General features: G+C 45.9%; 10 protein-coding genes across 17 annotated transcripts; 4 read left to right on the top strand and 6 right to left on the bottom strand.

Moving 5' to 3' along the window:
* The first annotated feature begins 28,707 nt into the window (after positions 1-28,707).
* LOC119406914 (potassium voltage-gated channel protein Shab) lies at positions 28,708-63,253 on the top strand. 3 transcript variants are annotated; one of them, XM_037673698.2, is made up of 7 exons: positions 28,710-29,164; positions 51,315-51,911; positions 52,176-53,039; positions 53,528-53,746; positions 54,133-54,484; positions 55,493-55,777; positions 59,491-63,253. In XM_037673698.2, the coding sequence occupies exons 2-6, from the start codon at positions 51,363-51,365 to the stop codon at positions 55,771-55,773; spliced, it is 2,265 nt and encodes a 754-aa protein (XP_037529626.1). In that variant the 5' UTR covers positions 28,710-29,164; positions 51,315-51,362; the 3' UTR covers positions 55,774-55,777; positions 59,491-63,253. The 3 variants fall into 3 exon arrangements, with proteins under 3 accessions (XP_037529624.1, XP_037529627.1, XP_037529626.1); XM_037673696.2 differs by having other exon boundaries at positions 28,708-29,164; positions 51,315-53,039; XM_037673699.2 differs by lacking the exons at positions 55,493-55,777; positions 59,491-63,253 and having other exon boundaries at positions 28,708-29,164; positions 51,315-53,039; positions 53,528-53,864; positions 54,133-54,257.
* A 6,986-nt stretch (positions 63,254-70,239) lies between these two features.
* LOC119406913 (caseinolytic peptidase B protein homolog) lies at positions 70,240-83,402 on the bottom strand. 2 transcript variants are annotated; one of them, XM_037673695.2, is made up of 7 exons: positions 83,353-83,402; positions 82,766-82,920; positions 80,672-80,941; positions 79,106-79,472; positions 77,320-77,619; positions 76,470-76,820; positions 70,240-71,143 (listed from the first exon to the last, which is right to left on the bottom strand). In XM_037673695.2, exons 3-7 carry the CDS (start codon positions 80,767-80,769, stop codon positions 70,439-70,441), a joined length of 1,821 nt encoding a protein of 606 aa, XP_037529623.1. In that variant the 5' UTR covers positions 80,770-80,941; positions 82,766-82,920; positions 83,353-83,402; the 3' UTR covers positions 70,240-70,438. The 2 variants fall into 2 exon arrangements, with proteins under 2 accessions (XP_037529623.1, XP_037529622.1); XM_037673694.2 differs by lacking the exon at positions 83,353-83,402 and adding an exon at positions 83,021-83,326.
* On the bottom strand, positions 80,776-84,879 carry LOC119372312 (thioredoxin-like protein 4B). Its single transcript, XM_037642785.1, has 3 exons — positions 84,787-84,879; positions 82,766-82,920; positions 80,776-80,941 (listed from the first exon to the last, which is right to left on the bottom strand). The coding sequence occupies exons 1-3, from the start codon at positions 84,877-84,879 to the stop codon at positions 80,776-80,778; spliced, it is 414 nt and encodes a 137-aa protein (XP_037498713.1).
* Positions 84,880-85,304: 425 nt separating this feature from the next.
* Positions 85,305-150,471, top strand: LOC119406910 (nuclear pore complex protein Nup153). 3 transcript variants are annotated; one of them, XM_049419586.1, is made up of 17 exons: positions 85,305-85,535; positions 88,129-88,237; positions 91,319-91,749; positions 92,153-92,266; positions 95,047-95,154; positions 96,280-96,369; positions 97,161-97,468; positions 105,184-105,259; positions 125,670-125,980; positions 126,011-126,281; positions 129,188-129,263; positions 130,040-130,177; positions 133,519-133,980; positions 142,723-144,297; positions 145,597-145,769; positions 149,078-149,208; positions 150,184-150,471. In XM_049419586.1, exons 1-17 carry the CDS (start codon positions 85,467-85,469, stop codon positions 150,284-150,286), a joined length of 4,545 nt encoding a protein of 1,514 aa, XP_049275543.1. In that variant the 5' UTR covers positions 85,305-85,466; the 3' UTR covers positions 150,287-150,471. The 3 variants fall into 3 exon arrangements, with proteins under 3 accessions (XP_049275543.1, XP_049275544.1, XP_037529618.1); XM_049419587.1 differs by lacking the exon at positions 126,011-126,281 and having other exon boundaries at positions 125,670-125,855; XM_037673690.2 differs by having other exon boundaries at positions 125,670-126,281.
* Positions 149,472-157,909, bottom strand: LOC119406912 (transmembrane protein 68). The gene is made up of 7 exons (XM_037673692.2): positions 157,389-157,909; positions 156,925-157,096; positions 156,045-156,212; positions 153,409-153,666; positions 151,154-151,229; positions 151,022-151,085; positions 149,472-150,426 (listed from the first exon to the last, which is right to left on the bottom strand). The coding sequence occupies exons 1-7, from the start codon at positions 157,467-157,469 to the stop codon at positions 150,334-150,336; spliced, it is 912 nt and encodes a 303-aa protein (XP_037529620.1). The 5' UTR covers positions 157,470-157,909; the 3' UTR covers positions 149,472-150,333.
* A 1,639-nt stretch (positions 157,910-159,548) lies between these two features.
* LOC119406909 (ethanolaminephosphotransferase 1-like) lies at positions 159,549-171,536 on the top strand. Its single transcript, XM_037673686.2, is given in 10 exon segments — positions 159,549-159,776; positions 160,045-160,113; positions 160,185-160,377; positions 161,814-162,076; positions 164,015-164,120; positions 164,929-164,977; positions 165,504-165,684; positions 168,679-168,726; positions 168,728-168,857; positions 170,410-171,536. Coding segments are annotated over 10 exon segments (1,398 nt in total). The 5' UTR covers positions 159,549-159,728; the 3' UTR covers positions 170,721-171,536.
* Positions 170,496-223,722, bottom strand: LOC119406908 (lethal(3)malignant brain tumor-like protein 4). 3 transcript variants are annotated; one of them, XM_049419689.1, is made up of 17 exons: positions 223,636-223,722; positions 220,574-220,799; positions 214,312-214,418; positions 212,908-213,933; positions 210,570-210,720; positions 208,696-208,897; positions 205,597-205,678; positions 204,931-205,044; positions 203,500-203,740; positions 201,773-202,096; positions 200,927-201,338; positions 194,412-194,507; positions 193,394-193,567; positions 190,817-190,866; positions 182,473-182,669; positions 179,061-179,144; positions 170,496-170,697 (listed from the first exon to the last, which is right to left on the bottom strand). In XM_049419689.1, the coding sequence occupies exons 2-17, from the start codon at positions 220,767-220,769 to the stop codon at positions 170,650-170,652; spliced, it is 3,504 nt and encodes a 1,167-aa protein (XP_049275646.1). In that variant the 5' UTR covers positions 220,770-220,799; positions 223,636-223,722; the 3' UTR covers positions 170,496-170,649. The 3 variants fall into 3 exon arrangements, with proteins under 3 accessions (XP_049275646.1, XP_037529612.1, XP_037529613.1); XM_037673684.2 differs by lacking the exon at positions 170,496-170,697 and having other exon boundaries at positions 178,714-179,144; XM_037673685.2 differs by lacking the exon at positions 170,496-170,697 and having other exon boundaries at positions 178,714-179,144; positions 220,604-220,799.
* A 1,403-nt stretch (positions 223,723-225,125) lies between these two features.
* On the top strand, positions 225,126-237,007 carry LOC119406907 (kinesin-associated protein 3). Its single transcript, XM_037673683.2, has 6 exons — positions 225,126-225,830; positions 226,626-226,952; positions 228,273-228,587; positions 231,718-232,524; positions 233,449-233,673; positions 233,904-237,007. The coding sequence occupies exons 1-6, from the start codon at positions 225,516-225,518 to the stop codon at positions 234,018-234,020; spliced, it is 2,106 nt and encodes a 701-aa protein (XP_037529611.1). The 5' UTR covers positions 225,126-225,515; the 3' UTR covers positions 234,021-237,007.
* An 8,057-nt stretch (positions 237,008-245,064) lies between these two features.
* Positions 245,065-249,330, bottom strand: LOC119406906 (uncharacterized). Its single transcript, XM_037673682.2, has 2 exons — positions 248,530-249,330; positions 245,065-246,835 (listed from the first exon to the last, which is right to left on the bottom strand). The coding sequence occupies exons 1-2, from the start codon at positions 249,166-249,168 to the stop codon at positions 246,545-246,547; spliced, it is 930 nt and encodes a 309-aa protein (XP_037529610.1). The 5' UTR covers positions 249,169-249,330; the 3' UTR covers positions 245,065-246,544.
* Positions 249,331-252,379: 3,049 nt separating this feature from the next.
* LOC119406904 (splicing factor 45) lies at positions 252,380-271,921 on the bottom strand. The gene is made up of 10 exons (XM_049420003.1): positions 271,595-271,921; positions 270,456-270,533; positions 268,535-268,644; positions 263,537-263,679; positions 262,053-262,147; positions 258,872-258,965; positions 255,706-255,860; positions 254,845-254,981; positions 253,082-253,253; positions 252,380-252,500 (listed from the first exon to the last, which is right to left on the bottom strand). The coding sequence occupies exons 1-10, from the start codon at positions 271,662-271,664 to the stop codon at positions 252,403-252,405; spliced, it is 1,152 nt and encodes a 383-aa protein (XP_049275960.1). The 5' UTR covers positions 271,665-271,921; the 3' UTR covers positions 252,380-252,402.
* Positions 271,922-279,746: the final 7,825 nt, after the last annotated feature.

Raw genomic sequence — 279,746 nt, 5'->3', positions numbered from 1 at the left:
CAGAGAGGAGTGGTCTCACAACAATACATCAATAACTGCTATTTCGAAGGCGGCGGATTCTTCGATTGCAGCAATGGAGGCAGGAAGGTGGCTCCAGTCACTGCTCGTTTGCGGCAAAAAAGAAGCATGACAAATGTTAGTGCGGCATATGGGAATTTTAACTTGAAGATGATGGTCGAACCGTAGTCGTCTATTCTCTATCATCTATCTCAGTATGGTTGCAGACAGGCTCGGTACCTTCAAAACTGAGCCGTGGTAATCTATTGCGCACACATTCCCCAGGACGACATAGTCGTGATGACGTCATGTCATCATGATGACAAAGGCTCGAAGACTGCATACTATAAGGCGCCGCCGTCCGCCTAGCTACACTCATGAACTACGTGACAGAAATTCTGCAAGCTATGAACTATGATACCCTACGGGAAATCCAGCAGACCATGCATTTCTATATCACATTGCTAAATCACTAACCATGTCTTGGAGAGATGAGAATCCGTGAACACCGGGTGCCGCTGGATCCGACGTTTCGACAAGCGGACTTGTCTTCTTTAAGGCTGCAACAGTTGCAGCCTAGAAGTCCGCTTGTCGAAACGTCGGATCCAGCGGCACCCGGTGTTCACGAATTCTCATCTTTTGAAGATTCTATCTTCCCCTGAACTTCCATCCATTTCAAAGTGCGGTTACAGCGCAGGGGAAGACACGAGACAGGGACCGACGAAGACGAGCGCTGACTTCCAACTAAAATTTTATTGTGAAGAACAAGCTTGCCTGTTCTTCACAATGCTTGTTCTTCACAATAAAATTTTAGTTCGAAGTCAGCGCTCGTCTTCGTCGGTCCCTGTCTCGTGTCTTCCCCTGCGCTGTAACCGCAATTTGAAATGGAATACCAACTAGCCCGTACTCACACCTTGCTTGCATCCATGTCTTGGGTTATATGGTCTCTAGTGCGTTTGCAGATGTTTCGCAATATCAAATATTACGTTTAAAAATTACCAGATAAGTGCAAGCATGTGCTTCGTAGTCAGCTAACTCAGGAGCATGGTCAACTCATACGGCGCCCAAAAAGATTCGAAACTCGACGTTTTGCTTTGACGAGCTCTAGTCAGGTCCGAAGAAATTTACTCAAAATCCGTTAAGTAATATTCATAGGCTTTACGTCTGCGCCCTTCAGTCTTCGAAGACTCATTGCAAGTTTGGTATAATTGATCAGCTGCCCACTAAGTAATTTTACCAAGAACTATTCCGTGGATACGTTGCACGGAAGATATACTCAGATTCTGCTATCTCACTCCATTTTCTTTACCACCTGTAGCGATCGTTTGAAGCTTAGACGCACGTCAAGACTCCCACGGAAATTATGTGGATCCAAGGACACGCGGATCTACAGATCTGTCCAATCACCGTGCTCTAGGATGGACAGTCCACTTACTGGACTCTTGCATATTACCACCGCAGCTCGTGGTAGTATGCCAGTCGAAGCCGGCTCGGAGGACCGGCTTCCACTGGCGAGGGCGCTCTGTATAGCGAAGTACGTCCTGTGGCGCATTCTGCAGGAGAATAAATATGGCGAATCAGTTCTGCGGAATCCCACAAGGTGGAGGAATGGTTGTGAAAGGGAAAATTGTCATCCACCCATTTGTAGCACAAAGCTACGTGGAAATCCATACAGATTCCTCGGAAAGAACAGCTTCCCAGTTGACGAAAAATTCTACCTGGTCCGGCGATCGAACCCGAGACTCTCTGGTGTGGTCGCTCTGCCGATTCAGCTAACCAGGAGGCCAGAATTTGGCAGCACGGGGGCGAATTGATATACAACTCGAAGCACATGGACACTGAATACTGCAACTCAATTCAGTTCAGTTTATTTTTTTTTCAAGAGTTCGTTAAGTTCACTTTCCATTTCCGCGCGCTATGATTACACAGAGCAAGGCGTTGTTTCGGGCTAGAGGAAAAAAAAACTGTAATGACGCAAAGAAGACGGGGAAGAAGCGAAGACACGAACAGACATACACGGGCTAGTTGGTAATCCATAGTTACAGGCTTTATAGCGCGGACTTCTTACACAAGGAAACACGACAGGCAAAGCGCTCGTTCCTGTCGTGTTTCCCTGTCCTTTGTGTAAGAAGCCCGCGCTATAAAGCTTGTAACTATGGATTAGACAGAGTTCGAGATCCGGTGGCCGGGTGCCAATCGTGGCCGCCCACCATACAGCCCGATTCAATCGGCATACACTGGAATAGACATGGTAAGGTTATTTGCGCAACACTTAAAGAACGAGCACAAGGAATGAACAGACACAAGCGCAGACACCGCGCATGTGTCCGTTTCTCGTGTCCTCGTTCTTTAATTGTTGTGCAAATACCATGAGTTGTTACCGACCTGCCCAAACAAGTACCCTTCTATGAAACAGACAGCCCACCTAGTCGACCCTCATATAATAGCCCCTCTGAACTGAGGACGCCGCCCACCCGGGGCGAGCATCTTCGTCTGCTCGTGAAATAAAGTTTGTTCCTACACATCATCTACCTGTTCTTATTGTGCCTGGCTCTCTTCCTTTTCTACACGCAGTAACAAAAAAAAAATTACGTCAGCTTCGCACTAGTGGTGCCAAGCCTGAAGGAAGTGCGGAGATGGGTGGCCTTCTTTGTTTCTCTTTATTTCTTCATCTCTTTCTTTCCTTTTCTCTCTATTTTTTCTATGTCTTTTTTGTCTCTGTTTACTTTCTATTTCTTTCGTTCTCTTTCTGTCCATATCTTTCTCTCTCTGTCTGTCTTTCTTTCTGTTTCTGTTTTTCCCTTTCTCTCTATTTCTCTTTTCTATTTCTTTCTATGCCATGCTTTACTTTCTCCCCGCCACCTTCCCCTCACCCTCACATCTCTCCTCCTTACCCTCCCTTTCCCGCCCCCTTGCTGCACTACAAGGCTATGTTATTTTCGCTCTGCTGGCGTGCCTGGATAGCCGAGTGGTTAACTCGCCTTCGGATCGGGGGTACGCGCGTTTGAATCCCGCCTCGTCAAGATCTTTTGTCACCAAGAATTTTTTTTTCTCTCTCTCTCTCTCTCTGTACTCTTTCTCTCGCCCATCCGAGTTATTGCATCCCACGCCGAACAAACAGGCGCAGCGGGAGAGCGCGCCGGGCTCACATGTTCGGGGAGCGAAGCAGAAGATGAAGAGGACGAAGAGAGCGAGTTATTACGTTGCACGCGTTGTAAAATCCCCCGTTGTGGGTGTGAGCCAAATGTAAGGAGCAAGCAAGCAAGCGTTGCACGCGTTAGAAAGGTAGATACCATTCATGATTATGAGAGTTTCTGCGAACGCGTAATGGCATAAAGAAAAGCATAACAGCACCGCTGTAATACAAAAAAAAAATAAATATGTCGCTGCTGTTCTCTTTACCAGCAAGAAATAATGTACGGTCGTGGACTAATCAAACGAGAACAAGGAATAGCAGTGTAGAATAAGTATCGCCAGTGATAACTCGGGAGCACCATCTTGGAGCGCTACTTATGCGTTTTCCAAAGATGGTGTAGGCATCAAAATAAGCTTGCAAGCCGAAGCCATGCTCACACTACGCTTACTGGCCGTGACAAGAACGATATAGCGTGTTATATCAAATCTAACTCTCTTTTTCTTTTTCCTTTTTCATTTTGTCCTTGGCTGTACGAATAGAAACTGCTGTGGAGAACTTCTGAAACGGCCTTGGATTGGATGAGTAGGAGCTCGATTGACACAATCCTCTGTACACGCTTAGAGCAATCCTGTGGAAACAATGCACTACTTCGCTGACCGGAATGTCACGGGTGCGTGCGCGTGTCAATAGATTAAGATGAATTGGTCGCAGGTCATGCGTGACGTACCCATTTCCGTCTCGCCGAACAGCAATTAAGGTGATTGGACACGGCTCCGGAGGAAACGCTATCAACACGTACGTTTGCAAGCCAATGAAATGAAGCGTATCACGCCCCCCCCCCCCTCCCCCGTTTCCCGTCATTTGCTTTTCTTGTTCATGCGTGATAATACAAGCTTGGCCTTGGCTTATGCCTCACATTTTTGTAGACACGGACTGTAGAACATCTTCAAACACAGCTAAAAAAAAAATAAACGACACGGACACGAGAAGAAAATACGACACATCGCAACGCTGACTCGCAACAGCATTTTATTCAAACCTACATGCACACTGAATACTGACAACCTATCGCCCATCTGGCCACTCTTCAGAAGAGACGTCACAAAGCATCCACCTTGATTCTGAAAAAAAAAAGAAATACAAACAAGTCCCTCGTGTACAGCCGAAAAAAATAATTGTTAAGGTATCTAGCGTTCTTAAAATAAGAAGTTGCTATCATGTAAAAGAAAGAAGGGTGCGCTCATACACCGTTCGCCCCTCTTTCTAATGTTATAAGCCTAATGACTTGTCTAGTGAGCTGATCTCGGTGAACTGGCAGAACAGGTGTTTGCAGAATTATTCGGAACGCCGGACAGGCAGCCGCTCGCCTGCGGATCATGCCAGTGGCACATACAGCCGAGGTGTGCGCGTGCGCAGTCTCCTCCTAGTAAGCATGTTTCGCTCCTTAGTGCATCTGGAATGGTGCTGCCTTGCGCCAAAATGCTTGCGTTAGGCGCGTCTTCGCGTTTTGACAGAAGGGTAGGTCAAATGGTATCTGGTGACATTCTGAGTGTGCGCGCGCGTTCGAGTGCTTGGGCGCCTTCTATGTTTTGTTCCGCTTGGCGCCATTCATCTTTCCGATTCCACTATCATGCATGAGAAGTATACTTATGGTGCGCGACTGCGACTAGCGCTGGCAAAGCCTGGCGTTTTGCTCAGCACTAGGAAGCCCCTAACGCTAGCCTTTTGGCGCCAGGCAACGCCAGCGAGGCTTGATCGCTAAGGATGCCGCGCACGCGCAGACATTGGCACTATTTTTAACAGCGAAGCTGTTTAAGCTATCGGTAACTTGTGCTCCGTCGTACAAAAATTCGCAGGTGGGTATGCGCCACAAGAATTGGGCAACCGAGTACAGCAACTGCGAGCGTTAAAGCGAAAACTCTGCTCGGTGAAGTGGAGCACGAGAAACACGTGAAAGAGAGAGAGAAAATAGAGATAAATAAAAGGAATAAAGAAATAAAAAGATAGAAAGACAGAAAAAGAGGGAAAGAGATAGAAAGAAAACAGACAGAGGGCAAGACAGAAAGAGAGAGAAACAAAGAAAGGGGAGAAATATAAATAAAGAAAGATAGAAAGAAAGGAAGAAATAGAAAGAAACAGATACAAAAAGAGATACAAGGAACAGAGATAAAGAGAAAGAAAGAGAATAAAGAAAGAAGAATAAATAAAGAGAAACATGGAAGGTCGTCCAGCTCCGCGCTCTTCATTCAGGCTTGGCAGCACTATACGAAGTTGCTATAATTTTTTTTCTTTTTTCTTTTACATCGGCGCGCTCCGCCGGTGATCGGCCGCTTGTGCAGCGTTCCGAATAATTATGTGAGCACCTGTGCCTGTATGTCGCGCACTTGTGCGACATACAGGCGCGCGAACGCACTTCCATCAATGTTGAGCCGCATGCGAGTAAGTGTTCCCCTGTAGGTGTGCCCTACTTATCGTGCCCGGGTCGGTTTTCGCTCTTTGATTCAAGATGTTCAAGAACCACTGACTAGCCAAGTTGTCGTGTGGCTCACAGTAATAGTAATGTCGGCGACGTTGACCGAGATATGTAGGTCTCACTACTTGGCGTCCTGATGGGGACGAGTCGAAGTGGCATGGAGAGAAAGCGTCATCGACGGATGACAGCGTGACTGTATGGTGGTCGTCTACACGGCCAAGTTTCAATTGCCGAGACGCGGCGCAATGCCACATCGGTGCGGGATTGCGCGACAGAGATTGCCGAGGAAAAGAACGACGAAGTAGTTATGGCTTCCTCTTCCTCGTCTTCAACGCTCGCATGTATCGATTACGTGGACACAAGGACCACTCAACTTAATGGCACTTCAAATATTTTCGGAGTCAGTGGACCGACGCTCGCGAAGGGTGCTTCCCGCGCGTCCAACCAAGGCGCCAGCCGTCCCCTCCCAGTCGGCTTGATCATGCTGATCCCCGGATCATGCTGTTCTAAAAGCACGTGTGTGCGGCCGCCGTGGTAAGCGCCACCTACTCTCGGCAAGCATCATCTAAGCTTCAAGTCCCATGGAAGACCGGCCAAGCACGACGGGGCTCGATGCTTCGGCCAAGAAGTCCCTGACCATTGTCCGAGACTGTCCAACGAGACGACGCTAGGAAGATTAGTGTGTGACACGCCAAAGTGGCAACGCTCGCCACCTGTTCTCGGGCTGTGCATGTGTGTAGTTCTTGTGTGTGTGCGGTGAGACGTGTAGGAAGTCGTCTGTGTGGTGTTCTAGCTCGCCGCGTCCAGACACTGTAAACTATGGCCCCATCGATTGGCCGAGTGCGCTAAGCATGGGACCAGTTCGAGCATGGTACGCCGACCAAGTCACCTAAGGTGAGTGCCTATATGCCGGCCTTGTTAAACAAAAATGAGCTACTGGTGATAACATTAACGCCAACGCAGCACTCCGCGCGATATTTAACTATTTTTCAACGACACTGTTACGACTAAGGAACCGTAAACGTTCATCCGTATTGGGCATGTGAGCACAGCAAATGTACTATAATATCTAAAATGCAAGGGGTTAAGCTATCACTCATTTTGTTCATAGAAGGTGTGGTGTTCTCAGTAAGTCGTGGGCGCGATGCCTTCACGTTACTCGTATCCAACGACGTTAGCTTCGAAGCCAGGTATTTCGGAGCTAGAAAAGCAAATGGCCATGTTCTAGGTCAATTTTGTGTCACGTTCCCAGTTCACTGTTTCTCCTAGCCTTCGTGTTTTTGTTGCAAACTTTTCATGCAGCTATCGAGACACTTGCCGAGTTCAAGTCGATTTCAAGCTATGATGTAGCCAGTGCTGGGCAGTATCGAAGATACATGTATTTTAGATACTATCTTAGATACTCTATGGGTATCTTGTATCTGTATCGCGATACGTCTCGAAAAACGAGTATCTGTATCTGTATTTCCGATACATTCGATAATGTATCGTGTATCTTAAGATACAAGATACTTTTATCGCAACACAACCGTGCGAAACAATAATCGCTGGCAACATAATCGTGCGAAACAATAAAGCTGGTACTGGTGCCACTAAGCCATCTGAATAAGTCTAAGGGCAGTGACGTTATTTTATTTTTACGCCAGAGTCATCCACTGAGGGCAGAATATGAGGAAGACAAGCGCGCGGACGTGTACGCCGAGCCCACGTACCTTTTCTTTTCTCGATTTTTTTTCTTTTTGTTGTGCCGATGCCGCGACACTTGCTCTTGTCACTGTCCTGCGCCGCGTACTCCACAGCGTGCGGCGTCTATTGCGCAAATTCTGATGTTGCTACAGTGTCGTTATTGAAGATTCCCTTGCGTCTTTATTCGTAACGAAATGTGATGCGTGTGAGAATGGGGTTGCTTTGCGTTTCGTGGATTTTACACCTCAGCGATTTGAATAATCTCGTGGAGGGCGGAGCCACCAACTTGATCTGGGGGCCTTCGGCTCCCCAGATTCGAGTTCCTCAGGACTCCAATAAGGTTCTTGTCATGTCATGTCATGTAAGTTTGACTGCATGCAATGAAGTAACTTATATGCAAATAAGATTCTAACTTTAGCACCACTGGTACTGATGCTAGATCTAATAGAGCAAGCGTTTGCCTAACAGAAAATATATTGGCGTACCGTATTTTCAATTCCTGTTACATTTATTCAAAGAATTTATGAAATCATAATTTGATTATTAGCACACGTGCTTTCTTAGCTGTCATTTTGCATCCCATGCATTACCTAGGTCTCTGTACTGTTTTTCGGTCTGATCACTTAAGTATGCCTTTTGTAACGCGCTACCAAAATAAGAACTCTGCTTTATTCTTCTAACTGTCTGCTTTATTTGTACTACTGCTTACACTTTTGCACGTTGCCAAGACGATCTTGAAAACAAATATATAGTTATGTGTGCGTGCCTTGAGTATACAGTACAAAACATTCTGCTTACCGCTTAGGAAAATAGCGAAATTAAGTTTGCATTACAACAGTGGAAAGTATTAGCAGCCATCTTAAAAATGTTAGGAAGGGTATTCACGAAACGTTGTTTTACTGAATGCCCCGTTTTACTCGTGAGCGTCCCAACGAGTCGTTTCAGGCAATTTGCCATCGGCACTGAATTTTTTATTGTCTCAACAGGTAAGTTGACGATACTTCATGCTCATAGCCATTTAGGGCGCCGTCTGTATTGTGTTTCTGCACTCATTTAATGTGAATGTTTGATACAGAACCACCTCTCTATTTTACTTATATTTGTTTTCCTGTTTTAGGCCTTCCTAAATATTTTTTGTATTACTAATCGCCACGTAATGGGAGCTATAAGCGGCAATAGCGCGAATAGCGGCGGTGTCCTACGACGCTTTGTGCGACTATACAAAGACTTCTGAGACGTTTCTGTGTTGCACATGTTCTCTCGTTGAAGAAAAATTGCTAAAAAATTGCGCGTTAGTGAGTATATCAACAAAGAATCCTTTACGCCCGCGGTGATAAGTAGAATATGAACATTCATTGCAGTTTTACGTCATCTACATATACACCAGGGGATCTCAAACTCAGCTTATAGCCAGCGGGCCGCAGTCGCGAAATTTAGTTCCAAGGGCCGGGACAGTGAAGATGGTGGGATCGGGGGTCGGGGAGAGCTTGAACAAAATGACGTCGCCATTTGAAAGGAAGTCTTTCTCATATCTCATATATAGGTCATTTCTGAAGGGCATTCGGAGCCAACATTCGAGAAACATCGACACCGATGTACACAAGTGAAATCTGGACGTGGATTCTGAAATATCGAGTTTTTCTTGCACGGTTATGTTTCAGCACATGGTGACCACCGTTCCTCACGAAAGGAATGCTTGAGACCAGTCATGTCTGTGTAGCTTAAGAACATAATTATTAAGAAAATAAAAACAAATGGGACGAAGACGGTCATGTGTGCGGGCCGGGCCGCTAGCGAAAGGTCTCAAACCCCTAAAATACACCATGCTTCTCCCCCCCTCAAAAAAAAAAAAAAGTTGCTACCAGCGTTGTTGCTTATGTACACCTGTCCGAATATACGGCATTGCGCGAACTGTCTTTTACGGACAAGGTAAAAGTCCACACCGGTATTTGCGCCGTCGTGCGAAGGCTTGTTATTGAATTTATTGTGATTATATGGCAACCCGCTAGTTGATCGGCAAGCTGAGCAGCGACTCCCACCAATTGCAAAAATGACAAGCAAGAACCACTGTCAGCGAAGTGTATAAATAGTTGTCCTGTGAAGAAGCTAAAACCAACCGCAATAAGTTGTTTTGGAGAAGGAAACTAATGTACTTTGAGCAAGAAGGGCAGAACTTTTGAGATACTAACAGACATTTCCTTCAAATGAAACAAAATATGTCAGTTACGAAATTTTCAAGCAGACATTTTCGTGCATAGGCGTTTGCTGCTACATTATATGGATCTATAATAACAAATTTGAGAATGTATCGAAGTATCTTAAGATACAATTCCCGAGTATCGTATCGGATACAATTATTGCGCCAGTATCTTGTATCTGTATCTCCAATACTTCTTGCCTGGGTATCTTGTATCGTATCGCGATACAATTTTAAAGTATCTTTGCCCAGCCCTGGATGTAGCTAAGTAACAAGGGGTGCCTGCCGCTCTTAGTAGTCGTACAAGTCAATTTTCTCCATTTCTCTTTGACACCTTAGTTGTGTAAACGCAGTTGAGGTCCGGACATTTCATTGTCAGCTTTTTTCTTTCCTTTTTTTTTCTTCATGTCGTTGGCCGTCCGATATACGTGTAGGTATACCTACGCGTATATGTCTGTCAGAGCTGTCAAATATCTGAACTGAAGTACTCAAACAATTAAGGTCTACTCTTCCAAAGCTGCTCAGAATGCTATGACGGATGATATTTGCAATAGAGTGAACTTGGGCGTGTTGGTTAAGCATGATGAACCACACAGCGCGAGTAAACAACGGGGACACAGGAAGGGTACACACACAGCGCTGACTTACAACAAAATTTATTGGAGCAACATTTCACATATATACAGGGGAACAGCCAACCACTGCGCATGTCATAGCAGATAACTTTCTAATCAACTTGGAAAAGCCGACCGGAGAAATTGCAATTCTTTATCTGATAAAAATATCGACGGCGAACTAACACATTTGTCACCCAACCTTTGAATCATCTCTACTTCAATTATTTCACGGACATATTTATTTCTATGTTTACAAACCACGTCAGCTTCCTGAAAGACTGGTTTGCACGTGCAGTCATTACAGTGGAGAGCGAGAAGGCCTCCCTGTCCTTTCGTGACATTGCTGGCATGCTTGCTGGCCGTTGTATCAATGAAAGGTTCCGTGAGCATGCCAGCAATGTCACGAAAGGACAGGGAGGCCTTCTCGCTCTCCACTGTAATGACTGCACGTGCAAACCAGTCTTTCAGGAAGCTGACGTGGTTTGTAAACATAGAAATAAATATGTCCGTGAAATAATTGAAGCAGAGATGATTCAAAGGTGGGTGACAAATGTGTTAGTTCGCCATCGATATTTTTATCAGATAAAGAATTGCAATTTCTCCGGTCGGCTTTTCCAAGTTGATTAGAAAGTTATCTGCTATGACATGCGCAGTGGTTGGCTGTTCCCCTGTATATATGTGAAATGTTGCTCCAATAAATTTTGTTGTAAGTCAGCGCTGTGTGTGTACCCTTCCTGTGTCCCCGTTGTTTACTCGCGCTGTGTGGTTCATCACGGATGATATGCTGCGCGGCTACATGAGCTGGGACCGACTGATGCCCTGCTCCATCTTGTCCGCGTGGGAATACGAGTGCTGCAGCGGGAAATCGAACCCGCGTCCTCGTACTCGTGAGCAAAACAACGTTGCCACATCTGTAGGGGTGAAATCCCAGAGTTGCACCATCTATCACGTGGGTTCACGGAAGAAAACTTTTGCCTCGCGACCTTTCTGACTTAGAACACGCGTGTTGACTTCTGTATAGTGATGACGAAAAACAGCGCGGCCTTGGACTGCAGTGACGGTGAGAATATGTAGAACATACTACAATAATTTCGAACTTTTCGTCCATCCGATAACTTGGGATTCCGTCTTGTCCGGTAGCGAACCTATTACCTTGTGCTCAGCAGAACAGTTTAGCCACTAAGCCTCCCCGGCAAACCCTATTCCAATGAGTCCAAGGGCCTCGCGTGTCGTATGTTCTAAGTGCGAGTGAAAGCTTGCGTGGGCAGCCAACGATCGCGGCTCGAGCGTCCCAGAGGGGAATTCGTGGCTTCTGCAGGATCGGCGTACTTTGATTGGCCGGGAGCGGTCGCACGCGCCCTATCTTGACAGGGATTAGTAGACGGCTCATAACTTTGTAACGTGCCGTGTTCTCACTGCTCAGCTTGCGTTGAAGCGATAGACAACACGAAGGTCGCATCGCTCGCTGTAGCGGCCGCGTTTCCTTACGCCAGCGTTTTGTTGCTATATCTTCACCGCCACGCAAAAGCGCCAAAAAGCAAAAAGAACATTCACAACATTGTATAGGAAACCGAAGCTCAAGTTTGGGCGCGACGCTCGCGCGGCCGAGCTATGCGTTACTGGGGATAGACGCGGCCGGCGAAGGCGGTTTGTCGCTGGATTTGGCAGTGGCGGTGGCGAGGACACGTGCGCGCATGAGCTCCTCATTTGGCCCTGAGCACTGTTAGTCAGCAATAGTTACAATGTGACGCGCCACAGATGCAGTCCGAGAGCTCTGCGGTTCCGCGGAAGCGGGGGCGGCAGTGTTGTGGCGAGAGGATACGCGCCGTGAATATTTCCAGTTACGATAAGAGCAGTGGCGCCGCTCGACGGCCGCTACTCGCGCGAATTTTGATGGATACACGACTGCATTCGTTTATCGCCGTAGATAGGCTTCGCGTCCTAACTGGTGTTGAGTTAAGCGTCGGCATCTGCATGACGCAACAAGGTTGTCTCATGCGCCACTCAGTATAGCTTTAACATTCGGCAGGCTCCTATATATAAAACAAGCGGAGTGCGCGAATTGATCATCATAAGTGCGCCGTAACGGTTTCTCCGCTCATAAATCGTAAGCTCCCTCCTTTTCCCCCCCTCCCTCCCCCTGCCTCGCTTATCAATGCGTCAGTCTTCGTGCCGCGACCATTAACGAGCATGAAGCCCGGTGCGATGCGGCGATGAAAGAATGCAGCCGTGTGTCTATTAAAGTTCGCTTAGAATCGCTTGAGTAGCGGCGCGAAAGAACGGATCTATTTACATTTCGCGCATTTCGAGGGCTTTGGTTGCTGTTTTTTCTCGGGAAAGAACTACCACGCAAATTTCAGCACGAAATACCTGCTTGATTCCGAGGTTATTTGAGGCGGCCTGCAACCTTATGATTAAAGCAGTAAACAAAAAACTTGATTCACATAAGAATAATTATTGCTTATTGACGAAAAAGCACTGTTTGTAAGTACACTCCGCTGCCGCTTATATAGAGTTGGTGTGAATTCTCTCTTGCTTTTCGCTAAAATTCGTCTTGGTGCAAGTTAGCTACCCTGTATGTGCAAGCATCTCTTGTCATTTCGCACGTGACAGTAGCGGTATTAGCGTATTATCTAAATAAGACATATCTAGCTAGTTGGTTGTCCATCATCACAAAGCAAATACAGCGCACACTTCACGAAGTTTCAGCGCCTGTGCCTCGTGTTCCTTGTGCGTGAAGTGTGCGTTGTATTCGCCTTATGATGCGTATTATTTACATTTTATTTTATTGCGGGAGAGAAACACGAATGAATTCATACCTATACAGCATCGCATTGATTCCTTTCATGCATGGAACCACGCACATAGTGCCAAGACATGCGATATTTTATTTATGTGATATGTGCGTCAAGGTACTGTATAGGGAAGCCAATTTCGGGTGCCTAAGTTTACTTTGATATGATAATACCAGCACGTAACATCCATGAAAGCACAATGTAGCGACGCGGAGTGTTCTCACCACTTACTGAATGCATGCATTCAGCCGTCTCTCCCGTCTATTGCTCTGTAATAGCTTCGAGAGAAAAGCGGCAATAAAAAGGAACTTAAAGCATTCACGCGAGACGTGGAATGAGGAAATGTTCGGTCGTATAACGGTTGAGAGGGCATCGTGCAATCAAATGTACACTCCAATATTTAGAAAGGAGGAAGAGCTTCTTCCATCACTCTATCGATCATCACATATCAAGCTGTACACCTATATATTAGCTGTCGTGAGATTGAAGCGGATCGGTCTGTTGCTTCATCATCATCATTTGTTTTTCTTTTAAAGGCTCCAGTCGGGGTATTACTTAAGGGGGGGGGTGTTACAAAGGAAGTAAAACAGGTCGGGTCACAAGATCGAAGCCCATGTCTTAGAGAAACGGAATGCTAGACAAAAAGAACGATTCTTCGGTGTGAACATTATTGTTGTCATCACGTGGACATTATGCATGACGTGTGAACATTCCTATTAAAAGGACATTGCCGTGAGTGAGTCTACTTTTATTTATAAGTCCGTGACGATAATTAATAAGTAAGGGAAGAGGAGTGGCCGGAGCCATGTATAGGCACCAACCTCTCCTTAAACACATTTAATAAAAAAAGTCACAATTTGAACGAAAAAAAGAACAGTGTAAGGTGGTTAGGAACATTACAGCGTGAGGTGATCAGTAAGCAACTGTTTGAACATAATGGGGTTGCGCTCGGTGAAAACTTTGTCTGGCAAGATGTTCCACTCCGCGATGGCGATGGGCAAAAATGATTGATTGAAGGAAGACGTTGAACCGTGCAACCGCTGGATGCTACAAGAGTTAAAAAGGCGACGAAATGTATACGGGTTGGGGGGTTAAGAAGTTTACCATGCAGTTGCGGGAAGTTATAGTATAGCCGATAGAAAAGGCACAGCCTTGCAATTTTCCGACGGAACACCAACTATTCGAGCCCTAGGGATGACTTCGTGGCGCTAACGCTTTCATCACGACCGCACCTGGCAGAGATGAATCTGGCCGCACGGTTCTGTATACATTCTTAAGTGGTAATAAATGGGGACTCCGAAAACCTGAGGCACATTCAAACTTACTCCGAATAAAAGTTTCATAAGCCAGTTTTCGCGTGGATGAGGGGCACAAGGAAAGGGAACAGCTGACGTAACCAAGTGATTTAGTAATTTCGGTAGCTAATTTTGTGATGTTACCAGACCACGTCACCTTGCTGTTAATCGTAATACAGAGATAACGATACGATTTGACGGAGGATAAAGCTACCGAGTTTAGGGAGTACGTGTAATTATTGTTTGAGCGCTTACGAGATGTCTGCATCACTTTGCACTTGGTGCGCTTCGTTGACTCTCTGGTTTGTGGTCGTTTACGTTGGCCTTAGCGCATGTGCCTTGAATGGGAAAGTTGCACTGATCCTCAACAGTTCGAGGTCATGTGACCTGAGCAGAAACGTCGCGTGTGACGCCATGCCAGCGCCGTACGATTTGTATGAAATGCAAGGTTCTATACCTGGCGTTGCATATAAGTATCGCTATTTTGCCAGTGTCCCCGGCTGAATTGTGTCTCCGCGGATAAAAAATGAGGGGGGGGGGTGCAATAACACGTACGCCGTGCCGCTTCTCTACCAATGACGTCCTTCGTGACGTTTCTGTTCAGCCCACGTGACCTCGAGCTGTTCAGGTGCGAATGTTGAGGTGCCACTGCAGAATAACAGATAGGTGGGCAAGTTGGTTTGTGTTCATAATGATTGAAAAGCAGCGCTAGAACGAATGCAAAAGGAACGAGAAGAATACGGGACATGTGCTGTATTCACAACTGAAGTTTTTATTGAAAACAAAACAAACAAAAAAACGCCCGTTATATGCAGCTGGCATCGTCACACAAAAATATTTATCACAGAAGTGGAGTGAATTACATCAAGATGATATCAACAGGAGGGACGTAACCTAGGGGATACAGACATAGCAAAACACCACATTATCAGTTGGTGCACTATGCTGCACACGTGTTGATGAGATATTCAAATTATTTGGTGCGATGGTTACAGGTGCCTCGCTTACGCATTTGTCTCTTAATCTGGCGATGTGAAAGGCTTCAATTAATCAAGGACAACAGCGCATGTCCTGTCTTCTTTTCGTTCCTTTAGTATTCGTTCTGGCGCCGCCTTTCCATCATAATGAAGGGTCTACCAAGTTGCATAGACAGCACTTGTGCCACATAAAAAAAAAGAGGGGGGGGGGGAGATGTCGATATGACACGCGTGCTTGTTTATATTTTTCCGATGACGATATTTCACTGTCTGAAAACTGCTATAGTATATATGCTATGTTATCACTCGGTGCAAGACGGGTATTCATGTTTAGGAGCCTTCGCTGATGTCATCGCCGACTTTATAGCGAAGGTATCTCGTCTGTAAACAGATTAAACGTATGTGATGCGAATAGTGGTGTACAATCTGAAATGCATGCCAGTGCCAACGCACGATGAATCGTGTTTAAATCACCGACGCCTTTGACCGGTAGATCCGATTTTTACAACCTTTGCGCGATTATAGTATAGTTGTAGTATTAGTAGTGTTTTAATGTTTTGTTGAACGAAGACATTCAGATTTCATGGGACGTTAAAACGAAGCCTTCGACCCGCCAATGTGGTCTAGTGGTTACGGTGCTCGATCGCTGATCCGAAGGTCGCGGGATCGAATCCCGGCTGCGGAGGCCGCATTTCGATGGAGGCGAAATGCCCGAGGCCCATGTACTAAGATTTAGGAGCGCGTTAAAAAATACCAAATGGCCAAAGCTTCCGGAGCCCAACACTACGGTGTGCCTCATGATCATATCGTCTTTTTGGGACGAAACATTCCAACAATTATTAAAACGTAGTCCGCGTTGACCAAATTAACGTAAAGCCACATCCTTTCTTCTTTTGGTTGTAGCTTCTGGGCTTTAAAACAATCGCAACCGAGGCCTGTTCAGAGACGCCTTCGATTAGAGAGGCGTGGTGCGTATAATGTTTCACCGAATGCACGAAAAAAGAAAAAGAAAGCGATTGGTCGTGGCTCGACATGGCTGTACCTTTGGCAGGGCGCGGTGTGACCTTGAGATTCAAAACAATGGGATTGCATCGCACATCGCGGACCGCCCTGTTCCCCGTCCGTGATATGCTATTTCTGATTTGTTTTCGCTCGACTACCCTCGCTGTAGTCGCAGCCGGACGGTTCACCGCGAGGCGGCCTCGCTGCGTTCGCTGTCGCCACGGCGGCACGCGATCGGCGCATGCGAGCTGAATCGATACGATACCGCACGGGACGAGTAGCGCTGTGCTGGCGCCGCCAGCTGAATGAGCCGGAAAAAAAAAAAAAAACGCAGGAGGCACACGACGGCACACTCTATACAGTGTAGTTGGCGGAGCGGCCGACTGCACTGAGGCCGGTGTTTAAGCGCACGGTATGCACCGCTCTGACTGTTAAGCAGTTATGGACGAAAGGAAGGGGAAACAAATACAGCTTAAATTGACTGGCGTCGATAATCCTCGTGATTCGAGTAGCTTAGCGGCAACTACATGACAACACTCGGTTAGCGTTGCGAAAATGCGTCAGGCGTCTGGGTGCGCTTGCTTGCACGTGGACAATTAATTATTGAGACGTCCTACTCCGTCTGAAGAAGTATGCACCAGGGGCCTAGCCAGAATTTTTCTTCCTTCTTTCTTTCCTCTTCTTTTTTTTTTTTTGGGGGGGGGGGGGGTGGAGGTGAGTATTAGGCCTACCTAAATTCCCCAACCCGATTTTGTATCTTTTTAGATAAACCATAAACGTCGAACATGACACACTTTTATTTACCGTAACTTCGGCTACTAAGTCTAGCTAGTCGATACCACAGACTGCGTTCTCAGTCTGCATTCTTTTCTGTTAGCTTTGTTAATGCTATTTAATGTTTGTTGGTTATTTGTTATTCTTCTGTTTACTACATCTATACGTCAATACTGCATACTTCGCAGTACAACCTGCGCTCCTTTAAGAAAAGCGGACGCGGCGGAGAAATTCCGCTCTGAGTACTTTTGCTTGCTTTGCTCATGAATATAGGTTGATGGATAACTTTGGTTAACATTACCCAAAACAATATTGTCGATCCTTTTTTGAATAAGTACGGTCTACATCGCTCGTAGCAATTAATGCTTGCGGCTGCTATGAACACGTTTAAAAAAATCCTAATTTGTCACTTGGAGTTTAGAGCCGACGATCATTATCTCGTGATATGTTAAAAGCCAAAAGTTGATGCAACTTCTAATTACTTGCAGTACTGGCCGATAGTATGGTGCAACACGAACTTACTTTGTTTTTTTACCTGGATTCAGAGAGGGCAAGAGCTGGATATGATATCGCAGTTACCTCCGTCGAACTTTGCACTCGAACTATCGATTGAAGACACTGGTCAAAAAAAAAAAAAGATGAAGAGCACTCTCGGGAGATGGATGACCATCGAAGCTGCTTGGCACCTGACACTGAGGTGACACAGAATTTCGAACCTCAGACAATCGCACACCCTGCAACTTAATCCGCAATATCTGTCCAGGAAGTACCTACTGAATTTAGCGTGTGCTCCTTTAAGGTTTTCCATTTGTGCTGCCTGCATCTTTTTGCCGCGACATGCGTCGTTTTGTTTGGCTTGCCGCTGCGCTTGGCGTTTCGTGTACGATCTTTATTGGTGTTTACCGCCCGTGTGTTCCCTTCTTCATTTTTAGTGGACCAGTGGTGAGTGGTGGGCTCTGCCATACCAGAGCTATAGGGCCTTTTACACACGCACAGACACAGCCTAACCATATACCTCTTCGCTTTAAAAACAAGTGGCTTGACGGCGTATTCATAGACTTGCTATAGAAGATTTCTCGAATACAAGTTTTTTGGGCGACTTCACATTGGTTGGCGTACGTGGAATCTGGGTGTTTTTTTATCTTCTTTTGTCAAAAAAATGGCCCTTTAGTGTTTACGGAGCGTCGTAGCGAGTTGTTGAAAGTCGCCGCAATGTAGTTCTCAATGAGACGCGAGAATCAGTCGCATATTCGGTAACATTTGACAACCAAACGAAAAAGGTATGCAAAAGTAATGTGAAATTATGCAGCATACATATATCATGCACAGTGACCTCGTTTTCTCGCGTGAACTCTCGTTTACGCGCCTTTTTAGGTACACATGTCTATGCACACTATGTACACAGGTAGTATGCTGACGGCAATACGTGAAACGTTGACGGTAATATTACGGCGAAAGCCTTGTGTGCCTCGTCAAATGGTAAATGTGACTGCCGGCGCCGACAACACGAGTGAAGCCTAAAATCTGTTGATGTTTTACGAGACACAGAACGTCCGTTAAAACATGGCAAATTAATCATTGCTGTGAAGTGAAAGTGACTGAACGTAATTGACGGTAATCAAAAGTAATAGTGGGTGAATTGAAAGTAATGAATGTAATTGAGAGTAATTAGGGGTGACTTGAACGTAACAAAGTAATTATTAAAATGCAGAAGTTTAATGACTAAACAAAAACAAAACAAAATGTGTAGCTAGGAAAGTGTGCGGGAAAATAGCCACACCGGATGGCTCTCGCCTTCGAATCGTCTTAGGCGAATGCATAAAAGACTCTGCGAATTCTTCGTAACTGTCACCGGTACGTGAGGAGCGATAAGGTAGTACGTGCTGTTGTTATAGCAGGACGTACAGAAATGTTTACCTGAAGTTTAGACGTGCGGCAGAAGCAGAAAGAAAGGGCAGGAACACAGAAAACAGTTCCCTTTCTTTCTACTTCCGCAGCACGTCTAAAGTTCAGCTACGAACCAACTAGTCTGCAAGGAAGTTTAGCCATGCTTGACTGCACCCTAAAGCGCGCTGGAAAACTTTTCGCGATTACAACGGAAAGCAGCCGTCGTTTCACAACGGCCTACAGGAAGGCGAAAATGCTCGTCGGCTTCTGTAGTTGCTGCGAGGCGAAACCGAAACCGGGCCGCGGCTGACGCACCGCGCTGCGATCGTGCGCGGGAACCGCCGCCCTGTTCTTTGCACGCATGCGGGCCAAGGACGAGGGAAGGGCGAGCGGCCGCTGATGAGGGGAGACGCGTGCGTGCACGCGCAGTGCGTGCTTCGCCGTCTCACCTAGGGGTCGTGCGGGAAAGCGCACCGAAAGGCGGTGGTGATTCTCGCGTTGGGCCTTGACACTTGGTGCACGTCTGATTGCCTCGCTCGCCGTACAACGGCACGCTTACGTGACGGGCCGCTGTAAAGATTCACTTGGCTGATGTCGCTGCTGTTTTCGTATGTGGACTAGTGTATTTGCCCGCGTGTACGGTGAAAGGAAAGTCGGGTTCGTGGAGAGCGCTGTGTGGCGGAGAATTAAGGAAATTGGGGCGCGCGGTGAAGGAAGGAGAGAAGATAACGGGTCGTTGTTCAAGCGAGTGAGCACTAAGCGCGGGAGCGGAGACGTGATTTAATACCATTGTAAGCCAAATTGGAAAGAAAGGAGTGTCCTTAGCCAATCAGAACTTCGATTTGGGTAAGTCGGTTCATGGGTAGCTAGGGTGAACGAAGATAAGTAGGTCAGCGACAAGGAAGAGAAATCTTCTTTGTCCGTGTCGTTTTGCGCTGCGTTCTTCCCATTCTTTAGACTATATTGTGATGCGAATACCAGGTGCACCGTGCAGGGGCGTAGCCAGAAATTTTTTTCGGGGGGGGGGGGGGTTCAACCATACTTTATGCATGTTCGTGCGTGCGTTTGTATGTGTGCGTGTATATACACGCAAGCAAAACTGAAAAATTTCGGGGGGGGTTTCAACCCCCCAACCCCCCCCCCCCCCTTGGCTACGCCCCTGGCACCGTGGTATACCGATGCAAAAAACGCCAGGCCTGCGCTGAAACCGCAGCACAGTCACAGCGAAAGCTGGAAGAGCGGCGTTTCTAGAGCCCGTTAAGCTCTCCTGGGGCTACAATACAAGTACATTAGAAAAGTACCCACTACGCGATTAATCACAATTTTTGTGAAGTTGGGAAGCACCTACTAAGCCATTATTCGCCATTCTGCGGAAAAGCGAGGCACCAGCTACACGTCTCTAAGGCATTATGTGCACACGCGACGACTGATGACGATGAAGAATTATGGCTCAGCCCTTTGTAATGGGTTGGAATCTTTAAACGGCCCACCAGTTATGTAATTTTCATTGGGTGACGCCCGGTCGCTATTTCCCTCTCCCGCCATGCTGTATAACATACGTTGACGTGGGAGAGAGACGGGGGTTGGGTGGCGAAGAACTTTACTGAGACCCCGAGGAAATGGATCATGCGCTTATGGGCTTCCTTGGCAACCAATACAAGTGCACTTGCGAGGAACCCACTACGCTATAAACTACGCTACGCTATCTCCTATCTATCACGCTATCATTGTAATTTTTGAGAAGTAGGGCAGCAGGCACTGTGCCATTTTTCGTCATTCTACGGAGAGCGTTGGTACCTGCTAAACGCATGTAAGGCATTATGCGCACTTTGTTGATGCTGTGCCTGATGACGATGAAGAATTATGGCAGAGCCCTTTGTAATGGGTTGGAAGCATTCAACAACGTACTCGTTGCGCAATTCGCATTGTGTGACGCCTGGTTACAGAATTCGCGTTGTGCAACGCTTGGTGCTTATTTTACTCTTCTACCACGCTATATTGCATATGCTAATGTGGTTCCTTCCCGACATGAAGCCTGTATAGGACCTTTTTGCAAAGCAGTTTCAAGCACCGGCATGGCTCAGAGGTTGAATACTGGGCTACCACGCAGAGTGCCCAGGTTCGAACCTCGTTCCATCCTGGAATTTTTTTCTTATTCGTTTTTTTTCTTATTTCGAGCGATACTGGTTACGGACACCGGCGGCGGCGGCGGCGGACAACTACGGCGCCAAAAACGGCCGGTGAAACGATCTCATAACAGCTTTCGCTGTAAAAACTATAACCGGTCAGAGAGACGCATGCGCAGAATCTACAGCGCATCTGGTGACCTAGTCGAATGAGGATGTTCTGTGGCGAAGCGGGATAAGGCAGTACGTGTGTGATTGGAGAGTAGAGAAACGTGACTGCCCTGCAGCTGGTTGAAGCGGGCTTGCTGTGGGGGAACGCGATCCGCTATCGGCGAAGCCAAGGAAAGCGTGTGTAGGCGTATACTACAGTAGGTGGATACCAGCCGTCGGCTGAGCTTAGCACGCGAGGTGTCGCTTAGCTCGAGGGCGCGGTTTCGACTCCCGGCCGCGGCGGCTGCATTTCGTTGGGCGCCAAATGCAAAGAACGCCCGAGTGCTTAGATTTAGGCGCAGCCCCAGGTGGTCGAAATTCAACTCCGTAGCCCCCCACCACGACGTGCCTCACAATAATATCGGGGTTTTGGCACGTAAAACCCCAGCAATCATTAAGGTGTATACTGCAGTAGGTGAATACCCGCCGCCGTAGCTTTGCACGGTTGGCGTCCGTCGGCGTCCCTCGGCGTCAGCACGAGAGCTACAAAAAATCATCATTGCATGATGACGTCATATAACATGTCGTCATGGCATGACAACGTCGCTTGGTCAGAGATGGGCCGATCACGGAGTCGGTGCAAAACCAGGTGAGGTTCAGAAAGCTTGCAACGCTTGCGATCCTGAAGGCAGTTGAAAACCACGTTAGTTGCAGAAAGCTTTGGGAGGGGGGGGGGGGAGCCTCACTACATCGAATGAGAAGAAAAAGATGGCTTTCGCCTTCGACTCGTCTTAGGCGATCGCATAAGGAACCTTTGTAAATTTTTATTATTGCAATAGGTGGCCAAGAAAATGCGAAGTTTCTGTCGTCTCGCCTAGCGACGTGAAGTGTTCTTTAATAAGGGGAAAGCCTTACATGGCTCATGAGCAGAAACATGCGGCGTGGACGCGAATGGCCCGAAAATGTGAGCCGATCCCGGAGGAGGTGCAGAAACCTTCAGGAGAGAGGGGAAAATAATGCAATCGACTGAGAACGCCGAGGTAATTTGGCGCGTGTCTCTCACTAGAGGCGTAACCGGAAATAATTTTTTCTGGGGGAAGGGGGGGGGGGTTCAACCAACGTTCATGTAGGAGTGTGCGTGTGTTTGTATGTGTGCGTGCATTTATACAGAATGGGAAAATTCCGAGCGGGGGTTAACACCACCCCCCCCCCCCCCGGCTACGCCGATGTCTCTCAAACTGCGACTCCTCATGTCTTGCAAGAAGTCTGGTGCCCGATTGTATAACTTATTGCATTACCAAGTGTGCGGCGCAGGCTTTGGCCTTCAAGTGTTGCAGATAGGGTAACACGCTGCCGAATTTCTTTTCATAGGTCGCCCTCCTATTTCAGTCGGAAATACCAGCCTCCATAGCACGTTCGAGCGTCCTATCGCGGCTTTCTCTCCAAACCGGAACAAAACGCCCGTATATTTCGAGCCGATGACGAACAAGCGGCGGCGAAGGTTTATTTTGAGACGTTCCGTCGTCTTGAGTCTGTGTTGTAACAGCAAACACGGTGTAAAAAGCGCCTTCACCTCGAATGCTGCGCGGCAAAATAAACCGAACAACGGGAGCATGCGAAGCAGGCAACCTGCTGTAAAGCGAGCCGCGCCGTTCATGCTGCCAAGCGCGAGCGGCCACTCTGTGATCGGAGCGGAAAGCTATTAACCGCGGACGAATCTGGTTTACCGTTTTAAAGCAGAATGGCAGTTATGAGAGAGGACGTGGCTCAGGTCTGAGAATTACAGTTTGTGCCAACAAATAGACTTCAGAACTTAAAAAAAAAGAAAAATTTAAAGCCAGCGACACGCCGCCGTGAAAACCGTCGAACAGCGAAGCTGTAAGCGCGCGAGCGTATGTGATTGGCTAGCGAGATCACGTGCATCATCAGCATCATCATCATTGGCATCAATAGTTCTTTTTATTTATTTATTTATTTATTTGTCTGTTTGTTTGTTTATTCATTCGCTAGCTCCCCCCTCTGGTCACGTGACCTGCGTGACGCTACCTGCGTGACCTGCGTGACGCTACCTACTACTACTACTACTACTACTACTACTACTACTACTACTACTACTACTACTACTACTACTACTACTACTACTACTACTACGACAACGACGGCACAGGGTAGAATAAGACAGTTTTGCTGTGAAAATGAAAAAGAAAGAAAAACAAAATGCGAAAATGTGTCATATGACTAACTAAACAATAACAATAGCGTAATTGTTTTGCCATAACGAGAAGAAAATAAATAGAACGAAATGGTGCCGATGCAGAAAAGAAGAATACACAGAAAAACTGAAAAAAGAAATACAGCTTGTCAAGTCGAAGTGAAGCATTGTCCAAACCCTAACAGTGCGCCATTTTCCCGATAGGGGAATAGCTCCTGAATTTTTTAATTTGTATTTTGTTTTTATAAGACGCTGGGGGTAATTGGTTGAAGTCGGAACGTGATGGGCGCGTGTTCTAGTTCCAAACGTTGTTGAACAACGTGGCCTTCAGAAAAGGTATTTGGGCCTTAAGCAACGGAAAGAGACGTACAGGCTGATTATGTATTTTATTTATTTTAACACATACCACGGACACGAAGTCTATGCAGAACGGATAAAGCACTAGCCAACGATATCCAGGGCTAATAATGTCAGGTTATATGCGAGTAAATATGGTACTCAAGGACACCCGTTCACCGCTCTGCATTGTCGGCCCGCTTATTGTAACACGTTACATTAAAGACTGACGGAAGTATCAAAGACTGACTAAAGCAGCCGAAGAACGCTTGCAACTAAAGTTCATAGGTAAAACAACACAAACGTAACAGGACACAAATAAGACTCGGGACAGAGTGCTGACTTCAGCTAACGGTGTATTCTTGGGTCAGCTTGCATATTTATGGAAAACCATCAATATCAAACAAGATATTTCCCAAATAGAGGGAACCAGAAAACATCGAAGCCCTTTCCACAAACACGCGTGCCACTGCATCGTCCTCTCCAGAACGTAACATTCATCCCTAACGTATAGGTCGGCAAAAATGTGGAGCTCACTCAGACTCACTCAAATAATGTATTTTCCGCTTAGGCCTCACTCGGACTCAGACTCAACGAAATATTACTCGGCCGGACTCACTCAGACTCAGACTCACGGCTCGATCTGAGTCTGAGTGAGTCGACTCATGAGTCCGTTATCGTAAAATTAGCTTTTCCGATCATGGTGTCAACGCGTTTTAACACCAATTTCTCACATAATCGGTGCTCTACGGTATGCTTTTTAATCTTGCACCTTCAAATACGAGTTATCAGTGGTTTCAATCCAATAGGACATTTTTGTGAAATACGCGACTCACACGAGATATTTTATCAAGAACTTCCCAAAGAGTTTGCGGCGGGAGGTGATGACACCTCCCCCCTTCTACCTTAACTCAGGCCTCCGATCAATAAATATTGAGGTGGCGCATGAACACTAGTGCGTTGAGATATGTGTTAATAGACTTGAGTATAAACGTAAGCCGATATAAGGCTGATAGTAATGCTGAAGATGAGTAGATAAGACGATGTGTCGGCAATAAAAGATGGAGCTCACTCAGACTCACTCAACAAATATATTTTGCGCTTAGGACTCACTCGGACTCAGACTCACTAGAGTTTTCCTCAACCGGACTGAGATTCACGGCTCGATCTGAGTCTGAGTGAGTCTGAGTGAGCCTGAGTGAATCGACTCATGAGTGAGTTTGCCGAACTATGCCTAACGTAATGACAAAAATTCTTGTTCTTTTTTTGTGTGGTTGCTAGTAAGGTCGAAGGAGCGCTTGGAACCAGCCTTATCAATTCCGCGAGCTTCAATTATTTCACGCGCCGTCTTATCCCGACATCTGCGCACCACTGAAGTCCGCTCAAAGATAGGATTACAACCGGAATGCCGGCAGTGTATTGCCAAGTGCGCATTTTTTTATTTTTTTGCGATATCTTGTCTGATATTGGTGGTTTTCCATAAATATGCATGCTGACCCAAAAATTAACCGTTAGTTCAAGTCGGTATTCTGCCTTGTGTCTTCTGTGTGTCTTGTTACGCTTGTGCCGTTTTATCCATGAACTGTGCATCTCCAACTAGCCTGACAGCGAATTGTACTGAAGTGCAATTAAAGGTGTTGGGCGTTTGCTCGGGGCTTCAAAGGACGCTCGGCTGACATGCCCGTTCTGCTGAGCGCGACGCGACGAAGCGGTCAGCGCACTCCTCCGCTATCGCGTTCGTCGCAGCCTCTCTGTCGACGCGCAAACCGTGCATTATTTATGGCAGCGCTGTCATAAAATGTATTGGGAAACTGTCTCGTGTAGAACGAACGAGCAAAGGGTTCCGACGTGGCTTTTATATTTTCGTGTTTCTGCGGAATTCGCTAAGCTAATGATGTAAGCACACAGTTCGCTCGGTTTCCCATGCGACAAACGATATTAATGCAACGAGGTACACACGAATGCCTGCGCGTATTACTTTTTATTTGACAATGCTGTCCGCCACGGTGGATCAGTGGTTACGGTGCTCGGCTGCTGACCCGAAGGTCGCGGGTTCGATCCCGGTCGCGGAGGTCGCATTTTGGTGGAGACGAAATGGTAGAGGCCCGTGTACTGTGCGATGTCCGTGCACGTTAAAAAACACCAGATAATGGAAATTTCCGGGGCCCTCCACTATGGCATCCCTCATAATCACATTGTGGTTTTGGGACGTAAAACCCCAGATATTATATTTTATTTGGCAATCCTGCCGTGGTGGGACGCTGCAAACAAAGGTGACTGTATAAACTCTGGCCAAAAAGCGCGTAGGCATTACCGATTTAGTCCAAGTAGGCAAAACGACTTTTCTTAAAATTGGCCAAAACAAGTAGGACGTTGCACAAAGAAAAGCTCTTTGAAAATCCGCTTTTTTTAAGATTTTTAATTTTTTTTAATTGTTGGGGTTTAACGTCCCAAAACCACGGTATGATTATGAGAGACGTCGTAGTGGAGGACTCCGGAAATTCGACCACCTGGGGTTCTTTAACGTGCACCTAAATCTAAGTGCACGGGCCTCTAGAATTTTCGCCTCCATCGAAAATGCGGCTGGCGTGGGCTTCTTTGAGATTAAATTTAGAGCACACTTTGATACTTCCGTGCTAACAAATATTTCGGGAGGTCGCAAAACTTCTGAAAATGTTGAGAAATGTTGTCTAGAGCCCGTTGTCATTACTGGTAACGGCGACCACATTCTGAGCAATTATGGTGATAACCTCCGCATTGATTTTTTTGTTAATGAACATAGGTTTGCTTCGGCCGAACCGCTTCAGAACAAGTCTCTCTCGGATTTCGTATTAAAAATATAAGTACCACTACTTTCGTTTTTAACGTCATAGATGACGGACTTGTGTGAATTCCTCTTACTGTTTAATTAATAATGCCAGCTGAAAGTGTACATGTAAAGGCGCGCGCAGATATTCAAATGAAATTCTTAGCTGTTAGAAGAGTCTTCGTAGAAGTAACTGTTGCATTACTGATCACAAATATCGTTATATACATTGAAAGGGCTCTGCAGCTGGATACCATGGCGTACGCCTGTTCGGCCCAGGCTGATCACAAATTTCGTAACTACTAGCTTTTGAGTGTTGAACGTGGCAACAATTTGGACAGGGCAAAACATGCGAGAAGATAATTCTGCTGGAGGCGCTTTCAACAGCTGTCACTGTATTATGTTGAAGAGGTTGATGATTGACCAATTGGAGCAGCCATATGAAAGTGTTTGAAACCAACAATGCCAGAGCAGCAAATTCCTCTTTGCCTGTAGCAGCAGAAGACTGCTTTGGAATGGAGACGAGCTCGCGATGATTGCAGCAAGGTGGAAAGCTGGGCTAGTTGGTACACGATTGAGAGTGAATAACCATCTAGAACACAACGTTCACAACTTCGTCTCGACGTCTTCTATTTATGAGTGCGTCGTGCTTTAGCTGGTTATTCTCCTTCAATCGTAATGCTTGTCTAACTTGCTTCAGTACGATTTTCCTCGCCAACTTCGGTCGTGAACGGCTTTAGCTTCGATGACACTGCCGTAAGGTAAATCGGCGACAGCTCAACACCGCACGTTACTTCGTTGGGTAGAGTACGCTATATTGTCGACCCGTTAACTGATAGTACGCGGTGTTTACCGCGCGCTGTACCGGCGTCGTTCGAAGAGCACGTGTCTTCTGTAGTGCAAGCGCGCGCTGTAAACAACCGGATGATGTAGTGCTCCGGAAACCGCCTTTGTTTATCGCTTGCTTCGTGATGCTGAACGCGTTCACTCAACCCCCAAACAAGCGTTGACGTTGTAGGATACGCAGTCACGAGGCATGGAAAGGGCCTGTGGGTGAATGTTTGTGTATGTGGTGCACGGTACAGGCGTTAGTGCATGCCTGTATGGTGCGAAGTACTTGATGTGCCCGGATGACGCACTAACTTGCGTCAAAGCGTGCGTTAACGGCTTTGTCCTGTTAGCGTCGCGCGCTATTTTGACGCACTTTGTGACCATAACAGCGGCAAGCAGAAAGGCACCGGGGCGCCACAGTAGCACGCCTGCGTGCTCACCGCTTCATATTTTCCATTTTCATTTTTTCTTTGCAATTGGCTTCTCCGTTGGCTTCGGTGCGCTGCAGGCAAAGCACGCTTTACAGGGGGAGAAGGTAAAAGGAAAGGATCGGTCATGGGGCGAGCGAGCGGATTGATCGGCCGTGCTGCGGGCCCGACGGCGGGCCGGTGTGTGTGGCCGGCAGTAGTCATGGAAACCTGTTGTGTCGCCGGCGCCGACACCGGTGTGGTCGTTCGCTGCCGCGAGCCCGACCCCGAGCGCTGGCGTCGGCGCACCCTTGCCTCCGAGGCTATTTTTACGGCGTCCTCTGGCGTCGTCGTCGTCGTCAACGGCGGCGGCGGCGGCATGGCGGCGCGCCCATCGATCCCCTGGGCGAGCACCGGGCCGCCCTCAGGTGAGCGGCGAGAACGTTACGGAGAAGTGGGGGAAATGTGGTGGGTTCACCTTCTCCATCACGCGAGCAATCGTTGCCGGCGACATTTTTGGCCGCTTCCACCGCCAAGACGAATGCTTTTCTCGTCCGTATAACACGGTCCAGTGACCGCGGACACAAACAGATGATCGGAAGAGTTGGACGCCGTAGCGGCGCGCGGCGGCGTCTCGGCGCCGGCGCTCGCTGGGAAAGGATGAATTGAAGGAGAGGGGGTTGCGACCGCCGGTAGTTCCGGGGGCGGTGGCGCTGTGTGGCCCCGTGGTTCTTCTAACGGTCACCACGTGACCAGCGCTTTCTCGCGCGACCCTCCTCTTTGCCGCCGATCTCCTCGCTTTCCCTTTCTCCGAGTCCACGGCGGGGCCGCCCGTACGAGAGCGCCCTAGCAAGTCGACGCGCCCGTTCGGCCGCCCCGTAGCATGGACCGAGGGCCCTACGGCCGGCCGTCCGCTGCACCGTCGTCACCCGTGGTCCGCGTCTCTCTCGGCGGTCGCCGCCGCCGCACGGGGTCCGTGTGGCACTAGGGGAGATAGAGAGAAGGCCCTCGAGAAGACTTCGCGTGGTTCTCTTCGCGTCCATGAACCCGCGGTGGCGCCCGCACCGGCGGCGCCCCATCGTACATGGAGGGGTCCTGCTTCTGCGGAGAGCGGCGGACCGATAGGCGACGTAAGCCTTCTGTGACGGGAAGACCCGTGCGCCGTGCCGGACTGAACTGGCGGGTGAATCCCCGTAGTAGCGCGTCCGTTTGTGGCGTCGCGTGTGGCTGGCTCGACCTTGCCCCCGGTGTCGTCGTAGGGCGGCCAGGACGCGCCCAAGGCCGGAGGGCCGCCATGCGGGGCCCTTGCGCCACCGGCTGCGAGTCGGCCCTAGACCGAGCGGTGGCCCTGGTGGCACGACGTTGCTGCGGGCCGCCCGTCAACGCAGTCGTCGTCGTTCGGCACCGACGCGAGCTGTGAGGAGGGGAGCCGCGCGCGCCACCGCTCCACTCTTTCCTGGGTGAGTAAGCGCCGCCGGCCTACTGCGCTCGTGTCCCTGGCCGTCGCGCGACGAGGACACGGCCTCTCGCGTCGTCCGTTCCGGTTAGCGAGCTCTTTGTTGCCTCGTGATCAAACTGGCGCGTCCTACGATGATGTGAGGTCGAGAGCGCGTGGGAGGCCCATGCTCGAGCGAAGGCTCGGCCAAGGTTCATACGCAGGAATCGACGTTGCGGAGCCGAGCCACGGGACTCCAGATTTTCTGGCCTCTCTTACGGCTTGCCTGTTCGACGCTTACGCTCGTTCGCCTTCCTCTCCCTATCCACACGATGTCTGTATTTGCACTACGGCGAGTAGCAGGTCCGCACATCCAACTTCAGTTGCACCTTTTCGTGTGTCTAGTGCTTTCCTTACTTACTCAAATATTGGCGTGTCGCGGTGTCATCAGCTGTCTTCTAGTCTCGATGGCTAGGTATCGTTGTGGTACCTGCCCGGCTCGCTGATTTGCAGGCGCCTTGAATTTAGTCTCGGCATTACATATTGTTCGCAGTAACGCTATTCACTGTGCCGCTGGGCAACGCAGCGGTGACAGATAACGTCTTGTACGTCCCCGACCAATTTTTTCATGCGGTTCATATCTCGATTTCGCCTTCAAATTGTTCTTTGCTTGTCGCTGACCACACAGGCTGCGAGCCGAGTCAAAGATATCCTTATGCGCACCACTGCAATGTCCTGTTATTGTTTATGCATTAGTAATGGGCGTGCGATCACGACTGCTACTTTGCACGGTGCAAGCCTATATTATGCATACGAATGAGCAAGGCGTCAAAACAAGTCGACAAAGTTCCTCGCCGGTTGCCAAAACATCTCAATTGTAACAAGGTCCCATGACAACAAGTGCGAATGATACAGAGGCAAGAAGCTAGACTCCGAAGAAACAAAACAAACCTTTGTGTAAGCCAAAGTTTTCAGAAAAAAAGAAGGCGCCTACTTCTCTAGAATGTCTTTTTATTTTGTTGGTTCCTATACATGTTTGTTATTTTCATTTTTCTCTTGTGCATATGAACGTGACAATGCACGATGATAGTGCATATGAATAGGACAATATACGTTGTGTATATATACTTGAATAAGTGTGCGTTGAAACTATCGAGGCTTTGTTCCTGCCATTTTGTGGCTCTTTTATTAGTTTACGCGCCGGTGGGATATTGGGGATCAGGGAATATTTCATGGGGAATTACGTACTGAAGCTGAACGTTAGTCTGTGAAGGACAAGACGGCTGAGAACTCAGGATTAACGTCTACGCTTGGCGTTCGTTAGTACCCCGCTTTCCACTTGAGTTCGGTCACTGAGATCGGGCATCGAACCCGCTACCTCGCGCTCAGAACGTGGCACACAATCTCTTGTTACGTGTATTTATCTCTACACGTTTAACCTTGCCTTTTGCTCTCAAATCTTTCAGAAAGTGCATTCCTTGCGCACGGAAGACGTATCGCTCTGAACAAACGTTCAAAAGCCGTGCATGCCGCGAATTGTCATATGTTCTCACCACGCTTATCGTTCCTCGCTCTGGATCCAAAAGTGAATTCTTCTGTGAAACCGGGTCTCTTCTTCACTAGTTGACGGGTCACACTCACGTTATTCTTGTCGGCATTTTGAACAAAACACGCACACAAAAGAAATACAGCAGGCACTTGTCTTTTTTGTTTTACCTCGCGTTTTATTCGTATAGTCGGCGTCGCGTAAATGTTACCGCAGCCGTCGATGAATAGTTCTGGTTCTAGCCGGCCTTATTTGATTCGCACGTGCCTTACTCGAAGCTTTCCTCTGGGCTGAACCGATTGCGCAGTTGCCGGGCCGCTGCTCTTGGCAGGGCAGACCAGCCGCTAGCAATGCGTTGTTTCCGCCTAGCATCAGAAATACTTTGGCATTGCCTCAAGGAAGACGGCGTCGAGGAGTTTCGCCAGCTGCTCCCTTCGTGTCCATCTGGAAGTTCATTCTGAATAGTGTCGCGCCTAGGAACGGCCTAAAGGGTGCTCGCCCGCTCGCTAGACATGTAAGTGCTTTATTTCATTGATGAAGAAAGAAGGAGAGAGAAGGACAGAATATTGGAAAACACCGAGCTTGAAGGATGCGTGAAATGTGCTCAGATCTGACGTCTATCGTCATAGGAGTATTAAGCAAACTACCCAACAGCGTCTTGCAAGTTGTGTCGGTTTTCTCTGACTTCCGCGCGGTGCATTGATGTTCCTTTGCGCAGCGAGGTATTGAAAGTCACTGTACTTGCTCAAGGAATCTCGAAAGTTCTTCTTTTTTTACGATTTTTATTGGATAAAGAAATTTAGCAGCAGCGAGCCTATTTGTCGGGCGATGCTCATCAAATTTGCACCTGCAGCCTCCTTATGATATCGATGTCAACCCCGCATGTGGCACAGCTGGACCCCGTGGCGGTCAGTCTTGCTTACTGCATAGGATGTGACTAGCATGCATCAGCGTAGAAGTAAGGAAAAACAAGCGTGCTCTCTTTCCGCCGAAATCGGAATGTGTGTGCACGAAAGGCCTAGCGATATCTAGCAAAGACTTCGGAGAATGAATGATTGAGAGAAAGGTTTATTTCCGAACAGTGTTCTCAGCGTGCAAGCTCCGGGTCCCTCTAGGTGGGAGGGTACCTTATTCTGGCCACAATCGCATCCCGGGCTTTAGTGACGAGCTGTCGTTGGTCTTCCAGGTCCGGTTTGGAGAAACTTCACTAAATAGATGTGACTCCCTGTGTACTTGTTATTTCTTGTGGTTGTTAGAAGCGGGACAGCCTATTTGCACAACTACTCGAGGCCACGTGCCCTGAGTGGAAACGTCACGAATGACGTCATTTTACCGCCGTACAATTTGAATGAAAGGCAAAGTTCTGCCTGGCGTTGCATAAGTATCGTTATTTTGCCAGCGTCAGTGGTTGGCCCGTGTCGTATACGCCGCGCCGCTTCTTGGCTCTCACTATTTCGCCGTCGTATCGCTACTGCCAGAGCCAGGGTAGACGGCTACGGGCTACTCTATTTAAAGGCGAAAGCCTTAGATGCCTCATCAGACACGAAAATTGACCCTCGGGGGCGTCCCGCGTCGGCGGCGTCAACACGAGTGATGCAAAAAAAAAATCATGTGATGACGTCACCTTATGATGTCATCATAACGTCACACATCTCCATAATTTTTACTTCATAATGATGTCACATAACGTGACGTTAATGATGTCGTCATGGGTTCGATTCTCACTCGAACCGACGATTTTTTATTTTCTTTATTTGTATCTCGAATTTTTGCTCACGGACAACGCTGATTTTTCGTTCACAACCAACGACGCCGACGCCGACACCGGAATTTCTGCGGAACGAGCTCTTTAGTGCTATCGCGTTAAAATACAGAAATAAAGAAATGGAAATAATATAGAAACGGAAGGCCAGCAGGAAAGAGACTTCAGTGCCTTGACGCCTGGTTGGCAGGCTTTATTGAAACAGTAACCAGATTCATTGAGTTAATACCCGTATCCCTCGCCTGAAAAAAAAAAGCATATATATATATATATATATATATATATATATATATATATATATATATATATATATATATATATATATATATATATATATATGATATTAAAGTGGACGTTTGAACTTGCTGACGCCTCAGCATTTTATAAGCAAAAGTGAAAAACGACTGTAGTTGAGCTTCAGAGGAACGACCGCGAAAACGGCAGCCCGCTACTCCCAACATTTTTTCCCTTTTCTCTCTGAATAGAAGGCGCCCTATGTAAATGGAAAAAAAAACACGTCAGGTGGTTTTTCATTATTTTCATTATTTCGCTCGCTATTTACGCTCCCATATCGATTACTAAATCTTCGGCGCAAGTGCTAGGGTGTGCTTCCTTGGTACTCGAGTGCAGTTTGCATATTTTGAATTTCAGTTCCAGCTCTGCTTTCGATTAAAAAACAGAACAAAAAAAAAAGACTGGCATTGCATCTTAGTATTTCATTTCTTGCACTTCTGCTTCACAGGAAAAAAAAAAAGTCGACGCGCTTCTTACTATAGCCGCGGCGTGGGTGAAATACGTTGTAGCTTCAAGACGAAATTCTCTTTTCGAGAAAGTTCTTAGAATAGGAGCGGGCAGTCGCTCGCATGCCGTCGTCAGGGGCTCGGTGAGTCACTCCGGCGGCGTCACATAACAAATACAACGGCAGAGGCCGTTTTAGCGCCAGTGGCTTGGCGCGTTTTTATCTTTTGTTTTTTGAGCGCTCACCCGTAGCGCAGGGAAACTGTTGAGCATGCAATGACCGCGCGAATTCACTTCTTCCGCTAAGCGTTAACGTCCGTGGCTGCGTTGGCAGTGGGCCGGGCGGAACTTGCCATTAGCGAGACGCGGGGAAATTTGACTTTTCTCTCGTTCTTTCCGGGGTTTCGCCGAGTTATACAGTTTTAACGGTTGCACCAAAGTGCGCCTTTCGCTTGAAAGGCGCGCATCGAGTAACCGGCTAATGCATGCCACTAGCGACCCCATAGTACGTGGATAAATAGGATCGCGTTGTTTACCGTTATATATATATATATATATATATATATATATATATATATATATATATATATATATATATATATATATATATATATATATATATATATATATATATATATCACGCGAATGACAAGAAAACAATTCGTTTACTTGCGTTGCGGCCCGAGTACTGGTCTTCGTATCGTTAGCAGATGACGTGTTGTGTTTTTTAATCGTGTGTATGTTTGTTTTCAAATATATTGTCTTGCGAGTGCGCCAAGTGACAGTATGACAAAAAAATTTATACTGTATTTCGCCCATCAGGGGCCGGCCTTCATCCAGAATGAAGTTACAAGCCCAGCAGACAGAGTTTGATTTATGGCCTCCGATAGCTTATTCATCACCGGTGGCTTTCTTTCTTTCTTTCTTTCTTTCTTTCTTTCTTTCTTTCTTTCTTTCTTTCTTTCTTTCTTTCTTTCTTTCTTTCTTTCTTTCTTTCTTTCTTTCTTTCTTTCTTTCTTTCTTTCTTTCTTTCTTTCTTTCTTTCTTTCTTTCTTTCTTTCTTTCCATTGCTAACTTTAAAACAATGGCGAAGTCTAAGATAAAAGCTGCAATGAGGCATAGTGAGGCGTCGTTAGCTCCCGTGTTACATGGTGGGAGTGAGTCGCGAGGTCATCACATTACGAAAACGTGATGGCATTAAAAAGTTACAGTAAATTAAGTATACAATGAAGGAGCGTTCACAGTGGTGCAAGAAGTAAATAGGCGATCATTCTGCCAGATTCTCGAAGAGGCCCATACAGCAAGGACGCTGCAAGAGGCGTTGGGCGTCGTCGCATTGGGTGTTCTCAACTACCTCTTTCCGCTGTAGCATTCGTGTCTATTCAAAGCGTCGCACTGAAACAATAATCACCACGTAGGCGTGTGCAAACCACGTTTGAATATAGTTTTTACATTAAATTAGAGGCTCAATTTACTCCACTTTCAGTGGCAGTTGATCGACTTTAGTATACAGTGACACCTGAAGGACACATGGGCGTAGCCAGAAATGATTTTCGACGGTGGGAAGGGGCGAGTGGTTCAACCACCTTTTATATATGTTCGTGCGGTCGTTTGTATATTGACTGGCATATATACACATGCAAAACTGAAAATTTTGCCACACCTCCGGCTACGCCAGTGGATTGAGACATGCAAGGACATGAAAATTCGAGGGTCTCGATTTAACGTACTTTTCCTCAAAGTAAGCTTCGTTATTCTGTTTATTGCCATCATCACCGTCATCAATTTTATTTGGCCATCACATATGCGCATAATGGCCGAGGAGCTGCCGGTAAACCCGCAGAGCCAACAAGCTCGCACAGGCACCATTTGCAGGAATAGGCCTTCCCTCGACAGCGTCAAAAGATCGTGGACCCCCGCAATATGGCGGCATTGCATCCACGTGGGTCTGGCAACACATAAATAAAAGCAAAATAAGACTTGACGTTCGTACAGAGCTTAACAGTGGTGATGATAAAAAGGTTCATCGCGGCACAAGCAAAGTACATTAGTCGGGAAAAGACGAGTTCACGTCTGTGAGGCTGCCTGCCTGACGTTGATAGCCGATCGTGGTGCCAACCATCCATCAAGTGCCCTCCTTCGTATAGACGGTTTCCATGGAGGAACAGAATCTCGGTCGATTCGTCCTCGGCTTTTGCTTTATCGAGGAGCTGACTTCGCACACGCGCCGCACTGACGCCCCGCAGCGCATCATTGTCGGAGCTTCCGGTGGTCCGTCCGCAGCGTAATGAGAGATGGGCGTGGTGTCCACGTCGCACGTCGTCGTCACGCTTGGTATTCCGGCCGCGACAGAATGCGCGTGTCCCATGCCCATGAACGGGCTTCGAAGCACCCTGTTTTCATTTTATATCCCGGCGTTAACCTCCACACCCCTCGAAATTTGTAAACCGTGAACGTTTAGCGGTGTTGTTATGTCCTGTCGTGTTTTGCTCTCATACTGCGCTGGTCAGAACCGGTTAATCTTGTTTAGTGTTCGCTAACTGGTCACTAATGTCGGCTATAATGTTGTAAATCGTTGGTTAGTGTGTAGTGTTTCCTATCGGCTGTTAAAGTGGTAACATTGTTCTTATTCAATATCGGTTCAATAATCGAGAAGTTGCTCTGACATGTACGTCGACAGAAAATTAGATGTAGAAGCGTGAACAGTTGGGCTAGTTTGTGTGACATTCCCATAGGATGAAGATCGGAGAATTTCCCGATGAAGAAGCGCACCCACGAAAGGAGCACAGGTACGGGTAGGAAAGCAGTTGAATTTTATTAAGCCACCAACAATGATAATAATATCTGGGGTTTTTGCGTGGCAAACCCACGATATGATTATGTGACACGCCGTAGTGGAAGACTCCGGAAATTTCGACCGTCCCGTGTTCTTTAAGGTGCACTGACATCGCACAGTACACGGGCCCAGGCACGTAGCCAGGATTTTTTATCGGGGGGCGGGGGGGGGGGGGTCAGGGGGGGAAGGCCTAATGGTTTGAAAAAAGTGTTTCCATGGCAAAAAGAAAAAAGAAGTTGCGCGGCAATATAGAAGGCTGGAAGAACTTCGGGGGGGGGGGGGGGGGACCCTTGTCTACGTGCCTGCACAGGCCTCTAGCATTTCGCCTCCAACGAAATTACGCTGTCGTGGACGGGATCGAACCCACGGGTCAGCAGCCGAGCACCGTAACAACTGTACCACCGAGGCGGACGAATTTTATTAAGACACGAAGAATCTTTTTGACGTCTACAGCGCATGCGCATGAAAACGTGCTAGACGGAAAGGCAAGAACACACACATAAGAAATCGGTTGATCATGAGATGGTATTATGTCGAGAATTTGACAAAACAAAATGTAATCTAGACACCTGCAGATGCTTTGGTTTGACAATGACGTCAAACCTAGTTTAAAGGAGGCATATGGTGTGAACAGTGACGCGATAAAACAGGATACACGAGGCGGGGATGGCATGGTAAGTTAAACTCCTAAAACCATCAACTCGTCAAGTAGGGCGACCGATTTCTTTATTTTGTGTTCTATGCCTTCTTGTTTTGCTCGTTTTATCAGAGGTGTACTAGTTCTTGCGCATACGCTATAGGCGTCGAAGGGCCTATTCCTGCCTTAATAAAATTCGCTTGCAAGTTGAGCGTCTTTCCTGTCAGTACCTGTGTTCCTTCCGTCGGAGTACTTGTTCAGCGGCACTTTCGCGCTCTTCATCATAGGAAAAAACATTAGATGTTTTTGGCTCGTTATTATTATTTTTTGTCGCAGTCCGCTCTAAAGCGACTTGGGAGGTTCTGACCTTACAAAAGAGCGCGATCATGCGTTAGTTTACAAGGTGGAAGTTCTCGCAGTTGCAAGGAAACAGTTAAAAAAAAAAGCATACTCCGAAAGGTTGCACTTCCTGATTGAAGTTAGTGTGATCGCGTCGAGTAAAACGTGCACGAGATCATTTTCTTTCTCCTTGTTTCACAACACGAAAAGCTCAGCTGTTCCTATGTGCGAGCTTCCAAGTGATGTGCATAATGTATCAAGGCTAGGCTTGGTTAGGTCAGGTCAGGCTACGTATGCAAATGGCGAATAAGAACGTTGAGCCCAGCGAGCGGCAGTCGCCCTGCGCGTTACCTCGCCTGTGTATTTCATGTGACTTCATTTAACAGCGAAAAAGGGGGGATTGGGGGCTCGTTTCCTTTTAAGACACAAACTAATGAAACCGACAGACAGTGGAGCCAAGGAAGGTATACGGCACATGCGTGTTTTTTAACTGTAGTATAGTAATCATTACATAAATGGAAAGGAATTAAAGTGGATGACAAATCAACTTGCCGCTGGCAGGGACCGAACCTACAACCTTCGGATAACGCGTCCGATGTCCTACCAGTTGAGCTACTGCGGGGGTCGCTTTCCCATCCACTTTATTGGGAATTGACGTTTATGTAATCCTGGGAGTGTTAGCCAGCGCCGCTCGCAGCCACGACGGCGAGTGTGGGACACTCTTTCTGCCAGCTGGAGTCACGTAGCACGTGATCTTATTACGAGCTGCAAGCTGAACAAAAAATTATGGAAGCTTCGCACTAGTGGTGCCAGGCCTGAAGGAAGAGCTGAGCTGGGCGGCCTTCCTTGCTCTTCTCTCTATTTTTTAGGGGCGAAGCTCCTTAAGGCGGCACCCGTTCGTCCCTCGTAGTCGTAGTCGTAGTGCGTAACCAGTCTTACGCTTTGACCTCCAAGGTGGTGCCGGTGGGAGATTTTTCCTGTGCGTTGTTGAACAATAAAAAATTCGCAGCGGTAGCTAAAAGCCGACTTCTTCTGTCTCTCATTCCCATTAGCAGCCATTGTTTACCTCCAAGGTAGTGCCTGGTGAGATTTCTCCTGTGCGTGATTAAACAATAAAAATTTTGTTCAAAACGCCGTTGATTGATGAAATAAACCAACGAAAGACGCCAGATGTTTTGTAAAAGCAAAACGGAAGAACGCCAGATGTTTCTAAAGCAAAACGAAAAGACGCCAGCTGCTTAACGAAAGACGCCAGATGTTTTCTAAAGCAATGGTTTTCTAAACAATGAAAATTCACAGCGTACATGTAAAATTAAAGTGAGCTGCAAGTCGTCATAACTCATCGAACCTTTATTATAAACGCGCCCGATCTCACGTCGGTGATGATGTACTGGGCAGAATTCACGGAAGATTCACGGTTTACCGATGAACCTCCGCAGCTTCGCCCACTCATCATCATTCACTCCGTGGATATGCTGTGATTTTTTCTTTCTTTCTTCTTCTCTTTCTTCCTCCTTTTCTCTATTTCTTGTATCTCTTTTTTTCTGTTTCTTGTATCTGTTTCTATTTCTTTCTTTCTCACTCTACCTATTCCTTTCTCTTTCTCGCTCTTTCTCTATTTCTTTCCCTTTGTTTCTCTATCTCTATCTCTGTTTATCGCTTCCTCTTTCTTTCTATCTCTTTCTCTCTCTATGTTTTTTTCTGTTTTTACTAGTGGTGCCAAGCCTGAAGGAAGAGCTGAGCTGGGCGGCCTTCCTTGCTTCTCTCTATTTTTTCTTTCTCTCTATCTCTCTATCTATGGTTTTCTCCTTCTTTCTAACTCTGTCTTTCTCTTTCTTTGTTTCTCTCTATTTCTATCTCTGTTTATGTTTTTGTGTCTTTTTATCTTTTTATGTCTTTATTTCCTTTATTTCTCTCTATTTTCCCTTCCTCTTTCTTTCTATCTCTTTCTTTCTGTCTCTTTTTTTTTCACGTGTTCGTTTTCGCTTGACACTCGCACCTGCTGTACACGGTAGTGGGGCTTGCCCAATTCCTGTGGCGCACACCCACCTGAGGAGTTTTGCACGACGGAGCACAAGTTACCGATAGCTGAAACAGCTTCAGAGAATCAAGAGAGCGTATACGTGTGCCGGTTCTTGACGATACTTTCTTTTTTTTTTTTTTTGCGACGGAGCACAAGTTACCGGCAGCTTATCGAAAACCCATGCGTATCACCTAAGGCATCAAGTCTGCTGGAACGAGGCCCTCGCTATGAATGAACGAAAGAGGGAGGATTGATCGAGGGCTCGTTTCTTTGTTAGACGTTATGCCTAACGATACCAACAGACAATGAAGCTAAGGAAGGATGATTTCATTGTGTGTTGGTTTCATTGGGTTTCGTTAGGTTAATTTTACAGCGTGATTCTGTGTTCTTTGTTGTTTGTCATACGTATACCCTTGTCATTTTTTAATGATATCGCGCAAGCGTTGACCCCGGGACATGATAGATCCTGATAACGGCGAGAAGTGAGATCTAGTGTACGATGCGCAGGCGCAAAAAGCAAGCTCTGTGCGAGCGACGCCTGCTACTCTTGCTTAAATATGCATACACTCGGTCAGCGTTCTCTGCGCAGCCATGTGTTCAGAAAACCGGTGTGAAGATGTCCGTCTTATCGTTGATCTTATTGCTGCTCATCACTTCCATTTTCAACAACACCCAGTGTTCGTTCGTAATCTGTGTTATATGCATGGGTTAATCCTTGTGCGTTTGCAACCAAGCTGGCGAAATTTTACCGTATTTGGTCCGGCAATTAATTTATATTGAATGTCTTTATAAACACGCGAGCGGCCTGAGCGTCGGGCAACAATGGCGCACTCGCGAGCCGTGACGTAACCAGCTGCTTGCTGTGCGAGCGTCTGCATTCCAGCGGATGATCTTGTTCCGTGCTAAGATGCGCGTGGAATAGAGCTATTTAAGCTTTCTTCGGCTTGGCATCGAAATTGAACGCTTTGCAGCGGCTGAAAACTTTTGCAGAAGACGACGACTCCGCTCCATGCAGCACATGACGTCACACACGCCATGGCAAAATGGCGGTCGCCGGCGGTGGTCGAGGTTTACAGCCGGTGACTTCTAAACCTTATTTTGCATTGAAATATTATTTTACAGTCCGATTTTCATATAAGCATAGGCGTAATAGACCCTCTACTTCTATTTTTCGCTGAAAACCGCTAAATAATGGGTGACCGTGTCATGGCCCCTTTGAAGAATTGCAAGGGTGACACGATCTCTCCAATGCTATTCACCGCGTGTTTACAGGAGGTTTTCAGGGCCCTAGATTGGGAAGAATTAGGGAAAAGAGTTAAGGGAGAGTATTTCAGTAACCTGCGATTCGCTGATGACATTGCATTGATGAGTACCGCGGGAGAAGAATTACAGCTCATGATTACTGAACTGGATACGGAAAGTAGAAGAGTAGGTCTGAAAATTAGTATGCATAAAACTAAGGTAATGTGGAACAATCTTGGCAGAGAACAGCGCTTTGCGATAGGTGGCGAGACACTGGAAGTTGTAAAGGAGTACGTCTACTTAGTACAGGCAGTAACCGCGGAGCCGAACCATGAGAGTGAAATAACTAGAAGAATAAGGATGGGATGGGGCTCATTCGGCAAGCATTATCAAATCATGAATGGTAGTCTACCACTATCCCCCAAGAGGAAGGTATATAACAGCTGCATCTTACCGGTACTTACCTACGGAGCAGAAACCTGGAGACTTACAAAGAGGGTTCAACTTAAATTGAGGACGACGCAGCGAGCGATGGAAAGGAAAATGATAGGTGAGACCTTAGGAGACAGGAAGAGAGCAGAGTGGGTCGGGAACAAACGGGGGTTAAGGATATCATAGTTGAAATCAAGAAGAAGAAATGGATATGGGTCGGGCACGTAGCACGTCGGCAGGATAACCGGTGGTCATTAAGGGTAACTGACTGGATTCCAAGAGATGGCAAACGCGTGAGGGGGAGACAGAAAATTAGATGGGTAGATGAGATCAAGAAGTTTGTAGGTATAACGTGGCAGCAGTCATGGGCACGTTACCAGTGAAAAGTAACAGTGTTACAGTTACAGTTACCTAAGCCAAAAAAGTAACTCTGTTACAGTTACAGTTACAGAGTTTCCAAAAGTAACCTGTTACAGTTACAGTTACTCTGAAAAAGTAACGTCGTTACTTTTCCGTTACTGTATAGAATATGTAATAGATCACAAACCAAATGATAGGATTTATTTAATGAAAAAATACGGCGGCATGCGCGGGTAGTCAAAATTGCGCGTTGTAAAACCATAGACGAAGGAAACCAAAAAGATGGCCCAACACCAGCCTTCTTTGTGTAAGCCTCATTTTGTTGCATCTATTTATTCGTTCATGCACCGCTGGTGAAAATGGACTTTATTTGCAAATAATAAACGTCCTTGGACACTAGAAGTGGAAAGCATAGTTGATGCACTGGAACGACAGCATTATCCTAGGACGTTTATAGTGATACCCAAAAGCGCATGCGAAAAAGAGCGGGGAGTGCGTCACGAGTAAAGACAACGCCCATTGTGTCTATTGCCTACGTTCAAGGTGTATCAGACCCTGGTCGGGGGGCTCTGCGTCCGCTGAGCGCAAGCTCTCCTTATAACAAGTGTTCGTGAAAATTACAAGCGCGATGCGGGGATTGCGACGCGACTTAACATCGGCGAAATGGGCAGGAAAGAATCGACAAACGGAATATTGCTAAAGCAACTGATGCAACGCGTTCTAAAACGGGGCTTGTTGGACACTGCTGGACAAGTGGACATAGCTTTGACCTAAACAGTGCGATGACGCTGGCTCGCGAACGAAGTTGAGTGGCGAGAAAAAACTCCAAAGGTGTTTTAAAAATGATTCGCTAGTTCACGGTATTTCTGACTCTCAACCCTTTTACGCTCTGCTGCTGTCTAGCCGCCTATCAAACACGATTAGCTCGGAGCTTCGGACCAAGGAGACTAAACTTGGCGTCCTAATGATTCACCGGTACACCAAGAGCAGAGCTAGCAGCTGAAGTGACCAAAAGGATATATATGTCGAAAAAAAAAAACGGACCTGAACTTAGCGACCTCCCCTCCCAAACCTCGAGGGGAGCGGTGCTGTGGAAAGGTGAAAGGTGGAGAGGATATGGGAAAGTAACTGTAACGCTATTTCCCGTTACAGTTACTACGTAAAAAAGTAACAGTGTTACAGTTACAAGTTCCTCTAACTTAAAAGTAACTAGTTACAGTTACAAGTTACTGAAAAAAGTAACTAGTTACCGGTAACTCGTTACTAGTAACTCGTTACTGCCCAAGACTGCGTGGCAGCAGAAAGCACAGGACCGGGTTGATTGGCGGAACATGGGAGAGGTCTTTGCCCTGCAGTGGGCGTAGACAGGCTGATGATGATGATGATGATGACAATCTAAAAAATGTTTACACCCTTAAGGGTGTTTCTTTTCTGATGTGTAATACTCATACCCTTCCGTCAACAAATATTTCTATCGTTGACTTTCTCTAAAGCCGCCTGTTCCTTGCAGCTAACAGCGCAAAACACGTAGACGAGGAAGCAAGAAGTGGACACCTGTTCCGTTTGTTTGACCGCTTTGTACTAGAAGTGAGGACAGATATATGAGATGTGCTAGTCGGTGTCCATTCATCTTGAGATGTGCGTTTAGTAAACACAGACACAGCGCAGAACGAATCTTTTAATACGGGAAATGTACGTGGCTTCCAACTGGCAAGATAAAACCAGAAAGAATTCAGTCTAGAATGTACTAGAAGCGCTCTAGTCTAGTTCCAACGTTCTAGTTCATTCGTCTTCAAAGGTGAGCTTTGTAAGCACAGACACAGCACAGAACGAATGAAATACAGGACACACGGCGTCCAGTTCTGTGAATTGTGTCTGTGTTTACTAAACGCACCTTTGAAGATGAATGAACAAGACTAAATTCGCTCTGGTTGAGAACCACGTATACATTTCCCGTATTCAAAGTCTCCTGCTCCTTCGGAATGAATGACCCTTAATTTAAAGTCACCTTCAGGAACGACATATGAGACGAACACAGCTGTGACCTTGCGAACGCATCGATCTCCCCGAATCGTCGCGTGCTCCCTGTCTAACGATCGACTACGATGCAGTGCTGCGCGTGCACGCACCGGCGTCGCTTGCGCGGTTGAATACCGTGTCTCTCGGACCGCGATAACATCGATCGCTTAACTCTGCACCGGACAGGAGTCAACGGTTGCGGTGCTGATCCTATGCCAGCGGACATGTTCATCCCGCTAGGACCAGTGTAGCGTCCCGCAAACGCTGTCTTCTTTCTTTCTTTCTTTCTTTCTTTCTTTCTTTCTTTCTTTCTTTCTTTCTTTCTTTCTTTCTTTCTTTCTTTCTTTCTTTCTTTCTTTCTTTCTTTCTTTCTTTCTTTCTTTAAACATATTCGCGAGTGAGCCCGTATATTCCCGGCAAGGCGGAAAGTCTCAATTTTGGTAACGCACATTGCAAGTATGGCCGATCGTCCAAGCACACTATTTGCGTCACACGCTTCTGGTATGGACGTAGCTACATTACATACCTTCCTTGAGAAGGCACTGGCTTCCTGTCGTTCCTCCAACCGCATTTTGGGACTGGCTTCCGGCGACGAGATCAGCTTTCTTACAAAAAGGCATGGTCCGAAAGTCCATATTCTTTTCTGAAGGTTTATATCTTTATTTTTTTTGGAGGGTTCGAACCCACCCCGTTGGGCAGATTGAAAACTCTGCTCCTACGTGCACGATACTGTACATCACAATATATTTTTCGCCTCGAATTCAATTTAAACACTCAGTCATTCACATAAAAACGGTCCACGTCCAATGTGTCAGCGTGGGTGTGAGGCTTGTACGGAGGAGAGTCCGGCAGACACGGCTGGGTGCATATTCGCGAGGATTGTCAATTTACCGTGCGCCTTCGTGGCTCGTTATGCCTCGCCTCCGGTCTGTTCCTCTTGACGAAAGCTTTCTGGCCAGTCGAGGCGACGTGCTGCTGTCACTTCATTTCATCGAACCGTGCACGAGTCAGCCAAGTTGTGGCCGGGACGAGTGCTAGGCAAACGCGCGTCCAACCCTTCGGACACGCGTCTCTGTTTGCTCCTTGACGGCGAAGCGCGTTTGCCATGCTTCTTCACGAGAAGTTCATCGGGCGTACGAGGACTGCGAATCGTGCATACCGACTTCGCTCGACTGTTAGCCCAGCCGTATTGCCTGAGGATACACTTCAAGGCTCCAGGGCAGAGCTATGGGCAACCTATTCTATCTATCTATCTATCTATCTATCTATCTATCTATCTATCTATCTATCTATCTATCTATCTATCTATCTATCTATCTATCTATCTATCTATCTATCTATCTATCTGTCTGTCTGTCTGTCTGTCTGTCTGTCTGTCTGTCTGTCTGTCTGTCTGTCTGTCTATCTATCTATCTATCTATCTATCTATCTATCTATCTATCTATCTATCTATCTATCTATCTATCTATCTATCTATCTATCTGTCTGTCTGTCTGTCTGTCTGTCTATCTATCTATCTATCTATCTATCTATCTATCTATCTATCTATCTATCTATCTATCTATCTATCTATCTATCTATCTATCTATCTATCTATCTATCTATCTATCTATCTATCTATCTATCTATCTATCTATCTGTCTGTCTGTCTGTCTGTCTGTCTGTCTGTCTGTCTGTCTGTCTATCTATCTATCTATCTATCTATCTATCTATCTATCTATCTATCTATCTATCTATCTATCTATCTATCTATCTATCTATCTATCTATCTATCTATCTAATCTCCACAGCACAGTTGACCCGCCAGGCCTACCACGCCACATGGACATGCCACTTAACAAAATGAATACCACGAATGCTACACCCGAACAAACAGTGGAAAGCTTTATCTGTCCAGCTTGATCTTCGGCTTCAGGCAGCTGAGGCTCGTGGAGCGCTGGACCGATGGCTCCACCCACGACCGCGGAGTGCAGCAGTGAAGTACCTCTTCGAACAAAAAAACTGCGATGTCATTCTCTGCATTCGATTCAGAGAGCTCAGACCCATAGCTTTCGATGCTAAGCGGGTGTCAGCAAAAAGAAAAGAAAAAAAAGGAAAACAAGACGAATGAGGATTCTACTCTCTTCTCAACAACTGTGGGCCCCCCATTTGTGCAGCAACAATGCTTGCGCAAGTTTTCTTGTCATATATGTTGCAAAATTTCCCTTTGAACTGCGGTCAGCTACTGCGCCGTAAATTTCATTAACGGCGTAATGCATGTATTCGTTGCCCCTTAGACTGTGGGGCACTTGTCATTTTGGCGCCGACCAGTGGCACGGACATTTCTCAGCCTGTGCTTTACGCAAACTTCTGGGCTTGAAACGGATATTACCGGTCATATGCATGCACGCTTTCCAAAAATCTCCTCAAGAACAACTTGTCATGTTTAAGCAATTCGCAGTTGCTTGTAATCGTGTAAGCACGTTCGCGTTTTGCGAGGAAGTCGTCAGTATCCGTGTCTAATTCAATAACCTATGGGACCACGTAAATTAGCGGGCTCCTCAGCGACATTTGAAAAAACATCGGTTGTCCTGTGCGTTTAAGCACGAAAGCGGTTTTAACCATAAAAGCAAGGCACGTGTACAAGAGAAACTAAAATCATTCGGAGTAGCATGCCATGGTATTTTTATGAGAACTTACACGTCAATGGGTTGGGCTGGAAATATTGCGCAACTTTTTAAATGGATAAATTGGCAGAGAAAATACATACACATGAGCTCTGATGCGTCTGCAATCTTTCTTTGACCATGTCGAAAACTGTGCTGCTTTGTTCTCTAAGAAGCATACCTGCTCGGCGACAGCAATTCTGTCTTTGGCTTCTCCGAGGGTCATATAATGCCGACAGCGACGTTGTCCCTCCCTCGAGTAATTTTTAAAGGACACTCTGTCGTGAAACTTGGCTGTGTGTCATCATCAAGTATGTCAACTGCACGGCGAAGGCTTCCAATTTGCCGTGTCCTGCGCTAGCTCGTTACATGTTATGCATGTCAACTACTCACCCCCAGCTAACTGCCTTCAGCCCTTGGCTTCGTTTCCCATACATTCCGCGGCTATCACTGACCATCGGCTATCTGTCCTTAACTCCTAATATGTGACCCGTCCCGGCCCACTTTTTTTTTCGTTTAATGGCAACAAGCATATCGGATACCCCTGTCTGTTCTCTCGAGGAAGAAGCATTGATCTGTAGGGGTCGTCAAGAACCAACTGATACATTGTAGACTTGAACAGTTCATTTCCGTCTTTGAGTGTGATGCTAAATATGCCTCAAAGTGAATTGTTACACTACGTAATATTGCTGGCATTAATGATTTTAAAACACTTTTCTACGTAGGGCATTTTCTTGTTCCGGTTGGCTGTTCCATGGTTTCACGTGTTTGTGCGTCTTCTCTACTTCTGTTTGAAGACTCGGTCACATCGTAACGTCGCAAAAGCTGCAGCAAGCATGTACGTTACCAACGGCTCGAAAAGTCCAGCTTTTCTGCTACAGTTGGGCTATTTCGTGCACTGTACGTGTCACAGATGAGTGTCCAGTTGCTGTCCCTATTCCGGGTGTGTCGCACGGGTACAGTAAGCTCGTTAATAATGCCAACGAGTCACTGCTTGGCAACTGAAAATGCGTCTGAAACGACGAATCGCATAAACAGCCGCCACTCATGTCTGAGGTTTTTGCCGTCAGCGCCATCTCAAATAACAGGGGCATCGCGGATGCCTTCGTGGAGTGCGTTTCCTACGTGGACACCGCAGACATAACTTTGTTTTATTGAACGAACGCGGAATGGCGGCCCCGTGCGTCTGCCGTCCTTGATGCGTCGGCCGCGCCCCTTCTACCGTTCGCAGTTGTGAAGTCTACCGCTATGTGGCTTTCGGTGGCGCCTCTAACAACGGAGCACACTGCTCATAGGGAGGGGCGTCGTGCGGATTTCCATACTGGAGAAAACAAAGAAAGAGCACTACCAGTATAGTGGATGCTTGTGCAGTTTGATAAATGCATTTTGCTTTTAGATTAGAAGTCAATATATATTTTATTGACCCGCACTAAATATTTAGGATTTGCTCGATCAACAACATTGCACACCAATGCATCATGCTTTAACCAATACAAAACACCATTGAAGTCTTGAACATGTGATTTTCAGCCTTCCTGCTTTTTCCGATGCGCTTCAGTGATGCAAAGTTACGCGGATAATATGGCGGGGTCAGGAAGGTATTGTCAGCTGAGACGGCCTGCGTAATCTGTTTGTTAGACGTTTTTTAGCGAATATTTTTCTCACTGCATAACCGTCCTATCTTTCGGATATTGACTCGGTGTCGCATTAGTATAGCTCACCAATACATCCTGCGCGTTCAATTTCCGCTGATTCTCTGTCGTACCATTTGTCGCTGTGTAATCTCATTATTACATCTCCCCTGACGTGGCCTTAACGTGACAAGTGTCCGTGACCCCTGCCGTCCCGTGAATATATTGTCTTGTAACATTCTTCATTGATTGAAAGATTCTGGAACACGGGGTTTCGCTGGAGCCAACGTTTCGACAAGCGTCTTCTTCAAGGCTGCAACTCTTTACTTTTCTCTTACGGCCTAGTCGTTCACGCTAAACAGAACTTTCGAAAGCTTGACTAAGGCGCCTTTGCGCCTTCGCCTTTGCATCCCGACTGCCCATTTTGACCGCTGTCCAATATACTTCGCCGCTACCGCGGGCCGCCTCACACGTCAGATTGTACCTTCACAATCAATCAATCAATAAATCAATCAATCAATCAATCAATCAATCAATCAATCAATCAATCAATCAATCAATCAATCAATCAATCAATCAATCAATCAATCAATGTCTTTGTCGCCTTGTCAAGAAGCAGGCGAGGACTAAAGGCGTATGTGCGTGAAAAAGGTCCCCGTCCCCACATACATTTCATATCATGGTGAACATCCTTTTTTGGAGCTACTCTATATTCGTTTTCCCTCAGTCGTTCGTTGTGGTCTCTTGTAGGCCTCTTAGCGAGATTAGAGGGTTTACGGTCGTCTTTGTGCACGCGAATTCCTGTCGGTAAAGAATGTAGGACGCACACACGGTACGAGCTACGAGCGGGTCATTAAACATAACCCTTCGTCTCGGCCGGGCCGTACATCTACCGTAGCAGCGCCGTTTTCCGGTTCGTGTAAGGACATAAGTGATATTGATTGTCGCTCCGTAACACCGCTGTGCTAGCGCGCAGTGGCGTCTAGCGCCAGACGCCCGCGACACTCGACCCTTCCTTGCCTTCCGGGGCAGCCTGCACAAGCGGGCAGGTGGAGCCACCTATGTGGAGAAAAGAAGGGTTCGTTCGGTCGCGTTGCGTTTCGATCCAGCATATCCTTCGCCCATAACCAAGGCCGTCACCACGAAGCGCTGGAACTCGGCGAGAGAGTGTCGTGTCTGGAGCACATTAGTGGAGCGACTTCCATCGCATTAGGGCCTCAAGGTGAACTCCCGTCGGAAGTTATTTGAGACAGAAGGCTGTTGGCCGGCTAGCGCTTTCCTTGTCGGGAACCATGAAACGAACATTCCGTGGGCCAATAATGTGAGAAAGTTTTTACTCTGATAAAGCAGTACAAACGAGTTATGTTTTAACCAATTTGTTCATATGGGTGCGTTGGATTCTCCATTTAGGGGGGGGGGTGCAAGCGTGTCTCAAAACAACTCCCCCCCCCCCCCCCCGCTATAGCAAGAAATTTGCATGGCCATAACTCTGCACTTTAAACAATGACGGGACAGCTCGGACTGAGTAGTGGTATGGGGAAGAGTTTACGCCCCCCTTAGATGATTAGGGCGGGCGGCCTCTTCGCCTTGCCACCCCCCTCCCCGTGCGCACGCGTAAGAGTATGTCCGAATACTTTGTTGTGCGAACAGTTTTAGACTTAACGCGACTTTTCTTTTTTTATCGCTGCCGGAGAAACTGAAAATATCATGAGATGTTCGAACCATGCAATAAGGAGACTGCCACTTCCCCCACCAGAACGCCCCGGTGGCTCATTGGTTACGGTGCTCGGCTGCTGACCCGAAAGACGCGGGTTCGATCCCTCGGCCGCTGTGGCCGCATTGCGATGGAGGCGAAATGCTAGAGAGGGTGTTCAAACACTCTGTCTGTCCTTAAAAAATGCTAGAGGGTGTTCAAAATCTGCCCTGTCCTTAAAGCGAAAAGTATACAATCACTGCATACTGCCAGTTCTAACATATGGGGCTGAAACATGGAGGATAACAAAGCAACTAGAGAAAAAAAAACGTCACAGTTTCGCTGCAAGGGCGAAGTAATGAATGCGACAGCAACAAATTGGAGTGTCACACGAAGACCGGCAAGCAGCTTGAAACTTGCTGCACGCTGCTCAAGCACAAAGGACGCATGGATAGAATACACACTAAACGAGCGCGAACTAACAGCTGTCACTGCTCGACACTTCCAGCGCGCTGCTCAAACACGATGAAAGACGCACGAAGAGAACGCACAAGTATACACAGGACGAGCGCGAACTGACAACTGCCCCAATTGTTACTTTGTGTTTGAGCAGCGAGCTATAAGTGTCGACTATGCACAACCAACTAGCCCCTACTTTGGCTCTTCTATAGCTAGCAGCTCACTCTTTTCTCAAACGCGGCCGCTGCAGCGAGCGAAGTTGACCAGCGCTGTGTAACTTCAATGCAAACTTTGCGGTGAAAGCACAAGATGTATGTACAAACCGCCCCCATCACGAGATAAGCGCGCGCACGGGCGAATACGCCCTGTATAGGCAAAGTATAAGTAGTACAGGTAGGAGGCGCGCGCACATCGCAACTCCGGCGAAGAACGAGCTGGGCGACGGGCTGACGACCTTTAACCCTTCGCGCCATCTCGCTGGTGATCAAGAGAACACGCTGAAGCGCCTCCGAGCTCTGCGTGCGGTAAATGGCGTATATAAATAGCTCGCCGTTAGAAAGCTGAAGGATGTATGCTCCGTGGCCGAGTCGTTCAGCGCGGCGCGCTGCGGAGCGAGAGGTCGTAGGTTCGATTCCCTGGTCGCGCGCTTCGTAAAATATTTCTTCTGCATTATTTTTCTTTGTGGATATATATATATATATATATATATATATATATATATATATATATATATATATATGTATATATGGGACACGACGGCGACGCCTACGGCAAAAAACGCCGATAGTGTCCACATAATTGCCATGGCAATAAAAGTTGAGGGCCACCACACAACGTGCATTGGAACGCGAAATGATAGGAGTAACATTAAGACATCGGAGGATGGCAGAATGGGTCAGGGAACAAGCAGGGGTCGCACATATTCAAGTTGACATCAAGCGAAGGAAACGGACTTGGGCTGGCCACGTGATGCGTAGGACTGACAACCTGTGGACAGTAAGAGCAACAGAACGGTTACCAAGGGATGGGACACGCACTCGGGGAAGGCAGAGGGTTCAATGGAGCGATGAAATTAAGTCGTTCGCGGATATAAAATCGAATCAGCTCGCTCAGGATAGGGAGAACTCAAGATCATTTGCCGAGGCCTTCGTCCTGCAGTGGACTAAGACAGGCCAACGATGATGATGAGCATAGGCGTGCGCAGGGTTCCCCATTAGGGGGGGGAGGGCAAAGGTTCATCGCAGCGCCCCCCCCACCCTACTAAGTCAATGTATGGGGAAGATTTTTGAGCCCCCTCCCCTCTTAGGTGACTAGAAAGGTCAATGTACGGGTCGGATTTTGCGCCTCCCCCCTCTCAGATGGCGGCCGCCCCCTCTTCCCCCCTTGTGCGCACGCCTATGATGATGAGAAATTTGATCAGCAACTTGATGCTGTTGCTTTAAGGTTTGTTTGTAATGTGCGCCGTTATTTAGGTGGTACCCGTAAACTGCGCAATTTGTGCACTGCGCTTGCATTACATATGTCGAATGCACTGTGCATTTTCCTTTTTGTATTTTGAAACTTGCTGATTCTTTATGTCTTATAATCTAACGTCAGATATCACTAGCTTTGTACTTACACACATTTTGCTGTAATCGACGTTGTTCTTCATGTTATCCTACATTGTTCATACTTTTGTATCTAATTCCCCCCCCCCCCCCTTGCACAATGCTTCAGTAAGGCCTGTAAGGTGTTTGTAAATAAATGAATAATAAATGACGATGATGGTGGCGTGTCCGCAGTATATGTTAACCTGGACGCCTCTCTCGCTCAGGCGGATGATCGGCCGGGCGTGCGGCGGCGGCGCCTGCTGAGCCGCGCGATGCAGCGTGCCCGGTCGTTGTCGTCGCTGCCGCCGGAGCCGTTCATGATCATGCGCAGCAAGGCCCTCAACCGGCGCGTGGTCATCAACGTGGGAGGCGTGCGCCACGAGGTGCTGTGGCGTACCCTTGAGCGGCTGCCGCACACGCGCCTCGGCCGTCTTCGCGAGTGCAACACGCACGAGGCGCTGGCCGAGCTCTGCGACGACTACTCGCTCGCCGACAATGAGTACTTCTTCGACCGGCACCCGCGCTCTTTTGGCGCCGTGCTCAACTTTTTCCGCACCGGGAAGCTGCACTTGGTGGAGGAGATGTGCGTGATGGCGTTTAGTGACGACCTCGAGTACTGGGGCATCGACGAGCTCTACCTGGAGTCCTGCTGCCAGCACCGTTACCACCAGCGCAAGGAGCACGTCCACGAGGAGATGCGCAAGGAAGCCGAGTCTCTGAGGCAACGGGACGAAGAGTACTTCGGCGAAGGACGGCGAGCCCAGCTGCAGAAGTTCCTGTGGGACCTGCTCGAAAAGCCCACCTCGTCTCTGGCTGCCCGGGTGAGAGTGCGCAAGTGTGTGTTTATGTGTTGTCGCTTTGTTTGCTGTTCCGCTATCTTTGTTTGCTTTTTTTCCTCTCTTTTCTTTCGGTCCGCGCGCAGCAGGTGCTCTCTCTGTCTGTCTGTCTCGCTCTCTTTATGCTCTGGGGATGGGCAGCGCGAGAGGCCGCGCGTCGCCGATGCAGCAGGCGCCACTGGCGCTGCTGTGGCCAGGGCGGGGGCAGAGAAACCAAGAGGCGGCGAAAACGCGAGTGTGTTCCCCCAGGTGGTGGCAGTGCTGTCGATCCTCTTCATCATCCTGTCGACGATCGCGCTGACGCTCAACACGCTGCCCGAGCTGCAAGAGCGTGACCTCAAGGGCGAGGTGGTGGACAACCCAAAGCTGGCGCTGGTCGAGGCCGTCTGCATCACCTGGTTCACGCTCGAGTACCTGCTGCGGTTCCTGTCGTCGCCTAACAAGTGGAAGTTCTTCAAGGGTGTGCTCAACGTCATCGACCTGCTGGCCATCCTGCCATACTTCATCTCGCTCTTCCTCACCGAGACGAGCAGCAAGAAGCAGGACCAGTTCCAGGATGTGCGTCGTGTGGTGCAAATCTTTCGCATCATGCGCATCCTGCGAATCCTCAAGTTGGCCCGCCACTCGACCGGGTTGCAGAGCCTGGGCTTCACGCTACGCAACAGCTACAAGGAGCTCGGGTTGCTCATGCTGTTCCTGGCTATCGGCATCATGATCTTCTCCAGTCTAGCCTACTTCGCTGAAAAGGAGGTGGCCGACACCAAGTTCACCAGCATCCCGGAGACTTTCTGGTGGGCAAGTATCACCATGACTACTGTCGGCTACGGAGATATCTGTCCGACCACGCCTCTGGGCAAGATTGTCGGTAGCGTCTGCTGTATCTGCGGCGTGCTCGTCATTGCGCTGCCCATCCCCATCATCGTGAACAACTTCGCCGAGTTCTACAAGAACCAGATGCGTCGGGAGAAAGCTCTCAAGCGCAAGGAGGCGCTGGAGCGTGCCAGGCGCGAAGGCAGCATCGTCTCCTTCCACCACGTCAACCTGCGCGACGCCTTCGCCAAGAGCATGGACTTGGTCGACGTCCTTGTGGACACGGCCCACGGCGCTTCCCAGGTACGCCCGTCGTGGCCTTTTCTTTTTTTTTGGCTGTGGAATTTCGTATGTGTGGTGACGACTATTCAGGGGCGCGTTTTAACTTACTCAGCATTGCGTAGAAAAGTAACCGAGAGGCTGCCGTATTGACCAGCACTGTCCAAAAGCTTACAAAATTGCATCGAGTTATACTACTGCATTGCGTTCGTGCATGAAACAGTGGCCGCGCAATAACTCGTATTATGTATTTATTATGCCGATTCGCGTCGCGTGTCCTTCCATACTTATCACTAAAGAACACAAGAACGAATGTTGAAGGGCGTTGTTAGAAACCGCGCAGGCATGCTCGCAAATCGACAAACGCCTTGGACAGTGCTCTGAAAAGATTCTCTCCAAGTATGAGCAGCGTCCAGCCACGCGGTCAGCCTCCATGACACCGACAACGGAACGGCGTCGACGAGGCGAATGAATCGGGCGCGCTTCTCCGCACTCGTCGAACCCCCGCGCAGGGTGACGCCATCAGCCTCGGCGAAGAGTCCGCAGCCCGCCTGAACGCCGGCTGCTTCCGCAACTACGAGCACACGCTGGCGGCCAGCGGCGGCTGCTCGGGTCCACCTGGAGGAGGAGGAGCCCGGGGCGCCGCCGACCCCTTGCTGCTGCCGGAGCCGCTCAACTCTCTCAGCGGCAGCCGCCAGCAGGCGGCGGGCCAGACGCTGGCGGCCTCGCCCGTGAGTCTCGGCTCGGGGGCGTCGGGGACGAGCGCCGGGGGCTGCGGGCTTGCCTTGCAGGTGGCTCGAGCGCGTAGTGCCCCGCGCTAGGATCTCTACCGCTTGGAGACCGGGCCAGGTAGCGTACAAAACGCACACGCAAAAAAAGCACGCACCACTCAAACCACTTGGCCAGCCGCACTAACTCTGCCCGCCGCTCTGCTTGTCTGTCTGTCGCCGAACCGCCGCCAGCAGCCTCCGGCGCTCGTCCCTCGCTGCTGGCCGGTTCGGCCTCCTCGTCCCCTCGGCCCTCTTTTTCTATCCGCTGTGCTTCTCTCTCCTCCGGCCGGCTTCGTGCCGCTACGGCCTGAGGGCGCCGGCGAGAGCGTGACTTTGATGACTCGCAGGAGCTCAAGGAGTTCCTCGAAGGCGACTTCCGGGCCAACATAGAGCTCAAGACTATCAACCGCTGGGACGTCGGCAGCGTGGAGAGCTCGGACACGTACCTGTCCTGCGCCACGCAGCCGTTCGCCTCGCAGGCGGACCTGAGCCAAGAACCGATGGCCGGCCAACAGCAGCCGCAGTCGCAGCCAGTGCAGCTGGTCCGACCACGGTTCCTGCAAGGCGTGCGCACCAAGGCCCGCTTTGACCCCGTGGACGCCACTCGGGCGCTTCGACCTGACACCATCGAGCTGCCGCGGCCCGAGCCGCACGTTTTCGCGCCCTCGGCCACGCACAAGGCGTCGCCTTTCTCCAAAGGTATTCTATTCCAAATTCTATGCGTGTACGCTCTAAACGTTCGTCGTCACCAGAGCACTTTGATGCACCGCAGTATGTGCGCGCGAAAAGCCGGACACACACGTGCCTCCACCGGTCATCGCGTCATGCATCATTTCTCCTTCGAGCGAAGTAATATAGGTTGAGAAGACCGCGACGCGAGGTCGTCACGTTGTATGTGTAAAGCTTTAGGGGCTAAACGACGTCGTTGTTTAACTATTAATTTCTTTCGTCGATATATACCACGTTCAGCGCTTTAAACACCAACAGACGCACTTATGTGTAACCCTATAATCTGCTGCCGGTTGGAAGTACCACGCATAAACGAACGCATGTCTCCAGACTCATTACTATTCACTAGTGCATCATTTCAGTAGAGGGTGAATGAAGGACTGACGTCACTCCGTAGTGTGCGCTGCGCCTCCCTCTCGCCCAGTAGCGCTCACGTCGCGCGCGCCCGGTGCTCTCGCTTTGTTGCGCCGGCTCTGTGGTCACGTCTATAGTGTACTAGAATTATTCTAGTACACTATAGTCACGTCCAACGTTACTAGAACAAAGTTTGTTCTAGTAACGTTGGTCACGTCAGCACCAGGTGGCGTGTAACGTGCGCCTCGCGCGGCGCTCGCTTGGTGGCGGGCCGTTCTCCGCGTTTCGGCGCTCGCTCCGCGCACCCTGTGCCGGTGTTGACAAAGCTTAAAGTTAATAGGAAATATGATTATCGCAAAATCAAATTAGGGTAGCACTGATTAATTAGTGAAAGTTGCATTAGTGACAGCTAATTTGTGACGGTTAATTAGAGAACGTTGGACATCAATGTAAAGTGCGCCGTAAGATAGCTACGCCGGATGGCTTTCGCCTTTGAATCGTCTTAGAAGAATGCGTACGTTTTTTTTGTTTTTTTTGCTAAATAGGTGTCCTCCTTGTGCGTACCGGTGTTGTTTCCATTAAAAGGCCGGGCAGCAAGCCAGCTCCTGTAATTTTCGTGCGCAGTGCTGACGCTGTTCGGCGGCCAGTCGGGCAGGTACGGCGGCGCTGGAGATCCCGGCATGCGGCCAGAGCAGACCGTAACGGCGAGCCGCGGAGCAGCCAAGTCCATCCTGAAGAAGCCCGAGGAGCGGGCCACGGCGTCGACGGGCACCGCGACCACGCCCAGCCTGGGCGCACTGTGCGTGCATACAGTGGACGTGATGTGTTCGCCCGTGCGTGCTGAGAGGACGCCCCTGCTCACCGCGCAAGAGGACGGCAGCCCCGCAAGGGAGCCGCCCTCGTAGCCAGGTGGGGCTACAGGCCAACACTGCATCGGCTCGCAGACAACACACGAGGTTTTTCGGTGTCACGGACAAAGGTCTTGGCAAGGGTTTCCGCAGCTTAACTCTCGGTTTTTTTTTTTTTTTTCAATTTTGCTTTGCGTCAGCCCACGTTTTTGTACGGTGAAGCTTACACATTGTGTTGTGGTGAAACATATTAAGATAGGAAATGGGACACGGTAACAGGGGCCTTGTATGCGTTGCTTTATTTTACACGTGAGCACGCACCGTCTCCAGTCGTGGTACGAATACCGAGACGTCCATTGAGTGTGCTGGGAGACCTTCAGATATGTTTCCGACCCCGATGTGGCGACTTATGCCTTAGTTGCGGTTTTGCTGGTATTAAAAAGGCATCGGTCGGCCGTCGTGCGAATTTCGAGAAAGGATATCCTGTAGATCACCTACTGCACGGCCAAAATCATCCATGGTAATAAGCGTGCGCAGCGTCTTTCAATAGGACGGGGGGGGGGGGGGGGGTGCAAGCTTCATCGCAGCCCCCCCCCCCCCCTCCCGGTTGGTTGAGTCCAAAAGCAAACAAACTTCGCAATGGATAGAAAACTTAAAATGAAGCGATGTCGTGCTTTTCACAATTGTCCGACATTGGTCCGCAGCTTTAGGGGGTAAAGGTGGGAAGAAAACCGATCTTTTAATGCGACATCAGAGGTCTTTGGTCGTCATTATCGTAAAAAAACATGCGTAACCCCGCACGTTAAAAAATGACTTGGCACCCCCCCCCCTTGTTCTTTAGGGGGTGATGAGCTCCTGGCACTGTCCTCGATAGGTGTGATTGATTTCATTGTGCAGGTCGGCAAGTGCCTCACGCGTTAAAATGGGAAGACTATAACCGAGGAGACAGCGTGCTCACAACCATCTTATAAATGGCTCTGAGGGCCTGCCAGTTCACGCACTAGGTGTCTCAATGTTCGTATTGTCGCTGGAGAGAGTGTTTCAAAGCATGTATAATTTAGGAACATATATTTGCCCTGTTACTGTGCCCCCTTGACGCTCCTAATATGCTTCACCGCAACACGCTTTGTAAGCTTCGCCGCACATCAGTACTGTATGCGGCGAAGCTAACTTTAGAGAAATGGCAGTTGAGCTACGCATAAGACCCTTGCCTGTAATACAAGTGCGTTTGCATTCCGCCCCCTTGAGAGTTCAGCCACCAAGAATAGTAATCGATTCCGCGACATCAGCAGCAAAAAGCCCCAGGCAATGTACAGTACGGTCCACTGTTAAAGGGAACACTCCAATGAGCACCTTTCATTTTGCTAGCCCTATAACAGCAAGTGGACAGGGAAACATTGTTCATGCACTGACACTGCACTAGTCTGTCAAGAAGAGGCAAAACTGTCAACCACCAGTAGTCTTATGCAAATCTAAGCCACTATGTTTTTGCAAGAGAGCGAAATCCAAACGTGCCCTGCACGCAAGTGTTCCCTTTAACAGTGGACCCGCCTGTACAACTGTGTTTTGTTTATCAGGGGACCATGGCCCGCACATAGCTTTCTTCTTTTTTTACATTATGCAACATTTTGCAGTGTGTGGCATAACGCTCATCGATTCCCGTGGCGTCGGGAGGTTTCTCTACTGCCTACATTTCGTCTGCAAGTATTCTGACAAGTATCTCGCAGGCCAAGCATACGTCTCTTCGCCTTTCCCAGTGCCAAGCGCTTGAGCACCGCCCTTGGCTCACTTGCTTGTTTACATGGGCATTTCTCGGTGTGTGTGTGTGTGTGTGTGTGTGTGTGTGTGTGTGTGTGTGTGTGTGTGTGTGTGTGTGTGTGTGTGTGTGTGTGTGTGTGTGTGTGTGTGCGTGTGCGTGTGCGCGCGCGTGTGTGTGTGTGTGGTGTGTGTGCGCGCGCGCGCGCGCGCGCGTGTGTGTGTGTGTGCGTGCGTGCGTGCGTGCGTGTGTGTGTGTGTGTGTGCGTGCGTGTGTGTGTGTGTGTGTGTGTGTGTGTGTGTGTGTGTGTGTGTGTGTGTGTGTGTGTGTGTGTGTGTGTGAGAGAGAGAGAGAGAGAGAGAGAGCGCGCTCTCGCACACACCAAAGTTTATTCCACACGTGGTATGCCCGCCTGTTGTGTCGAATCAGAGCCTATTTGCAACTTAACAGTTCGGTGTCACGTGACCTGACCAGAAGCTTCACGAATGACGTCGTCATACCGCCGCCGTACAGCTTGAATAGTTCTGGCAGGCGTTGCATAAGTATCGCTATTTTGTCAGTGGTTTGTCACTGGGGGACCAGTAATCTGCGCCGTGCCGCTTCGCGGTCCTCACTATTTTGCCAGCATCACTGCTGCCAGAACCAGAGTCTACAGCGACGAGCCGCTCTACCACAGACGTCATGCGTGTCGTTTCTGCCCAGCCCACGTGACCACGAGCTGTTGGGGAATGTGTTGAGGTGCAAATAGAGACTCTCGCTGTCGTATTGTCGCATTGCGCTGCTCACAATCTTTTCCGCTTAGACATTCCACAATTTTATCACTTGTACTCTTAACCTTATATTAGATTTATTCCATATGAGCTTCGTGGCATCTGCGGTGTAGGAAGCATTCACGTTACGTCAAAGGACGCCATCTTGTTGTAAGATTCGATGCTTCCGGAGATAAGCAAGCCTAGCTAAAGCGCAGCTTTTCGCCGAGCTGGCTGCACAATAAAATGGTGATCTCGTCGAAGCCAGTATATTCCCGCTCTTGGTTTATGTCAGCTATCGGCCAATAGCAGCAATCTGCTCTATGACGACATATAGCAGGCGCCGGCAGCCTCGAAGATGGTGTGAGGACGGGCCTGTGCATGTCAAAAGTGCGCTTGAACAAAATGGCAACTTCGTACTTCGCTTGTACACTCTACGTGCCGCGCAAGACAACATAAATTTGGTCGAGCTGTTCAGAGCAGTGTTTGTTGTTCGTAGAATGTGACTTTCCATAAAGCCCGAGGGGTGGTTCAGGACAACACCCAGGTGGTGTTGTTCAGGACCCCTTTAAAGGGCCCCTGCAACACTTTTCCAAATTATCATCGAATGAGTTTATTAAAGAAGTTGTCTCACTAATCAACTGCCGCAAAAATTTTAGAATCCGTCAAGTACGAGTGGAGTTACAATGATTTGTCGCACGATTTAAGCGCTTTCTTTCTCCATTCGTACTTGCGAGCGCGCTGAAAGCTACGCAAGGAGGGACGACAAGGGGGCAGGAAACTACGTCCGTTTGTCAGCGAGCGTCATGACCTTGGCCACTTTGTTTTATTTTCTTTCTTTGAACGCGCGGTTTATTCTATACTGTGCGTAATTCAATCACTACAGTGTGCAGCGCTGGAACGTCGCGGCGTCCCGTGGCGGCCGCGGTAACCATGAAGCTCACGAAGCTCAAATCAGCCAATGGCCGCGGACTTTGGGTTTATGGCGCGTTCATTCGGGTTTATGGCATCATTTGTCGAGAGAAGAGCGAGCGATTTCTAGCTGACTTTGAGAAATAATTGTAAATTTCAGGCTATAATGTTTGGCTCACATGTTCTCGTGAGCCTCAACTACCGATCGGCAGCGTTTTCTGACCATGCTCAAAAAATGTTGCAGGACCCCTTTAGCCAAACACGAGGCTTCCGTAGCGGTTGTCCAGCACGTGATCACCCGCTAGAGCACCAGCAGAGACTTTCCACCGTTCTTATTCCTTGTTTTGTGCCTTGCAGGGTGGCCCAGTGCGTGGAAGGTTCCGTAAAGGGGACAGCAGCATCTCACGGCGCTTCCCGGGCGCCGTCGCGGGCGCCCTGACATTTGGGGCCTCGGTGGGGAGTGCCTGTCTCCTCTCTCCTCCGGGTCTCCCCACCGAGGCCCCAGGTGGCGCCGCGCGAGCGCCCGGGATGCCCGGAGGAGACCCCCATCGTCATCGACACCCGCCGCCGCAGCGGCAGCAGCCACCGACGATATGTGTGTGACTTCATCTCTCGCTCATGTACATACCTCATCGGACAGAAGCCATTTCCTCGTCGCCATTGTTTTCTTTTTATATCTAGACTGCTCTCGCATTCTTGGTGCGAATAACGACGCTGCTCACTCACGCCTTCGTGTCACTCAGCGCGCTGCAACCATTTCTCTGTGTGTGCCACGAAGAACGCTCGGAGAGGGACGGACACGACTTGTTTCGCATTAGCGGCCGCCAGTGAAGCGCGTCAAATATTGCTGCTGGCAGCAATGACGTGTTGTGCTTTTTTTCTTGTTTTGTTTTTTCTATTTGACGTAGCTCAATTGCACCGTTAGCGATACCACAAATGGCAATCTTAATTAAGCCTAATATGCCACGTGCCAGTGCTGCCCGAGTTGTTTTGCGTGTCTCAGACCGTGTCTTGGTCGCTGCCTAGCCACGGACACGGTACAAGCGGACCGAAGATGCCCATCTTGCTATACGATCACGTTTGCGAATACAGTTGCACATAGTGTGCGCTTCCGTTAATCATTTTTCGGTGCAATGCCGTAGTAAACTCTGCAGCCCTATGGACTGTCCGATCGGGCGACTATGGATATTGTTAAAGGTTTCGTTACGCTGGGTTACTGTCTGCTGCAGCTGTTTTTTATTCGTCGGTACAGTTTTGGTGGCGCTAGCGAATTTGAGGGCTGCGCCTTTCATATGGTTACAGTCTAGTTACCGCGTGTTTGTCACAAGCCCGTTTTCCAGTGCGATGCAACTTTCTGAGTATGTGTTCGCGAGTGTTGTATGCAAGCGTAGAAAAAAACAGCTACCGGTTGTGAGCTACCCGCAACGTCTATGCATTGAAAATCCGTTGATCGTTGTGACAGCGATGGCAGCTACGCCGACACGAAATCGCGCCGCGCCCGAGACGAGGACCGGAGAGAAACGCTGTGAAACGCATGCAGGCCGAACTCACGTGTAATGATCGAGGCCGTTGATTCTCCACTCGTAGCTTTGCAAGTTAAAAAAAAAAGAGTAATTGGTGCATGAAGAGCGTACTCGCGAAGTCACGTGACCTACCTCCGTGTACTTTCGACTCTGTTGCGGTGCGCGATTGACTATCCTCAGCATACCTATTACGGCGCATTCTATCCGTCGGGGTCCTGCTGTGGAAGGTGCTATAAAATTCAATTTCTAGGGACGGCGCAATTTAGGGAATGAATGCTAGACTGACGGGAACAAGATTTGCGCACAGGGTCAACAATTATTCTCAGACTAAGCGTACGCCGGCATCTGGCTGGCTTCGACGTAGGAAACACTCCTTGCTTTTGTAAGCGCGGCTTTGAGAATGTTAACACAAGCAGTGTGCGGATGCTTTACCGCCGCCTGCTTATTATCTGGTGTCGAGGTCGAAAGCTTACGGCACGCGAGTCGTGCTCTTTTTTGTGTACAACACAGCCACTTTGTCTACGCAGCATTTTCCGCCGCTATGTTTCCTGCCACGTGACACTCGAAGAGCAAAGTTCCTTCCGTCCTTCTGCACAGCTTCAGTGGCGGGCTGTTAACTATGTGTGTCCCGGTTAATTTTGCGTTGCAGCCGCGGCATCTTGAATTTTGTCGATGTGACGTACAGTACTCGCAGACTAAGGGAGTCTTGCATGGGCGTTGCATCAATTTCATTCCATTAATGAGGAGCGCGTGTCTTCGGCCGGGTTGACGATGCTTTGAAATAAGCATATAAAATAAAATGCCGTTAGTAAAACATTAAATTCGTCCCTCAAGAAGATTAGTGGATCCCGCGACGTTAACCAATTTTTGCGTTGCCCTTAGCGTAACCCGTAATTCAATGGTGTTCCCTGGCAGGTGATCAAGAATGTGACACCTTGTCCGGTGCCGCTTAGGACGTATATTACGTTTTGGCGTAAATGTGTGCACTTTATTTTATAGTTGCACTCTTATTTTTGTTGCCATTGCGACAGCCTTCAGGGAGGCGCGGGATCATACCGTTCTCGATCACGCTTGTTATTGTGGCCGCTTTGTAAGTGACTATGTGCCTGAAAAAGCTATAGTGCTGTCAACATTTGCGTGAAGTTGAACTCGGTCGCTTAGGTAGCCAGGCGTACGAAGCTCCACGTCTGCATTAGGAGAAACCGCGTTTGGAACCATCAATCACGGGATCCGATAGCAGTTACGTAGCGCGCGCAGGCGCAGTAGAAACAGGTCATACAGCTTCGCATTCCAAATGTACGCAAATTATCTGCAATTAGTATAATGCACAAGGCTATCGCAGCTGGAAAGGTTCTTGCACCCAGCGACTAGACGATTGCGCTTATTGAACGGTCGTCACGTTCTACTCCAACGGTGATCTCTGGTGTTAAGGCACCGTACAAATCCTGACGTCACGCGGAGGAATACACGAGAGCATAGAGTAATATCCAAGAAACTCTGTGGTTGTAAATCATTCCTTTCAGGAAGTGTGAGACAGCGTTAGCTAGGCAGCCGCCAAGAGGGCGTTACCGCTAGCTTCGCATCTTTAATCAAAGAAAAATGTTTCGTTTTTTGTGTGCCAAATGAGGCATATGTACTACGAGCATCTTCGCCGTGATCAGATTGATCTACACGAACTGCGTGAAACCTGGGCTCTCCCAACTGTGCCGACGCACCATATACGTAGAAACACGTTATTTTTTCGCTCGCCAGTGGCTCGCGATTAAACAGGAAAAAAAAAAAGTATCGTGTAGTAGAAATGCCTGTTGCACACGCGTCTTCAATATGTGTAGCGTACACCGCATGCCCGCGCTTCGACTGCACGATGTCCACAGATCTCCGCGTGCAAACGCGTCTTTCTCAGCTCAAGGCATCTCTCTATCTCTCCTAGCCTTTATTCCCGCGCTGTAACAATAATATCGCCACCACCAACTGCGCCGCCTTCGGCAGCGAGCAGCAGACGCGTGTGTCAGTCACCAATATCCTCACAGCGCCATTGTAAACTCATTTTCACCGTTCCTTTCTTGACGGGGGATGGATGGATGGATGGCGGTGTGCTGGAAGCGTTTCTTGGCGAGCGTATATGACCGGCCCCCATTTGTTTATCCGGTCGAGAAGGTTCTTTCGTCAGGCGCTCGGTGCCCTGCCCTAGCTGGGCTTTTTTTTTTCCCAGCGTTTTTGAGAGTGGCGCCATGCAACGGACAGCTCGGCCGGCAGCGGCGGCAGACTTGACTTGGCTGCGTGCCAACTGGCGCGCCCGCTCGTCTGAATCCATACAACAAAACGTGCCGCTGCTGGGAAAAGGGGACGCCTGCTGCTTGCGTCGTACTCATCCACACGGCCAGCATTTATTTCGCGATCGTTACTATGAGGACACTGCGTGGAGCCGGCTGAGGAGACCCACTTCGGAGACCCTCTCATTTCTATTGTTACTTTTTCTCTCGGGAAGCAACAGCACAGTTGGCTCCGAAGAAGATTCCTTTTTCGAGACGATCCCATCGCAATACATTGACTCCCATTCCAAGAAACTGAAGAATAAAAGTGATTCTATTCTTTTATGTTTGTGCTTACGTGATTGTGTGCATCGACAAAAAGGAACGACGGTTCCAACAGCACCCGCTTCGATTGTGCCCTGTCGCCTTTCGTCGCGGCGTTTTATTGATTGCGCGAATAAGGTCGCTACTTCTGTGTGCGCCCGTACATACAATGTTGGCCGGTTAAACACATTACTCATAATAATTGTTCGTGTTTTACGTGCCTAAACCACGATGTGATTATGAGGCACGCCTTAGTGGGATCTTAGATTAATTTTCACCACCCAGGGCTCTTTAAAGGGACACGAAAGTGAAACAGTGAATCATATTGGATTGATAAATTGTAGTCTGAAAACTCTAATGACGTTAATTTCACAATCACAAGCTTAGTAATAGAGGAGAAAATTAAGGTCAAACTTTAATTTTTAAATTTCGCGCTGAAATCCTCGCACGTGACGTCACGAATTTCAAAGTGCATTTTTCGTATTTTATCGGCATTGGCTCAACGAAATTTTCTAAAACTTGGTGGGTTAAGCCTCTGGCCCCTTCAAAGGACGCTGTACTTCATATTTACCAATTAAAAAATAAGTAGGCCCTAGTAAACGCCGTCAAAATCCATGACGTCACTGTCTGATTGGTACGTGCGGGAATTTCAGGATGGCATCGCCACGCGCATTTTCTTTTTGCGCGTTTTCTCGTTTACCAAGCGTCTTTCCCTCAAGGGGGGTATTACATAAGGGTAGCGACAAGAGTAGCGAAAGTAATTTACTAATACGAGAAAAATCGTTTTTCTCTTCAGTGTCCCTTTAAATCTACGTACAGAGGCATTTTATTGTTTCGCCCCCATTGAAATGCGGCCACCATGGCCACGAATCGAACCCGTGCCCTTGAGCTTTGCTGATTAAACACAGGGAGGGGAATACGGTCTCGCATGAGCCAAGAGGCTGGTCACATACTAACCTTCACAGATATTTGTTCTTGCAACGCTTCTTTGGAACGCTTGCCTGCAGGACGTACGCGACCGACCACCGACATCACGATGTCTTCACAGCTTCGGAGGATGTGTATTTCAGTGGTTTCAACACGTGATACAGCCGGCTTTCGTTTGTTCGACCTTGATGAAACCGATAGAAGTGGCGAATTAGCCAACGGGTCGAATTAAAAAGGGAAGTCATTCAAACGTACCACTACGTTCTGTGACAGTGTCGGTCTAATGTGTCCTTTCGTTGTGCAGTTTCCACTGGGTTCAAAACGCAAAACAAAATGCAACCAAGTCTAACGGGCATGACTAACAAGAAGAAAAAAGTAGCGTGAATCTGAATGTGTCATTCAGAAAAGGATAATCCGACAGAGTAAGTTATGGTAATTTTGTTTGCGCGTAAAGCCCATAATCGTGTACTCTATTCTACGCTGCGCAACATAGTAACGCTCTTTGCACATGACGTCAGACAGTCGCAGCGTCCGTAATGGTACTTTATAATGGTGGCTATAGGATGATGTCAGTGTATCATATTCAATGCCACGGAACGCTGCTGGCTTGTGTGCGAGAACTTACAGCAGAACCGCACCTTGCCACAACAAATGCAACTTTCCGACATAACTGGTCTTCCAACATGGCGGCTAAGATGACGTCAGTACCAGCTAACATAGGCGTTCGCACGAGGGAGACAGGTGTGTGTGTGTGTGTGGAGGGGTGTGGGGGGGGGGCAATTCTGCCCCATACCTTTACTCAGTCGGACCTTTCACGCCATTTTTTTAATGCGCAGGGTTATGCTATACGCATGATTTTTCACAATAACGGCGACAGAGCACTCTTGGCGGTCAATTCAAAGCATTCCTATATCTTTACCCCCGGAAAGGTGGGGCTTGTGGCAGGCCGTTGACGCCATCACTTCATATTTACATTTCCATCCATGGTGGCGCTTATTTTATTTTTTTCGGACTCAACAAACGGGGAGGGGGGACCAGTGAGACTTGGCCCTCCCTGATGGAGAACCCTGCGAACGCTTACGCCGGCTAACCGCTGTGTGGGCGACCTGTCGTCATTGGTACGTGGTATGCGGTCCAATAGCTGCCTGCATCCGACAACTCCAAAGCTATCGCGAATGTATAATCCTACACTTTGTCGGTTATATCACCTGATGCGCAAAACTCCGTCAAATTCCGATAACGCGCAACGCAGCCCAGTTAACGCTTCGATTGGCACGTGAAAAAAAAAAGTGTCGCCTAACTCTCATTACTTCACTGGATGCGAAAGCACGGCGTGTCAGGGTGTGACGACTATTTCGACATCCATATTACGAGACATTATGACAAGACGTCATTACGGCGTGCCCACTTGGTCAGGTGAGCTTATATTGTATATATACAGAATTCTGCTGCTTCGATACGATTTGACTCAAACTTCATCACTTCCTCGTCGTCATGGGAAGTTCCGGTCTGACGTAAGAGAGCGGCCGCGTTTCCTGCGCGCCCGGCTGCGATACATGGCTTCGATATCTACGCTGCGCGAGGGCTTACGGACCACGTAGCATCAGGGCAGCCAGGCATGTAGGTTACGTACTGCAAGTCCATCCCCTCTCATACAACGATGCGGCTGAAAGGCTATAGGCCTTTCGGTCCCGATGTGGGAGCAGCCCGCTTCGGGCTAGGAAACTATCTCGACGTGAAGGACCTGGATAAAGTTTTTATACCATACCATCGCCATTAAAGGGCCCCTAAACCACCTCCGATATTTATTTTTTATATTATTTTTTTACATTTCAAGTAAACGCGCGCGTCGAGCTCAGAATGCCGTCACGATCAACAATGCCAAATGCAGCAGCGCTACGAGCCGCGGGCGCTCCACAAATTCCAAGAAACAATCCCTGATCCTCTCTGGACTTTTCGGTAATCCGCAGCGTTGGCCGTGACGTCAACATTCGCGTCTGGTCACGTCATCCACAAAAAGAACCTGTTTGTTCGCAGGTACACGAGCTCGCCGCTGTTCCTCCTCGTACGGTGAGGAGGAACACTCGGTTACGGAGACGAGCATAGCGAAAGAGCGAAACGAGCGAGGGACTCTTTTGAATCATCAAACGCGTGTAACTCCGCTATTACGGCACCATTTCGAAAAATTCTCGGGGCTGCGTGTTCGTTGAAGATTCGTGCACAACTGCAACACCACAACTAAATTTCGACTTCTGGGGTAGTTTAGGGGCCCTTTAAAAATCGATGATATCTCAAATCACGTGCAATTTCTTCTGTTAAAAAAATGGGCATACACAAAATGTGACGATCTATAACTTTCCCAAATAAAAAAAAAACTGCCGGCAAGACAATAATTTAAAACTTAATTGCCGAGTTTTTGCTGACTGGGTTATCTTATAGTGTAGAATTAAACGAAAAAATTTACATGCCGCATCCGTTCCTTGGTAGTCCAATGGGAACGTCTGCCCCTGTACCGCCCCTTGCCAATTGATGACGATACGTTGATACCCTCGGAAGCTTGAGCGGCGTTTCATAACGGACACACGAGTGCGGTGTCGCGCTGTTAGTGGAGACAGAAAGGTTTGGTCATAGGCGTGCGCAGGTTTCCCCATCAGGGGCAGCAAAGGCTCATCACAGCACCTCCCCCCCCCCCCACCCTACTAAGTCAATGTATGGGGCAGATTTGCCCCCCCCCTTTTTTTAGGTGACTAGAAGGGTCAATGTACGGGGCAGATTTTGCGCCCCCCCTCTTAGGTGATCAGGGGGGCGGCCGCCCCTCCTGCCCGCCCTGTGCGTACGCCTATGGGTTTGGTAATTAAAACACGCGGCGAGAGCTTCGATGCGCGTGAGCGGCACCGCTTCGTGCCGGCCACGGGATACAAGGGCATTTACTCTCAGCGTTATGACCGGCATTCCGTAGCGCAGTTAATATGCAATATATTTACACCGGAGCTGTCTTGGGCTAGGCTGTGCCATGGTAGTAGTACCAGTAGTAGTACTAGACGGCGTCCGCAGAAAACGTGCCATTAGCTGAGCCTGCAGGTCATGTGGTCTCGCTTTGATCAATCAGCTGTAAGCGCGCATTTCAAATATCTCGGCGGATTCACATCACGTGATCTCACTCGCAAAGCGGAGCCCAAGCGGCAGTGGAGAGCCGACTACTCTGAACTGAAAGTTCGCGAAGCTGAGGCTCCGAAATGTGAACTTGCGAAGCCGAGGCAAAACTGCAGCGAAGGGTTGCCGCCACTAATGAGGGCAGCAGGGACCACCGCAAGGGGGATCATCGCGCATAGACAGCGTCGCCGGACGACCATCTGCACGGAATGGATAGGCTGTAGATTTTAGGAGCGGAGCTCCTTATAGCATCACCTGGTCGGTCGTCGCTCCATGCGGCGACCGACCGTCATTCAATAGATGGCGCTGTCCCATAGAGATGCATGCAAACTGCAGTTGGGTGACGATATACTAGATGGCGCTAAAAGAATTAAAAATAAAAAGAATTAAAAAAATAAAATGTATAAAAAAGAAGAAAAAAATGAAAAAGGAAAAATAATCAACGCGGCGTATCGCTTTGATTACTGCTGGGCGAAACCGCTGAACATTTCACGGTGTAATCATGATTGCTTCAGGACCTTCGCCCAAGCTCTTCATCGTTCATTCCTGGATATGCTGTAATTTTTTTTTTTTGCTCTCTTATTTCTTTTCGCGAAAAAAAAAAAATAAAATGTCAGACGTCTGCACGTCCGACATTTCTTGCGCGTGAAGACACAGTTTACAGCGCGCGTGCTGTGGCCCGGCGCGAGTGGCTCGAAAACAAAATATTACTCGTTTGTGCATGTTTTATCGCGAGTTCCTATTCGAGAACAACTGAGGCTAAATACAAGACACCGAACCGCCAGATACCACACGTCGATGCGGCGGTGCTTTATGGTTAGGTCGATCTGTGGAAAGAGGAAGACGTTCGGCAGGGCAGAGGTTGCAACAAGACATGGAAAAGCTGCCGTCGGATTCGTCACCGGTCGAAGAAGACTCTGACCAGGAACACTCCATTCAAGTAGGTGAAAATTGTGCACTTCGCCGCAAATTGTGCTTGGATGGGCGCAGACAAGTAGAATTGTAGCAAAGCAGTGCAAATGGCACAGTAGGACCACCGTTGATTTTTGCGTAGAACATGATGAATGCTTGTAGATGCTCCTGTTTCACAGCCACGGGCTTGTTAGATAAATTTAGTACGTTTGCCTCACCTGGCATGGTTTCAGGTCTGAGGCATGCTGCTCACCGGCGTGCGCACAGGAGTGAGGGGGGGGGGGGACGCTTCCCCTAGTCATAAGGGACTTTTTGAGCATGGTCAGAAAACGCGGCGGATCGGTAGCCTAGGCTCCCGAGAGTATGCGAGCCAAACGTTATAGCGCGGCACGCGGCCTCGAATTTACAATTAATTCTCAAAGTCAGCTAAAAATCGCTCGCTCATCTCTCTACAAATGATGCCATATAACCCAAAATGACCGCGCCATAAATCAAAAGTGCACGGCCGTTGGCTGACTTGAACATCGTGAGTTGCATAGTTACGGCGGCCGCCGCGGGATGGCGCGACATGCCCGCGCGCTCGCCCGCGATCCCACTGAAAGTAAGCCGCGTGCTCGTAGAAAAAAAAAAGTGCTCAAGGTCATGACGCGCGCGCGACTAACTTCTTTCCCCCGCGCCACCCTCCCTGCTTGGCTTCCAGCGCGCTCGTCAGGACGAGAGGAGAGAGAAGCGCTTACAGCTTGCTACAAATTCCTGTAACTCCGCTCGTTTTTGACGGATTCCAAAAATTTTTGCGGCAGTCGATTCGTGAGGCAACAAACTCCTTTAATGCAGCCGTTCGAAGATTACTTGAAAAAGTGTTGCACGGCTCCTTTAATGTGCCGCGTAAGTTTTTATTGCGACAGCAATTATATGGACAGTCTCGGCTGGAAAATGTCCGTCCCCGTCATTCACCGTATATGTATAAGTATGTATATATATAGAAAGGCCACAAAGAAAAATAATTAAGAAATTCTTTCCTACGCGCGGAATCGAACGGGCGACCTCTCGCTTTGCAGCCCGCCGCGTTAGACGTTAGGCCACGACAGCATCGTCTCTCAGCCTGCTAACGGCGAGCTATTTATATACACCATGTAATTCAGCATGCTTTCTTAGTGGCGACATAGATGGCGCGACGTGCGCGCGTGTTGCGCGCTTTAAAGATCGTCGCCCCGCCCCTGCGAACGCCGTTGCTGTTCGTTCTACAGGGCGTCGTCGCTTTCGTGCGCTTATCTCAAGGAGAGAAGGGACGGCCGGTGGGGTGCTTCGCTTCGCTCGCTGCAGCGGCCGCGTTTGCGAAAGGAGCGCGCTGTTCAAACAGAAATAAGTAACAACTAGCAATTAGTTCGCGCTCGTCTTGTGTGTACCTGTTCGTTTGTTTCGTGCGTCCTGCTTTATGTTTGAGCAGTGCGCTTCAAGTGTCAAGCTGTGACGCATTAGTTCGCGCTCGTCCTGTGTGCGTTCTTTTCGTGCGTCCTTTAGGCTCGAGCGATGCGCTGGCAATTTCGAGCTGCTTTCCGTTCTTCGCGTTACATTACAATTTATTGCTATCGCAATCATTGCTTCGCCGTTGCGGCGAAACTTTAATTTTTTTTTACATAAAGGGCTGCCGAGGAACCCCGATGTTGCATCGCAAGAGCTGTTTAATTCCCATCTTCATCCTCGAAAAGCCAGGGACCATTGGCAGGCGGTTGTGAAAAGCACGTCATCGCTTCATTTCATTGTTGCACCCATTGCGGAGCTTGTTTCCTTTCAGACTCGACCAATGGAGGTGGGGGGGGGGGGGGGGGGCGTTGAGGTGACGTTTGCCCCCCCCCCCCCCCCCCCGATAGAGAACCCTGCGCACGCCTATGCTGCTCACTTATCCCTGCCATGTCCGTATGTAGGTCAGCTGATCAATAGCTGCTGACACCAATTTTATGGTTTAGCTGCCCAAATTGGCAATTATACTTCTTTAATCTAAAGGAATTTGATGAAAGAAAAACAGAGGTAATGTCCATTCTTTATCTATTTACTAGAAACAAGGGAGGTCGGCACACAATATTTAATTTTTGGTGAATAGCCACTGCGCAGCCTATGCAAGCTGCCACAGGTATTTTCGTTCCTTAATCAAGATTATATCTGACTACGACCGCAATCTCTCCCGTTTGTGCACACTGTCATAACAATCGGAGTTCAGCTGCCACCAAGCGGTGCAGTGTTGCTCAGAGGAAGGTCTAGATCCATGTTTCGGTGCGACTTCGGTCGCACCAGCAGGGCAATCCTGGCCGGACCTCCGTCGTCGCTGTCCTCAACCACAAGGTGAACGGCACAGCCAGAGTCAAGCAACTGTTTCTCGTGCGCCTCCGCGAGCCTATTCACAACCTGCCTCTCCACCTCGTGTTTGACCGACCGCGCGCCGTAGTGAACGTTGTATCCGTCTGCCAGAAGCTCGACGACACGCCGCTCCCAGGTCAGTTCGATGCCATGCTTATCCTTCGCCCGCCGGGTCCAGCCCTCGAGTTCCCGCGTCACTAGCACTGTCAGCTCCTTCCGCGAGAAGGGCAGGAAGTAGACGATCTCGTTGATCCGGCCGAGGAACTCGTCACGGCGGAAGTGGCGCTTCAGGATGGGCCGCACCACCCGTTCCTTGAAGTCGCTGCGGATGCTGACTTCCTCTGCGACGCTGCTCGGCTGCAGACTCTGGCGCTGCAGGGCAAGCAGTTCGGCATCTCTGCGAAGGTCGGTGGCATGCTGAGCTATCTCTTCACTGGCCAGGTTGGACGTCATAACAAAGATGGCATCCTTGCAGACGACGGTCTTGCCCTTGCCATCTGTGAGTCGGCCTTCATCAAACAGCTGCAGTAACACAGTCAGCACGTCAGGGTGTGCCTTGTCCACCTGAGGAGGAAGAGTTGATTCCAAGTTCAGGGGTGAGACGGCTGAAACTGAATTGGGAGCAGTTTCTAGAGCAGCAAAATTTCGATTTTGGAGCAGAAGAGCCTTAATTTGGAGCAGTTAGCGGCATTTAATGTCATCCTTGCCTAGGAGCTTGAAAAAACAAATTTGCAGCAACTTGAGGGGACTACATATTTTAATTGGTTTAGAATACACATAACACTGAAACAGCCTTTGGAGAAAGTTTTTTTAACAGATTATCGCCAGGTATGAACTACACTGCCTTTTTAAATACCACGCGGCCTATCTAGCCCGTGTAACAAAACATATGAAATGTTTGAAAAAAAAAAAAGGTTCTGAAAATTAGATTCACCTCAAACATTTGAGGAAAAAGAAAACGAAAAAGCATCACACTTATCAAAAAATTTTAAAAATGGGATTGCACAAGAATTGCAGTTACAAAGCAGCAAGCCTTTGCTCAAGATAATGATATGATACAGCAGATTTCTGCTCTGGCTTTTTGTACGTCTGCTTAATTATTTCGCTTTTCAAGCGTTCCAAGAGCTTCCTGTAGGTCAGTGTTACTCTTTGTCAGTAGAACATCACAATCTGCTCGGCCGCGCTGTTGGCATAGCGTCAAGTGTACTGCACGCTTTTAACAGACGACAACAAAAGCACGCTGCACCGCCGTTCGCTGTCACCTCGTGCGGGACCACCTTCAAGAGTGCAGCGCGGATGTCAAAAAACCTCTCTGCACTGACTATCTCGTCAAACGCTGCAAGAGTAGCGATGTTGTAAGCGTACTGTACGCTTTTATTGGGAGACGACACAAACTCGCTTTGCATCAGTCTGCTGCCGCCTTCTCGTGCAAAACCGCTAGAGCAGGGATTCTCAATCTTTCTACTTTTTCTTGGGCATGAAGAAAGTCGAAAACGGGGAAGTGATGACGCCTCTCGACGCGCGCAACCACAGCCTCTTCTCTTTACTACCGGAGACCATAGCCGTTGATGTAGAACTTCGTATAATACATTGACTTGCGATCACCCCCCCCCTCCCCTCCCCCCACCGCGTCGCTCCGCGAGTCGAGTAAGGGCTCGTTCACACAGCCATATCAAACGCCCCGTCCCGTCACCGTCACGGCACCGATTTCCGTCAGGGGAGATTTCCGAGACGTTTTCTCCGGAAAAAACGGTTGACGGCGACGTAGGGCAGTGCTCTACGTTTCCGTCGCCGGCACGGGAACGAAGCCCCGCCCCCTAGAAAACGGACCAATCAGAAATCAGTTTACGTTTGGAGTTCCGAGTTCTGAGAAGAGCACGGTGACGCGACGGGTGGTTCGACGGCTGTGTGAACGAGCACTAAAGCGCCCGCCGTCCATACACTAAGGCAGGGGCGTAGCCAGGGGGGGGGGGGGGTTCGAACCCCCCCGAAATTTTCCAATTTTGCTTGCGTATATACACACGCACACATATAAACGCACGCACGCGCATACATAAAGTATAATTGACCCCCCCCCCCCCCCCCCCCCCCCGGAAAAATGTTTGGCTACGCCCCTGCACTGAGGCAATGTGTTCATGCAAGCGAAGCGCCGGACGCACAGAGACCTGTTTTATGCTTCGCAAAACAAAAAAGGAGGCATGCCAGTCTCACAGCGAAACGGCCGTCGACCGATACACCGGCAGTAAAGCTAAGCCTAAATGCTCGTGTATTCCACAGCCGGCACGAAGCGACGCCTCTTACGCGTATCAAAGCGCTCGTTGTACGTTTTGATTACAAAAACCGACATAAACCTTTACGGAACGTAAATTACTCGCCGGATAGGCTTTACGTTTACGGCCCTATCTCGCAAATCCACCTTCGTTCGTGGCTACTCGCAATATCCGCTTCGCGGAGACTCCAGCCGCCGAGTCAAAATAAGCCGACGTGCGAGCGCCACTTACGATCAACTTATTTCAGCCGGACTGCCGAGGCTAGAGCGACCCATTCGCCGCGAGATCGGGCTACAGGTGGCAGCACTGTCACCGCTTTTGTGTGGATAGGCAGTTGGCGGCGCCTATCCACACAAATGTACGCAGCGGCGCTCGTAGGCAAACGCGCGTAGGTAACCACACGCAGCAGCGTCGACACGAAAACCGCAGCAACTGGAGCAACACGCTACACACAACAAAGAACTGAGGGTCAACCCGCTACGCATGCCGCTCGGCAGTTTTCGCTAATAAATGTACACAGCGGCGCTTCGCCGTAGGCGGTTTGAGTCGATTGTCGGCGAATAAAGCGCGTTGACTGCAGCCTAATGGTGATGTATACGCCCTCCATTGCCACATTAATGCACGAAACCGGCCTGACGTTCCTATTATGTGTGAGAGAAGCGCAATCTGCCAATCAATGGGGCACTGGACCTCGGTCACATTCGTGTTTTGCACTGTGCTCGATGTTTTTTTTTTCTTGCTTTATTTGCACATGCTTAAATTGTGTTTTGCCTATACCACAATATAGTGTTGCGCGACTGAGCCAATTCAGTGTTTACTTCTTGCTCTAGCGGCTACAAAAAAAAGACAGCCTGTATTTGTGCGTAATTATATGAAGTAGAACTTTGTGCACTGTGCTTTTCTGTTTGCATGAATACGTGTACTGCTATAGAAACGCGTGGCTTCAGGTCTTTTTTACCGCCAACCAGCCTCTGCGGATGCTAGTTCATGGTTTTAGGTATCACAAGGATTTCCAAATTGCCAACACTTCACGAGATGGTGCTGCTAAAATTCTACATTCACACCTCGACATTTAGTACCTTTTTTTTTCCGTTTAGGATGACGCCAAATGTAGTATGTGATGTGCTTGAATGACAATGTGGCACCCACATTGAAATGATTTTGGCGAATGGATGGTACGATGGCTAGACCTACCGCCATACCAACACGTGCATGCACTCGCTTATTAGAGTTCATAGAAGTCTCGTAAGGCGAAATGGTTATGTGTAGGCATACGTACAAGCATTTGATACTGTTCAGCACAACGGAATAAGCTGTGGTCTGAGGACGTGCATGATGTACGCACACATGCGAACATGGTGTGGCTAGCAGACGACGCAAGGAGCCATCCACACCGCGGGGTTTCGTCCGCTCGCCGCTAGGTGCCGACTCCGCTTGATCTCGCGGCCAATAGATAGAATACCGAATCCGTAAACGTGAGAGGCCTAAAGCCCCTGACAGGCTGGATAGGTGGCGCCATCTAGTGAGGCCAAGGTGAACCAGGCAAGCACAATTGCTGAAACATCGGGCATTCTACTTCCAATGTAAATGCCTTGCAGCAGCATAATTATGAATGAGTTGCCTTTTTAGTAATTTTTCCCTCAAAAACACTAAACGAAAACAAACGTGTCCATGACTGTGGTTGCACGAAGCGTCACAAGATGTCGACACCATAGTCCGGTAACCCGATATTGCTACACCCTTTGCTTATACCGGGACACGCTAAAAACCTCTTATGATTTTGCCGCAGCGGTAATTCAATATTATCTAAATTAAATGTAGTTTAAATGCCGTTATCATCACCATCTAGTGGTTTGCGCAAACGTAAAGGTATACGTTTATTATGTATGTACATAAACATTTACATATGGCGAGCTAAAACTTTTCTAAAACATGCATTCTGGTAGCACTATAAACGCAATCCGGTATTCTGGTAACACGGTAACGTTAAAAAGTATACGTACAAGCTAGATGTCCCTAATTACGTTTGAACTGCTTTGAGCACTCACGGGCATGAATTACCAGCGCTACGCGCATTCTGTCACCACGGGTCCGCAAATTGTGCAAAATTCATGGCGGATATGGCGGGTGATGGCTTCGTTAAATGCAAAATGCAATGCGAATTAGCTTGTCTAAATAAACAAATTAGTCGCGAATGGGAGTAAAACGGGAGCGGGTTGAATTCGTTGTGGCCTCTCATGGAACCCTAAGATGTACATCGCGGAACCTAGATTGTGAATCCATGCACTAGAGCATCGCGGAGACCTGTAGTATGCAGGAATCTAGTTGACGCTGCATGGTGCTCGCTGATGGCAAACACGCGTAGGTAACCACACGCAGCAGCGTCGACACGAAAACCACAGCAACTGGAGCAACACGCTACACACAACAAAGAACTGAGAGTCAACCCGCTACGCATGCCGCTCGGCAGTTTTCGCTAAGTTCCAGTAGCGCCAGAACACACAGCCTAGCGAGTAGAAGCAGCACGCTTGGGGCACGGTACCACATTTTTGCGGGGTCACGCAAATGTACAGCAGTCCAGAGGAGATTATGGCAGCACCATGGGGCCTTCATTAGAAAGGTGCATAAAAGAAACACGCTTGGATGCGTGTGTCTTCTGCGAATGCATTTTCTTGGTATTCCTGGCACTGCTTGGAAAATCATGTTTCAATGCAGCCTTCTTTCCCCACTGAAGCTGACATGGGCATCAAAATTCTTGCTTTTGAAGCTGCTTTGAAGCAGTCCGGCACAATTTTTTCTATTTTTATGCTTTTGGAGCAGCTTGGCGCAGGAAAACGGAATCTTGTCAAAAATGCGCAATATGCGCAGCTGTCTCACCCCTGCAAGTTAAGCGCCTGTACCACAGTACTAATGTGGGCAATGAGACACTTAAATGGGCAAATTAAAGAATCAAATTGGTTCCAGTGTATTATCTGTCAAATGTAGAGTCCGAAATTCTACATACCATGGCAACGCGTGCCAAACTGCATCACTGCACCTCCTGTCGATTTCACGCCTAACTTTGAGAGTGCATACTGTGCATGCGTGTTTTTTTCTACTTTCCTCTCTGCTTGTTCACTTGCTTCCAAAAAGTGAACAACGCAATGTGGGAACAAGTGCAAGGTGTCACTTCTGCACTTGCCGTAGAAACACCCGAGCGACAATGTCAGGACGAAAATACCGCGTTTGTCCAAGCGAAGTCTTTATCGTCACAATACCACCACTTGGCACTTATATGTCGACTGCATGAATTGGCACCCTGCACTCTCTCCCACGTTTCGATACGAGCGTGGTTGAAGCGAATAAAGGAGCAGGCTCAAAGGTAGAAAAGGATGCACGTGCTCAGTACACACTTTCAAAGTTAGCCGTCAAACCGTCAGAACGTGCAGTGATGCAGTTCAGCATGCGCTTCCATGATCTCCGGAGTTTTACACGTGACTGTACATAGTACCAACATTCTGCATTTGCTTTGGAAATACTTTGCAATCATTTAAAACAAGTTCACATTATCCAGCCTGAAGTTACGTTCTACTAGAAGGCTATGCGGAAGCCAATACACACTACACAGCAACGGACCGCACCTCATCAAGCAGCACCACAGCGTTGGGGCATTCACGCAGCCGCTGCGTCAGCTGGCCCCCGTCGTCGTGGCCAACATAGCCTGGCGGTGAGCCGATGAGCTTGGCCACTTCGTGCTTCTCTTGGTACTCGGACATGTCCAACCGGATAAAGCCCTTTCCTCCAGACGACGAGCGGCCCGTGCTTCCCCCATGCAAGTACTCCGCCATCTGCTTAGCCAGCTCTGTTTTACCAATGCCCGACGACCCAAGAAAGAGAAAGACGAGTGGGTGCTCATCATCAAACCAGCCCAGCTCCTTACGACGGATGGTGGCTGCGACCAGAGCAATGGCACCTTCTTGGCCCACGATTACCTGTGTGCAAGCAAAAGTGCAAATGATGTGACTTTACTTGATTTCTACACACAAATTCGCATCGGTAGCCCAAATGTTCTGCCGCAGTCACACGGAGCATGGAGCGCGTTTGGCCGCGTTCGTTTTTTGCACCATCGTCGCGGACTCCTTGCGTAAGATCGCAGAAACTGATGCAACAAGAAAGAAAAAAAATGAAAAAAAGAAAGAAAGAAATTGCACGTCCGCTCACGGGAAGGCCGCTCCTGTCTGCTCACTAGCGCTGCCAAAATCACGCGCGGACGTGTTCGCCTACAGCCGGCTTGTGCAACTGGTTATGTTTTTTTTTTCGGGTTTTTCTTTTTTCTGCGCTGTGGTTGCGGCTCCATGCCGCAAGGCGCCACTAATTGAAATGCCTTCATCGGTGCATGTTATCTATGTTAGTTCTGTGATGTTATCTGGATGCCCGTTCTAACGGGAGTTTCACCTCCTAAATATTTCTTGCCCCATGGCAGGACCTTACCTGCTTGACTCGCTGCTCAAGGGGAAAGCGCCGTCGCTCCTCAGCCTCCCTTTGCTTGCGCTTTTTCACGTGCTCGTCCGTGTACTCTTTGAGCAACTTGCGCATGACCGGGTTACGGCTGTAGTCGACCGGCAAGTGGTTCTGGTCATTGGCCAGCGTCGGGTCGGCACCTTTCTCCAGCAGAGTCTTCACCAGCTGCGTGTCGTCGGTTAAAACTGCATAGTGCAGCGCTGTGCATCCACGGAATGAAGCCCGGTTGCTCAGCCGGTTGCTAAACTCGTCTTCACGAACCACCAACACCTGCCAGAGGAAGCGAGTCCACACATGTGAATGGACACACTATGCTGCGCATTGGTTATATGCAATTAGTGTGCTTTAGATACTTCACACACCTTCCAGAATACTGCTTTCCCAATACTCTTGCTCACTGTGTAGTCCATGTTTACAGGACGAATAGTTCGTTGCCAGCCATGCTTCCAACCCACCCCCCACCACGGTGGTCTAGTGGTTATGGCGCTCAACTGGTGACCCAAAGGTCGTGGAATCGAATCCCGGCGGCGGTGGCCGCATTTCGATGGAGTGAAAATGCTAGAGGCCCATGTAATTAGATTTAGGTGCATGTTAAATAACCCCAGGTGGTCCGGAGCCCCCCCCCCCCCCCTTTCGACGTCCCTCATAATCATATCATGGTTTTGTGACATTAAACCCCAACAATTATTATTATTAATGCTTCCAACCCACACATATCCCTCATACTGTCATTTCTGAAAAGCAAAGTACTATATTCCTGCATCTGGGATTGCCCACACAAATGGCTAACCTCTGTTCCTTAACTAACACCTGCCTCCTGGTAGACGGTGCTGATCAGTGCAGAGCTGCAGAAGTAGTGACTGCTGATCTAGCAGGCACACTGAGTGGCATGAGCCAATGGTGTCCTGAACCAAGAGCTCCATTCTATGGTGCTCTCATCCTATTATACAAATAAATGTTAGCATCTCCATTGTTTGATTGGCAGAGCACTGGGCTGATGTGCTAAGGCAACTGTGCTAGAAACCAACCCTTGTACCCAGTTGGATCACTGAGTGTGCAATACCAGTGTCATATGGGCACTTGCGATTGTGATAGACAATGGTCGCAATAGACAACTGCGGGACCACTTGTTTCATGCAACATGTTCTGCCATTGCAGAGCTGCAATGTATTAACATAAATGACACAAAGTAAAACAATAATTGTCAAGACTTCTCACATTAGTGTCTATAGCATTCTTCAAGCTGGTAATTGGAATTCTATAGCCATTAGAATGAAAGGAAACCACATGTATTCTGAAAGGACTGACTTCAAAAGCTCACACTGCCTCTATATTATCAAAGTACTGCTAAATTTGCAGACAAGGCTAAATAGTTTACTATCTAAAAGGATCATGAAAAGTCATGCATTGCTCTTTGAAGTCATTCTTTAGGTAAACACAATGTCAGAAAAGGAATTTTGTTATTGGAGAGAATGAAATTGAGACGGAAAGTGCATTATATTTTGGCTCCAAGAAATCACTGATGTTAGCGATAGCTGTAGAGTTCTGGCAGCAGAATGTCCTTTAAAAACATTTTTATTAAATTTCACAAATGTGGCCACTAACCATTTTGCGATGTGTTCATGACCTGGTTTATTTGTTTAATTAAGAGCATCTGTTTTACTAATAAAACAGTGGTACTTTCATTCGACTCCATTCCACTAATTCCTGCAGTTCCAAACCACAGCCCATAGTTTATAAACAGAACTTTGCTTACCTCTAGGGAATGAAGCTGCTTTTCACGAGCCATCTGGTAAACATTACTGAACTCATCGCCAGCGTCAATGTCAGCACCGGCTTCAAGAAGGGCCAGCACACAGTCACAATGCCCACTGATGGCGGCAACGTGCAGCGGCGTCCAGCCCAATGCGTGGCGGCAGTTTGGGTCCACATTTTTGTCCGCCAAGAGTCGCCGAAGTTCGTCCGCATTGCCAAGCTTGGCAGCACGAAACAGCTTTTCTTCTTGAGCATTGCCGCTGGTTTTATTGGCCATCAGGTAGCCACCGATGCCTACAGGCACGGCGGCAAATCCCAGTCCCCTGCGCTGCCATGACACGGGAAGACGCTGCTGCAAGCCGGCACCCCTGAGAAAGCAAAAAGATGATATCAGCTGAACCTCAGCATAACTAATGCAGATGTAGCAAAGTAAATACAGTACAGACCACCCATAGCGTAACCACTTATAGTGCAGGACCAACTACAACACGTTTTTTTTCTGCATCCCGTTTACCCTCCCATAGAACTCCATGTTGTGGGGGTGCTATCACCCCCTGTAAAGTCATTTGCACCTAATGGCACATGCGTGTCTTGCGGATTAGCCGCAGTTAGGCTTAACAGCTGCCAAATGAGAGGTAGCGCTGTGATCGCACAGTGTAAGGTGGCACGGTGGCGCCACCCTGTTGGAGAGGTCAGGCCGGCGCAGAGAAAACAGCAGCGAGGCTTTTCAGGGTTTGGTGGCGGGGTCCATGCATATGATTTCGCGAGTTGGGCACACAGGCCCTCATGGTGAGCCGGACGTAGGCAACGACACATGCACGCATTGTATCTGTTATGTTTTCTGTATATTGTATTGGCATTGTATAAGGTTACTTAGCGTGTTACTAGTTATGTATTAGATTCAGCTGGCGAGCTCGTCGTTTGTAAAAGCAGGTTAATAAGTGTACACGTGTTCGTTTGCCCGACTGTCTCCATTTGTCCCAAGAGTGCAGTTCATATTCAGACCCCATAATGTATATGCATACCACTTATTGTGCGCCCCGTCCCCTCCAGATGAAAGACCGGTTATAAAGCAGCTGCTGGGGAAATCCCGCCGCAAGCAACGTAGTGAGCACCACTTCATAACAAAGGCACGACAGCTGGACAGAGTGCTAAGAGGATGAACCAAGGGAGGAGGATATGCGGAGCGAATGAACGAGGAGCAGAGGGATAAAAAATAAGAAATCCATGGTAGCAGAGCGTCACGTGCGCACGGAGTGAGGAAAGGTTGTGGTTGCCAAGGCGACGAACAAGCCTTTGCACCGGCTTTGCCACTCAGCCAACAGTTGACATTGGCTTGGCCCACTTGGGCCACTCGATGCGGACACGGGCGTGCGTTCTGTGCGGAGCACACACAGCTGACAAGCGGTCGGAGCCGTGATGATGATGGTGATGATTTGTTGCTGTGCCCTTTAGACCGGCTAGGACGCAGTCATGTGTCCACCCAATGCAGTGCTGCCTTCACTATCATTGCAGCAGTGCTACATTCCAACAATGATAGTGCCCCATGTCATACTGACGTACTCACCTGAGCAGTAGAGTTCCTGCACTAGACCTGAGCCCGTGCAGCCTAGCAGCTGCTCGCAGCTCACGGCTCACTGCTCGCAGCACAGGTGTGGACCACATGGCTGTTCAGATATCCTTGTAGAGCAGGTCGTACTGAGGCGTGTGGGAAGTCTCGATTGGGGATGTCACAATCAGCTTGCCTCGCATGGCACCCCGGTAGACCACTTCCACCAGGTCAATCACATCCTGTTTGGTCTTGAAGGAGCCCACAAACTTGGTGTGGTCGGCACTTCTGAAAGTGACAACTCAAAATTGCACAGCTCCATCTTGCAGCTACTGTGCTAAATCAGCATACTGAAGAATCACGAAACTGCACACCAGCCAATAGTAATAATTTCTGGGGTTTTTACCTCCCAAAACCATGATACAATCATGAGGCATGCCGTAGTGAGGGACATCGGATTCTTTTCGATTACCTTGGGTTCTTTAACGTGCACTTAGATATAGGCACATGGGTGTTCTTTGCATTTTGCCCCATCAAAATGCGATTGCCATGGCCGGGAATCAAACCCGCGCCCTCGAGCTTAGCAGCTCGCACACTACTCACTAAGCTACCATGGCAGGTACACACCGACCGAAAGGTTAAGTGAAAACTTAATGACGTTTTGGCTCCCATACCTTGTTCACAATAAAAACCCATGAAACATGCACAGCGTATTTAAGTATGCATCAGTACGTGATGCAAGCTCCTTTTCCTTGGCTAAAACACGTGCACTTGCCCAGTCTATATTGTGGCCTGTGAAAACTTAATGACGTTTTGGCTCCCATACCTTGTTCACAATAAAAACCCATGAAACATGCACAGCGTATTTAAGTATGCATCAGTACGTGATGCAAGCTCCTTTTCCTTGGCTAAAACACGTGCACTTGCCCAGTCTATATTGTGGCCTGTAGATTCTACATGTTCAGCAAAGTCATTCGAGGCCACATGCTGTTTTCAGATATCATACTCATGCCGTTTCAAGTGTTTCTTGAACTCATTGGTCTCACCGATATACTTGTAATCACAGTCACCAAAAGTTACTTATTTTTTTACAGTCAATTTTACTACAGCAAATGTTTACTATAAGGCAAAAACAGCGCACACTTTACAAAGATGGACAGAAAGAACATGAGGCACAGCTGCTGTTCTTTTTGTCCATCTTCGTAAAGTGTGCATTGTTTTTGCCTTATTATGATAAACCAGCTAGCTCGAGATGTGTTATCCCAGTTCAAATTTTTACTTCAAGATTTCAAGAGAGCTTCAGAAAGAGTTGGCTCGAAGTAAGATCAATTATGCGATATGGGAATTAACCCTTTAAACCTAAAGAGAGAGCTGTACTTGTCATTACAGGTCGTATCAATATCGCCAATGATAACTCACACTTGTTTAGGCCAATGAGCTCTTCTCTCAACACTAAAGACAAGCGAAGGTCAGCAATTAGCTTCAATTTTCAGCTCCAAAAGGTGGCAGAAGGTTTTGTACCTTTGCCTATCGTTCAGTATGCCAACAGTGATTAAAAAAGTGGTGGCACGCACGAGGAATGCTAAATCTCTCAAACAGATAGGGTTGTTTCTTGGAGTAGTTGTAACAGCAGCTGAAGACTGAATTTGAATCATTCCTAAAGACCCCTTATTTGTCCCAAAGAACGAGCTCTTACTTAACGAGAGTAATAGTTACGTGCTGGGTAGAGTTTGTGCCAGTACGAAGCAAAGTCTATGTGCTTCAGTTTCTCATAGCACACCAGTACATTGTATCTCATTACTCATTAATATGACATATACTGGGGCAAAGGTATTCCTACGAGCAGCTTTATATTAATTTTTGTTAATTATGACAAGTAACCAATCAAGACAAATATTTTGAGAACAGGAACGAGACAGAAAAGAATACTACAGAAAGAATGAGGAACTTTCGCGAATTTCATTAAATTGCTCGGGTGCTAAATGGTTAACAACTTCCTTTCGCCTTGGTGGATATTCGTTTGAGCACAGTTCTGTTAGGTGTGCGTAAAAATTCACGTTGAGCAACTTTTATCTGTAAGCACTCCAAATACCGGCCATATCGTTAGCTTACCTGTTGCTTTCTATTTTGATGTGTTGACCATTGAAGAAAAATACCGTGGCTGGCGTAATGGTGACGTCGAAGTACCTTGTGTAAACTGGCACGGAGTGGGGCTCTACGGCGTACACCTCTGCCATACGAGACAGCAGAGGCGCCGCCTTGTTCAGCTGCACAAATAAGCGCGCGACAACGACGCATCAAACGGCAATTCACATATACTACTTTCAATGAACGCGTACCGTGAAACCACTCGTTAGTGTAACTTACAATGTCATCTATCTGCAGACAGTCAGCTTCTTCCCCAAATCTCAACACAAGTACCTTGTCTACTGTTCCTTTGATAGCTCGATCGACCTCCTTCTTTGTAATTAATTTTCGGAGACCGATACTCATTAATGACGGGGCACGGTGAACGGGGCTTGCATCTCACAACTTCGGAACACTATCCAAGCTCTCCAACGATTTCTTTTTTTTTTTTCACTACGTCGCCGATGCGTGTCTGTTTTCTTCACAGCTACAACTTTTGAGAGTTATACACGCGAAAGTAGTCGCAAATTTTGCGCATGATGCAACGCTCACATAGGAAAGTTACTACGTACGAGAGCCGGCGCACACGGCGGCAGGTGCGGCTTGGAATGGCTATTGGCGTCAGCCAAGGCAACTAGCCAAATCTAGCCAAATTAGATAGTCATGGTGATGATGATGCCACACTCAGCTCATCATAGCTCATCGTCATTCGGCAAACCACGTAGCATAGAGTTTCTTACACCACGTAGGCCAGAAAAATACAAATAGAATAAAGCAAATAAATAGAAGGGATAGTGCATAAGCTTCCCAAGCCTCCTCAAGAGTATGAGGGCGATCAGGGATTTTGCGTAGGTGTTCTGTGGGGTAGCTTCATGGGCGTCGGCAGGGGGATGCAAAAGGGGCACTCCTTACAGGACGCAAGCGGTACACTACAGACAATTACAAACAGATTCGTACAGGAACCCCAGACTCATGCACGCCATGTATCCAGATATTTACACTACAAACAGATGCAGCTCGTGTGGCGAGGTTGCCACGCTTAGCCACATGACAGCACTGCTCAGCTCGAACCTGACAGCACAACTCTGGGCCGTCCAGCGTGCCGAGGAAGCCGCTTCGAGACAAGGTCTCGGAACCGCGTCCGCGGTGGGTGCCCAGGCCCACTAAAAAGACGCCGGACTCAAGTCTCATTGATTTGACAATAAAGTTTCCGTTCTTCCTCTTCCTCCGCCGCCGTGCAACACGAATTTGCACGTCCCACACAAAATCCTGCCGACGCCCGTGGCAGTAGCGTAGCCAGAAATGTTTTGTCGGGGAGGTTCAACCATCTTTATGCGTGTTCGTGCGTGCGTTTGTAGCTTGAAAAAATTCGGGAGTGTTTGAACCCCACCAACCCTTCCACCTGGCAAAACTTGTTGCTGGGCTAGTTGGTATACATGCTTACTGAAATACAAAAAAGACGCGTACCATGAAGGAAGGATTCAAGACAGAACAGAAAAGGGCGTCACAGCATTGGCTCCGTATTAGAAAGAGGGAAACAGCTGTTCCCCTCTTTGTGGGACCTGCTAAGTTACATTTCTTTTGTAGTGGGCCCTGCCCTCTGTTCCCCTCTGTCTAATACGGAGCCGTTGCTGTGACGCCCTTTTCTCCATGTTCTGCTGTCTTGGACTCCTTCATGGTTCTTTTTTATATTTCAGTAAGTAGCTCAGTCGCTCTCGCAGCAGTCTCTGTCCTCTCAGTGCAATGGGCCGAGAGCAGCTTCTTGCAATTATTCTAGGGAACTCAACGCATTTTAGAGATTTCACACGTACGCCTACGCCCTTGATGTGGAAGTGTGTGCGTCGTTATCTGATTGAAGTACTTTCAGGCGTAGGTGGGGCGGAGGCACCGCCGTGAGTACGCGCGAATGGCCTGAATGATGTCACCCGATGTTACTTCGATTCCATCCGTGGAGGAACTTTGTTTTATTTTTGCCATTGAAAAGCAGCACATACACAGCCACTTACTGGCATGGAATCGCCAATATTCGTACCAGCTTGGTAGTGGCCCATGCCCGTATGGCACAGCTGTCCCGATGCTCTTTGACACTTTTTGCCCATATTTGACCAGATTAAAGAAGCGGATAGAGATACAAACAGGCATGTGTGAAGTTGCTAAATAATGCTGACTGCATTAAATAATTTGAATTGACCACGCTAGGGCCCTAGCCACGCATATCCAATGTCCTCTGGAGATAATTGCAAAAAAGCATGGTGCAATGTGAATGAAAAAAACAGACGTCATATCAAAAACTGGCGTGAAGGGCATAAATAATGCTATTCGCAATGCTGATCACATCATTGGTTGTGACGTAGGTGTACAGCTAGGTTAAATTACGCAGCACTTCTCGAGTTTTAAAACGCATAACTTTTGAAGTTATGTCAATAATGTCGTAAACGCTCCTTATTTAACAAGAAAAGGTTATGTAGCGGTCAGAGACACGCAGCATCAAGTGCCTACTAGAATAGCTCTATTGGTCGTAGTTACCACATTTGCCTCATTCGTCTAAACAACAGTTCGCGCGTGTGGTCCGTGTTTCACGAAGCGGTTCGCGGGACCATCAAAACCGCTTCTCGTGATTCATGCAAGTTGGGTAGTGTGACAGTTTGTGTAAATTCGCCTCTCCGCACTAGGAGGGCCCTTTGCCATGGCAGGAAGACCCAACCGCCTTAACGATGACAGGGAACGTAGGCTGAAACCTTACGAAAGACCCAGGGTGAGTTAAGCCTAAAGACGCAGTAGCCCGGCATGTTTCGTTGGTGAACTTTCACCGCGCCAAGCGGAACCATGAAATCTGGGCTACAGCGTCGTGAAACTGTCTGTGTTTTGCTTGCCCGTCGAAACCAACCGTAATGAATGATGGTAAACAGGTGAGTGCTAGTGAGCGTTACTGGAGGTCTCGTCTTAACAAGAAAAAGAAAAATCGTTGCGCGAGCTTGCAGTCACCGTATTTCAAAGTACCGGCAAGATGAAGACAAACTTCAAAGCACGTTTACGTCAGGATGCTTGTGTGCTGCGCATGACATTAGGGGAAGACTCCAAGTGTTGTCGCCAAAGCGAAACCAATGCCGAAGTGTTAACAGCGGTAGCGTCTAGTGTCCACAACTACAGACTCCCGGTAAAATCTATTTTCCTGAGCTACCGCACAGCTTCAGCTGGTTAGCAATACAGCGGTTATCTGGAAGAGACACATAAACCGGTGCGCTGCTTGGACATCACCGCAGCGCACAACATTACGTAAGAAGGAACGGAACTCGTCAAGTGAGCACAACAAAAATGACGTATGAACCCCCGCGAAGTTTTCCGGCGGTCTAAATTTGCCCGCGGTGCTCTCTTTCTCAGGCGAGTTCGAAACGTCCGGAATGGTACGCTACGTCTGACTTTATTGAGCATTTGGGAATAAACTTTGAACTCTAGACCAAATATTTGCTATCCTATATCTAAAACCCTTGCATAAAAGCTGTGCTCTAGTAGTAGTGTGCAGTTTTTGTAGCCTGATGTTCTTTTTATAATGGTTGTACGTTGCATCCTATGTATCAGCATCAAAATAGTAGTGAAAAATTCTGTTGTATTCTTGTAAATGTGCCACTCTAGGGGAGATAGTACATGGACAAACACTTCCACCATGGGGAGAAAACACTCCTTTTGACTTGCATGTTTAGTGCCAAGTGCACAATACCTCCAGTGAAAGAATACCGCGCGTGAAAGAATTATTGCAATGGGATACACTAGATTGTCGAAGACGCAGACTTCGCTTGATGCTTCTTCACATCGTCTTTCATTCAAAAGTTGGCATTGATAGGCATCTTTAGATAAAGGCACCTAACTACTGTTCCCATAGGGTTGACCACGAGAATGAGGTTTTGGAATTTTCCTGCGAAACACATTCCTTTAGCAGGTCTTTTTTTCCTAGAACAAGACGGGACTGTAATCAATTAGACAAGTCTGTCGCAACCATATCATCCAATGACATATTTTTTGCACTGCTAAAATAATTCTTCTTGTGCTAGAGTAACTGTTCACTCATGTTACTGCTAGTGATGGCTGCTATATGCTTGTACTTGTCATTTCCTCTATTGTTCATTACTGTTCATATAATTACGTTTTTATCACCATAATACACTTCAGTGTTACATTAATTATATGTATGCTTGTGTACTTGTAATCTTGTTTCTTTATTTTTTGTTTGCACAATGATTCACTATGGTGCACTTTAGTGTACACTGTATTTATTTATATATGTATTTATTTATGTTCCCTTGATGCTGCTAGAGATTGCTACCAACTGTATGCTTTGAATTTTTCTTTGCTTTTTCTCCCCACTGTAATGCCATGTGGTGCTGTGGGTATGGCATAAATAAATAAAATAAATAAATAAGTGCTTCCGAGCATGGCCCAAGCAAGTTCACAAGAAGCCAGAGGGCAGCACCTTCCAGGGAGCTGTGATAAAAAGGGTCACTGGCACAGTTATTTAAAAGCGATTATTCTACAACTGTAGTAAGGCATTTGCACCATAATTTAACTGAACCATCATCATGACAGTTTCAGGGTCCCGCTCATGCACAATCTAATTGAGCTCGATTTGGATCAAAACAGTTATGACCCATGCATCGTGGTCAAGCTTCTTCATCGCACTCTGGCTGACATCTACACCCTCTAGCTCAATCGATCTGCTAGAAAGAGATTAAAAAATGCTAAAAACACAAGAATGTTTTTTCTGTGAGTGTATGATCTAAAATTGAGATATTAACATTTATTCATATTCACAATAATCCATTTGTGACCACGGCACCATGCCATTTTTAAATTAGCTGTATAGTGCTGCCCGAGACATAAGACAAGAAAGGCATCAAAACCAACGTCTTGTCTCTAGCACCGGTTCAGTCATGTGATGCCAACTAGCCCAGAAATATGTATTAACCAGCTTTGAAAGTTGCAGGTGATAACGGTTAGCTCGTTAAGAGCCACAGCTATAAATGAAGTATTTTCCAGGGGAAAAAAAATGAGAGGGATTTATAATGGACACTTCACATTATATCAGACAATTTTGATATGTATAGGGACCCACTTATGACACCTTATGCACTTTAGCCTCAGTCAAGCTTGATGCAGATTGCTATACCATCGAGCAGTGATCACAGTTGATTGTGATTGAAAAGTTCAACGCAGATCAGACCCAATCGCACTCGGAAGTGACCGACTTTATGACACTTGTATAAAAGGTCTATATTATGTGGTAGACAAAGCCTACCATTGTAAGAAGTGTTCCACGCTTTGTGGCATCAAGCACATTGTTCTTCTTATTGTAGTCTATGCTGCAAACTGTGACATCGGTTGTGCGGCACCTGCTGACACCGTCCTGGCTGAGTGAACCCCCATCTGAGCCTTTCAACGATCAAAGACCAGAGCTGATAAATGGTGAGGTGATAACACATGTCTGGTGTGGGCAGGATCTATACAGTTTGGTTTACTGTTATAGAGAACACATAAGTGTAGAGCATGTGCAAATTTTTCTCTATGGCAAGTGCACAATAGCCCAGCTTTGCGACAGGGGACACATGATTGACATATAGCATTTTTAGCTAGTGCACTAAGTGAGAGCTGCATGTTGGAATGTTTCCCTGAATGGTGAACTGCACTCCACATGCAGTATTGGTTCATTGTTGTAGAGTGTATCAAGCGTACATGTTGCTTGGAGATGTCAGGTTCTACATTGCGTAGTGGATGCCTTATGTCACTTCGCTTGACTCTTATTGTTAATGCAGAATGCATCCCCCAATTTCATGGCTAGTTTCAAATTTCTGCGCACCGTTCTAAAAAAGCACCCCCTCACCGCTTCGCGCACTGATCACACACGGTCTCCAATTAACACTGGCTCAATTGAATCCAATCCCCTTAGCAGCAAAAGCGTTGCCTTTGGGATCAGTATTTATAATTTGAAGATGGTACCTATGATGCGCTTAGTTAGCAAAAGTAAGAAGGCCTTCGTGATTTGTGTCCGTTGCCCAGAGCTGTTGTGTTTGCATGGGCTCATCTTCGAAGGTGCTTCCATGCAATGCTTCCTGCAGTCTGATAGCATTGCCTTTGGGTTTCTTGTGTTTGTGAATTCTCATTGTTGCACCTTGCCAAGAAAAACAGCCAGAAGACTTTTGAGGAAGTCCATGCGCACTCTCTCTCTCTCTTTTTTTTCTGGCGGGAAGCTTTGCCACCACCATCTTATATTTTGGTCCCATTCCAGGAAAATGCCCCCCCCCCCCCTTCCACTTTGCCAGTAATGTTGAGTTGATGACATGGGGATTGCTCAGAATTTTACTCTGCAGTAAAACCTATGTTAAAAGCATCCACACATTTGTAATGCTGGAGTTCAAACACGAACTGTCTTGCAACTTAACTACAGTCCTATTATTGTCAACTACAGTCAACGAATATGAAAAGGGGTCTGGAGCTCTGCGTTGTGTGTTCCATTCATCATGATTATAGTCCCTGTTATTGCTCTGTTTGCATTTGCAGTGATGTGAATGTTGTGCCAATCGTGCCAAACTCTGCGAAGAGGTGAAGCCTGCTATATACTGCTGCATTTTGGCAAAAGTTGCATAATTTGCACTGATTATGCAGCAACATAATTTTGGAGTCTTTCAGTGAAAGAAAAAAAAAACGAACAAAGTAAACCCAGTTCTGCGCAGTGAAAGCTGTTGAAACAGCGAAGCACTCTCGTGCCAACTCCTGCTACCACTTGCAATGAGCGGCTTTTTCCTCGGGCGTACAAGAAGTGTTACCCATCTTCGGAAAGGGTGCGGCACACACAGACGCCCGCTCTTATACCCATAGCCGATTGCCTCGTTTCCACCGTGCCTCTCCTCCTCACACGTAGTGCGGCCTCTCATTAGTAACCTCCTCTCCCCGCTTCCTCCACATCGGCACGTTCGCTGAGCTGCATTGCGACAACGGTGAAGGGTAGACTAAGAACAGCTTTGCTGTTAAAAAAAGGCGGAAGGTGCCCGACATCGGTATTTAATTTACCTCTGCAACTTTTAGTGTTTTTTAGTGGTCACGGAAGTAGACGAGATAGCTACGCTGCTGAAAAAATCTCTACCAATGGCGAGTAGCTATGTACTCAGCAGAGAATTTTATTAGATTAGTCTAATGGTTGTTGGTAAGTAAATTGCAGTTGTTGCCTCTTAAAGGAGTGTAGACACCAAAATCAGATGGTGAACTGACTGCAGCACGAGCATAGCGTGCTTGCAAGAAATGCTGTGACGAAGTTTGACTAAGAACAGATGGCTTAAAGGTAATATATCTGAATTTTGAAGTCTAGAAACAAAGTGTGCCTTCTTTTCTATCAAAAACAAAAATAATTTTCCACCTCTACTTGCGCGCGTCCAGGTGGACACTCGTGTTCGCAGTCACCCAACAACGATAGTGACGACGACGGCTATGTCTCGTTGCTGGGAGACGCAGCTTCGCCTTTCAGAGGTACTAGTACCGCAAAGCGTAGGCGCGCGTGTGAAATGTGGCATACAACACATCGGTTTGATGATGTCACTGCTTTGGTGCGCCACGTCATGTTGCCATCACGTGATGCTTGTTTCGCCACTTGGAATCGTAAAATACGCCGTGTAAATTGTGTAATCTTAACTTACAGAGGACACTATCGTGGACTTGCCAGTTGTTGTCAGGGTCTCCACTAAACTACTTTCCACATAAAATAGCAAAATTTTTACCACACTCCCTTGTTGGATTCAGCTTACCATAAAGTGCATGCCAAAGTGAGGTTCTAGCTGCTCCAAAAGCTGCTCTGAAGTGCTTTCGGTCAATTTCATCACTGCATTAGTGAGGTATGGAGAGCCTCCTACACCTAATCTCATTGAAGTTGCAGGAGGTATTTTCACCTAAAGTATTTTCAGCTAGGTATTTTTCAGCTAAGGTATTTTCAGCTTTTCTCAATAGCTAATGTTCATGTTGGCTCAAAAGCAAATTACGTGCCTGAATGTTTGGGCTGTTCATCAACAGTATTCTGTGGTGTCAGGGACATTGAAAAGCCACACAGAATCCCCCTCTGCTGAGTGCCTCATAATCATAATGTGATTATGGGGCGTATAACCTGTAAATTTCTTGCAAATCTAGGACAGAACACAGCATGTGCAACAGTTGCAGCTCATGCTGGTTCCTTCCTCCATGTTCCTGTGTTGTTCACACATGTTTATTTGCACCAGTTGGAACATATTAATACTGTCCTGCTCATTTGTTGTACTTTTAGCCTGATATTTTATTTGTGTTAACTATTAGCTCTCTCATGGGAGAAATTATGTGTGTGCTCTTCCACCCAGTTATTTATTACGTTTTGATCACTTGAATTTGCTTGAGCACTAGTCCTTCCAAATTTGGCCTGTGCTTCTTAAGTCTTCGTCCTGGTCCCGTGTGCACTGCATCAGCCCAAGAGAACACACACCAACTAGCTCCATTCTCATTAAATTTATGCCATTGCTGTATCTTATGCAGGTGAAAAAGAGTCATCTGTTTGTACATCCCTGGGGTCCTCGCCACGGTCAACACGAGACTGTGCTGTGGGACCAGACGGTGATCTTAACGAGGTGCCCAGCCCCCCCATGCCTGCGACATCACGGCCAGAGACGCCATTGCAACGACCCCTGGAACGGCCTCAAGAGCGGCTGCAGGAGCAGCCATTGGAAAGAACGTTAGGAAGACTATTTGAACAGCCGTCGGAACGATATGACCGACCACCGGAACGGTTATCGGAACGGCCACCGGAAAGGCCACTGGGACAGACGTTCAAGCGTGCTTTGGAACGGTCTCCAGAGCAGCCCACTGAGTGGCCATTGCAGCCGTCGCAGCTGCGGCCAGGGGCTTCATCCAGTCCCAGCAGCAGAACAAGTCTCGTTGGAACACCTAGCTCCGTCAAGAGACAAAAAGTAGGTCACAGAATTTCGTCATCATTAGTGTTGTTATTGCTGCTGCATGGTTTAATAGATTAGACATCATTACACAGAAAAATTAAAAATTGTTCACCTAAATTTCTGGCCATGGAGAGCAAATGTTAGTCGAGTAAAATAACATTTCTGTAGCAATGCACTAGAAATTCGCTTGTTGAACAACAGTCCTACCCACTGATAACAATGCCTGTTTTAACAATATATCTCTTGTAACAATGAGCAGCTGCTGCACTGCAGGAACCCGAAACAGTTGAATGTTTCAATGTATCGAGGCTTTCAGTCTGCTCAAGTTTGTTATAGTTAGGTGTGACTGTTGTAATACAATCCTTTCCCAAACAAGGGGTATGTGTTGTAGGTGAACATTTGTTTTTACTTCCTACAGCTCTGGTATGAAGATAGCCCCATGAAATCGCCTTTCTACTCTGGTCAGACAACGTATGGCGGAGCTGCGGCCCAAAACAGGCTACGAATGTTGGCAACGTCACAGACACCTACGGTATGTTATACTGTTTGGATTTTATCAGCAACACTAGGTGTGCGTGGTGCCTAGCGAGGTCCCAGCCTGTGCGTTTAGCAGTTGCAGACTTGTGCACATGCTCACAAATTGCTCAGAAATCAGGCGGGACGGTACTTGCGGAGCTAATTTTCACTTCACCTCTACCACTGCTTTTACCATTACTCTTCCCTGCTTTCTACTTTACACTGATGCACCACGGTGCAGAAACCTCGTCACAAAGACTGTGCTTCAACATCAAGAAGCAAGCCATGCCTCCATAATCAAGATGCCTTAATATCTCTGTTGTAGAAATAACTTGAAGCCTGATTTCAATAACGTATGTGCATGTCCTGTCCGTTTAGTTACAGTCAAATCTCGCTTTAACGATATTGGTGGGACAAGTGAAAAAATAAGGGCAGCCTCGCATTGGTGGTGGCTAGTCTGAACGAAGAGTGCAGCTGGGTGGCCTTTGTTGTTTATCTTTATTTTTTCTTTCTTTCTCTTTCTGTTTCTTGTATCTCTTTTCTGTATGTTTCTTTCTCTTTCTATTCTTTCTCTTTCTCGTCCTTTCTATTTTTATTTCTCTTTCTTCCCTTTCTCTCTGCCCTTTTCTCTATTTCTTTGTTTGTTTCTCTCCTTCCGTCTTGTTCTGTTTTTTTTTTTTCTCTTTTTTTGGTGTCTGTTTCTTTCTCTGTCTTTCTACCTCTTTATCTCTGCTTCTTTCTGTGTTTTTCTCTATATTTTTGTATTTTTATTCCCTTTATTTCTCTCTATTTTTCTCGTCCTTTCTATTTCTGTCTCTTTCTGTTTTTTCTTTTTGTTCTTTTTGTGTTTTTATTTCGTTATTTTTACTCTATTTTTGCCTTACTCTTTCTTTCTATTGCTTTTTTTTCTCTCTCTCTTTCTATTTTCTATCTCTTTCTTTCTCCTTTTCACGTTTTCGTTTTCGTTTGACACTTGCATCTGCTGTACGTAATAGTGGGGCTTGCCCAATTCCTGTGGCACATTACCACTTGAGGAGTTTTCTGGCGACACCGCACAAACTACGGCAAGCTACAACAGCTTTGCTGTTAAAAATTGTTGCATACCTTATTTACTCGCATAATGATCGCACCTGTAAATTTTGTCATCGAAAAATTAGATTTTTTTTCTTTCCCGCATAATGATCACACCCCGAACAACATCCATGACGTTTTTCAGATCCCCGCAAGCCAAAGCATGGCCTCCAGGATTGGTATTTGCAATTCGAAGATTGTACCTATGAAGTATCATAGAAATTGATTTTGGCGCATGCAGTTCGAAAAAGTAATACCTTTGAGATCCGTGTCTGTTGCCTAGGGCTTTCGCGTTGCATAAGTTCGTCATTATGGGAGGCCCTCCCATGGTCTTGTGGTGCTACCTTTGTGATTGTGCACGTCTTGTCTCCCCTCTAGCCCATCCGTGCTTGTGAGTTGTGGTGCAAATGTGCTGCGTATGTTTAGTTGTTTAATGTCTCACTGTTGTTTTCAGTGGAATCACATTCAGGGATTAGTTTTGTTGATAGAGGCGTTATTAATTTGCAAGATTTTGGCTGAGTGCCAATGTGTGCAGCTACAGTGGCTACATAGAGGGGTGGCTAGCATAGAGGGGTGGCTAGCATAGAGGGGCTAGAATGCAGTGATGAAGTTTAAGAGGAGGTGAAGCAAGGGCCGCGTTTTCAGACGATCACTTTTGGAACTACTTTTGTGGGGCATTCGGCTGTCTACTGGGGATGGCAGTCTTGCACTCCCCTGATTGTGCCAATTCAGTGGGCCGGGAACGTTATCGCTTGGAGACGCTGATGTATCTGATGGTAATCTCATGAAAATATCACTGATAGTGATTGCTTGCCAGGTGTGGGAGTCAACGTCCTCATTTGTTGTAGCGGCACTAGATTGAGAAGTTATGGAACCATAGGTGCTCAAAAAATGCTTCATGCTGATTGGGCAAGACCAAACTGCACTCAGCAACGCTGCATAGTTTTTTTCAAGTGTAAGAATTGACTTTCTGTGGGACTGCGATGATGCCCCCAGCGATGGCACTGCCCTCCCAGGACCACAAATCTTGTGACAGTGAGAGACAGAGGCACACAAGAGTAACAATGATTGTTTGCGGGCCAGTTGGTACATCTTGAACATGAAACAGCGCGCTTAGACAGGACAGAAAGTTACAAGAAGCACACAGACACAGCGTGTCTGTGTGCTTCTTGTAACTTTCTGTCCTGTCTAAGCGTGCTGTTTCATGCACACAAGAGCCTTTAAGAGGATCTTGTGTGCAATTTGAAAACATAGATATCATCTTAGAAACTTCAAGCGCGAACTGCAACAGGGACAAGAGAGGGAGGAGGCAAGAATGAATATATATACGTACCCAACCAGAACACGTCACCCGCTTTACATGCACACATGCACCCAAAAAGCTTTCAGTTGATAGTAAGCGCTGGTGTCGTTCCCTCTCTCTCTTGCCCCTGTTGCAGTTCGTGCTTGAAGTTTCTAAGACGTATATGTACCAAGTAGCTCGCATTTTGGTCTTACTTCAGTTCATGGGTACCAAACACACTGCTCCAGACAGAGCCTTAAGCCGCCCTCGGAGCAGTATCATGCAACCCACTTTGGTTCTGTTTAGTAGTTGGTCTAGACAAACAGTGTCAGGGATAGATAGTATCACAATGTTGGCACATCTGTTATATTCTTAATCTGGCTTGGATGTTTGTAGGCCGATTGAAGCCACCACTAACAGTGAGCTGTTGCTTCTGTCCGCAGGTCCCAGTCATGGCCCGAGGTGTGAAGCCAGGAGGAGCAACAGTTGGGCTCAGTAACACTACTCGCCAAATCCTGGCTACCCTGGAGAAGATGGCAACTCCTGTTACGGTGTGATGCTTACTTGTGATGTTTATGATGCTTACGTGATAAGGTAGGCAGTTGCTGCCTTGACGAAGACAAGATCAGTTGTTGAAACATTGTCTCGACTCTCCAGTGACAGCCCGTGTGCAAGGATTTTTTATTACTCGTTAAAAAAAGACAGTTTTTACACCACAAGAGATTCAAGTATTGAGAATCACATTTTTTGAAGGGGTACTGGTCAACACTGGCAATTCAGGTAGAGCTGCAGAAACTACTTGGCGCCGTCAGCCTACGTTTGTTTCTAACTCATTCCTGTCCTGTAAGTGCACCGATTGCTTTGGTGGCTGCATGCTGTAGTGGCCATCTGGTTGATCACATATCCGAACACCGCTTCTAAGGCCCTCAGTCCAATCTGTGTGTGCGATCTCTTGCCCCGATCGCCGATCAGCCATTTGTGCAAGCATAGTGGCAAATTTAGCATTTTGCCATCTCATCAGCCACTGGAAAACATTTGTCGTGGTGACACTACTTTGACTGTTGCGGCCTAAACTAAGATGCTTCACCAGTTGGCAGTCAGAATTGCAATTTGTTGTTGACGCATATATGTTCAGGATAGTTTCCTATGGCGTTTTAAGGGGTTTAGTGCCCCCTTTGCACCCCCCTGCCAATGCTCCTGCCAGATAGCACAATATTCAACTAGCTTTCCTTAGCTTCCGTTTTGCATGTAGGGTGCTGGCAGCCAGGCATATTGCCTGATGGCACAGTCAGTACAGGTAGGAATAAGTGAGAGGGTTCACTGAATAGTAGGCAACAGTTCGAGGAAAGTTCATTGGGTCAGGTAACATGATGATGATGATGTGGTCACTGACCAAGTTCCTCGTGTGACGAACCGGAACGTTTGACATTCAGAAGGCACATCCCTCTTAAGAGTAATTGCTATCTTTGACTTTGCACTGACAAAGTTATACTGGGCTTTCAGTGCCGAGTTCATGAAAAAAAGTTTTATTTTGCTTATAATGGTGTATCTCTTTTCACTGAATGAATGGAAGTAGTCATGAAAAAAAATGATTTACCAGTCTACACTGATTTAGTGTTTCTGTTTTGTGTGTGTAACTTTTCTGTGAGCTGCACTCATTGGCCACCTTTGCACAGGAGGCCAAGCGTGTACCGCTGAGGAGCAGGATAGCAGATGGCCGGAGTTGGACTCTCCCACACCGCAGAGATCCCCCTGCACCAACACAGGTTTGTCCGATTGCTGTAGGATGTCCCATTACAGCAGGCTTTTCTTTATATGTCCCCTCACCAGGCCCCATTGCAAATTTCAGTTGGAACACTGGATGTTGTGGAGCACTATCTAAAGAGCGCTTTATCGAAAGAGTTTTCAAATTGATTCAATAATAAGTAACAGGTGATGATTTCAGAGGTTCTTCTACTCCTTTCATCATCATATGTAGCCCTTAGTTTATCACTTTTATTAGTTTGAATTTTTGCTTTTAAGGGGAGACACTGGTCCTTAGGGAGACATGGCTCTTGGGAGCTGTGTCTCCTCTTCAGTCAAACTCTGTAGGCATCCCTGCGAAATTGAAATTAACAAGCTTTTACTGTATTATGTTTATGTAAGTGAGAGGGCTCACTGCGTAGTAAGGAACAGTTCGACGAAACTTTGAGTCAGGTAACATGATGATGAAGTTGTGGTCACTGACCAAGTTCATGTGACGAACTGAAGCTTTGCACATTCGGAAGGCACATCCCCGTAAGTGTAATTGCTATTCATGACTTTACACTGACAAAGTAATACCGGGCTTTCAGTGCAGAGCTAATGAAAAAACTTGGATTTTGCTTATAATGGTGTGCTGTCAGTTGAAATTGTATCCTTGCAGGGCACTTATACAGTAATGGTGTGGGAGGAGGAAAGGGCAATGTAAAGTTTATGTGCTGGTGTCCTGAAGGCTGCATTTAAAGCATGCACAGTTGCCTCGTTTGCATGCCCGCTTGACTGCAATCTCTTTAAGGACCGCTGTTTGCATTTGCAGGGTGGGCCTCCAGTCAGAAGTGCAGCTAGGCCATCTATTCGAACGGTAGTGCCACCTCGGACAGAGATGTCTCGATTGGAGGTCTCTCGGAAGGAAAGCACTGCAGCTGAATCCTCGTGGGCCGATTCCCTCAAGGCAAAGGTGTCTCGGCCGGAAACTGGCAAACCTGAAGTGCCTTCGGTTGAAGCTGCCAAGCAATACCCTCTGAGAAAAACAGAGGAACCCAGTGTTGAAACAAGTAGTGTGACGGTGGCTCCTGTGGCCAAACCGAACTCGGTGACTTCTGCTTGGGAACCTCCGTCTAATAGGTATGTACTCTTTGCTGCTCAGATCAGATCAAATAACTTTATTGGGTGCCCTGCGAATTGGTGGGATGGGCTTGGATCCTGCCTAGGCTTCGGCCAAGGGTTGCTGGCCCTTGGCAGCTTCCTTGGCTCGCTGGACTGCTGCTTCTGTTTTTTTTTTTTTTTATATAAGCTATGGCAAAAGCCTTATATGTCTCATATGAAGGTGGCCTTGAAGAATGTCACAGCGTGACCATGAAATGCTAAAAAAAGGTATCTCATGAGCGTGGCTTGAGGCACGCAAGCTGCACGTTCACTTCATCGTTGCAGCGTTCGTGTCACTAAAAAAATTTCTTTAGTGACGTTTGTGTGACTCTGCCTTCTGATACAGCTATGGAGTAATATGGAATGGGCGTGCAATGGAAGACGCTGGACCAAGGCCTAGTGGATTGTGGGTCAGGCTCGAAATGCACAATGCCAGAAGTGGCTTAACAAGCATAAAATGAGCACGTGACGAGCCACGTGGCTCGTCGGATTCTGACCTGGCGTTTCAGTCTTAAAACTTTCAGCATTCAAAATTTGTGAGTTCAGGTCCCACCGATGGCAAGGTGTTTTTTCTAGGGGTGTGCGAATATTCGAAATTTCGAATATTTTTCTAATAGTGTTTGCTATTTGATTCGATTCGCACTGAAATTTTACTATTCGAACTTCCCAAAGACAAATGCAGTCAACGTCCGGTTGAAAGTGACCCCTTCAGGTTTTTAATATGCTTCACCTCATTACAATCTGGTATTGCGGCAAAGCTGCCTTTCAAGCTCCGTTACGGTCGAACTTAGCCAAGAGACGAAGTCCGGTTAAAAGTGGTCCCTAGATTTTCAATATGCTTCACCTCATCACACCCCCGTATTGCGGCAAAGCTGCCTTTCAAGCTCCGTTACGGTCGAACTGAGGCAAGACACAGTCAACGTCTGATTGGAAGTGGTCCCTAGATTTTCAATATGCTTCACCTCCTCACACCCCCGTATTGCGGCAAAGCTGCCTTTCAAGGTCCGTTATGGTTGAACTTAGCCAAGAGACAGTCAACGTCCGTTTGGAAGTGGTCCCTAGATTTTCAATATGCTTCACCTCATCACACCCCCGTATTGCGGCAAAGCTGCCTTTCAAGCTACGCTACGGTCGCAAATGTATTAACTCAAGAAAACGCTGGTTCCAATATGGAGATGAAAGACGTGGCAGAGTTGGGGGCTCAATTAATGCTGTTTTGGACCTGAAATTTGGGCAGGAAGTCCGAAAAATTGGACGCTGAAGCTTTTTAGCATCCAAAATTTCAGATGTTCTTATATATCGACGTCTACGAGGCAGATTTGGAACTCCGGACTTGAAGGGAGCCCGCCCTTGTCCGCCACATCAGTTAGGCTTCCACAGAAGTTGAGAGAGAAGGAGAGGCTGAGGAAATGGCATCTTTGCCTATCACGTGTAAAGTGTTGTCGGCAACACTTTGGTTGCGCCAAATCATGCACATAAATACAATTCGGCCTCTACATTGCCTCACTCTTGATAAGAAAGACAACTATGAAATATGACCCCACCAGCGCTTCATCAACCTAGCGAAAAGAAACACTTTCATGTTGCTATCTCACAAGAACATACTTAGGGATTCTCTGCAACTTTTTCTGTAATTTCACTTCGAATTATTCGAAAAATGTTTGAGAAATATTGGAAAATTATTCGAAATTATTCGATTCGATTCGCACTCAATCTTTATTATTCGAATTCGCTTCGCACCCAAAATTTTGCTATTCGCACAGCTCTAGTTTTTTCGTCATTTTAACTCGTTTCCATTGATGTCATAATTACTACACCACAGTTAAAAACTACAAATAATGTCTCCTATTCTTTTCTTGGCTTCAGTAGGTTGTGTGTAAGAAAAACAAACGAGCCCCTTGATTGATTCCCCTTCAGTTATTGAAGGCCACTGTAGTTTCAATGAACATTCATTGGAAAATCTGTGCGTCCGGTGTCACGCATGAAGTGTGCTTGAGTTAAGGGGGGACGTGGCTTTCGGTACCAACTTTCTTATTTCTTCATGGATTTTGATGAAAATTGGCACACTTATTTGAAATGTTTTTTTAATGCTACTGTAGAAACTTCATGAATATATCTTTACAACTTTTTGATGTACAATATATTTCACCTTCTGCTCTTGTTCCGAGTCTGACTCGCTTAAAAAATGCGATAGGAAACTCGTTCAAAGTGCTATGCATTCTAAGATGTCTGATTAAGGGCATGACATTCTTAGATTTTTTTATTTGCAACAAAACTTTTTTTAGTTTTCATTTTTCATGAGGTGACTGTGCAACAGGCATCGAGGCTTTGTGCAACTCGTCAAATAGCTAATTATCAAAAGGCCATACTGAAAAAGCAAGAATGTCACGCCCTGAACTGTGCTTCAAGGAATATAGAACAAAAAACAGAACTGAAATAGACCCAGCGGTCAGTGAGAAATCAGCGGAACAAGCGAAGCAGAAAGCAAGAAAAGTCGTTTTGAGAAAACGGCTTTTAAAGTTGTACCAACGATATTACTTCATCAAAAGGCACTGGGGTCGTAATCTTTTGAGTCCTTCGTAATGTGCAGTTTCTTGAGTGCCCTGTCTTTAGTTTGAGGTGCCTTGCTTCTTTAAAACACAAGAAGATTGTAATCTTTAATGTGTTTTATAAGGTTGGACCTCCTGCACATGGTGCCTTTCATCTGTTGTGCCTTTGTTTTCTTTCTTTTTTTCTTAAAATCCTTTTCTGATATGCAAAGAACATGTAGCATGACTTTTAAACGAAGTTATGAAGTGGTGTAATAGACATGACAAAAAACAAGATATTGTAATGCAAGTAGGTCATGTACTATGATGATTTGCCAGCTTGCTTGTATTCATGCTCTCATTAACATACTTAACAGTCTTGATTGCAATTGATCATTGAATCATTTTTATAGGATACTAAGAGCGGCTCTCATCATGACAACCTATCCCTTCCTCCTAAATAACAGGCAGTTATGGCCAAGACATTGGTGGAATAGGAATTCCTTAGCAGTTTATTCAAGACGCGAACTGGGCAGATATGAATTCATCTCCCTGTTTCACTCGTCAAGCTAATTTGTAAACCTCGCCTGCGATGCGCTTCATCATTCACCCGGTCGCGGACACTGTTTTCTGCGAGGCTTTTATTTTTTCAGATGATTCATGAGCGCTTACGGCGATACCAAGCACGGCCCCAAGCGCGCCTAAATTGCATCACCAGTGCTTTATTTCACCTCTAAGTGCTCGGCCGCATAGTCCGGGAAGTCGGCACGCGATGTGCTGGGTGGCGGCATTCGGTGATGATGCGCAATATTCCTAGGTGCGGCGACAAAAAATATGCGCGCAACGTGTTTGGCCTCGCATTTCAGGACGCCGACGCGCGCCCGCTGCGCGACGAGCTTGGCCGTGGGGTCCGCTGCCGATGCGTAAAATGACCATCCGCTGTACCGAGGAGCCGGCGGGGGAAGCGCTTCGTTCCTTGCGAAGAAGCACACTGCCGCGAGTCCGCTAACGCGTTGTTCTTGCCCGCAATGTTCGAGGTTCGTCTCGCGTGCCGACGCCGTGAGCGGAGTTAGGCCTAGTGTCGACTCCGAGCAGTAGACGCGCCGGCCGCGGTGCCCGATGTTTCAAAGTACGTAATGCGTGGTCGCGAGTACAAAGAGTCGTCCTGCGATCATCTTCGTCACGACGTCCGAAGTGCGCATAAGCAGAACCTCCAACCACGGATCCGACGAGTCAACGCTAGAGAGTCGGTCCGAGACGCGCGTTTGCGATGTTCACTACGAGTGCGGCACGCCATCGTAATACCACCGAGCTTCCGCTAGTAGCTCCAAACTAAAACGTAGTTCTTGTTCAAAGTTATCGTCGAGCCGTGAACACAGAGCGATTGCGAATACGCCACGAAGTAGCGCGACTTTCGACAGCCGTGAGCTCGAGACGCACGAGCTGCAGACGACGATCTCCCGGAGCGAGAATCGGACCAATGGCGAGGCGCGCTGGGGCAACATGGCGGACGCGGCCAATCGGAGGGCTCGAAACGACCTTCGAACATTTGCTTTTTGTGCGCTTGTTTTCGAAGGGAGGAGCCAGCTGCGGCGGGGAATTTGAAGACGGAGAAATGCGCTTTCCGATGAGCCCAAGATATCGGCGCCCGGTGGCGCGTTGCGGAGCTATGATTTTTTGAAAATCAGTGTTTTTTTTTGCAATTTCCCCAATAATTTTCGCCAACTCGGCAGGCGCAACAATTTTTTTATAGCACTTCTACGCGGTTTTCGGTGAAGATATTTTGGAATCTGATATAAAAAGGGCTACAGAAACTGAAAATGTGATTTTCAAAAAATCGATTTTTTTGCCATTTTTCGCGATACGAAAGCCGCGTCCCCCCTTAAACGAGCTAATACAATGCGCAGTCAGAAGGAGGGGAGGTGTATTGGCTGCATTGCCACAATAGCTCTACACCCCTCCCCCTCCATCTTTCTCCCCTTGCGACCCTGTTAATAAGAATGGAATCCTCATGGCACTTGAATATTGCTGTAAGTGTTATAGCTGGCAAAGAAGGAGTGTTCCACACTTGCCGTCATGGCTGCCAGCGGCGCTGACTAACACTCCTTGGGTTCGACCCCACAAAGTGGACGAGGGGAAACTGCTGCTGTAGCTCATCCGGTAAGAGCATCGGCTGCCTAATCAGAAGGTTGCAGGTTCATCCGCTGCCAGCGGCAAGTTGTCTTTTCATCCCCTTTACTTTCTTCACATCTGTATCGCAGTTACTACGATGCACTTAAAAACCACAATTAACGCCCCCTATACAGTCGACGTCCGATTTCCCGGACCCTCAAGGAACCGCGAAAACGTCCGGAAAATCGGGCAGTCCGGAAAAACGAATGCACATGAAAACGCACCTTTTTGGTAGGTATTTTTTGCTGACGGAGAGGGTCACGGCCGGAGTACAAGATTCCCATTGCAATTCAGCCAATGCATCGTTTAGGTGGCTCTGAAAAGAGCCATTTATATATAAAAAAAAAAGATACGACGTGGCCGGCACTATCTCATAGGTCAGCACTTGGTCGCAAAGAAGTTGCTTATTTTCTTTTGCACGGTCCGCTTGCCCGCGATCATGTCTGCCTCAATTTCAGTCAACGTCATGTTGTCGCTGTACACTGATGACAGTGTCATCAGTGCTCGCATCAACTCCGAGCTCGTTGGCTGTGTAGGAGCTGGCTCTTCGTTCTCGGTGTCGGAGTCATCGAAATCTTCCGTAACTTGATGAATGATTTCGTCATCGGTCAACTCCGCACATAGCTCGAGGTCTTTGTCAGCGTCGGCGAAGCCCTCAAAGGTTATCCCGGCTGGAATCGACACGCCGGCAGTGCGCAGATCGTCAAAGGCAACGTCCGCGGATGGCAGTTCGTCACACACGCTGTCCACTTGGGGCAAGACGGCCGTCTCGGCGTCGAGTGTGAAGCCCGCGTGGCGAAAACAGTTCCGCAGAGTCTCTTGCGTAACCGCCTTCCACGATTCCGCTAGCATGCCGACGGCAGACCTGAGGTCAACAGCGTAGCTTTTCCCGCTGTTGGAGCAGAGCACCATGCGGCTGAGCATGCGTGATTTGTAATGATGCTTCAAGTTACGAATCACGCCTTGGTCCATCGGCTGCAGGATTGCTGTGGTGTTCGGCGGCAGAAATTCATTCTGTACAGCCTTTAGGTCCTTGATGTGGCCATGCGCAGCGCAGTTATCCACAAACAGCAGAACTCTTCGATTTTGCTGCTCGAACCTTCTGTCCAGCTTGTGCACGTACGCTTCGAATAGCTGCTGCGTTACCCACGCCTTCTTGTTAGCTTCATGGAGAACAGGCAGAGTTACTGCCCCCCTTGAAACATCTTGGATGCTTCGACTTGCCTATTACTAGTAACGGAAGCTTCTCGCTGCCTGACATGTTGCTGCCAACGAGGACAGTGAGCCGCTCCTTGCTGTGCTTGCCGCTGTGGCAGGGGTCATCAGCATATGCAAGCGTTTTCTCTGGCAGCAGCTTGTAAAACAGTCCAGTTTCGTCGCAGTTGAAAATATCATTAGGTGGAAACTGCTGAAGCAAGTACTGCAGCTTTCCATCCCGATATTCGGCGACAACAGAATCGTCAACGGCGCCGCTTTCTCCGCACATCTTCTTGAACTTCAAGTCATTGCGGCTCTTGAAATTGCAAAGCCATCCATCGCTGAACTTGAAGTCCTTCACGTTCATCTGAAGCGCGAAAACCTCCGCCTTCTGCTTCAGGATGTCGCCTAACACCGAGATTTTCTTAGCGATCATGGCACTGAGCCACACGAGGAGCGCTTCCTCGAGCTGCGGGTAAACACCCTGACTCGCATTCTTCTTTCCAGCCCCGGTTGATTTGGCAGCCACTTCCAAGATCTTCGCCTTGTTTTTGATGAAGTCCCAAACAGTTTGCTTCGAAATTCCGAACTCCCTCCCCACCTCTCTCTGCGACCGACCGCTTTGTACTTGTTCAATGATGGCGGCTTTCTTCTCCATCGTGAGCCTACGAGGGGGCTTTGTGCGCTTCGAAGGCGCGGACGAAGACGAAGGAGCAGTCGGTGCCATCGCTGTAAACGGTGAATCTGCTCGACGAAAAGCGCAGCACGAACTCGGTAGATGCTGAAGGTCGCGAAACGTGATCACTGCAGGTAGCGCGCAGCAGCAAACGATCAACCGCAGACACGACCGCAGAGCTGGCAGAGCTGACAAAACAACACGTGAACGAACACAGTGAGGTCTGGCTTCGCTAAGCTACGGCTGGCAACAGATTGACACTTGCGGTTTCGAGGTTACGGCAGCCGCGGCGCGGTGCGGCGGTGCTGCTGGCCACACCTGCGATGCGAGTATGGTGGGTTCGAGGATATGAAAACAACCAAAATGGCAGCGTCGGTGGTGACTTTGGGTCGGCGGTTAACACTAAAAAGTCCGGGAAATCGGATGGCGAAGCCTATAAGCGTCCGGAATTTCGTACTTTTTAATACATTGACTTTATGGGGAACTTGACGGTGCCACAAATGAGTCCGGGAAATCAGGCATGTCCGGAATTTCGGGCGTCCGGGAAATCGGACGTCGACTGTACCTTCCTTGGCTTCATTATCTGCTGGTTTTTATTAACTTTGTGTCAAACAAAGAAACGAGCCCTAAAAAATTCTCTGCCTTCAAGTTCTGACAAACCAGACAGACAGTGACACTGAAGCTGTAATTTACGTGTGGGAATTTCTTCACTTGTGCTAAAAGCAGAAATAGATAGCCACACGAAGAGTATCTTTGGTAACTCCACATCCTTTGCTTCTTACTGTTTTTGTGTATATTAATTGACTGAGCTATCTAAGTGGGCTGGATTAGTCGCAGTCGAGTTTTGAATTTTGGTCAGAATTGCGCACTTCCAAGACCGCCCTTTAGAAACGAAATGGAGCATCATAGGCAGTTGTGCATGGGAAAGGGGAACATAACACTCGTAACACCTCCGCTGATACTATAGCCTTGTCGATGAGTTCTTTGAGTGATATGCTTTTGGGAAGCACTTGCTCGATTCACTCTGTTCCGGACACTTCGACAAAGAGTGGTTCAGGGCTCCTTTTAGATGCTTTGTGCTTTTGACAGCTACTCGAGGTTCTTGTCAATGTCATTTGCAGATCGGCCCCTGATCGTGCTCCAGGAGGAGGCAAGATGGTTCGTGTTATCCACACAGCCCACCCGGCACCACTGAAGGTAATCTTTGGCTAATGCTGACCCTAATTCATGACTCCCTACAGTGACGTTTCACTATGGCAGCAGAACACTGAAGAGGAATTAAATCAGTTTAGGCAATGAAGCACTCGTTAAAGACTACTTTTTCTTTAAAGTCACATTAATGTAGCACAGCAAACTGGAAACCTCTCAGTTTAGTAGGGATGGGCGAATAGTGAATTTGAGGTTCAAAGCGAATCCGAAGCGAATAGTGATTTGGTCGAATAATTTAGAATTGAATAGTTCGAATAGTATTTACCACATATTATTAAGAAAAATGAGCATCTTTGTCATGACCCTTGCACAATATTTTTAAGGATTGGAACTAGGTACGAGTGAATGTCACTTTTTTGGCTTGAAATGAAGTGGAAGCAGTAGGGTGCAAGTTATAAGTCGTGCAATACGTTACAATTTAAAAATTACTAAACTTGGCTCATATAAGCCCATATGACACGCTTTTAAACTTAAAAAAATATGTACATTTGACCTTGAAGTGTGGCTTCGCGGCAGTGCAGATTTGCCCTGGATGGGTTGTTTCATGGCACAGCAACCAGACGCTGCAGTGAAACAACCTTTACAGGGGGTTATGTGCAGTCAGATGTATACATATATTCGTTCATTTCGAATAATGTAAATTCGTATCGAAGTGAATTCGAATACTGAAATATTCATTCGTATATTTGAAACGCTTAAATATTCGCCCATCCCTACAGTTTAGTCATTGGTATTTTTTAAGTATACAGTCAACCCCGCTACAACGAAATGGACGGTGCGGAGAAAAAATTTCATTGAAGTGAACGTTTCGTCCTAGTGAAATCGAAAAGATGCAGTTGACCTGAGCTACACCTGAAACTCAAATAACGAAGTTGCAATTGACACGAAAATAACTTCGCTATATCCGAAAATTCATTATAAGCGTATGTCCGAGTCACTGTATCTATTACCAAGGCTATTCTTCGTTTACTTTGTTATAACCGATAATTCGTTATGTCCGTGTTCGTTATATCAAGGTTTGAGTGTAGTAGAACAGGGAAATTTCCAGAATTCAGTGTCAGCTGCTTCCTTTTTTTTCCCAGCAGCGTGATGACGCGATTGCTATATATGCATGGCGACGCCATGTTGAAAAGCAAGCTAAAACAACGGCTTCCGCGAACGAACCAAACAGAGGCACGGGCGTGCAACACGAACTGCACAGTTGCACAAATACACTACAGTCAAACCCCGCTACAACGAAATTGACGGTGCTCGGAAAAATGTTCGTTGAAGCGAACATTTCATTGTAGTGAAATCGAAAAAAATATGGCTGACCTGAGCTAGTAGAACAGTGAAACTTTTATTTCCAATATTCAAAAAGTGTCTGCTGCTTCCTTTGCGTCCCCAGCAGCGTTGCGACGCGATTCTCATATATGCATAGCGACGCCACGTTGAAAAGCACGCAGAAACAACGGCTTCCGCGAACGAATCAAACAAGCACGGGCGCGCAACACGAACTGCACAGTTGCACCAACACGCTAACACTGGCTATTCGCCGACAACGGCGTCATGGAGGCGTGCTATCGCGGAGCGATGACTTACGCCTTATTCTATGCTATTCTTATCCACCACTCGCGGCTGGCTGATCCCGTTGATAACGCGGACGAATTGTTGTTCCGACCACCGGCCGCACTGGCCAAGCGCGAAAAGCACGAAAAGCATTGGCATTGGAAAAGGCACCATACCACGACTGCACCCCACGGCTGCTCGCGTCGATAACGCGATTGTGGCGGATGTACCGTCGCTCTGACCACTAACGAAGCGCGAAAAGCACGAAAAGTATTGGAAAGGCATCGGAAAAGCTATCGTTTCGCGATTGCACCCCAGTGTCGACAACTGAGCTTTGGCTTCGGATTGTCTGCGACTCAGAAGCAACTCAAGCCAGTTGCGAAAGCAGGGCAGTCTGATCGCCGTCGCTATCAAGCAATGGTGGCCCCCATGCTCGGTCAACAGCGGCGGTTTCTGGTGGTTCCAACACACGATTCAGACTTTGAATTCTCACTTTTATGTTCTAAAATGCATCAAAATGTCCGAGATTGTGTTTATTGCACGGTAAATTAAATTTTTGAGCCCGAATGGCATCGTCAAATTTCGTTGAAGCGGAACGGCAGCAGAAAAAGTGTTCGTTGTGGCGAGCATATTTATGCATTGACTCCTATGGACTGTTGATGGGGAACCGAGAATTTTTCGTTGTACCGGAAATTTCGTTTAAGCGGAGTTCGTTGTAGCGGAGTTCGACTGTAACGCTAGCTATTCGCCGATAACAAGGTATGCGACAATGCCGAAATGCAGGCGTGCTATCACGGAGCAATGACTTATGCCTTATTCTATGGTATTCTTATCCACCTCTTGCGGCTGGCTGATCCCATCAATAACGCGGACAAATCGTTGCTCTGACCACTGGCCAAGCACAGAAAGCATTGGCATTGAAAAGGCATCGTCAAGCGTCGTTCCGCGATTGCACCCCAGGCTGCAACGTGGACAACTGAGCTTGAGCTTCGGATCGTCTGCGACTAAGAGCGCAGCTCAAGCCAGTTGCAAAAGCAGGACAGTCTCATCGCCGTCGCTATCAAGCAGTGGCGGCCCCCATGCTCAGTCAACAGCGGCGGTTTCTGGTGGTGCCAACACGTGATTTAGACTTCGTAGACGTATTTTTATGTTCTGAAATGCACCAAAATATTAGATTGTGTTTATTGCATGGCAGATTAAATTTTTGAACCCGGAATTGCATTGTCCAATTTCGTTGAAGCAGAACGTCAGAAGAAAAAGTGTTCATTGTGGCAAGCATATTTATGCATTGACTCCTATGGACTGCTGACAGGGAACAGAGAATTTTTCGTTGTGCCAGAAATTTCGTTGTAGCGGGGTTCGACTGTGCAACGTATGAGGGGTTCAAATGAAAAGGTGCGAAACGACACTAAGGGTATAAATGAAGAAGTTATTCAAAGTATAGTGCAGACCACTTATAACGTAACCGCATATAGTGCAGGACCGGTTATAATGCGGTCTTTTTCAACTCCCGTTTACCCTCCCATAGAACCGCATGTATACGCATACCGCTTATTGTGCAGTCCCCCAAGATGAAATACCGTTTATAATGCGGTTGCGGGAAAATATTTCTGACAAACGGGGTAGCGAGTGCGGTTCTCAAAGGAGGTACGGCGCTGGGGAGGGAGCGACGAGGTCGTTACGAAGGGCGAGGGCACGCACAGTGAACGAACGAGGGGCGGAGGGAGGAAAAAGACCGCGGCAGCGCTGTGCGGGCTCGCCGAGTGGGGAAGAATGGTGGTTGCCTAGGCGACGGAGTAGCCTTTGCACCGGCGGTGGCGAGGCGGCAAGGCTCCGCGGCCGCTTGCCGACAGCGCGTTACGCGTGGAACATACGATCGCGTCCTCATCAAGTGCGCTTTAAAGTAAGTGTCCTGTCGGTAAAAGCGTCGTCGTTATCACACTTGCTACAGATATCGCGTTTGCTACCTCGTCCGCAAATTGAAAAGTTTTGCGGCTTCATGACGCGAGCTTTCGCCTTTTCTGCCAGTGCGCGGACTTAAACGAGCTTGGCGGGCTTTTGTCGCCGTTGATCTCCCGGCCGCGAACACAAACTTCGTATCACGCGCGCGCTGTTCTTGGGTGCTTGAGTGCGATCTTTTCGACGTCCGATCTTCATGTTGTCTTGGACAAACTTCCCACGACAACATGCTGAACCGCACGCTAGGCCTAATCAGCGTTGGTTGCTTTTCGGTAGCGGTCGCGGGCGATAAAAGTTGCGGTTTGGTGCGGAATCAACGAAACTTTTTGCGATGGCTGCACTTGAAGGGAAGAGAATCATATCGTTAATGAAAACGAGGGCATGGTTGGCACATGCAACTCTCGAATGGTGGTTCCGGATTCGATTGCATTGTCGGACATCGCGTGCGCGCCCGTGAAATCGAACGATCGGTACCGCCATAGTCCTTCAATACTTTTTCTGGTCACGAAACTTCGCCGTCACGCTATGGGGGAGCTTGATATGACGCGACAAGCTGCCGCGCCGCGGCGCCACCGTCGCTTAGAGGCCACCCTTCTCCAGGTGGATTCCGCAGACGCCGCAAATGCAGACGGCGTGAGCTGAAAGTTTGCACGTGTACTCTCTGTCTGTGACTGCGTTTTGGATAAGGGCCAAGTTCAGGTATCGTACAGTTGAATCGGCACGCTCTCGTGACGATGCCTTTTAGGCGCTGCGTACCGAGGTGCCGTTTCGGCTACAAGGGCAGCGACTGAAAATGTATCGATGTTTTGCGTGCCAAGCGTTCATGGGTAGTTCAAGACTGGAAGTGAGCCATAACGCAGCAACAAACGGACAACTTCAGCATCGATTCGAAGCATGTGCATATGTGTGCGAGGCACTTTGATTCATCGGACACCGTATATGTGTACAATTTCACGATAAACGGTGACGCCGTATCGTTGTCGACAGACAAGCCGCGCCTCAGGCCTAACGTCATTTCTCGTGTGTTCCACGGCCACGGCCAACTTTACGAATGGAAAGTCTCGACCACGGACAGTTTAACGTCACTGAAACGACCTCGAAAGCCGTCGTGTGCAAAGGGAATTTTCAGCCGTGGCAAACGGGCCATTAGCTACTTAATGTAACAAAAAAAAAACAATATGCAAGATTTCTGTGTCAGTACACCTTTAGAATGTCTTTTGAGCTCTACTCTACCCCAATACTGAGTGAAGGCGAACGTTATCCATTTCTCATAAGCATTTGCACGGATTCATTTCCTTCAAAGAAAGATCGCGATTACAATCCTAATAAGCGTCCTGGTTCGCCAAGAAATTACGGCACTGAATGCAAATGGGCGTCAATCCTCGTCACCCTGCTCGTGAGAGATAGAGATTAAGAAACACAATGCGTAGTCAAGGGCATATATTAATCTGTGAGGTTTCCATCGCCGATATTGTCAACATAAATCGCGTTGGAAAACTGTGTCGAAAACTGGGCCCGAATTCACAAAGCTTTCTCTTGCCTACGCAATTTCTTAGCCAAGAATTCTCGTATCTCGAGGGATTACGATAGCAATGGTAGGAATCTAACTTACCAGCCACTTTTGAGGGCAAGGAGGCAACGCGAAAGCCGATCAAACGACAAGGAAAGAAAGAAGTGCGCGCAGGTGATAGCAAGGCTGCACGCGAAGCGTCTAGCATCGAGGGTATACGATGATACCCAATGTATTTTCGCTGCATCTCAGCTTCCAGTTCCGGGCATCTGCTACAGCTCTTACGTGTTGCCGCCAGGGTGTCGGAACGAAATGTTTTTCGTTTCGGTTTTAGTTTCGTTCCACCGCAAAAAGTTCCGTTCCGTTTCTGTTCCGGAACGAAAAAATAATGTTCCGTAACGGTTCGTAACGCTTTTTTTATGGAAAAATTTGAAGCTAAAGTAATCATAAAAAAAAAACATTTGATTTGTGATGTAGTTACTTGCCTTCCTCCTAAGAAAGCGGGACAAGGGTAAAACACGTTCTTCAGAGGAGCGGAAGTAACTGTACATATGAATTTCTACCAACTAGCACAAACCAGTATACCCTTCAAAGTCATAGTATTTATTTTTTCCAAATTCAATCACAATCTTAGTGGGCTCAGTGCTTTGTGTCAAGGGAGTGAGCACGATCTCAGAAGCAGCACGTCACTGAGTGCACTCTGTGATGTGCGAGACCGCTGTTTTGATAAAAAGATTGCCAGGCCTGCGCGGAGTGTGCAGCACAGTCACAGCGAAAGTTGGAAGAGCGGACTTTGTAGAGCCCGTTGTAGAGTCTCTTGGGGCAGCTGATACAAGTACACATGCAGGGTACCCACTACGCCATAAATCATCGTAATTTTTCTGAAGTACCGAAGTTCCCACTATGTCATTTTTCGTGATTCTCCGGAGAATCGTGGTAGCCGCTACACATTATGTGCGCTTTGCGCTGTGGCTGATGACGATGAACTATGGCTGAGCACTTTGCAGTGGGTGGGAAGCATTAAACCACGCACTCTTTGCGGAATTAGCATTGTGTGATGGCTGGTTGTCGTTTTACTCTTCTGCCACGCTGTATGACCTATGTTAACACGATTCCTTGCCCGACATGGCGCCTGTATAGAGTATTTTTGCGAAGGAGTTATAAGCACCAGCGTGGCACTGTGGCGGAAGACTCGAATGCCACGCAGGGGACGCGGGTTAAAATCCCATCCGATCCTAGAAATTTGTTTCTCATTTTATTTTTTCTTACTTCACGCGATAGTGGTCACGGACACGGGCGGCGGCGGGCAACTATGGTGCCAAAATCAGCTGTTCTGATCTCATAAGAGCCTTCGCTGTAACAAACTTCAGCACCGACAATGCCCTCTCCACTTTGGTCTGCGTGACAGACCCGCAAAAGTCCACTTGCGCTAATATCAATATCTCTGGTTGCCACTGTTTTTCGTTTTTCGCACAATTTCAACATATCTTTGCTTTGGAATTGCTGCCTGAGGTACGCGTTAATACTGTACCCTGAGATATGCTCACATTGCATGAGCTCAGTTGTTCCGGACTGCGAAGTGTTCTCGTGAACCGAAAAACGATTGAAAAAATTTCGGTTTCACTCCGGAACGAAATAATAGATAAAGTTTCGGTTACGTTTTCGTTCCGGTCAAAAATATCGTTTTTTTTTTTCGTTTTTCGTTTTCGGTATTTGTTGCCGCAGACGTCCTGGGGTCTTGCGCGAAGCCCAGTGCTCGTGTTTCATCGATGACCATAGCTAACAAAAATCTAGTTGCTCGATGGCGTTAATAATCCGTGCGCTATCCCGTCAAGTGCAGGCGAACAACGCTCCAGACGCACTGCATATTTAAACCGCGAGTAAATTGAAACATTGAAGGTTTGAAGATGTGACCGAAACGACTCCCCCTGTTTACCACAACCAGTTTAGTTACATTTTCATGAAGCTGCGCTGCCACTAAACTAACTAGGCATGTTCGAGGACGGTATGGTGGTTGCCATTAGGGCGTTTTGTAGCTAGACGTAAAATTCTGCATTTCTTACGAAGATCTCAGTACAAGACATAGGAGCGGCTTTTGAGCCTACGGAGAACTGTACAGAAATACAAAGCAGCAGTAAGAAAGGTATCATAGCGTAATGCCGCAGGTCCGATTCACCGCAGCATTTTGACAGGGCTGGAATGAGAGAGCAATCGTATACGCTTAGATATGTGCACGCGTAAAACAAGGAAGATTCGTCGGGAGGTTTCTACGTGCTAATGCTTTTCAGAAAACACGGCGCAGTCACTTCGTCCTTGCCGAGTTTGCGTGAGCAAACATAAAAGAAGCGGTGTTGTATCGGCCTGAGGTGACATGACTACACATGCGCCTGGATTCACAGGGCGCGCGTGCTGCGTCTTCGCACGATTAATAATATTAAGAAAAAAAAGAAGAGACGGCGTTCGCGATACTTACTAACGTCTATGGGAGCGAAAGCCATACAAAAGCGAGCGAACGTGTGATTGTGCTTATATATGAGTATCGAAGCAAATTAAGTGAGCAGCGATTTGTTTAGTGAAAGTTTATTTAAACGACAATAATCGAAACACATTGAATATTCAATTAGTGAAAGTGACATTAGTGACAGTCAATTAGCGATAGTTGATCAGTGATGTCGCACTCGATACAAAGTGCACGGTAATATAGCCCCATTTGATGGCTTTAACCTTCGAGTCACCTTAGGCGAATGCATTAGGATTCCGAGTTTTTTCTCCTTTTTTTGATCGACTTTCACCGGACGTCTTGAATTACGTGTCTTTCGAGGGAAAGATAATATATATACAATGAAGTAAGTGTTACAGTGGCCAGCTCTCTTCTGAAACACTGCAGCGGTGGTCGAGTCGTTACAGCGTCAGACTACAATGCGGGAGGTACTGGGTTCGATTCGCAGTGTCGCCAAGCACGCACGTTTTTTTTTTTTTTAATGGAAAAATGGATAGCACGGCCTGAGGTTATGTGTTGCGAGCACTCTTTCCTTGACAAGGTGGCCTTTCCGCTCTCTTCATTCACGCCCCTTTATACCCAAATGCGCTTCGCCGTGCTCCCTCACGGATCATAGAAATAAGAGTATCTTTTTTTTTTTGCTCTAACCACTACTATCGCAAGGGTGCCCAGTCCCGAAACCCAATTATCATACCTGGGCATTACTTTTCACGACTCTGGCTATTCGACTGCCGTTCAGATATCGCGGTGTTTTCAATAACATCAGGAGACACGCGGCGGCCAAAATGCTTGCGGCCAAGATGAGTGCCATTGTCGGGACACGTTTGCGTGCTAGTTGGGTGGGATTCATTACAAGCAGCTGCGCAAAACGACAGGGACAGAGAGAAAACACACAAACACAGTGATGTGTTTGTGTCTTCTCTCTCGGTCTCTGTCGTGTTGCGCAGCTCCGTGTAATGCCTCTGTCAATGGCTATAAAGGACTCCAGCAGGCTATCGAGTTCTGAGGAGAGGGCAAAACAGTAGGCCTGGGAAAAGATTACCGCAAATTCATTTGCGTCATAAAGGGCTACTCTTCCCTTGGTAAGTACATGAAAATTTTAAACGCGAGTTTATTCTTTATCAACAGCAGTTACAGTATAGATGACAGGTGAACAGACAAAAATCCGCATATTCAGCTTGCCTAGTTTTGTGCCCTTAATAGTAATTGGCAACACGTATGACAATACGTAGAGATACCACGCACATATGTAAAAATATGTACAGCCACGGGCGAAAGCTTGGTTCTCCTGGTTGAAGTCGCCTAGTCTGTTGTACATATTAGACAAACGCAATGTGTAGAAGCAATGTTACACAGAGGAGCTGTCCTATAAACTTATTTTTGCTGGTTGGTTGCATAGTTCCCAACTTCTTGCTGAGAACTGTACGTTGTGAAGTGAAACATCTTGTTTGAATGCACATATTTTTTGTAAGGTTACATTATTTTTGCGCAGTAGAAAACATATTTGAGAAATGAAAATGAGATAGAAAAAGAACTAGAAATCAAATAGCAAAATTTTTATGAAAGTTACACTAAAGAAAAAAAAACGTAAGTTTTTGTTTAAAAGATACATACATACATACATACATTACATACATACATACATACATACATTGAGTAGTAGTTAATAGGATCAACTGCTATAAAACAACAATGCTGATACACGCAGTCTTGAGCACATGAGGTTTCAAGGCAGTAACTTACGAGAGAAATCTCTCACCACTCTTATGTGCCAACTCGGCATTTCTCGAACCCTCTTGGAACAATTTCATGTATAGTTTCTGCTTCTGCCCACTCACAAGCACTTTTTATACATTTTCGTGGGCGGCAGCCTACGACGATATATAAGAAAAGAGCCCCCGACAATGTGATGTCAAGGGAAAACGCAATGCATCACATTCTGGTACATGTCTGCAAGATGACACATAGTTTATTTACATAGTCCGGCATATTGACAACACTATAACAAGCCATGTCAGGTGACGTGGGCTGGAAGATTGGCACAGCTCGGACAAATTCTCGACAATACATACCGTGTTTACTCGCATAATTTGCGCACTTTTTTTCGCGAATTTGGAGCTCCGAAAAGGGGGTGCGCAAATTACGCGGAGATTTCGCGAGCGCATCTGAAATAACGCACAATATATAGTCCTAACACGCGCGATATAATACATTAAAGAAGAAAATAAATTATAGCGCAAACGAAGGGTTTTTAACAGAATTAGCACGTACTTTAACCAGCCAGATTCGGTCATGCGCGGTCTAGTCAGAATCACTGGTTGAGAAGTCCGACTGAGAATCATCGCCGCGGCCGCTGTCACCGCTTTCCCAAAGCGCGTCGTCCTTGGTTCCGTCGAGTGCGTTGAGGCGTCTTCTTGAAGCTCTTCGCGACAATGCGGGGAGTAACGAGGTGCCACGGCACGGCGATACCGGTGGGCCTAAGCTCTCGCACATATTTGAAAAGGTATTCTTCAACGGCAGGAAACTTTCCATGCTTCGGTCCTCGGAACGGTCTCCTTCCCGGTCTTGTATTAAAAAGCGAACTCTTCTGCGGCACGATTCCCGTTTCCTTAGGCAAATTCTATAACAGTGAGCTTCAATTTTGCCGAATAGTTATTGTAGCTCAGCGCAAGAGAACAGTGAAAACGCAACTGGCTGATCGCGAAACCTAAACTTCCGAAATCAACGAAGGCTGCGTCGCAGCGCGGACGCAGAGGAAGAGGGTCAGCGCGGGAAAATGTTGGCGCGACTGGCCCTCGCACGCCTCCGATGCAGAAAGTAGTCCGTGCCGTGTCGTGTGCATGCATTCTCACGGCGGGAGAACGCTCGAACAGTTCCGACAACCGGTGAACAGATTAACGGTTGGTACGGTCTCGGCGGTTTCCAGAGAATAGAACGAAGTAATCGGAAGAAGGGACTTCGCACTCGCAGCCTGTCTTGTGTATGACTGCGCTCGCCTGCTCGGTGAGGGCCGCGGGGCGCGGCGGCGCGGCCGTCCAAAGTCCAAAGTTCGCCCCGTGCGCGCGCGCCGGCGAGCTGGCTCGAGCGGGCCGGGGAGCGCAAAATGTGCGAGTAAATATTTTTTTTAGCAAAGCTGGCTAAATATTAGGGGTGCGCAAATTATGCGAGGGCGCAAATTATGCGGGTAAATACGGTAAATAAAACAATTCGCTGTTACTAAGCTCCTCGGTACAAATAATGCTGTTGTTAACATGTAAATACCCTATTGCTTCTTCTGAAAACACTCCTCAAAAAGGTTTCAAAGTGTGCACATGTGCCGACTTCCTTCAAATGAGAGACTGCTGTATATCAGTCTCTCATTTCGCTTGAAAAAAATTTCAGTGCACTGCTGGGCAAGGAATGTGATGCAAAGATTCAGTACTTTGCATGTATATCTTGCTGCTGGCCTCAGCTGCAATGTTGATCAGCACAAATGGGCAGAATAACATTTTATAATGTGCCATGACAAAGTAATTATGTTTCAGGTGCATGAAACATGGACAACAATAAAGGAATTTAAGAACATTTACCTGGCACAGTTTACAGAACCTTAAATATATTTTCATGGAGCTATCACAGCTTGTCTGAATATAGTAGTAATGGTTATCAGCCTTCAAATTTGTTCGAAGTCGCCAGTTTCAAGTTTAGAGCACACCAGCAGCCCTCTTCAGGCTAAACCACTGCACAGGCGCATCAAAAGGCATAAGTAAATGCATGCATAGTCACCATACAAAAAGCAATAAATACTTTCAGCAGTAATATGAGCAAAGCTGCATAGATGATAAACTATTTGCAGAGTATACAAGTACATTATAGAGAAACCTATGGCAGCAAACACTATATGAAAAAAAAATAAAACTTACACAGTACATGCAGAAAGGTTGACCGTTGAAGAGGACAAGCATGCGACATGATAACATTACACAGGTGCTAAAGCCTGTTGGACATACTAGGAATAGTGACGCTCCTTTTGCATCTAAATATTCCGCGGAAAATGACTTTCCAGAGCTTATATATACATAAAATCATTTGTGCTATAATAATTCATGTATCCTGAACGCCTATATAGACCAAAAGCAAAACTACGCGCTTCAATGCTTTCATTCGTGCACTACCAAACATGAAAACACGGTTTTGGTTGCCGACCATGGCTGCTGTTTCTAATGGCAGTGAAATGCAGAGACACACATGCACTTTGAGTTACGTGCATGTTAAAAATTCAAGGTAGCCGAAGTTAACTTGCACATTACCACTACAGTGTGATTTACATCAACGTCAAGGTTTGGTATATTAAATGCAGAATTTAATTAATTATGAATCCTCAGGTGCAAGGAATTGCTGAATGATGCACTGCTCAACGATTAAACTGCAGCTGTGCAGATTCTCACCATACAATTCAAGCTGTTCCAACTATCACAATGCATTCTTTCTGTTGACGTGCACTTTGAACAGGACACAGTCACTGGTAGTCGCTCTCTACTTGGTGGCCTTGTGTGTTTTGTCCGAGATACACTGCAAAATTACATGACAGTGGGGCACCTGATCCCATGGCACTGCTGGAACATAGAAAAGTACAGGTGATTGTTACAACCATGCTATGTGTAAAAATCGACAGCTGATATGTGCGAAAAAGTCTAGCTGTCGTATTTTCAGAATCCAATGACAAGTATGAAATATAATAAAAAAACAAGGAAAAAAGGTCTGAACATAGAGCCACCAACAATGAAGACCTTGAAAAAGTATTTTATGATATAAATGTATACCTACGATGTTCATTTTGAAGGCAACAAACTTCTGCCTAATAGTGAGACATCAGCCAATAAAGTATCTTCTATTTCGACTTTGCACTAGGTGCAAGAAGCCGACCAAAAATGAGTTTACTATGCTACACTCTAAGAAAAAATCAAGTATTTGTGGAGTATTGCTACCCCACAACTATAACGTCATCCACCTCACGTACTTTCCACGCGTTATCACCACAGTCCCGGGACTTCCGGGTCACGAATAACGCGCGTGTTATCAAAGTGACATAGCATTCTTGACAGAAAAGTGCCAAGAGCGAAGTTTTGATAAAAGGAAATGCGAGCAAGCAAGATTTTGATTATTGCTGTGTAGCAGAAATACTCCCAAATAGACGATTTGTTCCTAGAGTGTACTCATGTATTTCTATGTTACAAGACAACAGTTATTGTTCATCACTTTAAAGTTATCTAACATAGCCACCTCATCATACAGTGTGAAGGAGCAATTTTGAAGACTTGAAAACACAAAGCATTATTGGATTATGTGTGTTTTTGTTGCTCGAAACGGTTTTTCCTAACAAAATTACACTTTGCAAAAAAATGCACTTGATTAGGAGAAATGATTCCGAGCAACAAACACACTCATAATCCATAAATGCATGTTAATGGGCTCTTATGGCTTCCACAAACACTCACCATCATTATTATTGATGTCACTGCCATGCCGGACGGATACGCTGTGTCCTGCTCAGAACACCAAAGGTGCACTGTATGACCTGTCTTGCATGGGTAGGGGCTGCACTGCACTGCTGCTCAGCTGGGCCAGCCACGGACAGGAGGGTGAGCACCCATGGCTCTCAGGCATAGTGAGAGTGACCTTCAGAGATCAACAAGCGTATACTCAGGACACATACGATTTGTAGAAATAACCGTGCCACTATGCAATTGTGCTGAGAACATGTACGGCGGAAATACAACGTGCCACAACATTGAAAAAAGATAAGCTACGGCAGGTAAAATGCGCATTTACTGCTCCTGTGTGGCCTGAGGCTTGAACTAGATTTCTTTCTCCCTGCATGTTGCGAACAGCCAGGCCATTTTCTCCCGCTTGCTATTTCCATGCAGAGCACTTGATACACTGTGTGAGTGACAGGCACAAGAGCTCAATAAGCAATAAAAGTACTTGTGCTATTTCAAAAGCACAACTTTCCAGTCTCACATCTATGGAGTAAAATTCATAAGCTGTAGACTTTATACTTTCGACATTGTCAATTCTATTATAATTTGCTTCTCTTTACGCGTCCAATTAGCATCGCTGTGTGAAAATAATACAAGCATCCACTGTTAGTAACAATGTTTTGGTTGTGAAGGTGTGTACATTAACCGGTGTTTACTGTGGTTAAACACCTAAAACACCTAAAAAAACTAACCTAGCAACCAGCCATTATGCAGTTTTCTACCCTTGAAGCTCCCAGGCAGAGCACAGTCCATCCAGATGAGGCTGTCATGCGTGCTTCCAGGCCCCTTTGAGGTCGGCTGGATGATGACACCCCCACCGTTGCAAAAGACTTGTAGATTTAGGGAGCACAAGTCCTTCCTATTTCTGTACAGGTGCTCCAATCATAAGGTGGCTTGATTTGCCAGTGCTTGCAATCGATGTATCCCACGACCTTACGAAAATCTGCAATCTGTGAAGAGGCCAAGAAGGATATATTAAAAAACCATCATTGAAAGCGCTCTTAATACATATTTGGCAGAAACACAAAAATTATCGCTTAGTCATAGCTATCAAATATGCTTTATTCAATTTGAAACAAACTGAAGCCCCATGTGAGCTTTACATACTGTAATGTATATGTCCTGGTAAAGTATAGTGCTGCCACAGTGGTAATCTTCTATACAAGTAATTTTGCAATATAAAGGGAATTCCTGAAAAAGTGCTAAATGGCTCCTGGAAGATAAATTCGCATCAAATATTTTTCTCTCAACTGTCAAGCGTGGTAAACAGACAGGCTCCTCTTAATAATCAGATAAAAGCCTGCTTAAGCAAAATCATAAAAACTGCTGGCGTACTTGCTCATATTGCAATACATGTATATAGGCCATATATACGTATATACCAAGCGGTAGTAGTACATTTTTCGTACTTGAACTTAACAAGGGGTGGTATTACATCTGCTGGGATGAAAAACTTACAAACGTACGTTATAGCACTACACGAATAGCAACGAAATTAGTTGCGCAAGTTCAACTCACCGATGGCACAACGATATTAGCAGCCGTCAGCGTCATCGGGAATGGAATGTGCTCTGCAGCCACAGGCAAAAGACGTCCGCGGACTGGAAGCTGCCGTTGACGTAGAAATGCAACGCTAGCAAGACGTGTACGTCCACTGGTGAAGCGTGAGAAATCGCCGTGGGTCGCTGTAGTCAAGGCTCCAGTGCCGTGCAAAACGACACGACAGATGGGCTCGAAAACCTGTAGTTAGCAGGTGCTGGTCTACGACTTCATCCAAGGCAAAGCACCAGTGAGAATTGTGTTCTGTCCGGAGCGAAGCGTGACGTTCCACGTGCTTTCGCTGCCAGGTACAAGTCCAAGTTTTCACCGGAGAACAGTCAAGGCATACTGCCAAAGCAGCCACATTTACAGCACAATGTCTCGGCGAGCGACTTCGGTTCGACACGTTATGACGTTCGAATTACGGTTATCACAAAAAGGAGAAGCAACGAGTTAAAAAAGAAAGCGCCAAGCCCAGCGACAGATTTCCTTAAAGCCCTCAAAAAGCACCATCGCAACTTCGTAGGACGAAACACGGTTATCAACGCTTTAATCTTCTGTCACACGGGCACAGCCTCTTCACAAGTCTTGGAAATGTCAACACAGCACCACTGTTCACAACGCACATCGTTTCACTCCCGAACACTGCATTTGCCTGGACTGCTCACAAGAAAATAGAAGCGCACGGGCTAACCACTGGCGAAGCAAGAACCAAATACAGAGCGTAGTTCATGCGTTACCGTATGGAATCACGGAAGCACGGAATCACTCAAGTAACGTGCCAAAATGCTGTCAATTCGAAATGCCGCACTGCACCTTAGTGAGACACAGGAACGCGAAGCAAACGAACTGTTACCGACACTCAAACACACATTGCAGGCTCCTCCAGTGCCAGTTACCGTCGGTACACAGGCGCCGATCCCCGCTTCATAAACACTCCGTGGCACAGGCTTCGCTACGCTTCACGGCACACCAAGAGACACTGCCGTCGGTCTTCACACTGCTTGCGCGCACCGGAAAAGCAGCGGTATTCACAGCACATCCAGTCGAACGCTGAAGGAACTCATGCGTTTGCGAAAATCGGCGCCGACACCTACAGTTTACGGCGCCATGTTGTTCTTACAAACTGCGCAGCAGGGGGTAGGCGCTAAGACAACTTAGAAAAAGCTCTTTCGCGTTGATCGCGAGAAGATAAAAAGTTCTCTTATGTGCGAGGGGGAAGATATGACGAACACGACAGGAGCGCGCGATGAAAGAAGTGTTTTGTCAACGTCATAAGATGGGCTGTTGTAGAGAGTACTGCTTCCCAACCAATCACGAGTTGCACCTCTCGCCCAAGCCGTCGTCTGCTATCGTTTGTCGTCTGCTACGATAGTAGCCTCCTGCGGGGGTTTCGCCTTATCTACGCGATGATTTCTAGGTCAAGCTGACGCTTATGAGCACAAAATACATTTATGAGTGGGTGAAGCCACCTTCAATTGATATTCTCACGCCATGTTAAATGGCAGTTAGTAATCAAAGGGACGTGAATCCGGCAAAGGCTTGTTTATACTCGAGAATCGTGAGCATTCGCACATATTTTTGATGTCGTTTCAAATTACTGGATCCATTTACTTCTGACTGCTCGCCGTATAAACGCGTTCCGTTTCGGTTTCCGAACAGTGAAGATCGAAAAGCTTGATTTGTTTGAGATTTCATGCATAATCTCGCACATCTATAATATGCTGCGATTTGCAATGTACGAGCCTGCTCTGGATTGACCCAAAGCGCTTAGTGACAGCTGCGTTTCAGCGATCGTGCCTATTGGGCAGTTAAAGCCAATCCAACTAGACATGTTGTGGAATCATATAATAGGCTTTAATAACGGCTAACTGAAATGCTCCGTTCAATTTTATTTCCAATAGCGTGCAGCTGATGTGCTCCTCTGAACCTCTTTGGTGGTGGTTTAGACCAATGGTGCGTACATCATGATAAGTTGGACGTCTCATTGGAGGAAGTTGGACGCAACACAACAACATAACAAAAAAATGTTGACCAAATACCGCGCCGCTTTGGACTTCATCGACCATTCATGTAGACCTTTGGTTTTAATCCAACCACAAGTCTTTGCATGCATAATGTTTCGCCACTGACACCCAATAGGCTTCTTTAATTACTGCGACTCCCAGTTTATTGGACGACTACGAGTGCCAATACAGTCCATAGCGTACAAGCGAAACAACACACGAAACTCAAAGCGCCGAAATAAATAAAACGTACCAGCAATCATCAAGAAGCCTTAAATGGCCGTGAATTAGCTCAAAATTAGCCACGGCACCCAGATACCCGCCGCAGTTGCATGTTCTAAACAGCCATATTGTTCGTAAGAGTGGTCTGGACCACTCTTGGGATTTTCTCGTAGCCACGCTGTTTCCGCGCAATTTTTTTGCTTCGTGAATCCACTTACGAGCCTTTTTCAGTGACGTCACCAAATATAGCAACTGCATCACCATCGCTGACATGTTCCTGGACAGTCACAGCGCGCTTTACCGCAGCGGCCGATGTGATAACGATGGCCTCTTACGACAATTTTTTCGCTTCGTGAATCGACTTACGCGACAAAATTTCTCTTACGCGACAATTTGCTCGTAAGTGAGTTTTGTGAATTCGGCCCCTGATACGCACGAAAACTAGCAAAGCTTTCGAGGCCTGGGGGGGGGGGGGGGGGGGGGGGGGATCGGAGATCTCTGTTTGTTCCGCGTTCGTTCTGGCGGTGTTACGTCACAAAAGTGGGCAGTCCGCAGCTCTCTTCCGCCGAGAGGAAGCGGACAGCCAATCGTCAGCGGTGAGCGGCGAGCTTTCCGGAAGTAGACGCGCATCGTTTGTCCTCGGCAAGGGGACCGTATATTTCAAAACGAAGGGTTTCTCGCCTTCTAATAAATACAGTTGTTATACGAAAAGATATTGTTTTTCTTTTCAATCTCAAACAGTTTCTGAAACAGCAATAGGTTTGAGCGCTGATATTTATTGGTGTTAGTTTTTCTAACGCGCTCGCTATGTGAAGTCGCGCACGCGAAAAAAAAAAAAAGAGAAAAGTGGCGGTTGGAGCAGTTTTTCAAGATGTCGTCCCACCCCACCGCAATGTCTGGCTTGGCTCCCGGGTTTTTATAAAAGAGCACCCAGAGATACCTACGCCGTCGTGCCCACTGGGGCCGTCGTTCACGAGTGAGGACCGGGACGGCACGTGGAAGTATCTGGTTTTTTGAACTAAGAAGTCCCTGCGCGTAAGACCACAGCCCAGTGGCAGGCCCGTTCATTTTGTTCGCACTGTTCGTTTCGAGAACAGAAAGCGACGCCGCACTCGCTCATGTCTTCAAACGCATCTCGCACCTCCAACCGCAAGAGAAGCACAGGTCGCAAGCGCCATTTTCTCAAAATCAGCTGTTGCGGCAGCCGCAACCGCCGCATCATGCCGTGCGAAGCCGTTTGTTCGCTCGAGAGAACGCGTGCGAGCGGTCTCGCGCTCCGTTCGTTTGTAGCAGACGACATGCTCGTTATGACGCGGTATGACGTCACCAAAAAATAAAAGATCAAGCAAAAAGAAAAATGGCTACGGCCCTCAGAGATGTGTTTTTTTCCGGCTTCGACCAATCGCGTATGCCGCCAGAATGGGTACAGAACGAACGGCGCAGAACAGAGATCTCCGATCACCCTACTCGTTATGCCGCGATATGACGTCACCAAAAAAGAAAAGATCAAGCAAAAAAAAAAAAGAAATGGCGACAGCCCCCGGCCTTGAGTGGCATCTCCCGCTTCAGCCAATCAGCGCGCTTGTTCTTCCCCAGGAGAAGGAACAAGCGGAACGAACAGATCTCCGATCGCCCCCCTGAAGACGACAACACTTCCCATCAAGCAAGCGTTTCTTGACGGTACGATCTGCCTATGTATCTGTTCCGAACAGACTACCGGCAAATGCAAGCTCACGTCCTAGAACATTTTATGTTACGTAAAATTAGTCCGCAACCACTGCTGGAACGACACGTGTGCAATCAGAAGTTCGGGGAATAACAGTGAGCTCAGGTTGTCAGGCATTTAATGGTAACGCCGCTGATGTCTCATTCTATGTACAGCGCATCACAGTAACGTCAAAGTTTCTTTTTTTTTTTTTTTTGAGGCCTGTTGGGACAGCTAAGGACAAATTTCGCAGTAGCAAAAGGTCTATGCGCGTCGTTTGCTGACACATTGAGCCGCCAGCTGAACTTGAGATTGTTTACTTTTTGTATGCGCCTTGTCTTCGGTAAGAAAACATTCTCAGTAGTTCCAGGTTTAGTTCGCATAGTTGTTACAACAAAATAGAATGTAAATATTGTCTTAAAAGAGTGGGGCTTTCGGCCGCGACGTACGGGAGAATAAAAAATACAGGCGTCGCCTACGGCGGCCGCTCCGCTGGGTGGCCTTTCTTAGGGTGCCTTGATGCCCGCGCGCTGGCGCGCGCATCGAGGCACTCTAGCCTTTCTTTTACTGTGGCGCCCCTAGCGGCCGCCGCTAGCTCTATATTAAACTGAGGCGGCAGTTTCGTGACCAGAAAAGCTATTGAGGGACTATGGTACCGCTCAGCACGTGAAATTTCGGTCGCGATTCGACATGGTTTCTGTGTAATGCGCATACCTCGAGATGGCCTGAAAGGTAGTCGGCGAATTTCCGCGATGGCACTTTGTTTTGTTTGCTTTTTTCCCCCGTGTTCATTTCGTTGGCAATGCGGGTCTTTGGCGGTTAATTTTTGAACATTCGGAGATTTAAGTGGTTGTAAGCGCCCCAAATCGCATATGTCGATTATCGGACACGCGAGGCTGCATGCTCAACACGTTTTGCGCAAGTGCAGCCTTTGAAGAAGGTTGGTTTGGTTATAGTGCGGTACCGCTTATAGTGCGGATATTCGCGACTCCGGCGACTTACGTTATAAGCGGTCTATACTGTATACACCACAGGCCTGAGCGCAACGATCCCATTGATGAACGAGCTGAAGGATTCCTTGTTCCTACCCAGAATTCATGTGGCCGTGATGAGACCCAGTCCTTCACGGCATCCTTGAGTTCGACGTTTGAGTTGAAGCGCTTCTCTTTCAGATTTTTCTTGAGGGGACCAAACACATGGAAATCGCAGGACGGCATGTCCGGGCTGTGGGGCGGATGGTCAAGCTGCTCCTCTTGAATTTGGCCACTTCCGCATGTGTGACCCTGGAGACGTGAGGATGCACCTGGTCTCGGGTCATCAACCGAACTCTCACGGCATGCACGAAAACGAGCACTTCGATTTCTCATGGACTCGTCGGACAGACAGTCTTCCCCGTATACGGTCGCCATCCAGCGATGAATGGTGGCCGGTTTAACTCCTTCCGCTGTCAGAAATCGGATAATGTCTCAATGCTCCTCAGTCGTCGAATTTTGCAATGTGAACATCATCCTGTCCTCACACGCACTGCAGCGTCAATTGGATGGCGCTCTTTATAGGAGCCTCTGCTCTCTCCTGCGCATGTGGCCGCCCCCGCATGCTCCGATCCACGGCGGAGACTCCAATTGCATCCCTAGATGTCACACTACGTTCTCCCGTAGCGGCATAGGCATTGATGTTAACGGATATGTTGTTACGACGTTTCGTACCTTTTCATTTGAACACCCCTTGTAGTCTATTGTACTGATATTGTTCTTACTGATGTTACTGATATAAATGTTTTACTAGCACAATGCAGTCACCATAAAAGTAGTGCTGCCAATTGTGTTTTGCAGACTTGTGATTCTACCTCTTGGCTTATCCAGAAGTATCTTTCAAACGCCTGCATTTCAGATGAGTGGCTCACCGTCGGAACCAGAGGAAGAACTCCCACCTGCAGTACCTCTTCCGCCCATCCAGAGGCTTCCTACGTTCTCCTTCAACCTCAAACCACCACAATCACTGCCAGCAACACCATCGACCACCCTCGCAAGCAACAGCAATGGGAAGACAAGCGGTGGAAGTATCAGTTCTGGCCTTGTAAGCTCTAGCCCCGTCACCTCTAGTTCTGTCAGCTCTAGCGCCCTGAACTCTAACGCCTTCAGCTCTATCCCCGTCAGCTCTAGCGTCGTGAACTCTAGCGCCTTCAGCCCTAGCACCATCAAGTCTAGCACTGTCAAGTCTAGTGCCATCAGCTCTGGCCTTGTAGGCACGGGCCCCATAGGTACCAACATTGTAAGCTCTGGCCCTGTCAGCTCCAACCCTGTCAGCTCCAGCACTGTCAGTTCCAGCCTTGTGACCTCCAGCCTTGTCAGATCTGGCCCCATCAGCAGCATCCCCACCAGTAGTATCCCCACCAGCACCAACCCTGTTGGTGCGCTCTCTGTCACAGAGTTCACATTCAGCAAGCCAAAGCCATTGGCCAGCTCTAGTGCTGCATTGGTGGCACAACCCCAGAGAGACCAGGTGAGCTTTGTGAGACATTGTCTTGTTTTGTAATCCATTCTGTCTTCTTGCATAATGGTACTTCAAGTGTTGTTTATAAGGGATCATAGCAACACATGAAAGGTTGCATGATCTTGGGTTCTTTTCTCCTCGTCTTCATTGGTTAAGCTGCTTTTTCGGGCACAATGCATTGTCACCTAATCGTTTGCATACAGTGTAGACACGTAAAAGGTGGCGTACATAAAGACAGATAAATATACAGTAGAACCTTGATGATAAGAATCTTGCAGGGTCACAAAATATATTCGTATCGGCTGAAATTCGTACCACTGAAAAACATGGAAAACTAGTATGCCAAGACAGTTTGCTACCAGTGTGCCGAGAATGGGAAAAAATAAAACTGGCGTATGTTTTTATTTATTGCTTCTCAGGGCCACAGCAGCATCATAGCTCTGTATGATTGCCAGTAGTTTTATAGACTTCAGTGATCATACTGGTACTCATAATTATGTGGCATGTACAGACGTGCAAATAAGGGACAAAATGTCCTGTGTTCCACGACAGGTAGTAGCCCCTTCCCAACCTTGGTACGCTTATCCACATGACACCAGTGTACTGCGGCGAAAGTGACAAGCATTTCACGAGCAATAGATAGGGTCTGAAAATTTTAGAACCACTTTGTTTTGTTGTTATTACTGTCTTTTTGCTGTGTGATTGGGGTTTTTTTGAGAGATTTCACGGGGCTGCCTGTAAAATCACAAGGGATTGCTCAAAATTCAGGAGTACCTCGGGCAAATTAGGTGAGTTTACAGTTACGCGTTCCCCAACAATCGCTCACGTTGACGTTGCAAGGCTTAGCTCTTTCACCAAGTCCGTCCGCTTTCTCTTTGGGTCCAAGTCCACCTTTTGTAGGATGTTCAATAGCGAGACATGGCTTGCTTCTGTGAGGTAAGCAGGCATAAATGCCACCTCGAGTGTAACAGCGCATGTCAGCACCTCGAGTAAAAAAGAAGAAAGGCGTGAAGCCAACACCATTTCTAATTTAAAACCGAGGGGACATGAAGGTGCACTTGGGCCTCCAAGATTAGCGCGCACCATCTTGGAGGTGATGACATGCAGTTGATGGCCTATGCTGACAACCTGCCAAACCCGCAGTCTGACGCACATACCCGTGCTTAAGTTCCTTGCACCTGGGTGTGATTGCAGACTTTCGTGACTGCGTGGGCAGAATCTGTTCGCATCTTTGGGGCAGCGTACGTTTGTATCGAACATTACGGGGTGAAAATCGTTTCACAGCAACCATACTAGAAGAGAACCAAGCTGGACAAGTTGGTTGACGTTCATTTTGTAATGGTTTTAACTGCGCTATAACAAGGAAAACAGAAAAAGAGAAGATAGCACATGTGCAGGCAGCTGTGCATGTGCTGTCTTAGCTTCTGTTGTTATAGCGCAGTTAAAACCATTACAAAATGAACTGTACTCTGGCACATTGCAGGCTAATGGGCCTTGGCCGGGACCACAAAAAAGTTCGTATTGCCCCAAACTCTGTATGAGCCGTGATCGTATCACCAAGATTCTACTGTACAGGTGCCGAAAAAGGGTGGTTTCCTCTTTCTTGCAATCCTCCACATATGTGTTGTGCTTTCCATAGAGCAATTCATGCAAAGCGAAGTGATTCTGTGCCTTTCATACAAAGGTAGGCCTCCTTCAACCTGATTCATTGGTTATGGTCATGGTAGCCGTGTTAAAAATTCCGACCTGCTACTCTATTCCTTTCCTGAAAATTCTACATCCAGTATTTTTTTAAAAGGTGCGACCATTACGCATGTAAGTATAGTATACACTCTTGCATCTTCCTCTGCACTCGGTCACTGACGAGTGGCTCATGCTTAAATGTCATTTGCATTGACTTATTGTAATTGCGTTGACAATGTGCCACATTCCGGAATCCATGCCAAAGTTATATTTTTTGTTTATGCTTGCATTGGATATTACTGCTAAGAAATTACCCATGTGTTTTGAGCTTAATATTTGATTATTTTTATACAAAAATAGAGCATTATTGTCTTCAAAATAAATAGACCTTTACTTATACTCTAAGATTAATTACTGAAAATGCACAATTCAACATGCCGTTCTTGCTATAGAATATAGAGTGCCCTGGAATAAAGTTGTGTACATTTTACTTGCGTGTCGCTGGAAGACAAAGCAAAAGGGGCAGATAGTTTTGCACTTTATTCTATGTTTATGCCGATACAAAGTGATATTTGTGGTTAGAAATCTATTCATAATATCACTGCTGTTCTGTTTGACTAGAAATTTAGAACTTGTAATAATTTGTTTACATTTAGCTTGAAGATCAAGCATGAGGGAAAAGCTTTCGCTGTTTTCTGTGTTTTGCCTGATTTAAAGTGACAATATTTAGTGTCCAATATTCTGAAACCTGCTCATAAAGTGGCTACTGTTGTATTTGGCTACAAAATTGGAGCCAAGATTAAATGACATGGTTACTTTTGGCTACTTTTAGCTTGAATTCTGGCTCCTTTTAAAATCGGCCCAATGGCAACTCTGAGCCAACACATCTATCACGTGGGTGGTATGCCACTGTTGTGCACAGCATGTGTATGTATTTTATTGTTATTCATGTGCCACGTATCAGTGTGGTTTTCTGTTGGCGCCCTAAAAATCTCCGAAGAAGCTTTGCTGGTTTGTTGCATTATGTTTGAATTATTTCAGGTCTTATCACAATTTTTTCTGTATATTTTGCTGTGTTTGCTTCTAATTGTTAAATATGCAAAAATACTTTTACATTGGTTGCGACTTCACTGTAGTGAGGATTCACTGTATAAAACTACTCTCTCTTGCTATTTTTCTGTAGGTGTTACTAAAGTGTGGTACGGTGCTGCTGCTTGTTTTCTGCACTCTAGTTATACGAGTTCTCTGAGCCTTGGGGACCACATGGCGATGAGGAACAGCAGGAAGAAAAGCTGCCTGATGAAGCAGGTGAACTTGGGCACAGTTTCTTTGAAATTATCTTATGCTGTGGTTGATGTATCTTTGTGCTATCGCACACATTTTCAGAACTAATTCAGTCTTGGGAGCTCTGGCTAAGCTTTCTAGGGGCACTGACACAATTTTTCGAAGGCGAGTTTACTCTGCGATACAAATCTCCTGTATGCAGAGACTCCTCTGAGCAAGTGTGAAGCTCAGTAAATGCTCATAAGGTATTTTATTTTGATATTAAAGTCAATTTTGCCGTGGCGCACCTACCGACATCGACACTAGCTTGACGTCAAGCTACAGTACTAATTCTGGTGACTTCACGCAGCAGTCTGGCTAGTTGTGACAACGTCGGGTGCCAAAACTTCCAAAATGGCCGCTTGTGCGTCGCCAATGGAGCCACAGTGCGGAGCGGCCGTGGAAATGTCACGATATCTTGCGCGAACACGTGACGAGAAGCTCTTGTTGTGACGTCAGGGTGCAGTAGGAACCGAAACTAGCTTTTAGAAACATACTGTAATTGCTTTTTCAGGGTACACTCGCACTTAGCAGTACATTTTCTAGGCTCTTGAGGGCTTGGCCTTTCATTTGATGCAAACAAACGACAACTTAAAATTTTCGTGTCAGTAGCCCTTTCAACACTGTGTGACTGCAATGGACTCTCTGAGTTGTTTGCTGCAGATAGTTGTAGATGGAGCAATGTTTCGAATATGAGGTTTCTTACTTGTGAAACTGCCTTTTGTGTGCTGGCAGATGCATAATTGCACTGTTTAATTCAGGTCATGGACTGAAGAAGCCAAGAGAAGCCATGCAGGTGGATCCTCCAAACAAGTCTGTGCCGGAGGTTGACGCAGAGACCAAAGAGCCAGAGAATGCCACGGCCAAAAATGACAAGGACAGCAAGAATTCCGTAAAAGGTGCTTGCAAGTGTTCTCTCTTCTCTCTCTGCAGTTTCGTGCCAGGCATGTAAGTTATGGTGGGCTTGACAAGCTTTTGAAGTCTGCGCAAAGCAGGGATGTAAGGGTTGAAGCTTAGGCGATTTGGTAGTGATCCATTTTAGAGGTGCTTACTGCGCATTCAAGATTTGGAAAAGGGGACAGCACAAGGAGAGGCAAGGAATGCGAAGTTCCTTCCACAAGAACACATCTTCGGAGGAATTTCCGAAATAACAAAGAAGTGTCTTATGCACCTGAAGCTCCCACAGTGTAGCCTTAGTGCTTCTTCAGAAGCATCTTTCAGTGTGATTACCAAGCTTAACAGCCTCTGCCTGCACCTTGCATCTTGGGGCAATAATAGCAGCGGTAAATCGTGAAATAACAGCAGCACAACAGGTTAGACACAAAGAGAAATGACACAAGCTTGTTAGATAAACAATGCAATTACAGTGGAACTTCAATTATACGTCCCCGGTCATGCGACAACCCGCATTTTATGACTAATTGGCTTGGTCACGGCAAAACCCCCATAGAAATAATGTATTAAAAACCTCGATTGTACCACTCAATTTTATGCTGGCCCCACCTCGTACGACGCCTCCCTGGGACCGTCCGAGAAAAAAAAAGAGCCCTAAGGCAACACAGGCTGGCACGCGAGCACACTGCGGCCGGATGAAAAAAGTCTGGAAACCGAGGAACCGAGTTCCTCTGCGCTGCCACCACAGGGCCTCTTCAATTTCCTACTCGCGGGCTGCCATAGCTAGCCAGAGCCAGCGGGAGCGCATTAGTTTTTGGCGCATTGCACTGCTCACCGTGCTGCGCATTTCCGGTGCGGTCTTGGTCCCCCTCCCCCCCTTGCTGGGTGGTTCTGGAGAACATGGCGGATAATTTCGAGCTCGCTTTCTAGTAGGCGATAACTTTCACTAGATTTCGCGTCATTGCTCCGGACGTGTTGAACGGCGATTGCTAAGCCTGTCCACGTTAACAGTGTGACAGCCGCGGGAACTGGAACTACACTCAAACCTCATTATAATAAAGTTGCATCTGCCACGAAAATAACTTCGTTATATACGAAAATTCGTTGTAAACGTTTATTTGTAACACTAGCTATGACAAGACTATTTTTCACTTACTTCGTTATAACCGATAATTCGTTATATCCATGTTCGTTATAATGAGGTTTGAGTGTAGCTGCTGTCTCTCTTCCAGAGGGCTGGGGCGCTGTTGTAAGCGGTTTTTTCTGCACGTGATTGGTTGAAGCTTGCGCAGATATACATGCTTGCAAAAATCGAAGAGACCCACTGCCATTCCTTCGCCTCTGTCTCTCGCTACAAACGGTTGTGCACCGCAGCTGCTGTTTCCATGTGCAAAATGACCATCACTGCCTATATTCTTAGTTTTAGGGGCGAAGCTCCTTAGGGTTGGGTCGTTCCCTCCTCTGTAGTAGTAGTAGTAGTATGTAGCCACCTCGCCCGATCGGCAACGGGCGAGCGCCAATCGGTAAAGTCCCCCCCTCTCTCGCCTCGCGAGGCTGACGCAGGCAGCGTCTGCTAGCGAGTTTCTTGATTGAAAAAAACCGACTGATCGTGCTGCACAACCGTTCGCTGACCACCCCGTATATATAGGCACTGGATTTTGACCTCCAAGGTAGTGCCTGTGTGAGATTTCTCCTGTGCGTGATTAAACAATAAAAATTCACAGCGTACATGTAAAATTAAAGTGAGCTGCAAGTCGCCATGGCTTTCATCGACCCTTTAGTATAAACGCGCCCGACCTCACGATGATGTACTGGGCAGAATTCACGGAAGATTCACATATGGCGCGTGTAATTGGCGGAAGGTAATCGTTCGATTTAGTGCGGCGACGTACGCTAGGGGGACCATTGTAATAAAATCCACTCGCTGTTGGCGCGCTTTCACTTTCGCTCGGAGTATTCACGGTTTACCAATGATTCCCTCCGGAGCTTCGCGCCACTCATCATCATTCACCCCGTGGATATGCTGTGGATTTTTTCGATTATACGACGCCTGGATTACATGACAATTTTGCATGGTCCCCTGAAAGTTGTATGATCGGGGTTCCACTGTATTTGGATGCAAAGACCTGATTATGCTGTCTCATGTGTCATGTTTGTCATGCATGTGCAAAGGCGTATTATTCTTCCATTTCGTGTGTACACATTGTTCCTTTCTTCTTAAAAGAGGTGAAAAATTCCTGAACACAAGGTGTCGCTGGAGCCGACGTTTCGACAAGCGGACAAGTTGCAGCCTTGAAGACAAGTCCACCTGTTGAAACATTGGCGCCAGCGACACTCCGTGTTCACAAATTTTTCAATTCTTCAAGCTTCCATCTTTCCCGGAACTTTTGCCTCTTTTGGATTTCTTCTTAAAGGGGTACTGACACAAAATTTCGCGGCCGAGATAGCCTGCTGGATCGATTCCCGTGTACGTGCGTGTACCATCTGCAAAATATCGGCAGCGAATAAAACTTGGAAGGTATTTTATATGAATTTTGAAGTTCGCGAGCACGATCCAGCATTATAGGCCGCACCTAGTGCATTGACACCCTCGGAGGTGACCCGAGGTGACCCCCCTACTTCCCCTACGTAACCGTTGCAGCCGGTACAAGTTACGATGACGTCGTAGCCGCCATTTCTGTTTTGACGCGCTTCCCGACGAATCGCTCCTCGCCAGCGGGTCAAACATGAAGTGATTCGCCACGTCGAAAATTCCTTCGATCCCCGCCGCAAGAAAATCGTCGCCGTCGGACGACGGTGAGCCCGACGACGACAGACCGCGCGGAAATGCGTCACTGTTCTGTGTGCTCACGTGACCGAGCGTTTCACTCGCTAGGTGGTGATAGTTGCACCCGGCGGCTTGCCGTTTTTGGAGCTCTGTCAAACCGAAACTGAGGCTGTGTCGGTAATGAGGAGCTTGTAATTAATTATCTGTCGCGCACTGCAGCAAACGATGTGCCGTGTTATGACTAACAGGCCCCCAGCAACACATTGCAGCAAAAAAACGCGGGGCGAAAATTTTTGTGTCAGGACTCCTTTAAAAGAAATATTTATTTATTTATTTACAGATACTGCAGGCCCTGTTCGGGCCCAAGCAGGAGTTGCAAATATAGTTGCAAGTCAGCACTTGTGTTGTTTTTCTTCTGTGTGTCTAACGTGTTGCACTGTTTTTATTTCATGATGAGCATCAACCAACTTGCTCAACTCGCCACTCTGCTTTAGCAGAAGTAAAGTGGCGTTGGGATGCTAAAATAGCTTAAAAGCGCCCGACGCTCATTTCCTGTATCCACTTCTTTGTTGTGGCCAGATGGTGGGGACCTGTGGGAACGTTTCAAGCCAGCTGCCGGGAGCTGGTCGTGTTCGGTGTGCATGATCACCAATGCAGCCTCGGCAAACTGCTGCCAAGCCTGCGAGACGCCGCGTCCTGGTGCTGCTCCCAAAGCAGCAGCAGCTCCCACAAGTGTCCCTTCTTCAGCGCCCGCCCCCGTGGCCCCGCTGCCTATCAGTGTTGCCACCGCAGCCTCACGCTGGGAGTGCAGCACATGCCTGGTGAGAAATGAGACCAGTGCCACTCGTTGCTGTGCCTGCGAGACTCTTCGGCCGTCGGCCGGCAGTGCTACAGCTGGTGCTACACCTTCCGTGGTGGCCAGTGGATCCCTTTGGGAGTGTGACACGTGCCTGGTCAGAAACCAACCTACTGCAGTGCGTTGTTGTGCCTGCGAGAATCCTCGGCCGTCGGCCAGCACTGCCACTCTTTCCTCGGCGCAGGGTGAGCTTCTCCCTTCTCCATAAAAACAGTATTTAAAGGAACAGTGAAAAGAAGAACCGGAGCTCTATCAGTGAACGGCCCTTCTGAATTGAAATAAGTGCCCTCCTACGAGTGCTTAAACTAAAACAGTATTTAAAGGAACAGTAAATAGAAAAACTGGAGCTCTGTAGTAAACTAGCCTTCTGCAATGAAACTACTGCCCTTCTAAGAGTGCTGAAACTAAAACAGTATCTAAAGGGGTATTCAGACGGGGGAGAAATGCTCGGGGGAGGCGGGGGGGTTGCGGATCACGTGACCGCGACGTCACGGATTAGCGAGTGGGCGTGACCCCCCCCGCGCCTCCTCGGAGGAGACGGGGACGTTTTCCCCGAAAGGACAAACAATCCCCCGGCGGTGGGGGATATGGCGGAATTTCGGGCTCTTGTTTGGCCACATTGTTGCACTTGCTCCTGCAGAGAGCGGCAGTGGGTATCCAGTCTGCAGCTGGATGGTCGTCTGCAGCTCGTCGTCAGCAGCTCGTCAAACGGGTGGTGCAAGCCACCAGAGTAGTCTAGTAACACTGGTCTCCCCCTCCGTTCGCCTATGTCATGAGTAAGGAGAGGACGTATGGACGACGAAGACGACGAAGTAGGAGGAGAAGCACGCGGAACAGGCACGAGCGCGTGCAGGGTAGCACACGGCGCGATGCGCGTGACACGAGCCGTAAACGAAGGCAGCAGTTCGATGAGCTGGCATTGTTTGCGTGGCTACTGAAGAAGAAGGTCGCATTGGCAGCTACGTTCTGTCAACGGGAAGGCAGCGGACGTTCGATTCCGGAGGCCGTGACGCTGGCACTCCGTGGCGTGGCCGTTGACCTCGACGACGCTCGGGCGAGGCTCCTCGGAGGTGCTGCAGCACCTTGCGGCAATTCAGGACGCACCAGCAGCAGTCCCCCTTCAAGCTTCAGCCAGCAACAATCCCCGGGACGCCAAGTCATCATGTACAGCAGGGGCCGAGCTCGTACTTAGGCCTAAGCGGCAGCGACGCCTGGCCACGTCAGCGTCCGGGAAGAGGCTTACGGCAGCGTGGCTAACCGACACGTATCGGAGCGACGATTGAAGAGGATCGTCGGAAACATCGACTGCGGATCCAACCCCACGGAGGCGGGACTCATGGAGTTTGACGGAACCAAGTAAGCGTGTTCCATCCAGACTACGACTCGACGGCGAGGCCTACGTGGCCAGACACTCCAGTAGCGACGCTAGTCGTAGGTCTCAAAGTACTGAGAAGTGTGTTTGTTAACTTTCGCATAGTTCTGTTGTGGTTATAAGATTTTCTCTGTTAGTTATTTTGAGTGTTTTCTTATAGTTTTTCTTGTGTGTAATTAAATTATGTTTGCTGTGCCTACCTGCGCCTTCTCAATCTGTCTCCAGCGCACACGCCTCCGAGATCGGTGACAAAACAATTGGCGAGCCTGCCAGGATTCAATCCGGCCCAGTCACCGATTCTCAGGGGGAATAAGTTGGTGCGGAGATGGATTGGGAGCGCTTGACGGCGATAGCTAAAGATCTAGGAATGACTAAAGAGGAGACCTTGAAGTTTTTTGATAATGCCCAAGTAGAACATGAGCGCAAATTTGAACGCGAAAAAGAGCTTCTCGAATTGAAGTTGAGACTAGCGCAACTTAATGGTGTTCCGCAAGACGACCAGAGCGTCACATCAGCATCCTCTGGCTCGCAGTCACCCAAAACTACCCGCATATGTCCGAGAAAGTTAATGGCTCCGTTCGATGAAAGACGTGATGACTTGGATGCCTATTTACACAGATTTGAACGGATTGCCAGGGGTCAAGGTTGGGACAGAAGGGAGTGGGCAACAGCACTCAGCCTTTGTCTGGTAGGAGAAGCCTTAAGTGTTTTTGGCCGAATGCCCGCCGATGACTCTATGGATTATGATAAAGTCAAGAAAACACTGTTGCAAAGATTTAGGTTGACGGCGGAAGGCTTCCGGGAGCGGTTTCGTGGGTGCAAGCCAGAGAATGCAGAGACAGCGAAGCAGTTTGTGTGCCGCTTGTCAAATTATTTTGAAAGATGGATGGAGATGGCGAATGTAGAAAAAACATATGAAGGTGTACGTGATTGCATGGTCGTGGAGCAATTCTTGAATTGTTGCAGTAACAAGTTAAGTGTTTTCCTGAAAGAACGAAAGGTAGCCTCACTTGATGATGTAGCAGAGCATGCCGATCAGTATTTGGAGGCCCAGGGATTTAGAAACCTAGGGAAGGCAAATGAAGGCTGTGACAAAGCAAGAACAGATGAGTCAGAGGGTAGACCTCAGGGAGTAGCGAACACGTCACAGCGACCACTCAGGTGTTTCCTGTGTAACCGCATTGGGCACCAAGCTATGAATTGTCGAACTGGAGATGGTCGTTCACAAGTAGTGGTGTGTCAGTTGTGCAACAGAAGGGGACACCGAGCGAACGAGTGTAGGCCAGGGACCACAGACAAAGTAGCCTGTATAGTGGACTCTCAGGATGGTAGCACAAGAGAAGTTGGGACTAAAGACACAGTAGCTTGTATAGTGGACTCACAGAGGGATAGCGTGGAAGAAGGGCAACAGGCACAGAAAGAAGAGTCGGGTAAGAACGAAAGTAGGAGACGGGTTACCGGTCGTAGACGGAGAGGTGCATGGACAAAGGGTGAAAGTTTTGAGAGATACAGGCACAAATATTGTTTTGGTGAAAAGGAGCTTAGTAGACGAGTCGAATCTAACAGGGGAGTACGCAACAGTCATTTTGGTGGATAGTTCGGTGAGAAGGCTTCCAGAAGCTCGGATAAAAGTTGCAAGTCCATATTACACAGGTTGGGTGACAGCAAAGTGCTTAGAGAAGCCTATGTACGACCTGATTTTGGGTAATGTGCCGGGAGTCAGGAAAGTAGATGAGCCGGATACGAACTGGGAAAACAACAGGGACATGGTAGATGAACAGAATACAACCAGTGGTAGAGTAGCGGAACCAAAGGAGAGTGGTAAGAAGGAATCATGCCACGACAGAGTAAGAGAAGTGCAGACGCCAATAGCAGAAGTGGCCTTGGCAGCAATTACGAGAGCGGCGGCAAAGAGAGAAGCAGAGGCCACAAGATTGAAGGTGGCGACCATGCAGAATATAGATGTAACCCCTACGGAGTTCAGAGAAGAGCAGAAAAAGGATGAATCGTTGAAGGGTTGTTTTCATAAGGTAGGGGAACCATTCAAGAAACAGCGAAGCAGGAATGTATTTGAGTTCCAAATACACGATGGACTATTGTATAGGAGATGCCAGTTTAGTTCAGGAAGGGAAGTACAACAGCTGATGGTACCCAAAGCTTACAGGAAAGCGATACTTACCTTGGGACATGACAGTGCCATAGCAGGGCATCAGGGAGTTAAGAACACGCTGACTAGAATTACAGAAGAATTCTTTTGGTCTGGGATTCAGTCAGAAGTTAAAAGATATGTGAAGTCCTGTGATGTGTGTCAGCGCACAGTAGTAAAAGGGAGAGTAGGCAGTAAGAAATTATTCGACCGTGGGAAAGGAGGGCTTGGAGTTAGTATGGGATATTAAAAGGTTTCACAGCGATTTTTTCGGAAAGAAATTCAAAGTGCAGACGGATCATCAACCGGTAGAGTTCATAAACAAGGCGAAGTTGACAAATGAAAGAGTAATGAGAGGGAGTCTTGCACTGCAAGAATACTCATTTAGTGTAGAATATATTAAAGGGAGAGAAAATGTGGGGGCCGATTTTTTGAGTAGAAGTTGTTGAGCGGCCAAAAAATAGGTGTAGAGGGTAAAACAGGGAAAAGCAAAGCTTGATAGCACTAAGAGGATGAAATTGTGCAACATACATGGTGATGTATTGATGTGTGTGGTGTATATACAGTGCGATAGGGACGATTGACTTATATAGCAGTGTTGTGAAGTGACCAGCGAAGTGGGTGTGCGTGACAAGTATGTGGTGAAGTGTCAAGTGGAAAGGCCTGTGAGTTGACAAGAAGACGGGCATTACAACAAAAGAAAGAAGAGTAGAGTTTTTTTTAGAAAAAAAAACTTTCAAAAAAGGGGGCCTATGTCATGAGTAAGGAGAGGACGTATGGACGACGAAGTAGGAGGAGAAGCACGCGGAACAGGCACGAGCGCGTGCAGGGTAGCACACGGCGCGATGCACATTACACGAGCCGTAAACGAAGGCAGCAGTTCGATGAGCTGGCATTGTTTGCATGGCTACTGGAGAAGAAGGTCGCATTGGCAGCTACGTTCTGTCAACGGGAAGGCAGCGGACGTTCGATTCCGGAGGCCGTGACGCTGGCACTCCGTGGCGTGGCCGTTGACCTCGACGACGCTCGGGCGAAACTCCTCGGAGGTGCTGCAGCACCTTGCGGCAATTCAGGACGCACCAGCAGCAGTCCCCCTTCAAGCTTCAGCCAGCAACAATCCCCGGGACGCCAAGTCATCATGTACAGCAGGGGCCGAGCTCGTACTTAGGCCTAAGCGGCAGCGACGCCTGGCCACGTCGGCGTCCGGGAAGAGGCTTACGGCAGCGTGGCTAACCGACACGTATCAGAGCGACGATTGAAGAGGATCGTCGGAAACATCGACTGCGGATCCAACCCCACGGAGGCGGGACTCATGGAGTTTGACGGAACCAAGTAAGCGTGTTCCATCCAGACTACGACTCGACGGCGAGGCCTACGTGGCCAGACACTCCAGTAGCGACGCTAGTCGTAGGTCTCAAAGTACTGAGAAGTGTGTTTGTTAACTTTCGCATATTTTTGTTGTGGTTATAAGATTTTCTCTGTTAGTTATTTTGAGTGTTTTCTTATAGTTTTTCTTGTGTGTAATTAAATTATGTTTGCTGTGCCTACCTGCGCCTTCTCAATCTATCTCCAGCGCACACGCCTCCGAGATCGGTGACAGCCCCGTCCGTGTGAGTGGGGGGCATTTGTGGAGACTTCTCCTCGCGAGTTGACGTCACTAGGCTCCGCCTTTACCCCCCGAGCATTTCTCCCCTGTCTGAATACCCCTTAAAAGGAACAGTGAATAAAGAAGAAAAAAACTGAGCTCTATTACACTAAAAAAAAAGTTGTCATGCATTACTGCAAAATATTCTGGTAATTTGTGACCACACACTTCTCCGTAATATATGAAAGGTTCTGGTGACGGGTTATGTAAAATAAAAAAAAAACACAAATGACTATCTTTACATGTAGAATTTTCGCTGTAAAATGTTTTTGTACTTTCACAAGCAATACGTTTGTGATAACAAGGACAACTGGTCCGTTTCAAAAAATATGGCAAAGCACTTTGTAAACTCAATGATTAATGCGTTTGTTTGAAGTTTTATGGCTGTTCTTTATGTAATAATAGAGTTTGACACATACATGTTACACTTGCAATATACAAAGGCACTAGTATTTTGCTTTCTGGTTTCTACTTTATGAGCTAACCATCAGCAAATACACCATATTTCACTATATTTGTTGAAACGTACCACCTGTACTTCGTATCACACACATGCTGTCAAAGTACAAAAACATTTTACAGTGCATATATTTCACGCAAATGTACGGAGTTGCTCGTATTTTGTTCCTTTGTTCCTATTTTGTGAGCTACCTGTCAACGGCAAGACCGTTTGTAAAGTACAGCGACATGTGACCACAAGTAACCAGAATATTTTGACGTAAAGCATGACAATATTTTTTACAGTGTGGCAAGTGCTGAAATTTCGTGTGCAAATAGCAGCTACACAAACTAGTCAGTGCAGGAACAGTATCCAGTAACATGTACTCCATTTTCAAATTGGCAATGGGATAGCTCATCATAGACGTGTGCCTATTTTCTTGTCTGACTAGGCGCCGGCATTCTGCAATGTAGGAATGCATGCACTCTTTCCTAGACCATGGTCATAGCTTTGCTGGACACATTGGTTTAAGCAGTGGTAAAAGCAGCCATCTCTTAGTATCGTTGAGCCCGCTTAAAATGAACCTGGTGATCTCACGGTGTTCGTTCATTACATCCTTATGTTTTATTGCTGTAGTGAAATGCATTAATATTTATTTTTTCTATATACAAGAACTGCAGCTTTAGTTTAGGGCTATAAAATTAGTGGTAGCATTGTGTAATGCTTGTAGGTAGGACAACGAACAAAAATGCAGGAAAATAATACTAGTGGTAAAAAAATACACACAAAAGGAACAATGATTAAAAATGAAGTGATTTACGTGGGAGTAATATGCTAACCAATGGCAAACAGAAATCTTTTAGTGGTAAGGAGCGAGTGTTACTGGGGAGAGAATTCTAAAGCTTTATTGTGCATGGCAGGAAACTGTATTTAAATGTGTTAAAACGAGCAATAACAAAGTAATTGATGTAACGAAGTAAATGAAATTTTCCTTAACAACCGCCTAGTGATACATGCATTTGAAACCTTGTTTTAACAAATTAAGATAGTCTCGAAAGGAAAGAAATCCCCACATGTTAGTGCTGACTTTCTGCTTTCTGTGGTGTTCGGTAGCCGATCAGCATGGCGGTTCAATACCTCCATATCACAGCTGTCATAAGGGCTGTTGTGCCAGGTACACAATCGAAGAATGGCAACACGTAAACCATTTTTTTTCTGCATTAATAAAGTTTCATTGCATACATAGCTCACTAGAGTAATCACAGGCCACAGTGCCGCCTTCTTTGCACTCTTATTCGCTGATGCAGAAACTTGATCTAAAGAACCCTGATTTTACTAATATCCCGATCTAACGAAGAAATTTCCATTCCCCAGCAGGTACACATTGGGTTAAATGTTATCAACATGAATTAATGAAACTATCATAGTACTAAACATGATTATTGAAGTTTTTCTGGAAATAAATGAGTAAAGAATGAAGTGATTTCTTTCCACTTTTGACACAGACATTCTTTTGTTTTCTTTTTGGGTGCGCGCTGTACCGCTGTAACCTAAAAACATCTCACCACCCAGTCACGACCCCAGTATCATTTTGACGAGGGCGCATGTTGCGCCCTCGCACAGAACAGACTTCGCAGTTGGTGATGCTATGATGCAACCATATGGCGCTCGAGGCGGCGGTGGTTTGTTGTCCCTGTAAATGCTCCCACAGGAGCACAGTGGTTGCTTTCGTTATTTAATGGCTTATGCGAAAGATGACACTAATCATCTTGCAGCTTTCTTGCTCTGCCTCTTCACACAATCACCGCACTTGTTCTCCCCATCTTTGCATATTGGCAGCTTCTCATAGCCCGCTAACTTTTCACACGAAATAAAATGCCACAGCATCTTTCAAGCATCACCACGTTACAATTTCAGAATTTGAAGGGCCAAAAATTCCTTTCTCGATTTTACAAACTTCCCGATTTAACGAAATAATTTGAGCATCGTCATCGCTTCGGTAAATGAAGTTTCAACTGTATTGCAATTACAGGCAATGCATAATAGACATAAGGAAGTAACTTCGGCTCTCTTTCCAACTTTGTTATAGTGAGGTTGGGTGTAGTAAATGGGGCATCAGCAGAAAAGAAAAAGTTCGTCAGAATGCAAAATTTATTTTCTGTTAAATAATTCTGTCTGTTTTTCATTGTACGTTTCATGAAATGGTAGACCTAATTTTCACTCATGAGCTTCCTACTGACGATCCTTTGCACTTTTTCAATATCAACCTGGCTCTGCAGAATGATGATGTTTGTTGCATGTAAACAGATAATGTAAACAAGATAATGTAAACAAGTGTAGATGCATCACTGTTATTTAATTACCTGCTTATTTTTGTTTTTGTGAGGTAATGAGTCTAAACATAACAAATGTACAGGGGAAAAAAATGTTTCTAATTTATTTCGCTTTATTTCTGTCAATGTGCACTGGATAAGTGTGTGCCACCCACGACAATTATTTTGTCCTCAGGGAGTAGGTGCTCACAATTAAAAAAAACTGCATGAGAAGCAGCAATGTGAAGTACACACTGGAGAAAAATTCTGTCCAGAATTGTAGCATGTGAAACAGCCATAAGAATAATAATAATTGCTGGGGTTTAACGTCCCACGATATGATTATGAGAGACGCAAATTTCGACCACCTAGGGTTCTTTAACGTGCACCTAAATCTAAGTACGCGGGCCTCAAGCATTTTTGCCTCCATCGAAAATGCAGCTGCTGCGGCCGGGATTCGATCCCGCGACCTGCGGGTCAGTCGTCGAGCACCTTAACCACTAAACCACGGTGGCGGGTAAACAGCCATAAGAGGTTTTATATACTATTAGCAATGTTTTCAATGGGTTGCTGTCACACAAGGCTCTGCCTATGATATTGCCTGAAATGCAGGTGTTTTATCAGATATGGTTTCCTGCATTGCTAGCCTTTTAACATTTTTAAATATTTCATTTTCTAGTTTTTCTTTCTAATCCTGTTAACATTACTGTTTTAGCAGAGTGTGACGTTGGGCGAGTTGGTGCATAGCCTAATAAAATAATTGTGGCTCTCCTGTCTTCTCTTTTTTTCCTTGGTTGTCTCAGTTGTGCCACAATTATTTTATTAACGTTACTGTGCTCACGACACAGCTGTAGCTACATTGTATCGGAGCAACAGTGCCTGGCTGGTACAAAAACGGAAGAGAAAAGTGTAAAACACTTCCAGCTGCCTCTGTTCCCACATTCTTTATGTCTTAGCTTTAGTTCATTTTCTTTTGTGACACCTATCACTTTTTTTTTTCCTGCTTTGAACAGCGGCTGCAGCGACCTTCAATTTCAAGCTGCCTTCCTCTGAGCCCAGTGGTTTCGGAGGAGCGCCCTTTGCTGCGGCGCCCATGCAATTCAAGTTTGGCATACCTTCGTCGGGCTCTGCAAAGCCATCCGAAGGTGCTCCTTCCTCGGAGAGTGCGGCGAAACCGCTCAAATTTGGCATTCCTAGCACTACCACTGTTACAAGTGCCGCTACCAAGCCAACGACTTCTACTACAGCTGCGGCACCCTTAAAGGACTTCAAGTTTGGTTCTTCCTCGGAGGAACCATCAAAGGCCATCAGTTTCGGTTCATCAGCCAGTGAAGCATCAAAGGCATTCAAGTTTGGCACCAGCTCTGAGGAGTCTGCAACGTCTTTCAAGTTTGGCACCACTACTAACGAGCCCACAACAAAGCCACTTAATTTTGGCGCAACGGCATCTGAACAACACACAAAGTCATTTACGTTTGGTGCTAGTTCAGAGGAGCCAACAAAAAGAGCCAAGCCAAGCACAACTACAGAAGAGGCTGCAAAGCTGTTCAACTTCGGTTCGTCCTCGGATCAACCCTCAAAGCCTCTCAAGTTTGGCTGCACCGCACCTGAGCCAGCCAAGGATCCTCAGACTGGAAGTGGCACAGAAGTTTCTACAAAGGCTTTCAAGTTTGGTGCCACCACGGATGAGCCTACAAAATCGTCCCCAATAGCCAGCTCTGCGGAGGGTGCATCGGGCGGCTTCAAACTTGGCCACATGGCAGAGCCAAGCAAAGGATTTCCTTTTGCGTCTACTACTGTCAAGGAACCAGTAAAGCCCTTCAAGTTTGGCACCACCCCTTCAACAGAGACAGCCACTGGAGGCTTCAAGTTTGGCTCTACTGCAGAGGAGCCCGCAAAGAGTGTCAAGCCTGGCTCCTCCGAAGAACAGCAACCGGCTGCAAAAACTTTCAAATTCCTTGCCCCGTCGGGTCCCGCCGAACCACCCAAGCTGTTTCAATTTGGCATGACTGCGGAGCAAACACCGAAATTGGGCGCACCTGTCGACACTCCCGCTAAGCCTTTCAGTTTCGGGACGCCCGCAACTACAGCAGGAGCAGCAGAGGCGGCACCAAAGCAATTTTCGTTCGGCTTGGCAGCAAAGCCCAGCGAAATGTCAGCCCCCACAGTTACAGCACAGCAGCCATCTATTGTGCCTCAGGGAGGCAGTCAGACCACCACTTCTGGACAGCTGCCTGGCTTCCTAGCACCGGCCACTACTGCACCTGCGGCAGCAACGCCGACCATTGAACCTGCAAAGCCGGCTTTCCCAACTTCGCAGTTTGTCTTTGGCCAGAAAACTGACGCCAGCGCTGCCACCTTTTCGTTTGGCTCCCAGCCTACACCGGCTTTTCCCCAACCGGCCAGTGGTGCATCTGCTCCTTTGCCATCTTTTGGCACCCTGACAGGCAAGCCCCCAGAGCCACATGTGGCAGCACAGCAGCCGACGTTTGGCATTGGGGCAACACCCACTCCTGCTTTTGGTGCCCTGAACCCTCTCAAGCCTGCTGCCACCCCTGCAGTAGCACCTACGGCCACCAGCATGCCAAGTGAGTTGACTTGCCTTGAATATGTTTGGCTTTTATGATGGCAGTTGTTGTAGTCTGAATTTTGCTTATGAGGTACTGACACGAAAATTTTCAGTAATTTTTTTTGTGCGTGTCAAATGAAAGGCCAAGCACTGAAGAGTCTAGAAAATGTACTGGTAAGCATGAGTGCAACCTGAAAAAGTAATTACAGTATGTTTTTAAGAGCTAATTTCGGTCCCTACTGTACCCCGACATCGCAGCACGGTATGAGCTTCTCGTCATGTGCTTCTGCAAGATATCGTGACATTTCCACGGCCGCTCCGCTCTGTGGCTGCATTGGTGATGCACAAGTGGCCATCTTGAATGTCTTTAGTGACTCAAAAGTGGCCATAGTGAATGTTTTGGTACCTGACATCATCGCAACTAACCATACTGGAGTGGGGAGTCACCAGAATTGACACTGTAGCCTGACGTCACAATGGTGTTGATGTCAGCAGGTGCACCATCCAAAAATCAACTTAAATATCAAAATAAAATATCTTATCAGCATTTACCGAGCTTCACATTTGCTCCGAGCAGTCTCTGTGTAGACTATTTTACGGACGGATTTTGGTGCCGCCATATTGAGCTGTAACAAACCTTGCTGTTTTGTATCTTTAACAACTAAACCAACAGGGCTACGGTGAACACACATGAAGACAGTTGGGTTGGTGCATGCGACGTTTCCCGACTTTATCAATTCACGTCATGGTGCAAAATATTTTAAAACATTGGGCTGTTAGCCCAAGCTGGCGCCGCGCCCATATGTCTGGCGTAAAATCATCTATACGGGAGATTTGTATGGCAGAGTAAACCCACCTTCGAAAATCGGTGTCAGTACCCCTTTGACAAGAATGCATATTCTCATTTATTGGGTGCATAGATAGTGGGCAACAGCCGCATGGCATTCAAGGAGTGCTACTGTGACACATTAGAGTATCTAGGTTCCTCACTGGCTGTATTTGGCCTCTTGTGATTTTATGGCATGCGTGACATTGCCCCAGCCCAGAGGGAATAGTACAGTTGCTTGCTTGTAGAACAGATGGCACTACCACCAAAGAGAGGCAGTTACAGAAACTACCGTTTTCTTGTTGTGTGTGGTCCTTTTTCTTCTTTGTATTTTTTTTTTTCATTATTAGGCTTGAAGGTTGTAATGTGATGTTTTTAGCTTTTTTTCTTCCTCCATGCATTTATGCCTCAGTAACCTGGTAATCTGCAAGCACCTGGAAGTTTGTAGACAAACTATAACTCTCTATTGTTGGTTTTTGTTGCTTTTGCCAGGTGGCTTTGGTTGCCAACAGCCGACACCCAGTACTGGATTTGGGCTGCCTGCAGCGACTGTCCCTACCCAACCGTCGTTCATTTTTCGGCCACCAACAGCTGCACCGCCAGTGACCTTCCAGTTTGGCAGCACTGGCCCAACCTCGGGTGGCGTCTTCCGCTTTGGAGCTCAGGTGACTGTGTCCTTGTTAGGCATGCCTGATAGACAGTTTATACATTATTGGGCTGTAGCAGGTGCAAGCTATCAGATGCAGAGGAGATCTTAAAGTAAAACATTAAAAAAAACTAGGCATAATAAGGAACGGTACTCCAAGGCTGTAAAGAAGTTTGCTGGATCATGGAGGCTTCATCACCACCCTCAGCCTGTTTTAGTCCACAGCAGGGTGAAGGCCTTTCCCCTGATTTTATCCCTGCGAACTTCTTAATTTTACCGCTCTATCTGTCTCTCTGCGTTTTCCATCCCTTGGTAACCATTCTTTTGCTCTTACTGTCCGCCGGTTGTCTGTCTTGCACATTACGTGGCCAGCCCAGGTCCATTTCTTTCGCTTGATGTCAGCTAGCATATCTGCTACCCGTTTGTCCCCTGACCAGTTCTGCTCTTTAATGTTACTGCTATCTTTTTTTTTTTTTGTTCCATTGCACATGGCATGGTCGTTAACTTTTTCTCTAGTCGCTTTGTTATCCTCTATGTTTCAGCACCATATATTAGAACTGGCAGTATGCAGTGATTGTATACTTTCTCATTCATCAAAATGAATGAGGAATGTTGCTCTAGCTAGCATTTTGGCAAGGGTACTTCGTCAAGCTAGCTATCCTGGCTAAAACAACACTCCTTGTTCATCCACTGCTACTGAAGACAAGCAGAATCCTGAGTTGCAATATCATGGTCCAACCACTGAAGTTCAAGTGTTGCTGGCAGTGCTTAAAGTCACCTCTGCCGGGGGGTCTCGGACACCCTCCCCCCTCCCCTGCCTCGTATTGACAAGATATACGAGACCCCTTTCTCCTGAATGTAGGAAGCGCATGAATCCAAGGCAATCAGCCATCTCTCTGTTCTCCTTGTCAGTGGTGGTCAAAACATTTTTTTCTGTATGATTTTGAAAATTCCATTATTTTTAGCAAGAATCATTGCCGTGTTTTATAAAATCCGAGACAGAGTGAAATAATGAGTAGGTAGCACTACAAAAAGGTTCGAAGGAAAAGGGAAGCCAGTGCCTTCTTCCGCAACTCTGTCCAACACTGACCACTTAGCTCCAAGTCTACTCATTAACAGTGCAAAGTCTCTACTCTACTCGCCAACCTTGAGTAAAGAAAGCTTCCAGCCTCCGCAAAAGCAAGATGGCTAAGCCATTTAGAATTTATATATACAGTAAAAGCTCATTAATTCGGATTTCTAGGGACCGGAAAAAATGTCCGAATTAACCGAATTATCGAATGGTCGAAATAAACACAATAAATGCAAGAGTTTTTTCAACATACCTTTACTTAACAAAGTAACCACGGATGCGTGTGTGTTTTCGAGCAGAAATTCATGCGGACACAATTTTTCTGAGCCGTTCAAGGTGCTCAGCAGCTCGCATGCTGTCTGCAGTGCCAAAACAAAATTCTTCAAGGACGACTAGGGCTTCTGTGGCTTCCTTCACAGTACGAGGGGGCTTGTGTGGCTCATGGTGTGGCTGCTCCTCTTCAGGCTCTTTGTTCTCAGATTCGTCGCCATGCATCACTTCCTTGACGATTTGCTCATCAGTCAGAGAGCCGGCAGTGGCAACGCCATCATCAATGCTGATATAATCGTCGAGTGTCACTGCATCAGGCATAACACTTCCGAAATCCTGCCCGTCATCGGCACCGTCGTCCGGCGACACTTCGGCCACTGCGGCATCGCTGCAGTCTGGTACAACAAAGCCACTGTGCCTGAAACAGTTGGCAATGGCGTGCGCAAGCGTGTTCTGCCACACGTACGCAAGAATGCTAACTGCTCGGGAGACTCACGTCTTATTGTTTGCCGACGTCATGGCACAGGAACAACTTGTCGGGAGAGCCCATTTTTCAGGGCACGCAAAACTTGTATTTTGGTGGTGAAGTCCTTGGGCTCGTACTTGGGCCGCTTCGCCGGCGTTGCTATCGGCGGAGAGTGCGTTCACACGAGAAGTCAGCACAAAAGCACCAGCAACGATCAAGCTAATGGAGCCGTACTGAATCGTTCCTCGATAAAAACGGCGTTCAACGATGCAGCACACCAATGGGAACAAAGCAACAAAACGGCACTGCCAAACCCACACGCAATGAAAAGGCGTTCAATCAGTCTCAAGTCAAGCCAAGTCGATAATTGATGTCCATGGCGATGCTGCGTTTCAGCTTCACTTTTGTTCTGAATTGTTCTTTTTTCGTTTTCGAGCCTCGCCAGATGACGTGTCCGAATTAAACGATTTTCCGAATTAACGAGAGTCAAATTAACAAGCTTTTACTGTATATATATATATATATATATATATATATATATATATATATATATATATATATATATATATATATATATATATATATTGTTCTAACATGCTGACCATGCAAATACTATAGGTAGTGGGAAAACTGCCCTTATGGGAATTAGTAGGGTGGTTGTACTGCTCGAGATATGTCACCAGGCTAGTATCCCTCGACCTAGGTAACGTGTTTTGCATACTTTTGCAGTTCTTAATGCATCTGATGACATCGGCTTTATGGGGCGTTCACTCTTAACTTGATAAAACTATCAAGATGCCTTTGCTACGTTGAGGAATTACAGGAATGGAATTGAACTGCCCGGCCATTCCATGAGCTAAGTTTTTCATTCCGAGGAATTGAAAGGAATGGAACTGCGGCAAGTTCTAATTCCCCAGAATGGAATTGGAATGGAGGCGCTCTCCACAACACTGCTTTGTTGGTGTGTTTATGGATGTTGAGCAGACTGGTAGTGTGTGGGAGCATTTGTTTGAGGCCTGCTTCATAAATTGAGCAAAACAGAAGCACACCTTTAGTAATTATCGAACTTGTTTGGGGCAGCGCTAAGGAACAGACGGACAAAGACACATAGTAGACGCCACGGGCGGTGTGTGTCTTTGTCCATGTGTTCCTTAGCGCTGCCCCAAACAAGTTCGACGATGAACCAGCTTGCCCAAACCAAAGTTTTGCTTTAGTAATTATTTTGCCTGTTAGTACAAAACTGTGTAAAACAAACTCACAAATGTCAGCCTATAGTGTGCAAGCTCATATTCATCTGCATTTGAACAAGAAATTCTGCTGCCTTCTAAAGTTGTACCCAACGATAGAAATCCATTAAAGCAATGCTTGCAGCCTATTACAATACAATTGCACAGAATTTTGTCACTGTATGTGCTTAGGGGAAGTCACATTTCATGACGAGAGTTATGCATCGAGAGGACACAAAAGAGTTGCGAATCCTCACAGCTTTCACTCATGCATTTTCGCTTCAATGGTGCAGCCCAGCCAACCAGCCACGCCTCTGCAGCAGCAGCCACAGCAGCAGCAGCCAGCCCTTGAACCTTTCGGGGCCCCGTTTGGCCAGACTCCCCCCATGCAGTTTGGAATGTCACCCTCGCCACTTTTCCCCGGGTAAGCTTCATTTTTTTAGTAAGCACCCTTCACTAACAAATCTAGGAGTGGTCGTGCTCATCATTTCGGGCTCTTTCCTGTATCCACAATGCACGTGGTACATTGTGTGGGTTTGGTTCTAAGCTACGGGGGTGGGCTGCATTTTGTTTGGAGGCAGTATGCAGATATGTTTGTGTACTTCGAAGTTCGAGTGAAAGAATCCCAGGTGGTGTGTTCTGCTACGATGTTTCTCATAACCTACATAGAATTTTCGCAACATCATGCTCCACAAACTGTGTGAACCTTTATTTTCATTACATGAGCTATCACAGGTTTATACGTGGGAACAAGTATGGCAGGAGGTTCCGTGACTACCTAGACACTGAAAAATTTTTGAACACTAGGTGTTGCTGGAGCCAACATTTCAGCAGGTGGTCTTGTCTTCTTCAAGGCTGCCTGTTGAAAAGACCACTTGTCGAAATGTTGGCTCCAGCGACACCCCGTGTTCAAGAATTTTTCATCTCTTCAAGCTTTCATCTTCTCCTGAACTTCTGCCTTACTTGGATGCCCTGGACACTGTGGCATTGTACAGTGCTACCCTTACCACACGTCAGACTCACTCGGCACACTAAGTTACGTAGCAGACAGTGTAGCAGACAGAAAATCACTGAATGCGAGCTGGATGTTTTATTGAATGCTCCACATTCATGAGTGGACTGTGCTCGCTGGCTATCAGAACTGCTTTTCTCAGAGTGTACAATACATTGCCTAGGAAAACTTAAGAAGATAGTGCTTTCGATGTACCTCTTTAGAGCTTTCCGCATTGTTCGTAGGGCTTGCACTCATTGCCCGAGCTTGGCATGCAGACTAGGGAGAGCAGCAGGCCCGACCCACTTGCCGCATCTTCCTATCAGGCAGCATTAGCGCTGCCTCCCTAAAACTGGAGTGTATCTTCGTTGACGATGTTGTGTGTTGGTTGGTCCCTGGCCCATGCAGGCCGGATTCCGAGAACCCGTTCAACGCCACCAGTGGCAGCAGCGGCACTACGCAGCAGCGTCGCATTCGCAAGGCCATTCGACGAAAGCCCACGCCGCGGTAGCTCTGGACTGTCTCTGGCTGCTGCCGCCACATGCATTATGTGTGCCCTCAGGTCCTGTTGAAGCGCTGTGCCAGGGCCCGCACTATGCTGCCTGGTATCTCCTGGTGCTGCTGTATGAGGGCCTCCACGGCACTGGCTGCCTGCAAGATTTGGCATGTGGGGGATGACAGTGTAAAAAAGTGGAAACGGCTTTGCACTGTGCCAGTACGAAACCTTAAGGTACTAAAAATTGCCACACAATTGGCCAGGTAAAAAAAAAAAGGTGTATTGGCATATTACTTGTCCACAAGCTAAGCCGGTTTAACTTATATCCCTGTTTACACAGTGTGGTGCTCATCTACCACCTCCACTTGTTTGCGTAGCTGTGGGATTTGATGCATTTTATGTTACTGCGACAACTTCCAACATGACGGGAAATTCTAGTACTGTTGTTAAGTTAACAAGTTGTGAAAATTTGGGGGCGAAAGAATGCGAGAGCAGTGCTTGGAGATGAATGCATTGAATACTCTGCTATCTCTGTACAGTCTAGTGTAGATAATTTTTATTTGAAGTTTGCACCAGAATTTCCCAGAACTGTTGGAGTAGCTTAAGTTGTTTTATTTGAATGTTAGGAACCCTCAACGCGGAAGTGTGCATGCAATTGCAGGTTGAGCATGCACACTGTGAAAGATGCAGTGAACTGTAGTCCCAGTTTGCTCACCACTCTCTGTCTAGCCAACGCATTGGGCCACTCACCTTGTGGGCGAGCTCCTGGGGAGACACGTTCGGGTCAAATGGAATGGGAGGCCCAATGATGGTCCTGCAGCGTGGGTGTGACAGTTAGAGAAGGGTCACCAATTCAGCTGAAGTATTCCGCTAGGCATTTACCTCAATTTGACGGGGAACCCTCCGTATATTGGTACAATGGGAAGCCTTGTCTTGTCATACAGCCTCTTGAACAGACCTGTGCCAGCGGGAGAACACACCCCCTTTAATTTGGAGGCCGTCCCGCAGCACAATGTTGATGCTCTTGCAATTCAAGATGTGCAAATAAAATTGTTCAACATGCAGACATTCTGGACCCTGTCTGAATGCAAGTCTCCACTGAATAAGATGCCATGCATAACCAGAACATTGTAAACACTTCCTCACTCAGTGACTGCTAGCAGTACGAAACAAACATTGACTTCCTCAAACTTTCATTCCAATCTGAAACAACCCAGTAGCCTGCCTTGCAGCATGATAAATGTGTATTTCTCATGAAAAGCTTAGTAGAATGTTGATAGACTGAAAAGTATTTTACAGCAGTGAAGTTTCCGTCAGTAAAACCTCATAAGGACCTGCCAGGAATGAGACATAGTAACTACTGAATGAGACAGCACTAAATGGCAGCATGCAGTGACCGGCAAGTACAAATGTGCATCTACCAATGTGCCGCTACAAATGAAGAGACAAATGTGCAGAACATGGTCTTGGTCTTTTTTTTTTTACCAGAGTGCAGAAAAAAAAATTTTTCAGCTCGCACAATGGTTTGATGTGCACAGTAGCGACACCAAGGAGCATTTTAATATTGTGACAGGGAACACAGCAGCTGACATGGCTGAAGAGTGGATTGACAGCTCATCCGGCTTTCCCATACACGTGTGCACGTCTGTTCAGTGATCTGCTACCGAGCGAAAACTGGCACTTTTTCAATCAAACATTATACATACTGCCAGGTAGAGCGAATTGTCCCTAGCTATTGGTGCACAGCACCTGCAAAGCTCACACCATCAGTGCCGTGGCACTTGTACCATGAAAGCATGTTTGCTGCAAGTGTTCTTACACGCTCTACTCCTGACTGCGCGCAGGTGTGGTAAGAATCCTATTGGGTAAACGCATCGACTGTTTCGTTTCTGCAAGTCACGCAAACTGCATGCATCTGAGGCGCACAAGGACGTAGCACTGCGACGAGTTTGACAGCAGTGCGACATGTTCTGCTGAGCAGATGGCTGAACACTCTTTATCGTGATGGGATTGTCTGTGATAAGTCGTACTGGTATGTTTGTCCGTGGTCACAACCAGGCCTCCATACTTTTCCAATACTTATCCGTAAGGTTACATCTGCATAATGTATAACAGCATAAGACCTTTTGGGGCATATGGTGGCATCTGCCACGCCAAGAGTCGAGGGGAGCACTTAACCTATACGTGACAAAACATGATTGTGGTTTGCACTAACCACTGAACACAGGATACCACTATGGCTTGAGTGATCAGCAAATACATTCTTTGGAGACTGTTGAGGATTCAGAGCAGCTACTTTTCAACAGTTTGTGTGCTTAAAACTGGTATGCATTAACGAGGTTTTATTGCAGACACAATTCTCGTTATGGTTGCCCAGCCACACTTGGTGGTGTGATATACGGTTTCATACATAACAAGCAACACTGCAGAGGTCAGAGCCACATTTTGTAGTGCCTGCTTTTGCCAGAATTATTGCAAGCCACACGACTTCATTTGCAATGGCCGCCAGAATATGTGAACTGGCATGAGAGAGACAGCCAATGAACTTATTAGCCACAGAAGACTGGGCAGAGTGCCACGTTTGTTCTACTTCCAGCACACCACCTGCATCCACAAGTAACACATACTAGTTATACGACACACTGTAAGCTCAAATGATGAGCAGTGGTCGGACAAGGAACGTTGCTGGAGCGGCATTGTTCAGCCACTACTTGTCACTTGAAGCCTCCAGCTTTGTGATCTTATGTTGATTGACATGAAAGCTCAAAGAACATAAATGTACAGTTGTGAGCAAAGCGAGAGGGAACACTGAAATTAGATTTTAAAGGTCATAGCAGCTAAACGTTGCCAGCAAGTGCAGAAGTGTTCATAACACTAAAGGCTGAAGCGGAAAAGTATCTCTAGCAATCAAATATGTCGTATTCATATCGGTGCATTACCATCGTTGATTAAACATGAATTTGGTGTACCCTCTCGTATTGCTCACGACTGTACATTAAATCCGTACTTCATAGTCCTTATATGTAAAAGGAACACAGCTAGCACAATAAAATGGTGACAAAATATTCCTCTACAATTAGGGTGCAAAAGCGTGCCCTCCAATTCCCTTTTTAATACACTGCGTGCACAAGCAGTACCGCGGCCAAAGGCAACTGTCCGGAAAGCTTCACGGATGTTCTCTGTGAAGACGGGCACGATGGGCACTTGAGCCTCAATGGCCGCCTTGGCGAATCCCAGCCGTTTCTTCCAGAGCAGGCGGTACCGCTCGTCTCCAAACTGTGCCTCGAGCACACCACCGGGGGCAATGGCAAGCAGGTTGCCATCTCGCATAACCTGGGCACAACTCTGCACGGTGCCTGGGCTCACTTTGAACACCTCGGTCAAGATCTTGAACCCTGCGTCAAGCAGTTGCATTGTGAGCCGTGAACAGTTGTGGAACTCAGGTGTGTTCGCCTGAAGAGGATGAAAGAAGGGAATTTAAAGGGCTTGTTTCTTTGTTCGATGCAGCCTTAGTGAAAACCAACAGACAATGAAGCCAAGAAAGATATAAGGGACATTATTTGTGCTCTAACAGTATTGTAGTAATGGTGACATAAATGTGAAGAAAGTGAAGTGGCAAAAAGACAACTAGCCGGTGGCAGAGACCTAACCTGCAGCCTTCAGATAATGCACGTGAAGAGGAAATAGCTCGCAGTTGCTAAGCTTCTCTTCCTTTAAGAATTGAGGCTCATTCACACCTTCCACTAGCACCAACCAGTTTTTGCAAGAGGCAAACTAGAAGTGACTCAAGGCAACATATTGTCACACTCACAATTGCGACCTGTACCAGTTGCCACACTGAATTCACATCTGCTTGCACTGCCATTGCCTCGCAAAATAAGCAGACGTCTTATTCCTGCTAACTTGATCGGTTCAGAGGTTCAAAACTGCAGTCGCGTGACCAAAAATTAAAGCTGTGAGTGACCGAGCCAAAGCAGTCGCTTGTAGATCAAAGTGGTTATTTGCGACTAACTTGGTCATGCAACCGGTGCTAGTTGCAGGTGTGAATGAGCCTTTAAATGCAGACAGTCTAAAATGTGGAAAGACCAACTACCGCAGATTCAAAATAAACAAATTAAAGTGTTCTCATGATGCAAAAAGATTGATCTCTGTAAACACAAAACTACTAGCCAGTTTAATTATCAAGATTGTGAGAGCGCTAAAATTGGCGTTATGGTTCGTAATGCAGCGAAGGCTACTTAAGGCTATTTCACATGCTGTGATTGCAGCGAAAAAAAATGTTCCGTTCGCTCTGTTCGCAACCGCTGCTACTGGCGGTTTCGTTTCACATGGGCTGCGATTTTTGCTCTGCGAGTGCTGCGGCATGCCAGGTTGCTTGGTGCCATTCTTTGTGGCAAACACTGCATAATTCTTCAAATGTAATGTAAAAACCTTTGCATTATGATATTGTTAAGTTCTCATGAAGGGTAATGAAGAGCATGCATGTTTTGTCAATAAAAAATATCATGGCTATCTAAATTCATTTCGAAGTGCGCAACACAGCCACAACCAAAACAAACGCGTCAGCACAATTTCGATGGAGGTAGATAAGCACTCACCTTGCCCCTCACCCCCCTCTTATAGTATGTTGATTTGCACTAGGTGGCCATAATCATGGTGTGTAAGACGGTAAGAAGGCTACTTATAGTCAGATACAACTTTAGGATTTTGCAGCACTTCCTTCTCAAAGGCAGATGCACACAAGCCTGAACCAATAGGTGTGCACTCTGGACCGACATCATGAGCTGGACGGCCAGTGACCCCGCCTTCGGAGAACATTGCCGAGTGCATGAGCGGGACTTTAGTCGCGGAGGCAATCAGCTGCTGCACTTTAGTCATCTGGGCGGGACTTCTCTGGACTTCTTAAAGGAGCACCGACACAAAAATTTTACCTCTTGTTTTTTCTGTTGCAATACGTAGCTATCGATTCACTTATCACAGCAGGAAACCTCGTTTGCTCGAGCGCACGATAGTTATTTATTTGGAGACTGTTTTATAGCGCCCAGTCGCAGTTATGGTTTCAAAGACCACCAAGTGAGGTGGGACCCAGAACGGTTTTCATGTAAACGTAGCTGGCAATGTGAGCACACAAAACCACATTCAGATGAGCACCGCGTTGACAACTCCTTTCTGGGATGTTGGAAATATGCGTGACCCCCCCAAAAATGCACTGCCCAGGCATGGACGTCAGCCTTTGTACTCCTGTGCAAGTCCATAAAGAAGGTGCCCCTTCTTTTCGTTGAAAAGGTGTGCTAGGAGAAAGCGCTTACAAGAGGCAATGGCAGTCAACACAAACTCGTGATGCTGGTGGCTGTTGTTTGTTTACATTAAAACCAAGTTAGTGTTGATGTCGTGAGGTGGGACGTTTTGCGTCCAGTTGTACGACACGCACTTCTAACATTGATTTTAAATACGTTCAGGCTATATTAGCCGTTGATATTTTGTAGATGATGCGTCTGTGCCCACACAAATCTATCCCACAAGTTATTTCACCTTTAAAATTTTGTGTCAGTACCTGAGTACAGAATGATACTGACTGCTTCAAGGAATTCTTACCAGGCAAGTTTAGCTGACTTCTCTGCCCACACAACAGCACTTCTTTCTATAGTCAAAAGGACATATAGCGGACAGGCCTTTTAAGTGCAGCATTTAAGGAGTTAGCATATTAGAGGCTAACGGCGTAATGTTTTTACGTAAGCCTGAACATTTGGCTCACTGTCATGTTGGCACATACCTGGCACCATGAACAAGAAGCGGTCGCCAACAGCCCTGATGAGGCGACGCTTGTGTAACAGGCAGCTGGCCAGAAGGTAGTAATAGTCGAGGGGCAATGCGCCATGGTAGTAGACGATCAGTGCTCCACCAGTGTCTGGGATGTTCTCCATTCCTTGGACCTCATAACCTAAAGCAAGTGGTGGGGCAAACGAAGGTGACTACTCAAGCAAGTAAATTCAAGCACATCATTTACACTTTGCCACATGTATGCTTTGGAACAGCGGACCTGTCATCAAAAGAACGTGGGATTAGCTTGCCCATTTGCTTCACAACAGAAGTGGCAGCAGGGGCACTGTGACCATTGCAGAGAGCAGTGCTGACAGAACTTGTTTGTTTGATTATAATCCAAGTAATACAACACTGTAGAATTCGTTTACTGCTCCTGTGTTCCGTACACTTTTGTTGCCAACAACCCATACATACCAAAGTATGATGTGTTTCCAGTTGTGTTAAAAACCAAGAGGGCAGATGTGTGCACATGCCACTGATGCAGTGAACCACATGCAATGTAGCTCTCATTAGCCAGATGTAAGCATACAAGTCAAGACGAGGTTCATACTGTTATGGGAAGAACTTGATGCAGCAAAATATATGGAGGCCTTATATGGTTAATTTACAGGCATTTCCTTGCTCGAGCATGCTGACAAGGCAAGTCAAGGCACCACAGGCCTGCATTATTGTGAACGTCATCATATTCGTGAGGTGTGCAATGCATGCGAGTGGATATTCTATGTTAGTAATCGACGGACTCTCGATATACGACTTTCGCTTTTTAAGGTCCATATATGTTTTCTGTTTTGGACGCACGTGTCGTGCGGTGGTTGCATGGGCTTGCTCACCGTGCCAGACGCGGCCGTGGCCCGACCACAGGAGCGCCAGGGTGTACCGCGCGCCGTCCCAAAAGTGGCGGGCGTATGCGTCTCGCAGAGGACGTCGGTAGCGGTAGATGTGCAGGAAGAGTATGGAAATGTACAGCAGCAAGATGACGAGCGTCGGGAGCAAGAAGGCCACCTGCAGCACAGCATGCGATCGGCTTGTACCACCCGAGACAACGCCATACGGTGCCCGGAAATATGCTCAGGCATGCCTTAGAAAAACGTGCCAAGTGGTTGCTCAAATCACCAGACCAGCAACCCGAATGATCCGTGCAATCGACCTTATAAGCGAACGCGGTCAGTCGTTCGCTCGGCGAAAGTGAAGCGCAGTTCGTTCGCGCGGGAAAATCCCCGCGTGACGCCGCGGGTCTTTTCTTCCCAGCATGCGAACGCTACATTTGCATGCGCGTTAACATGGAGCACTCAACTGCTACAGGTGTGAAGAGCCAGACGAGCCAGTTGAAGTAGTCGATGTCCGAGACCCAGTGCAGCAAACTCAGCGCCTCCATGGGGATCGGCTGGACGCCGCGGCGGTGCCTCGGTTAAGCAACGGCGACCGCCGCCGGCAACCACCTGGGTTGCAGCAGCAGCAGCCGCTCACCTGGGCATTTCCTCCTCGGGGAAAAATGCTACCCGCGGGCAACAAACCCCCACGGCATACCAGCGACGACACCGCGGTTACGTGCACCTCTCTCCGCTCGTTGCGCGGCCAACAAACACGGGTTCTTGTCTGATCCGATCATCTAAGATAGCGTGCTCATTTTCCTTGCCGCAGCAGTAGACCTTGCACCCAAGAGGAAAACGCAACGGAAACTAGTTTCTTCCATGCCAGCGGCAGCGGTGTTTGTTTGCAAATGCGCGCACGCACGCTGAACTTATCAGTTGCGAAACCAACGCTCAGGAGTCCCGTTATCTCTCGTGCTCAAATTCTCAAATCTAGAGATATTGGCAGTATTGGCGTCACACGCTAATGTAAAACGCAAAAGAAAATAAATAAGCGGACGTTTCATTAACACAAGCCAATTGTATTTTTTTATCATAGCTAACGCAACAATATGCAGTTGGTATTTGTTTTTGCTTTTTTTATATATACAACTCGGCGATGGTGAGAAACGATGCGATATGATGAGTTTCGTAACTAATGCGAATAAATAGCTAAGCGCTGTTACGTTACGTCATTGTGCACACACAGCTTGCCACCAGCTGGACCATGCGGGATACATACAACGCCAACAAACACCTCATTTCGTATCTATAATTTTATATATCCGCGACTTTCTCGCCTTCTCTACGAGGTGCCGCCACTTCTCCAACCAATTTGCTAGATGACTCCCTCCAAGACTCCTCTCCATGATTTCCACTAACTAGTCATTCAGCGAGCGTAATTGCTCTTACAGAGGAGTATTTGATATTTTCTATGCAATAAGTAGGCGTCTCCTCCGACACCAGCTGCTCGCGATCGCTGTATCGTTATCGCGACGCGGCAGCCAGCCCGTAACTGGGCCGCACTCCTCTCCCATAGCGGCAATAGCGGGACTACTTCTCTCATGCCTCCAGTAGTTGTCGCCGCAGCGCAATATTGCAGTTGAACAGGATATTACCCCAAAAATATATACACAGAAATCGAGTAGCAAAATTCAACGTGCACACTGTGATGGTGTAATGTGGGCCCAGGATCCGAAATAATTCAACCGGCAGTCAGGTGATTCTGTACACACAACACAGACTTTAACACAACCGATAACTCTGACGATTCACACACCAAACACTACAGCATTCCCTTATTACATCCTAAACGTCTACGCGCCTCGCACACAAACTGTCCTACTCGCCGTTATGAACTGTTGCCGCTGCGGCGTGGTCCGTCGTCACCGGTACTCCTTGGGCAGTCAACAGTCACGCTGCCTTGACCGTGGCGAGGTGGTTAGTGGTGGTGATGATGGCACTGCAGGCCGGTAGATCACCAGGCCACTGCAGCGCAGGTTAGCTGCCCGTCGCCAACATGAGCCGCGGCCACCTCGTGACACCACTCGGGCCCCAGGACTTCAGGCCAGGAACAGACTAGCCTGCCGGTCTACGTGTCAGCAATGGGCACAGAGCGGGAATCAGGCTCACCAGGTCCACATGGCTGCCGGACACCTGGTTAAGCGATGTCGCGACCCGAACCGACGACCAGCGGCTGCCGTTCCAACCGTGTCGCGCTCCAACTCCTCAAGCCGCACGCCCCGCTCCGCGCTTCCTTTTCGTCGTCTTCCCCTCCAAGGTCGTACCGCAGAGCAGAACGGTCGTTCCCTCTTCGCCCCGTCACGGGCCACACACTCCACATCATCACACACACAAACCTTGCACACGTGTTTGCTCTTGCATCCGTAGACAGCGCAGCGTTCTTCGCGTAGCGTGGCGGACTCCGTCCCGAAGGGCGACAGCAACCGGCCGTGCGCTGGCAAAACACAGTCACTGAAACGGTTCCCGATGGCTGCGATGGGCTATATTCCTTCTGCCAAGTACCACGACTAGAAAACAACGGTTATGCGAGGAAATATCTACGGACGACAGGCACAAACCTACTGCGCAAAAACGAGCGCAGTTTCCATTCCCTCTCACTTTCTCCCCACCATTCTATTCTCTCCTCCTTGCACTTCGGGCGGCGAGGAAGCGCAGGAGAGGCGCCGCTCGCGTGTGTTCGCAGTGATTTCTAGTCCCACATCATAAATGCCTAAATTAATAAGTCATCACTAAGCACCAAGCAAACTCGGTCACAAAGAAACATGAAGTACCTGTCGGAAGAAGAGCTCAAGGGCTTCGAGAACTACGAGGTAAGGTACTACCACGGAGCGAGGTTGTCTTCCGATGTGGTACGATCACGCGAAGCTCTGCCTTGAGCCAGTCTGGAAGCCCACCTGCCGTTTTCCAGTCCTAAACGTGTCGAGATCCTGCTTAGTCTAGCTAGAGGCTAGCCATTGATAGTTCAGCCGCGTGTGTGCCTCGAGTGTGGAGCGGGGTTTCGGAAGGACGGCTGTTGAGCTCTTACTCGTGCTTATCGGGGATGCGGTGCCCGGTCAACGTTTTGTGTCCTCTGTGCAGTACACGTGCAAGGATACCAGCCCGCTGAGCAACTACGTGATGCACCCGTTCTGGGACCAAGCAGTCAAGGTAAGGAACGCATTGCGAAACGCCTTCGAAGGACGGACACTTACGCGATCACCCTGTCGCGCCCGACGCAGCTCGTGCCGCGTGGGGTGGCCCCCAACGTGCTCACCATGTCGGGGTTCGTGCTGACACTGGTTAACGTGGGCCTGCTGTCCTACTACGACTTCGCCTTCTACGCGTCGAGCGACCTGCACCCCGAGGCTCCACCGGTGCCGCCGTGGGTGTGGCTGGTGTGCGCGGTGAACCAGTTCCTGGCTCACACATTAGGTGAGTCGTCACCGCTCAATTGACGCGGTCATCCAGACACACGTCGCGTCCCTCTGGCGACCATGTGTTAGTTGATCGCTCTCGATGGCCATAAAACTGGGGAAAAAAGGCTCGGGACCAGGGGCGCACCAAACTGTCGTCGCTGGGTGGGTAGCTAGATGAATGAATTATACCAGTCAGCACTGTTGCTGTCGTTCTCCGTTCAGAAGCTGAAGTTGATGAATTGTGTTTGAACCTCTTCATTACTTGAAATTGGAGCAGAATCTTCCTCGGCCACCTGTGTAGCTTAGGAGCTAGCTGTTCTTCGGTGTGTGCTGCGATCGTTGACCTTACACACAAGCAGAAGGCAATGGATATATACAGCGTGGTATGCATGACCTATTAGCTTTTACTCATCCTGTAACTAGCAGGTGGTAATGGAGTCATTATGAATCCACCAGTATACATTTCATTGCAACCTTACAGCTGTAATAATAAAGACAACTGCAGCAGCCTTTTAAATATAATATACATAAATGAACATGCACATTTTATTGCCACATAGTTGCACACTTTAGAATGTTTTAGGTGGGACTCGGAGAGGGTTGTTCTACACCATAGTGGGAAACTCCTGATTAATTTTGGCCGTCTGGAGTTCTTCAACGTGCACCTAAATGTGAGCACACAAATGTTACTGCACTTTGCCCCCAACTGAATGCCGCTTCTGTGGCTGGTAATTGAACCCACGACCTCGAACTTACCAGCACATCATCTGGGCCGGTTTTTCTGCAACAAAAGGTGAGGGATTTTCGATGTATACATGTACATTCACATATGCACAAAATAAAGCTGAAGACACAAATGAGTTTGTCGGTGTGGCTGTACAATAGAAAACTGCAATTAGGTAAGAAAGGGCAGAATACAGCACTGGCTCAATTGTGTTGTTGAATTGGCACAGCAATACCTTCTTATCCCATCCTTTGTGCTGTTTAATTATAAAAAGCATGCAAACTATGACTACTTATAGATCAAGTCAATTCGTGCGTGTGTAAATATTAACTCTTTCATTTGGCACATACACTTATATTCAGGCCTGTTTGTTATTTGTCCATGAGCCACATTGTACAAATAGAATACAGCAGCTGAGCTCAGACTAAAATTACTTGAAGGAAAGGTATTGATAGGTTACTGGGCAATCAAAGCATGGTTTGGTTAGAAAATGCTGCCTGAAATATTTTGTGCCAGCACATCAACACACATCGGGATGGCGACTGCAGTCGTCGTTGGTTGTATTGGTACAAAATTTTGTGACTTTCTTGTCAATGGGAGGTAAATTGTTAACGGACTCCTACGTTTAAAACTAATCTGTAGCCCTCCAGCACAGCCTCTCTCATAGCTGCTGTATTGCTCTGGGACATTAAACCCAACCAATCACATCCGCCTTTTTTCTCTTGTAGATGGAATAGATGGAAAGCACGCTCGCCGCACTGGGAGCAGTGGTCCACTGGGCGAGCTGTTTGACCACGGCCTGGACAGCTGGGCAACACTGTTCATGCCAGTGTGCCTGTACTCGGTGTTTGGTCGTGCCGAGATGAGCTGCAACACGTGGCGCTTCCTGCTTGTCCTGTGCAACATCCACTTTTGCTTCATCCTCTCCCACTGGGAGAAGTACAACACGGGCATCCTCTACTTGCCCTGGGGATACGACATTTCCCAAATGGTAGGAACCACACGCCTTGTTTTCAGCCAATGGGGGGCTGTCATTGGATATCAATTGTGCTCTCTCTCTCTCTCCCCCGTGAATAAGTTAGGGACTTTAAGGAGCGATACGTATAGTCTCATGCACGTAACTTTACTCCACGGATAAATCAGAGTCCTTCAATCATATCAGTTACGAAACTCTGTTCTGAAATGTGGACGTGCCCATGGACAAGTTTGCGGAGGATAGCAAACTAACATGCCACCTGCGAGCGGCGATAGGAAGCACACTGCATCTCCATGATCGCTGCAGCCTTGGCTGTCATTGCGCGAGTTGCCATGGCAAGAATTGGGAGAAGTACTTTCGAGAAAGGTCTGAGAGTTCTATGGTTGCAGTATCATCTGCAAAATGTGAGCCACAAACGTAAACACACTGCTTGCTTAATCAGTGCAGCGATTTTGGCCAGTGGCTTGTGCGGGTGTTCATACATGGAGTAATTGAAGAACTCCGTGGGTAAATCACCTTCAGAGAGATGCATAAGGTGTGAGTGCTGGTTCCTATGACAGCACATTAAGATGCTTGAGTCTAGAGATTCCTAATTAGATGGAAATTAGTATCAATAAACACTAGTACAACGAGGACTGATGCTAAGATATTGCCAATCTTTAAAAGGGTAAATTACTCAACGAAAATGGGAAAAAATTACTAAAACATCGAAATTTTACTCGGAAGACACAACTGTTCCTATAACCACAGGTTATATCACATATTTTTGAACAGTTGGCTGTATTTTTGGAGGATTTTCAGCATGCGGCGGCTGCATGCCAGCGTGAGCCGTGATGTCACTTGCCACCGTGGCAAATAAAGGATGCACGTGTTCCTGTCCTGTACTTCCCTTTCTCCACCTCTCCTTTATATCCCACTCTCTCTCTTCCACAAAGGCACTGCGACGTGCCTCCCTCTTTAGGGGCTTTATCCCACCTGGGAGCATTGCTTGCTGCCAGTGCCGTTCAGAGTGGTTCTAGAAACAGTAGTGGGGGCTGAGCGGGTTGAGAGACACAGGCGACGGCTGGCATTGTTAGCACATTTCCGGACGTTAACGTCACCTCCTCTAGTTCACAGCACGACCGCTAGACACTGCAGTTTGTGAAAAATGCATTAAATTCATTATTTTCCACTAGTTTTTGTCTGAAGTGAAGGTTGTGTCTGCAGATTTCAGCATCCAATGTTTCAGTTTGACTGAAAATCTCGGCTGCAAAAATTTGGATCAGTATCCCTTTAACAAGATGTGCCTCTATTTCAACAGAATGTATGTATGTGTGACGGTCTATTATATACCTGCCAGTAGTATTTGCGTCTAGTTGGCTCATGAAAGGCAGGCGGCAGTAGAGAAGTGGTGTTATGCCTATGCTACAAGGTCTTCAATATGAAAAAAGTGGACCAGGATAAATCAGTAAGTACTGCCTCATTACACAACGAAGTTTTTTAATGTTTACCAGATTTACGGTAAGATGAGCGTGTCCAGACTTAAAATCATTCAGCGTACTTAATCAGTTGGGAGCTAAGCAAAAGGTGGTTGTACTTAACCAGTTTTCAGGGAACAATTAGGTTGTACTGTGGGTATCATGTGTTTCAGGAAGTACATTTGTGTGGGAAGTTCTTTTATCAGTCTATGTCTACATTCTTAAGCAGCACAAGATTGCATTTATTATGTGGAAGGGACATTTCAGCTACTTTGCACTGGTCCCACACTAGTCAGTCTCATCGCCAATATTTCTTAAAAGTATGGCTTATTGTAAACATTTTAGTAATAATTGAAAACAGAAGCACTGTGCTACAAGCTTTGTTGTGTGCTCATAACAGATGTTGCACCTCTGAAAATTCGCCATGCATTGGCTTTACGTCAGAATCCAGCCGAACTGCTTTAACTGCTTTTTCCTCTTTCCCCTGTGTGTGCAGATTCTTCTTGGGAGCTTTGTGCTGACCTACCTGTATTCGTACCGACTGTGGAAGTTCACCATCCTTGGACTGGGTGCTGGCGAATGCCTCGAACTGACACTACATGGTCAGTCACTGGTGCATTGTTTACCTGCTAAGCCTCAGCAGGCAATATGAATGCCGACTGCATTCATATTGTGGAATGTAAAAGGGCTCACTTACTGTAAAATCCTGAGCAAGCCCCCCCCCCCCCCCCTCCCCTACGGTGAAAGATGATCCAACAAGATTTGGAGGGGAGGGGGGCCGTTGCTCGGTCCGGGACAGAAATTCAGGATGCTGGCGGAAGAGCCGCTAAGAATAAAGAATGCACACCCGTGCTTCTAATTAAATGCATTAGTGAATGCACATGCATTCGCTGTTTTCAAAACAGTGAAAATGGTGGGAGGGGACGGTGGGGGGTGCTTGCTCTGTCATTGGCGCATATTTGAAATCTCTCGAAAAAAGGAAGGGGGGCACTTGCTCGGGATTTTATGGTAGTCAGATTTGTACAGTGTCTTCTGTTTGATTTTGCATGTTTTGAATTTTCCCTCAATGACTGGAAAGCCCTTTTCTGATGAGGACATTTCAAGACAAAAGAAAAGCTAAATATAAATAAAAATATGTGGCAGTTGCATTTTTAACGCTATTGGCATCTTAAAACTTTGAGCTTGTACATACGCACTTCAGTGGAGGCAAAATGCACATGTGCAAAAATGTGCATGTGTTTAGATTTGGGCACGCATTAAGAATGTTTAAAACTCCAGGGGGGTCAAAATTACTCGGAAATCTTGCGTTATGGCATGCATTACAGTCGCATTGTGTAACCCCGAAACTGAATTTTAATTATTTTAAATTTTTGCTGCGTGGTATGTAACAGCAATGCTCCTGTTTTCCAGCTGGCTCTTTCTTCATGACGATACCTATGTGTCTGTACAACATTCATCGGTGAGTGCATATTCTTGTGTCAACAAAAATAAGTAAAGGTACGCAATACTGGGGGTGGGGATATGGACGTCTCTTGCTTCGGTCTACCCTGCTTATAGAAATGCTAAAAAGAATAAAGATTCGATTAGTACAACTGTGGATCATTAATTCCAGGCTTATAGTTATTGTAGTCACATAAAGTTTCTTACAATTACCTAGAGAAAAAACTGGTGCTGCAACGCTGTTGTCTGCGTGGAAATGCTGGGATGTGTCTGATTCAGATTTAAAGACATTTCTGGCTGGAAGTGTTGGATGCATCATAATGGTTAAGTTTGTACTGAAGCAGCATGTAATGAGTTATTTCTTTCTTAGTATCACATAGAAACAAGTTTTGTTTAACCTTGAGAACTTCTGCTCTGTTTTACTTAGCCCGATGTTGATTTGGGATGTCAGATTCCATTGGAAGTCTTCATACAGATCTTGCTTTTAATAGAATTACCGACCTTTTAAGTAACAGTTACAGTCATACGCCTCTGTGTGATCCCAGTGCCTGGCAAGACGGGCGCCTGCGGCAGCCCAGTGTCTGGGAGGCAGTGCGGCCTCTGCTTTCTGGTGTGGTGCTGTTTGTGCTTGCCGTGAGTTGGGCGGCCGCGTCTCCCAACGACGTGCTAAGTCATCAGCCACGCCTCTTCTACTTCCTGCTGGGCACCCTTTTCTCCAACATATCGGTGAGCCACGTCACCAGTCTTTCTCACTAATGATAAAAAAAAAAGTAATAAGCCAAATTTTCAGGCAGTTGCTAGAACTTTGCAATTAATCCTCCTCTATTGTGTGTGAGGTACATGTCTAGATTATCCGCTCATTTCTTTGCATCCACATTCCCAGTTCCTTCTTCAAAGGTGACCTTGCTCGTCGCTTCAAAAGAGTCTCAACCCAGGTTTAGAGAGCGTATGGGAAGAAAGAAGGAGCATGTCATGAGAAGGAAAAAGACGGGACACCTTACTGGAATCGGACACCTGGTTTGCCGTAGAAAATCAGTTTAAAGGACAATGTGTAAAAAAAAAAAATTATTTCATTATAGTAACCTACTCTTTGACTATACTAAAAGCACCTCTTGTTGCCATGAAAAGACGCTTGGTAAACTGGTAAGACGCAGTAAACTCGAAGAAGAATGCTACCTATACAGGTTGCAGGGCTGCTGTGAGATTCTGATTGTGATTGCTAGGGCCTACATAATTCTTCAGCAAAAATGAATTATTGCATTGTGTTCTATGAGAGTGAGAGACTTCATATTGCAAGTGTGGGGCCAGAACATTTAAAAAAAGAAAGGAAAAAATTAAGCATGTGGTTAGCTAACTCGGTGACTGGAGTATCGAAATAGGACATTAATATTCGTACATTTGTGGTGACTTTTGGGTGGATACATTGTGTAGACGCTTGTAAGCATCCCACTTAGTACTATTTTCAAGACGGTATGTGGTAAATGCTACAGTTTAGATTGTAAGGTCTAAGTAATTGCCATGATGAGGTGATGTGACGTTTGTCAGTGACTGGCATATGTACATTGTGTGGCCCAGTCACACTCAGAAGCTCAGTAAAAATGTTTTAGGCTAGTGTAGAATAGATGTCATTGATAGTTTCGTTATCAGAGTTTCTCTAGTGAAGAAAATATCAGGTGGCAGACCTGTATACATTTCATATACAGGTATGCCATATTTTATATATATATATATATATCAATCTGTATATATTTCATAGCCCCTCTGCTGTTTCGGCTCTGTAGAGTTGCAACTAAATCAATCGTAGTTCCTTAAGTCTTGAATTCATGCAGCAGCTTCGGCATGAGGGCTGCAACACATTCTGTCCTTTTGACAGCCCATGACAGCAGCGCCTTTGTTTGGCTAGCTCCCATTCATGCCGACGAGGCTGGGGCATGAATTACAGTTGCACACCTGTTGCCAGTCACGTATTTGCTGTCAGATGCATGTCGCTCTTATTACAGGGACGGTGTTTGTCGGTTGTGACAAGTGCATCCCACATATACTCAGTTGCATGTTGATTAGTTACGAAAGAGACCGATTGTTTCTAATGCATTGACTAGCAGCACTGTCACCTTATGCTAACATAAAAATAACAAACATAAACTTGATTGTGTGAATTATATTTATGTCTTTGGTATTTGTGCTATGCATTTTGGATTGATGCAACAGAAGACGCTTTACTAACTAGGCGGAGATAGCTACTCATTCATTCTTCTGCTATAATTTCTCGGTCATTGCTGGCACTTAGTAGTGGCTGTGATACCGTGCATTTGACCATAACATCACGAGCTGAGGCAGGCTGTAGAAAACATAATATCGAGGCCGGAGCGCAGCTGAACCCATGTGACATAATTTACACGCTACATGGTAAAGGCACCTCGTTAGTTCAAGTTAACCTACAACCTTTGTCCATAAAGTTTCGAGACTGATTTATTTTCTTCTCTAGAAAGGATTCCCCAAAACAAATCTTGGTGCGTATGTGTAGCACCATCTTTTCAGGCTAACCTGAGCTATTTGTGTTAATTGCTGTGGCAGCCGCTAGACGGTACTACACGTAAAAAAATACGTTGTCACTAGTCGTCTGCGTATTCTACTGTGAGTGAATGTGGAGAGATGGACGTCCACCTCGAACAACGTGTAAACATAAAATTCTGTGTGATGCTTGGCAAGACAGCCACACAGACGTATGAGCTCCTTCGTGACGCTTACGGCAATGAGACGTTATCGTGGGTGCCAGTTTTCGAGCGGCACAAGAGGTTTGTTTCGGGAAAAACGTTGGTGGAAGATGACACAAGGCAGGGGCGCCCTGCAACCTCACGGAATGAAAACAACGTGGCTCGGATCAGGGAGATCGTATAGCAAGACCACACCATTACAGTCCGCATACTATCGGATGTTCTCGACACTAGTAAGACAGTGTGCCACCAAATTTTGTGTTAGAACTCGGGGACCACGCGCAACACACCAGATATGAAATAGTCGTGCACTTGCGTGTTGCTACTCATGCGCTTCCAAGCGTTCTTTGATTGATACGTGGCTGCGTTCATTCATTGTAGAGGGCTTCACGCTATTTGATGGACGCACATCAAAACACCCTACTGACGCGTTCATCAACAAGCGTGAAGCCTCGTACAATGCGGCGATGAACGAACGCAACCGTGTATCAACTAAAGAACGTTTGGAAGCATTGGAGTAGTGGCGCGCGAGTGCACGTCTATTTCATATCTGGTGTGTTTCGCGCGCTTTTGTTTTTTCTCGGAAAAAACAACCAGGCAGTCTTCAGCAAAAAATAAGTGCCTGATTCTGGGGTTATTTGAGGTGATGTACAACATAAAGTTAATATTTTATCAATTCGTGCAAGAACAAAAAAGTTGGCAAATTAATTAATTAGCACTTAGTCATAAAAGAATACATGTTGTATTTACACACGACTACCACTATAATATACAACAGGTAGAACTTTCCTAGAACACATGGGTTTTTTTTATCTTGGTACAAATTAGCTGGGACAGCCAGTATATATGCATTTCTGAAGAAAATAAGCCAGTTGTAAGTCAGCACGTTGTTTGTCCTTCTTATCGTCCTCGTCTCAGTAGTTGCGCTGTGGTTCATCGGGCATCACCAACTCGTCCAAGTTTTCACGTTACAAAACCTAATCAACTGGTCACTCTGGTCTTCCAGTGCCGCCTCATCATCAGTCAGATGACGTCGACACGGTGCGAGACGTTGAACCTTGCTGCTTCTCCCCGTGGCACTCGGTGTGGCCGGCTGCCTGTGGTTTCAGGCTGATGAAACCCTCGTGCTCTGCCTGTTGGCAACCCTGGTGGCTCTCGCACATGTACACTACTGGCGTCTGTGTGGTAAGAATTTATTCCAATGTTGGGTCAGGCTTGCCACGCTTGGTTGCTGCGTGGATGCATGCATCTTCATGGCCACGTGTGCTCCTAGTAGCTTTGTAGCAGCAAAATGGACAAGAAATTGCACCTGTTGGCTGTTATGTACAACCTAATAAAACCAACAAACAATGAAGCCAAGGAAGGTATAGGTGATGGTGATCGTAGTTTTTTTACTGTATTGTAGTAAGTATGGCATAAATGTGAAGGCATTAAAGTGGACGAAAAGGAAGACAACTTGCCCCGGGCAGGGACTGAACCTGCAACCTTCGGATAATGCATCCGACGCTCTACCAATTGAGCCACAGTGGCGGTCGTCCTCCCGTCTAGTTTATCGGCTATTTCTGTGCATATAAACCTGGGAGTGCTAGTCAGCGCCGCTAGTAGCCATGATGGTAAGTGTAGAACACTTTTTTTTACCAGCTGGCGTCACATAACACGGGGTCTTTTTACAAGCTGGTGGCTGACCAGTAGTCAAACCCCCCACGTAGTACCTGAAGGCATCAAGTGCCTGAACGAGACCATAGCTAGGGTGACATTCCTAGCTATGGTCTCATTATATAAATGTGAAGACACTTTAATGCGCTCGTGTTTATATTATAATTGTTACAATACAGTTAAAAAAACTACAGTTAACATCTCCTATACACTTCCTTGGCTTCATTGTCTGTTAATTTCATTGGGTTGTACATAACAAAAGAAAACGAGCCCTTGATCAATTTTTTATTTGTTACCTGTGTTGCTTCTGCGCTTACCAGTTACGTGTGTGTGTGTCTCTCAGTGCCACTCGCAAATGCGCACAGCCGCAATGCTGTGTCATCCAGTACCCTACTGAGATTTAAGTGCATTGTGGCAAGAGATGTGGATGACAAAGTAAACCATGAGACTGCACTGTTCACGCTGTTCAAAAGTAAGCCAACGTACTCAGGGATGCTGTCAACAGCATATGGTTCATTCATTAAAGAAAAATGCATCGTCGCTATAGTGCAACAACCAGGTATTACAACCGTGTTCGTTAAACTAGCAGGCTAGCGTGCATACAGTGGGCACGTTTTCAACTAGCGGTTAACGTTGCTGGGGTGTTAACCGAGTTGGGAGGACAAATGTCTACGCCACTTCCACGAACGATGCAGTCAACTGCTGAGGGAGGAATCGAAAGAGTCTTGAAATGTTGGGTCTATGAAAAACTGTGGCTGGTGCTAGTTCAGCACCTAGGACTTTTTCACCCAAACAGACAGATCTCTATCAAAAAGGCTTACATTTAAGAAGTGTATGTGCAGTTATGTACATTAGTTAGAATTAACAGACAAGAAAGCTAAGGCTTTCTTGTTTGTTAGTTTTAGTTAATGTTGTGTCTAGCAAGAGAAAGAGAAGCCCCTAAAATTCCCCTTCTTTCGCTCAGTTATGTAGATGTATCACGAGTCACTGCACGACAGACACTCGCACGGAACCATAATTTTCTGTTCATTCCAAAACACTATGTCATGGCACGTGCTTATAATCTTATGTCATAATGCAGGTTCAGCAAATGTGCTATCACTTCCACATCCACTGCTTCTCCCTGAAGAGGCCGCCTGTCGAGTAAGGCTGATGGAGCTGCTGTACAGAGATTACAAAAGACAGAAAGGACTGCTTTTTAAGAACCCCACCGACGCCCTGTTGGTGGTCACAGTGCTAGTATGGACAACAGGTGTATGTCTTTGTGTGAGCGTGTGTGTGTCATCATGGGAGGGGCCAGAGTGGCAGCGTTGCAAGCTGTTCAGGACGGGGCCAGGCTGCTGCAGAAGCACAGGATACAGCTGTGAACCTCGAGGGCAGGACCAAGCTTGAGCCAGAGGTTGCGCACCAGGTCTGTCTGACTGAGCAGCAGGAAGGCCTCGCCATCGGTTTCCTGCATCGCAGCAAAGAAAAACCACGCGTTGTGTTCACACGCAAGCTACCAGTGATGACAACATGTAACAAGGGTGTAGTGGCTAGAAGGGGGCAGGGTAGTCACAGAGGCCATGAAATCTGTTGTCACTGCATAACTAAAGCACTTTCAACAGGGTCTGCAAATGCGGGTGGCCATCCTGGCTTCCTTCTTTCTGCGGCCAGCATCTATTAGTGAGGGTCTGTGGAAATGAAACGACTGAAATGCTCTCCAAAGATGCCATAACTGGCAGTTACCAATGAAGCAAGTATCCGTGCGAAATCGTGTGATGTGTTCACCTTGTATCATCCGACTGTGGGAGGACCGGGAAAAGTGTTGTCCCACACACCGCAGTGCTATTCTAGTGAAAACATGGTGCTGCATATGATGCACGAGCACGTCTTCCAAAGATACAGGCCCTGTCCTTCTTCCCATCTCATTTAAAGGCATGTCTAGAACAGCACGGCACTCGTCCCTGCCCCCTGTGGCCTCTTGCAGTCCCGGCACTTCACGCAAGTCTGAATATGCCTCTGTCCGCACTGCTTCCCGCCAAAAACTGTGGCAGTGATCCACGAAGTCGTACGTCTCATGCCGTTGCTTTCTGCCGCACGCACTGCACAGCTCGAACACATGACTGGCAACATCCCAGCGTGATATAAGCAGCCATGCTGTACTTGTCGCAGGGTGACCAAGCGCTCATCTAACACAGCCAAAAATAAAGCCTTATCACAGAGTCATCCTTCAGTTTATTTCAGTGACAGTGTCACTTTGGTTGATGTGAAAGGCAACACTTACACAGCAGTGCTCCAGCTCCACATTCTCAATGAAAGAAATCGGGTGAAGATGGCAAAAGAGAGAACGAACTAAAGCAGTGGGTGGATTGCCACAGGCAGGGCCCCTCTTCCAGGGCCCCACTGGCCACAGCGGCTCAAATGTTTAGGAGTTACTGTTGCCGGCCACATAAAAAGAACTGTGTGCCTGTATTACCGTGCCTAGAGATCCACTGTGTTGCATCAGAAGTGGTTTGATTACGACTCATAGTGGCTGTAGTCTGATATGGGTGCAATGTGCAATGTGATAGTGCATTCTACCCTTATCGCAACTGCCATACTCATCCGAGATGTCCAGAATGAGTGAGTCGTTAGAACAAACATCGATCTACTGTGCTTCGTAGGTGTACAAACTGCTCTTTCTGTGATAGCACACATGGTGCACATAGGTTAACCAATGCAGAACTAACACCACTGCAGTCATTGTCGGTAATGGTCTCATTGTTCTGGGCATCTGCAAGGGTATGACAGCTGCGCTCTTCAGAGTGTCGTTTTCGGTTTCGCAGGTGATATTCGTAGAATTTCAACACTTACAAATTTGCAGCTGCTGCTTTTTGGAAATTTCAAAGTGGCACTGCAGGCTCTCCACAGGTAGGCCTTTATTCAATTCAGTTTGAGCCGACTGCCTGTCTCCACTACTAAATACGTTAATAAACTTAATTTTCATAATTACTGCCATAATAATGTCTGTATTCATCTTAAGCTGACTGCCACCACAGAAAAAGTAATGCCAAAGGTAGTGAGAAAATATCGCAATTCTCTTCGACAACATTACCACACATTTACTAAAACGCCACGGTGGTTTAAGCATAATGATGAGCAGAGCGCATGGAGCAGGCATTCCCAAATTATTATAACTACCGATGTCACTAAAGCAAAAAGTATACAATCATTGCATTCTGTCGGTTATACTAACCCACTAACTCAACTGCAATGACGGAAACTTTCCTCACGTGTATGCGCGATGCTTGCAGCACCTATTGAAACATTCCTGACTCCCATGCTCCCATGCGGGAGCCGAAACGTCTTGTTTGTTTTCAAAGTGTTTTTATTGTGGTCAGCGTTTATTCCTTTTCTTCAATCCAGGCTGTATGAATTCCAGGGTTTGACGGGACACCGTAAAACCCTGGATTTCATACTAACTTATGGGGCATAAACTTTGAGAATGACAAAGAAACCCGGGTAGCAGTTGAGAACCACGCTGCATGCAATGAAACAGAAAATGATGGGCATAACATTAACCCTCTGTTGGTCATTGGGCTTTTGCAGAACATTACTGGGCCACCTTTCCAAGGATTGAGTTTAGGTTCATTTTTGGTAAAATGTTTATTTTTTCTGAATTTTATTGTTTCAATGTTTTATCTCACTTTGATAAAATTGATTGCGGGTGCATTTCTGACAAAAAAAAAAGCCTATTGAAGATCTTATATTTTTCGATTTTTTAATGTTTTGTCACATTTCGATCAAATTGAATGTGGCGGCATTTTTGACCGAGAAGGCAAGCCTGTAAGGCCCCCACCCACCCCTCTCCCCGAAATTTTTCAATTTTGCATGTGTATATACAGTCAAACCCGGCAATAACACGACAATGCTTTCATGCGAAGGAAAACCTACAGCCATACATCGGGCAGCGCGAACGCGTGAGAAGTTTTCTTGCCCTCGCAAGAAGTTTGCTTTTCCTCATGGAAGGGGGCTTACCCGCGTTCATTTAAGCGGCGTGATTAGGTCTAGAAGGGCACCGCGCGGTGTGAGTAGAAACTACCGTCATGTGCATGCTTTCTCCAATGATTCCTCGTCGTCCACATCGGCCGTCGCGAGCGGTCGCCGTTTGCTTCTCCGCGATTCTCCACTCCCTTTGTTAACGCAATCAGCTGCTGTGAAACGCAAGAACCCGCTGTTCCCCACAAAGCTGGCGATAATCAACACAGTCGAACGTGAAAATGTCTGACGTCACCGCTGCGTACATCATCCCAAGAAGCATACAGTACAATATTGAAGAACAAGGCGGAATGGAGGCTTCTGGCCCCCGACGAGTTCGGACAGCTGTGTACGAAGACGATGAGGCGCTGTTTACATCGATACCGTATTTTCTCGCGAATAACCTGCCTCTACATATATAAGCCGCACTCCCAAAAAATGCTACAGTTAATGCAGCGCTAATGCAGAGTTCTTGTCTAGATATTGCTGTAGTTCTAATTAAGTTCCACGCTAAATATCATGCGCTAACGTTCTTGCGTAGGCCCTGGTGTAATTCTAAATCCCTCGCTTAATTCAGCTCCACTACCAGAAAACTTGAAGTGGGTAGCACGGGCAGAGCACGGGCAACCCAGCGATTCTCTTGACAATCGCGCGCTTGCCTAGGCGGTGGCGCCCTCTCTTGCGCGGCGCAGGTATCAGCTGGATGCTTTAGAAGTGTTTTTCGGGATTTTCGGTCAATTATTGTGATTAATTATTGTTATTTCGGTAGTTTATTATTTTATAATATATAGTTTATTTTGCGCTGGGTTTGAGCATTGTTAGAATTGTTTTAGGCTTGTATTGCGCTGTATTGACCACTGCGTGACCATGCGGCATGAGTCGGTGGACGACAAGCCGAACCCCTAAAGTGTTTCGCACTTAAAATCTGGTTGAGTAAAAATCGGTGTCGCCACGCCTTCCATTCATGTGCATACGATCGCTTGATTCGCGGCAGTGGCCAAGGGGCAATTCTGATGACGTTGATAAGAAACAGCTGCTCTTCCAATTCACACAGGGAAAAGGCTCTATTTTTTTTATTTTTGTATCGTTTGTACACGTTACTACGGAATTCAGATATATTAATTCCCTATCTGCAAGCGTGGATGCATTGCCAAGTCGTTAAGACACCCTCCTTCACAGCGTGGTGGTGTGGGTAGTACCGTAGCCAGGCTATGGTAGTGCACACTAGCGTGGGTTCGAAACCCAACCGCTGAAATGTCTCTTGTTTTGTAGCGTGAGCTACACTGGCCTAGCCGAGCCAGTTTCGCGTGGATCCTCAAGAGCCGTGCTGCGCATGCGCGAAGTCATGTCACGCACCGGAGCCGGCACCTCCCTCGCACTCCGCCGCCGCCGGTCTGCGCTTTCCAGAGGAGTGACGTCATAGCCTTGGCAGACGTATTGGCGCCGGCGCGCGCGCAGCTATTCGCCTTCGCTGCAGTCGCCGTCTGACTGCGCTGGAGCCGCTTGATAGCGCCTCTGCCTGGCGTTGGCCAGTGTGGTATAGCCATGGAGAAGGAGAGCGCAAATGCTGCTCAACGGCGTCGAAGCTTAACTCATCGGATCCCATAGTAGCTGCCTGGCAAAATAAATATACATGTGCCACATAATACGTATCAGCAAGCATGATAATCAAGCTAATCCTATACAATCAGGAAAGCTAAGAATAATTAGCTGAACCTTTGCTAACGCTACGTTTAACTTATCCTGGCATAGCCGAGCTAAGCCACTGCAACATTTTTTTCTTTACATCGAGTGCTCTATAATGTTGGCTTGACACATTGTCCTAGACAGCTTTTATGCCACCGTAACGAAATATTTCAACAAAGCCTTCATAGAAAGTTTTTAATTTACTTTTTTTGTATCGATGGTAAACCTCATTCATATATAGCTTCGGTACATTTACAATGTATTATGCTTCCATGTTTAGCACACTCGCTTTCAGAGCGTAAAGCAAGAGGTACGAAACCCGACGCTGCCAATAAAAGCTTAATTATTTTTATTTCTTTACGGCAACTCGTCTTACGTGACAGTGGGACGGACGGACAGACATATTATTCTCGTGGAATCGTACTTGGAAATGTAATAACCCCATAGTACTTGATTCTTTTTGCATATGGCTGCATCGAAAATACATATACCTCCATGGTGTGCTAGATGCTCACGTTATATATAAACATAACTGCGCCGTAAAACAACAAATTTCACCTGAATGTCCTCAGCGTAGCGAAAGTACGCGATAACGAGCACAATTCCTTTAATCAAGCAAACCTCTCAATGCCGCCTTTCTTCATGTTTATGGTTCGCTGCGCCTGGTTCCCTGATACTTTTGCTTCACCACAATGAACAAAAAGCAGAACACTCTCCACGACTCGTACGCAACAAGAAATTGGCATCCCAGCAACACACAGACCGTGGGAAAACTTTTTTTTTTTTTGCCGTTCCTGACACCCGTGAAAAAAAGGTATGACGTCAGAAAAAAGTTGAGCCTTATCATAGGTGATAAGGGCCTCAACTTTTTTTACTGGTTTTCAACGTCTATTGCGGTGAAGGAGACGTTTCAGGGGAAGTTTGAGCTCGGAAGGCACTTAGTTATGTCGATCACTGCAAGGTGTGACGTCAGACAAAAGTTGAGCCTTATCATAGGTGATAAGGGCCTCAACTTTTTTTACTGGTTTTCAACGTCTATTGCGGTGAAGGAGACGTTTCAGGGGAAGTTTGAGCTCGGAAGGCACTTAGTTATGTCGATCACTGCAAGGTGTGACGTCAGACAAAAGTTGAGCCTTATCATAGGTGATAAGGGCCTCAACTTTTTTGACTGGTTTTCGACGTCTATTGCGGTGAAGGAGACGTTTCAAGGGAAGCTTGAGCTCGGAAGGCACTTAGTTATGTCGATCACTGCAAGCTGTGACGTCAGACAAAAGTTGAGCCTTATCATAGGTGATAAGGGCCTCAACTTTTTCGACTTCTTTTCGGCCTCTTTTGCGGTGAAGCAAACGTTTCAGGGGAAACTTTAGCTCGGGAAGACATTAATTGTCCATCCTTGCAAGGTGTGACGTCAGACAAAAGTTGAGCCTTATCATAAGTGATAAGGGCCGCAACTTTTTCGACTGCTTTCCGACACTTATTGCCCTTGGCAATGTAGAATTTTTACGGTTTTTAAAAGCTTCGTCCGATATTGATAAAACTGATACCGTGGAGGTCATCGCAGAGGTGTCGAAATGCTTGAGCGCTTGCTTTCCAAGGTCCCGAGTTCGAATTCCCATGCAGGGCCGGCCGGAAATCCACCAGTTTTCTGTAATGGGTAGAGGTGTACCCCTACCCAGCGCTCGGTTTTTTGGGTTTACGACCTCGAAATGTGACGAAAAAAAAAAAGAACATATACGAGCACACTTCAGCATGGTGCTCGGCAGTTCGAAGCTTTAGTAGCTCGTGGGACCACTAGGCCTTGTCCCATGCAACCGAAATGGAGCTAGTCCTCTTTTTGTCAAAAAAGCAAATGTGGATTCAGGGGGAAAGACGCAAAACATTCATGGCCTAGCGCAATTCAAGCCTGCTTTCTTTTTCTTCTCTTCCGGCTGACGCAAACAATTCTCTGCCAGAGCAACGGCCTCCTGTTTCACCGAGGATCTGGTTGGTTACGGTGCTCTCGGGCCACCATTCCACATGAGCTCAACAAACTGTGTACACAGCAAGGTCTGTACCTCAGGAAAACCCGGAGTGTCACCATTCCGCGCTGGAATTCGAACCAGGTACCATATGAGCACTCGATCCTGATGCTCAAGCGTTACGCCACTGCTACTGTTAAACCTTCAAGTGCTTAATTTTAGAGCATTCTTCACTAAATTTATCATGATTATTTCAACTGTTTAAACTTCCTTTTTGGTGCCGACGTAATTTCAATAAAATTGATATCGATTCCATTTTTGACTAAACTAACAAGCCTTAGCCCTTAATTGTAATCTTTTATTTTTGTAGTTTACAACCTTCATCGAATTTCGAAGAAATTTATTTTCAGTGAACTTTTGACTAAAATGGTAAGCCTCCCTAGCAGCACGCAATGTTTCCACAACGTTGAAGCAACTTTCTCAATGTGGTGGACAGTTGTGTCAACATTTGATGCTACTAGGGAAAATATTGTATTTTCGAGTTTACAAAGTTTCGTCGAACTTCGAAGAAATTTTTTCTGGGGGAATATTCAACCAAAATGGTAAGCCTATATATAGCCTTTGCATATATTGTATTTTTCGAGTTTACAAAGTTTCGTCGAATTTCAGAAATTTATTTCGGGGGAATTTTCGACCAATATGCTAAGCCTCTGTAAATTTTGTATTTTTCGTGTTAACAAATTTTCGCCGAATTGCGAAGAAATTTATTTTTGGGAGAATTTCCGACGAAAATGCTAAGCTATATCCTTTGTAAATAAATGTATTTTTCGAGTTTACAAGGTTTCATCGAACTTCGAAGAAATTTATTTTGGGGCAATTTTCAACCAAAATGGTAAGCCTATATATAGCCTTTGTAATTATTGTATTTTTATAGTTTACAATGTTTCATCCAACTACGAAGAAATTTATTTCGGGAGAATTTTCGACCAAAATGGATAGCTATATCCTTTGTAAGTAATGTATTTTTTTACTTTACGAAGCTTTTTTGAATTTTGAAGAAATGTATTTTGGGTGAATTTCCTACACATTAATTAAGTATGCCTATAGCCTTTGGAAATCTTGTATCTTTGAGCAGTCATTTTTTTCTCTTCACTTCGGTCCCTCCTTTCCACAACATTGCAAAACTTCATGCACGCATATGGCTGGCTACAGTTTCGATGAGTGGTTAATGTTGCCATGTGTGTTAATTGAGGTGAGAAGAAAAAAAAACTACACCATTTCCAAAACTGACACAGTCAACTGACAAGGAAGGGGCCGAACAGGTCTTGAAATATCGTGTGCATAAAAAACTGAGAGTAGTGTCAGTTCAGCATCTAGAATTATTTTGCCCAGCCATACGGATCTCCGTCAAAGATTTTTACATTTAAGAAGTGTGTGTGCAGTTATGTACATTGCTCACGGATTGAAACACACCAATTTGTGGTTAAATGATTTCCGTACTTTCATCTCCGTAGTCTTTGGTTCGTGTCCCATCAGCACAATATTGACTTGTACAGTTCATAAGAGGCAACATAACCTTAACTCGCCATATTCACAGTGACAAAAACATGGTTATCTTGAGCGAATGCACATATCAGTTGTTATGCTTGAGGTTTTGATGTTATGTTTCAATCCATGAGTAGTGTACATGAGCAGTGTACAAGCATGCATCATGCATCAATGCACGACTGGTTGCACTCGCATGGAATCACAATTTTCTTTTTATTCCGAAACACTATGTCATGGCACGTGCTCATAATCTTATGTCACAATGCAGGTTCAGCAAATGTGCCATCAATTCCACATCCACTGCTTCTCCCTGAAGAGGCCACCTGTGGAGTAGGCAGATGCAGCTGCTGTACAGAGATTACAAAAGACAGAAAAGGACCCCACTGATGCCCTGTTGGGGTTACAGTGCTAGTATGGACAACAGGTGTATGTCTTTGTGTGAGCGTGTGTGTGTCGTCATGGGAGGGGCCAGAGTAACAGCGTTGCAAGCTGCTCAGGACGGGGCCAGGCTGCCGCGAAAGCGCAGGATACAGCTGTGAACCTTGAGGGCAGGACCAAGCTTGAGCCGAAGGTTGCGCACCAAGTCTGTCTGACTGAGCAGCAGGAAGGCCTCGCCATCGATTTCCTGCATCGCAGCAAAGAAAAACCACTTGTTGTGTTGACACATGCAAGCTATCATTGATGGCAACATATAACAAGGGTGTAAAAGCCAGAAGGGGGCAGGGTAGTCACAGAGGCCAGTCTGTTCTCACTGCACAACTAACAGGGTCTGCAAATGGAGGTGGCCACCTGGCTTCCTTCTCTCTGCAGCCAGCATCGATTAGTGAGTCTATGGAAATGGAACGACTGAAATGCTCTCCAAAGATGCCATAACTGGCAGTTACCAATGAAGCAAGTATCTGTGTGAAATCGTGTGATGTGTTCATCTTGTATCATCTGACTCGCAGAGATACGAGAAAAGCTTGCGTCCCACACACAGAGTGCTATTGTAGTGAAAATATGGTGCTGCATATGATGCACGTCTTCCAAAGATAAAGGCCCTGCCCTTCTTGCCATCTCACTGAAGTACATATCTAGAACAGCACGGTACTCGTCCCTGCCCCCTCTGGCCACTTGCAGTCCCGGCACCTCAGGCAAGTGTGAACATGCCTCTGTCCGCACTGCTTCCTGGCAAACACTGTGGCAGTGATCCACGAAATTGTACGCCTCACGCCGTTGCTTTCTTCTGCAAGCACTGCATAGCTTGAACATATGACTGGCAACATCCCAGCGTGATATAAGCAGCCATGCTGTACCTGCCACAGGGTGACCAAGTTCTTATCTAACACAGCCAAAAATAAAGCCTTATCACAGAGTCAGTTGTCCTCAGGTTTATTACAGTGACAATGTCATTTTTCTGAACCATTTTGGCTTGATGCAAAAGGCAACACTCACACAACAGACTGATCCAGTTCAGTATTCGCAATGAAAGAAATCAGAATGGCAAATGCTTAGGAGTTACTGCTGCTGGTTGCATAAAGATAACTGTGTGCCTGAATTGCAGTATTGACACATCAGGTGCACTCAGTTGTTTGCTGGCTAAGGACCCACTGTGTTGCATCAAAACTGGTTTATCATTCATGGTAGCCACATTCTAATAAGGCTAGATTGCAATAGTGCATCTACCTTGCTCTTAGATTTATATGCACGTCAAATAATGGTATATTAAAGGGAGCCTGAAACGGTTTTGACGATTTTGTACGAACACATTGCGCCGGTAGAGCAAGTCCTAAGGATCATTTACAGACCGATTTAAGCTCTGTGCGTAAACTGTGTAATTTATTACAAGGCTTTAAAGCTGCAAATCGCCACCGATCACAACGGCTCAGCCAAACGCGTTTTCAAACCGCCCATTTCCAGTGTGTGTCGTACTGGAAGCACGACGTCACGCAGGCGGCTGATCTGATTGGATATGTCCAGTCCACGTCACTGAACCTCCTGTGGGCAGCGAGCGTTGTCTGCCTGTGTTACAATGTGCTCCGTGTTTACGTGAGCTGAGCGACTGTGTTTATTATGAGGTGTCTTTTCTTGGACACAATGAATTGCCCTAGCCGTGTTGTGTACCACATATCTAGCAATTGGTGACTTGTAAAGCTGCGACATCATGCAACGTTTGTGAGGCATCTGGCGAGCGGAATCCCTTCAGCTCGTCGCTGCAATGAGCGTCGCACTCTCGCTATCCGTTCAACGCCACGATCCACGTGTCTGCGGCTGTAACTTCACCCCTGAAGACACAACCACATTGTCCAAGTTTACGCTTATCGGTTACCGTTCTCGAATTCTTTTTGTTTGTCCGCATGCTTTTACAGGTTGTCGCGGTACAAAGAATAAAACAAGATTGGCTGGTAGTGTGGTGGCACCTGTCGGAGGAGATATCAACCACTCTGCGACCTTCGTCTTTGTTGCCAGACGGCGTGCTGCCGGGCACACTGGGCCTCCGAGATAGTGCGTGACCTGTGGGCGTGCAATATCGGAGGCCACGACTGGGTGAAGCTCAAACCGTCGAGTGCGCTTATGAGAGCGCTGCGATCGCTGGCATGTCTGTGAGCTGAGGGCGCAAGGCAGTGGTGAGGAGGAGGGAGGGTATAGATATAGTTGTCCGTAGCGGCTTGGTACACGGTGCGTTGCTTAATTTCCGGTGTGAATGATTTGGGGATGCTCTTGCCTAAACGCTGAAAAAACTTCAAAAAACCGTTTCAGGGTCCCTTTAAAATGAACCTGGAGCCTCCACGCAATGGCATCACAAAGTGGTAACCATTGCTGCTGGTAAATTTGGTATGCATTGATAATCTCTGCAAAGAATGCCGATGTGCCTGGAAATGGCCCCGTTTACATTATATGATGGTGCTATTTTGATCTTTCACTTATGAACCTGCCAATTTGGCTTATGCATATTTTGCTGCAGGATGGGGGATATTATTTATGCGTAACGTCTGTGGAGCAGTGTAGAAAAAGCAACAGCCGGCATTATTTCTAGCAGGCTTGTGCGTTTGCGAACACTCTGCAAGTTCTCACGAACAGTGAATACATTGTGGACTCGTGGTTTGTTGCCTATTTTTGGGAGGTTGTGCGAGATGTGATGCCCGTAGAATAGAATTGTTACAGTACTTGTGCTGTTACATTCCGTATCCTTATCATGCATCACTTCAGCAAACAGTCCGCCACTTCTGACACCATGTAACAGTCAGCTGAAACAGGAACAGAAAGAACCTTTATTGACAGCAGCTGTTTGGTTTTATAGCGGCTGGTACGTGCAAGCACGTGTTGGCGTTGACGTCGGCAGTCGGTGCGGGATTGCACTAGTACGCACAGCACATGCGTATCTTGCCGGATGCAGAAGTCAGTATTAGAGCAGGGTAGCCAGCTTAAACCAGACATTTGGCATAACCCCACAGACTGTCTTCCACTTCCTGTTTACAAGGTTTTTTTAGGATATTGTACAAGAAAGGCACAAAAACAATGCATCACCAACTCCAATCCACTTTCCTTCCAATCCACCCACTGTAGGGTGGATCGAAGGAAGGCACTGCTTTTTTGCTCCTTGCTCAAGAATCTAAGCCCTTCGTTTTCATTACTCCATTGCCGCTCATGATTTATGTGCCCCATGTACAGTGTACAGCAAAGGCACATCAGCAAAATCTAGCAGACTTCATTTGCAGCGGTAAGTTCAGGGTTTAATTGTTATGTAGGAGAAAGAAAAAAAAATATTTAGATGACAAAATTTAGGGGTGTGACTATTACTGTGCAACTTTGATCATTACGTGAGTTAATACGGTGCCCTTTTCTTCTCTGATGTCCTTTGCCCAGACATCCAAGAGAGACCATTTTCACAGATGTCCACAGTAGCAAGAGACCAGTAATTCCTCAATGGACCTTATTTCATCATGTGCCTGTGCTACTTCAATGGCACTCACCTGTTCTTTAAATGTGGCAGCAAGGCCTTGGCAACCTGGCAGGGAGCTCACAAAGTGCGCTACTTGGTTCAAGGACCAGTCGGTGACGAGCGATCCCGGCACCAGATCCAGCTGTGGCCAGTGCTGCTCCAGACCTGGAGGACGCTCTTCTGAACGCGCTGCCCCAAATACTGATTGATGCACTGTTTGGGGGAGCTCTGCAAATGGGGTTACGAAACTGGTCTCACGAACAAGCACGCAAAATCGCCTTCACGCCAATTCAAGCACGGAAATTGCCTTCACACTACAAGAGGCACATGTTCAGCATGCAGGTAACGTACAGTCTTGCAAAGTTAGCAGAATGTACCACATTGTCACCACTAATTAACAACATGCTCTAAAAAATGTTTTCTAAGTGCTACACACTGAAAACTGCACATAAAGTACTTTCTGATTAAGGGCAGAATGCGATTCTTCTGGCGTATGTGCCTCCACAAATTTTGTCAAAATGTTCCGTGTTTGCATTTCCTCCCTTGTAATACTGCGCTATGTATGAATATGCCAGTAGGGTGATTCCACGTAAGATCGAACAAACGATGGCTGGTCGACCTCTCAAATTTATTTCAAAATTTTATATATTATTGCCTGATGAGTGGAAAGAAGAGATCCGCAATTTGTTTTGCCACCAAAAATTTTTTCGAACCACAGGAAATCAATAATGACGAAGAGGTGGAGTGGAGCGCTCATCCGCTCTGCTGTTTTGGCCAACTTTCGTTATGAATTGCACAAAATATATTAAAGTTAGGTAGCTGAAATTTATTTACCTTAATATATGCATGCTTTTGCTTCTGCTCAGGTATTTTTAGTTTTTATGTGTAGTGTATATGTTTTTATAAAAAACCTCAAAAATGGCCCAATCGGCAAAATTTTCTTTACTTTGAAGGTCTTTAACTCAAAAAAGCCTTGTAGCAGAGGTACAAAAATTCCGCATTACGTTCTTCGCATGTTTATCTACCAAACTGCCAAATCTTGTATTTATATAGCTTTTCAGTAAAGAGATATCATCGGGCTAAGTTCAAGAAAACACCGAACGATGAAAACTTCTGACGACAATTAAAAAAAAACCCCATTTTTTAAATTTCTTAAACTTTGTCCACTTATTCTCCTCCACATCAGCTTTCACAAGCATTAAAAACATGTTGCATAATGTCGTTGCAGTAATAGTTACGGTCCCTCCAATGAGACTCTTAGGCAAGGATGGGCAATTCCGACTTCTTGCCCAGCAAGTGTATAAAATGCAGGCAGGATTGAATTTCTTTTTATTAAAAGGTCACCAGCTACCTAAAAAGGTGTCGCCTGCACTGAAGACGTTAATTTTGAAATTATTTGGTCACTGCAGCGGCCACGAGCGCGGAGCTACCGAGTAGGCGCGCGCGCACCCGAGATGCTCGTTGTAAGAGACAGGCGCAGTGAGAGCTCGTTCTCGCGTCCTCAGACCGATTGAGTTCGAAACAGTAACACCTCTCGGGTGACTTGAACGCACGTGCACTGGAGCTTCGCTATTCTATCCGCCATCTGTTCGCATCTTAGCTAGGCGCTGATAACACGGCGGAAATGGAAGCAAGATGAAAACTCTATAAGGGAGTTATGAGCGCTCGCTTCACGCACGCTGCTGCCACAGAAACTGCGCTGCGCCAGTTGCGATCAGTGGAAAGCATGAACGTGGCGCTCCAGTGGCAAAGCAAAATATGGATTGTCAAAGGAAAGAAAAGCAAAACTATCGGTAACCGGATGCGCTTGTCTATATTAGATGTCGGCAGCAGACGGCGTGAACTGGCCGCGCGTTCGGTGTGCTGTTCACACTTCATTCGGCGCGGATAGTTCTTGCGCTTTGCTCTTACTCTACTCCTCCTCTGCGTCTCATGACGAGAAAGTATAGCTCTGAATGAGTCTATTGTGGAGACTACTTTTCGAAGCACAAGAAGGAGTACTGACACGAATTTTAAAAAAAATCGGATTGTTGCTCTAAATAAAAATACTGTTGTCGAGAAACCTAAAACGACTATTGTGGCGCCTGGGAATGCATCCTATATATATTAATTAGCGCCACCTTAAAAAGACACTTTCGGTTTCGACATCGAGGGGGTGGCTTCTCAGTGTCGTTTCATAGCAGTGTGACGTCACGGAGATACAGAAATTCGCGACGTACTAGCGGGAAATCCGTCATCTGCTCGTGGTGCAACAGATAACGATGAGTGAATTGTCGTCCAGTGACCCTGACAGTGATTTCTACGATTTAGGCTGCATGCAGGACGCAGAACTCGCGAACTCGGAGGAACTGTCTTGACTTGTCGGGATAATGTCCTTGCAGTGTGGCTGGCTTGCAAATGCTCAGCGACGAAAACTTCAAAGTCAAATAATATTATTTTATACGTGTTCTCCGACTCCACTGTGTGCACAGCGTGGACACTGCATACCAACGAAGCAAAAAATGTCCCTTTTGCAATGTCTCAAAATCGTGTCAGTACTCCTTTAATTGTTGCAAAGAAGCCAAAATTTCGGAGAGTTACCGTCCTAGACATAAATGCTTTGAAGGAACGTTTAACGCCCGAAAGATCAGTGACTTTGTGCTACGCGTCCTTTTGCTACCACTGCAATGAAAGATCTTCACGGAACGCACAGTTTAACGATGACATTCTTATGCCCCTGAAAAAGAAAGCGACGCAATTAACCAGATCACTGCGACTACCGGTGCACGTGCGTTCAAGACACCCGAGAGGTGCTGCTGTTTCGAACTCAATCGGTCTGAGGACGCGAAAACGAGCTCTCACTGCGCCGTCTCTTACAACGAGCATCTCGGGTGCACGCGCGCCTACTCGGTAGCTCCGCGCTCGTGGCCGCTGCAGTGACCAAATAATTTCAAAATTAACGTCTTCAGTGCCGGCGACATCTTTTTAGGTACCTGCTGACCTTTTAATAAAAAGAAATTCAATCCTGCCTGCATTTTACACACTTGCTGGGCAAGAAGTCGGAATTGCCCATCCTTGCCTAAGAGTCTCATTGGAGGGACCGTAACTATTACTGCAACGACATTATGCAACATGTTTTTAATGCTTGTGAAAGCTGATGTGGAGGAGAATAAGTGGACAAAGTTTAAGAAATTAAAAAAATGGGGTTTTTTTTTAATTGTCGTCAGAAGTTTTCATCGTTCGGTGTTTTTTTGAACTTAGCCCGATGATATCTCTTTACTGAAAAGCTATATAAATACAAGAATTGGCAGTTTGGTAGATAAACATGCGAAGAACGTAATGCGGAATTTTTGTACCTCTGCTACAAGGCTTTTTTGAGTTAAAGACCTTCAAAGTAAAGAAAATTTTGCCGATTGGGCCATTTTTGAGGTTTTTTATAAAAACATATACACTACACATAAAAACTAAAGATACCTGAGCAGAAGCAAAAACATGCATATATTAAGGTAAATAAGTTTCAGCTACCTAACTTTAATATATTTTGTGCAATTCATAACGAAAGTTGGCCAAAACAGCAGAGCAGATGAGCGCTCCACTCCACCTCTTCGTCATTATTGATTTCCTGTGGTTCGAAAAAATTTTTGGTGGCAAAACAAATTGCGGATCTCTTCTTTCCACTCATCAGGCAATAATATATAAAATTTTGAAATAAATTTGAGAGGTCGACCAGCCATCGTTTGTTCGATCTTACGTGGAATCACCCAGTAATCAATACTTACTCTACGGAAGGTATATATTGTGATAAAAATATTTTGAGACCATTGAAGTTTGCAAATCTTACGGGGAAAAATAACAAATTTGCGAAAATCTTCATCTTGGGCCACATTGAAACGCGATTTACACCACGTGGTGCTCCAATTAAAAATCAGCTTTATACCTCAATCGAAAGCAAATAAACAGTTCTTCTCATATGGCAACTTTTATCATTACAATTTTTGTTTTAGGGAAGAAATAATTTTTGATGTTCCCGATTAACGGCTATCTTCCCATTTGTTCATACGGCGGCTTCATCATTGAAGTTGCGCATTGCCGTCAATGGGAAACTTAAAAAATTATTTTCTTCCTTAAATAAAAAATTGTAGTGATAAAAGTTGATATATAAGAAAAACTATTTATTTGCTTTCGAGTGAGGTATAAAGCTGATATTTAATTGGAGCACCACGTGGTGTAACTCGCGTTTCAATGTGGCCCAAGATGAAGATTTTCGCAAATTCGTTATTTTTCTCGTAAGAATTGCAAACTTCAATGGTCTGAAAATATTTTTATCACAATATATACCTTCCATAGAGTAAGTATTGATTACTGGCATATTCATACATAGCGCAGTATTACAAGAGAAAAAATGCAAACACAGAACATTTTGACAAAATTTGTGGAGGCATATAAGGCAGAAAAATTCCAGTAATATAACTGAGATTCAAACATCTTACGCAGACGCTTTTATTTAATATGTGAACCAAATTTGGCATTGAAACACGAAACGATACTCTCAGAGTTAATTTTCGAACAAACTTCACTCAGACGACATTCTGCGAAATTTGGAAGGCTCACACGTGACCAAAAATCTTTTTCTCTCAAAAATATTCTAGCAATTTACTGTTTTCAATACAAGAAATATGCACAATCTTCCTCGATGCCATTTGAGATGGTTGCCAAAATGGCTGGGACGTATGGCGTGGAATGACCCATATTGAGTATCTTGATGCAGAAAGCCCACATAATATATTTTTTAACTTTTTAACTATATGTTTGAATACCACAGCTCCCCAAATGACAACCAAACAGAAAGGTAAAATGTAGAGCTGTGCGAATAGCAAAATTTTGGGTGCGAAGCGAATTCGAATATTGAAGTGTGAGTGCGAATCGAATTGAATATTTTTCGAATATTTCTCGAATATTTCTAGAATATTTTTCGAATATTTCGAAGCGAAATTGCAGACAAAAATGTTTGAGAGGATTCCTAAGCATATTCTTATGAGATAGCAACATGAAAGAGTTTCTTTTCTCTAGGTTGAAGCGCAATGTAGAGGCCGAATTGTATTTATGTACATGATTTGGTGCAACCAAACTGTTGCCGACAACACTTTACAAGTGATAGGCAAAGATGCCATTTCCTCAGCCTCTCCTTTCAACTTCTGTGGAAGCCCAACTGATGTGGTGGACAAGGGTGTGCTCCCTTCAAGTCCAGAGTTCCAAATCTGCCTCAATGACATCGATATATAATAACATCTGAAATTTTGGATGCTAAAAAGCTTCGACGTCCGATTTTATCCTGCCCAAATTTCAGGTCCAAAACAGCATTAATTGAGCCCCCACCTCTGCCACATCTTTCATCTCCATGTTGGAACCAGCATTTTTTTGAGTTAATACACTTGCAACCGTAGCGGAGTTTGAAAGGCAGCTTTGCCACAATGCGGGGGTGTGATGAGGTGAAGCATACTGAACATCTAGGGACCACATCTAACCGGACGTTGACTGTGTCTTGGCTATGAAAGGCAGCTTTGCCACAATACGAGAGAGTAATGAGGTGAAGCATATTAAAATCTGAAGGGGGCACTTACAGTCGGACGTTGACTGTATTTGTTTTTGGGAAGTTCGAATAGTTCGAATAGTAAAATTCCAGTGCGAATCGAATCGAATAGCAAACACTATTCGAAAAATATTCGAAATTTCAAATATTCACACACCCCTAGTAAAATGCAATTATACATCATGAGGGTCGCAACAAGCGAACACAGCAGATTCTCGATAAATGGAAATGGCTTAAATGGAATCACTGGTTGAATAGAATAACAGCCCCATATTTGGTCGGGCTTATATTTCGGTAATGCAAAAGCCTTTTGTTTATCAAAACCAGAATGTGCACATATTTGTAGACAAATACACTAAGGCAAGCTATACAGGATTTTTCCCAAAAGAGGGACAATCTCAAACACAGGGTGCTTCAAGAAATGTGCCCAAAAATTCCCAAAATAAGAGAATTGCAGCATTTGCTCGTAGCTTTGGCATTACTTTTTCTGTGGCAGCAGACAACCCAAGGTGACTGGAGATAATAATTATGGCATTAACTATAGAAATTAAATTAACTTTTTAATTTGTGAAGACAGGTGGTTGGGTCAAATCGGAGAATTGAAAGCCTTCCTGCAAAAAGCCCAATGCCGCTTTGACATTTACAAAGAGCGGCTGGTGAAACCGAATTATTTCGATAGGAGCACTGATTGGTTAATTGAGCAGTGTCACTATGGTAACACACTTACAAAAGGCACTGGGGCCATTTTAACGGGCCTATACCGTACCAAAAAATGTGGAATACTGTTCCGTTTGCTCTGTGTCGAAGCACTGCCCATGTGGGGTCAAAATGGCAAATTTGGCTAATTGGTGCGCATTTCTTTTTGAGAATCTCTTTCTTGTCTTCGTTTTCTTTTTGGGCTGTTCTTTTTAAAAAAAATGAGTATTTCAAAATAACCAATCACGGAGAAGCAATACGTAACAGTATTTAGTATTCTGTGTTATGGTATAGGCCTGTAGTACAAATTTCTTTTCTGCTGTGTTTACAATGGCTTCATTTAATAATTATCCAAACTTGGCTAATGAAATGATACAGCCTTAATTAACATGACCATTACATTCGGTGGAATCAATAAAACTAAAAAGACAATGCAATAAGCACAATTTCGGACAAGTGCAACTCTTGTAAGCAACAGCTACTGGTACCTCTACACAGTTTGGTTAGTTTAAAAAAAAAAGCTTCAGTGCTGTGTCTTGTTCACTATATATTTGCACGCTGACAATCATATTAGTGGTTGAGTGAATGCATAAATAACTCAGCTGTGAAAATAAAATTTTTGGTGTGAAGCGAATTCGAATAATAAAGATTGAGTGCGAATCAAATCAAATAATTTTCAAATATTTCTCAAGTATTCTTCGAATACTTCGAAGCGAAATTACAGAACAAAGCTGCAGAGAATCCCTAAGTATGTTCTTACGAGACAGGAACAATTACAAGTCACAAACATGGTCAAAGAACAGATTTATTCCTAAGGGACGATGCGGCTTTCATATCGCGAAAAATAAGAAAAAGAAAAATCGATTTTCGAAAATCACATTTTCAGTTTCTGTAGTTTTTTTTCTGATTACAAAATATCGTCCCTGAAAACTACGTAGAAGTGCGGTAAAAAATTTGCTGTGCTTGCTAAGGTAGCAAAAATTACTGCGGAAATCGCTAAAAAAAAACTGTGTTAAAAAAAATTATAGTTCTGCAAAGGCGCAACCGGGCACCGCCATCTTGGGCTCGTCTGAAAGAGCATTTCTCAGTCTTCAAATTTCTCGCTCCAGCTAGGTCTCTCCATTCAGAAAAAAGGGTACAAAAAGCAAATGTTTGAAGTTATTTTCGAGGTCTTCCATTGGCTGCATTCACCATGTTGCCCCAGCACGCCTCGTCATTGGTCCGATCCTCGCTCCGGGATAGCATCGTCTGCTCCTTGCACGTCGCGAGGTCACGGCTGTCAAAAATTGCGCTACTTAGTGACGCGTTCGCACTCGTTCTGTGTTCACAGGTCGACGATCATTTAGAATATAATTACGCTTTAGTTTGGCAGCTGCAAGTGGAAGCTCAAACGTCAGATTACGATAGTGTGCCACGCTCATCGCGAACATCGCAGACGTGTGTCTCGGACAAGCTGTTCTGCCTATCAGCATTTCGCACCTCGATCGTGACAAAGACCATCACGGGACGACTCTTTGTACTCGCAATCGAGCATGACGTACTTTGAAACATCGGGTACCGCGGCCACGCACGTCGCGACCGAACTTACTGCTCGGAATAGTGGCAAGGCCTAACTCTGCTCACGGTGGCGATGTACGAGACGAATCCGAACTCTGCGGACAAGAACATCGCGCTAGCGGACAAGCAAAAGCAAAGAAACCACAATGTGTTTCGTCACAAGCAACGAATCGCATTGCCCGCTGGTTCCTCAGAACCGCGGATGGGCATTTTACACATTGGCAGTGGAGCCCCCGGCAAGCTCATCGCGCCGCGACCGCTTGGGATATCGGTGGAAGCGGCTAGCAGTTTTGCACGTCGGCGGCCCAAAACGCAAGACCAAGCACGCTGCACGCCGATTTAGCGTCTTCATATTTATTTTCCGTTATTATAAACTGTTATTTTATTTTCCGGAAGTTCGAATACTTCGAATAGTAAAATTTCGGTGCGAATCGAATTGAATAGCAAACACTATTCGAAAAATATTCGAAAGTCCGAATATTCGAACACCCCTAATAAATAACTCTACATAATAATCTGCTGAGTGCCCCACTCCCCACAGAATGATTCTCACCTTGATTCTTGAGCCGCACAGTATTGGGAACAACGTCAGGCGTCCGTATCCTATGAAGTGAAAAATTTGACGGAATATTTTAGCATCACCAAGATAGTGAACAAAGGGTTGTAAAGTAGAAAAAGTTGGCCGAGTTGGCACTGATTCGTGTTTAAGGAAATATTTCACACAGCTGTGGTGGGTGAGCTACTTAACAGAAACTATCAAATTTATTATAAAACATCATGCCAGTGTACAAATACACATGGATGAGCAGAGAAAGAACCCAAATCACTGGCATTCTCTGTGTCTTTCTCTGCCCGTCCGTGTTTGTTTGTGAGCTGAAACAATGTTTCATGATGCCATTCACAAACACCTAGCCCAGCTGTCTACGCTTAGTGACCCACTGATACAGCCTTTTGAAAAACTGCCTTCTTCTATTCCACAACATTCATTAACAACTTCACCAGCCTAAGCCCTCATTCATTAAGCCTTTGGTGGATCATATAAATCAGAATTGTGGTTTTCAGCGCATAGTGCAAGAGTTCAGTCAAAACTAGTTATTGGCTCATAAGATGTCAAGCATAGAGCACACTCAATCGAAGAAAACAGCACTGAAAATATGCACAAAAAAGGGAAGAGAGTAAGAATGCTGAGAACATGGATTAGGTCCGCATTTGCCTTATGGTACATACGGCTGGACTCTACCGCACTCTCACTTGGATTGCAACAACGTGGAGCCTGCTCTTGATCTGAGCCAGACAAAAAGTGTCCGGGCCAAACATTAAGCCATACACCAGTGCAATCAGAGACCAGAAGATACACGTCCCCATGTCTTCCATTGCAAACAAACAAGACACTGCTGCACTGTGCATGCAGCCACAACTACATGCGTGTCTGTATGCCAGAACAAAAGCGGTAAAAGTGATGTGATCAGCTCTCTCGCACTCTGTGGTTGGCGCTGAGTGTGCCTCGGAGTGTTCTGAGCTGGAGAGTGGTGCTCCGAAAGAACCAGCTGAATGTATTCAGAGCACTCGATATCAACCAGTTTAATGTGACACAAGTCGCCAGAGCACTAAAAAATGACCAGTCAAATATACCATTATTTTTTTTCCCTTGTCTTTGTTTTCAGCACTGTTTTGTTTGATGGATTCATACCAACAGGCTCATGTTCAATCTTTGTTAAGGCACAGTCAAGGTAACAAAGCATGCAGGTGTCAGCTAGACTGCAGGGCTCAGGCATGTGGTTAGCAGTACTGTCACTACTTGGCCCATGAATACCAATGCTACCAACAAAGAAACTATCATATATTCACTTTTGAATAGAGCTGTGCGAATAGCAAAATTTTGAGTGCGAAGCGAATTCGAATATTTAAGTGTGAGTGCAAATCAAATCGAATATTTTTGAATATTTCTTGAATATTTCTAGAATACTTTTCGAATACTTCGAAGCGAAATTGCAGAAAAAGGTTGGAGAGGATTCCTAAGCATATTCTTATGAGATAGCAACATGAAAGTGTTTCTTTTCTCTAGGTTGAAGCGCAATGTAGAGGTCGAATTGTATTTACGGACATGATTTGGTGCAACCAAAGTGGTGCCGACAACACTTTACACATGGTAGTCAAAGCTGTCATTTCCTTAGCCTCTCCTCCTCTTTCAACTTCTGTGGAATCCCAACTGATGTGGCAGATAAGGGTGTGCTCCCTTCAAGTCTGGAGTTCTAAATCTGCCTCATAGACTACATCGATATATAATAACATCTGAAATTTTGGATGCTAAAAAGCTTCAGCGTCCGATTTTTCGGACTTGCTGCCCAAATTTCAGATCCAAAACAGCACTTAATTAAGCCCCCACCTCTGCCACATCTTTCATCTCCATGATGGAACCAGCGTTTTCTTCAGTTAATACACTTGCGACCGTAGCGGAGTTTGAAAGGCAGCTTTGCCGCAATGCGGGGGTGTGATGGGGTGAAGCATATTGAAAATCTAGAAACCACTTCTAATCGGATGTTGACTGTGTCTTGGCCAAGTTCGACCGTAACGGAGCTTAAAATGCAGCTTTGCCGCAATAAGATAGTGTAATGAGGTGAGGCATACTGAAAATCTGAAGCGGTCACTTTCAATCGGACGTTGACTGTATATTTGTCTTTGGGAAGTTCGAATAGTAAAATTCCAGTGCAAATCGAATCGAATAGCAAACTTTATTCGAAAAATATTTGAAATTTTGATTATTCGCACACCCCTACTTTTGAATGACTTCATACTGTGATACAGTAGACAGCTGTTGTGGTATTTAGAGTACCTTGTCACAATTGCCTGTAGGCATAGGTAGTAACCAATGATACAGTACTCGCAAGCTGTCCACGTCTCACATCTCCTTCAGTGAATGTAGTGCAAACACTTAGACTCAGTTTTCCCAGTTCATACTTGTACCCTCACTGAGAAGGAGAGCCTCGGCCCCGTGGGCAGCATGGCTTTACATCTTGGGGAAGACGATATAAAAACAAAAGAAGATAGAAGGCTGTCGAGATAAGAGTAGTACTTTATACCACAGGCTTGCAGGTCGCTAACAGCTCTTTATCCCCGTGGAACTACTCACTTGCGTGGCCGTCCTCTGCCTCGTGGTTGGGTTGGCACTGCTGCCGAAGGGCTGTCCTGGCTGCTGTCATCACCCGCATGCGCTGTTGCAAGGGGACAACCAGACGCATTGTGGTGCACTGTGTACTTCTCCTTGAGGTGTCCACTACCATTGCAGCCAGGAGTGGGGCACCGCCTGCACATAGTGGGCCACGACACACATCAGTTACTACTGAAACTACAGAAGGCATGACACAAAGGACGATGCATAAGTGCTACCCTCTTTATGACAATAGTTAGGTCAGTTGTAGAAAGGTAACGAAAATGCCGTACTATATTGATATCACACCGGGCAAAGACCATATAACAAGAGCTGAAGCTAAACGAATGTGTGCTATATAAAAAGATGTCCCACACAAAATGAAGTCTTGTTTGCAGGAACTGGCAGCAGAACAGTTACAGCTTCTCAAATCTTCCAAATGTCTACAGAAGGCAAGTGCCCAATAAAAGTTGTAAGCAGCAAAACCTCTGACACTGATGTTATTGAAGTGCTTTAACATTGCTCTATCAATCACTCCATTTGTGCAATTAGAAAAAGCACACATTATTCTTTAGGCATTTGTTGCTGACTAGTGATTACATCTTACGGCATAAGGTATCGCCATTTATAGCCAGAAATATTGCTGGAATGCCTAAATTGACTAAATTAGCAGCTGCAGGTCATCCACTGAGCAGACTCACATCTCTTTCCAGGCCCAAGAGTGCTGTTTCTTCGGATAGTTGGAATTCCATACTGGCTTTCTGTTTGTGCGTTTCCATTTGAGATGGAAATGGAACCGTTCGAGCGCTTCCGTTTGTGGTTTTTCTGTGTACATCACTGCGTCCTTGTCTTCAACAAGCGTAACCAGAAAAACCACTTTCCAGGTCTAACTGCTATAGCACCACGGCTGGTGCTGCGAAGAGGAGTTGCACTATTCTCAAGCCCTGGCTCTCGATGGACAAGTGGCCAGCCACTCCAATGACTGGGTCACCATGCTTACCTTAGGCCATCCTTAGTTTCCTGAGGTATGCTAGATGGGATGTTGAGCCGATCAGGCAACTCCCGGTTGGCCGCCGAGAAGGGGCACCCATAAGCACTGCAAAAGGAGCATACCTGAGCAAACCTATATTTCGGTGTTCTGTGGACAATGGGTTAAAGCAATCCAAGAAGCTGCAAGTATCACTTATATTAAACGTAATGACTTGTATAGTGGCTGCATAAAATCATAGTGTGATGTGAAATTCCATTACGTTACAGAAACATGGAAAAGGAACACTGAATCAGCATAGACTGATAAAACAACCTTGCAAAACTCTATCTTTGTTAATGCTGGGGTAAGAGGTTGATTACTATTTTAAAGAAAGATCAAACTTCCATTTAAGCTCGTGCTGACATGTCGGTGCGACATCAGAGATTTCAATGTATTTTTCCTTATTTAGACAGTTGCCATGCAGTAAATGAAGCTTAATAAGTCCAATTAATGCCTCCCTTACAATGTGCTTGCATCCAGTCTTGGCAAAAAGGTATATCCACTAAGAGAAGCCATCAAAATCCATGATGGAAAATTGAAGACAATGTCATCATCCATTTTTCTCCTCTTTCCTGCCTTACCATGCTTCCTATGGCAGTAACAGTGCTTTTACTGGCATGGCAGAAGGATGATATAGTAATACCACTTAACTTATTTTTCTTCTTCAATAAATATTTCAGTATACTAGACTCACATATTTAATAATAATGGTCTATAATCGACTACATTAGTCTCTATATAGTCTGGGTTGGTGATTCATCAAAGCTACATTTTAGCCATTAGCATGTTTAAAACTGGCACGTGTTAATGATGTTTTACTGACAGGAGATGGCAGGTGCTTCTGCGTACAATTTAGGAACACCTTGTGCCCATGACGGTTGCCCTTGCTGAGCCTTTGTATGCTTCACCGCGTAACAGCTATGCACTGCAAAAAAGCTGCCTTTTGGAAACCGCTACATCTGCAGGAGTGGACACGGCAACACCGCAACGACGATGTCACCTAACGTGCCGCTCTTCGTGCAGGTTTTCTGCGTTTTCCTGAGTCTCGCCTCAGACGGAGTGGCGGCATTCATGGTTGACCCGCTTCACCTGCATCCCAGCAGCGCCGTGTTATACGCACATTTTCACGCGCACAACGATTCCAAAGGATCATCCAGGGGCCACAGCAGTGGCCGTGCTTCGGAAGGACCACACGTGGATAACGTCTTCTGCGCACCCTCTTCGGGCACGATGACGTTGGGACACATGCTCATGACGGACCCGCTACACGATATAAGAGGGGATCCTTCGCCTATCGGCTCCAGTGGACACGGCAACACCGCAACGACGATGTCACCTAACGTGCCGCTCTTCGTGCAGGTTTTCTGCGTTTTCCTGAGTCTCGCCTCAGACGGAGTGGCGGCATTCATGGTTGACCCGCTTCACCTGCATCCCAGCAGCGCCGTGTTATACGCACATTTTCACGCGCACAACGATTCCAAAGGATCATCCAGGGGCCACAGCAGTGGCCGTGCTTCGGAAGGACCACACGTGGATAACGTCTTCTGCGCACCCTCTTCGGGCACGATGACGTTGGGACACATGCTCATGACGGACCCGCTACACGATATAAGAGGGGATCCTTCGCCTATCGGCTCCAGTGGACACGGCAACACCGCAACGACGATGTCACCTAACGTGCCGCTCTTCGTGCAGGTTTTCTGCGTTTTCCTGAGTCTCGCCTCAGACGGAGTGGCGGCATTCATGGTTGACCCGCTTCACCTGCATCCCAGCAGCGCCGTGTTATACGCACATTTTCACGCGCACAACGATTCCAAAGGATCATCCAGGGGCCACAGCAGTGGCCGTGCTTCGGAAGGACCACACGTGGATAACGTCTTCTGCGCACCCCTCTTCGGGCACGATGACGTTGGGACACATGCTCATGACGGACCCGCTACACGATATAAGAGGGGATCCTTCGCCTATCGGCTCCAGTGGACACGGCAACACCGCAACGACGATGTCACCTAACGTGCCGCTCTTCGTGCAGGTTGGTGACCGAAAATACTGTTTTCATAGCGATGACCCCTATATTGTAGTGTTGCCGTGTCCACGCACGTTGCTTTGTTCTATACTTGAGTGTTTTTCTGTGGCAAGATTGTTGTTGAGCCTGTCGGGCGACATTGAAGAGAATCCTGGCCCTATGACAGAACAAATGTGCAAGGAAATGCTACAGAACCAGAAAGAGATACTTTCTAAACTATCGGCGATTCAAGATAAGCATAACTCGTTCGAGGTACAGATGTTGGACTTGCAAAGCGACTTTGTTCAATTGAAAGCAAAGTTCAAGCCATCGATGAAACTCAAAGCAGGCTTGGGAGACTAGAAACGGTCATTTCAAAGTCCAGTGACGAAACGCTGAGGCTGGCCAACAGAGTAGACGACCTAGATAACCGATCGCGGCGCAATAACTTGATAATAAGGGGCGTGGCGGAAGATGACCATGAAACTGAAGAAATATTACTCAGGAAAGTTAACGACGAGATAGTTAAATCAGTTTTGGAGGTTGAAGTTACTTCTATCGAAAGAATTCATAGGCTCGGGAGGCGGTTGGTTGATAGGACCCGCCCGATAATCTTCAGGGTGGCGGATTACAGGGACAAAACAAGAATTCTGGGTAGATGCTCGAGGCTTAAGGGGACGAATTACAGTATCGGTGAGGATTTTTCAAAGAAAGTTTCGGAAATAAGAAAAAAGTTGTGGAACTCAGCCACTGAGGAGAGAAAACAAGGTTGCAAGGTTAAGCTTGTGTTTGATAAACTAAAAGTGAATAATGCTCTCTACGCGTGGAACGAGGAAAGTAGTGAAAGGTATAGGTATAGCACTGAACCAAGAACAGCCAACGTTTGACGCGAACAGCGCGAATGTCGATCTTTCAAAATAATTAATGTAAATGCGAGAAGCATGTTGAATAAGCAAGATGCACTAGAGACACTAATATTGGAGCATGAACCCGACCTTATCGTTATTACAGAGACATGGCTGAGTGGTGATATATCTGACGCGGAAATTATTCCCCCGGGCATAGTTAGGCAAGACCCATCAAGAAGAGGTGTTGCTATCGTGATTAAACAAGATATAGAATTCACCACCATAGCAGTCCCAAGCGACATCAAAGCAGTTTGGATCAAGATAACGTTAAGCAATCGCAGCGTTTTCATTGGGGGAGTATACAGGGCTCCTAACACGACGATAGAGCAAATTACTCATTTGCGTAACTTCGTCGATTCAAAATTTAGACCCGGTGACAATATGCTGCTGTTGGGTGACTTCAATCTTCCCGATATTGATTGGAATTGCTATTTACCTGGTGAAACAGATGTGACACTTAGTGAAAATTTCTTAGAATTACTATTTTGTTATAACCTAGTACAAGTTGTAAAGGATCATACGCGGATATGCGCAACAAGATCCTCCTTATTAGATCTTATCTGTGTGTCTAACTCCCTAATTAGCTTTATGAATGATGTAGTAGTCTGTGATGGTATGGCTGACCACAAAATGGTTATATTATGTCTTGACTTATCTCCACACTGTTTGCAAAAGGAATTACCAAAACAGATATTGAATTTCCATGCCGCGGATGATGTTAGTATATTAGATTATCTTGAACATTCGTTTGATGAGTTTGCCTCAATATACAAGTCCAAGGGTAGCACGGACAGCTTGTGGGAATACTTTTCGTCTGTGGTGGCTATCTGCATTGAACGTTTCATACCCAAGTGTAACAAAAAGAGAAAGTTGAAAAACCCATGGATCAACAGAGAAATAGTACACGCGAAAAGAAGAATCCAGAGGAAAAGGAAGGCATGTTCCAAAAACTCGAGCACGGACATGAACACCCTCCGCGAAATGAGGAAAGAACTTAATAGACTTGTTCTGGAGTCGAAGCACAATTTTTATAACGTCACATTGCAAAAATTTCTCGCGGATGCACCTGCTAAGTTGTGGCGATATGTCAACCCATCATCTAAACCTTATTCTACAGATAACCGGAAGGTTACGAAGGAACGCACAGAAGCTTTCAACACATTTTTTTCTTCAGTATTCACTCATGACGATGGAACGGTGCCCGTCATGCCTGTTTCCCCTGACCGTCCCTCTGCTGACGATATCGTGATTAAAGAGGAAGGCGTCCTAAACCTTCTGTTGCGTATTAACGTTAAGAAAAGTGCTGGCACAGATGGTATCCCTAATGAGTTTTTATACCGGTACGCTGAGTGGGTAGCTAAATATTTGACATTAATATTTCAGTCATCGATTACCCGTTCTGACTTTCCTAAGGCTTGGAAACAAGCCAAAATTGTACCCATTCACAAGGATGGCATTTCGACCGATGTGCGTAACTACAGGCCTATTTCCCTTTGAGTACCTGCTCTAAGCTGTTGGAGCATATTGTTAGTAAACACCTTTCAGATTATCTCGAAACACATAATTTATTATCTCCAGCTCAACATGGATTCCGCAAAGGTTTGTCTACCGTAACGCAACTTGTAGAATTAGTTCATAATATATCTGAAACAATCAATAGCCGTGGACAGATAGATCTCATCTTTCTAGACTTTTCCAAAGCTTTTGATAAAGTATCTCACCCAAAACTGCTGTCCATAATTCATGCCTTCTTTAAAAATCCCAATATAACTCACTGGTTCGAATCTTATCTTCATTCTAGAGAACAATACGTCGAAATAGGTGGCTATAAGTCAAGTCCCCTGCCAGTAGTATCAGGGGTACCACAGGGCAGTGTATTAGGGCCTCTGTTGTTTTTAATATTTATTAATGATATTACAATGTGTACAAGTGTTCCACTTCGACTATTCGCGGATGATTGTGTATTATATAATAGAATAAAATCAACAGACGATCAAATGAACTTACAGGCTGGCTTACAAAAAATCTCTGAGTGGTGCAGCCAATGGCAGATGACACTGAACCCAGAAAAATCTGTGTCTATGACTATAACAAGGAAAAAAACAGTTCATTCCTACACGTACACAATTAATGACACTGAATTAGAGAAGGTAAGGCAACACAAGTACCTAGGAGTGATATTCACCGATGATCTTAGGTGGAACTCCCACATAGATATGGTATGCAAGAAAGCCAGCAGAGCTCTATGGGGTCTAAGACGCAAGCTACGTAGTGGAACTCCTCTAATTAAAAGCTTAGCATATACAACCTTAATAAGACCCATTATAGAATATGCAAAAATAGTATGGGACCCTCACACGGCAATAAATCGACACAAATTAGATCGAGTCCAACGTCTAGCAGCTAGATTTATCTTTAACAAATATCGTCGCTGTTACTCCTCTACTGAACTGTGCCGAAATGCAAATCTTCCTGCTTTAGAATTAAGGACAGCAGTGGAAAGATTAAAATTCCTGTTCTTAATTGTCCATAACAAGCTTAAGATTAATGGGCCCGACTTTTTCAGATTATCACCGAATCCACGTTTCAGGCACAGGCATAGTATGTATATTGAACCTCCATTGACGCGAATCGACTCCTTTAAGTATAGCTATTTTCCACGAGTAATTAATGAATGGAACATGCTGCCCGATTCACTGGTTTCCTCTACCTCCATTTCTGCATTCTTAAACGAGCTTCATACTCTCGCCTATTCGGGTCGTTCGGCATTTACAAGCACTAATCATTAACGTTACGATGTGGTCTTGACGAGTACATTTGTGTTGTTTTTTTTTTGTTTTCTTTTCTTCCTTTTCTCTTTTTTGCATATCTCTGAAGCAAGCATGCTGCAGTGCCCTTGAAATCATGTTCACATTTATATCGCGTGTACATTTTTTATTGAACTGTATCTGATTGTTGATCCATTCCTGTAATGACCCTTCTAGGGTTAACAGTATTAATAAACAAACAAACAAAACAAACAAACAAACAAGACAAATTGGTGCACTAGAGCACTGGTTCAAAGCTGTGAGGTAATCAAGATGGCAGCTGTGTGGCTTCAAATCGGAACAGAAAGTCCTAAAATCGGAGTAGAAAGTCCTAAAGATCAGACGTCCTCGTACGTGGCTTCTATGGAACATGTGGTGTTGCCACAAAAGTGTACAAATTATCAGGCATGTCCAAAAAATTGGCCATTTTGAAAATTGGCCAGTGACTCTATAACAGGACTAATTAGCACTGAATCCAAGCTTAGTAACACAAGTGCTATAGCAAGCAGTACTTCTTACAGCACATTACCTGTCCGGATTCAAGTGAAAGAAAGAACTTCCAAGACATGCCCAATACTGTCTGTTGTGTTATGACTTGTGGCAAAGGTTTCCACTATTCCGTAACTGTGGCAACATTGTGATAAATGCAACACAATGCAATACCAGGTTTCATCATAGCATGACGACTGAAAAGCACTCAATGCAGTTGGGGTACCGAAACTAAGAATATGAGAGATCAGATGTAAGCTAGAACATGCATATTACCTGTGATGACTCGCAAATCCTTTCACGTGTCCGAAGCCATGGCAACCGGGCGTGGGACACTCTGTGTTAAAGGGCAAGGCTCCTGGAGGAAGTGGGGCCAGGGTGCCCGGTGGCTCGAGCGGGTGACCCGTGCGGGTGCACCAGCCGGCTGGGTGCATGTCGGGGCTTTCGGCATCCAGAAAGAAGTCCCGTTCCGGTGGCCAACCATCCAGATGGACAAGGAGACCTCGTGGCCGCAATGCAGCCACACTCGCGACACGCACAAACCGCCTGTCACGAGGATCCACCACTTCGAATCTGTGTCCCACCTGGAATCCCTGGGGACCCGCGCGTGGTCGCAAGGCTCGCGCAGGGATACCCTGAGCCCGGTGATCCGAGAGGTACCGCTCCCATGAAAATGGGCCTTTCCAGCCTGTGCGCGCAAGGACGGCACGAGTCAAAAAGGGTGCACAAACTGTGCTTATACATTTGTGTAAGCTAAATAAGCAATGCACTCTTCATAATGTCCCATGACTAGAGGTGCACTCAACGTGATGTTTTGTTGTAAGAGCAATCTCCGAAACACGCTCATAAAAAAAACAAGTAATCTACAGGTGGGCTGCAAGCACTGTAAATAATTATTCCAGCTGCATCAGTGAACCATGCTTATTCAAAATTATTCGCTCCCGGCTGTTGGTATTAAAATAATACTGTCTTAATTAATTGAGACATGTGTTCTGCCCAGACTCTGAAATGGTGCAGCACTAACAGCACAGCGCAGTGCTATAACTGTCGCCATAAATGTGCGTCAATCTGCTCGTCAGTTCTCTGACAGTTTCAAGTAGCCACAAGGCCAGGCAAGCTCACCGGTAGTGGGCGTCATGAGCGTCTCTCCATGCTCGCGACTCCAGTTGGGCGGCCGAAGCAGGGGAGAGCCAGCATCGGTCCAGAAGGCGCCACTTTTGTCGCGTCCATCGGGTGTAACGAGAAATCGGCCACTGTCGGTGATGTCGGTGAGGGTGGCCACACAGGCCACTCCGGTGTTCGGATCAGCTGCCTCCAGCTTCATGCCCACTCGTAACGGAGCGCCTGGCTGAGTGGAGCTACGGTTTGTGAACAGCTGCCTGGGTGCTGCTTGGGACCGCGATGCTCGCAGATAGTTGGCCCAGTTGAATTGCTCTGCAGTGTAGCCTAAATACAAAAGACAAAACCTGTCAATGAAGCTAGGCCAAAGTTACACACAACCTCCTAATAACAATTGAAAATCATAAAACTTCAGGAAGCTTACAAGAAACTAAGAAGCTTACAAATCCATAGCTCAGCAAGAAAAACAAAGTCACTGTTTTTTAAAGTGCTCTTATTAACATGCATAAAAGCAGACAAAATTGATCTATTAGTATACACATATAAGTGCACCAATAATTTGTGAGTGGAACTTTCGCAAGACCCTTGTAAACATTATAACAGATCCACATAAACTTTAAATTTTTATATCAAATTTTTCCAATTTAGATGCTATAGTGGTTGAAGTTGTAAAACTGTGATATCCGTCTTTGGCAAGCAGCTATGAACTTGTAAAGTTCTGCTTCTGTTTTTTAAAACTTATTGTTATAAAGAAAGCTTCAGTTTCGAAATAAACACATCGCTTTCTACAGCGACTGTAATTGAATTATCTCTTTTTAAATGCAACAAATGAGACTCACTTTGCTGAAGGAGTTGTCTCATAGAAACATTCCTCCACATTACATTCGCTATTTCAAATGGTTGAAACATCCCCTTAGAAATTCCATGCAAAGGCGTAGCCCAGTACCACACACGCATAAATTTCTGCCATCTACATCCAGACTTGATGTATCGACCCCATGTTGCACCCCTGCAATTGCACTTCTCCTAACTAGCCCGTGATCACTCGCGTCGTTCGAAATATTGATGTTGACGAAACAGCACTGTAATGGCAGATGTTGTCAAACAGGGCACTGAATCTGAAAAGCAGTGCATGAGAGTTCTCACTGTCAGTGCTCAGCATTTGTTAGTGTCATGGCGCAGTACTTCGCTTCACTGCTCAGAGATGGCAGCACCACCCCATCACGAGCGGAGTGAAGAGACAAAGAATATACTGCATATTCGTGCTGCTTCGTGTACTCGTGGTGGTTTGAGTGCCCGGCACCTATCGTCACAGATCAAGAAGTTGTAAGTTCAATTCCCTCGTCAAGATTCTTGAAAAAATTCGTCTTTCTAGTTTTGTTTGCGAGCTGCTCACATACATTTTTTACTGGTGTCATTTCCATTGACAAAAGGACCTCAGTGAGATCTTGACGGTCTCTGGCATAAAACTCTTCCCTCCTAAAAAATTGTAGGTAAGAAATCCTGACACCTTTCTGGTACTGCTGACTCCATAGCAAGTTACACCTACTAGAAATACTCACCTTGTGGATATGAAGGAAGGGAATGTTGAGGGCTCATTTCTTTCATTTGGTGAGATGTGGATGAGATTTTTCAAACAAAGAACATCACAGAAAGCCCAGTTTGCACAACTTGGCAAATTATCCATATGACAGCCGGTGCCAACCCAAAGCAGTACCCAGAGAACTCACCCTTGGGTGGGTGCAGCTTCCTGTGGGTCCGCTCGCACCAGCCTGCCGGGTACATGTCGGGGCAGTCGGCATTCACCCAGAAGTCATACACATCGGCATAGCCATCCAGGTGAAGCCGTAGCCGGTAGCCAACCACTTGTGCCACTGTCACCACGCAGAACATGCTCGGATGGGCAGGGTCTGCAGCCTCCAACTTCATGCCCACTCGGAAACCATTACCCACGGTGGGAGCCACTTGGTGCTGCAGATTTTCAATGCAAAAGCTGTCATCATTGTGAATGACCCTGTGATTCCTCTAGAGCAAGGGTCTCAAACACGCAGCTCGTGGACCTTTTGCTTGTAGCACGGCTCGCCCATGACTGTTTTCATTCCTTATATTTGTTTTATTTTTCTTAATAAGTATGTTCATGGGCTACTCAGACATGACTGGTCTCAAAAACATTTTTTTCGCAAAGCACCCCATGCGGTCACCATGTGTTGAAGCATAACTGTGGAAAAAAACTATATTTCAAAATCAGCGCCTAGATTTCAGTCATTATCAGTATCGATATCTTTCTCAAAACCTGACTTGAAAGCCTGTTCAGAAATGACCCATATACGAGATATGAGAAAGGCCTTCTTTCAAATGGCAACATTAGCTGAGATTTGAAGATGCAGCTAGAAATCAACCACTGAACTCTGTTGGATTTTTATTTGTAATGCAGGCATCAGCATTGCCTGCTTTAAACAATGAATGGACTAAGTTGGTGCTTCATGAAGTGCTACCACAAAATTGTCTGCGATGGACACCCAGCATGAGCTCTCTCACTCATAAGTGTTCAGAGAAGTTCCTCATATAAAAACAAGAATAAACACAATCCCGATGTCACTGTGAAGTGAAATTTATCAATATTGCTCCTCTGTACTTTGTCCTTTGTGCAACCGTCGCAACGCTCTGACACTGTCATCTCCCAAAAGTTATTTAATTGTGACTCCCAGTAATCAGAGAAGTGGAAACAGCAGGTTAAATTTCACATGCGAAATGAACAGCATGTATCACCTCTGTTTGTGGAATACAATATTTAATTTTATCACACCTTTTCTCACTTTTTTATACGTACTTCCGCAGGTCGCACCACAGAGTTCCACGCCTTTGAGATATAAAATGATGCCCCATATGCTGTCATGTCTCAAGTGAGGAATGCCGAAACTACAATCAAGGGAGGAATACATTCCTTGGTGACATCCAGACACCTGTATATTCTTCCACCACGCTGCAGACTGAAGATTCCATGTTTAACCGCAGTTGACTGACCCAACACCATTTCCTGTGTACCCCTTTTCTTGTTTGAACTTTGGCTGGTCTATCTTTCCTGAGCATTTGCTATGCATTTCCTCAATCCTGCTCAAAGAAGTTAAAGATATAACACGCAGTGGTGAATAGGCACTTGCCTCACGAAAAAGCCTCGATGGCGCTGCCTGTGCGCCAAGGCGCTCAAGGTACTCGTTCCACGAAAATGGCTCCCTCTGAGGTACCGGGGGACTTGGCCGACTATCACGTGGCTCCTGCAAAAATGAAAGTTCAGTTTAGAACCAACAATACTTAACAGTCTGATTTGCAGAAAAGTGAAAAGAATACAAAACAAAGCGAAAGGTTTTGATGACAATCAAAATGTTATGGATGTTATGCATTTGGTCCAAACTAACCATGCACAAGGATACAGTAGCCATGCAATTAAAGTAAACTGTATTAAAATTACAAAATCAACTAGAGAAAATCATGACTGCATGAAGACCACCTTTATATTAGCAGATGCCTGTTCATAGGTGCATATGTGCACCTATGTGCAGTGACGTAGTTGGAAAGTCAGCTAATAACATTAAAGCAGGCATCACCATTTGTAGAATAAAGCAACCGAAAAAAGTCTGAATATGCCAGAACCCAGCACGGAGCTGTGACTTTATTTGCATGTATGCGTGAGCTCTGTTTCGCCTCCTGAATAACCCTTGCTCTGTGATTTTAATGTATGCTGTTTAAATGCTTCATTAAGGACCGTTAATGACTTGTGGCTTCTCCTTGAGGCATTTACACAAGTGCTGCAACATCAAGGAACTCGCCTCATCATCCGAGTCTTCTCCATTGGGACTAGCCTTGCGTTTCCTCTGCTTGAGGTGCTCCTCCTTCCGCTTTATTCGCTCCCTTAAGGAAAAAGAGGCAATGCTCATGTGTGTGCATACATTAGGCACTGATTATGCACATTATGCACTGAACATTTCAGCAGTACACACTACACTCAAACCTCGTTATAACGAACACGGATATAACGAATTACCGGTTATAACGAAGTAAATGAAGAATAGTCTTGTCATAGCTACAGTGTTACAACTAAACGTTTATAACGAATTTTCGGATATAACGAAGTTATTTTCGTGGCAGGTGCGACTTTGTTATAATGAGGTTTGAGTGTAGTTCAAATGCTGTTATTTTCATGAGGTCATATCCTTGCTTCACGAACACCCAAGACAGCCAAGCAGAAAGCAGAAGAAAATTAATCGGAACATTTCAGTTTCTGCCTAATCTAGCAATCAGTACAATGGCATTGAAAATATTTCGTTAAAGTATTGCTTCCAAGAAGGTTTTGGGGGACTCTTCTCACTTGACAAAGGAAGGAAAGACAGGTGGCCAGTTGGTGAAGCATTTTGTTCAAACAGCTGAGAGCATGGGAATAGGATGATGGACGAGGTATAAGCACCTGTGTTTTTCTCTAAGGTGGTGCCGTGGGTTTGGCATGTAATACCCCACAATTTTTTTTTTTGGCTTACTGCATGACATCACCACCGGCAGATGATGCCGGGTTTGGCGTTCTGAGACAAACTTTAAGTTAAATCACAATACATTACAATCTAAACTTCATACTCATTATTCTTGAACATGTACGCATGGTGGAGTTTCTGCAAGTCTGATTAAATTCTGTGCCGGTCACATACAGTAGAATCTCGATGATACGATCACGGCTAATACGAATTTCGGGATGATACGAATTTTTCTGTGGTCCCGGCCAAGGCCCATTAATTTACAACGTGCTTGAGTACGGTTGTTACGAACTGATTTTTGACCCGCGTCGTTTGATACGAATAAACGCCGCCCCACCCAACGCAACGTTGGCCCCACCGACGGCCGCGGAAGATAGCAGCGTGCACTTACGGCGCTGGAATGCGTGCGGCGCCGCCGGTTTGGCACGTTGCCAGCGCCGCTGGCGAGCAGCGCGCGACAGCCTCCAAGATCTGCGTGTATCGGAGGCCGGAGTGTGCCTTTTGCTTTCTCTTGAAGATTACAGATGGCGCTGGCCACGTTTTTTTTTTTTTCTTGGTGCGGAGGCAGGCCGGCAGGCGGAGACGCCGGAGAGGGAGAGGCACGGCCCGCGGGAGCTTCTTTCTTCTATGCGTGCCGTCGGACAGAGTGGTTGTGGTTGCTGTGCTCGAGCCCGCGTTCTTGCTTTGTTGTGATAGTACCTTTTTTGCCGAGTGGCAGCAAGCTATGTCTCGCAAGCGGAAAGCCCTCTCCTTTAAGGAGAAACTGGACATTCTTCGAAAGGTCGATGAGGATCCCAAAAGAAAACGCACGGAGTTGGCTAAGGAGCTAGGCCTCGCAACGTCGACATTAAGCACAATTGTTGGACAGCGGGACTCAATAATGAAGAATGTGCTTTCATTTAACGTCAACGCGAGGCAAGCGAAGACAGCCCAACACGTGAAGCTTGAAGAAGCTCTTCTGACCTGGTTTAAGGAGGTTACTGCAGCTGGTGTGAACATCGATGGCAAAGTGTTGCGTGAGAAAGCCGACGAGATCGCACTTGCTCTGCGCATCGACGGATTTCAGGCCTCAGGTGGGTGGCTGCACCGTTTCAAGACGAGACACGGTCTCGTTTACAAAAGCGTCTGTGGGGAAGCGAAGAAGGCTGACGAGACCGTTGTTAGCGACTGGCTCGCGAAGCTGCAGTCACTCATCTCTGGGTATGAGCCTCGTGATGTTTTTAACGCAGACGAGGCTGGCCTGTTTTTTAACCTTCAGCCTGAGAAGAGCCTTTGCTTAAAAGGCGAAGCGTGCCAAGGAGGCAAGAAAAGCAAAGAGCGAATAACGGTGCTTTTGTGCTGTAACGCCGACGGGTCGGAGAAACTTAAGCTGACGGTAATTGGCAAATCCCAAAAGCCTCGGTGTTTCAAGCGCGAGAGCCATTTGCCGTGCGTCTATCGCGCAAACAAAAAGGCGTGGATGACGGCGGCCCTGTTCGAAGAATTTCTGTCGCTCCTTGACAGAAGGATGGCCTGCAAGAATCGGAAGATTGTTTTGATTCTTGACCAGTGCGCCGCCCACCCGAGGCAAGTAACGCTCCAAAACGTCAAACTGATCTTTTTGCCCGCGAACACGACGACGCACCTGCAACCGCTTGACGCTGGAATAATAAAAAACCTCAAGCATCATTTCAAGGGCCTTCTTGTGCGCCGCCTACTTGCCAATATTGACAGAAAACACGAAGGCGACCTGCGAATAAGCCTCCTGGACGCCATCCATTTTATCGCTATGGCTTGGGATCGAGTAACGCCGACTACCATAGCAAACTGCTTTGCGAAATGCGGCTTCTTCAGGAGTTCCGAAGAGGTGCCCTCAGAGCAGGAAGAGCCAATTGAGGGTTGGGAACTGCTTGATGCTGGGTGTACAGCTGAAGACTTCTGCACGGCGGATGACAACCTCGCCACTTGTGGTGCGCGCACGGTGGAGGATATTGTTGAGGAGGCCACATGCGAGGTTGCCGATTCCAGCGATGATGGCGACAACATAGACGAGGGCGATGGTGAAGGACCACCACCGGCGGCTGAAACGCTGCACGCGCTCGACGTCCTGAGGCGTGCTATGGCCGCTGATGAAATCAGCGACGACACGTGCACGCGTTTTTACGGATTTCAAAGAAGTCTGCTGAGTGACTTCGCGAAAAAAAAGAAGCAGAAAGACATTAGAGATTTTTTCTGCAAGAAATAAATGTTTTTTTTATGTGTTCCTAAAAATGAGTTTGCCTCTGACTGTTAATATAGCTAGTTTTACATGTGTTTCGGTGATACGAATTTCGGCTAATACGAATATTTTTCGTGACCCCGCGGGATTCGTATCATCGAGATTCTACTGTACATCCAGCAGGAACAATAGTTTGGCAGACTCACCGACTGGCAAAGTTTACATAGCATAGCTGGCTGCAGAAGAGACCATCACGAACAAACTCGCTTCGAAGACCATGGCATCCACAAAATTGGCAGCAGATGATCACTTCAGGCGGAGCCTTCCTTATCGGCACCGAAGCAGGAGTCATGGCTGCAGTTGCAACTACTCCTGGCTTGGGTGCCTCATCTGTGTTTCGAGCAACGCCTATCCACAGGAAAATATGCGTTGGATTAATCCAAGTTGTAGCCACATTGTAGCTATGCTAGGCAAGTGACAAACACTTGGAGATCATTAACCTTTCCATACCAAAGAAATGATGAAAATTTTGTGAAAACTGTGTGTGTGTGTGTGTAGTTGGTGTTACTGTGACGAAGGCTGGTCCACCAGTTGAAAACGCTCAGTAAATATAGTTTTCCAAAATGTTTTTGCCTTTTTCCTGCATGTATGCATGTGCACGCACGCCTCCGCACACACACATGCACAGTGTCCCATTTAACTCGGGCTAAGCTAATTAAAAATGTGACACGAAGCACAAAGATACGACCAATGGCATTTTGTTAGTGGTAGCCTTGCACATACTGGTAAACATTTTTTGTCAATGCTTAGTTAAGTAGTAAAAGTTAATTGCATAATTATTACTTGCATGATTGTGAAATTTCATATGTCTGATTCAGCATCACATTTGAAACGTCGTGCCTAAATATGGAGGCTATTCAAAAATTAAGGGCCATGTGCTAATGTTTCAATATTTACACATCAGAATAAATATTTATTTGTGCAATGCCATCTGTTAATTCTTCGCGAAGGTACTGAAGTTATTGTTCCGACTCAGTAGTCGTCTGCTTGTCGGGGAATGCAAACGACAATGTCTGCGAAAATCATTGCTCCTGCTTGTTGTGAAGTACGAGCTGTAATTCCATTTTTGCATGCAAAAGGATCATCAGCTTCTCAAATTTATAGGAGTTGTGCCTAGTTTATGGACCTGAAGTGATGAGTGAAGGAAAGGTCAGAAAATACTGTTGAGACTTCACAAATGGCCGCACAAATATGCACGACGAAAAGCGGAGTGGCATTCCCAAGAATCCAGACCAATGAAACTGTTTAACAAATGGACCGGGAATTGGGATTAGATCGACGACTGACAGTTAGAGGTCTGTCGGATGAATTTCCTATAGTCGGCCGGCCGCACTACAATTGTGGGCACGATTGTGAGTGAAAAGCTCGAATATCACAAAGTGTGTGCAAGGTGGGTACCAAAAATGCTTACGGATCAACTCAAACAGCAAAAAATTCCCAGGCGGCGAACTTCTATGCAGGGAGACTAAAGAAACTGGCACAGAAATGACACTTTCTAATCAAGGGGTGTGTGAATAGTGAAATTTCATCTGCAATCAAATAGTGCCAAATAGTGAATATATCAAATACCAAAGTGTTCATGCACATGGAAGTGCTGATCATTGGTGGAAGAGCCACTCAACCTTGATCTAGGCCGGCGTGGTAGTGCAGGTTTCCCCTGGATAGATGGTTTGACAGCACAGCGGCCTCGCACCGCCGTGAAACCACCTTTTCAGGATAGTCACATGGGGTAAAATAGCACTATTCGTTCATTTCGAACTATTCGTAAGTACAAATACTATCAATTCAAAGCTGAATTTACCTATTCAACTAGATATTATTTCATTCGAATTCAAAACTCAAATATTCACACACCCCTACTAAATCCTTCACATGCATTTCAAATTAGTGGTACAGAAGATGAAAAAAAGATCTGAAGCACTTGCTCACCACACATTTTTTTCTTTCTTTGTCTTTTGCGGCACAAATTTGAATCTGACTTGATATGGATATGATAACGAGTAGCGTAGTAAGCACTGACCTTTATGATTAACAGGTTCTTGCTGCTGGACAGAGTATTGGGGTACCACAAATGCCTTTAAGGGGCTGTCTTGTGGATCAAGGGGCTTGTTTTCAGAGGCCACTTCATCTGTGGTCACCAACTCCAGGGTGCCAAACTCAGTCAGACGAAACTGGACACCAGAAGAAGCACAAGAAACATCACTCATCTGGACCCTATTTCATACCTACAGTAGAATCTTGGTGATACGAATCTCAAGGGGGGGCGAAAATATTCGTATCACCCAAAATTTCATATCACCAAAGAACTAGCAGAATCCGTTTTCAGACCATGATATATGCATAAAACATTTATTTCCGCCGAGAGAACTCACATATGTCTTTCTGGGACACATGCGAACAGACCAATAAGGGACGGTGAAGCTGGTTGCCGCGAACCCGCGCGTCATAGCTTCGCTTGATGTCAACTGAAAATTAAGTGCCAAAGCCTTCTCCGCCATAGTCATAAGTGAATGATGGGAACGGCAAAACGCTTTGTGCCTTTTTACAACTTCATTGCCTTTAATCTACTGTTGCATTAGCCGCGTACCTTTGGAGCTGCGTAATTGCTATCAATGGTTGCGTTGTTAGTGACCACGGTTTCATGAGCAGCACTTGTGGCAAATGATAACTATAGTTATGACTGTGTACGCTGGCCGCGCGCGTACTTCTGAAGCTTTGGAACAGTTTCAGTACCAACGTTTCGGTACCGAAATGTGCTCTACGGTTTCGGTACCAAAGTTCATATCACCCGTTGCGACGCAGAAAGGTGTTCAGAACATGTGAATTTCGGCCCATTGGACACAGTGGAATTCGGCCGGGGTATTTTACAAATTTGTATCAGACCGAAATTCGTGTCAGCCAAGTTCGTATCACTGAGATTCTACTGTACAAATTTCTCCCCAATGATTACAGTGCTACTCTGCTGCTGACCCGAAAGACACAGGTTTGATTCCGGCTGCGGCAGTCGCGGCTGAGGCAAAATGCTAGAGGCCCGCGTACTGTTTGATTTAAAGGGACACTAAAGGCAAATAACAATTTATGTCAGAGTGAAAGCTGAAGGTTTGAGAACACCTAAAACGCTAGTATTATCAACAACAGTGCTTTACTAATCGAGAAATTAAGGTAAATGTAGGACACGATATGCGACACCAGTGGAACATTTTGGAATGAGCCCGATGACGTGGAGTCCCGAGTACAATTAATCACCCTAGCACGCAAACTACTTATAATAAAAGAATTACATTCCAAACATTACAAGACGTAATAAACTACTGCTTGCGCTTCTGTTTCATTCATGGAAAAAAGAACTTGGCGTTACCAAGGAGAAGAGCGTGAGTGGTTTAAAAGCTCTATTTTCGCTGGGCTCCTCTCCACTCGCACGATCGCGTCTCAGTGGTAGTTTTGTTATCGCGTACTGTTGCGTGCGCTTTGCACGCTCATGAAAGTCGCTCTAATGGAAAGTTTGAAAAAATGCCGTGTCCCTGTTATGTTGCCAGATGCCTGAATGGTGTGAGCCGCTTGAGCAACAGCAGCTGCAGCAAAGAAACCGACGTGACTTTCCAATGGGTGCCGCAAATAAACCCACTCTGAAGTGGCCGAGTGCCGTGCCTCTGCAACAGTGTGCTAAACAACCAAGAAATTTGCGTGTGTGCTCGGTGCACTTTTGTGCGGAGGATTACGAGATCAACCACAACTTGGGCAAGGCTTGTAATGTGCCTTTCAGAGCAGAAACCACAGCGTCAGCTGCCAGGCAGTTAAGGCGGGCAACGTTGGGCAAGGCAAACGCTACGTCAGGAAGCCTTTTCAGGCGGGCGATTTGAAGTGCACTAACGCTGTGCGGACCACTAAAATGTGATTTTCGTTCAAAATAAGCATTTCCTTGGTATGAAACAAGCGCTACGACGTTTCTGGAACATTATTTCCGCAATCAATGTCAACTTAGCATTTGCCTTTAGTGTCCCTTTAAATGTTAAAGAAACCCAGATTGCTGAAATCGTCCTGAGCTCTCCACTACGGCAGCTTTTGTACATGCAACCTGCCAGCTAAGTTAGTTCCCTCTTCAACAGGCCCCGAGTGCAAGGCATGCAACCTGCCAGCTACTGGTACAATTGTAAAAGGTGCCATGGACATGTCTTGCAAACAGCTTTAGTTGATAGAAAGTTTGCAAATCTTTCAAATAACTAGTACACTGCACTACCATTGCATACTATATTAGTGATAGTATATAACCTCTGACCTTCTTTTCGTCTCCCATCAAGCCATTAACTCATTTAGCAGCTGCTGTTTGTAGGACAATAATGTGACCGGTGGGCACTGACCTTGAGGCTGCTACCGGGGAGTGTGGCGATGCCATCGTTCCATTCCATGGCCTGAATGGGATCAAACTCTGGTTCCTGCGCAGACCCTTCAGCCACTGTTACTGGCACAGGTGTTGCAATGGGCGTAGATGGTGCAGCCGGCACAGAAGGGGTAAGAGGTATAGTCGAAACGATTATTGGTGCCGAGGCGGTTATGGAAGCAGGCATGGTTGTTGTCGCAGCTGCCGGAACAGATGCCATGGCGGTCACAGGAGCTGCCGCCGAGGCCGGTACAGCAGCCAGCACTGTCGCCGCTATAGACGCTGGTGCTGACGTCGGCACAGAAGATGCTAAGGAGGCTTGTGCAGAAGTCGGCACAGAAGTTGGCACAGATACCATTATGGGAGCTGGCACTGAAGCAGCAATAGAGGTCGGCATGGAAGTAGGCATGGAGGTTGACACCGACGATGGCATGGACACTGGCATGGAAGCCGACACTGAAACCAGTGTGGAGGCTGACATGGTAACTGGCATTGAACATGGCATCGAGCATGGCATCGAGCATGGCATCGAGCCAGGAATGGAGCCTTGAATAGAGCCATGGATCGAACCCGAAATCGATCCCGGCACAGAGCTGGGCAAGGAAGCTGGCACACTGTTTGCTACGCTCGTGGCCATCAGGGTAGGGGCAGCCACTGAAGCCGTTGCCGTCACCCCAGAAGGAGCTGGGAGCTGCGCCACAGTAACAGATGATGGCAGCACCACTGGAATAGGTGTCGCAACTGACGATACTGTGAGCAAGGGTGGCTGCCCACTGGGTGTAGATGTGAGCACCCCAGCCAAGAGGGTGCCAAACGCCGCACCCTGTGTGCCTCCGGGAATCACTGCCAATCCACCCCCAGGCTTTCCCACAAGCACCGCTGGCGTGGCCGAGCTGACCGTGGGCGTGGATCCCAAGGTCGGCCCAGAGCCATCCGCGTCCGGTGCCAGTGACAGTGGTGCCAGCTGTACACAGCCCTCCATCGCAGTGGCCCCTCCCTGCAATGTCTATTACACACAATATTTCACAGTGAGTATAAGTTCCAGTTGACTGAAAAAATGTTAGGCATGTACAGTGCTCACAGATTGTTAGAACACATCATCCTATTCGAGCCTCTAAGGTATCCTTTGCTACCTGCATTTCATGAATACGCACTTGGTGCAATACTTAGTGACCAGCTCAGATTAGAGGCATTAGGGTCCCAAACATTCTATATGCATTTCTGTAACATGTCATCCATCTGTTTTCAGATAGTTGGGACACTTGCTTGGACATTTACAATAATGCCACATGTCTCTCCCTGAGCAATTTTTATTTTATTGTTATATGGCACCGTTGGGCACAACTTAGATGATGGACAAGGTGATGACCTTTGACTAACTGACCTGTGGCTTGGAACCGGCCACCATGCCGGGCAGGCCAGAGACAGTTACCAGGATGGGCTTCTGCACGCCAGGGTTCAGCTGACCGTCTGTCCGCAGGTCGCGTGTTACTGCAGGCATAAAAGAAATCCAACAATGCAGCCAAGAGGGGCAACGCATTTCCACTTAGTGGACTTTCTTTAATGCTTGCAAAGGACTTCTAGTGAACACACACCTTCTAGTGACAAATACTTTACCAATAACCGTATTTCCCATTTCATACAAAGCACCTTAGCTTGTAAACTATTCCTTATATTTTTAACTATCCATGCATGTACAACTGGTTGTTGGGGCCTACACACAACAAACCTTCTTTGCACCTTCGTCTTTCATTGAACGCTAAGATGAACACGATGCAACATCTGCTCGTCACCGCAGTGCCTTTCAAATCTATAATCTGCCACTGCAAAGAATGCTGGAGGCTATGGTCAAGCATGCTCAATTTCTTGAGCTTGTGATGCACTACTTCACTGTACAGCTCTCAGATGGCACCACCATCCCTATCAAGTAGGGTGACCACCCTTCTACTAGTGAAATGTAGGACACACTGAAATGTGGGGCATGCTGAAAACGTCATTTTCATAAAACGTCCCCTAATTTTCCTGCACAACTACAAATAAATGGCATTAAAAACGAATGTCATTTGTTGTAAATGACGTTAGATTTGCTATGTGACAGTGATATAAGATGCTGCAAATTTGCACATTCGTTCATGTAAGAACGACAAGCCATTTTTGCTGTAAGCCTGTGCAAAGATTATCCGGCAAGAAGATGAAATGATAACCATTAACAAAAAAAATGCATGAGCTAACGTAACTCCAACTAAATGTACAATGTAGACCTGACAAACTATTTCACCACCACACAAATAAGTGACAAATAAAATTTAGGCTTCAGAAAAAAAAAAGATTGTTTACTTTCAAGCATGAAAATATTTCACTCTAAATAAAGGTGGTTATATTTGCATTTCCAACAGTTTCTCTCTCACACGCACGAATACACACACCACCACATAACCTAGCAAATTAAACAGCTACAGTCACATACAACTTAAAGGAACACCAAAGTGAAACAATGAATCGGATTAGATTGATAAACTGTACTCTGAGAACTCTAATGTCTTTAATTTCACCATCACAGGTTTATTAATAGAGGAGAAAATCAAGGTCAGTGTTTCATTTTTAAAGTTCGCATCGAAATCTCCATGCACGATGTCATGGATTTGAAAGTGTATTTTTCATACTTTGGTGGTATTTGCTTGATGAAACTTCCTGAAACTTGGTACGTTAAGTCTATGGCCCCCTCAGAGGACAACACACATCATTATCGATTAGGAACTACGTAGGACCTAGTAGACGGCCGTAAAAACCTGACGTCACAGCTTTTGGTGTGGGAACTTCAAGGTGGCGTCACCACCCACATTTTATTTTTGCGCATTCTCTTGCTCACCAAGCGTCTTCTCGCAGCAAGCATGAAGATTTTGGGATTGTAAAAGAATACTTTACTAATACAGTGGAATCTTGGTAGCACGACTTCGAGGGGACCAGGCAAAACCGTCTTATAATCCGTGCATCGTATAATTGAAAAACTAAGAATATAGGCAGTGACACTCAGCTTTGCCCGAAAAACGGGTACAGACTGCCTGTATAGTCCTACAGCACGACTCTGCACTTCTCCAAGAAAGGTAGATTAAATTATTTTTGAAAATGGCAGCTCAGCATATAACTGAAGGAGGTGCGAGAGAATCTTTATTCTCAACTTAACAAAAATCGAATCCAACGTGCATCTTTTTTCCAGTAAATCGATTCCGCAAATTGACTGCACTTAAAACGAAACTGAAACCATGTTGGCAACAGCCTCCCGTCAGAAGGGTCAGAGTGAGTGTCATCGCCATCACATAATAAGGATGGAGCACATTTTTTTGCAAGTTCGCATAAGATGCTTTCGTGCACAGCTGAGCTGTGTGCGTTTATTTGTTCCCTTGTGAAGTGCAATTGGTGACTGTGCTGCTGTTATGAACGCTCACTTCATGGAAAAGTTATTTTGTACGGTGAAGATAGCTGCGTCACGTCCGCTTTGCATGGTCGAGGCCGGTGATCGAGAACAGCAAACAAAGGGAGGAGATCTTCAGCTAGACAGGGTGTTTTTTTTAGACAATGGAGATTTTTTATAAAATGCTAGTGACAGTAACGCACCAGTTGTTTTCGCACACAAACTCCACAGTGAGGGGGAAATACTTTGCCGCAGTCGAAATGACGCCGTTGCGACTAATTAACAAAAAACTTGTTAATTAGCTTTTTAATTATTGACTTGAGGGCAGGTGCTTATATTGCAAAGTTGTAGTGCGCGCCAATTTATGGCATAATCATTTTTTAGGAATCACAAAAGTTGCATGTAGTTCGAGATATTCGTCATCAAATTTCAAGGGCGAAATCGAAACTGATTGCACCCGGTGCGCACGAAGCGCGACCGTTCTGTTATGTCAGACTAGAACTACTTGTGACAGGGAAGTGATGAAATTTGAATTAAGGTGTGCCATGGCCATATCTTTTCGTGAAAAGCTGCAAGTAATCTCACTTCTGCCAGCGCATCACCTTACTTTCGCATGTAGTGTTTGGCGCTTTTCCGTTTCTTTCGAAATGTGCACAAGAAAACCTTAATATCAATGCTTTCTTTGTCTGGGAAGCAAAAAACTCAGCGGCAGCCATTGCGGAGCTTCTTCTTGCAGGCAGGCGAAATAGTTTTTTGCGCCTCTTAATAGTTTAAGAAAGAAACAGACAAGCACTACACATCGCACGCAAACTATAAGCTGTCGACTTGTGTATTTCAGAATGCTTGCCGATTTTTCTGACCAGATTCTGCTTTGACATGCCTTGATTCAAATTTTGCCACTTTCCTGTCACGGGTAGTTCCGGTCTGATGTAACAGAATGGTTGCGATTCTTGAGCCAGGCACAATGAGTTTCAATTTCGCCCCTGAAATTCAATGATGAATATCCCGAACTACGTGTAACTTTTGTGATTTCTAAAAACTGGATATGCCAAAAATTATCATGCACTACAACTTTCTAATATGTATAAACGACTGAACTCAAGTCAATAATTAAAATGTTAATTAACGATGTTTCATTGATTAGTCACTTTAACTTCATTTTAGCCATGGGAAAGTATGGTTCAACAGATCGTTCATGTGCGAAAACGACAAGAGCCTGACTGTGATAGAATTTTTATAGTGTCTAAAAAAAACCCCCTGTATGTCTACTAGGAAAAGTTTCCACATGCCGAGAACGTGAAATTATCCTGGTCTAAAAGACAAGCTTTCCGACTAGCTGAAGCTACTCCATGTGGATAGAGCTTGTCCAGGTAACGGCCCTGAATAGGCACACGATCTAGGCACATCCAGAAGCGATATTAAAGCCAGGAAAATTGGATCACAGAAGCACACGAGCTGCCAGGAGAATAAATTTTCCATTCAGAGAAGACATACTGTTCCTGTCTCACTTTATTTTTTTCGAATCATCAACCTAGGGGACGTAAGCTTTTATTTTGCACCCGTGAATATTTGGTTGGCATTAGATTCGAGTAGAAAAGGCGATTTTTTTCTCAGACGGTATCAGAGTGTCATCGTACAATGCAGGGTCAGCGTAAAACTGGGTCGTATAACTGAGGTTATTAATACATTATTATTTCTATGAAGGTATTGCCGGGACCAAACTGATTCGTCGTAAAATGCGGGTCGTCACAAAACCGGGGGACATATATAACCGAGGTTCCACTGTATGTGAAAAATCGTTTTTCTCTTTGATGTCCCTTTAAGAAAGCAGGAGAGGCCCTGTTCAGATGACTGAAGCATGGCAGCCGATTGCCTCTGCGACTAAAAAAATGGTCCTGCTCATGTACACAACGATGTTCTCCAACAGCGGGGTCACCGACCGTCTGGCTTGTGATGTCAGTCTAAAGTGCGTGCTCACTGGTATAGGTACAGGCATATGTGGATCCCGCCTTTAAAGGAACCCTGCAACACTTTTTGAGCATGGTCAGAAAACGTTGCCTGTCGGTAGTCAAGGCTCCTGAGAATACGTGAGCCAAACATTATCTTGCACTTTATTTTCTGGCCATTTTTTCTTACAATCCAGAAGTATTCAAAGACTGCTTGCCTTGTTCCTCCTTTTGCTTCACCACACTAAAAAGGTTACGTGACTAGGCAGCTTGGCATTAGTGGAAGATCCCTTTGTGTAATCTTATTTGTTTTTCTTGTTTATCTGCTGTCGCTCGCTCTCCCCCTATTTATCTTTTTCAGCTTCTTCCTCGGAAAAGGGAATAAAAGTCACTGTTGAAAGTTAGCGCTCTGTTGTGTGTGTCTTTCTCGTGTCTTGTTGATTAGTTGCACTATACAATCTACAGTGATGCCATACTAACATGCCCAGTCCTCAACCTTAGTCAGCTACGTTAGGTGAGATTAGTGCTACTTTTCAGTCGGCAAACTTTCATAGCATATATGTGATCACAGGAGATGGTCGACACTCTCTAGGAAAGGAAAGGGAGAGAGAGAAAGGGAAACATAGAAGAGCTGCAACAAAAGGCCATGGAGGACTGTCTGTGCCCAAGGTTTGAAATGCCTCTTTCTTCGAGAGAAGCATTTCACTTTCCCACTGTAGGCACCTTCTGAACTTTGTCGTCAGACCTTGCACCACTTCCTCTCACCATCCCTGTTCAGAAAGTTTAGATTGCAGCACTCTCATACTTTCACTCCATAAAGGACCCCTGACACCAAAAGTGAAGCCTGAAGCTGTTTGTGTTGTTTGATTGTCCTCTATACGTGGCTACTTCTGACCGATTATTAGTGAGGGATGTTAGCTTTGAGATATCTTAATTTGGTTGTAAAGTAAGCGTGAGTGCTCATCTGAGTTGGCAGCACCTCACGACATCGCCACTGGTATGACGTAGATCAAGGCCCCGTGTGACATTCCACGAGGAGTAAAGCGAGTATTGTCGACGTCACAGAAGGTCTGCGGGGCACATATAATACCACAACTGGCACCCGGCGTGGGCTACTGTTCCTCACCCCTCTTGCTCTGTTGTCGGGCTGCTCTGCGGTAACGGGTGATGCTACATAACGCGTGCTTACAGATAACATAACAGATGAACAAGTTCTGGCTGCTTATGCCAGAAATGCTTTTTTTTTTCCTGAGTGGACATGCACTTAGGCTTAACATACCAATGCAGAAACATCATTTCAATCTTTACAGTGCCCGATTTGAAAACTGTGCTTTCAACGACACCAAAGTTTGAGTTCACGTGATCTTTGGCACTTCCTCGCTGTGGGACGCTAGTTTCTCATCGTTTTAGGCAGGAGTATCAAAGTGACGCAAAAGTGGGTGCAATTAACAATGCTAGCATTAATTATATGATGCGTTAGAGCATTTACTATAAAATTTCGGGATTACCAGATCCAAAGCTACAAATTACTGTAAAAAAGTCACAAACAAAAATTTCGCTGTCAGGGGCCACACAACTTGCTAAAGGTGACTGGGGTCTTATTCTGAAACGATCACTTTCAGTGCCAGCTTCACTTTCGCGTGGATTAAAGCACCGGTTGTGTTGGCATGTATGAATGACTACATTTCGGTTCACTGGCCTAATGCAATGCCAAACTGCTGTGACCCATAGACAACTGAACATTTCTGGCACTAGCCACGTGAAATCTCGCAAAAGTGTCGCGGAAAGTGGTCGCTCCAGAATACGGCCCCTGCTGTTGCAGCTTATTCTTGTTGTATTCTGTACATATTTTGCCTGGATTAGGTTTCAGTGCTTAGATGGGCAACACTGTGCCCTACGCTTGCATATGTCTATTAAAGGTGGTCAGTAAGCAACATGCAACTGGCATGCTGGTCACGTCACTCCTCCACTACAGTTCCCTCTGGATCCTCACAAGGTAAAGCTTCAGTGTAAAAACACACAATCACAAATTCGGACACACACAGTTATTGATGTAGACAAGCGCGTGAGTGATGAAAGAACACACTTCTAAAATGGCTAATTGTGAGCTGCTTGTCAAGATCTTCATACAGTCACGACAAAAAGCCATCCTGGCTCAATGAAATGTGTTGCCCAATTTTATGTATGTTTGTCTTCGTAACTGCATTTTCATGACAAGAGTTAATTTCATCGCTAATGCAAACCAACTAGCCCAACAGCAACTTCTGGTCACCTGCGCTTCCGATTACCTTGGATCACTGTCATAACAGGCGACTCACGGGTGATGGTTGTCATGGGAGGTGGGCCCCTTGTCTGCAGCATGTCGGGCGTGGCAAACGCCAAGTTGATAAGGCTCGGAGCTGCTATGGGTGTTTCAGCTGGCGGACTTCCCGGCTGAGATGGGCAGTTCCCGGGAGCCACCGTCTGCACCATACGCCCGGCCATGGCACTGTTCGCCCTTCCTTATGCGTCAGTCTAACAGATATACAAGGGAGAGAAGGAAAGAAAGAAAAAAAAATGAACCTGAAAGGGCTGTCCAACCTTTTCAATGATATTGTTGACAGCAGCTTGCAAGATAAATCATATTTAGCAACATAACTCTATACAGTCGGATACCACTTAAGAAAGCAGGAGACTTAAGAAGCAGCAAGAAAGCAAGTGATGAATACTAGTTTCTTTAGTAGCACAAGTTTTTCAGTCCAGATGACAGAAGTGCAACTGCCCCCACGGCTAAAGAAATAGTCCCTCTCACAAGCTACAATGGTTATTTCACCTTCAAAACACTAACTTGGAGACAAGTTAATGTGATCACACATACAGTGTAATTGCCCTGTATAATTAACTCCCCTTGGATTGCCCATTTTTCAACTACGCCTTCCACGTGAAATGTGAAATACACCAGTGCATGTACAGTCATCAGCAAGCTTAACTGGAACGCTCCGCAGAGTGGCCTATACTGGTTTGACTGATGCTGGCTGCGAAGCACTGGGCGCTGTTGCTGAGATAATACCTCGGTATGCTTGGAGAATATGTTGGCATGCATTGGTAACATCTCGGCAACAGAGCCTAAAGCTACGCGGCGCTGGTGTCAATCAAACAGTTTCAGTACACGCTGCGGAGCGTTCGAGTTACACTTGCTGACTGTACGCTGCACCTAATTACCTTTTGCCAGCAACAAATCCAAAGCTGTACCTAGATCTTGTGACAAGCTGGTACATTGTCTTATAACTTCCATTTCCACAGTGCAACTGAGCATGGTCCCTTCAATTTACAAGTTTCTAAATTGTCCACATATATGACTACAAACGGTATTACATAAATGTGCAAAATTGTGTATATGAGCTTTATTTCCTTTTACCAGACAGACTCATTAAAACCACACAGTTCACTTTGTCTAGAATTTAGAAAATATAATATTCAATATTTAGATATTGTTTCCCTTGAACATTTGTACTTCGTTGAGAAATTTCACTACTTAAACATCCCTATAATATACCATCAAATGCTTGTTGTTCACAATTAATTATCTATTAACATTTTGCCACAAGTAAAATATTAAAATTAAGGTAATGGCAATGATTAGAATTTTGTCACTGAAGAAATAAATGATGACATAATATTGGGTGTGTAATTTAGTTGAAAAACTTGCGTGCAATATGTACAGTCATCACATATATGAAATGGGAGAAAATAGGGGCACAGATTTTTGCAGCAAATGACATAGGAAAATTTGAAAAGCAGGCATGGAGTAAAAAAACTGTTTTTGAATACTTTCCGCCAAAATTTGACAGTTCGATACTTTTCCCATGTGCAGTTACCGTTATTACAGAAGGTTCTGTATTTTTCGCACAATCATACAGATACTGATAAATGATAATTACCAGTTTACTTTTGAAGCAAAGTGTTCAAGTTGTCTGTAGATTAAATAGAGAAATTACCGTAGAGTACACTTTCAAGCCCACAGAAAAATTAACATTTAAACACGGAAATGTCCTTTGAAATATAATTGCCATATATACTTATACCAAGCATGGCCTAGCACACTAGCTGTACAAAGTCCATAGTACATGCAGTTGGAACTCTTGTGCCTGGAACTGTACGTATAAATTGCATCATAATTGTAAAGTAGGATATAGAAATTTTCAGGTACAGATTTTTAAGTGTTTTTCCCTCTTTTCCAGACCAACACCTGGGTTTTTCAAGAAATCACTTGATTTCTTCGCGCAGGTTGCTGCATGACTTAATATGCGTAAATTACCTACATCATATTGATTGACATGATCCAACAGGCTGGAAACGCACGCAATAGTCGATAGACTGAAACAGAATATCAGAACGACAGCGCGTAGCAACATAACCCCCTCAACGAAGACGAGCTCTAAATGTTCGGGCAACACTAAACCCGGCCACAATGCTTCCACCATTATAGGAGGCCGCACGCGCTAGCTAACACAAAGGGCGTCCCGTCACAATATACCACTGGTGCGTAAAAATAATAGAAATAATAAATGCGCTGTTAGGGGTCTGTCATCACCAGTTATCGGTGCAAAACAAACTCGCAGCCCACGTGATGTAGTCTCAATTTCGCCCTGATGCAGATAAACACATATAAATAGGAGTTCACTCAAGCCCAGTCCACACATCAACTATAACGGCCGCCTTGAACAGCTTGAGATTTCAGGCCCGATTATATTATTAATTTACACAACGCTTAAATTGCATATGTCATGTTTTGTGCCACTGCTCGCAGCGTATGAGACAACACGGAAAGATGAGTGTCGCGCGTTCATCGCTTGACAAATATGCGTGCCGTGAAAATGTACACACAGTTGAAGGAGACAAATCTCTTTGGGGAAATAATGGGCAATTTTCGGCCGAGACGGGCAGTAGTGCGGTTCGACGTTGCTCTCTCTTCGTGGAGCTAGGATTTCAGTACTCCTCTCCCCCACTCCACGCGAAAAAAAAAAGTTTCCCCGACACCAAAGGAGTCGTCTCGGGTGCTAACAAGTATTTTTACAAACACTGCCCCGGCCATCGAGTAGTTGGGCCGTGCGCGAGCGAATTACCGTTTTTCGACAGCCAACTTATTTTCTCCCAGATGTTTTTCGTTGGCGAAATAAAGCACAAGAGAGTGGCTGCAAAGAAAGTCGGGGTGTTAGTCATCCGAGTTTTGCACCAGTACAGCGCCTGGAATCGCGACGAAACGTGGTGCAAAATTCGTGGCCGTCTCTAAAGGTTGGTCGGCATGGTTTTTTCCATCGGCAATGAGGCTCTATTTCCTCGGGATGACAATAAAAAGCGGCATACGTACAGAATTTTGTCGCCGCCATACCAGCCAGCACCAGCGATAAATGCCCGCTTTCCCAGTGCTCGAAATGCGCATGCGCGGCAGCGAGTGCCCTCCTCCCGGAGGGCGGGGCTTAGCGGCTCACCGCGGCGGCCTTGAGTGCTGGCGCGCGCAGCAGCGCGCCATCGGAAGATCCCAATGAACAAAATCGACGAAGAAGCGCGCGGTGGAAACATTCGTGCGAATATGTTCTTTGACAAGGCTGCGCTCGACGACTCCCATTGTCTTTGCACTGCGCAAAAAAGTACATTTCTCCGCGCTCTTCTCAAAATGCGTGCGTGCTTGCCAATTTCAAAAATACAAGAGCAAATACAAAATCACGCACGCGCTATATAATTTAATTGGCGTTATCCATCCGTTCCCGAAGGACTGATCGAAATCTGTTTTAATTCTTTTTTTTCTACTATTCATGTTGTAATACTTCTTCTGTCACATAGCCGTTCTGAAACATCGTGATTTGTGCATGTGTGTATGCGAGCGCGCGCGTTACATGTTACACGCACTTAGCGTACTTTTAGGTGTCGCCAATACACATGGAACTATACTGCCCTTTGTTGCACCTATAATTTCCTTTTCAAGTATGATATCCTATGTCACTGCACCGTGCGGTGCTTAGATACTCGATCGAAATCACATGCAGTATATGTTAATCCTTGCTTACGTTACTTCGTGTGTACGTACCTCAACAAGAGCGCTGTTGTTTCATAGATAACGAGTGACTAACTAGCTCATCAATATCTCCTGATAAACTATCATAAGCATTAATTAGCGCGCAGATATATAAGGCCGCGCCAGTTCCGGGTTTCGGTGTTTACGAGCGGAGCTGCAAGCAAGCCAAGTAAGCTCATGAAAATGTGGTTTTTAGTTAAGGTATTTATTCATATGCTTAAGACCGTCTTAAGGATTCTACTGCCTCGTTAATAAACAAAACATATAGACGCTTGTAGCCACCGCGCCGTCGTCTGCTACGCGTCCAAGCCAGTCCAACATGTATTCTAGACGTATGTATTGGTATGCACAGATCATGGCGGCCATGGCGTATTTTACCTCTTGATTTCAATGCACTTTGCAAGATGATCAGCTGCAACCAAGGAGGTTTATTTTAACCTCCTTGGCTGCAACACACGAGTTCCATCATGTTAGCGATATGATTACAGTTTAAATTCATGCTCTTCAAAATTATGGCATCTTCATCAAACCGCACTGGTGCGCCTTTCGGTTCAATCATCATAGTGCACCGGTGCGATTTGTCGAAGATGGTATTAGTTTTGTATTGTGCTTCTTGTCTGGTTGTTGTTGACGCTGAAATCGCAGTCAAAACAACATTTTCTTTACGAACTTTAATGTGTTTATGTTCAAACTACGGTCAGTGGGTGTTTATGAACATACCTCCTGCCTCCATGCACTAGCTCAATATTTCTCTAGATTAGCTATATAGATGCAGTTCTTGTTTCTTTTCTGCACGTCTGCTACACCCAGTTAACTTGCGCGCTACAAACTAGAGATGAAAACAGCAGTTTATTTGACTCAGTTTGGGCAACTTTTCGAACCCGGACGTGCCTTTAACACTGTGCTTCTTTCAATCGCGCCAGTGGCAAGACCAGGACAGCCGGAGAATCACGTCCCCGCTTCACAGACGCGTCTGCCGGGGCCGTGACAAAAGATCGATAAATTGTTTGGGTTGGAATTACCCGAACGGTCTCCGGAAGCGGGTCACACCTACACTTCACATCGCAAAGATGCAGCAGACAGTTCGAGCCTTCGACCACTGCGTCACCGCGCCTGTGGAACCCTGTCAATCGTTTTTCCACATGCGATTAGCAGAGAAGTGAGCTTTGATCGAAATGCAGCCCGACGACGTGTCCATTCGGCGGAACGTCCGCAACTGCGAACTGGACGTGCACCCGACCGAGAAGGCTCTCGTGGTCCGGTACGAGGTGGAAGCGGTCCTCCTGGGAGACGACGGGCCGGCAATCGAGCAGAGCCGTTCGTGCCAGAAGCTCATACGCGTCAAGAGCATCAACGCCGCGACCGATGTCGCTGCGCTGGCTCGCGAAATTGTCGCCAAGTGTGACCTCTTGCACGAATCCCAGACGGCCCGCGTGGAGCGGCTGCTGTTGTACCTACAGCAGCGTAGGGACAACGGGACCGCCAGCAGGGTATAATGCGCTTTCATTCTTGCAATGGTGATCGTCTGCTGCCTGTGTTGAAAATGCGTTTCAACGATATTCCGAGAGCCGGCCCAATTCTTGCTTCAAATAGCTTTTAAGGCAGCATGTACGATTCTAGTGCAAAGAGCTGTCTCTAATATATAACATTTTTCTGAGAAGTGTATGCAGCTGGTGCAGTGTTTACTAACTTGTAGTAATGTATACATTTTGTATTTGTCGACTATTGTGCGTGCCTAAATTGTTCTCAAGGTCCGCAAGGCCTTGTACTTATTAAAGCACAGAGCTAGAAATAAGTGTTTAATTATACACGCTATTAACACACGAGAGATAATAGTGTTTAATAACAGTGAATCATCACATGTACGCTTTAAGTGTTTTTTCTCTTATTTCATCCCGACAAGCACGCTGGAAGCTACACGGGAAGGGGGGGGGGGATAACAAAGGGGCAAGAAGCTACGTCAGTGCACTTTGTGACCTTGAGCATGTTCTCGCAATCATCAAGTCAGCCAATGGCCATATCCTTACCTCCGTTGACGTAGCCAGGCCAAGCGATGACATAGTTTGCCAAGAGGAGAGCTTTGAAACATAATTGCAAACTCCTTGTCATGTGCATTGTTATAATATTCGGCTCACACATTAACCTTGACTACTGATTGGCAGCGTTTTCTCACAAACAGTGTTGTAGGGCCCCTTTAACTCAAACTCTCGCAAGAGTTTCATTCTGCATCGTTACTACAACATGACAATAGCGTGCAGTCCACTCATGTGCCACTGTGATCTCAGCCTCAGACAGGATCGCAGCACGGAAGTTCGTCACCATCGGGGGGTCGAGCAGCATCGACAGCCAGCATGGCCTGCCTCGAGTCCTACGTGGAAATGCTGTACGAGGAAGGGGAGGACAAGGTGCGTGGTTCGGCCATGGTGCTGCAGCTGGCACGCAGTGCAGACAACTTGGGCGAGCTGGCAGCCAATGACACCCTGTTGTGTGCACTGGCACGGGTGTTGCGAGAGGACGGCCGCAGGGACACCCAGCTGGCCACAAACTTGGCCTATGTCTTCTTCTGCCTCTCAACATTCTCGCAGTTCCACCCGGTCATTGCCGAGTACAAGGTAGGTCCAGTCTTTTCTCAAGTGCATCACTTTACACAGAATGTAGCATAGTTCTGGAAAAGGATGGATAGGTGGGCTTAAAACCCCTAGATTGTTTTCACTTTGTTGTGAAGTAGCGACAACCATAGAAGCGCCGTCGACGAATCTCGTTGGCTAACACTTGTTTTCGGTAGCGATGTTCTTCCTAACACTTTCCCAGCGCCTGGTGAAAGAGCGGGAGACGCATCCCCCACATGAGAATGAGGGGGATTAGCGGGGGGACAAATGCACGTCGCGTTCGCATATTGTCCGCTGAAGGGTGCATGGCTAATGTACTTAAACGTACGTGGCTTTGTAAGTCTTCTAGGTTAGGAAGAACATGGCGTCAGACGCCGGCTGTGCGTGAGAGAGGGTCAGGAGAGGGGAAGTTTTCGCTACTTAAGGGAAAAATCTAGGCCCGAGACTTTAGGTGGACTAGTTAGTAATTCATATTTGTTCAAAGAACTCTGAGCACGGGGCCAAGAAGGATAGACAAGCACTCGTGTCGTGTGGTTCTCTCTTGTCCGTCGTTCTTGGTCCCACGCTGCCAGATTTTTTAATGAATAGCTTTGGAAGGCACATGTCCATTGCCAAGACTCCATTTTTTCTAATGCAGTGGAATCACAAAACTGACTCCAGAAAGATAGCAAGGCAAAAAACCGTTTTTGATTTGTTGTTTTATATGTGTGTGCACGTGTGTGTGCGTATACACACACACACTGAGTATCAGAAGTTCAGAACACCCTTCGAAAACGTGGGATTGTCATAAGTCAAAAAGTTACAAGCATGCCAAGGTCTTCAAGAAGGGTTCACAGCAGCCCCTGCAATGATTAAATGGACTACAACATCCTGCTGTTAATGTGAAACCATGCGTTCAATTCACCATTGCAACGACTGCATTTTATTGCAGGAGGAATGCAGAAGTACTTCAGTGGCGTGCATGCTTTTTATGCATTTTAAATCATTCTGGGCAGTCCATTACTCCTGAGCCCATAGCATGGTGTACAGCAGTACACACACACACACACACATACATAGTTTACCCAAGTCGTTTCAGGGCCTCCCTGAGAGCAATGTTGGTACCCTCCTCAAGCAAAGGGAGACTTTAAGCACTTCTTAGAAATACGCCTGAATTTCTGCGCAGGTATCTTCAGCTTGCATAAATATTGAAATGAAATAAAATAGTATCTATATTAAAACAGGTTATCGTATTCTCACAAAGCCAGACTGGCATAGTGCATGGAGGAAAGATCAGGCCAAAGATGTTGCACATAGGCAATGATTGTGTCTTCTCCAACCCAGGTTGGCTCCATCTGCCTCGATTTGGTGGAGTACGAGCTGCGACGGCATGCTCACTGGAAAGAGGAGCTGTCGCGAGCACCAGATGACGAGCGTAGTCGGCGCAAGTTCGTGGGGTTAACGCGCCGACAGGACCAGCTGCTACGTGTGTGCCTCTACCTGCTTCTCAATGTGGCCGAGGAGGCACGCAGCGAGATCAAGATGGTCAATCGTGGACTCGTGCCCATGCTTGTTGAGTGCCTTGAACGGGAACAGACGGACCTGCTTTTGCTGGCAGTCTGCTTCTTGAAAAAGCTGTCCGTCTACTACGAAAATCAGGTCTGACACCGTCGCGTCTACCCTCTTTTTCTTGGGTCTAATCCAACCAAATGCTGTTGTGCATGGGGACCAACGTTTTTAGATTACTTCAGTTGGCAAAGACCGCGGCCTTCCAGTGGCGCGGGGCGGCTCGCAGCGATCGCCAGCCATGCGGGTGCGCTGCGGTCGCGTTAGGATTGGTCTCGGCGCGTCGTCTGCTACTGCACTGCTGATTCAAAGGGGCCGACAAGCGACTACAACAGGGGTTAACTCCATGTGGTAGTCGCTCTCATTTCACTTGGCTTGAGTGAAATGCGTGTTTTAGTTGTATCTCAGCATTATAACAAGAAAGAGCACTTAAGATAGGGCATGAAAAAGTAAGTTAAAGATAAGGCAAACACTGCACAGTGCGCTTACCTTCATTCTGTTTCCCGTTGTAATCGGCTTTAATTTTTCCCCTGTATATGCGCAAATCATCTCAGGCCCCCATAATGCTCAATCATATTCCAACCTCACCTGAACATGTATTACTCCAGCTGCTGAAAACCCTACCAAATCAGAAACCAGCAAGGAAGCCAGAAAAACACGTCTTGCCATTTTCATTCGATTTCGTGAAACAATGCAACACGTACATTTATTTGCAGTGACGTATTTATGGGGTGTGTGCGAGTATTCGAAAATTTCGACATTCAAATGGAACAGTGCCTTCTTCGATTCTATCATCGAATCGAATAACCGTCATTTGTAATGACGGCCACATCAGAGCGCTGTGCCATGTCCACTTTTCGTCTTCGTCTGTGTTTTTCGCGCTGTTAGCCACGATGAATCTGCACCAACTCGGCCAGTATTCCATCCTACTTAATGTCATTTGTAAGCCCGAATATTTTACGAATATTTCAAAATGTCATTTGCAACGGCGTAAGGCAAAAATTGGCGCAAAAGCACGATAACTGACATTCCTGTAGGGCATATTAGAGGCACGCTACCTCGCTTGAGGAGCACGTCTTTTTTAACAAGGAGCATTCGCGCTTTCTGAACAATTATGTGGATACGCCTATACTTAATCCCTCCAGTTGCTTTCCTCGCTCAACTCCTGCCGTGAAAGGGCTCCAAATTTTAAATATTTTTAGTTGCCTTCATTCACTGACCAAAGAAGGAAAACAAATCACTATTCCACTGCGTTCCTCCCGCCATAAGCCTACAAATGCTGTGTACATATGGCATATGCGCCCATTCTAATACGTATCGATCTTTTTTTACAGCAAAGGTGTAAATGAGTACGGGCGAAACCTAAATGTTCAACATGAATTTTCGGCAATGTATATATTTTAATGTATTCATGTACCCACTAGCACGGGCCGTGAAGGGCCTGCAGTATACTTAAAAAAAAGAGAAAGAAATATGGAATACACTTCTATCTGACATCGTCCTAACCGACTTTTCTTTCTGGGGTTACTTCTCATCTAATGTCCCGTTTTGAATCCTCTGAGTATAATAAATAAATAAATACTAAACATATGAATACGAGGACGTGAACATCAATTTGTATAATTAATTTGTTCTAAGAATGGCTGTTTCAGATTCGTGACTTATTCAAAAAGTATACCATATTAAATTCTATTCGCTTCTGTCACTATTCGATTGGGCCTCAAAAATCACTATTCGCACATCCCTAATACCATCGGAGAGCTGCTCATGATGACTGAACTGCACGGGAAGCCTTCACATTAGCTTTACTTTTGCTGATGCGACATTTCGCACATAGGCTTTTGCAAGCGTCTTTGGCAGCAAAATGCATCCTGAACACTATGTACGAGTGAACCTCTGTAGTAGTGGTACGTGGTCCGCCTCGGTGGTGCAGTGGTTGCTCGACTGCTGACAGGAAGGTCGCGGGTTCGATCCTAGCCGCGGCGGTCGCATTTCGATGGATGTGCTAGAGAACAGTGTACTGTGCTATGTCAGTGCACGTTAAACACCCGATGGTCTAAATTTTCGGAGGCAATACAACGGCGTGCTTCATAATCATATCCATCGTGGTTTTGGCACGTAAATACCCCAGATAATATTGCAGCAGTGGTGTCCTTAATTGTGAACGGGACAATCGACAGTTGTCACATCACAGTCCCGAAGAGCGCCAAGAAGGGCTAAAAAAGTGTCGAAACAGACCCGGTTCCTTTGCAGCTCAACTGAAAACGTGGTTTCAATGCCTCTAAACATACACAGCCACAGCCGAAGCATACCCCAAACAACAGCTCGAGGCGCGCTGCGCTGACACTTCGCGGTATCTATTCAAATACGTATGCAAGATCACTGCAATGAGCTCATGCCTTGGTGGAACGCGTGAAACCTCAGAATATATGAGCGATTAACGCGCGAGCACAAACCAACAACGCAGCAAAAGCTCGCGGCTGAAGCAAGCATCGCCCTTCGTACTGCATCTCAACCGATCTCAACGCTACGCCAGCGCCACCTCTCGCGACGGCGACAAAACCTGGCCGCCTCTCGAAGCTAGTTTGCAAACTGAAAATAATCTAAAAACGTTGACGGGGACCACTGACAGGGTTTTTTATTGTTTCGTCTAAGTATAGCTTCAGTATTTGTCCGTTCAACTTTGTCAAAGCCAACATATCATAAAGTCTTAGAATTTGTAAAGCCAGTATTACGACAAGGGGACGTTCCTTCATCAGGGAAACTGCAACCTGATAAAGACGGGTCGAAATGTTGGCTCCAGTGATATTCCTTGCTTTACAACTTCTCATTTCTTCATGCAAGAAGTGACTTGTGCTAGTATGCTGAAGAAGTCTGTTAATAAACGTATAACTGAGGCCTTTATTCAGAATTCAAGCAACTACCAGCCTTTAACTACCAGCGCTCACTAGAATTTTGTTTTTTAAAACTTTAAATCAGTTCAGTGCGTGCTCAGTGAGTGCTTCGGCATTAAATGTGCGTGAATAGCGAATGAGTGTTTTCCAGAAAAAGAAAGGGAGCATTCCATTGCTGACGGGTGAATTAAATATGTAACACTGGAAATATGTGGATTTGCAAACAAGCAACTGTGCTGAGAAGGCATGACTTATCAAATAATGATAAATTGTGAGTGTAATGTTTCTGGACGACTTAGAAGGTAACCGGCACTAATCCTTCTTCCCAGGCTGAGATGGCTCGGCTACCGACTATTGAACGGCTCGCACCACTGCTGTCTCAAGAGCCGCTCACGTCGGCCGTGCTGCGCCTGCTGCTCAACCTGTCCTTTGACCGTAGCCACCGCACCGCCATGTCGGCAGCGGGGCTCATCCCAAAATTCGTTCAGCTCCTCGTCAAGGAAGGACGTGCAGCGGCTGACGAGACTCCGATCCTCTGCATCTTGTATCACCTGAGCCTCGACGATCGGTGCAAGTCCCAGTTTCCCTACACGGACTGCATGCCGTGGCTGGTCAGGTCCCTCCTTGCAAGCCAGAGTCCACAGCCAGCTCCACTAGCACTAGCCATAAGTCTGGCCAGCCATCGACGCAATGCCCAGCTCTTTTCTGGGGCTCTCGAGAAGCTGTTAGAGCGTGCTTTACGGGATGCGGATGCCCTGTACTTGCGGCTCGTACGGACCGTAGCACAGCACAATGGCGCAGCTCGCGGAGCGGCTCTCGCGTCCAATGCGGAGGCCCTCTGTACTGCACTCTTGCAGCATTCCGCAACAGAGAGTGACTTTGCAGTAGAGTGCGCTTCCACACTAGCGCAGCTGGAAGGGGGAGCCTTCGGGAAACTGTTGGATCGGCTTCTACCGTGGATTCGTAGCCACCTCGCCGAAGGGCCAGATGAGCTGCTTGTGCCTTTGGTTCAACTGGTGGCCACAGTGGCACGAAGCAATGAGACTTGTGCCCGAGCCATAGTGCAACAAGGTCTGGTTACCGACTTGACAGGCCTGCTCAGAGCCAGGCAGGAAGATGACCAACTAGTGCTGCAGGTGAGTATGCCTTTGTGACATTTCAGTGCCATTTCACTTGGCAACATTCCTATTTGCTGTTCAATACTCTCATCAGCATCCCCATTTCACTTGCATCTTTAGAAATAGGCATGCATTCTTCTCCTGCGCGCTCATTAGTAAAACCAGGAAAAGGTCAGACACTGCCAGTGACTCATATCAATGGGAGCTGAGCGCAGAGATGTGCCTAGAAGGAAGATTGTCTTGCCTAATGACACAGCAGACAATTCTTACAATGACCTATGCTTTATGTAAATGCTTTAACTTTTGCTTTTATCACTGATTCACTCCATACCACTTGCCAGCCAGTCGAGGCTTTTATGACGCCTGAAGTATATGTGCGTGATTCTCATATCATCATCATCATTTGCCTGTTTAAGTATCGTATGACACAAAGCCTTGTATTGGAGATATACATTTCTCTGTCCCGTGTCAGCTGAACCCTATACCTTCGCATTTGTTAGTCTTATTACAACATCAAATAAACAACTCCTCCATCTCACTTTTTGACAGAATTTTTGTTTTATATAAAGTTTACTACTATTATCGTCCAGCAGGTAACTAAGGGATGCATAAAGGATTTATATGCTCTCTGTATCTTGCCGAGTCTCTTGTGCTTTTTCAATGCGAGTAAATCAGGATCACAATAGCGCAACCTTATTTGACAGAGTCGGGAGTGTTGTCCAAATGCTGGCGATAATGTTGACTTGGTGGACACTGAAGCTCCATTCATGGCAACCAGCAGCAGCAACGGCAGCATCAGTAGTGAATTGCAAATTGATGGGAGCTGTATAAGAACCAGAGGCAGCAGAGACGTGCAAGCAAGAGATAGCACTATAAACATGTGCATCACACAGTTCATCTTGAGTAATAAACCAACTGGTATCATTCATCCTGGCCCTGCAGGTGGCATATGTGTTCGATGCCTTGATCAGCAGTGGCGGCACTGCTGTGCGCGAAACACTTGTGCAAGGTGCACAGGAGGTGCCAGCATACCTGCTAGACCTTCTCCATGACCGCAACGCAGAGGTGGGGCGCATCTGCAGTCACGCATTGACCGTGTTGGCCCACTACTACCCGGAGTGGGACCGTCGGCTGCGTGAAGCACGCTTCTGCTGGCACAATGCACAGGTGAGCTGCTGGAGACCTCTAGGTGCTTGGGTGTGAAGATACAGTCAACTATGACGGTATTTATTATGTCTGTAACTTTAAAACTGGCCATCTGCCTGGACAGAAGGGTCTGCAATATGTAATTGGTAAATAAATCTTGACCATAATTTGCTCGAGGTGAGCAACAAATGTGTTGGCTAGATGTACCGAGGGCTTTGACAATGTGACTTACGTATTTCTTTTGTATCCAGTGGCTGGCTGTAGTCCAATCTGGAGAAGCCCCCGAGGAACATGAAGAGGGCCCCTGCGAGCAGTTTCTGGACCGATCAGACCTTCTATCCAATGGTAGCGCCGCTTCTGATCCCTGAGCAACTGCCCTCAAAACTGACTGTGACGAAGCTCACGGGTGTCCCCGAGGAAGCTCAAGTTGGTCTACTGAGGCTTTTCCAAGGACTGATAAAACACCATCCGTTATGAAGGTGACAGATTCTACACAAGGCATATAAAATAGTAAACTACAGTGATGATGATCCGTGTGCAAGTGATGGTAAACTGCAAGCGATGTACACCTAAAGTCATGACAGCAGTGGCTGCCACATTCCTGTATTTGTGGGCCCAACATAATGTACGTTATTGCATTCATGTATTTTCTGATGCTGTAGACACAAGGTTCACCGAGTTACCCATGAACCGGACTGCCAAAAGGAGATGCATTGGCCTATGCCATCACAGTTGCACTGAACCTGTGAAGGAAGAGAATATATTCTTACATTATAAGAATATGCTTACTGGTGATGACTGACAACTATCTTGGCAACGCAACAATGTTTATAATGGTCACAAAGTTTATTGCTTTTAAATTTATAGACTTCATCGTAGGTCTTGTCAAGATGGCAAAGAGAACTGGAAGTTTACAAAAGGCTTGCGTCATGTTATTAGAATATGTGTAATGTTATTAGAACAAACAGAAGAGGAGTTATTGCAGTTGTGGTGTGTGTTTTGTGCCGTAACAAAGGTGGGAGATGAAATGCTTTACTTGGAAATGTTGATATTGCACTGCTGTGTGACTAGTCTGCTGCAGAAGGCAGCTGTTGTAGCTACGAGCAGATAGCACACTTGCACTTAAGTTAGCAGTCTAGATGCAATCATGTCTAGCAACCATGTGTGCACAGTATTTTTGTGGCTGTGTATCTGTACCAAAATGCTTACAGAGCAAGTGCTTTGGCAAAAGGAGTTGAACTTTCTCACCTCGGCCCAAATAGTGGAAACAGTATGTGTAGCTTGCACTTGAGAGTATAAATCCTGCAACTACACCTTGACGACACGCTGTGTTTTCTCTTCTCTGTCGTCATCTTATTTCGCGCCTTTTGATGTCACGAGTCAAAACCAATTTGCCCAGCTTTTCATTGTGATAAAATTTTGGCCATAGGTCTGCAGTGTCAGCTGCTCTAAGTGAATGTGAGATCGATCAATTCGAACCAAATCAATTTTTATTCAACATCTAAGAGCTGTGCACAATCCTGGTTTTCATTTCAAATGGCAAGTGCTATGAGGAGTTTGAATACCGTAATGAGTTGGTTCCCCTACGTAGCAAAATTGGTGTACCACACGAATGGCCATGTTCTTTAGGTTGAAGTGCAACTTTCAAAGCATTCCCTAAGCTCCCTCATTATATTCCAAAGCCTGTGGTGCTTATCAAAGGCTAGGATAGTGTTGGAATTCAAGGCTTCGTATTATTCTTATCATAAGAGCCAATTCAAAGCCTAGACTTCAACTACTACTGCATATTTGATAGCAGAGAATAATGTGAACTTATCATTCACTGTTATCATATATGGTGAATCATATTTTGTGTCAGCACGCTCCCGCAGCATTGTGGAAGTTGTATATCTATCTCTGTACCTAAAGAAAAGTCAACTGCTACATAACATCGCTTTTGTGCGTCTCATTCCGTTTAAATTTGCATGAACAAGAGTGCTGTCTTAAACAGCCTCTGATCACCAATTACTCATCTCAGTTCTAAAAATGGTGAGTGGGCAGGCCTTTTGTTTGAGTGTTCTGCTGGTGTTTAATGATGATGGCTAGACCGTATGGCGCACGAAATTTATCAAAATTTCTAAAGCATTCATATACACATGAAAGGACATACGGGAACATTTGGACTTGATTGTGGGTAACTAATGCTGTTAGACAGACTAACTGGTTGCTTGCTTCATGAAACATGGTAAAGTACTCGGCCGAATTGAACAGAACGCAAGAAGTAGACTCGAGCACCGCCATCATGGTATTACAAACGTGTAGTCCTGTGTCTGTTGTCTCCATGTCTGCAGCTTATGTCCTCTTCAATTTTCTCCGGTGTAACACATCCCCATTTAAGTTGATCATAATGCTGCATCACTTTATCACTCGTAATAATTCATAGAAGTCACGTAGATCTTTGAACTTGTTCCGTACCCATGCATACAATCGATGAGATTAGGCATTGTAGGGATGTCTCAGTAGGAGGCTACTTAAAATCTAAGGCTTGTATGTTGTACAAGACATACTAGAATGCGGTGCAGGCCCACTTATACAGGCCAGGATTGGGTGCTCTTTTTCACATGCGAGCAGCTACACTATGGTACTTGGTACAGCACACATATGGCAATCTCACATTGTGCTGACCTCACTACAAGTGAAATGCATTAGGCTAATTGCTGCGTAGTGAGGCACTTATCATATCAGAGTTCTTCAATCATACCAGTTACGAAACTGTTCCGAAACCCAGACATTCCTGCGGATGAATTTGTGGAGGACAGCAAACGGACATGCCACCTGGGTATGATGACTAAAACACAACGCAGTGACTGCTGCCATTGAGCGAGTTACCACAGCAGGAATCGGGCGAATTACTTTCAAGAAACATCGATGAGTTCTGTGGGCGCGATATCATTTGAAAAAAGTAAGCGGCAGAGACAAACGTAGTGCTCGCTTTATCAAGCACGGTGTCTTCTGCAATGCAAGATACACACACACAAAAAACCCATTTATTAGTTGTTTTTTTTTGCCTACATATGGCACTGAAATTAAAAGACTTCCGCAATTTTGACCAATGACGTGGTCTGGATTTCGATACATGGAGCCCTTGTGTAGCTTGGCAACTCATATGATTGAAGACTGCTTATCATTGCGTGCAAGCTGCAGATGAACAGTATTTTGCAGCTTTACAGAAAGAGTTCTTCCGTACTCGGTTTCTTTTTTGTCCTACAACTCAGCTCTTTGCTCAGGCTGCCCTGCTCACATTTGGCAGACTGCTCTTGTATATTTTTGCAAATATTTATTTCACAATAAAGTGAAAATGATGACTTACACTCAACTCGGCTGTCTTGTGTTGTGCACCCACCGAAGCTTCTTCTTGGCTGTTGTACCAACTTCTAGATTTCCGAGCTAGTAAATCCCAATGTACCGCTTAACAAAGAAAACACAAATTTGGAGGCTGCATGTAGCGATCAGGCAAAAAGCTGTCGGCCTCCCTAATGCAGGTGCAGTGTTGTTCCTCTGACTGAGGAACAGCACTGCGCACGGTGCTTCTAACACTTCAAGAAACTCGAGGAGCTACACCCATTCAGGTGTACACAATCAAACCTCAACATAACGAAATGTCGGTTTTAACGAAGTAACTGAGGAATAGTCTTGTCATTTAGAGCATTACAGATATATGTTTATAACAAATTTTCAGATATACTGGGCTATTTTCATGAAAGATAGACTTTGTTATAATGAGGCTTCACTGCAGATTGACAGCCTCTGCAATACCGACTGTTTCACAGATTGCCACGATTCATCCACCAAGTCGGAATTTGTTTGGCATGAAAAACGCAAATATAACCCTTTGCAGTATGGCGTACCGATTTTGAGACGCAACTTGATTTTGCAATTTCCGTGCACCGTTGGCAAGGAAGAGACCACAAACACTGAGCTTACGGTAAACTAAACATTCGTGTGACCTAAAGTTCCTTTATACCACTTCTGGGTGAAATATTTTGCTACACACGATTGCTTTGGTGAAGGCAGTACTGTGTTTAACGAGACACTGGACGTGAGGTGTTTTGACAGGAATTTTGAAATATTTCTTTTACCTTTTTGGAATGCTTACCGCCGTCAAATAACTATCGCATGCAATGTGAATGGGTCGTTGAATTTGTTTTATGAAGAAATATGGCATGACTGACTGTACAATAATGCAATTAGTGACTGTATTTGCAAGTAATTGCTACAAAATACAAAATAATTTATTCTAACACTTCCATTCACTTTAAATTAGGTGATTGGAAGAACCTTGGCATCAATTATGTAAATTTCATGCATTTATACGTGGTTGATCACAATGCAGTGTTACAAAGGATTAAAGGCATTTTTTGTGCTGGATGCTCGTTTCAGTTTTTAAGAAACGAGTATACAAATCTAACCAGGGTTAAGTGTGAGAATTTTTGGATGGTCTTAGCTCATATAAAAACGACTGTGGCTGTATTTTGACACTTTTCTTTATGGGAAAAAAAGATATCCAGGCTATAAAATGTTAAAGGGGCGTTAAAGAGACAAACGAGCTCAGCTGCATTGGTCAACTACCCTTCTATCAACAGCTCCGCTCTTGCAACACGTGAACCTACGCAGCTGCTGCTTAATGTTTTGCAGCTAATGATGATTGAACATGTCTGAGCGCTTTGTAATGGGTGGGCCTTAAAACACCCACTCATTGCGCAATTCACATGTTTTGATGCCTGACGCGATTCTATGCTTCTGCCATGCAATATTACATGCGTTAAGGAGACTCCTTCAACTACAAGACATTCATATAGTGTTTTTTCCAAAGCAGTTTCAAGCAATAGCGTGGCTCTGTGGTAGAACACCTGCTTGCCACGCAGACAGCCTTGGTTCGATTCTCACTCAAACGAAAGATTTTTATTTTATTTGCATCTGTCTCGATTTTTCAGTCACGGACACAACGATTTTTGGCTCACAACCAACGACGCCTACACTGACGCCGACATTTCTGTGGAACGAGCTCTCTAATGCTATTGTGTTAAAATCTGCGACATCTCATTGAGGTATAGGAGCTGGTGAGTGTGAAACAAAAAAATTTAACTTTAACTATGATTTTTCTTATAATAATAAAGTTATCGTGAAAGTAACTCAATAGAGTGAGTTCTCAGATTACATTTTATCAGTTTAAACTGATGTCATGTATCCCTTTAGTGTGCCTAAACAGCATATTACAGATATACATATATTTTTTCAATTTATGCTGCCATCAACTAACATTGTGTCCCACTGAAACACACAGTTCACTTGTACATGTTTCAATAATATTAAAGTAAGTTAGCAGCAATGTTGGTAAGCGTTTGCAACTCTAAAGAACATTGAGCAAGGTGGTGAAAGCACTTTAGATTATATAGTCACTACTCAGCAGCACCTAGTTGTCTCGAGACTGCGGATTCTTTCAGTGCAAGGACCTTCACATTTGTGGTGCATTTACTGTTGTTAGAACACTCAAATTTTTGTACCTCTTTTGCTGTCACTAATCTCTGATCATGCGTGCAAACATTCACCTTTTTTTATTTCTTTGTTGTTGAACTTGAATTGAGCCGTTCTCCCTGAAGAGGAATAAAATCAAGAACACAGAACATTTCAGTTCAATAACCTGCTTCCGGGACTGCCATTTCTCTCTGAAAGTAATTTCTAGGACTTCTTCGGGGTAGCTATTCTTCACAGCTGAGGCTGGTATTTTTCATCAAGCTTAGGTTCTGCAGGTTGAGATCACTCGCAACTTCGCAAGTCAATTCAAGGAGCCTTAGTAAACACCTCCGCGTCAGATGGGAAATATAATGCACTATCATGATGCTGATGATGATGTGGTAAGAGAATTTCAGTTGGATGCACCAGTTTGGCACTAATTTCTTGCCCACCTGGCTTTTCAGTTTAACTTGAACTGACAAGAAATATTTGCACTTTATACAAATGCATACAGCACTCAAATCAGGTATTATTGTGGGAGCGACACAACATTACTAAGGTACAAAACTAAGTGCAATCAAGAGAAGCATTTGAGCAGTATTGTTTCACACAACACAGGTGATCATCTCATTCAGTAGCATGGTTTTGCTGCAGTCTAAAAAAATATACGACTCAGAGACAATACAATATCTGTATTAAATTCCACTGCTATATGATATGTGGAAAAAGGGCATGTTTGAAAATATTAATACAACATTTATACTTGGTAAGGCTTGTCTTTAAAGAGACACTACAAAGAAACTCCACATCTGTTTAGCACAAAAGTGTGCCTTTGAAAATCTAATTTCTTTTATCAATAATTAGCTGATTACTAGAAGTAAAAATCAATGTCAGTCATTTATTTAATGGTGTCAGAACTCAAGAACTGTTATGTTGCTGTGACACTGCAGGTTTCATTGTATTTTCTCGTATTCAGAATGTTGTGGCAAAACAAAAAGTGCAGGGACGGAAATACTGCTCCGAAGTGTAATATTTGTTAGTAACTGCTCTGAACCTGCTCCAAAATGGCGCTGGGAAAATGAAAATGGTGAACTGTGTGACCATCCAGTGAGCCTAAACGAAAACAAAAACAAGTTGTATACTATCTAGTATGCAGCTTGTACACTAGCTGTGTACTAGCATATTGACAATGCCACATGTACTGGCATGGTCAATATATATCTGATTTAGCTGTATATTTGTACCTGAGAAGCAAGATTATTTTGGTGAAATGTGTGTGAGATTAGTTTGATATCACACTGATTACTAACTGCTGCTGTGACAACTTTGATGTGCGACCGATTACATTTACCACTTTATCAGCTTTGACCTCATTTATGCCACAAGAACTGACATTTTAAGTGTACAGCTCATTTAGCTTACTTTTTTTTTTATTTTCAATGCTGGCTACTTTGGTGAAATATGAGAATAACGTACTGCTTTGAACTCGTACGGATTATAAACTGCTGCTTTGGCAATAGTTACATGTGATTGTGGCTACTTTTGTAATTTGGTGCTCAGCTTTATCGCTTTTATATCATTTCTGCCACAAGCACTGGTATAATAAATATATGTTGCTCATCTTACTGTGTGTTCAATGACCATCCGATTAATTATTTGTTTATTGCAATTTGATGAGATTATTTTATGTCCAATAAGTATAATAATAAATATTAATATTGTTGAGATGCTTAAATGATGCTTTAAACTCCAGGAGTCGTTTGGGACATTTTGCCACCTGCTCCAAAAACACCAATAGCTGCTCCAAAGTGTCATTTTTTCTGCTCCAAAAACACTTACGGCCGCTCCAAAGCACCATTTTTTCTGCTCCAGAATCTGCTCCAAAAATCGAAATGTGGCCTTCCTTGTTCCTCTTTCTCTCGCTTTCCTTGCTTGCTGTCTCTCTGCTTCTTTCTCTTTCTTCGTTTCTCTTTATTTCTTTTTCTGTCTTGCTCTGTTTCTTTCCATCTCTTTGTGTCTCTTTCTATCTTTTTATGTCTTTATTCCCTTTATTTCTCTCTATTTTTATTTTTCTTTATCGCTTTCTCTTTCTTTCTATCTCTCTCTTTCACATGTTTCACGTGCTCTACTTCATTGAGCAGAGTTTTCGTTTAACGCCCGCACCTGCTGTACTCGGCAGTGGGGCTTGCCCAATTCCTGTGGCGCATACCCACCTGTGATTTTCTGTGACGCCAAAGTTTTCACGGCCGGCTTAAACGGCTCTGCCGTTAATTCAGACTTTTGCAGGTGCTCTCAAAATCCACGATGTCTTGGTAAGTGAGTGCAGAAACTCCCAGAACAGTGTTGCAACTTCTATTTTGCTTCTTCACCTTTTCTAGCTCATCAAGCCTCTTCCCATGGGAAGTGGCTTTTTTATATTGCATATGGATAATTTACAAACACTCTCAAATTTACTTTACTCCTTAGAAGCTCTTTTGAACACTATCAGATTCTGCAGTCTTCACTTGAACACTGCAGCAATGAACAAGTTCGAAGCCAAAAATATACTGCTACCAACATTCGCGACTTTCACACTTTGTTTATTCATTTATAAGAGAAACTGTATCAAAAACTGTATTTAAAACATAGCTCACATCTCAATTAAAACCACACTATTACAACACTTTCATTCTGCTGAAATGAGTGGCTTAATGTAGGAAATGTGAACCACAAAACAAAGTTTGCTTACAAAGGGTTTGAGAGAACTGGGCACAGTAAAACCAAGCTGAACTTAGCGTAAACCATTTCTCTGAATATTCTTGAGTAAGTAATAAATAGGAACATTAAATTAATAACATCCGTATGAATATTCTTTTGGCACTGCAATTGTGTTGGCAGGCCAAAAAAATGTTTGCCGATGAATTGCACACAACACAAAATGGAAAGTGCTATTCGGCAGTGTCCTGGTGTGGCTGCAATTAAGGCCTCGTTCACCACAGGTACGGTGGGCTGTGTTGTCTTCTACACAGCCAGTCTTCAAGAGGTTATACATTCAGCTTTTCAGCACTTGGCAATAACACAGCATGAAATTCTCTTCATTTCTTACAGTTCTTCTGTTGCAAACTACACGGGGTGTTCTTCACAACACTTAGAAAACTTCATTTTAAAAAATAGGAATGCTACATATGCTACACAATGTGCATATTTGTAGTTACATTACTCAGCAATGTACACTTTCAGTGAAAGTCATTAGAGCAATGGCCAATCAATGACCAAGTTCAACTGTCATTTGAGCATTTTGGGCACAAACTTGCATTACAGATAGGGGATGGTTACGTACTGTTCAAGACATGGTTGTTGCTGTTGAAGAACTCTTATCACGTGCCAAAATATATTCTGTATAAACTTGATCCTGTCATGGTATTGAAAGACATGAAACAGTACATATCACCTTTTTGAATTTGAAGATTCGAGCCAGTCATGTATTCCTGCTCTTTAAAACCAACCTGTTTGTAAGAATTTTGCCTATCCAGTGCATCTGACCTACCAGATACCCAATGTTGTACTGCTTGGGACACCCATTAAGCTTTGCTGTGTTAACCACACCCCATCACGCACACACACAGATATATTTTCACAATTTATATTGCGTTTAGTTGGCCATGAAGCAACAGTAGAGCACAATGGTTGCAATGGAAGTTTCCAAGTTCACTGGATGTAAATAGGCTAGTTAGCTTTCAATATTAACCTTAAACTTTAAAACATGTCTTTCGTCCATGTCTGTAATTAGTGTTACAATTTAACTTAAGAAAGTTGCCAACTTTCTGTTTTACATTTATGCTAAAATTTTCCTGGACATCTCATTATTACGTAATGACAATTGAAACAACCGTCACTATATAAAAATGCGTAGAAGCCTCAGCATTCCTACCAAAGCTAGCAGCGAGATCGAGGTGAATGCATTCGAAGTAAAATTTAAACCTGCGTTGCTAGCACTGTTACAGTATATGTAATACGATACTGCGCCAATAAACTTAGCATCTTGAAATGTATAAGAAGGCAGGCTGCATTTTCCCAAAGAGGAATCCTGTAGAGTTAAAACCATGTATGTAGAATGTGACTTGCCTCACCTTCTCAGTAGAACAAAAGCTTGTCCAAACACTCTACTCTCCATAGCTGCACCATGCATCTAACACACGATGGTTTCGAGCAATTAAAAAAAAAGATGAAAGAGAGAAACACAAACCATACAGAGGGAAGTAGAAAGCCCCTAGAACGCACTTGGCTAATTTTGTAATTGAGTGACCTCGGTTAAATGGCAGCAAATGCTGGGAGAGAGGTACCAGAAACCAAATTAAATATTGATATAAACGGGAACAGCTGACAAAAGATTCATTAAATGATTATAGCACCAGTGACCACACAAAACCAGCTCAACAATTCCTGCTAAGCAGTTCTTGCTTTCAAGATTGCTATTGAAGCATTCTTATCTTTGAAATGCAAATAGCAGCAAGTGTTATTGTTATTGCAATATGTTTGCATACAAAAAGACTAGTAAAAGTAGAAGTGTGCTAACCTAAACCAGAGATCCTCTTGAATATCGGCCCACGTGCTAAACATTGAGTAACAAGTAAATATATTGGTGCAGAAAACAGAAGCAGCGCTACTAGTGCACGTTTCATTTGAAATCCTGCATGCAGGGATGACATAGAATGTGGGGTAAAATATCAAAACATACAAAAAAGGAAGAACATAAAGACCACTTAAACAGTATGAATACAAATGTTCAATAAAAGAAATGATATCCAAGCATGCCGAGTTGCCGTACGAAGCTAACACATCTCAAGTGTAGCATCATGGTCTTTGGTACACACATCCATGGCAAATTACGCACTGACCGAGTTTTCTGCACTGTCCAAGGCTGGATCATGTACATGTGTCCCAAACAGTCAATAATTTAGTGCTGTCACAGAAAAAAGGCACAGTAGCTCTTGTGAAGCAAGATACGAGAGGTGCAGCTGTAACAGTAACGAAATGAAGAGTGGGATGGGATGCTAGCATAACCTTTTCAAGAGTCAGAACCAAGATGAACGATGTTGAGTCAGAGTCCTCTGATCAGCTTTTCTGGTCACAAAACTGATATGGAAAAGCTTATTATGCAGCCGAAAAAGCAGGAATGTGTTACAGCAGAGAGTGTAACTGTATGCACATTTAAGCTGGCAGAGTAAGCTTTTGTAATGGGACAGCACAGGCAGTGGTGCATTCGTGTGAATACCACTAAGCGTGCAATTCCAGGAAGAAAACAGCTGCGTAGAAGTCCCGTTACCAGAAAAGAAGTCATCAAAAGATTTTGGTTTTTCATCATGAAATGCGGTTAGGATGTCGCAGACCAGTTAACGTTAACTGGCTACAAGGGCTACAAAATTAAAATGTCATTGTGCTCTCATATTCCACACTGACAAGAGCAGGTTTGACTAGCTACTGCAGTGCCTTTCTGCAGTTTCAATATGTTTGGCATTCATTCTATGTACAACATATTTATAATGTACTTTTTACAGGCCCTAAAGTTAGTGGCTGTATTCACATATGGGCATCAATGGCAATGACAATGCAGTATTTTTACATCATGGAATCAATGAACGACCCAAACTTTTCCTGTCATTTGGGCATGCAGACTATTTCAACTTGCTGTTGCCCGATGCGTTCTACTGGCGGCATATAAAAGCATATTTTACAAGCCCATTCTCTCGAGTGAAATTTCCTTTTGCCCACATTAGGTGATAACAATGCAAGTATTTATGTTAAATGAATTTAGCATGACTTCAAGCTAAAAGATTGAACTGCTTGCGAATACTGTTATGCCCATTTGTAAATGTCCTTTATGCACATCCTCGTGTGTATGGTAATACGCCAGGTGACATCAACAACGAAATGTGCTTAGCAACAAGAAATTTGTATTCCTACTGAGGGCACAGAGTTTGCTCACCGACTGTTATGCAAGCTCTGCACAACAGCAAACAGCTGTAATGACTAATTTGCCAATGGCTAGCCTTTTTCTTCAAGGAATAGGTCTGTCAATCAAGCAAACTCCTATGTAAGACACTCAAACGTATATGTTTTCGAGGCTGCTAAGACGTGATAATTTATCAAATGCCATTCATGCCCCAACAGTACTGACACATGTGAACGCAGTGCTGCCGAAAGTAGCACGCTCATGCGCCCAACATTCACATATGAGGTCTGTGCACAAAAGGAAATCTACGCTTGGGCAAAGGCATAAAATGCGAATGGCATTATATTCCCAACTGCACAACAGTTTATGATGCTTCACCACCGCAACTGATCTTGCTGAAACACTGGAAGCAAAGTAACAATGCTCATACTCGAAACAGCAATTTCACTAGAATCACAGTTCCAATATAGTCAGAAGTGCCAAGCTTTATACTTATGCGATGATGATCGGTGTTTTGATGAAGCAATAAGCTAGTTATGCTAGAAACAGTAGTTGTCGTTACCATGAGCATCCTCACTGTTAACAGGTGATGCCAAGTGGTGCGAACCACAATGAAAGTGATACTAGGTGCACACACCACTTAGCACTCAAAACCAGCCAAAGATACCACTATGTGCATGAGAAAATAAACAGTAAATGATTTGTGATTTTAGATGCAGTAACGGCTCTGGTTTGTCCATGCATAGCAGGTACGAGAGGAAACAAAAGAATGTGGGTCATCCAAACTGCTCTGCTGCATCATCTTGTGCCAGTCCTGGTCTTAAGTTGCGATTTTGGGGCAACCATTCTTATGGTCAAAGAAGCAGGAAAGGACAGTCCAACAGTCCATTCCTGCACAACACTCCCAACAACTGTGGAATGTTGTCAGAACAAACCAAGTTTACACAGTTTGCAATGCATGCTGCTTTTCTGACATCACCTCATGCTTGACTTTCGTGAACGAAACAATTTTGTTTTTCCATTGGCTGCTGAGACCTGGTGATGCAAACACGTTTGATGACAATCTATACTAAGATGAAATTAATGTGTGAAGTGCAGCCTCAAAACTGGAATGCTGAACCATTAGGTGTCATAGCATAGCAGCTTAGTCTAGGGTGCCTCGATGCCAGCGTTACTTTGCACAGGATGGTGAAACCCATTGACCATGCTGCCAAAAAATTGGTTCAAACAGTGGAGTTATCACGTTGCGTGATGTTGCCATATTGGGTCAAACAGTGGATGCTGTCACCACCCTGTATGAAGAAACGCTGGCATAAAGGCTGTCCTAGCTTGGTCAATACCTCAGCATGATCTATAAGTTTCTACCCCAGGACAGGGTGTCCCCTTAAGTCACCAACAATGCACCAATAGCTCGGAACCAGGTGCAACTTGGTCAAAGCGCAAACAGCACCGACCTGGCCAATCAGTCTACAATGCCGATGACACAACAGCACCAACCAAGTCTCCATTAGGCATGGGAACTGTCCGGTCGTTTTTGCCGAGGACAGCCAACAGATCGCGCACACACTTCACTTTCTCACGGTCCACACTTAGCTGCTCCTGCTGCAATGCGACCCGACGTTCTTCCAGAAACACCAACCTCTGCAGTAGGGAAGTGGCATCAGCATGAGAGGAAGAGCTATGGCGTGCTTTCTTGGCACTGGGCTCATCATGCTCGGGTGGCGTCTGTGTGTGCACCGAATTGCAGCAGCGCAACAACTGCAAAAGGAAGTACAGGCAAGAGGGGTGTGGTTTCACAGAAGGCTACATGGTTTTTACACACTTAGGTTATATTCAATGTGTGCCGAAATCTGAACAGAAGCATTATTTTTTTTTTTTCAATTTCAAGTCCATTCAATTCACCCTGCACTACCTGAACTGGTTCATGGCGGTGCTGTCGTTGTGCAGGGAATGTTTCAGAAAGTGCAGCAGGAATGCAGCGGCAAAACAATACAAGAGTGCAGATTTTGTGCGACACATCTCCTACGGTAGGTTGTCTCACGAGTTGTGGCAGTTGCGATTCGTGAAAGTCGGCGCCGCTTACATTGCTTAGAAAGTGCAATCATTTGAAACTACAGGAACAAGTTCACTGATGTACTTGTAAGACGCCGTTATTATAGACACAAATGAAGCTGTCTTTGTTGTCTGCTGCGTTTCCAGCCATCTTGTTCTGCAAGGATTCGGCACTACCTCACAAGGAGGTGCAGGAAATTTGTGAACTAGTGCTGCCTGACGATCGTGCCCTTTTTATTTATTTTTATTTATTTATTTATTTATTGGTACTGCAACCCTTTCCGGGGTTTTAGCAGGGTGGGATGCAATACATGAAGAAAATATATCATAATGGCACTCAAAAATATATATACAGGAAGATGATTACAATAATTTACAACACGCACACACTAAAGACGAACAAATTCAGGCTCAATTCCATAGCAAAGCATTTTTCAAATGTGTAAATGAAACAAAACAACAGGCAACGGAGGTGTAATACACACAGTATATACAAAAAATAACTCATTATGTTTAGCCATCAAGAAAGGATGAAAATGCTGAAAAAGAATGTGCTCGAACGATGGTGCTGCTAAGGTTATTCCAATTTGTGACTGTTCGTGGGAAAACAGAATACTTGAAACAGACGTTACGAGTACGGAAAGGAGTGATTGTTAGTTCATGCCTTTGGCGCGTTGAATAACCGGATGAGAACAAAATCCATTCACTAACGTTGACGTTATAGTGCCCCTTAATTAACTGATATAGAAATTTTAATCGTGACGAGCGGTTTCTTTCTGCTAACGGCATTAGGTTAGCGCGAGCTTGCAGTCCACGTACTGAACTGCGTCGGAAATCGTTATAGATGAACTAATACCGTGGTGCCGACACCACCATGTTGAACAGGTTCACAAAGTGCAGGTAAAGTGAATGGACCTTTCACTCTCATTATGCATCATGTTCACTGCATCATACAGACGCAGTGAACCATGCCAAAATTACAGTACATTCATTATGTATCGCGCACAAGAAAGCAGTTCATAGAAATCTATATGATATACACATCTCACTCCTCATGTTTAGTGTGAATAGGCTCATCTGTGTCACACCTACAATGCTTACATGGAAAAGTAAACAATGTCATGTTTGCAGCCAAACTATGGAGCGAAGCACTGCACACAAACATTGCAGTCACACTTTGTACCACTGTATACCACGTGCTTCTTGCACCCATAAGTATGCAAGCACAAACTGCCAAGTTCCAACACTACTAAATTCTGTAATGAGATGTGCTGAATTGAGGACCTTAGTACTTGTCTAGCACAGCAGCATTATCTTAACTCCTGGACGCTTTCCGCGTAACATGGTTGTGGGAAACAAGCCACAGCACGATGTGGATGCGGGCAGTTTCCAGCACTTACCTGCAGTTCTTCCGACGTATCCCGCGAGCTAGTATGTGGAGGTTGGGGTGGCTTCACGGGTGTGATGGAGACTTCGCGATTCAAAGCCACGATGGTAAGACCGGCCGCTGGCTGGCTGATGCTGACCGGGGATACCATGGACGTCATAGTAGGCGCCTGCGACCGATGCGGGGTGTTCTGCTGCAGGAAGGTGTCGGTCGTGATAGAGCGCACGCTCGCAGGAACGATTTGGAGTGGCGGAGGCTCCTGCGACGCTGGCGGGCGCAATCGCTCCACAGCTCCGAGCGCTTTCAACGCGGCTAGTTCGTACGGCTTGAACGGCGTCGACCGCTTTCCCTGGCGCAGATCGGCAACAATGCCCGTCCACTTGCGGCGGACTTCCTCTTCGGTCCTCTTGAGCCGCTGAGACACTTCTTCCCAAGCGAGGCGCTTCGAAGTGCCGTCGATGGGGCCCAGTAGCACAGAAGCGCGGCCCGAGATCAGTTCCACGAGTTGGTCGACTTCACTTGTAGTCCACAGAGGCTCGGCTGAAGTGGACGAAGGCTGTGGCGGGCTAATGCTGCTAAAGTGCGGCTGCGAGAATGGTTGACGCCTCGGCGTTGTTCTTAGCCGAGCGAAACCGCCTCGATTCGGCTCCATCTGCGCGCGATGACCAACGTCCCGGCAGAATCATGGGCCACCTGTGTGTCCTTTCGCGTTGTCCAAACTACACACAGCGGGCTCACGACACGCTAGCGAGCGCGCGTTGCAGAGCGCGTTCTTCCGTATAGCGCCTGTTGCGAATGCACCGGCGAAGAAGCGCGGACAGTAGCTGTAACTGCTGTAGTGTCAGAGAGTGTCACTGAACACTTGTGTACGCAATCAAAACAAGGCGCGCTCTCATACGGAAAAAATAATACGCGTTTCCGCAACTGCCCGAACAGGGCTACTAAGCAGATGTTCTCTGGTTAAGTGGGTTAAGCGGTTAAGCGCTAAGCATTCTAAACAAAATCTGATTCTAACCCTTCCAACAACACAAAACACTTGCGTTAACTAAGGTGAGTACTGTGGCTAGAAATTGCGCGCATCGACGTAAAAAAATAATCATAATTAACACATATCAAAACAAAAGATCGCCCGTTAAAACATTTCAACCAATGCAGCCTTTGTTTCGATCATGGCCTCCGAGACGCCGCGCAATCTCGGAGGCCATGTTTCAATAATGGCATAGAATTCCTGAGACCGCTGTACGACGCGACGCTGTTGCCCTTGTTGGTTCCGAAACTGTAACCACAGAAACGACGCGACCGTTGCGATCTCGGAGGCATGGACCAATGCGGGACGTACTGGGTTCGATTCTCAGTGGCGCTCGGTATCCATCGGTTTTTCTAATGGAAAGGGAGGTACCCCGGCTTGGTGCTCGGTGTTGTGGGTGGTGGTGGTTTGAGGAGAGGAAAGACGCTTATATCTGCAACCCACGAGGACAAAACGCGCAACAAAACGCGCATCAAGGCACCCTACCTGGAAGCATCGGCGGGGAGAGGGGAAGGGGGAGTGAAAGAATAAGAGAGCTGGAAGGAAGCGAGAACTCTACTCACCTTCTCGAGAAATAGTACCGAGCGCCAGCTAGGCCGCGGTACCTCTCTCTCCATCAGAAAAACCAGTGGGAGTCACTGGGAATCGAACCCAGGTAACGAAGGAATCGAAAAGTAACAGGGATGCAGCTGTAATAAAAAAATGAGGTATATGAGGTGGTGCGAGGGATTTGGAAAGGGGTGATGGTTCCCGGTTTAACGCTTATGAGATCAGATGGTTCAAGCAAAGAGAGAGAGAGAGAAAGGAAAGACAGGGAGGGTTCAAGCGAAGTTGGAAATTAAGCAAAGTGGTGTACGAAGCCTTGCTTTGGCAGCAAATGGGAATACACCAAATCAAGGATACAAGGTGACATGGGATGGTCATCATTCGAGAGTAGGGAAGTTAGGCTAGCAGCAAGCTAGAACTTAAGTAGCGATTGAGAAAAATCGGGGAGGAGTGGTAGGACTAGGAAAGTTCTCAGCTACTTGTAGATGAGGAATGTTGATACAAAATGGAAGAAGCAAACCTGAAAAAAAAGGCAGTAGTCCTGTGATGCTCTAGCTAGTTTTCATCAATACAGCGCCTGGTCTGGCCAATGTAACAATTCCCACAGGCAAGGGCAATGTTGCACACCGAACCAACCTCACATTCAATGAGGGCTTTGGTGTATACTTTATATTGCAGGCTAACCTCCTCTTGTTTACGTTGACTAGATGGCACATCTTCCCATTTTTCTGGGGCTGAAAACGCAACACGTACCCCACACCTGCCGCTAACCCTCTGGAGGTGGTGCGACACCCATTTCCACCACTGAATTGGAGCACATACTCACTGAATTTGGTGTCACAGGTCAACTGATGTGCGGCACATATTCAGTTACCCAAGTTGGCAGAAACGGTTAGAAACAAACATAAAAGGCTCCTGAAAAAGTGTGCGAATGATCCTAGGTACACTAATCATGTTAGTAAAAACAAAATACTACCATTTACAGTTTCAGAGGGCTGAAGGCATCTCTGCTGCAGCTGTTTTCATGGTTAAACAAAAAGTGAGATGCAGGCTATTCTCAGCAAAGCAGGCACTTTTTCCAGTAGTTAAATACCCTAATCGAAAAAGAAATGAAGCCTGATTATTCAAAGGAAAGGAAAGGAATGGCTGTGCAGCCCAGCGACAGAGAGAGGAAAACGTAATGCAAAGACAGGGTGGTTAAAACCTTCAGTTGGCTACCCTGTACATGAGAACGGGAATGGGGGTGTGAAGGAATGAAAGAGGAGTAACAGCATAACTCAATACGGGAGGATGTGACTTGCCCTACTGTTATTACATTCGTTCATATCGTCATTTGTTTGCCGTCACATGGGGAAACCAGTGGCATTTGATAAAAACAACATTCACAATTGAAAGAGTTCAAGGAACTTATTCACATTTAATTCGGGAATGAATGCATAGTCTCTATGCTAATGACTTTTTTTTTTTTCTAATCTACTATGTAAATAAAAATAGCTTAATTTAAAAATGCAGTTTGTTGATTGCTATTGCATGGTCAAGGAAATGAGCTTGCATGTTATATAGTACTACAGCATCAGGAGGTCTCAAAGTTAGAAACTGTCAAGGGGACCTCCTATCATTAGTGGGTACATATGTACATATGATTGTGGGTACAGTCACGCTGTTCTCACACTCCATTGGCTCATTGGCAATGTTGTTTTTCATTAGGCTCCTGGTTCGACTTGGTTTATTTTGTGCAGCTTTGACAAACACTGTAAGACGGCCAAGTGTACATTTTTACCTTTTTATAAGGAATAATCACTGCAGGGGTATATACATGTTAAATGAAAGTTCTGTTGCCATCTTCCCTTCCCTTCATGGTCATGGCACCAGAGCATCACACTCAAATGACATTTGTTTTTGTTGTATGAGAGCACAGAGGGAAAACATTACGCTCACTTAATGCCATTGAATGAAAATGACACTACATCTGCCATGTGATGGGGGTATAACTTCCTAACTCCCTCTCAAATGCAGCATTGAATTCAACCACAATGGTCTAGTGGTTCTTCGATAAGAGCAGTCCTGCGTTTCACGTGTATTTATATAGGTGGCATTGGACAAGGCCACAAGCACGTGCTTCCAATTAGTAATGAAGCAGTATTACAAAAGGAAAGAACTGTGCTCCAAACAGTGCACTGTTTTTTCAATGGTCCACAACATGACAACGATATTATGCTAGAATGGAACAAATGAAATGAAAATTTTATTTATGCCACAGATATCAATAGAAAGGGTGTATATGTACAGAAGCACAATTGCGTAGGTGAAGATTCAGTCGGCTAACTCAAAACGCTTGAACTTGTCATGGTCATAAAAGGATGCCTTGACGATACGACCACCGAAGTAACGGCCATTAGTGTCCACGACAGCTGCAAAGCAATGAGAAATGGTTTGAAAAACACCGCAAAAGGAGTTTCGAAGAGTCTTAAGAACTCCTTTAATTGATTTTAAAACTGCCAAGTTGCTAGTTATGAGCCAAGAGAATACAAGTAGCACACTTTAGGCATGGTGATCATGTCAAAAGTCACAACAAAACAAAGAAATTGCCATTACTATATGAGACACTGTTCAAAACTAAAAACACATCCCTTAGCCATCAAAATGTCAATGACCTCATTACAATGAAGCAAACGGAATTACTTTTGCAATCTCCATAGAGGTCCATGCTTCTAATACCTTATTTTAAATGAGTAAAACTGCCTTTTCAATGTATAACTAGATTTGTCCCAGAAATCAAAAACAACTGGACAGGGACACAGCCAGAAATTTCTTTCAGCTCAACCAACCTTTCTGTATGTTCTTGGGTGTGTTTGTACGCGTGAGTGTGTATATAGACATGAAAATATAATATTGATTATATATGCAAGCAAACGTATTAATGAATACGTCCGTGTTCCTATTTCTGTGACGCACCATATGTAGCTTGAACACAATGCAGCGGCTGGCTTACCTTTGATGGCGGATGCCATGCTTTTGAACTCGATGAAGATGCGCACGGCATCTTCATCTGCAACACCTGGCATTTCGTAGATGAGGCACCGGACCACTTCTCCATACTTGGAGCACTCCTCTTTCGTCTCTGGCTCCAGATCATCATCAACCTCACCGGGTCCCACCATATTCTGCGTGTGGCAGCAATCAACAGATCAGAAAATGTTTATGATCGCAGTGCACAGTCGTACGAGTTGGTACAAGCTTCAGCTGGCACAAGTTGCCCTACCCTCCTTTGAAAGAAAGGTCCAGTGAAACAATAAATTGCTAGTTTCTTATGCCCTGGTATGAAAAATCAAATTAAATTTAAAATTCATTTTAAGAGCTTTGTTATGTGTGTGGTTCAGTGGTGAAGTACTAGTAGTGATATATTTGGTGCGGTTGTGGGTGTGTTCACCTGAGGCCTGACGTGCGCTTCATGTGTTTCCACAATATCTCGGGTCAGAATAACCTATAGTAGACTTTCGTTAAACGGAGCCTGAAAGGGCCAGGAGAATATGTTGAGTTCCATTTACTGAGCGATGAACACGGGTGCACAATTCCAATATGAAACCAATCGTAATAGAGTGAGTTGTTCCATTTTAACAGTTCCGTTTAAGAGATTTGCATTTACTGAGAGACTACTGTAGCTAAAGTTCTGAGATAGTACTATACACTTATAAACTTCTGACAAAAAGCATAGAAGGCCCAAGCACAGTTTTCCCACAAAGGTTTTCTTGTGCATTGCGGTACACGGCTAGTTAACGTATTCCGTGATGATAATAATAATTTGTGGGGTTCAACGTCCTAAAACCACGATATCATTATGAGAAATGCCACAGTGGAGGGCTCCGGAAAGTTCAACCACCTGGGGTTCTTTAACGTGCACCTAAATCTAATTGCACGGGCCTCGAGCATTTTCGCCTTCATTGAAAATGTGACCGCCACGGCCGGGATTCGATCCCACGACCTGTGGGTCAGCAGTCGAGCCCCATAACCACTAGACCACCGTGGTGGGTATTCCGGGATAGGGTTCACATGGATGTGTTCAGAGTTAGTAAATTATGCCATTTACAAAACTCCGTCTCAAAAGCCATACATGCCCACAGACCAATTTGCAGAGGACAGAATGCTGATGTGCCACCCGGGAGCAACAACAAAAAAGACACAGCATCGCCGCAGTCTTTGCGGTCATTGCACAAGTTACCATGGCAAGAATTAGGCGAAGTATCGTACTTGCATGAACTAGCGCAACCCCGATAGTAACGCGTAGGTAATTTTACATTAAGAAAATTAACAAAAATAACCTCAATGCCGATTTCGATTTAAGCACATCTGTAATGCGCACACAAATTTGAGGCTACATTTAGCGAAGAAAAGTGCATGCTAGAAACACGCAAATATGCTACCTTCAAGAAAGGTCGAACATTTCTGTGGCAGCAATATCACATGCAAAAAGTAAACCATGAAGACAAATCCACTGCTCGCTTTATCAAGCATGCAGTCTTCTGCAATGCAATATCTGAAAAAAATGTAACTTATCAGTTTTTTTTCCCTACAGATGGCGCTGCAATGAACAACAAACTTCGGCGATTTCGGCCAATGGCTTATCTGGATTTTGATATGTGGAACGTATGGGGAGTTTCGGAACTCGTATAATTGAAGAACCGTGGTATGTGTTGGCTGAGACGGGAAGGCACATACAGGAAGCTGGCCACTTCATCTGCTTCTTTGTGAGCTTACCCTCAAGAGGACCACCTTGGATGGATTGCGCATCATGTCGGTGATGGATTCATTCTGCTGCTGCTGCTGACTAGTGGCGGAAGGAGGAGGACCCATCATTGGAGGAGGCATAGGAGGCGCTGGTGGGGGCAGGGGCTCTGCAGAAATCGGAACAATGAAGTGCAGCTCCCACAATGTCAAAGACTGTTCAAGCACGTGGTGCGAGGGGACACAACAATGTGCCGTGGTGGTTCAGTGAACATGCCATAGCAACAACTGCTTCTGTGGAACTGTATACCACTACTCAAGGTCACGAGTTCAATTTCCTGCCATCACAACCAGATATTCAGAGGGCATGGATGCAAAAACACTCACACATTTAGATTTGGACATACCTACACACATGTGCAAATATGCACACACACAAATTGGAGTAATCAGCATGTATTCTAACAAGTTGAATTTGAATAGGTGAGGGACAATTTCACAGTCGAAATGAACGAAAGTTTGGCCTATAGAAATATCTGTAACTGCAACTTTGGTCAGGATGAAATTACTCAATGAATTAAATTACCAGAAGACTACAGTAGCCCTGATGAACTTGTAGCAGCAGTAATCTTTTCTGCAGACATTCTAAAAATTTAGACAATGTACAATTTTTCTTTACTGCTGGATTCATGGACCTTACCACCATTCACTATTGGACTTCATACACAAAGCAAATTTACATGTGTATTTTTGATACCGCAAGTTACCATGCCTAAGGGCAAGCTTTCGAAATTTAAAAAAAAAAATTTCTTTATGGCATGTGGTAATTAGGTTTTTCTCTACAGACAGGCAGCTCACACGGACGATGTACTGCCCTGCCCTCCAATGCCTCACCTTTTGCAATGTCCTTCTCGTGGATGATTTTACCACCCCGCTTGCTCGTCTTCTCCACCTGCAATGCCTGGCTCATGCCCTGCTCCTGCTTGCCCAGACCCTGGCCCGCCTTGTAGCCATAGCGAGCCATGATGCGCTGAGCCACCGATCCAGACCTGCGCTTGCAAACCATGGCTGTTTAGCTTTCTACACAACTTTACTGCACAAGCTTACCAAGCAGTGTTCGCATGAAGACCCTCATGTACAGCAAGTACACTCACAACAGCAACGAGAGAGAAGTACTCAGAGCAGACAGCTGGGCTAGTTAAATTTCGACATTTCATGCATTTAAAGAGAAAAAATGGGGGGGGAGGGGATATGACAGAGAAAAGAAAGATGAAAGAACACAACTGCAGCAGTATTAGCGCATCACATAAATGAAGAGAATACACGACACACATGAAGAGAGGGGTAAGCGCTATCTGTCCCTTTCTGTGCCTCATGTTTTCTTTTATGTGTCGCACTAGCACGTGCTGCAGTTATGGAACACCAGGAGAACTTGCTCATGGCCTAGTTGGTTCTTGCTGCACGGCATTTTCCACTAAAAAGACACGAGGAAAAAAGGAGAGGAATACAAACAGGACAACACGGGCACCCGTGTTGTCTGTTAAAGCTCCTCTGCCTTCGTTCTCGTGTATTTTTTAGTGGCGTATATGTTATGGAATACCAACTTGCTCGAACAGCAAACCTTCTGAAAGAACATTTCTTTCGTCTTTCTTTCCTCACCCTAATAATAATAACACAAAAAAAAGGGAGAGGACACTCTTCTAACGAGGGTGGCGAGGGGGCGCGGTAATCCTGAAAGAGAATAAAAACTGAAGTTGCCACACCAGTTCACCATGATGAGATGAATTTCAATATCACCGTCCCACTATATGTGAAGTTCTTATCGGTAGGGATAGATTACATTGTATTCTATTCTTGAGTGGATGGAAACCATGCCTTTAACTTTAGTATTATAATAAAATAAAATATTAGAACCCACAACCTTCACACGTGGAGGTTGTCCGTTTGGTCAATGTGGGTTCAGTCCCCAACAATGGTGAATTGTTTTTTTTGTAAGTATAGTACACCTCAACTAAAAACTACAAATAATGTCCGCTATGTTTTCACAATCTCTTGGCTTCTTTAGGTTTTGCCTAACAAAAGGTGAACCCTCAATCTGTTTTGCTCTCTCGTGTATGCCATAAATCGGACACACAAAGATTAAGAAAGATGCACCAATCATGTACATATGGTTGCTGCTTTATTTGAGTCTATTCTTTTCTATAAATACAGTCAAACCCACTTATAACAATACCGGTGTTAACAATATATGGCTATAACAATGAGATACTGCTGCACCGTCAAATTTTGTATGTTTTCTATGGTGAAAAAACCTGCTTACAGCAATGCCCGCATGCCGCATTATCAGTTATAACAATGAATTCTGGCTGCTGGGTGTCTGTGCTGAAAGGTAATGGAACGCAAAAACCTTGAAAAGAAAGAAGAAAACAAGAAATTCGAGCTGCTGAACCCCCGCCCACGACCGCAACGTCCCCCAGCACCCATTCGGATTCGCAATATGCTTCACTGAATAGCGTTTCTGCATTGCGGCAAAGCTGACTTTTGAAATCCACTATGGCGCAGGAGTGGTGGTGGCTTCTGTTAATGTACTTTTGGGCATGCAATACCAGTAAAAAGTTGATACTTCAAAGAGTTGCAATGTCCGAAACTTCAGACGTTGGGATACGTTGGCTCTATGGGGCTTGTGGCAGTCCCGTGAAAGCATCCGAATTTTCAAGCATGTCTGAAAAATCGGCAGCGGTGCCATCCTTATCACTGATGTCTGCTGGCATATCCGACCCGATATTATAGTTTTCTCACATGAGCCTGCTGTCCCCCTATTCTGCTTTTTTTCGTGCAACCTGTTTATAGCAATTATCGGTTACAAAAATGAAATTTTCGTGGGTTTGACTGTATAAACATCCAGAAATTGCTTCTGTTTTTCTGCGAGCACCAGGGATGCCTTGCTCATATGATTCATTCGGTTAAGATACCTCTGCTGTCTCAATTAATCTAATCATCTTGTAAAAGGAGCGACTACCGTATTTACTCGAATCTAACGCGCACCTTTTTTCCGGGAAAACGAGTCCAAAAATCACATGCGCGTTAGAATCGAGTACCGAAAAAAAAAAAGAAACTCGGTTATCGTATTGCCATCGACATTTCAAAATGGCCGCCTCCTACGCGCCTTGGCCATTTCTGCCATTTTTTCAGTTCGTACGTGTGCTGAGGAGATTGTCATCCCGTTCTGCGTTCGCATCGACGGCATGGAAGTGTCGACTCCAAATACTCGACTAGTGTACCATGATGCCGCATTTAAAAGAATAGTTATTACATGTGCAGAGAGACGGACGGAAATCGGGCCGCATCGCGGTCGTTCGGAGTTCCCGAAACGTGCATGCGAGACTGGCGCAAACAGAAGCAGAAGATTTTTTACAGCAAAGCTTCACGAAAAAGTTTCTGTGGAAAAAAGCAGGGCCGGTTTCCCGAAATCGAAGAGTGTTGACAGCGACAAGGAGTTGTCCGACAGCGACGAGGACTGATCCATTACGCGACTCGTATCGCCGCCGTAGTGGTGACAGTTTTAGCGGCAAGGCCCGCTTTTTGACTTTGTGTTTTACTCTTTTGAAACTTTAGTTCTTTAAAACCCAAATACTTGTTCTTCTGAATGTGCGAAGTTTGACTCCTACGGACTTTTTTTGTTCTTTTCTCTCACGAAAAATGGGTGCGTGTTACAATCGATGTATTACTTTTTTTTTTTTGGTCGTGGAAAACGGGTGCGCGTTACAATCGAGGGCGCGGTAGAATCGAGTAAATACGGTAAGCTCACGCTTCAATAGTATAGCATACCTTATATAATAATAATAGATGAAATAATAGGCATACTTTAATGATGTGCTCACAACACTCACTGGACTTTGGCTCAATGCTTTCGGCATTTGACGTATACCTGAATATGCCTGGCCCGAGCTTAGGATTTCACCGATCTGTTGCTAGTTTTCCCCGCACACATTTTAGGACTTCACAGGTATCTGGCTCTGCGGCACTACTTATTGGTAAACCGCAAAGGAGGGCCACCTACCCAATGCCCGGTCTTGGGCTGCCAGGGTCGTCTCGGCCACCTGTGTCTTGGACAAGTGAAGGCGGTGGTGCAATTGCTGCCCCCGTTAAACCGGCTGCAAAGTGAGCAAGACAAACAAAGTTTAATGTCATAAAGCAAACAGTGACACAAGCTAATATTTACTTTATTAATTACAGTAGCCTCTCGTTAAATGGAACCTGAAGGGACCAGGAAAATTCGTTTCATTTAACAGAAGTTCCATTTATTGAGAGACGAACAGGCGTGCAGGATTTAAGAATGAAACCAATCATGTTAGAGGCAGTTGTTCCACTTAAACAGCAATGCCAATTAACCCTGTGAGGGTCGATACTTTCCACAAAATGCGTCCCAGAAATGTGTATTTTTTTATTGCTGAATTAAATTCTTCAGACGAATCTACTTAAGTATAAAATTGTCTAAAATCTTTTTGGGTGAGCGTAAGGTGACAAAAAAATCTTTTGTGTTGTTACATGCACATGGTTTTTTCATGAGTAACAGCAAGGTAAATTCTAAAGAAAAACCTATACGACTGTTAAAAAAATTATGCGTTGCAATAAACATCTGTGTAGTTCATAGACATACAAAAATAAGTGCACGAAGTGGCGTCAAGTGGAAACACGGAGGGAGAAAAGCCACTTTTTATCCAGTCAGCATCGTCTCGCTACGCACCCTTTTGAGATGTCGCTTGCTCATCAACATGCCTCGTATGACGGGCTGACATTTACTGAATCACATTCTGATTCGCCAGTCGAGCAGCAATTCGGAGGAATTGCCGCTAGACTCACTTTTGCAGCCGAGAAACCGGCGTGCACTTCCATAGTGCAAGCAAACTGCATGGGTGAGCGCAGTGAAAAAAATTGTGTAGTTGCGAGCGCGTCCGGAAAGCAAGAACAAGTCCGAAACCTACAATTATCATTCGTCTTTTAGCCAACGAAAGGGAAGCGGTTTTTGTGAGTCCCCGAAAGACGAAACGCAACCACAGTGGCATCACTTGTGTCAGTCAGCGCCTGTACAAAAACAGGCGCAATTGCGTACCGAGGAGCAATAAACGAGACAATAACAAATCCGTCCCCTTTTGAAAGTTTCTAAACCAGAAAGCCATCAGTTTTGCGGGTGCAATAAGCGGGAACTGGCCGAAGGATGAAACCGAAACTAGCCGGCGCACCGCTGTAGTAGAGCATAAGAAAGAAACGGAGAGGCATCGGCGCTAGAAAAAAATTCCATGTATTCCCACAATGTGGCAGTACATGCCGAGCAAGAAAAATGATCGTAAAAGGCGCATTTTTTAAGCACACAGGCAATGACATACATGTACGTCGCTGACCCTCAAAGGGTTAAGAGTAGGGGTGTGCGAATATTCGAAATTTCGAATATTTTTCGAATAGTGTTTGCTATTCTATTCGATTCGCACTGGAATTTTACTATTCGAACTATTCGAACTTCCCAAAAACAAATACAGTCAATGTCAGATTGAAAGTGACCCCTTCAGATTTTCAATATGCTTCACCTCATTATACTTTCGTATTGCGGCAAAGCTGCCCTTCAAGCTCCGTTACGGTCGAACGGGTCGAACTCTGCCAAGACACAACGTCAAATTGAAAGTGATCCTTAGATTTTCAATACGCTTCACCTCAACACACCCTGGTATTGCGGCAAAGCTGCCTTTCAAGCTCCGCTACGGTCGAAAATGTACTAAAGAAAACGCTAGTTCCAACATGGAGATGAAAGATGTGGCAGAGGTGGGGGCTCAGTTAATGCTGTTTTGGACCTGAAATTTGGGCAGGAAGTCCGAAAAATCGGAAGCCGAAGCTTTTTAGCATCCAAAATTTCAGATGTTCTTATATATCGACGTCTACGAGGCAGATTGGAAACTCCGGACTTGAAGGGAGCACACCCTTGTCCGCCACATCAGTTGGGCTTCCACAGAAGTTGAAAGAGGAGGAGAGGCCGAGAAAATGGCATCTTTGCCTATCACGTGTAAAGTGTTGTCATGTACATAATCATGTAAATACATAAATAAAATTCGGCCTCTACATTGCCTCATTCTTGATAAGACAACTATGAAACACCACCCCGCCAGTGCTTCCTCAACCTAGCGAAAAGAAACGCTTTCATGTTGCTATCTCACAAGAATATGCTTAAGAATCCTCTCTAACTTTTTTTCTGCAATATCGCTTCGAAGTATTAGAAAAATATTCGATTCGATTCGCACTCACACTTCAATATTCGAATTCGCTTCGCAACCAAAATTTTGCCATTCGCACAGCTCTCTTAAGAGATTTTTGTTCACTGAGTCTACTGCAGTTTGAAAGCCACATTTTTCAGTAGATTTTACAATGCTAAAAAGCTTGGTCCTTTTGTGATGTACAAGAAAAAAAAGAGAAGAAAAGAAATAAAAAAATACCAGTCTGTGTGCACATAAGTGACCTCTGCCAATTCTTTTTTGCCTTAGCAGCTGCCCTGTGTTGTCTTATAACCTAAACCTCCAATCTATGCAAATTAAACAAAAGTACTTATTTATATAAATTCAGGAAAATGATATTGGTAGAGATTCTGTAAGATCTGAAAAGGAGTGGTCAGAATGTTTTTCAATAGAAGGAAATAAGCTCTATGTTTTCGTTATGGAGGCTTGCCAAGGTAGTTTTGTCACATTACCAAGCACTTAGACAGCAAAACAAGTACTTTACAGTAGCAAATATTTCGCTTTGTTACTAGCACCTCTGATAGGTCATTTTGCACTGCATTGGCATCACTACGACTGCCACTGAAGTGGAGAACCATACTTCTATGCAAGCATAAGTGGGCTCAGCCATCACAACTGCACTTCATTGCACTTTGTTTTGCCAATTAATTACTGGAGAGAAGTTTAGCTTCTGTGTTACACAATTGACGTACTAGGCACTTTAAACACTCAGCCAAAGTTGTAACAAGTTTCTTACTCTCGCATTCAAATTGTAGTCTTTATGACACGGCATTACAAGCAAGGGTGCAGAAGCACAGAGGCAACACGAGGAAATGCAGTCAGAATCTAGCTCTCATGACAAGCATTCCACCTGTACTGGGCAACCGAAAACAGCCATCGTCTACATTTGTGTCTACTTTAGTTCCTCCTTTTGGCACTCCTAATTAAGCATTAAACTAATGCAAGGCACCTATTCCATACCTCTAGAAGGTCGAGGGGGAGAGGCGTCATCAACCGGCGGACGGTCCTTTTCACGGTCACGATCACGGTCACGGTCACTCTTGTCTCGCCGCTTCCTGAAGAGTGCAAGTTAACAGGTTTTATGTGCAACCGACAAATTAAACAACAGTGGTGCTTAAGTCACAAAACCTTTATGCATGTTTCCTCACGAGTGTTGTAGGCATGTATTAGAAGTTGCACACAAAAACCGGAAAGGGAGTAAAATGAGATGAAATACGAGAAGAAGCATGTGGGACAGGCATAGACCTATGTGCTTCTTCCACCGTCCCCTGTTTGTGCTGTTTCATAACTGAACACAAACGAATTTGCCCAAATTATTTGTTTTGATAGTGCAAAGCTTTATGCAGATGAAAAATTGTAATTGTTATCCTCTCTGTCCTCCAGTATTAGTGAAAGCACCAAGATCAAATTATTTGATATCTTAATTTGCTACTGAAGTCAGTTTTCACATCGACTGCAACATCACGCATCATCAATTTTCAGTAACAGATGCAAGTCAGAAGGAGTACGGCACACATGTCCATGCAATTCGTTTCGATTCGTTGGGCATGAAAATCACACTGTACACATGATCACTACTCTAACAAAACTAAACTGTGTTTAACTCTTTCCTTACCATGGGAATATTCGCCGTTTTTTGTATGTGTGAGTCAAGAATTTTTTGTGCAACAGTGCTATCTATATATCAATGTGAAAGTAAGTAAACATGCTTTCATATGGTGTTCATTTTAATAAGATAGAAAAAGAATTTGTCTGCTGAAAAACCTGTAAGCAAAAATTAAAAAGACAAAATCTTTTGAATAAGAAGCAACATTACCACTACAAAGTTTTCAAAAAAAATTCAAATATACAAAGGGCTGGAAGATTACTTGGCAATCTTTTTTAAAAAATTATAACCATAGATCAAACACTTCTTGAGTTAAAATAAATTACATGACACATGGTAAAATATTCAAGCCTTGGCTGGTCATACATAAATTTTTTTTTCGAGTAAGAATATTAATTTATAGTACTGTTTTGCATTCACCTCGGGATAACAAAAGGGCTATGCTGTGATACAGAGCATGCGGGTAAAGAATGCTTGCAGGGCCACTTTAACTTCACTGCGGAACAAAGGTTAACCTTTGTCCCTGCCCCTATATGAATTGAACACAATTTACACACGCAAATTTTGCAGCCCACTCGATTTAATCGTGATTCCTATTCCTTGGCACACACTCGATCGAAAGCACTCCATCACAGTGACAAACATAGCTCTTCAGAAGGACGGTCTGTTGGGGTAGTTGTTCTAACATAGTTATCACTAGATTTAGTGCAGAAAAAAAACTAACGCACACACAAGAAAAATGCAATAGATGAGGATGAAGAACTCGTCCATCATGTTTCTTCTTGCGTTCATGTTAATGTTTTCACGCTAAATCTAGAAAAAGCAGAATTCCACCCACCTATCGTCGTGCTTGCGATCTTCCTTCTCTTTCTGCTCTCGGCGTTCTTTGGTCAACTTCTCGTAGTCGTTGGGCCACAAGGGGTCATATTCCAATCGAACGTCCCAGTCTCCACCAAGCAAAGAGGCTGTGTTGGGTCCATCCTGCATGATATGCACAACCAGTACAATGCCACTCAGACGTGAAAGGTTCTACCACATAGGCCTGCGTGTAAGAACAAAAAAGAACACTTCAAAAACAGCCCAGAACATGTTTCGGAAAAAACACGTATTTACCACATGCAAGCTTCTCATTTGGCCTTTGTTGAAGTTTAATTCAGTTCTTCACACTTGGCAGTTTTCTGATGTGAAAGCAGGCAGAATCCACATCAACAAGAACATTAACAAAAAAAAGCTCTTGCTGAGGTAAAAGGACACTAAAGGCAAATAACAATTCATGTCAGAGTGAAAGGTCAACGTTTGAGAACGTCGAAAACGTCATTATTATCAATAGCAGTGCTCTAGTAATCGAGGAATTAAAGGGGCCCTGCACCCATACTTTACCCTCCGATTTTTACATCAAAACGCGTTCCTTGTATCGTCCTGAGATGAATGCAAAAAGAATTTTGGAGATAGACGCACGGAAACGGAAGTTATTGAACTTACAAATTCAAAATAAAAGCAGACGACAGAAATTGGCGTGCTCTTTCGTATTTCACTCACCCAGTGACGCGTCACTGGAGTTTTGTCTGCTTCCAATCAAAACGCGACTTACATTTTGCCATACCGGAACCCCGCAGCACATGGTGGCCTCCTAGTCGCAAGCGGGCGCCGCTCCTTTTGGCGGCTTTAGCAGATTACTGTATCAATGTATGCTGACATGAGAAAAGAATGAAACGAGAGTCCCCCAGTTTCGCTGCTGCTTGCGCAGCCGGTTACCGCGCACTTATATCGAACCATGAGGAACATGCACACAATCAAGTTTACTCAACACAATGCTGGCAGGTGACAAATACCCAAGACGACATCAGCAGTTGATGGTAGGTACACAAACACACATAGACACCTCGAGCAGATGGAAAATCTGTGCAAGGCAGAAATGCAAAGCACAGTGTATTGATGAAGGCTGCGCCAGCTGCGCCTTGAGTAGGCCGTTCGGCAGCGCCATCTGTGTTGCAGTTTCTGATAAGTTAAAATCGATGCACAAATTGGTGTCCTTTTCGCAGCTGTAACGAGCATTAAACACATTAAAATAAGTAAATTCCACATACTGAGTGTGTCGCAAGCGTGTACTATATATTATTTATTTCCCACCAATCAAAACGAATGGCATAAGTCACGCACGCTACCTCACTTCCTGTAACAGAAGTTGTCGTACGACGCTGCAATCGTCGCGGAAACCCATTTCGGAAGCAAATTAAAATATCAAACGCTTCGTTCTCACCGCTTTCGTTGGTGCCACAGCAGTCATCAAGACCCATAGAAAGCAAAAGGCCGATAAAAACAACATGCGTAATTGAGGGTACAGGGCCCCTTTAAGGGGAGATGCGGGTCGAAAAACACGAGTTTTCTAAAAAATTATAGATTTTTTGTTTTCGCCTGTTTTGTTAAGATTAGTACCTCTACTGTTCTGAAAAAAAAAATCAATGTCGAGACTCAACTGGAAATGCTTTAAAATTGCGTCTAAAGAGCACAAGGTGGCTGTCAAAAGGCCGAAAGTGTGTCATCTTCGAGCACCTTGCCGCTGATAATGCGCCGCCGCTCACCATTGTCGACCGCATGAGGCGAAGAGCCGAGCCTCACTCTTCAAATAACAACGGTTTCCCGCGCTGCTGCAGCGCAAGAAATAATAAAAGAGAAGCACGCTTTTGCCGCCTTCTTTGAGCGCCGCGACTGGCTTTAAATCACGTGGTACGGATCGGGAGCCGCCATTGGCCGCTGCGCGCCTGTGTGTGCTGTGAAGCCTACTTGCAGGATCCATGTCTCGTCGAGCAGCGCAGCTGAACAATGCTTTTCTCGAGTGCTTATCCGTTATTGATGAAGAAAGCCGTAGGAAGCGTGGTCACCAGCCTGTGAAGTTTCACGCGACGCACAAATTTCGAGGACGCCGGCGCAAATCAAAGCCGAACACTCAGCCACGAAAAGATCGTCTGCTGCTGCAAGGCGTAGTTGCAGTGACGCCGATGCGTCCGACGAGTTTGCCGCGGCATTCGAATATGTGAGTGCCTCCCAGAAAAAGATCGGACTCTTCGAAGACGAAGAAAAATCGCAGGACGACGAGTCTTCGTTGATTGCTGATATGACAGCACTGAACATGTTGGTTTAATCGAGGGCACTCCAGTTTTGAACGTGTTCTGGAAGAGCTTGGCATGCTCCCGTCTCATGATCTGGTTGCTCTTGGCACATCACGGGACAGCACACGCCAGAAAAAAATGTCTCAAAAACTAACAGGAGAAGCAAGGGCCCGTCGGCGTGCGCTGAAGAAAAAAATCTCTTGTCGAGGAGTCAGCTCGAAAAAGCCGTGAGGGCCAAACCTATGGTGCTGGCGCATTTTAATGGCAGTGGCCACTACAAGGAGGATTGTTCTTTCTTGTGTACAAATTTCGTTGCATTCAATGACATCTTTGATAAATAAACATGCAATTTTGACTTTAAAACTCGTTTTTCTCAAAACACAAATTTTTGCCATTTTTGTCAATGTGCCCCTCCTTTTTCGGGTACTTCTGGTGCTCAGATCTGCATGAAATTTTTCCCAAGTTTTTCCAAAGTACGAGAAATGCAATTATCTTGTTTGAGTTTCGATATTCTTATTATAAAATAAAAAAAGTTATGTAAACTTTTACTAGGGTAGGAGAAATATGAACTTCCAACGTTAAAATTTTTCACGTCTAGTACATATTTTGTATGGACTTCCTAATTAGTTATTTGCATTCCGCACTTTATTTGAAACATTATGAACTATCAATTGTAAAAAATTATTGAAGTTTAGGTCTGAAAAGAGGGGGGGCAAAATGCTTCAGTTTTTCACTTTGTCATGTTGCAGAACTAAAAGTATGCAACTTGCAAGAAAACTAATTATATATTTGAAATCAGCATAAAAGTTCTATTAGCAGCTCAAGTTTCATTGCTCTAGGGTAAATATTAAAGAAAAAGTGTCTTCGAGTAGCATCTCCCCTTAAGGCAAATGTAGGACACTATATCGTCACCAGTGGGACGTTTTCGAACGAGCCCGATGACGCCAAGAGTCCCAAGTACAAATTATCACTAGTATTCAAGCTACTTATGGTAAAAAAAGGACATTCTGAGCAATACAAGACATAATAAAATGCTGCTTGTGAGTTTCTGTTTGATTCAAGGAAAAAAAACTTGACGTTACAGTGGAGAATGGTGCGGGTTGTGCAAAAGTTACATTTTCGCAGGGCTGCACTCCGTTTGCGCGGCGGCGTCTCAGTGGTAGTTTCGTTATCGCGTACTGCTGCGTGTGCCTTGCACGCTCATGAAAGTATACTCGAACAGAAATTTCGACAAAATGCCGTGTCCACGTGATGTTGTGTAATGTGCCCTTCAGTGCAGAAACCCCAGCGTCGGCTGCCGGGCAGTAAAGGTGGACAACGTTGGGCGAGGCAACTGCTACGTCAGGAGGCCTTTTCATGCGCGCGATTTGAAGTGCGCTAACGCTGTGCGGACCACTGAAACGTGATCTTCATTAAAAATAAGCATTTCCTTGGCACAAAATAAGTAATACGAGGTTTCTGGAAAGCTATTTCAAAAATCAGCGTCGACTTAACATTTGCCTTTAGTGTCCCTTTAACAGATACAAAAGCCATTGCTATTACTGAAAATTGCCAGCCACTAGTTAACCAGACTGAGCGAGTGTCAAATAGTAGGGGTAAGCCATAGGCCTGTGTGAATATTCGAGCACTTCAAATATTCTAATGAATATTGCTGTACTTGAATTCACTTTGACACCAATTTAAATTTTCCGAAATTTCCAAGTTTTCAAAAATGAATGAATAGACATATTTTACCTCGTGGAATACGCCTGTAAAGGTGGTTTCACTGCAGCATAAGGCCGCTACCCTGTGAAACCACCTATTCAGGCGTAATCAGCACTGCCACGAAGACACATGTCAAGGTGAAGTGCGCATGTTACCTGCACCCCGAACAATATTTTTTTTTTAAAGTTTAAAAGCGTGTCATAAGGGCCAAGTATGGCAAGCTTTAAAAAGTAACATATTTTACCACTTATAACTTGAACCGTACAGCTATTCAAATCCTGCTACTGTTCTAATTCGTAATGAAAATTATTCTGTAATGAATTACAATTCTCTTCAACTTTGCTTTGAATCAAACAAGTGATGTTCGCACAAGCCTAGTAAATGTCCAATTAGCCCCTTTGCAAAAAGCGCCGGCATCGTTGGCCAGCTGTTGGTTGCAGTGTTGGTGTGAGCTACATTGTTGCAGTGTCGGTGTGCAAGCATTTACAAGTACACTGAATCTGTTTCTTTATATTACCATTTTAATAATGATTCCCACCCCACCTATTGCAGAGCTAATCAACTTGTGAATAAGAATGCAGTGTGTTCTGTGTATTCATACAGACAACATTGTGTGGTTAAAAGCGTGATATCATTAGGCGAGTGTGGCAAACATGGTGCACTACATAGTAAGGTATAGGAAACTCTGTGGTGAAGTCATGCGCCACAATATCATTAGGCATGCGCAGTAGTCACTCACTGGTGCAATTGGTGAGGCGTTATTGATGATTAGCACACAGTTATCACTGTGAACATTGACGATGCTAAAGAAGCACAGCATGAATTCACAAGCAGGTGTTATGTCCAATTTTTATATAAGTCATCATATTTGCCCCCGTCACATGCAATGTTGCGTGTGTGCCTAGTTTGCATGCAGTCCATTATGTCCATGTGCACGTACACACACAGTAGCCACGACAACATACCAACACTCTTCTTCACAAACAGCAATTAATAATACAAAACATAAAATATGCACATACTCTGGCCTGGGCAAAGATTGCTGGAGGAGGTGGCATGTCATCTGGGTCGTCCCTTCGAGATTTGAGGTCCATTACTGGAGCCATGATCGCGCTTCCCTTGCGGACCACGTCTCGCTGCAGTACATTAACACAGTTCAGGATTAACAGTTAGATCACATAGAACTTCATAACAAGTGACTAGACGCAACATGCAAAAAGCTTCAATAAAAATACAGTTCTATTCTGGCCACATATGATGTCCTTCACTGCAGTAAAAATTAAACGTACTACTAATTAAACGCACTACTAAATTAAACGTACTACTTTACCTGACAGTGCAAGCAACAGTAGGCATATTGATTTTAAGATGAGCATACGGGTTGGTTTCTATTTTCCCCCCTCCTGTATCCCACTACCTTTGAGTATCGATTATACCTTATAATCCGAATACAGAAGCTTTGCTGAGATATTCCGCCAAACAGCAGCTAGAGACGCTGTAACTACACTACACAAGCATCAACAATGTCCTTGGATCACTGCAGCTCTATGACGGCTTTCATTCACAGGTAGAGTGAGAACATTATAACTATCACAGCTATTAATTCGAAGCAACAGGTTTGACATGCAGTGGTTTTTTAAAACTATTTATATGTAATAAAATGCAAGAATTATGGGTAAATAATACATCATGTAACAATAACTACCCTTAAGAGGCTTCACAATCAAAACTGCCATCTAGACATACAGGCTGCTCAAAAAGAGCATCCCATGAGGATAGAAAGCAAAAAGCAAACCTATTCTCGTGATGCAAATAGAAATGCAATAGACATCTTGTTTATGGTTCTCAAATGCCCCTAGCTGCATTTTAGTATGCACAACAATAATTTCCTAGTACTAGTAATAACCCTTTTATGAAATGAGAAAGCTTAAATTTGAAAAGTAGGCAGGTGGGCAAAGATGCATTCTTCACTTTAGCTCAGAAAAAAGGATGCCTGTCATTCTAGCAGCTGTTTCATTGTTGTCAGAAAACGATTTAGTGGCATGCAACTACTTATGATCAAAAATATGAGCAGAATATTTCTGCTTTCCACATTTCACTTTGCGAAAATTCAAGAACTTGTGTTCTGGTATCTCTGAATTTGCAAAGCTTGCGTTAGCTGTTGATTTAGTCTTCAACGAACTGCTGTTGAACTAATCCAGTCTGCAGTGCATTGCTGTTATAGCTAGCCTTGCTCAGAAAGAGTTGTTTCTTTTTTTTTTCTGCTAGAAGAATCCTTTTTTTACAGAGATGTGTCTTTTGAAGCACTTCTCAACAAAGCACGAAAAACCTTTTTTCATGTTGCTTAATTTGTTGTTTATTTGCACAATGCCTTCTCGATTTTCAGCAAGATTTTCACTCACCTACAAGTGGTGCTGTAAGTATGGTGTACTACAATACTATACAAGCGTTCATGAGTATTAATACCTAAGTGTAGAGTCCAAAGTCCCGAAACAGCACAGATGTTTATGAGGGACATTGTAGTAGACTACGGACTATTCTGACCAGCTCAGGTTCAAGCATAGAATAGGTGTTTTATATTCTGCCTTCTGGAAATAAAACAAACATGCCTGTGCACAAAACGCATAGCCAATGAAGTGGGTATTGAAGGATGTCAACAGCATTGGCCAATCAGCCCCCTAATCTTTTTCTTCCATTACTTAATTTTGCCTAAGTTTGTCATACCAGTATGTATGTCTTCATTAAACAATGTTCTGGTATCTGTAGGCATCTAATGAAATAACATAGAAAATGACAACTTTACTGCTATACACTGGTTCTAGAGGCAAATATTTAAATAAAATGCCATTTTACTGCATGTCATGACTTGCATCGAAGAAGGCAAAGCAATCGCAACAAGGAATGCAACAAGACACAAAATATGCAAAATATTTGCTCATGAACTTGCCCTGGGTTGTGTCATGGCAGCCTTTTTCAGCTGCAGCTGCGACTGCAAGAGCTTTATACCAGACGACCATCCCGCTGGAAAAGATGGATTACAAAGTAAGTAATAGTTACGAGTTTGACTTCCAGGAAGAAGAGGTGGTAATTAAAGGCATAATCTAATGTATCATCATCATCATCATTCTCAGCCTGTTTTAACCCACTGCAGGACAAAGGCCTCTCCCAGTGATCTCTAGTTTACCCCATCCTGTGCGCACTGAATTCATTTGATCCCTGCGAACTTCTTCATTTCGTGACTCCATCTAACTCTCAGCCTTCCCCGAGTGCGTGTCCCATCCCTTGGTAACCGTTCTGTTGCTCTTACTGTGCACCGGTTGTCTGTTCTATGCATTACGTGGCCAGCCCAGGTCTATTTCTTTGGCTTGATGTCAATTAAGATATCCGAAGCCCTTGTTCGTTCCCTGACCAATTTTGCTGTCCTCTGTGATAATGTTACGTTCTGTTCCATCTAATGCCGTAAATACTAAAAAAGTAAAACAAAATACATGAGCGAATAGCCAGTATGTACGGCTGCCTAGCCTTCAACTCTATGTGACAGTTGTCTGACTCTTTGTTGATGCAATCACAAGAAATAATTCAAGGTGCTAAGTATTTGTAGCTCTCTCTCTCTCTTTTGTTCAAAAAGTGCCAAAACGGCTGCAGCAAGGTAACAGCACAGTGCATCCTGTGACTCAAAATTTTTAAGAGCACAATCAGCGTTGTTCGATAACACATGTAACATATTGTGTAACTTTGATTTAAGCTTGCTGTAAGCATGAACGATGGCCAGTCAAGGTGGGTACGCTGCATTCATTTTGCGAAATCAGATGTTAATAAATAAAACGTGCTACATCCGACTGGGCTTCGTGGCGTCACCAGCATCGCATATTCGCACATTCATCTCTGCAGTACTACTACAGGAGATGCGTTAATGTTGTCGAGGGAAAGCACATTCTACAGCAGTGATAACAAACTGCTGACGTTTTTTCGCGGAAGAATGACTCCGTTAGAAACAGGAGTTGCGCAGAATAGCAGCAAGGTGCGCTCCTAGCGGTGCGTGGTTCCGCTTTTCTTTTCAAGAATGAGGAAACTATGCTCACCCAGATCAGCTTTCTGATCTCTCGGACCTTTGTCCTTTGAGTCCAAGCCCAGGCCGTCGTAAAGAGACATGTTGGGCTGAACCCTTCAGCGTAGGAGCACTAGTAGGAAGCTCTCGGAAAAGGCGTTCGTCGATTCGACCACTCCAACACGTTTCTGCACTGCCACAGGAAAGGTACGTGAGAAAAACGCCGTGTAGTCACTACGCTGAAATCACTACGGCGCGTTTAGGGTTTTGCGATCGGAAACGATCCACGATGTCGACGAAACTTTGATAGGAGCCTGCTCTACGATGCAGTCACGACTACTAGGTACCATAAAGCCTGCATAGTTCACAAACTTTACCTTATTTTCAAAACGCCGGTCGCTGCACTTGGTAAATTCAGAAGGCAAATGAAGTTTCGACGGTAGACGTGACAATAGCTTAATGACGTGAAAATAAACATCCTGTTGTTGCACCGGGCTTTCACGCCAAATCTGGAGGTTGTTTTTGTTTTGCCGTCATGTGACGCTCGTTGGGGTATTTTTTATATTGCGCTTAAATTGGTAATTAATTACGATTAATTATGAAAAATATTAACGGCCAATTTTTCATATTCACTTTATGACTAAGCGCGTTTATTCCAAAACGACCGATTCATTTATTATTATTTTTTTAGGCAAGGTACATGCTGCGTGGTGAACATTTTCTTTCCTCCATGGTGGTGAATTTTGTTCGTTGTTTAAAGAAAGCCCGCGAAATATGAAATAAAAAACCACGTGAATGCGCTCATGCGCACTGTGCACCGTATCGAAACAGCTGTGCGCGCGGACGACGGCGCTTCCGTGTGCCGCCGTCCTGGCGCGCTGTGACCTTTAGGTAGCATATACAGTATGTATACAGCATATACTGTATGTGCTACCTAAAGGTCACACCAAAAATTCATCGATGAATGTTTGGTGACATTAACAGTCACGTGCCGATCGGCACGTGACTGTTAATGTGTGTTACTGTCATAATGTGTGATTATCATTTCCATTGTCATGCACTTGCGATAAAGTATTTTCTTCTAAATGCGGTGTCGCTGTGCAAATGTACACCGCAATTCGAGGAAACTACTATTTTATCATTTAGCTGGAAAAAAAAAATGCGGAAAGTTTGCTCTAAGTCGCGTAAAGCTTGGTAAAGCGCTGCTGGTCGATCCTCAGCTCCTCGTGCTGCAGCACGGGAATCACAACGCCAGCGGCGATTGGATCCAGCATGCTTGGCCGAAGAAGCGGTATCAAAGAGACGGCGACGGGCGGATCCGGAATACGCGCAAAGCTTGCTACTCTGAATGTGTTCAAATCGCAGCCCCTGAGCCCGCCGTCCTTCTTTCCCTCTCCCCTCTCTTACATTGGCGTAAATCATGGGGGCCAAGGGGGATCCTGACACCCCCTGTGTTCAGGCTGGGGGGGGACACCCCTGGCAAGTGTCCCCCCTTGAGATTTAGCTTTAGAACATTATATATTTGAATTACTTGACAGTTAAGTATAGCGCATTCAACTTTTTTTAAAGGCTGATTATTTTTTATTGTGTACCTGTGTTCAACACCCCTCAGATGTGTCAGACTAAAAATCGCAAAAGCCGTTCGACCGGTTCAAAGAACACAGAATAAAACAATGCATTTGCTCGAGCTGGTAACCCATGCTCGTTTTTTTTTTTAAATTTGTTTCAACGCATGGTTTAATTCTTGTGTAAATAAAAATACAACGCTTATGTGTAAAAACAAAATGGCCGCCATGGTCTGATATGTGTGTCCCCCCTTGTGATTTTTCTGGATTTACGCCACTGGGCAACGCTAGGCGTGGCGAAACCCGGCTCTGCGTATGCGCGGCTTGCGTCAGACCAGCTGCGGCGCGGCGGAACTCGGTTGCACGCGGTGTCTCCGTCGGTAGGCGTGGTTTGGCTCTGCGCATGCGCGACTGGTTGCTAGGCAACGCGAGGCGAGGTTTTTGGGTAACGACAGACATTTTACGCCGAGCTAGAACAGCTTCGCGTTAATAAAGGAACTAGAAAAAACTGCACGGATTGTCCAGTACAGAAACTGGGGGGTTAGCTCATGGGATGACCTGATAGGTCTTGCCATGAGCATGATAGGTCCTACATTAAAAAATCAAGAGCGGGTGTGGTGAGCACATTCGATCCGGACCGATCCTTGGGATTCCACCGTGGAAGCCATAAACGGCACGAAGGTTGCTTCGTTCGCTGCAACGGCCGCATTTCCTTATGTCAGCGTTTTGTTGAATTACGACAGTTCGTACGCTAAATGATTGAGCTAATAGCCTTACTTCCTATAACATTCAAATTCCTTGTTATCGCATTCATTGCTTCACCCTTGCGGTGAAACTGTTACTTTTCTTGCATGTATAGACTATCTTACGGATGGGTTTCGCGGTTACGCCATATTCGGCCGTTAACTTTGCAATTTTGAATCTTCAACAACTAAACCAAAAGTGTTGCGGCAGACGCATGCGCATGAAAACGGTTGAATTGGTGCTTTCGACGTTTCATGGCCATTTCAATATCGCGTCACGATATACAAAAATAGGAAAACATTCGCTTAACAGCTCAAGACGGCAATGCCCATTTGTCCAATGTAAAATCGCCTATGGTATTCGTGGAAAAAAGAATAGCGAAGTCACCGCTGCGATCAATAGTCGCCTGTGCTAATATATTCCTGCGGCGACCGCACAGGTTTATCTTGCTATAGCGTGTGACTATAAGCGTGACATTTGAAATGCCTAGCATCGGAGCACGATATCTATCGCAAGATCTTTTAAAACCTTGGAAGTATACTAAAATATATAACCCTCACGCGCCAATAAAACGTGAGGGTTATAACCCTCACGTTTTATTGGCGCGAAGCAGGCGATATTTGTACGAAAAAATATGACGATGATGTAACACTTTTATTGAGCAGCCCTTAATTTAGGCATCCAGCATATTCGAGGCTAAAGGGACGAGAGCTCATAGCCAAGCCGCTTCTTCGGGAGACAAGCTGCAGATGCGCCACGGTGCACGCTAAGAAAAATAGGTGTCATTTGACTCATGTTAGAGTCACATGTGTAGCACTCTCTTTAGAGAGGCACGTTGACTCTCGTGGGACTGTCCAAAGAAGAGTCAGTGCACGACTCTCCTGAAGAAAGTCAACGTGCCTCTCTAAAGAGAATGGTACACATATGACTCTCACATGTATAAAAGGAGAGTCAAAGCTCTTGTAGAGTTTAGGCAGGGGCGGCGCCATTGGGGGTTATGGGGGGGCTCGAGCCTCCTCGAAATTTCCGCCTGCCCCCCCCCCCCCCCCCCCCAAGACCAAGCACAGTAAAAATGTTCTCAGCCTCCCTGCCCCCTTGAAGGAACTCGCATGTCGTGGGCCCCCGCTGTAAAAAATCCTGGCGCCGCCCCTGAGTTTAGGGTGGGGAATAAAGGCTGGTATTGGGTAAAGCGTATACCTGGGCATGTGCATGAACATCTGGGGCACTCGCATGTGGGGATGACCTGGTATAAGTAAAGTTTGGCTTGTGTATGGATATCCGGTGAAGGATGCGAGCTTTGGGGGTCGATAGGGAGAGGTAGGGCTGGAGTAGATCTGCTGGGGATGATTTTCGGATGCGTGTAGTATTCCATGAAATCCGAGAGACTATTTGCGGTAAATCACGGCTGCTGTGCTGCCTTCCTAAATACTACTTCAGTGAAAGTGCACCTCCCGATGGTCCTCGTTATTCGGGGCCGCAACGCCGCGTTCCCTGCCATGGCTTCGTTCGGTCTGTCGGTCACCGCGCACCCGCAGCAGCCGCTGTGCGATATCGCCGCCGCCGCAGCAGCAGCAGCGGCAGTGCTTATCGCGGCCCGGTAGTGGCCGATGCGTTCCTCTCGACTGTCGTTCAGTCGCGTCTTTGACGACTCCCCGAGATTAGCGTCGGTACGCGTATCTTGAAGCTGCAGCACGCGACAGAGTTGTACGGAGATCCAGCGCCGAGGTCTTGTGAGCAGGGCGCTTGCCATGCCGGAGAATGCATTCGCCGATGGCGGTAAGGCTTCCGTCTCTTTGCCAAACGGATTGAGCAGCTGCGGGACGCGCTATTTTCGACGTTTTGGATCTTTTAATATAACCCAGTGAATTCTCGCTCAAGGATGGAAGGAAACAGAAGCCGGGGAGACTAACCAGGAAAGCGCCTGGTTGGCTACCCTATGCTGGGAGATTGGCAAAGGGGAACAGAATGATGTTATTCTTGGTGTTCTTTGAAACTTTGTCAGTTATTAGTCATGTAAATCACATTCGCGTCTGGGTATGTTCTCTAAACTTCGTGCCAATTGTTGAACACATATATTACTTGCTTGGGTTAATTCTGTCGTCTGTTTGGTTTTTCTTACCTTACACACATGTGACTTACATGTAATAACTATCGTTTATGCTTATTTTCTATACACCTACAGCACCATTAATTATAACACCGAACACTGTGTCTTTGGTGGGATTTTGGGTTTAGAGGGGGCAAGCGCCTTGCCAGGCTTTTTTGCCTTTTCGCCGGTCCCCTGGGCAAATTGTGCTTCGTTTTTCCTGAAATAAACTTCAACTTCATGAGAAAGAAAGGAGAGATGGAAAGAAGGAAATGAGCGGTGATTTCGCGCTTGCATGCGGGGCCGCACCGGTTAGCCAAAGGCACAAGATGTCGCGCTTTGCACTGATTGCGAGTTGATAGCTGGTCTGCAGGATGGACGAATCACACACACACACACACAAAATGTACAGGTGAGGCCAAGATCGAGTGCTGAACCAACAACCGTGTTTTATTGACGACGAGCCGAAATTTGAAATTTATAACTGCGCATGTATTCCTATTCCATACAAATAAGCGCCAGTGAAGCGGTGCTGACACCTCGTCCGTGTCTTCTGCGTCCTTGTCTATTTTGCATGCAACCATTTTCCCTTGCAGACAGTTTTTTTTTTCTGATATATATTAGTCGAAGAAGGTATTAACGTTTCGGCATGCTGGTCCACCTCCTGAAACGTTAGTGAAACTTGTGTTTCGCATGTTGTCGTCTTCCTTTTGAACTGAATTTTCCACCTGATCCATTGAACTTCATCCTTGTGTATAAATTACCTGCCACAATTCGTAGACAGTACCTCCAGCACGTCAAAAGTGTAAAGATTCGCTGTATAGTGTATTGCTGTGAATTAAGCCGATGAATCTTAAACACGACCATTGACAATAACTAGATAAGGAAGCCAAAGTGGACCCTGAGCTAAATTTCTTCGCCCTTAGATTACTCTTGATTGACAGCTTTGTGGACATCACGTGCGATAAGAAAGGAATTATAAAGTAGATGGTTGACAACACATATAAACACAAACCGGGCAAGAAAACATGGACGAGTGCGAACTACCACGTGGGTTTTTTATTCAGAATTGTGGATTTTCTGCTCCGCGCATCACTGATATTTTTTTAACACTCACTCGTGTTAGCAGAAGTGTACTGATTAACCCACCAAGGCATTTGCAAGGATATAGAATGTGGTGCACATTGCAAATGCTTCAGTGTCAGGCGCGCGCTGCGGTGGCTCAGCGGTTGGTGCTCGGCTTGTGACCCGAAAGAAGCGGGTTCGACCCCGACCTCGGTGGTCGCATTTTGAAGGAGGCGAAATGTCAGTACACGCTAAAGAACCGCAGGTGCTCGAAATTATCCGCGATTCTCCAGTACGGCGACTCTCATAACCTGACTAGCTTTGGGACGTCAAACGCCATAAAACAACCAACCAAGCACCTTCAGTGTAAAGGCTGAGTGTTCGCGACATAGCCCAACGCCATCTCCATGATGATCAACAGCATTTATCGTATGTTTTGAATAGTAAACAGCCTCATAAGGTATTCGTGTACCTTATGGAAAATGTGGCTTTCTCAGAGGAAGTGGTACGCATATACGGGGAGTGGCTGCCACCGTAAATGTTTGTGGCTGTCTCATAGCTTTGCCTACACAAAAGAAGGCCAAATGAAAGAACAAAACATTTAGTTGTGACGGAAACGAGCTTCGCAAAATGTGACAAGGTCTCGCAGGTGTTCCTGGTGAAAAGCAGTGTACTTACTGGGGATCCGAGACCGAGCGCTACGCACTCATGTGAATACGCAAAAAAGAAAGAAAGTAAAAAAAAAATAAATATGGTGCTTCGCGCATGCCCCCCGCACTTGTTTCAAAGCTACGTTACCTTGCTCTCCGTCGGCATTGCGCAGTGTATACAGTGCGGCATCCTGGAGTCAGACGTATGTATATGCGCTTCGTGTTTGTGCAATTCAAATGTCTTTACATGTGGAATAACGAAAGAAGGAGGATTTTAAGGGCTCGTTTTCCTTTGTTAGACACAACATTAATGAGAACTAAAAGACAATCAAGCCAAGGAAAGTATAGGGGATGTTATTTGTAGTAATTGCGATACAAATATGAAGAAATTAAAGTGGACGAAAAGATAACTTGCCCCCGGCAGGGACCGAACCTGCAACCTTCGAATAACGCGTCCGATGCTCTACTAATTGAGCTACGGCGGCGGTTATCCTCCCGTCCACTTTATAGGGTATAGCTGTGCGTTTAAACCCATGGAAATTTTAATCAGCGCCGCTTGTAGCTATGACAGCGAGTGTGGAACACTTTTTCTGCCTGCTTATTTATTAATTATTTACAAATACCTTGCAGACCTCACAGAGGCATTGTGGTGAGGTCAATACAAAAGTAGGAACAATGTAGATTAATATGAAAAACAAGCGCAAGTACACAAAAAGTAAGAACAAAGTAGGTTAACATCAAGAACAATGGCAAGTACAGCAGAATAGGTGCAAGTCCAAAGCGAGCGATATCTGATGTTAGATTATAAGGCATTATCATTCAGCAAGTAGGAAACACAAAAAGGGAAATGCGCAGGGTATCTGACATATTGAATGCATTACGCAGTACGCTAATTGCGCAGATTGCCGGTATTAGGATAACGACGCACATCACGAACAAAACATAAAACAACCGCATTAAGTTACTGATTAAATAAAAAAGAAGAGAGGGAATGTATGAATCATGGGAACAAATGGACCAGCTAAGCATTATCAATGCAATCGTCGAGGAGATGCTCGCAAAATTTATTGCGATTACGCTGTAGGGCGATGCTGTTCGGAAGAGCGTTCCACAGGCGAATGGTGCGTGGAAGTAAAGAGAAGTTAAAAGCATTAGTGGTGCCGTAGATGCGGGTGTAGCTGAAGTTATTGTGTAATATCTGCAATAAGTAAGAGAGACGTTGTAATTGCGCTAGTGGTGACCGAGTGGCATGGGAATATTTATGAGAGATACAAGGGCAATGTGTCGACAGATTTTTATTGGATAGAGTCAATGTTCAAACTTCAGAAGTATCCCCCCACCCCTTTTTTTTCTTTTTGTTCGCATCGAGGGCATGAGTAAGAGTTTGTTCTAGCGATAGTGTATATCGAGGGTGCCCTAGTTTGGCTTTTGCGATTCCCTATCAAAGCTTCGATCGCCTGGCAGGATAAAGTCACTGTATATACCGATACGTAATCACTACTGCATGAGGAAAACAACACTACTGTGTTGTTTTCCAAATGCAGTATGTGATACCCAATATCATTTTTAACATCCTTACACATTCCGTGCAACAGGCCCTTCATATTTTCAATCATAAGAAAAAAAAAAGCAATAACAAATACGCATTTTCTTGCAAACACTCTATTGGCAAGCTTTCATATGCTCCTTACGCTTTTATATTTGTGTGTTTAGATTTAAACCAACGTTAAAGAACCCCAGATGGTCTGAATTAATCGTGGTATAATTGTGGCCATTCAGTCGTCATATTTCCTACAATTACACCATCTCCTGTCGAAAAAAAAAAAAAACGCTGAGCTGTATCTGCAAGGTTAACCTAACGCTGTGCAATGTTTAGTGCCCATTAAACGAGCAACCATGCAATCAGTGCCCATTAAACGAGCACCTGAACATGAATAACCAGTAGTATCCATTCTCAACGAGACGCAGTTGCAGCATCGCAGACGCAACTAGCAGTTGCAGAGGCAGTTAATAATAATATCTAGGGTTTAACGTCCCAAAACCACGATATGATTATGAGAGACGCCGTAGTGGAGG

The sequence above is a fragment of the Rhipicephalus sanguineus genome, chromosome 10 (genome assembly GCF_013339695.2).
Source record: "Rhipicephalus sanguineus isolate Rsan-2018 chromosome 10, BIME_Rsan_1.4, whole genome shotgun sequence".
Taxonomy (NCBI): domain Eukaryota; kingdom Metazoa; phylum Arthropoda; class Arachnida; order Ixodida; family Ixodidae; genus Rhipicephalus; species Rhipicephalus sanguineus.
This window is presented reverse-complemented; position numbering and strand designations above follow the sequence as displayed.

Coding starts and splice junctions, on each gene's coding strand:
- LOC119406910 (XM_037673690.2), top strand. CDS start 85,467: ATGGCAGGAAGACCCAACCGCCTTAACGATGACAGGGAACGTAGGCTG. Junction 129,264..130,039: donor AAAGCTGCCTGATGAAGCAG/GTGAACTTGGGC, acceptor TGTTTAATTCAG/GTCATGGACTGAAGAAGCCA. Junction 145,770..149,077: donor TCTTCCGCTTTGGAGCTCAG/GTGACTGTGTCC, acceptor TCAATGGTGCAG/CCCAGCCAACCAGCCACGCC.
- LOC119406912 (XM_037673692.2), bottom strand. CDS start 157,469: ATGGAGGCGCTGAGTTTGCTGCACTGGGTCTCGGACATCGACTACTTC. Junction 157,097..157,388: donor GGCTCTTCACACCTGTAGCA/GTTGAGTGCTCC, acceptor GCTGTGCTGCAG/GTGGCCTTCTTGCTCCCGAC. Junction 150,427..151,021: donor CCCAGGAGCTCGCCCACAAG/GTGAGTGGCCCA, acceptor CAAATCTTGCAG/GCAGCCAGTGCCGTGGAGGC.
- LOC119406906 (XM_037673682.2), bottom strand. CDS start 249,168: ATGGAGCCGAATCGAGGCGGTTTCGCTCGGCTAAGAACAACGCCGAGG. Junction 246,836..248,529: donor ATACGTCGGAAGAACTGCAG/GTAAGTGCTGGA, acceptor TTCCTTTTGCAG/TTGTTGCGCTGCTGCAATTC.
- LOC119406914 (XM_037673696.2), top strand. CDS start 51,363: ATGCAGCGTGCCCGGTCGTTGTCGTCGCTGCCGCCGGAGCCGTTCATG. Junction 53,040..53,527: donor CGGCCCACGGCGCTTCCCAG/GTACGCCCGTCG, acceptor ACCCCCGCGCAG/GGTGACGCCATCAGCCTCGG. Junction 54,485..55,492: donor GGCGTCGCCTTTCTCCAAAG/GTATTCTATTCC, acceptor TTTCGTGCGCAG/TGCTGACGCTGTTCGGCGGC.
- LOC119406913 (XM_037673695.2), bottom strand. CDS start 80,769: ATGTGGTCCACACCTGTGCTGCGAGCAGTGAGCCGTGAGCTGCGAGCA. Junction 79,473..80,671: donor GCAGGAACTCTACTGCTCAG/GTGAGTACGTCA, acceptor TTGCTTTCTCAG/GGGTGCCGGCTTGCAGCAGC. Junction 77,620..79,105: donor AGCAGCTTCATTCCCTAGAG/GTAAGCAAAGTT, acceptor TTCCTCTGGCAG/GTGTTGGTGGTTCGTGAAGA.
- LOC119406904 (XM_049420003.1), bottom strand. CDS start 271,664: ATGTCTCTTTACGACGGCCTGGGCTTGGACTCAAAGGACAAAGGTCCG. Junction 255,861..258,871: donor AGCCCAAGACCGGGCATTGG/GTAGGTGGCCCT, acceptor TTGCAAGCGCAG/GTCTGGATCGGTGGCTCAGC. Junction 254,982..255,705: donor CGAGAAGGACATTGCAAAAG/GTGAGGCATTGG, acceptor CGATTTCTGCAG/AGCCCCTGCCCCCACCAGCG.
- LOC119372312 (XM_037642785.1), bottom strand. CDS start 84,879: ATGGGCAAAAAGTGTCAAAGAGCATCGGGACAGCTGTGCCATACGGGC. Junction 82,921..84,786: donor ATATTGGCGATTCCATGCCA/GTAAGTGGCTGT, acceptor TTATTTGTGCAG/CTGAACAAGGCGGCGCCTCT. Junction 80,942..82,765: donor ATCAAAATAGAAAGCAACAG/GTAAGCTAACGA, acceptor TGTCACTTTCAG/AAGTGCCGACCACACCAAGT.
- LOC119406908 (XM_049419689.1), bottom strand. CDS start 220,769: ATGGCCGGGCGTATGGTGCAGACGGTGGCTCCCGGGAACTGCCCATCT. Junction 202,097..203,499: donor GAAGCTGCACCCACCCAAGG/GTGAGTTCTCTG, acceptor TTTTGTATTTAG/GCTACACTGCAGAGCAATTC. Junction 182,670..190,816: donor TGTGCGGCTCAAGAATCAAG/GTGAGAATCATT, acceptor CCCCATTTGCAG/AGCTCCCCCAAACAGTGCAT.
- LOC119406907 (XM_037673683.2), top strand. CDS start 225,516: ATGCAGCCCGACGACGTGTCCATTCGGCGGAACGTCCGCAACTGCGAA. Junction 225,831..226,625: donor ACAACGGGACCGCCAGCAGG/GTATAATGCGCT, acceptor CTGTGATCTCAG/CCTCAGACAGGATCGCAGCA. Junction 232,525..233,448: donor ATGACCAACTAGTGCTGCAG/GTGAGTATGCCT, acceptor CTGGCCCTGCAG/GTGGCATATGTGTTCGATGC.